The 288,358-nt window shown below is 40.7% G+C and overlaps 9 protein-coding genes and 1 long non-coding RNA gene across 14 annotated transcripts; 3 read left to right on the forward strand and 7 right to left on the reverse strand.

The window, feature by feature from the left end:
* Positions 1-3,235: 3,235 nt before the first annotated feature.
* map7d1a (MAP7 domain containing 1a) lies at positions 3,236-34,120 on the forward strand. 2 transcript variants are annotated; one of them, XM_072460935.1, is made up of 18 exons: positions 3,236-3,478; positions 18,593-18,787; positions 21,380-21,448; positions 23,511-23,674; positions 23,841-23,952; positions 25,462-25,569; positions 26,352-26,474; positions 26,544-26,689; positions 26,784-26,914; positions 27,282-27,502; positions 27,974-28,250; positions 28,336-28,516; positions 29,169-29,273; positions 30,514-30,564; positions 30,646-30,694; positions 31,703-31,778; positions 32,288-32,523; positions 33,414-34,120. In XM_072460935.1, the coding sequence occupies exons 1-18, from the start codon at positions 3,361-3,363 to the stop codon at positions 33,422-33,424; spliced, it is 2,373 nt and encodes a 790-aa protein (XP_072317036.1). In that variant the 5' UTR covers positions 3,236-3,360; the 3' UTR covers positions 33,425-34,120. The 2 variants fall into 2 exon arrangements, with proteins under 2 accessions (XP_072317036.1, XP_072317037.1); XM_072460936.1 differs by lacking the exon at positions 25,462-25,569 and having other exon boundaries at positions 3,237-3,478.
* A 5,747-nt stretch (positions 34,121-39,867) lies between these two features.
* Positions 39,868-221,052, reverse strand: LOC140374132 (uncharacterized). Of its 2 annotated transcripts, XR_011929069.1 has the most exons (4): positions 220,937-221,050; positions 220,784-220,842; positions 219,419-219,826; positions 39,868-39,882 (listed from the first exon to the last, which is right to left on the reverse strand). XR_011929069.1 is itself a non-coding variant. In XM_072460937.1 (3 exons), exons 1-3 carry the CDS (start codon positions 220,975-220,977, stop codon positions 219,231-219,233), a joined length of 696 nt encoding a protein of 231 aa, XP_072317038.1. In that variant the 5' UTR covers positions 220,978-221,052; the 3' UTR covers positions 219,026-219,230. The 2 variants fall into 2 exon arrangements, 1 of the variants encoding a protein (XP_072317038.1); XM_072460937.1 differs by lacking the exon at positions 39,868-39,882 and having other exon boundaries at positions 219,026-219,826; positions 220,937-221,052.
* Positions 54,743-62,823, forward strand: thrap3a (thyroid hormone receptor associated protein 3a). 2 transcript variants are annotated; one of them, XM_072460545.1, is made up of 11 exons: positions 54,743-54,878; positions 57,373-57,511; positions 58,629-59,468; positions 59,620-60,231; positions 60,309-60,481; positions 60,669-60,780; positions 61,185-61,269; positions 61,759-61,922; positions 62,003-62,174; positions 62,247-62,375; positions 62,453-62,823. In XM_072460545.1, the coding sequence occupies exons 2-11, from the start codon at positions 57,393-57,395 to the stop codon at positions 62,648-62,650; spliced, it is 2,604 nt and encodes an 867-aa protein (XP_072316646.1). In that variant the 5' UTR covers positions 54,743-54,878; positions 57,373-57,392; the 3' UTR covers positions 62,651-62,823. The 2 variants fall into 2 exon arrangements, with proteins under 2 accessions (XP_072316646.1, XP_072316647.1); XM_072460546.1 differs by lacking the exons at positions 54,743-54,878; positions 57,373-57,511 and adding an exon at positions 58,123-58,226.
* On the forward strand, positions 75,961-83,220 carry sh3d21 (SH3 domain containing 21). Its single transcript, XM_072461162.1, has 17 exons — positions 75,961-76,137; positions 76,380-76,537; positions 76,612-76,669; positions 77,167-77,276; positions 77,595-77,679; positions 77,755-77,816; positions 77,888-77,927; positions 78,268-78,359; positions 78,886-78,987; positions 79,385-79,436; positions 80,521-80,571; positions 80,654-80,768; positions 81,201-81,360; positions 81,590-81,652; positions 81,729-81,919; positions 82,580-82,643; positions 82,712-83,220. The coding sequence occupies exons 1-17, from the start codon at positions 76,134-76,136 to the stop codon at positions 82,742-82,744; spliced, it is 1,440 nt and encodes a 479-aa protein (XP_072317263.1). The 5' UTR covers positions 75,961-76,133; the 3' UTR covers positions 82,745-83,220.
* Positions 85,918-101,367, reverse strand: eva1ba (eva-1 homolog Ba (C. elegans)). The gene is made up of 4 exons (XM_072460665.1): positions 101,141-101,367; positions 88,973-89,095; positions 87,264-87,352; positions 85,918-86,675 (listed from the first exon to the last, which is right to left on the reverse strand). The coding sequence occupies exons 3-4, from the start codon at positions 87,328-87,330 to the stop codon at positions 86,251-86,253; spliced, it is 492 nt and encodes a 163-aa protein (XP_072316766.1). The 5' UTR covers positions 87,331-87,352; positions 88,973-89,095; positions 101,141-101,367; the 3' UTR covers positions 85,918-86,250.
* On the reverse strand, positions 160,779-181,263 carry stk40 (serine/threonine kinase 40). Its single transcript, XM_072461464.1, has 11 exons — positions 180,999-181,263; positions 173,759-173,885; positions 172,855-172,940; positions 171,561-171,704; positions 169,801-170,025; positions 169,206-169,258; positions 164,976-165,091; positions 164,018-164,162; positions 163,807-163,926; positions 163,609-163,693; positions 160,779-163,518 (listed from the first exon to the last, which is right to left on the reverse strand). The coding sequence occupies exons 2-11, from the start codon at positions 173,874-173,876 to the stop codon at positions 163,300-163,302; spliced, it is 1,311 nt and encodes a 436-aa protein (XP_072317565.1). The 5' UTR covers positions 173,877-173,885; positions 180,999-181,263; the 3' UTR covers positions 160,779-163,299.
* Positions 182,866-186,325, reverse strand: oscp1b (organic solute carrier partner 1b). 2 transcript variants are annotated; one of them, XM_072461466.1, is made up of 11 exons: positions 186,091-186,325; positions 185,796-185,837; positions 185,281-185,435; positions 185,044-185,211; positions 184,826-184,906; positions 184,637-184,740; positions 184,089-184,217; positions 183,925-183,994; positions 183,727-183,866; positions 183,574-183,637; positions 182,866-183,380 (listed from the first exon to the last, which is right to left on the reverse strand). In XM_072461466.1, exons 1-11 carry the CDS (start codon positions 186,200-186,202, stop codon positions 183,261-183,263), a joined length of 1,185 nt encoding a protein of 394 aa, XP_072317567.1. In that variant the 5' UTR covers positions 186,203-186,325; the 3' UTR covers positions 182,866-183,260. The 2 variants fall into 2 exon arrangements, with proteins under 2 accessions (XP_072317567.1, XP_072317568.1); XM_072461467.1 differs by lacking the exon at positions 185,796-185,837.
* Positions 186,973-187,771, reverse strand: LOC140374237 (uncharacterized). Its single transcript, XR_011929081.1, has 3 exons — positions 187,653-187,771; positions 187,259-187,395; positions 186,973-187,078 (listed from the first exon to the last, which is right to left on the reverse strand). It is a non-coding gene; the product is annotated as an uncharacterized lncRNA (long non-coding RNA).
* On the reverse strand, positions 188,412-193,768 carry mrps15 (mitochondrial ribosomal protein S15). The gene is made up of 8 exons (XM_072461069.1): positions 193,496-193,768; positions 191,251-191,313; positions 191,111-191,186; positions 190,992-191,040; positions 190,507-190,591; positions 190,357-190,415; positions 189,063-189,254; positions 188,412-188,647 (listed from the first exon to the last, which is right to left on the reverse strand). Exons 1-8 carry the CDS (start codon positions 193,635-193,637, stop codon positions 188,552-188,554), a joined length of 762 nt encoding a protein of 253 aa, XP_072317170.1. The 5' UTR covers positions 193,638-193,768; the 3' UTR covers positions 188,412-188,551.
* csf3r (colony stimulating factor 3 receptor) lies at positions 194,172-203,580 on the reverse strand. The gene is made up of 14 exons (XM_072460940.1): positions 203,510-203,580; positions 201,708-202,004; positions 200,621-200,750; positions 200,208-200,553; positions 198,905-199,046; positions 198,523-198,605; positions 198,223-198,430; positions 196,932-197,120; positions 196,681-196,782; positions 195,813-195,959; positions 195,596-195,736; positions 195,433-195,523; positions 195,281-195,359; positions 194,172-194,796 (listed from the first exon to the last, which is right to left on the reverse strand). The coding sequence occupies exons 1-14, from the start codon at positions 203,571-203,573 to the stop codon at positions 194,332-194,334; spliced, it is 2,484 nt and encodes an 827-aa protein (XP_072317041.1). The 5' UTR covers positions 203,574-203,580; the 3' UTR covers positions 194,172-194,331.
* Positions 221,053-288,358: the final 67,306 nt, after the last annotated feature.

The raw sequence follows: 288,358 nt of genomic DNA on the forward strand, positions 1-288,358 counted from the left end.
GCTCTTTCAGCAGCGTTGTTGTGATTAGAGCCTATGTATCCACCCTTCCTCTCACAACTCCACCCTCTTTCTTAAAACGCTGCCCTTAGCTAAAAACAACCAGACTATATGGAGAAGTCTATAAGGTCTGTGTTGTGAACATTCCTGCTATTGTTACTGCATTACCCTGGCTTTCACTGTACATGACCTCTGCTCTCAAACTGCAGGGCTCCGTATAGGGATCAGTGAGCAAAGCATTCGAAAAAGAAGAATAAAACTTAAAGAAATGTAACGCTAAACACTAACACAGCTCCAGACAGATATAAAATAAGGAAGAGAAGTTTTCACCTACTTTTTTTCCATATATATTTGGATTTTTTTGCTTTCTCCGAACACCATTTATTTTCACAAACCGACATAAGCAGCTGTGAACCACACGCCGCCTCTAAGTTACCTCATGCATTACATCATGCATTTTAACAACACATTTTACCAGAAGACTGACTTTTTGCAGCCAAACACAGTAGACGAATCAGGAGGTACGTAAAAAGGTTTGAAGTTTAAGATGTGTGTGAGATTCTGTTGAGCACTGCAAAACGACTAGTACCCTTTTTCGCCTTGAGAAACCTTCCTTCAGTGCTTAAGGGTGGACTTTTGTTTCACCTTAAAGTCTGTGCGTCTTTGGATGAGTGGGTTGTGCACATATGTTCTCTCCGGAGCCAAGTCAGGTCTTTCCATTGAGATGAAAGAAGAAAGAGAAAGAAAGACTTAAAGCTCAAGGAGTAGTAGCTCTGAATGCTTGGACAAAAGGACAGCTGATCAACACAACCGCCATTTTACACTTTGTGAGCATTCAATTTTAAGTATCTAACTCTCAACTTTGACCAGAATACACTTTTGTTCAATGAAAGTATCATTTGTTATTTCCATATTTAGATTCATTCATTTGGCCATTGATTGATGCACCATGAGTTTTGAAATTGTGTGCCTGCCAGCCTATGTAATAAATCATTTTTAACATAGTTTGCATGTAGACACTGACTATCATTAAAGTTTAGACCGTGCGCAAGACCCTCCCCCATCATCAAATGAAACCCCCACTTTCCAGTTGCAGTGACAGGTGGCTGTTGGGGCCAGGGCGAACACCACTCAACAGCTGCACAAAGGATCCCACTCGGGTTCTTTGGTCAAGGAGTCCCCCCTTAAGTGTGCCGACCCCGGGGCCCCACCCCCACAGATAAGACAACTGTGCAGTAATGATACAGGTGGTGATAATGGTGAAGATTGTTCAATTGAAAACAAACTCATAGTAGTTTACGGCATGTTTGGTGTGAAGTCAAATCACAAGCTTCTATCACGATGAAGCTGATACTGATAGAATTTTGTGACAAACTTATAACTTGACTCTGATTTGTAAAGCAAGAAAATTGCGATCTAAATGTTTGTTGCAAGCTCCAACTTTCAACCATTTGATGATAGATTGGATCATAGCAAAGTAACAATAGCGTCTGCAAGAGTGAAACTTATTTTCAACTAATCAGCCCAGACATTTACGTGTCAAGATACTGTAAACTCACTTCATTTGTCATGCATAAGGGCACTCCTGTCCCCCTGAGTGCTTTTATCCTGCTCTTTATACCAACAACCAGTGAAACTAACCAACTGATAGGGCACATGAGCCTAGATAAACAATAGTCTTTACACATTCGGCGAAAATGAATGTCATCTATGCAAGCGTTTACAATGCGTTATTAATTCAATCTACACTTGGTGGTGGTAATGTAGCCACAGCTGCCCTGGGGTAGACTGACGGATGTGATGCTGCCAATCTGCGCCATCAGCCCATCGACCCCCACCAATCATTCACGCAGACACCAGATTCATACCAGACAATGTGGGTGAAGTGTCTTGCCTAAGGACACAGCTGCCTCACTGCGGCCCCTGGGGTTCTCATCCAAATACTAACCAGGCCCCGACATGTTTAACTTCTGAGATCTGAAGATATCAGGCATTGACAAGCAGGTATGGCCACTCACAGTGCTCTCTCATCATTAACATATGCTAAGTAGTATCTTGATTGATTCACGCCTGTTTGAGTAATTCTGTATTGTCCTGCTTTTGCTTTTGTGGCCTGCTGGAGCAGCAGCATCACAGAGAGGGAGAGGAAGAAGCTGGACAAAGTCATCAAGAAGTCCAGCTCCGTCCTGGGCTGTGCTCTGGACTCGGTGCAGGAGGTGGGGGACAGAAGGGTCCTGTCTAAACTCACATCTATGCTGGACCATGAGTGTCGCCCCCTGCAGGACACTCTGTCCTCTCTGGAGAGCAGCTTCAGTGACAGACTGATCCACCCTCGCTGTGTGAAGGAGACGTTTGGCAGGTCTTTTCTTCCTGCTGCTGTCAGACTCTACAATAATTCAGCTTCATAATTATGTGCAATACTGTGACATAATGTCAATCATCTCTGGTGCAATATTGTTTGTCCATACAACCACTGTAAATAAGAATGTTGTTATTATTATTAAGATTATGAGAGTTTTTTTCTAAGTTATCTTTGTTTTATTATTATACTTCTGTGCCTATTCTGTGTTGTAACCCTGGAATTTTCACATTGTGGGACAAATAAAGGTTCTCTTACCTTATCTTTTGAGGCTTGAGTGTTCACAATATTTCAGTTTTAAACTACCACCTATCTCTGCCCACTGTCTACAAAAAGGTCTCCTAAAGGTAGGGAAAGTATAAAGACAATTATTCTAAAATACAAAATCATTTAGTTGAGTTGAATAGGTTTAAATAAAAGGGCCAAAGTATGATTGAGATGGAAAAGTACAGACTACCTGTGGAGGGGCAGCCAGCGACAGTTTGAGGAGAAACCATTGACACATGATGGGGGTCAGACTTTAAAAATGTGGGGAAATGACTTCAATCCCTCACCTTAATTGTATATGCATTCACGTTTAATTTTTGATCATTTCCTGGAGTGATGAAATGAGGACTTCTCACGACACAATGATAAACGCGCACGTTCCGCCCCCCCCCTCCTCTGAGACAATGGTACAGTCCGAGCCGGAGGACGGAGCGTGAGCATCCGCGCCAGCGCAGCATCAGCTGTGACACGACCGGGCCCGAGGACGCACGCACCGCTCCTGCCTCGGACTTGATCGTTGCATTCCCATCGCAGCCTTTTCATTCCTAGTTTCGTTATATTCCTGGACGCCGATTTACATCCTGCGTGGCTCATTGCGGGACTCAGAATCGACGTGTTTTTGCGCCAAGTGCCGAGGTGGGTCCGCAAGTGGAGAGACTCGGCCAAGTTTTCCACATTGTGCCTTGAGGAATGAAAGCAGTGCCGGAGGGAGGAAGAGCCCCAACTCGCCCGTTTGAATGAACAAAGACACCGCAGGCGAGGAGGACACTGCACTCGACATGGAGGGACACACTCTGGAGGGACACACTCTGGAGGGACACACTCTGGAGGGACACACTCTGGAGGGACCGACATGTAAGTTTGACTCAACAGCGCACTGCTTTTAAATGCTTTGTCATCGAAGTCTTTCACACTTTGAGCCAGCGGCGCTACAACCACGTAATAACAGCGCACTACACAACACAACACTATACAACTCTACACTACACAACACTACACTACACCACACTACACTACACAACACTACACCACACTACACTACACAACACTATACAACACTACACTACACAACACTATACAACACTACACAACACTATACAACACTACACTACACAACACTACACTACACCACACTACACTACACAACACTACACCACACTACACTACACAACACTATACAACACTACACTACACTACACAACACTATACAACACTACACAACACTATACAACACTACACTACACAACACTATACAACACTACACTACACAACACTACACCACACTACACTACACAACACTACACCACACTACACTACACAACACTATACAACACTACACTACACAATACTATACAACACTACACAACACTATACAACACTACACTACACAACACTATACAACACTACACTACACAACACTACACTACACCACACTACTCTACACAACACTATACAACACTACACTACACAACACTACACTACACCACACTACACTACACAACACTATACAACACTACACTACACAACACTATACAACACTATACAACACTACACTACACTACACCACACTACACTACACAACACTATACAACACTACACTACACAACACTATACAACACTACACAACACTATACAACACTACACTACACAACACTATACAACACTACACTACACAACACTACACTACACCACACTACACTACACAACACTATACAACACTACACTACACCACACTACACTACACAACACTATACAACACTACACTACACAACACTATACAACACTACACAACACAACACTATACAACACTACACAACACTACACAACACTTCACTATACAACACTACACTACACAACACTATACAACACTACAGAACACTATACAACACTAAACAACACAACACTATACAACACTACAGAACACAACACTATACAACACAACAGAACACAACACAACACCATACAACACTACACTACACTACACAACACTATACAACACTAAACAACACAACACTATACAACACAACAGAACACAACACAACACTATACAACACTACACTACACAACACAACACTATACAGCACTAAACAACACAACACTATACAACACTACACAACACAGCACTATACAGCACTACACAACACAACACTATACAACACTACACTACACAACACAACACTATACAGCACTACACAACACAACACTACACTATACAACACTAAACAACACAACACTATACAACACTACACTATACAACACTATACAACACTAAACAACACAACACTATACAACACCACACAACACTACACAACACTATACAACACTACACAACACTATACAACACTACACAACACAACACTACACTACACAACACAACACTATACAACACAACACTATACAACACAACACAACACTACACTACACAACACTATACAACACAACACTACACAACACAACACTACACTACACAACACTATACAACACAACACTACACTACACTACACAACACTACACACCACAAAGTATGTTCTGAAGCTACGAACTGATAAACTTGTAGAAGAACATCACTCATTTCAGAACAGGATATTTAACGAACTAATTGCAGCTTGGGTGGCGACTAACGATGCTCTTGCTAATCGATTAGTGCAGCGATCATTCTTTTGCTACGTCGATTGGTTGTTTCGAACGCGAAATGCCAGAATCAGATTTCTTTATTTGATCCAGATGAAGGACGTCCTGATAGAGTATATAACAGAATAATAATACTATATATATTTCTTTTTATGCTAAAAGTGCACGTGTTCTATGTCATTTTGATATAATTACTGCGTTGAACAGCTATAAAACCTCTTTTCTCACACATGTCATGTTTTGAAGCCTGTTTATTGTCCAGATAACGATTATTGATGACTAAATTAGTCGACCATTAACTCAATAATCGATTAGTTGCGATTGGAGTTGCAGTCTGTGCGCTCTGGCAATTGCGCCAACTCAAATTGTGATTTTGATTCGATTGCAATGTATCGTGCAGCCCTGTTGTTTTCTGTGTAGCTAATATTTGCAATAATCTATATTTAAAAAAAAAACAAGACTGAAGTTCATCCTTAGGAAATGTTTCAGTATCGAGTCGTTTTCTTATCCAGTTAAAGTAGACCATTTCTCCTTATGATCATTTGCCGACAACGCTTCACAAGTGACTTCACACATCACAAGAACTAATTCAATCTCGTGGCCTTTTCCCCCGTGTTGATCTGAAACCCATGTGACAACTGTCAATAATTTACCCGGGTGCAGGTTGGCGCTGGGCACTTGAGGCCATTTTCATCAGCTGCTGGCTTTTTACCGCACAGCCCATCTCCAGGCTCCAGAGACCACACAATTTGTGCTCGATGAGGTAATCAAGACCCATCCCCCTTTACGGTTACGTTTAGCTCGCCACGCTAACATCGTGTAGTCATAGATGTTGCGCCCGGGTTTCCTATCTCTCTTCCAGAAGCTGCTTTGCCAGAGGATGTTTTGCTCCTTCTTGCAGGTGCCATAGAAACATAGTTATTTCAGTGAGATGTGAAGCGGACGCCTTTGAAACTGATTTATGACAGCAGTGATGTGGTCTGACGGGGAAAATGGATTCTGACACATTTGCGGATCCAACTCTGTGGCAGCTTGTGGTGAGGAAATGCACGGGTTGGTTTTGTGCCAAGGTTAAGTGGTCATCCTAAAGGCCATGGTGCGGTGTTGTCAAAGGTTTATGAGACACACTGTTTCCTGAAATAGATGGACACTGTGACCTGGCCAACATATGACAAGTGACAACTTCCTCCACGCACTCCAAAAGCACCACGGTGAAGCTTTGTTTTTATTATATTGAACCAACCAACCAGGGAAACATTTCAAAACGACCGAGTCCTGCAGATCATAACGATTACAACGTTATTGAGTCAAAGGATTGATTCTTAAACATGGAGGACAAATACAAATGTGTACAGAAGATAATGCAACAAGAAGGACATCTGGAATCTATAAATAAACTAAGAAATATTGTCAGAGTTCAATTTGTATCTAAGGTTTAAGACGTGTTTGGAGGAAGGAATTCTTTTTGTGAGATGATTTACCTAACGTGCACATGGGTATTGGAGAAGTATAATGGGCTTGGCACCCAAAATGTACCAGTATATGACTGTAGTTTAGTCGTTGGTCTATAATCCCAGTGGAAGAACAAGATCATCCACTGGGATTATACTTGAATTTCTTCATGCAAACAGTAAAAAACGGAAATGCTTTCTGCTCTATTCACTTCATTAACAAATGGTGGCTCTAAAGCTGTCACAAAGAAACCAGATTATGAACCCAAGATGCTGTGAGAAATCTTACATAGTGTATGCCAAACACAATAGCGCGCTCGTGTTTCGGATCCAACTCCTTTGTCTTTGGAAATGAGCCGATGATTGATTCTGGCATTTCTCATACCACACTAATGCCTTATTTCTAGTTACGTCTTACATTAATCTGCAAATTGCAAGCCCAGCGATAAAGATTGGACAAAGGTTGAGTCCTCTTATTGATCTGGTGTTCCTAAAGCCAGGGTGAAGAGCACTGTGAAGTTTGAGAACGAGACGTCAGGAGTGTAGATCCGACTCACAAAAGGTCCGTCTGATCTCGTGCCAGCTGTGCAGAGCTTTTATCTGCAGCGCGGCTTTGAACGGGGCACGTTTGGAATTGCTTTGTTTCCGACTTTTGAATGTGGAAAATCAGGAATACTCTTACTAATGTTATTATTGTGAAAAGTTCTGGTGAAGCCTGATTGTAAAGGTTAATTGAAGGCCTTTTTATACGTGTTCATCAGGGGCAGTTTTGCACTATCCGAATAATGGAAGACTGAATTGACTTCCCATTCAGTGAGTTATGCTGGTCCAGCTATAGCACCGCGAGGCTGTAAAGCTAAAGCATGCAAACAGCGTGCGGTCAGGGGAGAATGCAAACAGTTCTCCATTAACTGCCACTCACAGTCCGTACGGTCCGATGTGCTGCGCTGGAAATACGATATTCTGTATCTGTAACTGTTGAAGATGGACAGTATTTGTCATGTTAGTAATTTGAGCTCATAATGTCTGTTCAGCACTTACAAGATGTGCTTCACTTACACTGAATTACCATAGTCTGGCACTCATTTAAACTGCAGGCGAGCTCTGAATTGAACCCATCTTGCTTATATAATAATAACTACATTAAGGCTGCAATTTGCGGTTGTTTTGATAATCGATTCATCTAGCAGTTATTCTTTCCATAGTTGTATAGAACACAAAAGTGACTCGTGAATATGACATTTGTACTCATTTAGATCAAGATGAAGCCAAAGTGAAGCCGTTGGAGGACATTCGGGATGAGTTTATGTACAGTCTATAGAGAGTTTAGCTCAAAAAGACTTAATTTACACATTTCCTCTGTTATTTTCATGTAATTACTGCATTGTTGGAGTCATAAAACCTCTTCTGTCTGCTCATGACATGATTTGGAGCCTATGTATAGACCGGTTAACGATTATTAGTGGATAATTATTTCAATAATCAGTCCTTCTAATAACTATTCTGACACTACACCTCAGAATAATAGTCTTTGATATGTGATCTACTTGATAAACCAGGAGTCAAATAGTTAAATCGTGGTTTTGGTGATATTACTGAGACTTACTGTGCCAAGAACATTGCTTTGGATGACATTTTTCTTCTTTCCAGTGAAGGACAAACAAGGTAGCTCTTGAATAGTTGATTTTGGAATTGATATTAACTGAACAGTACTGCAGCCATGAAACATATTTTACCAATAGCCCCAGATTCTGCCAAAGCCATCTCCCAGTGTTTTCTTTCACTGTGCAGCTCCTTCACTGTAAAACGAAGGGTCTCGCCCTGCACACTGTGTGATGTGGAAAAACACGAGGTCACTGCTGAAGATGGCTGGCCTACTTAATCAGCGACGGCCCCTTGTTCCCGTCTGGGACACTACGGAAGGACACAGGGAGGGAAGTGACTCGGAGCAGCCGGTTTGTTCCATGTCTGAAAATATCCCCGACAGTCGGCCGAGCGGTTCACACTCATCGAAGCGCTCCAGTCACGACCAGTTGCTAATATTAGGCCGCGTAAAGGCCACGGCCGAACTTTTCTATCAAGTTCAACCTACATTGTACAAACACGTTACTTCGCAGGTGTTCAAACTGTGCAAATATTAGATGATGAAATCGAAGACGGTGAAATCAGGATGTTTTTTATGTTGAATGTCAAAAGTCCAGGTAATGTTTGTTATGTTCAAGTCTGTGTGTGGTGTTTGACTCAGACAACGACAGCAGAATGTCAACACAAATGTACTGATAAAAAGAGTCCTGGCCCTCTATTGATTAGTCCCCGAGCTGCTTTGGAAAAAAAGTCCTTTGCAAATCATCTCAGGGGTAAAGGAGGATAAGTTGGCTTGAATGGATGATTTCTGCTTAGGTAACACTAGTTCTAATTGTTCAGTCCTTCATGAGTTATGTTGTTCTCTGCATGCTGAACAGTATTTTTAGGTTGATGTTTATCGCTGTAGTTTATTTTGTATTGTCTCGATAACAATATTTATAATAACGCATCAGCAATGTGCTAAAATGTGCCTGTGGATGTCTTGGTTGAGGGTAATGTTCAGTTCAAAACCACAGAAGTCAGAGGATGTCACTTAATACCTTGTTGGGAAATTAAAGTCATGTTTCTGTGTCTTTTTGAGGTAATTGTTTTAAATATAGATGCTATACCCCATATCTCCAAAGATAACACCTGCAACATTATCCTTTTTTATGTATCCAACATAAACAGACATAAAGCTTGTTTTCCTTCCTAATGTGCATTTATCCATATTACACATGTTTACAGGATATGATATTACCGTTGTCTATTTGTGTATTGCTGTTGTTTTGTTGAAAGCTTTCATTGTAATTGTTTGATGAAGGAGAGCTTTGGGTGAATTTCCTTTTTTTGTAGGAACAATATGCCAATGGAAATTAAATTATTCATGCTTTCATACAATGTCCGCATTGTGTGTTCATACTTCTAACCAAAATGTTAAGAGAATTCATTCAACATCTAAGAGGACACAAGGTTGACAGTAAACGTGGACCCCATGTATGCAACACGTATGTTATGAGCAGAGCAGATGATGTCATGCCTTCTCCTCCCCGCCCCCAGTGGGATGTCATGCATGGGTTGTCAGGAGCAACAGAAAAGCATGTGCACACATCCAGTTATGAATGGCAGCTTTTGGCATCCAGAAACCTGTGCTGTTCTTTTGTTTCATTATAAGCTTGAACTGTTATAGTAGTACCGTATTTTTCATATATAAGGCGCACCGCATTAAGCGACACAAAACTTGTACCACACAAAAGGTAATAGTTTTGACTCCAGCTGGGAGATATTACGGTAAGCATTAAACAGTGACGAGGTGTGCGTTAAGCAGTTTTAACACATAAAAAAAGTATTGAAACGCAAATTCAAAACTGTTAAAATTAAGCAGGTTTTTATTTTTTTTATATATTTTTTTCTCGTTTTAACTCTTTTTTTTTGGCACATTTTTGTTTAATATTACAGCCCATTTTGTGTGTGACACTTGAACCACAACTAAAGACACGTCTAAGTTGCACTGCAAACTAAATTTGCCTTTCCCCAAAATCTCAATATTCCTTCTTGTCCAGCACGACTCCTGAAGCACTGCAGTGATGAAAGAGCAGACATGCCGACTCACATCGAGGAAGCGCGGGTGCGTTTGTGGGAGCGAGGAGCATCTAAATGACGAGCATTGTCCTCAGCCCGGGCCAGGTGACGGGACCACAGCAGACCACACAGACACGAGTGTTCACGTGCAAATTGACACGCCACGGACGGCCGCTGTTTCCTGTAGGGACTGCTGCTGTGGACACGTGCTGAATCCATCAACAGGGGCTCATAAAATAGTTACCTCACATTTTACACCTTGAATATTACATAGACATTTCTATTTTAAAGAAATGTACAAAGGGATATTTCTGCCCTTTTGGTTTGCGGGTTGTTTTTTGTGCAGTGGCCCCAACCAAGACATCCAAAAGCACATTTAAACTCATTTCTGTTGGATTGCAAGAAATACGTTTGGATTACTGAATTAGGAATAATCCAAAACATATCAAGATTTGAATTTCTGCCAGTATCACCCACCCTAGTCCAGAAAGTTGGATTGTCAAAAGTATCGAACTTCAGATACTAAACTATTCTAAAACTAGTATCGAAGTGAGATACTCCAAAATGTGACCTTTCCTGAACAGTTTTAGAATGAGCTTTATCAGAACTAGTAAAGAGAGTTTTGTGTGGAAATTGTCTGTCTTTTGCCTTAAAACTTGACCATGACCTTAAAAAACGAGTCATTATTATTATCTGCTGTGTTTGTATTTGTCGTATTGATCTGGTCCATTTAAACATCAAGTCAAACCTTTGCTCATTGGGGAACGCTCCCACCCACACGGGACCCCGTCTGGCATGGAGTCAGTACTTGTTGTTGACTCTGCGCTTCCTGTGTGTCTGGGCCCCTCTCGCCCTCTTACATCACCTCATTGGCTGCAGCGATGGGGGACAGAATGGGGCGAAAGGAAGCAGCCGTGGGTTTTGTGTCGAAGCCGGGTGTCAGCTCGCAACGATGAGGTCATTCATTAGCCTCCGTCACGTCGTTAATGAGATCAGCCTTATTCAACTTGCACTTTATTCACAATCTTATTCTTTTATTGCTTTTTGTAGTTTAGTGTTGATGGTTTGGCCACCGCTCTTTCTCAACAGTTGCTGCAAGTGGAAAGGGTTTTACTCGGGAGTCGTATAAATATTCTTTGCCCTGCCCTTTATTTTCAGTGTTGCATTCCAAACGAAGTGCTGTAATCATACCGGCGAGTCATTTTAGGACCTCCTTTAAACTGGCTTTTTACACGCTTTGCTTCGTGTCTGCAGCTCAGAAGTATCGCACTTTGGTTTGTTACTATGTAAACAAAGCCAGAAGAATGTACTGGCCGTCTGTCATTCTCTACAGATTGTGTCAGGGTGAATCATGTGCCGAGTTGGACGAGAAAGAAAAACATCTATGTAATGTGCAACTTATCCAGAGTCGTCTCAGCTCTATGGTATTCAAAACAACATTGCTCTATTTTCCGCAGCCAACGTATCCATGGGTGTCGGAGTGATGAGAAATAAGGATCATTGCTATAGCGATTTACAGTTTAATACAACATATTATATCTTTTGAATTGGAAAGTCCTTGAAATATGTTGCATATAACAGGAAGCTGAAACCTATCAATATGCTCTATGCGATATGAATTTGTTTAGTTTCTTCCCATTTTTTTTGCTGTTTGGAGCAACATTCTATTGAAAACACAGATTTCAAATATGGTAAGATAAGATAAGATAATCCTTTATTGTCCACACATGGGGAAGTTTCATTGAAAAAACTCCTATATGGTACTGCAAAGTATAATATTGTTATCTGAAATATCTGAGACTGAAAGCTATATGGGGTGAATAGATATCAGATATTAATCGATACTAAAACTAGTATCAAAACTGATGCACATTTGAACGAAGGATCAATACAAATCACATATACCATTTTAAAAAGAGTTTATTACAACTATAAGGCCACATGGTAACAAACAAATCATTTTTTGGTGATGAAAATGAGTTAATTGATTGTTAATACAGTTCTATTACATTCACTAATGACACATCATGCACAAAATGTCACAATTTCTGCTAAGCCATTTTCTTTTGTCTATTTAGCAGCTGTTGACCCAGTTTTAAGCCTCTAGTTTCTGCCACACACTGCAGAGCATTACACTCTAAAGTAGTAAATGGAAACAGCTTGTTTGGCTATATTTGTGTCCGACCCAACTTGCCCCTGACTGTGAAATCGCTGTGACCTGCTGCTTCTTCTCCTGCCTTTTCCTCCCACACTGTGCTCATCCATGCGGTCAGTTCTGAAGGACAGCTATATCCTTTTGAGTTGACTTTCAGGGGTCTTCTTTCTTTGTCAGCGTTAAGCTCAGTGCCCCGGGCTCTGTGTAACACCTGCAGCTGGAGCCCCCACAGACTCACAGGAAGGGCCAGCTGAAGGGTGGTGACGGCATGTTAAACCACTCATCACATCGGGATGCCATGGATTCCAGAAGCTCCCATCATGACCCACTTTTAAACAGTATATCCCAGCTATACCCCGTTGTACAATAGCTTTTGTTATGGAAATATTTGCTGACAGAATATCCATATCACAAGAAACCAAATATTAAAGGTGACTCTAAGGCAGAGCTTCTCAAAGTGTGGGGCGCGCGAGGCATTTGGAGAAATGTGCGCATGTGTTTTGAGCAACAGAAAAACACCCAGTGCCAACACGTGGTGGTTCATCTCGAAACACAAGAGAGCAGCAGACGAGTGGCTCAGCCTGCCTCTGTCCCACCTCTGTCTCCCCTCTGTCCCACCTCTGTCCCACCTCTGTCCCACCTCTGTCCCTCCTTTGTCTCTCCTCTGTCCCACCTCTGTCTCCCCTCTGTCTCTCCTCTGTCTCCCCTCTGTCTCCCCTCTGTCCCACCTCTGTCTCCTCTCTGTCTCCCCTCTGTCTCCCCTCTGTCCCACCTCTGTCCCACCTCGGTCTCCCCTCTGTCTCTCCTCTGTCTTCCCTCTGTTTCTCCTCCTTCTATTCTCTGTCCCTCCTCTGTCCCTCCTCTGTCTCTCCTCTGTCTCTCCTCTGTCTCTCCTCTGTCCCTCCTCTGTCCCTCCTCTGTCTCTCCTCTGTCTCTCCTCTGTCCCTCCTCGGTCCCTCCTCTGTCCCTCCTCTGTCTCTCCTCTGTCCCTCCTCTGTCTCTCCTCTGTCCCTCCTCTGTCCCTCCTCTGTATCTCCTCTGTCTCTCCTCTGTCTCTCCTCTGTCCCTCCTCTGTCTCCTCTGTCCCTCCTCTGTCCCTCTTCTGTCTCTCCTCTGTCCCTCCTCTGTCTCTCCTCTGTTCCTCCTCTGTCCCTCCTCTGTCTCTCCTCTGTCTCTCCTCTGTCCCTCCTCTGTATCTCCTCTGTCTCTCCTCTGTCTCTCTTCTGTCCCTCCTCTGTCTCTCCTCTGTCCCTCCTCTGTCCCTCCTCTGTCTCTCCTCTGTCCCTCCTCTGTCTCTCCTCTGTTCCTCCTCTGTCCCTCCTCTGTCTCTCCTCTGTCTCTCCTCTGTTCCTCCTCTGTCTCTCCTCTGTCTCTCCTCTGTCCCTTCTCTGTCTCTCCTCTGTCCCTCCTCTGTCCCTCCTCTGTTCCTCCTCTGTCCCTCCTCTGTCTCTCCTCTGTTCCTCCTCTGTCCCTCCTCTGTCTCTCCTCTGTCTCCCCTCTGTTCCTCCTCTGTCTCTCCTCTGTCTCTCCTCTGTCCCTCCTCTGTCTCTCCTCTGTCCCTCCTCTGTCCCTCCTCTGTCTCTCCTCTGTCCCTCCTCTGTCTCTCCTCTGTTCCTCCTCTGTCTCTCCTCCGTCCCTCCTCTGTCTCTCCTCTGTTCCTCCTCTGTCCCTCCTCTGTCTCTCCTCTGTCTCTCCTCTGTCCCTCCTCTGTCTCTCCTCTGTTCCTCCTCTGTCCCTCCTCTGTCTCTCCTCTGTCTCTCCTCTGTCCCTCCTCTGTCCCTCCTCTGTCTCTCCTCTGTCTCTCCTCTGTCCCTCCTCTGTCTCTCCTCTGTTCCTCCTCTGTCCCTCCTCTGTCTCTCCTCTGTCTCTCCTCTGTCCCTCCTCTGTCTCTCCTCTGTCTCTCCTCTGTCTCTCCTCTGTCCCTCCTCTGTCTCTCCTCTGTCCCTCCTCTGTCCCTCCTCTGTCTCTCCTCTGTTCCTCCTCTGTCTCTCCTCTGTCTCTCCTCTGTCCCCCCTCTGTCTCTCCTCTGTCCCTCCTCTGTCTCTCCTCTGTCTCTCCTCTGTCCCTCCTCTGTCTCTCCTCTGTTCCTCCTCTGTCCCTCCTCTGTCTCTCCTCTGTCCCTCCTCTGTCTCTCCTCTGTTCCTCCTCTGTCCCTCCTCTGTCTCTCCTCTGTCTCTCCTCTGTCCCTCCTCTGTCCCTCCTCTGTATCTCCTCTGTCTCTCCTCTGTCCCTCCTCTGTCTCTCCTCTGTCTCTCCTCTGTTCCTCCTCTGTCTCTCCTCTGTCTCTCCTCTGTCCCTCCTCTGTTCCTCCTCTGTCTCTCCTCTGTCCCTCCTCTGTCTCTCCTCTGTCTCTCCTCTGTCCCCCCTCTGTCTCTCCTCTGTTCCTCCTCTGTCCCTCCTCTGTCTCTCCTCTGTCCCTCCTCTGTCTCTCCTCTGTTCCTCCTCTGTCCCTCCTCTGTCTCTCCTCTGTCTCTCCTCTGTCCCTCCTCTGTCCCTCCTCTGTATCTCCTCTGTCTCTCCTCTGTCCCTCCTCTGTCTCTCCTCTGTCTCTCCTCTGTCTCTCCTCTGTTCCTCCTCTGTCTCTCCTCTGTCTCTCCTCTGTCCCTCCTCTGTCTCTCCTCTGTCCCTCCTCTGTCTCTCCTCTGTCTCTCCTCTGTTCCTCCTCTGTCTCTCCTCTGTCTCTCCTCTGTCCCTCTGTTACATTTTTTCCGGCTTTATTTTGTCTGAATTTAGTCTTGGTTATGTTTTGATTTTGACCGGTTTAATGTTTGATTACATTTGTTGAACTAAACAGTTATATCAGAACCACTGGAGCATTTAGGGCTGAGGGTTGAGATATGCTGACAGTTCTTACTCCTCTTTCCAATAATACGCTGCATCAAAGTGATTTTCCATGTCCTGGTGCAGTGCACTCAGTAAGTTGGGGTGCATCGATTGAATAATGTAGATGTGATGTCGGAATAGGGAGGCTGTCTAATGGTTTCCTGAGACGCTGCAGTGTAAATGTGCAGAAAGAAGCTGTGATATGCCACTATAGTATGATTTAATTGTCATTCAAATCATCAACTTTTTGCAACATCATCTTTAGAAGTCTACAGTTACGTCCAAAATATTAAATCATGATTATTTGTTCAAGTTGACAATTACACAATAATTTCCCAGTCACTACTGTGTGTCTCGCCAGTGCTGATGTGGATTATGGGCAGTACTCAAAATATTGCTATACCAATATATCAGGATGGACTTCTTGGCAATACACATATCAATATTGAGATGTGTAATATGATCCATAGAAACAATTTATTCTAAATTACAATAATCATATCATTGTATTGGGTCCATATTGATGAGTGTTTCCTTTGACATAGACTGGTTGTCTTCTCAGTAGTCTATTGGCCTCGCCTCAACTCTGCATCAATCAGCCCTTGTTCCTGTCCAATACCGCGCTGCAGCCGCCCTCTCCCTCTGCGCTCGTCCAGTCCCCTGCCACGCTCTCCCTCTGCGCTCGTCCAGTCCCCTGCCACGCTCTCCCTCTGCGCTCGTCCAGTCCCCTGCCACGCTCTCCCTCTGCGCTCGTCCAGTCCCCTGCCACGCTCTCCCTCTGCGCTCGTCCAGTCCCCTGCCACGCTCTCCCTCTGCGCTCGTCCAGTCCCCTGCCACGCTCTCCCTCTGCGCTCGTCCAGTCCCCTGCCACGCTCTCCCTCTGCGCTCGTCCAGTCCCCTGCCACGCTCTCCTTCTGCGCTCGTCCAGTCCCCCAGAGCGCTTCAGGTTCCACTGTCACTGCCACCTACATCCTACACTTCACTCCATTCTCATCCCCTCCATCAGCGACTGCTTACATCGGTTATTGTCGGCCCAGACCCCCTCAGTCATGGCAGGCTCCAATTCCCAGGTGGATGAAAGTACCACAGAATATGAAGTGACTGTGGCACACAATACCTGTCAGTCATAGGCAAGCTGTAAAATCACCTTTTTACTGCGTTTAATTTGCCCTGAGGGAGCAGAGCGGAGTGAAACGTTTAAACTAAAGTGTTGAGTGATATATTACCTGTGAATGAACATCCGGAGTAAAATACATATATGAGAGGCAAAGAGTTTTATATAAACTATAAAACATTTTTGATTGTACTTGGATATGTACTTCTACATAAAATAGAAGAACATTTAACTTCATTTCTTCTTTAGATTAGAACACGCTTTAGTTTAGGGCAAACAAAAACAAAAAAGCACGATTCGTACACAAACCAACTTAAAGTGCTTTCCAGAACCGGAAATTATGCATTCAAATCACAAAAGAATCAGATAAACATATAAAATCCTTTGTGTCATATGCACAGCTATACAGAACAGTTTTTATATTACATTGTCAGAGTAGAGGCCTGCCTCACATCTTCAGGAAGACTGTGCCAGTTTTTAGCTGCATAAAACTGAAACGCTGATTTCACATGTTTAGGCCAGGCTCGGGGGCCCAGCAGGAGGCCGGTCCCTGAGGTGCAGCCAAACCTCTGACACAACCGGGCTTAAACATTCAGTTAAGTCTTTTATGCCTATTGGCTAAGTCTAACACTGTAAGTAAGTGGACTAACGTAAAACAACAACAGCAACGATCATACCGAGTGTCGTTTGTCATTGTTCATTTGTTCCAGTAACAATAACAGTAACAGTCTGGCTTGAGTTGATGTTACTGCCGACCGTCCTTCCATCTCTGTAGCTGTCATCGCAGAGTCCTGGCAGCCGTCCCGTTGCCATGCACAAACCACAACAATGGCCCCTTCTCTGTCAGAGTGCATCGCTGTCCGAGGAATGCCTGTTTAATAGTGGCATGCTTTGACAGTAGAAGCACAAAGTCTTGCCCACCAACTCAACTTTGTAGACTTCCATTCTTTTGCTCTGTCCGGCTTAGGTCATCGTCTCTTAACATAGCACGATGCCACCAAATGTTACTGGTGAAAAGAGCCGTAGTCTGACCTGCTTTGGCAGCTATTCTTAGAGATCATTGTCCGCACGTTTTATTTATTGGACTTGAGCCTTGAGGACAGCTTGGGCTGTTAAAGACTAAAGTCTGGATACATGGTGTTGTTTATGACTTGAGAAAGCATGACATACAGTTACACACTCCTCGGACAGCTATAATCAGCTGCCTTTGGAAGTGTCAGCAGATTGGTCTCGCTTCCTTTCAGTGTGCGGGGCCTTCAATAGGACAATGTTTGCTGAGTAAATCTTCCATACAGTCGCTCCATCGCTGCGTCGGCTCCCTGCGGCTGATGTTGTTTTTAGCCAAAAGCCTGGGTAATTTACTGCATGTTGCCCTACGGTTATATCCTCACACTTAAAGCTGAAGAAACTGCGCTTTGAAATAGTTCCACAAGGGAATAAGAAGCAGGGACAAAGCTAAATAAACCACCCACAAGGTTCTCAATCCGTCTGTCAAAGCGTGGCCAAAATACGGCTGGATTCTGAGATGAAGCCACTCACCAGGCGGCCTCAGAAAGCACTCCGAATACAAATGTGCAAATGTGGCAGGTGATGCAACTTTTCTTCCAAATGATGCCCGGCTACTTTATGAGATGCTGATCTTGCGTTTCGTTCACACAGAACAGAATGCCAAAATGAATTGAGTGCTATGTTGTGCTAGGAGGTCTACATTTTTCGGGGCTGTCGATAATGCAGTGGTGCAGTGGCCAGCTGGTGATTGGCGGCACATATTTGTATGCTCTTGTCGGCAGGTCAGCTTATTTCTCTATTTTCTTGGGGAAATCAACTGGGTTTGATTCTTCAAGCCCATTTTAGATCATGGTCCAAGATGGCTGGTTTTGATGATTACCTGCCGCTTCTGTAGACATTTTTGAACCCTTCATTACATTAAAATAAATGAGAAACATGTCACATTTGTCACAAGTGTCTCAACCGTCCCCACCCATCATCCAAATATATAGTCGGGAGGAAGTTGGCGTCATCCCTCACTTCTCTGTTCTCTGACACATCGGCCTCAGGAATGACGCCCGACTGGAACTATCACCTCTGCGTTTTGTTACCTTTGTTTCCAGCTTCTTACTCATTGCTTCTCCGTCTGCTCCTTCTAACAGCTCTTGTCCCAGAACTGACGGCACACCAGACCAGGCCGGACCCTGAGGGGGAGAGCAGCCCCCCCACCACAGAAAACACCCCCAGAATGGAGACTCCCACGATGAAGGACCCCAGACTGGAGACTCCAACCAAAGCAGAAGTCATCTCCCTGTCTCCTCGGTCTCCGGCATCACCTGTCTGCACATCTAAAAAAGGTAAGTTCTGGAATGTCTAAAGGAAAATCCACTAATGGAATCCGAAATGGAAGGGTTGGTCTGGTAATGGGAGCTCTCTTGAGGCAACGTGATGCTTCTGTATTGGAATAATAGTGACCGCACGCTTTCAGGAGTGAGGCTAAATCCAATTGTCGTTCAGTATTGGAACATTAACTGTAATGTGAGAACAACCTGGTAGCTGGCTTAATGATTCAGGGATAAATTGATAACTAGGAAAATAATAAAGGAGTATAGACAAAAAGTTGCTGTTATCTACTGTATGTATGTTTGTATAGTTTTATAACGGACAATATACTAATGAGTGATTTGGCTCATAAAAAGAGATGTCCTGCACTAGACTATAGGGAAAAAGCTAGTTTCCATCAGCTGTCTCTGTTTTGCAGGAACACATACAATGCAATTACACAATACAAACAATAACTATTCATTGTCCACTCTCTGACCCATACACACTAACACAAGATCACATGTACAATACGAGCACACTTCTCAATCAGCACTGAGCATTAAAGTGCGTATGACAGGTTTTGACGATATAATTATCTAATTTTGACTTTACTTGGTGTTTTTATACCTGTTGTACATGTCAATTATAGTTTTACACCAATCAAGTATGTATTTGTGGAGAAATGTCGACAAATCTGTAGAAAATGACAAGAAGTGACACTAGGGACACTCATTCTAGTCAAAGTTTATGCAGAATTTACACAATGAAGCACATGTTTTGACTCTAAACATTAACAAAATAACGGTGCTCTCATATATTTTTATTTATCAAAGAAAATTCATTGAGTGGTCATCAATTGCAAACAGGAAGTTAAATTATAAACATATTTGCTATTCTATGGTAACATTTTATAATCTAACTGCATTTAAATTTTATGAGACCTGTCTGAGGCACTTTAGGTATTTACAAAATCCTGAGTTAGCTTTGTACATTTTAGTACATTTTCTGCATTTCACTATTATATTAGTCCATAGTATTCACATCCAGACCCAAGTATCTAACCAAAGATAAGCACTTAAGACACTTACGTTTACTGTTTGATTTGACCTTGGGATTTCCAATATGCCAGCACATTACACACTGTGGGCACTGGCTAACTATCCAAACCAACTCAAGGGAACATGTTGGGCTTTTTTGGATCCTTAAAGCCCCTTTTCTCCCCACTTTATCCATTAATCCATTTACTGTGGCCATGTCCTTTCTTTCAGCATGGCAGCAAATCCCCATTGTGTGCTAATATTACAACTTCATTATTAAACATATCAGCTTCAAGTCTGTTTTTGTCTCTTGGACCCAAAACACTATTCGCGCTCCTCCTTGTCCTTCTTGTCCTTCTAGTTCACTCACCAGAGGGTCATAAATGAGTTTCATACCTCCCAAAGCAGCCGGATGAATACAAAATGAACTTATTGGGCCAGATCAGTAATTAAGAAGGGAGCACTGGAAAGGAAGAAAATGTTATCTACATTTGGTAATATTTCACTCGCACAATGCCAAGGCTCAAGGAGTTCCTTCAAAATTGTTCTTCACTGCTGAATAGAAATATTTAGCTGCTACTTCAAAGCACAGATTTGCAGGGCAATGCTAGATTAAGAAGACATGAACAAAAGAGCGTGAAAGAGAAAATGATCAGCCTTTTATGTAATATAAATGTACAATTCCCTGACAAATTATACATAGAATAATAATAAAATATCACAATTAAATAATATATGATTTGTCATGATATTTTTTGTGCAGACATTTTATTCTGTATAACAGCTCTAAAAATACGCGGTGTGCTATAAATATTGAATAGAGATGGCGCTCTGTCAGACGAAGAGACAGAGCGTCCATATTTATTATTCATACATGCTTTAAATAGAGTTGAAAAAGACTGGGTCCCATTAGCACACGTATGAGCACAGTAAGAATGACCATACCGAGCAATGTGCCTCTACATGATCCCATTATGAAGAATCCACTTTACACATGTCAGTGTCGTTCTCTCATTCCCCAACACGAAGTCCAAGAATGCAGAGGATTCGTGTAAGGCGCAGCTTCAGTGTTTACATGCATTCCTCTACCTCTGGGGTGTCTCTGTCTCCACTGAGGCCTGAGCAAAGAAGGAAATGTGGGAGCAAGCCGAGTATGTGCACGTATGGAAGCGCATCCATCTTCTCATAGTTTATTTCTGAGAGTCAGCCGAGCACCACATTCAGATGGCGGGGCAGAATTAGAGCCACATGCTGCAGCTTTGAAGAAACACACCAGGCTGCCTTTGGACACAAACGGAGCACTGTAGTTTCCTGTCATTGTCAAATGGTATGCAGGAGTTTAAAAGGCACCCTATACCGACTCAGACTAATTACGCAATCACAGAAATGAGCTGAGATTATTGTAAAATCTGAATTCAGTACAAGACAAATACAAATGAATGAAATGCACTATGAATTTGACATAGTGAGCCATTGTAATGTGGTTTCATTGCTTTCCCTTTGTGTAGTAAAACAACGCATGTCTAATGTTTGGTTGTTAGTTCAAAATGAATGACTTCTGTTTTGTTCTCTTCCTTGTTATTCCAGACATCATGAAGTCAGAGGAGAGGCAGAAGCTTGCCAAAGAGAGAAGAGATGAGAAGGCCAAATATTTGGGTAAGCAGTGTGAGTAAATGGTTAGAGAGCTCCCTCTGCTGTTAGGCTGAACGTTTTTGATACACTGAGATAGTCTGTAAAGTCAGGCCACAGTTTAACCTATGCCAATAACCATGTTGTTTTAGTAATGCTTTAGCTTACAACACTTAACTCTTACATGAGAGTTTCACTGATCATTTCACAAGTGTGCCGTGGCATGATTCCTTACTGTTGTAAAGCACAAGGCTGTACACTGCCATGGCTAAACACTGGATTGCTGCTTTGCATGATTGACAGCTGCTTCTGTCTTTTCTCTCACTCCTTCCCTCCACAGAAGAGCTTGGAAAGTTACAAGGTAAGCGACTTACCTCAGTGCATGTGGTGTCGGTGATGATCAAAGGCCTCTTTAAACATTCTCTCTCGTTTTAACTATGATTAAATAAAACAGTAACTTTAAATCACATTAATAAACTTTCCTCAGTGATTCATTTAACATGCTCTTTTACGTTCTTCCAAATAACTGTTAGTGCTTCATTTTTTAGAACTTTGGGTTAATATGTATTGCTTTCACTCAAAAGATGAAATAATCTCTTGAGCACACTGATTTAATGATTCAATATTGATCCCTTTTTACCTACTTCCACAATTTCAAAATAAAACCACACGTATAGACTGAGCATGACCACATTACACCTACATTACAGACATGACTGAGTGATCAAGCTGTCATATTGTGCGCTTGTGTGATCAGAGTAAGATCTTTTTGGCACATTTGATCCAGAGGAATCGCTTTAATTGGGTGATCCCTGCGAGTGCCAGATGGTCTGGGGCTGATCTAATACTCCCTCAGACTTAGAGGATATAAGATGAGAGCTCGTGTTTACAATATCAGCTTGAAAGAGCCAGGAAGACACGGATTATCCAGCCTCAGCACTATCATTACCAGTTTAGTGTTAATTGAAACAGAAGGAGAAAATCTGTGTCCCGCTGGAGTTTTGGTACGTTTATTGTAAGTGAAGCATTGGTGTCGGTACAGAAACTGCAGTACCATGAATACTTTATGGACCGATGCTGGAAATGCTCTCGGCCTATGATGATAATGTTCAGTCGGTAGTACATTAACAGTCACAGTGGAAGGGTTGGAACTGTAAAGCCTTTTCTCAAAACAGAGAAATAAAAAGCTAACTGTAGTTTCGGAGCAATATGATTTTACTATATAAGGAATCACAATCGCAGAGAAAAAACAACATTGGGTCATTGGCAGATAATAGATTAGTGTCTGTCTGAATAATACTTAAATCTATCTCACATTCACCAACTCTCTGCATTGTGCCTCTTATATGTAGCCTATTGGATTTATTCTATGTGTTTTATTTAATTTTACTTGTGAATTAATCTGAATTGTTGTTGTTGTTGTTGTTGTTGTTGTTGTTGTTGTTGTTGTCAATGCAGTTTGTCAAAGTCTATTTTAGTTTAGCTAAGAAAATGATGAATTGCACAAAGCATTTTGAAATCATTTTGTTCCTTTTCATATTCATTGCTGTGTAAAATCTCCAAAGCTTTGTTACTGGAAGGATAAACAACAGTACTATCTTAAACCAAAGTCATGGTGCTGGGTTGAACGCACAGCTACACATATTCTCTTTGCCGCAAGGCGTTGGCAGGCGAGGCGGCTCTTTGGTGTAACTCAGATTTGGCTGCCCCCCTCAAATAAAAGTGGACTGTGAGCCTCGATAAGTCTACGGCCCAGCGTCTGCAGCGGCCTGTCGCCACTAACTGAGACCAATTGCTTTTGTTGTATCATGAGCTTTAGAATGCAGACGCCGTTCTTTCTACAGCCCGATTGTTCATGGAGGGTTAGAGAATATGAGTAGGGGGTACAGGGAGGCAGCTGGAGAAGGTGTCTTGATGCCCTGGCCTCAGACGTGAACCTAATAACCTTCATAGATGCTAACATAATGTACCATCAAATAGTTAGGCCATTAAAACGGTTAATCCTTGTTTTTGACATTTAATTGTTATGTCTTTATACTATATGCATGATTTTGAATCGGATTATAACTTTGAATCCTATTTTTGTCAGCATCAAAAAAGAACCAGTGGTTGGAGAAAGAGGAAAAGGCAAAGCAGCTGAGGGAACAACAACTGGAGGCGCGCCGCCGGAAGCTGGAGGAACAGCGGCTGAAGGCGGAAAAACGGCGAGCTGCCCTGGAGGAGCGGCAGAAACAGAAAATGGAGAAAAACAAAGTAAGAAGTGTGACAATGTCATTCTTGGGAGACAATGCATGCTTATACTCATGAACCCCAAATGTATCCCTCCATAAAGGCGCTTTTCATTTCATTCAAACTATTTTTGCGTTGTCCAGTGTCACGGCAGCTGTCATTTCACACAACTCCTTCTCTTCTGCCATAGGAACGCTATGAAGCAGCCCTCCATAGGTCCGGAAAGAAGACGTGGGCAGAAATCCGGCAGCAAAGATGGTCCTGGGCCGGAGCGCTGAGTCAAAACTCCAGCCAGAAAGAGAGTGAGTGCAACACTAACAATTATAGAGGCATCTAGTGGTGAATTTACTAACTGCAGGGTCACAACTTCCTTATTTGTGTCTGTGTGTAAGACTCTTGTGTAGACTTTTAAAGACATCCAAACCAAAGAGAAAGACATTGAACAAAAGCCGTTAGACTCCAAACACAATACAAAAGTTTGGTTTGTCAGTGTTGAAGAAGGGTGACATAAAGTCCAACTAATCAAGTGAAGAAAATACAATATACCGTTCTAGGGTAGGGCTGGAACTCTGACTAATGGTGACTAAGCGACTACTAAAATAACCCTTGACTATTTTCATTATTGTTAGTCGCTATCTGAAGTGTACGCTCTCTAAAGCTGACAAAGACAGTGGAATTAGTAAATCAACACAGCCCAAAAAGACTTAACAATTTGTGATTTTTTTTGTATATAATACACTCTTTTGGTAAATATTTAGTATCTAGAAGCCTTCAATCCGCATAATTTGACCTTTATCCAGTAAAAAATCTCAACGTACACTAGAAATAATTGTTTGATTACTCGACTAATCTAAAAAATACGACCACTACTAAAATGAAATTTCCCCATGTGGGACAATAAAGGAATATCTTATCTTATGATGTTAATTGCATCCCCAATACTAGTTGCTATTAACAGCACACCAGAGTTACAACGTATCACACTTGTTGCCTTTTGGATCTGTTTCCCGACTATTAGCCTGGTTATTTGTCCCAACATGGCAGCCAGTGATTAACTCTCTACTATTACTGCTGTAGTACAGAGCGGGACACTGTGGTGCGTGACTGCTCCTGTCGCTCTAAGCCGTCTTGACAACTTGGCACAGTTAAAAGTGGTTAGTCTCATCTTGTGCCACATAATCGCCATATGCCATATGCCAGGGGAATTATTGACACTCAAAGTAATTCCAGTCCAGCCTTCTTTGCCACTAACACTCTGTCCTTCCATTGAGTTGATGAATGGGTTTGCACAGTGCGTCAGAAAGAACATTTTCCAAGAAAAGCTCTATGTCTTTGCTTAACTGCACCATTGGACAAGATTAGAGTATATTTCTTGTGGAGACATTCCCAAATCCTGCCTGCAGATGGTGTGGGCTTTATTAGGGAGGCTCTGTATTGAAACAGATTATGTCTTAATATTCCTTTTGATCTTCTTAGCTGTATTAGGGTTTTTCACAGGCATTCTTAATACACATTATATGACAGAAATTATTTTGTTAACTGCACTGAGCCTGATTGTATTATTTAGATGTTTTTTAAGTTGATTGGATAACTGTATAACTCGTAGTATTTGTCATATCTTAATGTTTTTCGATGTGTAGTTCATAGAGTACGTGCTGGTTCTGTTTTGGTTTATGTTTTGCAGCATGTATGCTGTAGGTGTTATAAGTCACTGGAGCGTGTCTCGTGGCGCCACACCAGTTCCGCTCGCCTCTCTCTTTCCTCTGTGTGACCCCTGTAAACATCTGTGTGGCGCTCTCTCGGCTTTTTAGGCAGATGCTCTGTGTCTACGGTCAACCTGCCCAAACACGTGGACTCAGTTGTTATAAACAAGCGCCTCTCCAAGTCCTCGGCCACACTTTGGAACTCCCCCAGCAGAAGTAAGACCACATGTGGGACGTCCCGCCTCAGAAATGACTGTGTCCATCATTCTCCCAATCCAAGAACTTGTTGTTTTGAGTTGTCCCTCCTTTTCATATTTCATTTCCTCTTTTATGCCTGGTGATGGAAGTCTTGTTTTTCATTTTCCAAAGCACTGTGACTTGTGACATTGTGCCAGGGCTGTCATTTATTCTGCATGGGTGTATTTTAAGTTCTGTGCACTTTCACACATTTCATTTGTGGTGATGGCGTTTTCACATTGTGTCTGATGTGTTCCCTTACCTACAGTACATGGTCCTTTTCTTCATGAATGTTGATGTTTACCATGATGTAATGGTTTGAGGCCGTCCTTGAACTCTGTTGGTGTCTTGCATTCATTTTAATCAAGTTGTGGGGTTTTAGCAGAGAAGACACTAAGGTTTGTGAGTGAGTCAGCATTTTTAACACATTTTCTATTCTGGAAACGACAATAAAGATGATATTTTCCAAAAATAAATTCTTAAAAAATAAAACTGTGGACATTTGTTGGAAAAGTTAAAGCAGCACTGTGTTAGATTCCTGGTGGCAGGCTCTAAATAAATTGATAAAAACAAGGATTTTGCATTTTATCAGGTATTTTGCAACAGATTCCTGAACTTATGCACAACCGTATTTATTATTTTTTAATCTAATTTAAAATGTCCAATATATCTTCCACAGTGAATGTAAAATATTGTCTTTTTGAATATTAGGCAATCATTGCTTAAGTTACCTGGAAAATGAATACCTCTTTTTTTGACAGATCGTAGCCTCGCACTAAGTCCATGGGAAAGCAGCATCGTTGACCGACTCATGACTCCCACACTCTCGTTCCTCGCTCGAAGTCGCAGCGCCGCCAGTGTCCTGAGCAGCAGCAAAGACGGACGTAAGTTTAGACAGAAAACCCAAAGTCTCCATGGCAAAACATTTTAATGTCCTTGTGTCTCCTCCACAGACTCTCCTCTGTGTCCTCGCTCGTCCTCAGCCAGTCCCATGACCCTCTGCTCCCACCAGCCCCACCACCGCTGCTCCGAACGCTGGAGGATCACATCCAGCACCCCTGACATCCTACAAAGACAGCGCCGACGCAGCTCGACTCCTGTACGCCACTCAGAAGTGCTATTTACAATTATATTATATGAGGATTCTATTGTTCTGATATTTTAAGAGCGCATGTTTCTTTTACATTTTACAGCTGGATAAAAACAGAAAAGAGAAGAAGGACAAAGAGCTGGAGAATGAGAAGGAGAAAAGTGCTCTCAGTAAAGAAAAACTTTTCAAGAAAAGACAGTCTTTGCCGAGTATGAGACACAGGCCAGACCCAAGGTAAATAATTGGAAATTCACACAGCTTTGACCTAACGCGCCCTTTGGTCAGGGTCAGAATGTAGGCATCTCCAGAGCCGGAACTCAGAGATTATGTCACTCTTAGATGGAAATAAGACACAGATAAAGAAAGGGTTATACGAGCACATTAGATGCTGGAGGCAAACTAGAACAAAAAGCATCTTCTTTCAGTGGCTGACCAATGGTGCACTTTACAGATGATGACATGTTTGTGGCTCTGGTCACGTTTTTGTAAAATGCACTGAAAGTCTTGTTGCTCAGGCTGTCATGTGCCGTTCTGTGCGGGTGCATTGGAGATGTTCTGTCTGAGGTTGTGTCCTTTACATTGAGTCCTCTCTCTATTGCAGTCCCAGTCCTTTATCCAGACAGAGGCCTTCGTCTCCAGCCACACCCAGAGGCAGGCCGGCCTCCCCCAGGCCCGCTTCAGCAAAGGGAAGTCCATCCACCCCAAAGAGTCGGCCAAAGAGAGCCAGGACTCCTGCAAGAATCGACGCCGCCCGCACATCGTCCCCTGCCCCCCTCCAAAGAGTCAGAGAGCCCAGGAGGTCTGCCACTCCAGAGAGAAGAGGTCGGTAACAAGACAGTTCATATCAAGTAACACATTGATTTTCTGCAACCTTCTATGTTCAATAAGCAGAGATGTTTTAATCCGGTTTAATAACAAAGCATTAAATCAGTACCAGCCACACATTTTCAGTGTAGATTCTTTTAGAGATAAACCTATCACAACTTATTATTGTATTAACATTAATTAAATGAATGATTTACCAATATACAAAACTTACAGTCATTTGATTTTGGCCTGGTTACTTATTAAGAAGAGTAAGAAATACCACATGGAGGCACCACATTTTCTTGAATTATTGAATGAAAGGAGAGACATGTACATGTAAGAGTCAAGAACAAAAAGTATTTATGAAGCTCCAAAAATGTTATTATTATATGCTCACCACATGTTCACACTTGAGCATAGCATTTCACACAGCCTTTTTACAACAATATTTTCTTAGTCCATTAGTTAAATATGTTTTTGCTTCAGGTTCTCCAGTTGCTCCTCCAGTACCTTCAGCTGCTTCCACTCCTCCACGGTTAAGTACCCCAGTGTCCTCCTCACCTGAGCAGACCCAGCCAGCCCGCACTACCACGGCCTCTCCTGCCCCTGCGGCTGCACCTTCTCCCACTCCCTCAGCCAAACCCATGGCAGGCACCAACGACCCAGAGGAGGCAGCACGTATCCTGACTGAGAATCGGCGCCAGGCCCGCGAGCAGAGGGAGAGAGAGGAGCAGGAGCGGCGCCAGCAAGAGGAGAAAGACAGGTGTGTAAAGGTCTTTTACAGATCAAAACAACTTGGTTAACGAGAAATTAATATAGGCATGTCACAATACTTTCCATATGTGTAGGATTGAGCGAGAAGAGCGATTAGCGCGTGAAGCAGAGGAGCGGCAGCGTCGGGAGGAGGAGGCCAGAGCCATGGCTGAGGAGCAACGTAAGAGGGATGAAGAACTGCGTCTAGAGCAGGAGAAGGAGGCACAGGAGAAGGCCAAAGCCGAGCAGGAGGAGAACATACGGCTTCAGAAACAAGTATGTCTTTTTCTGTGAATCAAACTAGTTTATCATTGGTTGTTTATTAGTTCGATGACTACATTATGGTGTCCTTTCTTTGATTCATTTCCTTGATAGCGTGCCCCTAATCAATAAAGCCAGTAACACTATTATCCACTGCACCGTGTCACATGTGGAATGACAGTGTCTGCACATATCTGCTATAGGTCAAGACAAGGCCACTGCTCCTATCTTTAACTCAGATTAGAGGCAGGAGCTATTTTAACTCAGCATTTATGCCGGTCATTTCCAAGCTTTTTTTGACCAATAATATTCTGGGCCCTGTCTGCATTTTTAAGTAGTATTATTGCTTCATTTTTGCAGCGGTCTGATTTTCAGTATTTACTCTCTGCTGCCCCCTGGTGGTCCATTGCAAAACTGACATTCGTGATCAAGAAACTCACTTGACATGCTCACTCATCTGTTTAAGCCAAGTGTGGTGTTTTCAATCAAAGGATGTCAAAAATAGCACATTTCAATGCAAATACTCGAGGCAAGCGCAGTAACAATAGCTGAACCACAGGAGCTCTGCCACACCCATGTTATGTAAAAGGCATGCTATTTTGGCAAAGGTTTTTTTCCCAGTCTGCCGGAATTACAATGCTGTGGTTGGATTTTTGTGTGCTTTCAGAAGGAGGAGGCCGAGGCTCGAGCCCGTGAGGAGGCGGAGAAGCAGCGACTGGAGAGAGACAAGCACTTCCAGAAGGAGGAGCAGGAAAGACTGGAGAGGAAAAAGGTATGGCACACTTTGGCCACCGGTTCTGGTTTTGTATCCATTATTAAGTCTAAAGCACAGTCAGTCTGAGCGGTTCTAAGTCAGGGCACAGAATTCGATATCCAAACTGAATGCTGTAGTTTACAAGCCTTGAGTGGAAGTATTAAGTTCTGGTCCGGCTCTTTCCATGGCTCAACAGGACAGCCACTTGTCCCTGAAACCAAGACGAATGATGTATTTAGCTTATCCAGGATGAGCTGTCTGCATGCCATCATTTAATAGGGTATTAAGAGTCAACATCAAACTATAAATAAACAGCCATAATGGAAGTCTCTCAGTGCTGATTCCTTTAGCTTGGTGACCATCTCCTTCAAAGCTCACCCAACCATTCTTTCCCCTCCTCTCATTTTCCCTCCCTGTGTAAAAAAGAGTCTTATCGAGCGTGCCAGGCCTAGCTCCGCCAACCACAGTTTGGCTCTGTGCTGGAATCAGCTCGCTAGAACAGCACGTCCTCTGCCCAAATATTTACTGACTTACTTAGGTCCTGGTTATCATGTCTGCAAAATATGGAGCCAGCAAGTCAATACTGCAGCTCAAGTTTTATATAACAGACTAAATGACACAGAAATGACTGTTGGGTGGCTGAATGACGTGGATTTTAAAAATGCTTTTCTTTTATGAGTGGCAGCTGCACTTGTGTCCTAAATCAAATGTCATGTTTTGTCAAAATGGTGTTCCTCTTGCATGTAAATGAAGCGTGTGAAGCACACTATATTCAAATATTCAGGAACCGGTTTAGTTAATCTAAAATCCAATCTTTTGCTACAGATTGGCTTGAATTTAATGCATAATTTATCGGTACAGGTGATATATCTGTATCGGTTGGATATTTGGCACCAATATTCATGCCCAGTTTGTCCTCAGTGCATCAGATTTGTCTTTTTGAACAGATAAATTTGTCACTTGCAAGTGGTAAGGCATACAGCAGACGAATGAGTAAAGATTTAAATAGAAGATGAATTAGGCTGAAACATGACTCTATGTTCGCACAATCTATTTTATATCCCGGGTTAACATATTTTGTTGTTATTTGGTGAAAGGGTGAAACGTTAACTTTACAATAATGAACATGTATGGGCCTTACTGTGGATTTTAAAAACGTAAAATCGATACCTGTAAGTATTGTTCAAAAACCCCATAGCTTCCCTTGAATGATTTCACCATGTTTAACAAATCGACTTTTCTTGTGTCATTTTTGCAGCGTCTGGAGGAGATCATGAAGAGGACGCGTAAAACGGAGGGAGGTGACAAGGTGAGTGTTTATCTGACATTTTACTCAACATTCAATAATGCATTTTTATGAATAACTGTATTATGGACCTCCCTTTTGCAGTCAAAGTCACCCGCAGCTGCTGCTAACAAGGAGGCAGAGAGTAGCAAAGGTAAGCGCTTCACTCTGCATTCTGCTCAAGCCTTTAATCTTCCTAAATTGTTTCCTGTAATTGCCTTCATTCAAGCCACTGCTGTAACCTGATTGGCTCACAATGCCTCTAACAGACTCTGCTGTATGCAAAAAAAAATTAAAAAATGGGGAGACGAGAAATCTCCAATGTTCTGCCATTTGTCCAACACTTACTGTGTGTTGAGTGGCTTCTGATTTCTTCCATGTGTGTGTGGATAAACAGTTCTCCTCTAGGTATTCATTGAGTTGTTGTGTGAGACAAACACTCTGGGCATAATAAAGTTATTGAATTATATTTCTCCCTCATTTCCTGTCCAGCTGCACATAGAGCTCTTCTGTCCCATCCACAATAGAACCCATGTGTGCTTTTTGGCCAAACTGTGGGAGACATGTTCTGCCTCTCATCCAGAGCATTGATCACTACTCTACGCCATGTAATCAGTGGTGGAACAAGTACTCATATTTGTTACTTAAGTACAAGTACAGATACCGGAGCAAAAAGGTTAAAGTATCACATTAAGAAATCTTTGAGAACTATAAGCGCAATAAATGTCGATCTTGATAAAGAACTGACATTTTGGTCGGGGACTTGAACTCAAACACAGGATGTTACCATAAGTTTGTTAAAAGTAACTCTTTTATGTGGACTTCAGCTGAATATCGATTATCTTCCTAGTATTTTAAACTGCTGATGTTGCGATAAATCCCCTTCCAAGTGTCTTTGTCCTGTGCAGTAGGCTGCTGAAATGTGGGTGATCTGAAATAAATGCCGGTTGTAGCAAAGCCCACAAATGCAGAGAGACATTAGGCCGGCTGTGATGTGGTAAACCGTCTAAAAGTTGGCCTCAATTCTAGTTCGGGGGGTGGAGCTGTGCCTTAACCACATGTACCCTGAGTCAAGGGGCCTCCAGGACAATCAAACACAAAGGAACATTCAAAAAGTACAGTGTGGAAGCATATTTTTTTTACATTCTGTATATTTTTATAGCATCTACAGAGCCGAGGACGGAAGTGAATGTGGCCAAACACCAGACTGAGAATGGACGGATTTCAGAGCCGGAAAGGTACACGCTGCTTCTTAGTGTTTGAATTGTACAGCCCTACATCACCGTGACTAATAATCCGCCATGAAACCCAAATCCAGTCAAGACTCCTGCTTTGGTTCAAACCTCAATGGAAAAGTAAAGCTCTCACTGGGTTTTCTCTAATGTTAACAAATAAAGCTAGAAGAGATCTTGAGATTGTAGAAAGATCAAAATTATATATATTAAAAACAGGGCCAGGCATTTTATTGTCACGTAGTTATGAAAAGGAAATACTAATAATTATATAGGATGTTTTATGCAGGATTGCAGTATGTTTGAATGTCAATACACTGTACGGACACTTATATGATTTATCTCACATACATAAATAACAAAACAGATGTTTATGGTTGAAAATGGACATCAGATAAAGCACAAATACATAAAAGTAGAATTAACAAAGTTCAATGTTATATTATTCTTCAGTATTATAACTCATTCATTTTGCTCCTGTCGAGAATAACATAACCATGCTTTTCTCTTTTTAGCACTCCAGTCAAAGTGGTGAATGGAGTCCAGCCTACTCGGCAAGAAAATGGCCTGACTACTAAAGCCGATTCTGCAAATTTAGAAGATATTATTCAACTGACTAATCACGGAAACTCAACCAATGGAGGGCTTGAGAAATCTGAGAGCGGCCTCGTCACCAAACCTATCCTGGCCTTCGACAGTGACGAGTCCTTCTTGAAAAAAGCAAGCGTCATGAAACCTCAACATGTGACAGGTGGGGTTCTGCGGGTCAAAGAAAAGTCCCACAATATAGAAACTACTGCATGAGACTTCCTGAGTCATGGCGCAATATCATGGCGGCAGAAATGACTGAGCATGTGGGCGGGGGCTAACGGTTGAAACTAAAACATGCTGACTGACTCATGGTTTGAAATCAGGTACAGGCCCTTTAAAACATTAGGCATGAATCTGGAAAACCCAATTAAATCTGCTCCATATTCCACCGTGCCGTTAAGATCTGCTGATCTGGACTGGTTTAATACTTGTGTTCACATTACAGGACCAGGAGTTATAGTGCATCTTGCAGGTTGTCACCCTTGTGAGTGCTACACCCCCTGAGGACTCTTGGCGTCTACACAAAAAGCTTCACATAATATTGCAGGGAAAGAGGATGAGGCAGATATCTTGGTGCTGATGACAGCTTTTACTCAGCAGCCCCACTAACCCGGGCCAATGGCCAAACTGGGAATTCCTAGAATGGCCGAGGTGATGAGGAGACTCCACTAGTGCTCTGCAGCCAAGGGTCGGGAATACGACCCCACAGTAATTACGCACCATATGAATCCACACAAATGTCCCACCGAGTGGCAGCGTCAGCAGCACCATACTCTCACCCTTCCTGCTAAATCTTAGCCGTCACCTGTTAGCCTGTAGACAAGCTAATGTCATAAATCATATTTAAAGCAAACACTGAATGTTGGTGCCAGAAGTATATCCCATCAAAGCCAGTGTCCGACTGTTATTCATCACAAAAAATCACTCCAAATGGTCTAATAATAATATTGGACTGTTTTTTCTGTGTTGTGTTGCTCTAAACACAAAGTATGTGTCTTCAAAGTTTGTTTAGCCTATTGATCTGACCTCTGACCCGTGCTTTCTCCACAGAGGTGCTGTGACCGTACTGTGGTGCTGAAGTGTGGTCCTGAAGTGTGGTCCACCTAATGCCTCGACCTGTTCCGTGCCCTTTGTGTGCTCACACGGGACGTCCTGTGACCTGTGCCTATCGACACTTTGACACAGAAACATGCCTTCTCTGGGACCAGAGAGCCGAGTGCAAATGAAAGAGAATGAGATGCATCACAACGGAATGAATGCTTGTGGCATGGATACGGCACCTTTCACTCTCATTAAGTGTACACTAAACACAAAAACCTGAGGTATTATTCCTTCGAGCGGAACATGTCAGAGAGTTAACTGGGTTCATTTTGTGAATAAATGTAAATGACCTTTGTACCAGACAGATGAGGGAAGTGTAAATAGAATCATGTTGTACACAAGTTTTTTTTGTAACCATACTGAGTATTTTTGTGATTTAAGCCCACTGGTGTGTAAAAAGCTTTATCGCACTGAAATATTAAACCAAGAAAATACCAGAAATGAATTCAGATGTGTAACTCACTTTGTGGAATGTAAATTCACATTTATGACATAAAACAGGCTGTTTCTTCACTCTTGTGTAACTCATTTTCACTGCAGTTCCACAGAATAATAATGGAAAGGAAGATGCGTGTATATGGTCTAAAGATATTTTAATGTGTGTCCAGAGTCAGTTGGAGAACTAAGTTCTATTAAAGACGAGCAGACCAGTCTGACCATCTTGTCTTATATTTTTATGCATTTTCAACTTAGTTCAAACATTCAAACAGATGTTCTTCATTTATTGATGTTGTTCCCTCTCAGGTTTATGAATCTAAAACAGACACAGACATCGATTACAAAATCTTTGTTTGGGGGCGTTTTCCCAGAGTCCCGCTTGTTAACCATTGCAGCACGTTGAAGTGCTTAGAGGAAGTTCAAGACTGTCCTAGAGGACAGTGCACGCTAACTACAGAGCAACAGTTTTAGAGTCCCTACTAAAGGCCATCACAGTGGTAGGTAAAGGGTGCAGATAGCTCCACTATCAGTTTCACTTGAAGTCTCCTTTTACGAGCTCTCTCCAGGGGGCTCATGCAACTCTGCCTGCTCCCTGCTCCTCTGTTTTCTGGGAGTTATGGGCGGCCTGGCACTCCCCCAGTGTCCCAGGCCTCCAAGCAGCTGAAGTGGTTTCAACAAAGATTTAAGTTACCTTAACCAAATGCCCTGACATGCCATAGCACTCAGCACAACTTGATATAAACGTCTTACTACTGGCCGTGTTTGAATTGTGAGGGTTAATTTATAACACTTGCATTAGGAATAATGATAATATTATACATTGTACACTTTTGTATGAGCATTCTATTGACTTATTATGCACAAAGTTCAGTCATAGTTGGATCAGAGTTTTTATGGCCTGAGTTTGAGACACAAAGCTACAATCATTTCTATTTAGCTCATTGAGAACAGCTTTAATAAAAAAAAAAAAAAACTTTTCTCACATTGTCTGGCTTTAGAAAGTTAAATAATCACGATTCCATTACTGCGTAGGCAAAGAACAGCTTACCACTGGCTACGGGCACTGGGAGGGACTGAGCTCACAATTAAAACATTAACTATTACGGTTTGGTTAAAGGAAGATTAATGGTATGAGTAGCTTTATAGTTAAACCATGAAATACCATGAACATCCCCTTTCTTTGTCACTATAGAGTTGTTTCCTCCTGTTGGCCTCACACTGTGTTGGCGAGCTTGGTGTGGGTCACACAGAGCCTGCTGTTATGAGCTGTGGACTCCCCAGCAGAGGGTGCAGCACCGCAGCCCAGATGTGCCTGCATATCTCATATCTGGACTCCTGTCAGTCCCATAACACTGTGAAGGCAATTTATCCATATAACGGCCTGCTTTAACATGGCCGGTTGGTTGCCAGAGCGATGGTTGGTGTGAGAACGCCTTATCATAATGTATGGTGCTACTCTGAGGCGACTTGAGGATTAGTGGGCACTATTTTTAGAAAGGTGTGAGGGAGGAAAGTTCACTGTCACAGAGGAATTAGTGCCAAGTTTGTGCCTCAGTTCACACTAAGGAAGATGTGACAAGAAAAGTGTGATCAAAAGTGATATATATGTGAATAATATTTTAATACTGCCCAGTGCAGTAACTAGCTCACTTATGATTACTGTACAGCGGGACACATGTCTCCAAATGTAACAGCCCTTGTTCCTGAAGAGAGAGCTTTTTCTTCTAAGTACTGCCAACTAAGAAAATATTTGGCCTTCTGAGTGCCACCAGGCTGAAGTACAGGTCAATTTAAAGTCTAAATTAGGCTTAAGATATGTCTACAATAGGTCTACACAATCACTAATTATAAACATGTAAGACTAAGCCGAAAAGGTGGATACAATTTAATATAAATTCAGCAGATAATTGAAGGCATTAGGACTCCACGAATACCACCCAAAGATACTGAGAAACACTGTTCTATACTGTTGTTTTAGCAGACGCAAGGGAAGTTTATCTGTAGAGCACAATTCGTACACAGGCTATTCACAAACAGGGCCACTCTGGATAATCAGAAGAAATAAATGTTTGCCACTGGACATAAATCACTTTGATACAGCAGGCCAGTGCATTAGTTCTATCTTCCTGTAAAATGCCTGGACTGGACTTAAACGAGGGAATACATGGGTTACATGTTTTAAAAAGGCACAAGTATGTAAAAAGAGTATGCAAGGATTAATCTGTCACTGATGTAGTTGACCTGAACCCTTTTGTAGTCGACGAATTATTCTTTTATAGGAGGAAGCAGCATGGAGTGAGGTAACAGATGTTTTCAAAGTAAATTAATCTGCCTTTTTAGTGATGCATGGTCATAGAGATACTAACTAGTGCCTCCCACTAAACAGGTCACAGGTCATGCCTTTAGTCAATCAAGAATTTAAAGAAACCCACAGTCGCAAAGATAATGTTGTTGTTTTTTTGCCAGAACATGCACAGAACTTGCAGTGGTCAGTTCAGAAACAATCATAAAACCATTTCCCTCCATTGGAAGTGTGTGGAAATGGTCTGTAGGGTTTGACTGGCTAAAGTAAGTTTAGGCTCCACTAGCACCTCTTAAGACACACGTTCGCTGTTGTTTCTGCCATAAATCTTTGCACCCGAGACCACAGAGGAATCTTACAAATGTCACTGAGCGGCAAGTGTCTCCTGTTTGTTATCCATTTTTAACACAGGGGGGTCAGTGTGAGGCCACTTCAGATAAGACCACCACTGCTGAAGCAATGCGCACATCACAACCATCAAAGCTTCTAAGCGCAACCTCTGCTCAGTGTTTATGCCCCCTGTTCTACGCCTGAGAGCTTTATCTGCTCAGCAACTGGCCCCTCTTTGGGCAGCTGCTCTCAGATGGCAGAAATGAAAGGCCAAACTGTGAGTGTCTCCCCCCTGATCCCTTTTCCGTAGCTGTACAAGCTATCAACAATCCCCTCGAGAGACACTAAGGTTTCATGCAACCGGTTTTTGTCCGTCATTACATTTGCGGTGGCTGGTTTGGAACAAGCAGCTGCTGGACTGTCACAACCTGTCCGCCACAGACTCACCGATGTGGCCCATGTTGTATTTGTGTTTCTTGTGCAGTCACTTGTGAGCAGGAGACATGGAAAGCGGGTGAAGTCAAAGCATGCTAAGGAGAAAGTGGGGACAGATTTATTGAAGCCGTAGGCATGTGCTTTATGGGTGCATCTGCCTGGCACTGAAAGGCCTTTGTTCGCAGCCAACAAAATGGAGGCCGGAATGACGGCGATGATAAAAGCAGGTTTTATAGGCTGTAATGTTTGCCTAAAACCAACACAGTCTAATCTCTTAAAGTGTGAACACGTCTCTATCCCATCAAACTGGCCCACACAGTGAAACGATAGCACGATTTGAAGTGCGATATATCGATACAGAAAAGATGGATCCTCCCAGTAAACCCTTCTCTAATTGTATAATATGAGCTGCAGTAATGAAAAAGCAGCGTCTAGTCTAGTGTCTGTAGTGGGTCACGTGAGGTCAGCGTTAAAGGATCTGTACTTGATTTTGAACCATGAGTCAGAAACATGTTTCAGATTTAACCGTTAGCCCCGCCCACAGATAGTATCATGTAGTTGTTTGCGAATGATTTCCTTCGATCTCCGCTCACTTTGTGTTTTTATTTCACTCATTAAATGAGTCGACTGCCTAGGAAACTGTCAAGCACTTGTTTTCCCATGATTCTTTGTGAACTTGGCCCTGATTGGACGTCTTTCAGTCCCATTTTTTCTCTCTAGTATATGAATTTACAACACACTGCTAAATTTAGCCTTAAGCAAATTAAATTCAAATCAAGTACAGGTCTTTTAAAGACTTGTTTTTATGCACTATTTACTATATGCTCAAAAATGAAATATGTTTACTGCATACTGCACTGTGCCCAAAATATCACAGTGTTAAACAGTAAATAAAGAGTTTTGTTTGGTTGTTTTTTAATTAACTTTGTTTTTTGTCATGTTTGTATTGCCATCTTGGATCCTGCTCTCTTGCTTTCAATATTTGCTTAGCAAATAGGGACAGTTTAAAGCCAAACACATGAGTCAAAATTACCAGCAGCCCAGAAGTCAATATTAGTTTTGAACAAACTAATACAGGTTCCTTCCTTTTACCTTTGTGCTTTAATACATACGTTCACTTTAAAAGCTATAACAGTAATATGTATGTATAGCTGTAGAAACAATAGTACCTTTGAGACATACTATAGTTTCACCGCTCTGTTGCTTTTTCATGGACAAAGTTCACTGCCAAAGGACACAGACAGGACTGGCAGCTTGCGTTTTTCCAACTTGGTTATTTTCAGTTCAGGGGATAAGTGGAAATGAATCCGTATTGGCTCCCAGCTACAGTAAAGGCACCCGGATTTCTCAGTTTTCATTTTGTTCTCTTTGAAATAAAAACGTAAAAAGTAGATTTCAGCTGTGCCTGAAGCTGAAAGGGGATCCTCCTTGACAATGTGTAGTGTTTATGTTGGCTGAGACTCACTGACTCATGGACCACCACCTCCAGGGTCCAGTGTCACGGTGAGGATCTTCTCTGCACCAACATGTTGTGTGTCTGTTGCTCTGACACAGTGGAATATTATTACCACAGAAGCAACAGCTGAAGACCACTGACTCATTCATTTCCATTGGGATTCTTTCATTAATAGCTGGAAAAAATCATCAAATTCTATCCTGAAAATGATTTACTCTTTCTTATGGTATGGACTGTGAAGTTGTAGCTATTTCTTGGTTTTCTTTTTTTTATCCTGCCAGGGACAGCGGAACAGTGAGCCATTTGAGGAGGTTTAGTGAGGTTAAATGTTTCTAGAGGCCAGAGTGGACGAGACAGACAGGACGAGATAAGGAGTAATGCAGGTCAGTGCTGTTTGCATTCCCTTGAGTCTGATGTGTGTGGATTTATGTGTTTGCACATGCTGAGAAGCCGGCCGACATGTGTGATGGCACGACACACGAGAACACTCGTGCCCAGAGCAAAGGAGGGGCAGCAGCCACTGTGGCCCTCAAGTGTCAACTGTGACCAAGCCGTCTGAAAAAAAAACACCTAGTCTAAGTTGGACTGGGTGTTGACGCCACTGCTGGGAACATGTGTGAAACAGATACTGAAAATTAATTTTGCATCCATTCTTAAAGCGACGTAACACCTGCCTGTTCCTGTTTTGGCAAGTTTCACATACACATTTTTTTCAAGTATATCCTCAGAAATAAATAATTACAAACTTACGGAACCACAGTGTTGGTGTGAGTCAGTAATTTGACAAAGGTAGAAAAGTATAATAATGATGCTGCACATGCATTAAGATGACGTTATCATGACATTTTTTGCTCAGGTGCGATGCATAACGTGAAATCCTCCCTGAGACTGGCTTCTGCACAACAGTCCCTGTTTTGTGTTTTTACACTTACCTATGAAGAGCACTTCATTAGGTTTGACACTGTTATCATGATGGCATGTATGCAGATGCTGCTGGTGATGCTGAAGACCACAGAACAGTAGCAGCCTTTGTCCCAGTGTACAGTAGGCTCAGAGCCACAGCTGGTTCTCACTTTGACAAATGGAAAGTCCCTTTTACGCATCACTGTGCTCATCCTTTTTCACATTCTCACTCTCTCACCCGTATTCCCCCTCACATGTGGGTGAGTGCCAGATTGGCAGTTGGAGAACTGCTGGCTTGGACCTTTTTTTCTTTCTGAAAAATGTCGTTCTGCAGTTAAAAAGATTGAATACTGTTTCTGGTGCAGACTGCCACTGGATCTGGCAATGGACATTCCGAGTCTCAAAGAAGTGTTTGAAAACGTGAATTATCTCTTTGTTCATTCTTGTGATTAATGCAATATTTATGTAGAGTTAATGAACTCCCTTGAACTTAACCAAAGTCTAAAAAAGCACACACAAAGTCACATATTAACCAGTAATATTTGGAACAAAGCCTCTTTTCTATTAAACTGGTGGTCATTTTCTGCTAGATCCTCTGTCCTAATTAAAAACAAACACCAGCTGCCCGGCGCTGGGCTTTCACAGGAGCCCACCCGACTGGGGCTTCTCATCGACCACTATAAATCAGATTTTCATTGTCATTGTAAAAAAAATATACTTTAAATCACAGGAAGTTTGTACATAGAGTGCCAAGTACAAATGTACTAAGAGACATGTTCAGCAGACATATCAGTAAAAGCTCCGGTTTACCACATTAGTCCACATTACCTAACCATTTTTCTCCTTCCTTCTTCCCCAAACAAGGAAACTGATCTTTGACATAAAGCTGGGAACATTTGGAGTCAAGTTGGCTGATATTTTTTGGGCCAAATATAATACAAAAAGTTTTCCCAGAACATTTTTTTAAACAAAAGCAGGCGTCATATTTTGGCAATGAGTTTACACAATTTTAGCTGAAGAAGAAGTCAGACTAGGATGAGTTGCAGATGTAGACGTGTCATGCAGGTTAGTCAACAGTTTATGTGTTGAGGAAGCACATTGTGTTCTCATGTGTTTCTTGTTGTCCTATAAAAATCATGTTAGATAACGCTTGTGAGCTTTAGTTGTCATTTTGATGCTTTGATTGATGCGTCAGGGGCTTTAAACAAAATAAAGCGTGTAATTATCGATTTTTATCAGACGATCTGTGCAAAAAAAGTATTCTATTTCCCCGTTTTCAACAAACAACGTGAAACCCTACACTGCAAACGTGTTCTAAATCAAGATTGCGTTGAAAACAAAACCTCAGTGGACTTTGTGAAACTGCGTGAGAACAGCAGTAATTCCAGAAAGAAGGATTCTACTATATTATTTCACAACGGAACACGTGCTGTATGTGGTCACAGACATTCTATCTAGTACAACGTTACAACCTCTACGAGATTCTACTAAATCCAGAACAAATGGAGGAAGAACAAAGTTTGTGGTTGTTGTTCTCATACTTTCCAAACTTCAGTCCTTCGTTGGTGTTTGTTGCCTATTCCTCTAAAACCCGAGATTGTTACCATATTCGCACGAACAACCCGATACAGTTGTGTTTGATTATGTCGGTATGTGACACCCAGACATCCCGAAACAGATTTGAGGACAGGTAACAAAGGAATAAGTTCTCTTGCTCGCGCAAATGAGTTTCATTTTAACCATGGACTAAATATTTCTGCGTCAGGATAAGTGATTTCACAACAGAACACATCCAAATCAAAGACATACATGAAACAAAAACATCACTTTCACGTGGCTTTCGAACATGAAGCAATATTTGGCTCTACTTAAATACATTTGAGGTTGAAAAGCATTTAATAGGTGCTGAGCTTCCACAATTTCAAGAGGATGTGACTTTTACGGTCTTCCAATGAACCTGATATTATTTCATCATTCAAAGCTGCCTCTTGTTTATGGCGGGTCGCTTTCGAAGTGCCTTGCGGGTTCACAAAGGTGTAGTGTGTCGCTACAGCTATTCTTGCAGCTAAAGGCTTTCTGTGGCTCCCAGTGCTAATGTTGACGGACGGCTTTGCTTGGCTCTGCCCGACAACAGTCTCCTGCCTGGAGTTCAGCAACTAAGGAAACTGAATGTTTTGAGTGTTAAAAAAAAGGGGCCTTCGGGACAGATTGGAGTGTTGGAACAGTTTTGACTCACTGCTGTTCTTTGCATTATGATGTAAACAGCGTGCGTATGTCTGGGGCTAACATTAGACACACAGGCGGGGGGGAAAAAAGTGAAAATCCGCCTAGAACAGAGTCTTGGAGAAATACCAAAAGCCACAAAAGTAGCTCTGGAACCAGCGAGTCCAACACACAGTAAGTTCTTCTATTCAGACCATTTCCCTTTGGCGCTGAACTGAAAAGACACACATTTGCAGAGACAAAAGTGCTATAAAAGTAATTTTCCAGCTTCTGAAGCAGCTGATCCCTATTATAATATACCAACATTAGAGTATTATTGCTGCCCAGTCAAAAGTTCTGCTCAGGCTGTTGCTTTTTGGAAGTGGACTGGAAAATGTTCTCTCACAGGAAACAGTGCAAGTATAAAAATGGAACACATTTGTTGTCCATTTCACCCTTTTTTGTGTATAATGTGTTTAATGAAGTCGCTCCTGTCTTGATCTCAGTTCTCACTTTGAGTTTACTTCCATTTCTGTTTTTATCAATATGTGAAATATCTTATGCATGCACTTTGTCTCACGATTATGTCCTGAGAATACAACATCAATAGAAACAAAAACAAAAATGTATATCCTGAGCTTTACACAATGCAATCTGCACATCCTCTTGGGTTTGATCTCGCCAAAGACATGTCTGTTTGGGAATCCTAGTATGCACCTGCAGCCAAGAGTGCCCCTCACCTAAAGACCAAGCATATAACAAAAAAAAACTGTTTAAGGAATCCCCCTTTCTGCAGACTCTTGCTTTGGGGGCTAACGAATGCTAACAGCACACAGCACGTGTATGGTGGTGGCCGCAGCACAGAGTGGATGCAATTATACCTATAAACACATCTGCTGTGCATAGTGTACATTCAAACACTGTGCAACTGAAACATGAGCTGTCATTTCATGCTACAATAACTATACGATCCATGTTGAGGGAGCAGGGATCCTGACTTCATATTCTAGCACCATTCGAGCAGCTGAACGTAATACTCAGTGGCTTTAGTGATAAGCACAATCCACACTCAGCTGCCAAAGATAGTCGTGTGGTATAACAATAGCCTTTAGCCGCTAATGGTGCAATAACTATCTTATAGCAGCTATGTAATGCTTCGTCAAAAACATTTGGCAAGTTGGTCACACTAATGCTTCATTGTAAATATGTAACAAAGAACTACATTACACGTTACTTTCAATTTGTTAACAATGAGCTAAACAGGATTTTCTGCAAATGCACCGATAGTACAAAACCTCAGTGAAGTTTGTTTACAAGGCCAAGATAAGGTTTTGTCATTTGTATGAATTTGGAGCAGCAGGAGTTAGTCTGGGATTTTTTTCAGTTAAGTAACAGTGAGAAGAGGAATCAAAGCCAGATGTGTCTGGCACGTCGGACTCATTGGGGGCAGCGCCAGGAAAAGAGATGACCAAAGTGAGCTCTGTGCTCTCCACATCTCTGTGATGGACCGTCATCAACACTGCAGTTTAGCAGCTCAGAGCCGTCGTCCTAATCTTACACACGTGTTATGGTCATGCTCAGGCCCTCAAGGCTCTGTTTAGGCTTTATTTCTATCATTCTGCTGGACATAGCAAAGTACAACTAATGCAATTAGAGTTAGTTTCAAATAGGATGTTTACAATTAAAAAAAAGCTAATTTGTTAATAAATTCCAAATTCAATATGCACTTCAAGAATTTCCATCAGAATCTTTTTCAGAGTGACTTGTCATAGTTCATTTCAGTCATGTCCACAGGTGATGTTAAACATTTGGACTTAATTTGAAGATGGACAAATTGGACACACTTTGGACAAGATGGGACATATGTGTGACCGTATGTATCATAGCTTATCAGGAAGACATTTGTTTTTCTTTATTTCCTTTGCTGGGTCACTTTGGTATTTGTATTCTGTGTTCTTTTCTGTGCATATACGTTCAAAAACTGGGAAAAAACAATAATAAATAAATATATATATATAAAAAAATAGAAATCCTGAAGTACAAATTTGTCTCTATTTTCTTAAACCTGCCAGTGAAGAGAACACAAATACCTGACATGTGTAGCAAACAGCAGAGTTTGATGGACACTAAAGAATAATCCATGTAACTAAAACAAATGGTTCCTTTGATGAGTTCTATATCATAAAATGTCAAACATATGGTTGACGCAACACTAATAATGATAATAATAATAATAAAACTAATGCATCATATTCATATAGCGCTACTTTAGATGCTTCACATTGCATTATTCATTCACTCCTCAGTGGTAAGCTACTATTGTAGCCACAGCTGCCCTGGGGAAGACTGACAGAGGCGAGGCAGCATATGCACCATTAGGCAGGTATGGCCACATTATTCAAGTGATAAACCTTTCATAAGCATTTCACTAAGAAGCCACAACAATGTTCCAGAGTAAGTGGAGTATTGAGAGCAAACATAGTCACATGATGGTGTATTATTAGGTAAGTTGCTAAAACAAAGCTGCACAGACAGCTGAAGGTCCACACTGCCTCATTTACTCAGACTTGTGTGTATGACGAGGTGTTTCTCCACCAGTCCATCATTTCCTGTTGACGAAGGCCACTCAAAACAGGTCCCACTGACACTTCAGTCATGCAGACTGGATTCATTTTGTCCTTACCGCTACAGTGATGTGACTTGTGTTTAGGCAGTAGTTTGGAAATAGGGGGAATAGAATGTATTTGATTACAGACATATGTCTGTTTATAGTGAATGGGTGCTTCTGAAACAGAGCTGCCAGTAGCTGACTGTTTTTCTTTTTACCAAAATGACTCATTGTGGTGTCCCAAAAGCATTCCTGCCTTACCCTCTACTTCCTTTGCACTTTCATAATGAAGAATGTAGTTCCTTTTACTGCATGGTATTAACATTTTGAGCTTTTAGTGTAAAAATCTTGATGTTCTCCATCACTTAGATGGAGCAGTGACCCACCAACTCCATGTCATTAAATATGCCATTCATCCATTGCGATGATGAAATTACAGCTATGAGAGGACCTTTGAGAACCTCAGGCTCATAAATGCCTCCAGGAAAAGATCAACAAGTATAATTTATGTGCTGCCAAGGCTTCAAGTGAAGGGGGAAAGTATCAGGGTGAAATGACTTTAATTAAAAAAATAAGTTTTTCTAAAAATACATTTTCTTCCAAAACATACAGGGCAAAGCCAGCCTCTCAGTGATCAAACAACACATATATTTATGACAGAATCGGACACCTAGCTGCTGGATGTCCTCTGGTTATGAGGTAAGGTTTCCAGCCATCCAATGGAATGCTAACTGTGAGCGAGATCGCTGACAGCCCTGCATGGGATACTGACTGACAGCTCTGGGGACTGACTATCAAAGGTTGGCGGATTTGCACTGTCACTAATTTTATCACAACTCCATAGTGTAACACACATCTTGATTCATTTTCCCTCACCCCAAAACCGCCCTTAACTACAGCTGGAAGGACATCAACTTGTAATGTTTTCATTGTTGTATTATGTTATTTGATAGGGAAAGTGCATGTTAACAGTTACAGTGTAAATAATCCAGATTATAGCTAACATTATTATTTCAATTTTTTCTTAATTAAACAACAAGTGCTTTCGATGGACTGAGTTGTGCCCAATGCCTCTGGCTCAGCTGCTCCTCTTCATGAAGTGCACTGCCCTGTGGGACACCTCCTCTGAGGCGAGGTGCAGCTGTGATGGAAGCTAAAGTGTTTTCTTTCCAACAGGCCCTCCCTGGGGAGTGTCACACGCACAGCAGATACACGTGTGTGCACAATCACAAACACAATAAGTGTAAACTCCACTCTAGTTCAAAATTGACTTGTCTTATACTGACCATTCAACAGTCTCAAAATGACATTCAGGGTAAGACTGAACCTAATCCCTACAAATTAAAACTGCACCATTGAGAAAAAAAAAATGTAGGTAAAAATAAATTAAAAATACAATCTTATAATTGAAGTTTTTGAGGCAATGTAAAAATAATTAAGATCATCTAGTATTAACAGATTGAGCAGTCTGGCTGGGAATGTCATTTGTCAGCTTCTTGTTGAGATGATTCACACAGCAACATCTGCAAATGTTTTCAGACATGACAATGATGTTGCCATAGTCACCTCAGGCGTCTACAGCACCAACAGCATGACCATCTTAGATAGTATCTCTCTGGACTAATATCCAACATGTCCAACCTGAGAAGCTGTAAAGCAGCATAAGCCAGTCCACAGCAGGGTCAGGTTCCTCATGTGGAGCAATCACAGGATTCCACAAGAGGTGCCATCTGACCCTAGAGTCCCATTTACCGGTGGTCACTTTTTTGTCTTTCTTGTTGAGGGCGGTTACAACCCGACTCAAATCAATAGCATAACATAGAACAGTAAACATTTACCAGGATGTTTGTTAGCCTTATTTGACTGACACTTCTACAGTCCCTGTGTCCCTGAGGTAATAGTCCATGCAGTGTGTATCCAGAAACCTTGATCATCTTATTTACAATGGAGATTGAACATATTGGCCAGCTGCTGCAGTGTGTGCCCAGGACAAGGAGTGGCCCTCTTTTATCATCATATGTGCAAGTCTATTTAGGTCTTAGCTGCTGGCACAGACTCTGCAAAGGATTAAGAACCCAACTTAGTTGAAAGAAGATGCCCTGCAGGGGAAAGTGATCACTGGGGAAAGAAGAGTGACAGGCCAACCTCTTCCCAACACACAACAGAAAAGAAAAGCTTTATAAACATATACATTGTAATAAATATATTAAGGAATAACTAAATTTGAAGATAAAACTGAAGATAAAAAAGACGTTTCAGATTGAACTGTTAACGGTTAACATGTTTTCCAGCATACTCAATCACTTCCTACAGTACATTTTTAAGATTGACTGTTTAGTTCTATTAGAGATAATCAGCGTTTGACACCATTGACCACAACATTCTACTGCAGAGGTTAGAATGTGATGTAGGTGTCAGAGGCCCCGCCCTCAGCTCCATTAAATCCTATTCATCAGATAGGTACCAGTTTGTTAATGTAAACCAGAGCTCCTCATCTTGCTCTAAAGTAATTTACGGTGTGCCACAGGGTTCGGTACTCGGTCCAATTCTGTTTACTCTTTATATGCTGCCATTAGGCAACATTATCAGAAAGCATGACATTAACTTCCACTGCTATGCAGATGACACTCAGCTGTATTTATCAATGAAACCCGATCAGAGCGATCAAGTAGACAGACTTAGTGCTTGTGTGAAGGATATAAAAACCTGGATAATACTTAAATATCTGCTTTTTAACCCTGAAAAAAACTAGGTAATTTTACTAGGCCCTAGACATCCGAGCAGATAGTCCCACTAGACCAGTATTTTCCTCCAAGGGCCATATTCGAATCCAGGCAAGTAGAGGAGGGCTGGCCCACAATCATTGGTGTGAAAAAAAATAAAAATAAATAAATATATATATATATATATATATATATATATATATATATATATATATATATATATATATATATATATATATATATATATTTTTTTTTTAATATCAAATAAAGTATCACTTTTCTGTCAAATATAGACTATTGCATCTATTATTTAATTCATTTCATGTCATCTTCATTAAGGATACAAGTGCAGACAAATGTTACAGACAGTTAAAAAATAGAGAGCGCGATATAAATGAGGCTATTTATTATTTAAATTCCCTGAAAAGCTCCATAAAAGCTTTCAACTGATTCAAAATGCAGCAGCACAATTCCTCACAGGAACTAAAAAAGAGCGCACATTACACCGGTGCTCAAGTCTCTTCACCTGCTCTTGTCGAGTTTAGAATAAAATTTAAAATTCTCATCCTGAATTACAAAGCCATAAATGACATGGCCCCATCCTACCTCAAAGATGCTATAGAACCATATCATCCAAACAGAGCTCTTCGCTCTCAGAATGCCGGCCTTCTGGTGGTCCCAAGAGTCTCTAAAAGCACAATAGGAGGTAGAGTGTTTAGCTACCAAGCTCCTGTGTTATGGAATCAGCTCCTGTCCATGTTAAATATGCTGACACAGTCTCTTCATTTAAGTCCAGGCTTAAAACGTTCCTCTTGGCTCATGGTCAGGCCAGTTAGGAACAGAAACATAAACCCACAGCTTTAGCTACGCTGCCCTAGGAGTAACTATGCTGGGGGAAGTATGACAGCTTGAGCACTATCCTCTTCTTCTGACTACTTATTCTATCAAACAATATTTAATTTCACTTGTAAACTGTACATTGCTGTTCACATCTTTTTCTTCTTCTCTCACTTCCCAGAGGAGAGTAGAACAGGTACATTGTTGACCTGTGGATCGAGATGCCTGGGGAAACCATCTCTACTTCAGGTTCTCCTACTTAGTGGTTTCAGCGCCACAGTCTATCTGCAAATTGAACCGCCCGTCTGAGGGAGTTGGATCAACCGCTGTTGTAATTTTGGGCGTAATAAATAATATATAGCCAATTAAAAGACAAACTGCAAACAACAGCAATAAATCTATGACACCTTGGCTGCATTTGGCGAACCTTGCTGATGTTCAAATTCACTTATAAAACCTAAGCTTGAGATTTTGCTCGGGGGAGTCTTGTCTTTCCCCCATTGCTGAGGCATATGATGAGAGTCAGTATTCCATCCATGTAGAAACATGGAGAAGGTGATAACAAGCTCTGGACAGAGGTCATGGAACTGTTTGAAAGCAGAAGCAACAGTCGACCATGTGCCAAAGCAGTTACAGCCAACAACAGCCATACAGGTGACCACGAAGGTGAAATCTACTTTAGATTTGGTTGAAAATCAAAGTATGGTTTGACATTACTGTAACATTTACTGGTACACATAGCGTAATTAATCACAATAATAGTCTTATTAATAATATACTTTAATGTTTGGAGCTCAAGGTTGAATTATTTACAAAGTATGTGAATACATTTCTTGAAGTGAAACATTACTTATTATGATTTGAACTGAAATTGCAATATTAGCATATTGATAAACTAAACTGTCCCCATCCCAAACCCATATTGCCCGTTGCCACCTTGAATATGGTCATTATAAAAGCAGCTCGTTGTTGACTTCCCAAAATGGATTGCATAATGATTTCAAACGAAAGAGAAGCTCTTCACAGGCGGTCACCACCACCAGATGGCCTACATTAAAATAAGATTTTGAAAATAGATGTTCTGGACAGAAGTCAATGCCAAAACAGCACATTCAGCATACTTGTGATTTCCAATGCAAGGCTCTGTGATCAGACCCGTCACTGATGAGATAGACGACTGCAGCAGGTGGGCAGGACATAAGTCTTTTATCCTGGCACTCTGGGAGATAGTAGTGTCAGAGGGATTGCCCAAAATAACCACCCTAGTGTCAGGATCATGCCGGTATTAACCGGGCAAATAGGCCACAGAGATGGATGATGAACGGGTCAAGGGTCATAAGGCAATGGTTTCTAAGCTCCATCTCCAACACTGGGGCAACAAGAGGCACTGGGACTCTAACTCAAGGTTAGAAAGAGCAACATGGCTTTGGATTTGAATGTATTTGACAGATTAATTGCTTTAAAATACTTGAAATTACATTGCCGTAACTGGAGGTGCACACAATTGTTACAGATCAATAAAAAATAAGCAAAAATGTCTAAAAAATATACAACAAATCAAATATCAAAATAAAGATAAAATACCAATGGACAATACGTATGGACAGACATATCAAGCACATGGCTTATGTTGGCAAAATGAAATGGGTTATGTTTGTATTGTTGTTTGTGTTGACACTACCCGGAGAGTATTATGCGGCTGTTCTCAACAAGACTGTAAAACACATTTTAAAAGGGCAAAATACCAAAATACTTGTTATTTATGTTTTCAGCTGCTTACCTTACATACGAAAAGTGAATATCATTCACAGATACAAAACTTAAATTCACATTTTTCAGACAGATGAATGGAAAAGACCAGTCTTTCTCACAGACTTGCCTTTACAAAGAAAAATAGACGCGATAATTCTGTGTTCTCAGACTAGATCCACAGATTGAGAATGACTCTTGGATGAGAGTTGAAACTTCTTGTGTTTCTAAAAACAGTGTCAAGTACAACTGGATCTAAAAGAAATGCCAGTTTACTTAATTGACTAATCAATTTCTTATCGTTATTCACACAAGCCATTGCTGCTAAGTAAATAATCTAGGTAGAACAACATTCTGTAACTTTAGTAGACTATGATGAAAACACAACAAAAAACAAACACTGGGCTGTGTTATTCCACAGTGTTTGTTCCACAGTGTTTGTTCTACAGTGTTTATTCTACAGTGTTTATACAGTGTTTATTCCACAGTGTTTGTTCTACAGTGTTTATTCCACAGTGTTTATTCCACAGTGTTTGTTCTACAGTGTTTATTCTACAGTGTTTATACAGTGTTTATTCCACAGTGTTTGTTCTACAGTGTTTATTCTACAGTGTTTATACAGTGTTTATTCCACAGTGTTTGTTCTACAGTGTTTATTCTACAGTGTTTATACAGTGTTTATTCCACAGTGTTTGTTCTACAGTGTTTATTCTACAGTGTTTATACAGTGTTTATTCCACAGTGTTTGTTCTACAGTGTTTATTCTACAGTGTTTATACAGTGTTTATTCCACAGTGTTTATACAGTGTTTATTCTACAGTGTTTGTTCCACAGTGTTTGTTCTACAGTGTTTATTCTACAGTGTTTATACAGTGTTTATTCCACAGTGTTTGTTCTACAGTGTTTGTAGTGTTTATTCCACAGTGTTTGTTCCACAGTGTTTGTAGTGTTTATTCTACAGTGTTTATTCCACAGTGTTTGTTCCACAGTGTTTGTAGTGTTTGTTCCACAGTGTTTGTAGTGTTTATTCTACAGTGTTATTCCACAGTGTTTGTTCTAAAGTGTTTGTAGTGTTTATTCCACAGTGTTTGTTTATTCCACAGTGTTTGTTCCACAGTGTTTGTTCCACAGTGTTTGTTCCACAGTGTTTGTAGTGTTTATTCCACAGTGTTTGTAGTGTTCATTCTACAGTGTTTATTCCACAGTGTTTGTAGTGTTTATTCCACAGTGTTTGTAGTGTTTATTCCACAGTGTTTGTTCCACAGTGTTTGTTCCACAGTGTTTGTAGTGTTTATTCCACAGTGTTTGTAGTGTTCATTCTACAGTGTTTATTCCACAGTGTTTGTAGTGTTTATTCTACAGTGTTTATTCCACAGTGTTTGTTCCACAGTGTTTGTAGTGTTTGTTCCACAGTGTTTGCAGTGTTTATTCTACAGTGTTTATTCCACAGTGTTTGTTCCACAGTGTTTGTAGTGTTTATTCCACAGTCTTTGTTTATTCCACAGTGTTTATTCAACAGTGTTTGTAGTGTTTATTCCACAGTGTTTATTCCACAGTGTTTATTCCACAGTGTTTGTTCCACAGTGTTTGTTCCACAGTGTTTGTTCCACAGTGTTTGTAGTGTTCATTCTACAGTGTTTATTCCACAGTGTTTGTTCCACAGTGTTTGTAGTGTTCATTCTACAGTGTTTATTCCACAGTGTTTGTTCCACAGTGTTTGTTCCACAGTGTTTGTAGTGTTCATTCTACAGTGTTTATTCCACAGTGTTTGTAGTGTTTGTTCCACAGTGTTTGTAGTGTTTATTCCACAGTGTTTGTAGTGTTTATTCTACAGTGTTTATTCCATAGTGTTTGTTCCACAGTGTTTGTGGTGTTTATTCCACAGTGTTTGTTCCACAGTGTTTGTAGTGTTTATTCCACAGTGTTTGTAGTGTTTATTCTACAGTGTTTATTCCAGTGTTTGTAGTGTTTATTCCACAGTGTTTATTCCACAGTGTTTGTTCCACAGTGTTTGTAGTGTTTATTCCACAGTGTTTGTTCCACAGTGTTTGTAGTGTTTATTCCACAGTGTTTGTAGTGTTTATTCCACAGTGTTTGTAGTGTTTATTCTACAGTGTTTGTTCCACAGTGTTTGTAGTGTTTATTCCACAGTGTTTGTTCCACAGTGTTTGTAGTGTTTATTCCACAGTGTTTGTAGTGTTTATTCTACAGTGTTTATTCTACAGTGTTTGTTCCAAAGTGTTTGTTCCGAAGTGTTTGTAGTGTTTATTCCACAGTGTTTGTAGTGTTTATTCCACAGTGTTTGTAGTGTTTATTCCACAGTGTTTGTTCCACAGTGTTTGTAGTGTTTATTCCACAGTGTTTGCTCCACAGTGTTTGTAGTGTTTATTCCACAGTGTTTGTAGTGTTTATTCCACAGTGTTTGTTCCAGTGTTTGTAGTGTTTATTCCACAGTGTTTGTAGTGTTTATTCCACAGTGTTTATTCCAGTGTTTGTAGTGTTTATTCCACAGTGTTTGTAGTGTTTATTCCACAGTGTTTATTCCACAGTGTTTGTAGTGTTTATTCCACAGTGTTTATTCCACAGTGTTTGTAGTGTTTATTCCACAGTGTTTGTAGTGTTTATTCCACAGTGTTTGTAGTGTTTATTCCACAGTGTTTATTCCAGTGTTTGTAGTGTTCATTCCACAGTGTTTGTAGTGTTTATTCCTCAGTGTTTGTAGTGTTTATTCCACAGTGTTTGTAGTGTTTATTCCACAGTGTTTGTAGTGTTTATTCCACAGTGTTTATTCCAGTGTTTATTCCACAGTGTTTGTTCCACAGTGTTTGTAGTGTGTATTCCACAGTGTTTGTAGTGTTTGTTCCACAGTGTTTGTAGTGTTTATTCCTCAGTGTTTGTTCCACAGTGTTTGTAGTGTTTATTCCACAGTGTTTGTTCCACAGTGTTTGTAGTGTTTATTCAACAGTGTTTGTAGTGTTTATTCCACAGTGTTTATTCCAGTGTTTGTAGTGTTTATTCCACAGTGTTTATTCCAGTGTTTGTAGTGTTTATTCCACAGTGTTTATTCCACAGTGTTTATTCCACAGTGTTTGTTCCACAGTGTTTGTAGTGTTTATTCCACAGTGTTTGTTCCACAGTGTTTGTAGTGTTTATTCAACAGTGTTTGTAGTGTTTATTCCACAGTGTTTATTCCAGTGTTTGTAGTGTTTATTCCACAGTGTTTATTCCAGTGTTTGTAGTGTTTATTCCACAGTGTTTATTCCACAGTGTTTATTCCACAGTGTTTGTTCCACAGTGTTTGTAGTGTTTATTCCACAGTGTTTGTAGTGTTTATTCCACAGTGTTTGTAGTGTTTATTCCACAGTGTTTGTTCCACAGTGTTTGTAGTGTGTATTCCACAGTGTTTGTTCCACAGTGTTTGTAGTGTTTATTCCACAGTGTTTGTTCCACAGTGTTTGTAGTGTTTATTCCTCAGTGTTTATTCCACATTGTTTCTAGTGTTTGTTCCACAGTGTTTGTTCCACAGTGTTTATTCCACAGTGTTTGTAGTGTTTATTCCACAGTGTTTGTAGTGTTTATTCCACAGTGTTTCTAGTGTTTGTTCTACAGTGTTTGTTCCACAGTGTTTATTCCACAGTGTCGGTGTAATCCCTCATTCGTCCAGGCGTGTTCCATAGTAGAAAAAGCTTCAGTTGTAGTCATCTGGACTCAGTTTGAAAAAATAGACGTTTCGACTCTCATCCAAGAGTCATTGTCAATAAAAGAATTTAGATCGAGAACTCCGATATTAATACTGTTCTGTGGTAAGACCCACCCATTGGGAGGAGCCTTCCTGAAGTAGAAAGAGTTGTTTGTTTCAACAGAAACTCCCCCCTTGTATCTACCGAGCCTATTCAGAATCTTAATGGGCTATTAGAATCCTCTTTGTCTTTGTGAGACCCTGGCTCAACCACCCTGAGTACCTGATTAGCATCTAAATGTCCTTGTCCTGGTCCTCTACCTTTCCAGGGGTTCAGTAACCCATTATAAATAACAGTAGGGTTGGTTCCAACCACCCACTACAGCACAAGCTGGGTGTGATCAGAACCTTACAACACAGAGCTCAAGGTGTGCCCACCAGCTCAGAGGGCAAGAAGAAAGAGGAAAAACATGTCCGAAATGGCCTCTCAGCCTGTGGTTACCCCGCTTGGGCTCTCAACAGAGTGAAGAGAACCAAGAAGCAGGACAAAAGGGAAACTGAACAGAGAAGGAAGGGTGTTTCTATCCCTTATGTGTCTGGCCTGTCGGAAAAACTGCAGAGAATTTTTAGACAACACGAAGTCCCTGTTTATTTTAAACCAGGAAACACTTTAAGACAAAAACTGGTTCACCCTAAGGACAAGTTGCCGACTCAAAAACAGAGCAATGTAGTTTATTCGATCCAATGCAGTGAAGAAAGCTGTAAAGAACGGTACATAGGTGAGACGAAACAGCCTCTACACAAGAGGCTTTATCAGCACAGAAGAAATACAAGTTCAGGACCTCAGAGTGCCGTGCATCTCCATCTTGAAGCCTCTAATCACTCGTTTGAAGACGGTGAGGTGAAGGTTTTAAGCAGGGAGAAAAGATGGTTTGAAAGAGGAGTCAAGGAAGCTATTTTTGTTAAAAAAGAAAGACCTTCTTTAAACAGAAATGGAGGGCTAAGGTTCAATCTTCCTGTTATTTATAATGGGTTACTGAACCCCTGGAAAGGTAGAGGACCAGGACAAGGACATTTAGATGCTAATCAGGTACTCAGGGTGGTTGAGCCAGGGTCTCACAAAGACAAAGAGGATTCTAATAGCCCATTAAGATTCTGAATAGGCTAGCTCGGTAGATACAAGGGGGGAGTTTCTGTTGAAACAAACAACTCTTTCTACTTCAGGAAGGCTCCTCCCAATGGGCGGGTCTTACCACAGAACAGTATTAATATCGGAGTTCTCGATCTAAATTCTTTTATTGACAATGACTCTTGGATGAGAGTCGAAACGTCTATTTTTTCTAACTGAGTCCAGATGACTACAACTGAAGTTTATTCCACAGTGTTTATTCCACAGTGTTTATTCCACAGTGTTTGTAGTGTTTATTCCACAGTGTTTGTAGTGTTTGTTCTACAGTGTTTGTTCCACAGTGTTTATTCCACAGTGTTTATTCCAGTGTTCAGTATTCAGAAGCGGAAAGCGGAGAGGCGCGCGCATGAGCGAAGTGAGTGACGTGAGTGACCACGCCCCTTCTGTGTGCCCCGCGCACGCAGCGCTCTCAGCCTCATGTCTCACCCTCAGCTCTCACCCAAACTCAGCTGACAGAAGCTGGGCACAGACCGAGGCTTCATTTGGAACAATTTGGATTTTATGCAACGGTTTGACGTGCCACGTGAATGTGGCGCTGCAGAACTGCGGGATATCGTGCACCGGTATGTTGACATTTTATTATATTATTTATATAGTATTTTATTATACACTCCATTTCGTCCAAAGGAAAAGTTAGTTTCACAAGTTTTAATGTTACTTTAGTGTGTTCAGATTGAAATGATCCTTATTTCAAGATTACACCACAAACATTTTAGTTTAATATTTTACTTAATAAGTCTGCTAGTAATCCCATGAAGGCTAATTCATATTTATGTGCACGAGTAATTCACTTTTGATGGTCTTACCCTGTAGCTGATCAGATGACCAATATTGTCCCCATCTTATCCATTTTACTCACACTTTGTCAACCTCATGAGGAAGTTGCTTATTGGGTAAATCTGTGCTACCAGAACAGGGATGTGGCCAATCCCAAATACCTGGAGCATAAAATACATTATAAACAGGTATCAGTGAATTAAGTTTTTATTTTACATTTAGCTTTTCACTTAGCCTACCGTGTGTGTGTGTGTGTGTGTAAATGTGTATATATATATATATATGTATATATATATATATATATATATATATATATATATATATATATATATATATATATATATATATATATATATATATATATATATATATAGAGTTTACCCGTAATTGTTGATTGTTTAGGCTCACAGAAGATGTCAGTTTTTGTTTCATGTGGATAGGGATATTATCCATAAATCCCAACTGACAGCTAAATAACAAAGTCCACCATAGAATTCTGACCTGTTCTCCAGCTCCAGTTGACCTTCATCAATATAAATGCTTCAAGCTAATTTAGACGGATGAGTTCTGTGTGAAATGATTCCTTTGTATATAAATTAAGTTTGAAAATGTAGTACCATCACAACATGAGTCAACACACCAACAAAAACAAGACTCATCACTCTCATAATTTGACCTGAATGAGAAAAATGCTTCTTCCCATGTTTTCTGATGAGAGGCATTCTAGAAATATGGCAGGCTGTTTTCTCTCTGCAAAGTAGACTGTGCAATCAAATAAAGTTAAAAACATTTTATTTTCAATAAGTATGGGGCTTTTTAATTGACAGATACAGTCAGCATAAAATCAGCAAAATCATGTGGGTTGGAGTAAAGTTCCGAATTTGGAGGAAGAAACTGGCCTGTTATTTTACTAGGACTTCAAGGATTAATTGAGTGGTTGTGACTAGTCACCTAAAAAAAATAATCTTAGTCATATTTTGATCATTATCTGCAATATACAGACAAACACATATGAAAAGAGCTTTTTACAACAAAGACAGACATATTATTATTAAATCAAAATGTAAAAACGATAGAACATTGTCTACATTGCAACCTTTATTGGGTTAAATACGTATTAAAAGTCTCAAAGTACAATACAAATAATTGACTTGTTGGCTAAAATAATCATTAGTTGCTGCCCTAGTTCTTATTTTAATTTGTTTTAAAAACAAATAATCAACTCAAAAATCCTGATTGAAATAAAAATATGTGTTATATTTTTTGCCATATCTCTCTACCAGACATTTTCAGTGCCATAGTAATGAAATACTAATACATCAAGAAGTGTGAATTCAATGTTAGTAGCCACATTTGGTTCAACAAAATGATAAACAATTCCTAGATAAATGTATTTTTAAATAATGTAAATAATGGTGCCTCTTTTTTGTCGCTATTAACTTCACTGGCATGAAAAAACATTGTGCCAGTGACAATTGCTGAAGCTTGCTGAAATAGGGATGGGAGTCCTGGAGGAGCACATATAGATAGCGTTTGTGGTCTCAGCTGCCACTGTGGCATCCCTGTTCTAATGACAGGGCCACTTATTGAGGCAGGCGTCTTTCAGAGCGCTGGATCAAGTTTCCCGGCCATTGTTGATCAGAGCCTTTGCTTTAACACGGAATAAACAGGTGATGGGATTAAGCAGTTGCCATCTGAAGTTCCAACTGCACTACTAATCAATTCAATCTTGTATTTGAACTTGTAAGCAGCCATTTCTAAGCAATAATACCATATGTTTGTTTGATTAATTCACTGAAGGCCATTCTTGCAGTGTTTTCAGTGGATCAAATTGGCAGCTCATCGAGGCGTTCAGGAAATAATTTTCTTTGAGCCAAAAAGCTACAATATGCAGAAACAAGCTGAATTAAAATGAATGGGAGGTTCAAAGAGCACAAGAACAATGTGTGGGAAAAAAACAAGGCAAAAACTCTTTCAGTTCTCCAAAACAGTAGCAGGCGCACACAGTGGGACAACAACAGGAAGTACTGTCAGCAATCTTCATAATCATTATTCTTCAGTTACACTACTCCTTAAGTCAGATATATACTATTCAACATGTTTATTCTAAATACTATAATGATGTCTCAGCCACAATTGCTGGCAAAAACAGATACAGATTTTTTTTCGTTTTTAGATACACTAGAACTACAATTTAAGATATTTTGTCTTAACAATGCATAAATTGGTCTCTTATCTTTGGATTATGTTTTCATGTTGTCCCATCGCTTTGTCCGACAGTAGAAGGGCGGCCTGCAGTGATGTCCAGAGCCACTAAATCAGCTTCAAGGTCTCGGAGCCGCTCACGAACCCGCTCCAGATCAAGGTCCTCTTACTCCAGCAGTCGCTCACGATCTCGCTCTAGGAAGCATCGCTACAGGTATTATCAGCACATAAGGTGGCAGCACATATGCCAGGCTCCATGTGCAGCCGGCTGCACATATGCCAGGCTCCATGTGCAGCCGGCTGCACATATGCCAGGCTCCATGTGCAGCCGGCTGCACATATGCCAGGCCCCATGTGCAGCCGGCTGCACATATGCCAGGCTCCATGTGCAGCCGGCTGCACATATGCCAGGCCCCATGTGCAGCCGGCTGCACATATGCCAGGCTCCATGTGCAGCCGGCTGCAGCGCTGTGAGCTTGAATCCTGGCAGTTTGCTGCATGTCCTCTCTTCTCTCATCCCCATTTCATGCTCAGCTATTCTGTCTAATAAAGTCAATTAAGTGAGGCTCACGTATGGAGATATAGGCTACTAATAGTCTACTTCAATAGTCCATTTAATTAATAAAAAAAATACTTTGTTACATGCTTTTTATAACATAAAAGTGAGATTTTGTGAGGCAAGATAAAACATGCTTTGCAATTTTCAAACAGTAACAAAAAGGACTAACCAGTCTATCCAACTGGCAAACATAGGGTCAAGAGAGAAAGAGAGGGAGAGTTTTTTTCCTCTTCTAAATGTTCCATGTGACTGTGGGCTTCAGTAACACTGCTCACAGCAGAGACAATCTGTAGCTCGCTAACTCGGTGTGCGGCGCTGCTCTGAGCGCTGCCTTTTCTACCTACACTTTTCCAATGAAAAAACATAAGTGGTGAGTTATGGGGTTGATGCAATGTTTGCAGTTTTGTTTTGCCTGTATTTTGTATATCCTGCTTTGTATGCTACTTGAACCAGCTTTGATAGACTATTAGAACGGTTGCTTGTAACTTCTTTCCAAGCCATTAATAATAATGTATACCTTTTCAAAAAAGTATGAAATATATTATTCTGATATTTGTCACTGTATTACATTGACTGCACAAAATATGTCTACTTTTTATGTGGAAGAAGTTAAATGGAAAATACACAATGTGAGAATGTCAATTGAGATGTTTTAAAAGCTGTCTAGTGCCACCATGTGGCCTAATTGGGAACATGCTTCAGATGGCATGCATGGCGCAGATGATACATTTATTTTATGCCACATTTTAAAATGAATTTGTCTTTTTGTCAGTTCTAGGTCTAGGTCAAGATCTAGGTCTCGGTCCAGATCTCCTTCTTATAACCGAGACAAGAAATACCCTCGTTCATACCAGAATAACCGTGAGAGTCGGGGCTATCATCGTGGCTTCAGGCGGCCATACAACTTCAGAGGTCGGGGTCGTGGACGTGGCCATTTCCAGCGTGGGCGCTACCAGCGAGGAGGGGGTGGCTACAATAACAACAACAACAACAACAACCACAACAACAACAACAACAACCGTTACAACTGGAAAAACTACAAGAAACAGCCGCACAAGAATTTACAGGGGCAGTTCTATGATGGCCCAAGCTGTTCGAGAAGCCCTCCACACGCTCAGCCCCACCGCTCTGAACGATCATGCTCACCTCTGTCCAGGCACTCACAGCACTCCCTGTCCTCCTCACTCTCTCCATCTAAATGCACACAGGTATCAGCAAACAAAAACTCCAAAAATGTGCAGGAAGAACACTTTGGACAAAATCCTATTGAAGAGAGAGAGAGAAATGGTGAGGCTGTGGCTCTGGTCGGAGTACATGCTGCAGAAAAGAACAGGGCAAGTGAGGAAAAGAAACAAGACAATTGGATCCCTTTAACAGAAGTCAGCAGCCCAAAGAGCGCTAATCTTTCATCCATCTCTGGAGGTACTTCTGCACCAAGCACCCAGTCTACTTCTAATGGCATGAGCAATGGGTCCCTCTGCTGGAAGAATGTGTGCAATGCACCATTAACAAAGAAGACTTCCCCAGACAATCTAAACCATATGCTCTCAATTTTGTCTTCAGAGGAATACTTGGATGGAGATAAAGCAGCACTCTCTGTTGCATTCAGAAGGTAAGTCACGTGAATTGTATTTTTTATTGTTTATATGTTTGTATTATTAGTACAATTTGAAATAGCTTGTTACTGAATTCTACCAAACTTTTTCCCACACAATCTCACCAATCTAATGTTCTCTCCCTGTTTTTGTTGTCGTTTTTATTAGATTTTTGGAGGAGCAAAGTAAAAATGCAAAAGCATGGGAGAATGGCACAGATAGCACTGCTGAAATGGAGGAACCAAAAGTAAATGGAAAAGAGGGTCCTGCAAAGACCGACTCAGGGCCCGGAAATCCCAAAGAGGATGTCAGTGGTGAAGTGCCCTTAAATCGCAGTGAGAATGATGACAAAATGATCAAATCTCATACAGATTCATTCATCAATGAGCGAATCAATGAAAATGATCTCTGTGGAGCGAAGGGTCCCAAAACAGCCCTACAACTGTCTGAAAAGAACAAACCGCAGAATGCAGCGTGTGTAGCCAACAGTGGTCTTGACACGGCGATTGAGAACGTATGTGTCAGGCAAAATCAGGAAAAAGCTGCTGTTTTTGCCTCTGCTAAAATGGAGCCTTTCCTCACCTCTGAGGACTCTTCTCCTGAGCGAGGTTGTAAAGCCAGAAAGATGGCTAAAACCTCTCCTGCCCCCCTTCATATCACAACACTAAAGAGGGGCAGGGAAATGCTCATGCCCGCTGAAGACGACTTTAAGGGTTTGCCAAGGAAAAAGGAGGCTACTTTTAACGTTAGGTTGGATTTCCCTGCTGATAGTCTCCTTAGGTAAATATATAGATTGATATGTCTCATTAAATAAAAAAATCACCACAGTCATACATTTCCTCCTATTTCAATTTCAGCTCTTCTGATATTTTAGCAAAAGAACGGCAGTTGTCTCAGGATCTTGTGCAGTCATCAAAGAAAGATACGGAATTTCACTCCATTTTTCAACACGTTCAGGCTGCACAGGTGCAGAGGAGTTCCTCTGAGCGGTTTGCCCAACACATTGTCACCATTGTTCATCATATAAAAGGTAAGACGCTCTATTGAGTCTCTAATTATTACCAATATGTGCTTTATTGTGCGATGTTTTCAGGTACATTTACTGGTCTGTTGAATCAGACAAAACATTACAAGAACAACAACACAGGCCAACATTCACAGATGAGTGGAACGTGACAGAACATTTAAATCAAGTTTCTTTTCATTTTTCTGCACAGCTCAGCACTTTACCTCATCTGGACTGACTCTAAACGAGAGGTTCTCCATGTACCAAAGACAAGCTGCAGCGAAGGAAATGATGAAACAAAGAAAAAGCCCAGAAATACATAGGTAGCGTGACAGTTTGTGTTCTCCTCTCTTTTTCATTGTCCTGTGGCTTCTCCCCCACTTTTAAAGGTTTTAAGGATTGTTTTTTCTCATCTACCTGGAGTGACAGTGGTTAGATTGATAGTTCACCCACCCAAAGGTTGGTAGTTACTTATAACCCTGCTGACCTGTGCATACACCCACCTTGCCGTTGTATGAATGGGCTGTGTTTTTATTTTGATCCCTGCTCCAAACAGTGTATCGTCAATTTAGTCAATGTTTTTATGAGGGGGAATGAGAAAACTGACAAAAATATGCATTAGGCCGCAATCCAGGGTGTTTTTTTTAACATACATTTGTCTTGTGTACTCAATTAGTTGTGCAAACCAAAAATGTCTTCACATCTAATCTATGTTTGGTTGTTACAGGAGACTTGAGGTTTCACCAAGTGCATTCAGGAAGCACTCTCAGATTTTTGACGCGATCAAAAGGGCAGAAGGCGGCACTTACAAGGTGACTGATAACCATTTCAGTGTGAAATCAGTGTGAAAAACAGACAACAAAATAAATGAGCCAGCGTCTAGCCTTGAGGCGCTCCCTAAAAGCCTGAAGGGAGGGGCTGTGAGTGCTAAATTCACAAAGACAAAATAAGGCTGCTTGACTGTTTGTTACCTGCCACCACAACATGGGGGTTTGATTAAAAGTGGGCAAAGGCCTAATCCAGGCTAAAGTAAGGAAGCTGCTGTGCCCTTGCAGTTCAAAGGAATCTAAGCAAAAGTTTTTGTAAGTATGTTTTAACCTAAATAACCAGACAAATCATGACTGTTATTGCCAGACTTTGGACTGTCAGAATACAAATAAATCAGTCAAGAGCAAAATGTGTTTCTGTGTGCTTCTGCAAGTAACGTTTAGTGAAATGCATGGCAGAGAAAACTCTTGAGTGCTACTGCAGGCCAGTCTAAAGTCCATCCACGACAATGTGTTCTGTTCTAATTTGCTCAGGATGTTGAAGAAACAAGTAAGGGAGCCCCACTGGACCTCCGCGGGGATATCGAACAACGCAAAAACCCTTATAATCATGATCCAGATGTGCCACAAGTGGATCGTCGTGACTCGAGTGCGGGAAAGACTACTGTCATGTTTTCCAAGTGCCTAAATAAGTCTCTGTATGTACACTAATTACAGCCTTGTATGTCTGTAGCAGCAATCAGATGTACTTAAAGATGAGCTCTTCTTTTCTTTTAAGACAAAGCAAGAAAACCCGTGCCCGTTCTTCTAGTTCGTCCTCATCGTCGTCATCATCTTCAGAGCACAAACAAGATAATATTGCCCCTGTGAAGTCTGAACTGGGGTCAAATAGAGTAAAACTAGATGCAAAGGAAACCTCGTGTGATAGAGGAAAGTCGTATGAAGCATTTGTAAGTAAATCAGGTCTTTTTTAAGCGTCGAAACGTTTTCCTCTTTGACATTCTGACTCCATTTGGAAACAGCACATTCAAATCCGTGGACGAAGCTGGAACAGAGGTAGTGCTCGATGTAATTCAACAGACACAAACTTGCCCACAAAGAAGGAAGATCGGGACCCAGACTACGCCCCTAAAAGCCAGAAATACTATTTAGTAAGAGCTCTTTTCCGAACAGATATTCTTTGACTGAACTTAAAGTGCTGTATTTACTTGGATGATGTTTTCTTCAGCATGATGACAGAGATGGTGACGCCGACTGCAGGTGGACGGACACGAGAGGCCGAGGCAGATTAAACTCTTTGCGTGGAAGAGCTCGATTCATCATTCGCAGGGCCAGTGCCAACTATAATGGCGCCAAATGGGCTCAGGTCAATAAGGAACAAACTGATCTCGCTCAGGACCATAAAGGGGGCAATGAACGGAGATGAACTGTGAGCTACAAACTATTTTAGCACTGTCCGCCTTCTTATGGGTTCTTACATTTTTAGCTGGTTTCTATAGCGTTATAATTTGTGGTGTAAGTTTTAAGGCACATAGTGATTTTTCTTTTAGAAGCTTTCAATGCCTGATAATAAAATGGACAGTTTTTTGACAAATCCTACATGATTGTCATCTTGTGTGATATGTCAAGCTAGGGGACCAAACTGTAAACGCCACATCGATTCCAGTACGGACTTTTGCAGTTTTTTGCTAATGTAAGCCACTGACTATGAGTAAAGTGTGGAACGTAGTATGAAGTAGTATCTAGAGCAATACTTTGATATGGGCGCTCTCTGATCATTTTTTGTAAATAAGGTTTTAACAGCGCAATATTAGAATTGGTCTGCAGTAATTTAATGCCATCTTGCTGGATGCTTATCCTTGATTGTTTGAGTGTATACATTGATACTTGTTATGGAAACTGAAATGTACATCCATGTGAAGTAAAAAACTATATATCAAATTTGTACTTTACATGAAGTGATGATTTAAAGTTGTATTTTTAACACAAAATGAAGTTTAATGTGGCCATAGCTGCTTGTCAACACCAAATATCATCAAACCTCAGAAGCTGAGTAAGATGGGCCGGGTTAGTCCCAGGATGGGACACGGGGGAAACCAGATGCTGCAGCGGGGCAGTAGTGGGGCAGTAGTGGCCCCAGTGCAAACTGTTGTGTCCTAGGAAAGACACTGGACCCACATTGCCCTGTATCAATCTGGTATGTGAATGAATGATTGTTGGTGGCCAGATGAGCCCATGGCACAAATTACTAGCCTCACCTCTGTCTGCCCCAGGGCAGCTGTTGCTACAGTAGTAGGTTTATAAATTGAATGCATTTTTAATATGATCATGGCTCATTATTAAGTTGTTCCACAGAGCAGCATTTGTGTGTTGGGTTTGAACGTTTTTTAAGTGAGATCCAAATTTTTCTTCAAATGATCTTCAATGATATTGTTTAAGATGCTACTTTTCTGATAAAAAGATAAGCACATTATACTCATTACTTTTAGAAATAGATCTATACGGGTTTCTCCATGGCTGAGCAGCCGATATTTTCAACAAATTGTCATGTTAAATCACTATAAACCCAGTCACAGTTTTACAATGCAACATAAGAAAGTATAATAATCCAATCCAACTTCATTTTCACAGCACATTTGACTTATTTCTTTGATTATTATATGTTTTTTTCTGGCCTGAAGGCTTTATTTGACAGGACAGCTGCAGTTTGAAATGGGAAGAAAGAGGGGAGAGATAGTAGAAACAGCACAAGTGCAACGTCCTAATCTACTGCGCCACCGGCGAAGCACTCAGAACACATTTTATAAGCGAGATAGTTTTCAAAGTGCTGCATATAAAAGCAATATAAAACAGACATTTAGATCTAATACAAGGAAAGACAGATCAATAGCGATCATTTTTGTTACATTTGAACAAATATGAATATCTTGATATTTGTTTGGGTTATTTTATCGCAATGACCATATTCAGACAGTATTCTGGAGAGCCATCAGAATTGTGTAAAACAAGCCTTTAAATGTTTGGTTGTGGTCCACTCGCTCTCCTGAGTGGTCCCAGGTGAACGGTCCCCATTCCCAGTTGTCTCCGGCTCCACGGGAATCTTGTGTTTTCTGAAGGGAAGTTTCAGGGTCGCATGTTCCGCTCATTTGCACTCTGCACCGCTTTCTTTCTTCACTACGGGGACGTGTTGGTCCAAGAGTCTGTTTCTGTGCACGCAGGAGGAGCAGGCGAGCCTGTCACACTCGAGTCTGGACTGTTGCTCTCTGTGGTTGTGCGTAAATCCAGAGGTGCTGCAGAGAGGGAATGCTGCTCACCGTTCATGGTCATGACCATCGGCATCAACTCAAGGGAAGAACACTGGAAGCTCCTAAAGCAATACGACTATAGGGGAAAGCTGAATTAGGCAATAGCAGGAGTGGGCAATTATTCCTCCGAGGGCCGTATTCGAATCCAGGCAAGTAGCCGAGGGCGGGCCCGCCATCCTTGGTGTGAAAAAAAACATCCCCCCCAAAAAAATGAATAAAAAACAAAAAAAAAAAAAAAAATAGAGATAGATATATGTAATATAAAATAAAATATAACTTTTCAGTCAAATATTGGCTATTGAATCTATTATTTAATTAATTTCATGTCCTCTTTATTAATGATACAAGTGCAGACATGTTACAGACGGTTAAAAAATAGAAACTAAAATATTTCTAGAGTCCGGATTAAAACATGCCGAGGGCCACATCTTGCCCCTGGGGCCACAAATGTCCAGGTCTGGCCTAAGACAACCGGGCCGTATGTGACCCGCTGGCCGCAGTTTGCCCAGGTCTGAGCTATAGGCTGCTGCTCTATTTCAGAATCCCATTTTAGCGATTGCCTTCTAAAGATGACAGCGCCATGTTCCCAAGTCAAAGTTCATCTTGATGTTGGAAGAGCCGCAGGTGCAGTTTGGGCTGCTGCTCCGTGCGCACCTATGACACACTGCAGGTAAAGCGCAGCTGCCAGCCCTCATAATAAAAGTATAATCACTCACAGAGGCGCGTGTGGTGCTTTCCCGCTCTTCTTTCGACAAACCCAGAGGGACTACTGCATGATCTGAGTCTTTTCTCTGTTGTGACACATTAGGTCAGCTAACAGTACTGACTCACTGTGAAACATGTGGCTTTTGTGTGTCAGAAGCAAACTAGTGCAGGACTATTATTAATAATAACTTTTATCTATATAGCGCTTTTCAGTGACCCAAAGACGCTGGACATATGTAAAAAAAAAGGGGGGGACAGAACGTACAATACACATTAATATACAGATAAAATGAACAAGACAGAAGAAGTAGAGAGAAAAAGATGGGGATGTAACAGGGGGTAGAAGAGTAGGCAATGGGGTAGAGGAGGCTAGGGGTAGGGGAGGTCATAGGCTTGGGTGAAGGTTTTTAGGCGGGATTTGAATGTTGTGAGTGAGGGAGAGTGGCGGACAGGTTGGGGGAGGGAGTTCCAGAGTCGGGGTGCTGTTCGGGAGAATGCTCTGTCGTCAAAAGTTTTGAGTCGGGATGTTGGTGCAGTCAGGGTGAGAGAGGAGGAGGATCGGAGAGCTCGGGAGGGGCGGTGGGGGATGAGGAGGTCAAACAGGTAGGGGGGGGCAAGGTGGTGAAGAGCTTTGAAGGTGAGGAGGAGTATTTTAAAGTTTATGCGCTGCTTGATGGGGAGCCAGTGGAGAGAGCGGAGAACGGGAGTGATGTGATCACGGGACCGGGTGTGGGTGAGGAGGCGGGCAGCGGAGTTTTGGACCATTTGGAGTCTGTTGAGGGAATGGGAGGAGATGCCAGTGAGGAGGGAGTTGCAGTAGTCGAGGCGGGAGGAGATGAAGGCATGGATGAGGGATTCAGCAGCGGGGAGGGTGAGGCAGTGTCGGATTTTGGCGATGCGGCGGAGGTGGAAGTATGAGGTCTTGACGATGTGGCTGACATGGGGAGTGAAGGAGAGGGTGGGGTCCATGATGACACCGAGATTGCGTACCAGGGTAGAGGGGGTGATGGTCGAGGTGTCGATGCTGAGTGAAAAGGGACCAGTTTTATTGAGAGTGGATTTGGTGCCAATGAGGAAGAGCTCTGTTTTGTCACTGTTCAGTTTGAGGAAGTTGAGAGTGAGCCATGATTTTATTGTAGAGATGCAGGTTTCGATGTGGCTGAGGGGAGGGTTTTGGGTGGATTTGGTGGTGAGGTATATCTGGGTGTCGTCAGCGTAGCAGTGAAAGTCCAGGTTGAGTTGGCGGAGGATGTGACCAAGAGGGAAGATGTAGCAGATGAAGAGGAGGGGGCCGAGGACTGAGCCCTGGGGGACCCCTGCGTTACTGGGGAGAGGGTGGATGAGTGACCGGAGAGGGAAATGAACTCTTGCCTGTTGGTGAGGTAGGATGTGAGCCAGTCAAGTGCAGAGCCCTCAACACCCAGTTGGCGCAGCCTTTGTAGGAGGATGGAATGGTTTATAGTGTCAAAGGCTGCGCTGAGGTCTAGTAGTAACAGGATGTTGAGGGCCCCCGAGTCTGCAGAGGTGAGGAGATCGTTGAGTACTTTGACCAGGGCTGCTTCAGTGCTGTGAAGTGGGCGGAAGCCAGATTGGAGGGGTTCATAGAGGTTGTTTGACTGGAGGTGGGTGTGAAGTTGGGCGGCGACGATGCGTTCCAGCGTTTTTGAGAGGAACGGCAGGTTGGAGATGGGGCGGTAGTTGGAGAGGTTGGCGGAGTCTAGGGTGGGTTTTTTGAGGATGGGGGTGATGGAGGCCAGTTTGTAGATGGAAGGAACATGGCCGAGGGATAAAGACTGGTTGAAGAGGGTGGTGAGATGGGGGATGAGAGCAGGGAGGCAGGCCTTGGTTAGGGTCGTTGGGAGGGGGTCGAGAGAGCAGGTGGTGGTTTTGGAAGCGGTGATGATGTCTATGATATGAGAGGAGTTAACAGAGGAGAAGGTGACTAGCCTATAACTACTGGAACTTCATGCCTGACTCAATAGTCACGGTTAAAATAGGCCTAGCCACATCTCAGTTTTGGATAAAAGGAATAGAAGCCAAAATCACAAGACATCTATTTGAGCTTTCAGAATAATGATTATTCAAGTCAGCTGACAATGCACAGAGTCTAAGTGATGTCATTCAAATAATCCACTTCAAATCCAAACCTGGTGTGAATATTATCTTCAATTATTGTCTTCACACTTTCCTTTCCTCCTCCGTCTAATCCTACGGTCACTTTGGTACTTTCCTCTCACCGGTGAAGTGATGGACAACTAACTGAAAGTCATTCTGACTCTAAAAACCCTAAAATATCATTATCAGGCTGTGCAAGAACATGTTGTACAGGTGCAGCTCAGATCACAGTCGTTACATTGTCATCAGGTGTCATTTACCGTTTGCAAACTATTGTAGCAGGACGGTCTATTGTCCACCTGCAGGTAATGACTGAGGTGAGGGCGCCCTATAAAAGGAGGGTCTGTTACGTTGCCCGACCTCTCACCTCTGACATCAAACCAAGATGGCAGCTCGCAGAGCCACAGACTGGGCAGCCGAAGATTAGTGACAAACTAGTTCTACTTTCAGCGTAAAGCGTTGTGGCCTCAAGGTAGTTTAGCTCACACCTGGTGAGTTGAATCTATACGTACTTTCTGCACTATTGTGTAGTGGGAGCTAACTCGTCCGTGTTCTAGGCTCGGGTGTCGGCTTGTTGCATCGCTCTGGTCCTTAACTCTGGAGCCTAACATGCCTTTCATCAGCGGTAAGCGACCTAATACAGCCGTCAGTCCTGTATTCTAAACTACAGCTTATTTCGCGTTGTTTGTGAAGTTTGGGGTCCTTCCTGGAAGCCGGCCTCGTGGTGTCTCCAAACGCGCTTCGGGCATAAGCTAACGACATCATGCGGTCCTCCTCTTCTTCTTTCTTCTTCGTCTCCCTTCCATCTAAGAGTATGTGATTTAATGATCTGGGACTATTTATGTGTCACGTTACAGTGAAGTGGTGACAACGCTGGATGCGAGTAAAATGTCAAACTGTAATCTGAAATGTAACACGTGATGAAAATATGTGTTTTAATTTATCGAACTAACTTATATAAATTATTATACAGCTTAATAAATGTACACCCTTTTTGTATCTTTGTCTGTCCAATTATTACAGTCCTAACTTACCTGTGTGACCTTTATGACTCGGGATCAATTAATTAGTTTGAGGGTTTCCTGTCCCTAGCCCTAAAAACCGGGTGGCGTTGTTTGTACATGTGAAGCAGATGCTGTGGGTACGAAGACGGCTACTGCTCGTAATGCCACACTGACTATATCAAAGACATATCAAGTTTATTCTGAGCCACTCGTCACCTGCATCTGTGTGGGTTATTTTAGAGAAGGTTTTAGTTGTTTCGCCAAAAAGGCTGCTAAGCTTGTTATGAGATGTAGAGATGGCAACAGATAACAGATTTTTCGTTTGAAGACAAGCAAAAAGGAGACAAATAATGCCCAATACCTTTTGAGAAGGAGGCTGTTACAGCGAGCAGAGCGCAGGACAGGACCACTCTCAGACCAGGACCAACCCAGAACTAAAGCAGGCCTATCTCACGCAGGGCTGAAGTTCAACCCAAACCAGGACACATACAGGACAGAATCAGGTCCAAACAGAGCCACGGGAGGAGAAGCTGTTGTAAAGGTTAAATACTTAAATTATAGACCATATTATTCTTATATTTGCTTCGCAGCTTGTATTTTGACAATAACATTAACTCACTAATTGAGTTGGTGCTAGATTTACTGCAAAGCTCTTTTATATCCTTCTATCCATCTTCTTCCCATTATCCGGGGTCAGGTCACAGGGGAAGTAGTCTTAAACTGTTGTTTTGTTCTTATCACTCACTGGTTAAAAATGTGAATTAAGAGTTAGTTTTCGAATTCAAAAATACATGATAAATACACACAAATGCCCCACACTGACACGTGGCAAGCTCTGAAAGTGACTCCTGTGTCGAGCTGTGTCACTCCATCACTTTAAGTGAGGCATGTTCAAACTATGGCCCGGGGGCCAAATGTGGCCCTCAGAACAATTTTTGTTGGCCCTCAAGCTTGGTCTAAACAAAATTTACAGTAAAATTTTAAAAATTCAAGCATTTTGCTGTTATACCAACCTAATATTAATGTTCCATGTCTTATTAAAGGTGTGGAGGCGAAGCAAAGTCAAACATTTTGAATTATTCACTTTCTTCACAAATTCGACATTATTGAGTTGGCTGTGGCCCTCTGCGCTGTAAGTTTCAAAATGTGGCCCTCAGTGAAAAGTTTGGACACCTCTGCTTTAAGTGCTATGTCATTCGGTGTCGCTAGTGTCAGAAGCGCCTCTGAAGTCTTTCGCTTTGCGTTTGTTTTGTGGTTCACTGGTGATAAATATTTGCCAGTTCCTCTTGAGAGATAATTGTGATCCAGTTGTTGTGTTGCTTTTAACGCCCGGTTTTAACGGCAGTTGGCATCCAGGGCCGGCCCAGCCTATAAGCGAATTAAGCAGCCGCGTAGGGCCCTGAGGCTTTAATAGGGCCCCCAATCTGGCAACCCGTCTTATGCGAAGTGCAAGCGCAGCGTGCGCCACTAGTGTAGTAGCGCTGCTGGCGCGGCAGCGCACACAGCGGTAACATATAAGGCACAAACCGCATTTATTTGTAATGACAATCTGGCAACCAAGGCACCAAACCTGCGCTGATTGGTCAACTTCATTGTGCGCGAGCAGGAGAGCAAAACATAAACACAACAGAACGTGGTCCCTGCGTGGTCCTCATGTCCAGAGGAATATATCCCCCCAATGCCGAAAAACGAAAGAAGAAACTTCTTGAAGATGTAAAGAAACTGCAAACTCAACAACACTCTCCAGGTATTGAACTTATCTTACAAAGAGACGGTTAATGCTGCTGTTTGAAACAACACGATTCTGTCACGTTAGTTCGCTCAGGCTGGAGGCGACGAGAGCTCTGCCCCGCGCACAATAATATGTCTGAATGAAAAGATAATAAACTTAACATTTACACCAGCCCCGTAGTGTCAGCTGCAGGTGAGGCCGGGGAGGGGCCTCTATGCCCCGGGTCACTAAGAGGCGGAGATCCGGACCAGCGCCGTCTCGTCCAGAACCTCTGATGTGAGACTTTGGAGTGAACAGTGTGCGGCCCCTGTCCCGGGCCCCCTGTCTCGGGCCCCGGGGGCCCCTATCCCGGGCCCCTGTGCAGCCTCAGTCAGAGATGAGCGGGTTTGAGTTTGCGTCCCTCTCTCTCACATCACCATGTGTGAGATCAATCGTGACTCGTGATGTCTGTTTGACTTCTTAAAGTGCAATAAGAGGAACGTAAAGGTTTATGCACGTCAGGTCCATCAGCCAATCACATCGCAGCATTGTTTCATGCAGGAGTCCAGTGTGTGATGATCTGATCAGAACAAACATTTATATTGTAATTCACTTTTAATAGAGCAATAAAACATTTCAATTTATTTAAAAAGCATCATTAGACTATTTGTTATAAATTATAATAAATTGATAGTGAAAAATAACCAGACATATTATGATTACGTCTGTTATAGAATAATACTATATATTTTTATATAAAAGTGGCAAAGCTGCAGAAACGCAGTCTCTTCACTATAGCTGGGTTTGGACCTTCACTTCTCGGTCTGTTCATTCTCTGGGAATAACATGTTTGCACTGTTTTATCAGTGTTAATTGTTAATCAAGCAACGCTTATGCCATTTGTTTAATTTAATATAACTTGTTTGGTCACTTTGGCAAGAAGGAACAGTTGGGAACAGTAAAAGATAAATTAGTAAGGATAACTAATACTTTTACATTTTCAGTTAAAATGAATCAATTTGACCATAATGATTTTCATAGCCAATATTGTATTGAGTTATTAAGTACATTAATGTAATAATAACTGGCTTTAGTCACTTTCTCCTGGCACAGTTTCATTACATCAGTGATGCGGCCCGCTGGGCCTTTCAATCCGGGACGCCAAGCTTGTCCAAGTTATATAAAAAAATAATTGAAAAATAAACAAATATATCCATCCATCCATCCATCCATTTTCTACCGCTTGGTCCCTTTCGGGGTCGCGGGGGACTGGAGCCTATCCCAGTGACTTCGGGCTTTAGGCGGGGTACACTCTGGACAGTGGCCAATTTGTCGCAGGGCCAACAATTTTGCCTAACACTCTTTGGATGGTGGGAGGAGCCGGAGAACCCGGAGAGAACCCACGGTAACACGGGGAGAACATGCAGACTCCACCCAGTGTGGTCATGTGATGTTGGTCTGGTCCGGGAATCGAACCCATGATCTCCTTCTTGGGAGACAAGAGCGCTAACCGCCTTTGCCACCGTGCACCCAATGTTGTGTTCTCTACATTTTTAGTTTCAAAACGCGGTGTGTTTTATTACAATCAGAATCATTTTTACTGAGAAATTAGTCTTATTAGTCCCGCAGTGCGGACCGCGGCCCGGGGCGCAGCGCGGACCGCGGGCACTTTCAATAGACAACTGGCGTGTCACTATTGTGTAAATGAGACTTTCTTGGCCAGACCTGACTCACGAGTCAAAAGACACATGTGCATCATTATCTGGACCATATTTCTGTGTAAATATCTCATGTCACAACGTCACACTCACTCGATGAGTACGAGCTCAGGAGCAGATGATCCAGATGTGAAGACACAGGTAAATCAGCTCACACAGAGTCATCAAGGACAGAAGGGACACTAGAGACAGCTGTGATTTGTTCTAAAGCGGGTCTAAAGCAGGACTAAAGCGGACCGCGGGGTGCGCCGCGTGCGCCACGAGGCCCCGGTTTAAAAGACGCATCACTATTACGTTTATTTCTGTGTAAATATCTCATGTTACAACGTGGGCACCTGCGGTTTATGACAGGTGCGGTTTATGACAGGTGTGGCCCTGTTAGTTTATGAATAATATCATCCAGAAATGGTCTTGAAGTGGCACATTTTGGAGCAGTTGATGAGCATAAAGTCACAGCAAGAAGCAAACGCAGCATCGACCTGGACGAAGTGTCCAACCACTGGAGACATGAGAAGGACAGAAGTGCAAAAATGTAACATTCAAGTCAAAATGTTTGCATATTCTGGTGACATTTATTAAGATTTTTTATTTATGGATATTAATCATTCCATGCTGTTACTACTAGATCATTTATGGGTAGAAGAAATGCTAATAAAAAAACGGTCCAACACTCTTAAACTTAACGACTTTTATGCTTCACTGAAAACAAAACCTCCGGAGGACGTACAGAAGATGCTGGTCTTGTTCTGCTCGACCTGGTTATGTGAGACATTCAGTGTCATGAACATGAACAAAGCCCATCACAGATCCAGCTTCACTGACCAACACCAAAGGATTGATCCTGAGAATTGCCACAACAAAACTTACACCAGACTTTGATGCAAAACAGGGAGATCAACAACACTGTTCCCACTGAAATTGAAGGTCAATTTTCCTGCTGTGTTTATTCAACTGAAATGTAATTAAATTAATTATTTAATGCATTTGAAAAACAATTTGTACATTGAGCCTTGCATTTGTTGCTTTGTTACAAGTTACAGGTCAAATCTTGCGTGTAATTTATAGTAATTAATTAGTTCACACAAACACACCATATTTTCCTGGCCCAGCCCCTCGGTCAAATTTTAGAACCCAATGTGGCCCTCGAGTCAAAAAAGTTTGGGGACCACTGGTTTAAAGGTTGAATGGACGATTTTTTTCAAACTTGTCGAATGAAATTTTTCGTTTGACATAGTTTGGATGAGCCTTCACACCTTTAGTAAGACTTGGAACATTATTATTAGGTCGGTATAACATCATAAAGCTTGATTTTTTCCAATTTTACAGTAAAATGTACTACTTTTTGTTGTTTGGACCAACTTAGCAGGAAGCCGGAGGGCCAACAAAAATTGGTTTGAGGGCCGCATTTGGCCCCCGGGACGTAGATTGGACATGCCTGCCTTAAGCAAATGTGAAATGCCTAGTATTGGATGATTTTATTGTGTGAGTATAAACTGTGAGGTGCCAACAGATCAACTTCCTGCAAACAAAACAAGTTTAGATTACAGTTATAGCACTAATTTAATTCAGTGCATTTGACTTTCTTATCGAAGTAATCTGCGAACTCCATTTCTAAGATGTCCAACAATCTATTCTACACCATTCTATGTGTTTAGAACATTTCTTATATTTTAGAGAACAGTTCTTTATCTCTGAGTGTGGGCTGTTGACTAACTTAGTCCTGACAATAAAGTTATCTTTAATTATTTATGGCAAACCATTTTAGTCACAGTATTTAGTATATAGAGAATAGAAAATGTTATGCAGTCACGATCACAATGAAAGCCCAATGGAAGTGAATCATGAGCCATCCTGGCACTATTATGAACTAGTAATGACTCAGACCCACCAGAAGAGGTCAGTGTTCCGCTGCTACATATCGAAACTATAACAATGTATTAATGATTTTTCGAGAATTCTACATGAACCGGATCTAGAATATGATGATATTATATTATGATGATGATATTACGAGTCATAGCCATAGAAACTATTATTCACAGTACTAATCCCATACGTCATAAAGGCGCTGGCACTGCTGGCAGCCCGGTGCAACCCTCTGTTACAGACACACTGTACAGCAAGAGCCAGAGGTAGAGCCGTTTATGACGGCCAGTGTTCTGCTGCTACATAAAGCAACTCAATAATACAATGTTGTTATCCCAACATGAAGGGACAACAACAGCCAATTATATGTCATGAAATTTGACAGAAAACAACTTAAATATATTGAATGTTTTATCATTGAATATTTAAAGGAACACAGTTATAAATGTTCATAGTGTTACCTAATGATTTGTGAACACGCTTCTGAGCTCCAGAGATCCAGTCGAGATGAACAGTGATCCTGTGAAAGTATTAGAACGTACATTTCACTGCCAAATGACCAGGTTATTGATATAAAGGTGTTGGAGGCAGCGATGCCACAGAATCGGGCGACTCACCAGCTCCTGACGCTAAACCAGAGGGAAATCACACACAGGTTCATGAACAAATATATAATACAAAAACAATTAGCCTAATTCACATAAACTTTATTTATTTGTATTTAATCGTTCTAACCAACGATAGAACAAAAAAATAATGGTTTGAGACTCATCTTTTGTTGTGTTTCCTTCTGTCTGACACTGGCAATTGTGAAGTACTCGTTTGTTGCCTGCATAATCTAATTCAACTATCTACCGGTTCAAGAATGTGATGATGTCATACTCCCAGAGCCAAATTTTCATATGATTAGATTGTACTTTGCCATGAAATAACCAAAGTAAAGTGACACATTTTTAACCTAATTATTTCTATTCGTGACTTTAACTGCAGAACTCACTTTAAAACCAGAATCTGCATTTACATATTTTTTATTTTAGCTTCCCTCATCTCTATCGAAGATCATTGACCTATAGAAACTGAGCAATAGTGGGCTACTCAGTTAAATTTAGCCTGCTTGAGTAACCTTTCATAAAAGTGTTGGCTACTTCTCTGACTCTTCTCTGAGTAGTTTTCCTCACATCATACTTTAACTCCTACTTGAGTAATGTGAAAGTGTTGGTTCCTCCTCCCACTGTGAGCAAGTCTAAAAAAGCTTTATGTTCCACTTTTTGAGCTTTTACCCTTGTTACAATGATCATCATTAGTATACTCAAAGTTGTATCTTGAGTGACTCGTGCATGTATACTGTACTGATACTGAATACTGTATTTTCTATCAATGAGGCTCGAGGTCTCAGAAAATTCCTGTTTTTGCATTTATTATCATTTATTTATTATTATTATATTTAGATTTAGGACTGTAGAATATTCCAAGCAATAAAGTACTACTACTAAGACTATACAATTTTCCGGCATTGCATTTTGAGACAATGCAAAACACACACACATTCTGGAAGTGTCGCACATGTTCAGTTGCTCTCGTCATAGCAACTGTGGCAATTGTCGTCTGACCTAAGTTCAGAGAGGATCCATCGTTTATAGCAATTTTAAGGGATTTATTTATCAACGTATTTGTGATTTTGTGAGAATGTCTGATTGTTTGATTATGTGTCTGCCATGTTATTACCATGGATTCATGTATTGATTCCAAATCTGACAGAGGCTGTGCTACAAATTTATCTACAAATAATAATAATAATAATAATTATTATTATTATAACAAAAGTGTAAAATACCGTTAAATTAAAAAAAAAAAAAATGTGTGTTTTTCTTATAAAGCAGCACTGTATAAGAGTCTTCCATAGAGATAGAAATGTTTTATACAATTCTTTAAAATGTTCAAGGCTTTGTTGCAGACTATTCACAGTCAGATCTGTGGAGAGACAAGCTTCCGTGAAGCAAAACATATTACAATAAAATACATTAGGACATGGAAAATATATTTTGTCACTTTTGTAGCTTGCTCCATTAGTTCTGCTGTTTTGTTTGTGGCATGCCTAAGGCACGTACATAATACTTTAAAATCCAAAGTCTTGCCACAGAGCTAAACATGACTTAGGCACACGAGGTGATAAGAATAAAGATTTTTACAGCCGCATTACGTCTGAGCCTTCTTTAGTCATACTTGAGTTACTTTGTTCCTGCAGTAAACTTGTCTGACCTGTTCCCCTATAGCTTTATGTCCTCCTTTTTTGTCCCCTCCTATTTCCTCTCTCTCTCTCTCTCTCTCTACTTCTTGGGAGTGACTTGTCATGACTAGCCTCAAGAAAATTGCTCAATGTTAATGTTTGACAACTAGGAAGAACAAACTCAGTTCATTTTCTAGTTACTTGGAGCGTCTGTTGCTGCTTTTGAAAGATCTGGGGAGATAACATAACCAAACAAACATGGGTAAGCATGGGTGCTAATATTTTAAAACTGTCCATTACACCTTCTGAAGCCCACCACTAAAGGATTTTGGCATTGCAACTGCTCTGAATGTATGTTAGACTGGCAAGTATACTTCATGGAAAACCATACATTTTCAGCTGTGTGTCCCCATGATTTACGTTGGGCTGAATGTCAGGACACATCAAAAGTAAAGCGTGGTTGGAACTCTTGCGTGGGAAATCTAATTTTCTGCTCCACTGCAGAGGTGCTGGTGCTTGTGGACTTTGAGGGCACCATGCCAGACGAGCTCTCTGTGAAGATGGGGGATGTGGTGAAGAGTGTCACCAAGAGCACAGAGGAAGGATGGCTGCACGGGGAACTGAAAGGAAAGAAGGGCATCTTTCCTAATAACTTTGTAAAGGTCTGAGCCACTCTAGCGTCACAATGTTCTCTTATGGGAGTTAATTGAGAAGTAAAAATGTGTTTTCTTTGCAGGAGGTGCCAGTCAGTTTAAGGGGTGATGCAAAAATGGAACCACGCAGTATGAGACAAAGTAATGTACTATTCTGTTTGCTTACTTGTCAGTGTTAGCAGTAGACATGTTGGTTGTCATAATAAATACTGTGGATACTTAAAAAAACCGAATGACAATTGCTGGGTTTCAAGTGACATCACAACATTCAATAAGTCAGTATTTACTACAGATAGGGAGCAGTAGAAATCGTAAAAAAATCATATTTTTCTTACAATGTTCATGGGTTTCAGGCAAATGATTTCTTCCTGAATTTGTGAGGAACTTTCCCCATTCAAAATATACAATACTTTGATTTGGATTGTGCTATTGCTTTGACAATTATCCTCCTAAGTTTAACATATTTATTTTAGAGATTCCTTGTGTGTTACCAAAAATGTTATCAACAGGAAAAAGTGCTACACCGACCGCTCATATTTACTCAAAAGCTTTATAATATGTTCAGTATCAGATAAACAATCAACATAGGACCAGTATATTAGCGGTAATATTGTCACTAAACATTGCATGTTTTACAGTAAAAAAGATAAAGCAGCCACGGAGATGTGAAGTCATCTATGCCTATGGCGCCCAGAATGCAGACGAGCTGGAGCTGTGTGTCGGAGAGGTCATCGAGGTCATGAATGAGGTGCCAAGAAGGCTCATTTGTACTTACTTAAAGCTAAAGCGTGTTCATGGAATTGCAGGTGTATTTGAAAGGGACATTATGTAATGTATGTACCCTTTATCAAGTACAGTAATGGGTCTGTAAAATATTTTGCCGCTTGACTGCTTCAAATGTGCAATGACTACAATTAACTTGACGTGTTCCCAGACACGAAGCTTTGAAGAATACAGTGAACTTGATAAACAGGTTTCCAGTTCATGTGAACAAGATCTCACTCTAGAGGGTATATTGTTTAGCAGAATTGTTTCAGTAAATCAGATATATATATGTGCTTGGTAGATTGAAGATGGATGGTGGATGGGGATTAAAAAGGGTAAAGTTGGAGCATTTCCATCAAACTTTGTAACGGAAATTTTCATCAAAGGTGAGCAGCATAACCAAAACATAAACATTACCTAAAAAAACCTCCTAACCTTTTATGAAATTGTACATCATACAGATACAAAGATTAATGAGGGAAAATCCAGACCTAAACTCTCAGATGCTGTTTTTACTAAGGAGGTGAGTAACACAATTTCACTGTTTTGAAATGTTCTTTGAGATTTTTGATCATTCATTTCTTTTTATCACAGATTTCAAAACAAACAAGTGTCAGGAAAAAAGTAAAAAGTGGTATGTTTTATTTTCACTGTTTAAATAGAATATAGTGCAAATGCAGCCGGCCGCAGTGTCGTGAGTTCGAATCCCAACTCCGACGGTTTACTGCATGTCCTCCTCTCTCTCATCCCCCATTTCACCCGGGCAACAAAATCTAAACAAATCAAAAAAAATGAATATATTGAAGGATTTTGATTAAATTGAGATATTTCAAATTAAAATATTTTCACTGGGGAGAACCAAGCAAACCCTATTCCAAAGTTATCATTAACTAACCTACACTATTATATTAACTCAATATACTATACTTTTTTTTTTTTTTTTATCAATTATTTATTAATTATTATTTCTACAGCAGAGTGCTGCAAGGTGATGTTTGATTACAAACCCAAAGCTGGAGATGAGCTGGAGCTGAAAAAAGGAGACGTGGTAGTTGTTGTCAGTAAGGTAAAGACATTTTCATTGTCCTTAATTTATAATAATAATAATAATAATAATAATAATAATGATGATGATGATAATTATTAATAACAACGCAGACAAATATCAACACATCAAGATTTTAGTGGGGCTTTAGGGCACTGGGTTTAAAAAAACTGACTCACTAATGAGCAAATAAATGTTGTCGGACCAGTAATAGGCACATGACTTCTAATATAAAATGACTATATTTTTATGTCAATGGGTGTGTTAGACATTTCAATTGTCATACTCAGCACAACATCAGCCCAGTACAATGCTTTTGACTCCGTAGGCTACAGAATAAAAATAAAAGTCGAGTTGCTTTTGTCACTGTACCAACCCACTAGAAATATGTAGGTGATTTAAGAGCTAAAAAAAGAGCACATATAGCAGTCAAGCCTCATAAAAACTGTCTATGCAACATTTGTTGGCTGTTTGTTGTGTCGTTTAGAGCCTTCTTTCACATCTCTGAGGAAACAGTTCAGTTTGACTCCTTTATCTGTGTCTAAAGGAATCACAAGATGAAGGCTGGTGGCAGGGAGAGCTAAACGGCCGCTGTGGCTTCTTTCCTGATAACTTTGTCATGTTGATACCGCCAATGAGCAGCGTCCAAGTGAGTTCACAACACTACACTGTCCAGAGGTCGACCTGCTCTGGAACGCCCAGAATAAAGTCACTAATCACATGCTACAATGGAAATTCCCCATTGTGAGATTACTCTTATCTTATCTAAATGATGAAGCCGTGGACATGCTTTTTGGGTATAGTTAGAATACTAAAGTGACTCAGCATTAACATCCTGAGAGAAAAGATGTTTCATGTAGACTGCATTGTGGAGTACGACTGAGTATAAGGGCCAAGGCCAACCAAAAAAACAAAAATGCGCGGCACTACAAGAATAATGTCATTCATTAATGACTTTATTCTCCTAGTGCCCCGCATTTTTTTTTTTGGGTTGGCCCTTATACTCCGTCGTAGTGGTGCCCTGCTGAGCTTTCCTTCCTTTTTAGAATGGGGGCACAACTCAGCCTCCGACACGAGCCAACAGCTTAAAACGCACAGGTGAGTGGACATCTTTTTTGCGATATTTGATCAGATTCGCTTTAAATGGAAGCTTGTCTTTGTTGAAAAGCACCATTCTGTTATGTAGCATATAAGGGTTGTTTAAAAAATAAAAATAATAAATGTATGTAGGATGCAGTGTGACTGTAGTTTACGTCCTCATGCCTGTAATTATCTTGAGTCTTTGTACATAGTAAACAAATGAAGATAAGTTTATTATCTTAAATTCGGGAGCAGGACCACGCCCCTTCCTGCGGCTACACTATTTAAGCATCCAGATCACATACACCTGTGTTCATGTCGTCGTGCCCCTCCCTCCCACCCTCTTTTGGGGTATCGAGGCCCGGGAGCCTACTGCCCTCATTGCAAGAAGCCCCAAAATGGCAGTAATTTCACATGTTGTTCATGTTTGTCATATGCCAGTAAATACTTTGCGTTGTAGCTGGGGCCGTGGTCCTTGATGGTGAATAGTTTTCCAACACAGACAAAATCAAGCATGTATGCAAAAAGTCTAAACATTGATCAGTATTTTGCCCATATCAGCGTTCACATTGCGAGGAGCTCAGACTCAGAGGAAGTCTGCAGTTTGCATCACATGGCATAGTTGAGCAGTCTGAGAGGAAACAAGGGGGTGGGGATTGGGGGCTAATGCAGCCACACAGATTTTCACAAGAAGCGCACTTTCCCTGAGAGATTTACTTGAGAAATGTGGCAATGCTTTGCATCCTCAAGGTAGGCTTCTGTGCTCTTCTGTTCTCTGCTTCTTATTTAAACTCATGTTCATGTATAAAACTGAATATTTTCACAGTATTTATGATCATTGATTTGTGTTTGGTGTTTTGGTTTCTGTTTTTTTGTTGTCTTATCTTTGCATTTCACTGCATGGAAAATTGTGCACAGTAACATGTTCATTAAACGTTTGTCACAGAATTTCCTGACAAAAGCCATGGCTTATCACTAAACAAATTCACAAATGTGAATTGGACGTTGATTCGTGGAGTAATGAACAATGGCATGCGGACATTAGAAAGTGCAAAAATATATGTTTACAAATGAAAAAGCTAACAGAATCTGTCTTTTTTAGTGACGCCTGAAACACCAGCTATGGATAAAAGTGGTGCAGAAAAAACAAAAGGTAAAAGCTTTTTGCAGGTGTTTAACTCTGAAGACATCCTAAAAGAAATCATGACCAGTAACAAACTAAATGCTGTATTCAGATGACAAAACTGAGTCCAAAGACTTGAGAAGTAATCCTCCAACTAAATTCAAGCTGCCTTCCATCCTTCCGACGCCCCCAGTCAAAGACAAGCCCAGCTCGAAGCTTTCTCCAAAGTAAGTGATGCCTGCCGTGTTCCTCTATCTGTGCATTCCCTTTAAGACCTGGAGCAGTAACTTGAGCTCCAGAGAAAGACTGATTCATTCTGGAAGCTTTCTGAAGCACAAGCCTTTGGGAAATGTCACAGGCACTGGCACCCTTTGGATGTTAAAGTTTTCCTTGGCTTCATTGGTTGCTATAGTTTCTTAAAAAAGAATGCCAGGATGTCTGACTTTTGGTGGCACACTGAAACACTTGGATAATTCAGATTAGGCATAAACAGACAAGGTCAGACCATTTCCTGTTTCCTGAAGCAGAACACCAAACAAGGAGAACAAAAACGCCTTGTAATGTATTCAAATGGTTTATGTTTGTGACAAAAAATACGTTTTATATTGATTTGAGTGAAAATATCACTAAACCACTAATAAGTCATATCTTTATTTAAGACAAAATGGTGAAACCGGACCTGCTTCTCCAAAACAAGTTGATGAGAAGGTAAAGGACCAGTTTGATGGTGTCGACATACAGACGGAAAGGCTGAGCCACCCTACAGCGAACAGAGCCAAACCTCCTCAGAGAAGACCCCCGACAAGCCCAGCAGCACAGGTGAGATAATGTCTTCTCTTCATCTCTTCATCTTATCTTACTATTGTTTCTACTATGACAACTGCACGGCACTGACTCAAGTACTGAATTCAAATCAAGTGCAACTTTTCTGCTCTGAAACAAGCACAGGCCTGTTCTGGCATTTGTTCCATGTGTCTTCATTCTGGGATATGGAAATGTGCAGCTGTATAGTGAGTACTGAGAATAACTTTGGTGTGTTCTTTGATAGGAAAGTGAAGGTGATAAGACAGAAGCAGAATCCATACCAAACAAGTCACCAGAATTCAAAAAGGTTTGTGGTGTTGCTGCCATGCTCACATTTCTTTGAGAACTATTGATTTGTAGTAAATCTTAAACAAAATATACAGCCAACAGAAAATACTCTGGGTTCCCCTTCAAAACCTGAGCAACCCCCTAAAACACCCATGCGTCCCGCTCCTCCCAAAGTCCTGCTGGATGGGAAAGCTATGTCTGCAAGAGACAAGCCCACAGTGGAGAGTGTTCAGGCTCAAGTCCAGGAGCTGATGGTGGCTCTGGAGCAGCTGCAAACGCAATACAAGTAAGTCCCATAATTAGCATAAATTGGGCACAATAACATAATTAGGTGTGTTTTTTAAATATTAAGATAGAGAACATCTGCATTATGTGGGAATATTTCAAATAAGGAAACACATTTCAGACTGATCATAGAAAAGGTTTCAGCATCACATTCATATGTACCTGTAAACCAGGCAACACCATAGGACAGACATTGGTTCATCCTAAGGAGAAAATGCCCACGCAGAGGCCCACGCAGAGGCCCACGCAGAGGCCCACGCAGAGGCCCACGCAGAGGCCCACGCAGAGGCCCACGCAGAGGCCCACGCAGAGGCCCACGCAGAGGCCCACGCAGAGGCCCACGCAGAAACAAAGCTATGTCGAGCAATGTCCGTGCAGCTCCATCTCAAAGCCACAAACCACTCATTCGAAGACAGTGAGGGAGCTGCATTCAGATTACAGTAGGACGGCTTCAGCTCAGAGTCAGCTCAGAGCAGTGTAAAGTAGTTTCTCAGACTAGCTCCTCAGATTGAAAATTTACTTTCAGATTAAATCACTTCTGGAAGAATGAGGGATTACACCCATTTATTTCAGACTGATGTTACAGATCATGTTTTTAAACGTGAGTCCGCACAGACAGGACCCAGAAAAGATACTAAGTTCCTCCCCTGTATATCTGCAGACATGACATGCAGGAAGTGAAAGAAGAATTGCGGGAGGAGAGAAACAAAAGAATGGCACTGCAGGTCAGTGTGTGGCTCACTATTCTGATCCCAGACAGCATGATTGTGGTTTGAAATGTCTGCATTTACAGGATGCAGTTCATGCACTGAAGATGAAGAAGTGATTCCACTGGTCACAAGGATGAACACAGCTGCTGATCTTTGCAAAAAAAGCAGAAATATAGTTTGCTTTGACAGTGAGGAGGTGGAATCTGAGATGTGGCATGAGCTCAGCCTCTGCAAGTGTCACTGCCCTGAGCTGTGGACACTGCCTGACATCAGAGATCATGATCCGCACAGACTTTCACTTTACATTTGTTACTATTTTCTATCTGAATGCTGGAAATTTGATATGAATAGAGACTCTGTTTATTTTAATAGTATTATTAAGTCATCATAAGTAGCAATTCCAACGACATGTTTTATTGTTGAGCACCAGGGGGCGTCATTATCTCAGGCCCAGAATGTTCATGAATGGTTATTATAGGATACTTCTACTGACATATTAAGGAAATTCTGTAATGAATGTGTGAATGTAATAATGCTTTAGTTTTTAAGTCGATGGCTATGGAACCCCATTTTATTTACCCATTCTACATTATCATGGTTTAGTGTCAATTATTTTATGAGCCACGAATTGTACATTTTATTTCATTATGCATTCACACTTTGTACAAGCTAAATGCAACATTCAGCCGCATGAAACGCTTGAAACACATGATTTTGGCTCCTACAAACTATGGACTAAAGAGACCACTGTAACGCTGTATAAAGCCACAGGAGGGCAGTGTAATATCTATTTACATGTATGATATAGAGCCTACTACATGGTGTTAAGATGACTATTGCAAGGCCTAAGCTCTTTGTATCCTCCAGTTTTGACAATACGATAGTGATAGTGACTCAAATATTAATATATTTATGTAACATGGGGAATCCTGAGATATTGAGAAATGTATTTACTTTGTTTCATGCATTTGTTACCTGGTTTTGTGCTCATAGTAAGAACACTGCAGTAATGGTCAGAAGCTTTTAGTTACATCTACTCTAACTTTGCAAATAAACTGTACTTTTCAGAGTAGATTTAGAACTGCATACTTATGTGTCTATCCTTTGAGAATACAATTATGTAATACTCTTGAGTAATTTCTTAAGATTTCTACCTACCGATTTTTCTGACAAGCGTTGCAATTACAAGTAATAAAATTCTAGTTGCACTATACATTTTGTCCAGAAAACTGAAATCTATACCCATTTTTTATTTATTAACATTTTAAACAAAAGTAGAGACTCATTTGTTGTTTGCAAAGGAAATTATGTTTGCACGATATGCTAAATGAAACTTTTCAATTTGCAATTTCAATTTGATGGCGATATATGGCAGCTCTAATGATGAAGTAAAGTTACTCTTACTTGAGTATAGTTCAGTTTTTGGCTCATCCACCCACCTCTGGTTATGATGCTCTTGTGAGTGGCTTTCTTGAGGAGGCCAAAGTGCTGCTGCCCACGTTGGAGCACATCTGGAGCACATCTGGAGCCCATCAAAGACCCGGAGCTTCTGAAACCACCATGGGAACATACTATTTTTAAAAAACACTGTTAAATAATAATGGCTGGGTCACGCTCCCTGTTTGACAGAGGATGAAACACATGAACATAAACACCATGTTGAGCTGATGAGGCAGATCTGAATCATTTCACAAAACAAATCCGCATGACTTGATAGTATTTTCAGTCAATGTAAGCTTTTAAAGAAGCTTGAGATAAAGTTACGCCAATTATAGAGCTCAGATGAACAATAAAGATTCAATTGCGTTAAAATGAGAACTAAATGAACAGCCGAGCCCTGTTTTGCCTTTATTAGAAGACTGAGATTGGATGTAAAATTAGATCTTGTGCAAAACCTCATGGGAAATGGAAATAAAACCGCTGTACGTTTATATGGACGTTTTAAATGAAGGATTTTTACTGGAGGTAATAAAAATGAGTTACAAAGGGGCTTTATTTGATTGATACCCTACCCAAGTATTGCCACGTTTGTATTGTTGCTAAAATGCCTTGCTGCGTGTAAAGAAGACTGATGCTCTGACATTATTCTATAGCTATAAGTGCATCACAAACAACATTATCACACTACAGAAGTTTCAAAGTGTACACTGATTTGTGAGGAACCACATGAGTCTGTGAAGCAGAATGGCAGCCAATTCAGGCATAAGTTGAACAAAAGTAGAAGATGTTTTGCTAGTTCTCCTGCATATTTGCAATACTCATGAATCTTTTGTTGTTTCAGGTTCTTCTGGTATGCTGAAAAATGTCATATTCATTATTTCTACATCATCTAACCACCAAGGATAATACATAGCCCACTCAACTACAATTAAAAGGTGCCTTGATGTCTGTTTTGGCTGTTATAGTTGGCCAAATTACAACGAACAAGCTTCAACAACAATTTTGAGATATTGGCACTAACTTGAAGTCCTCCCACAACAAAGGAAAAATTGCAAACAATAGACACTTGTTTTCTTATGTTAGCAGATATAGCCTGGCATGTGTGATCTCAATGTGGCTAATGTGGCTAGTGGCTAATGGCTAATGGCTGATGGCTAATGGCTAAATACAGTGTGAATGAACTTGTGACGGCTCCAGTCAGATTTGAGCCTCTATTTTGATGACTTGTGATAAAAAAGACTTCAGACTTACAGAAGTATGGACTCCGATTGAACTTGAATGCCAGTGACATTTCAAAAACAGTGTTCTTTATACAGTTGATAGCTAGATAGATGTATGCTACTTCCTGTGTCAACAAGAAGAACTATGTCTCTCCTCAAGTATTTTTTTTTAATGTAAGTTATTGTATTTACCTACCTTCGCCCATTAGCTGGTGCACACTGTACATTGATACATACAAGATAAATATCAGAAAATATATGCATTTTTTTAATTTCCTATTTTTGTTTTGTCTGAACGTTATCTGTAGCATGTTGGTTTCAAATTGAATGTAAATATAAGCTTTTTAAAAATCACATTTAAACAGAAAATAAGTAGCTAACCACAGTGCTAATTAGGTGTGTCCTGTCTAGCGTGTCACATGACTTTGCACTTTTATTAAATATCACCTTTTCCTGGTAACCTATCTCAGTACTACATAAAACAAAAGACATATCAACATTGAGTTTTGCTTGTCCTGTGGCATCTCATTGAAACAACACACAAATATTATTTTCATGTGAACTTACTGTGTTAAAACTAAACCGCATTTTTATTTGACTCGCCAACGAATACCAAATTAGCAAACATGTTATGAAAGTGTTTTAATAGTTTACTGCATACAAAAAGTATTTTGTAACAATGTGTGTGCATTTAATCAAGCTACATATACTGTAATGAACATATTCAAGTGTCCTTCAGCACCCACACTATTGCATTTCATAATGATTAATAACTTTGGCTTTATTCCATGTAGAAAAGAAGAAGCATTGGAAGTGCAACAAAACAAACTTCAGCTCTGTCGGAGCAACGTGGAAAACCACATCTTTTCAATCCCATCTCAGGAGGTCCCATCATTAAGACAAGTCAAGAGCCAACTAGTCAAGTCAATGCTCCCCAGTGTTTATGTGGTGACTTGTAAATGTTAGTAGTAGTGCACCCGGCCTATCGTCCCAGTCCCTGTGCCCAGAATATCGGGCTGTCCGTTCCTCCATATCTCTCTTATGATCCTTTCTCTCTCCTCCAGCCGCTGTGCTCGCTCCAGCTCTTCAGCCGAGGTAAACACATTTACGCTCAGGGTCCCGTCGGAATGGCTGGTGTGATTACCATTAGGGATTTCTGTGGTGGGCAACGTTATGGGCGTGGTTTCTGCATCCTCTGCCTCCTCATCCTCTTCTTCGCTCTCGTCGTCCTCCTCGCTAATGTCCTTTACCTGTTTTTTCTCAAGTGTGGAGGGGGAGACGTTGGTCCGAGGCTTACAGGAGATGCGGATGACCAGGAGGCAGAGCGTGAGCACCAGGCCGAAACAGACCCCGAGGACAAAGTACAGCCCGAAGCTCTCCGGGTTGGCTAAGGTAAGGACACACGCGAAATCAAGTTAAATTAGAATGTTTTAATTATAAAAATGGACAAACAGTGATTTCATACGTATGGTTTTAGCCCTGTTTAGTCCTAATGTAGACTTAAATCTTAAAAAAATGTAATGCCGTGAGCGCAGATATGAATGCAATAGATATTTACTCAAAATATCGATACGGCAAATATATTGTCAAAAAACTTCACTTATCGATACAGAGATGGGCATAAATTCATTATAAATTGCCAGGTTTTACTTTAATTAACCCGCTGACTGCTGCATCAAGGCTGAATCTGATGGGATGAAATGGTGACTTATTCATACGACAAATGTATTCTGATATCAAGGGCATATTGTGAACATCAAATTGCAATACATAATACAAACCTTTGACACAGGAAAATCCATGACATTTCTAAACATAGTATAAGTTTAGAAAGAGAGAAAAAAAATCCATATTTTTGTATAAAATATTGAGTTGGCCATTCTAGTGTGGACTTAAAATGACAGCTTGATACAAAACTCAGATGTGTTTTCTTCATTGACTTGATGACACCATGTTAACCTACAAAGCAATTCACCTTTTATATGTGCATATGCTGCAATAGTATTGCTTAGAAGGTCCATCTCCTTCTTTTTCACATCCATATTGAGTTTATATTTTCACCACCTGAAAAACATCACAGCCATTAATTCAAACGGTCATTCTGGAGAACACAGAAACACTGTTTTCTTTTTTGGCACCATTTCTCCCAAACCTACATAGAGTACAGTATGACATTGTGGACAGCGCGTGGACGTTAAACTGACTGACTCCAGCACTTCTTCAGGTGGGTGGGATATGGCCGACCACCGGTGCGTGACAAAAGCCCCTCTGTGAGAGAGCTGGTTTCATCTGGGATCATCATAACACGTTTGGCACATGGGGCTGCGGCTGCCTCGGCTTTTCCCTCTGAACCATGACAACCGCCCGTAAAAGAGGTCAACTGAATTTTTCCACGTCTCCTCATGGGGTCTTCCTCTTGACTAATGGAAGTGCCAGATCAATTTGTTGCGCTTGTGAGAGTTGGCTCATTTGTGCTGTATGGACATTTTCTTGGATTTTGCTTTAAAATATGTGGCAGTTTTTGGTGTAGTGTACCAGATTCTTATCTCAGATCAGATGTCATTTCAAACTACTACAAGTTTATTGTCTGTTATAAAAATAGACTGGCTTGAATCCCATTTAATATTCGTCACTGTGGACTTTGAACCAATACCAGTTTGATCCAGCACAATGATCTTTGAGTTTAGTCATTTAAATTTGTAAATGTATTATGTAAAAATGTAATCTAGTGCATTTCCTGTCTCCTGTTTGTATTATAACCTTCCTCTTGACACTTAACATTGATAACACGTCCAATATGTTAATCAGTTTCACCTCGGGAGCTACTATTCTTTAAAGTCCTTTTACTTTTCCTGCTAATTATTGCACCATTTCTCTTGAACTTATGCTAGTAGTGTGGCAGCCTCTGAAAATAGATACATAAATAAAATAAAAATCTGTGCGCTCTCCAACTCAAACCACATTCTGTCCTCTCATTTTGAGTTTTGTCTGTTTCCCAGGGATTTATGTGGATTGACAGAGGAAAGTAATATTTTTTTTTTTTTAATAATTGTCTGTCTTTTTAACGTTTTTAAAAGTAGTTCCAGGAGTAGGAATGTCAAGATTATTCAGGACACAATATAAGCATGAGAACCAAATAATAATAATCATTACAGTTTTAAGTATTTTTAGTTCAATATGCAGCCCAAAAAATTGACCTAGATTTCATTGTTTTTTTGTCAAAGTTTCAATAATCATGAATAATACTAAGTGATGTTTTTTCTCACAATAAACGGACCGGTAATACTAACATTTTATATTGTGACATGCCTATCCAGGAGTAGTACTGACAAGGTAGTACTAGATGTCGTATTAATCAATAAAAGATTGTAGTAGTATTAACTATATATATATATATTTTTTCCCCTCAGCTGTCTTTAATGCAATTATTTTTCCCAATGAAAGTTTTTTTTTTTTTGTTTAATTTTTTTTAATATACTTTTCTTTACATTGTTACCATCATTTTGAAGTTTACAGTAATTTTTTTCATCCCAACATTTCGGGAAAGTTCAAGCATAAACCCTCACACATGTGGCCCATATGTAATGCGGTTGGGTAACAAACATGAGAACGTAGCCCTAAACTCCTTATAAAATCTGTAATAAACAATGTGCGTGGAGAACAGAGCTTAAGTATAAAACTCACCACAAAATGAAAGTCTTCAGTCCCAGGTCATTGTGACTGATTCTATTGCTCTTCTGTTGAGATCGGCGAATATCAGGACTCGCGGCCTTCGCTCCTCTGGCGAAAACAGTTCATTTGGCCGACCTGGGACAAGAGCAAACAAACGTCAGGCTGCATAAAGATTTGGAGTCATTGAGGTGACTGCAGTGCAAACAATGACAGGAGACATGGCCACAAAGACTGAAGACTGGCGTTCACTGTCCACACGCTGCCGTCTGTTTTGTCCACACATGGGGAAACACATAGGCTGCCAACAAGACTGACTTAATACAAAACATTAACAGGAACATAAGCGACTGGAAATAGCCGCTGTTTTGGAGAAGAAAGTAGCAAAAAAATTTTTTTTTAACACTTGCAATAACAGATTTGAACTGTTCTCCCCCACATTGTGCTAGTCTGCTATGGTTAAGTCTACATTATGTTGCAGGCAGCACACATTCCAAAGTAAAATGTGTTTGTGGTATAAATAAAACCGTTGTGGATAATAACACCTTAAATGTTAGCAAGTTTGTTGTATTGATTTTAATGTGTGAGCCATTTGATACACATTTAAGGTGTAATATGTTACTTTTCTGGCGGTGTGTACGCATTTGAAGATGGAATTGTTGGCAAAATATCCCACAGTATTGCAAAAAATATAACAAAAAAATCCATTCTGACTTGTAACTTGTTCTTGTGGTGTTACCTGCTTGTCTCCATAGAGATCAATAAGTGTAATGGCGTATGGTGGAACATTCCAGGCAAGTCAATAACATTTCCATGGAGACAAGTCGGTCGCAGACCCGCCACAAAACACCTTCAATTCAATAGTGTCCAGTTGGCATGATAAATAGGTAAGTAAGAGTTTTAATAAGTGAAATCAGAACTGAACAGACTGAAAAAAAATGACGCGGCACAGAATAAAAAAAAATACAAAAATTACCAACTGGGAAAGTGTAGAACGGAAAAGTTCATACGTCCATATTTTTCCACAACCACACAAATGTTTTCTTTGACTCCTCGGGCCCTGCTGAGTGTGAGCCCTAATTTGCCGGTGGTTCAGTGTGCATCAGGTGGGGTCCGCTCAGAATGCTGCGCTGTGGACTTTTCTAACTCGTACCTTTGTTCAGCTCGGCGTTCTGTGCCAGCTGTGGTTGCTTTAGCTGAGCCGATGTGCTTTCCAAGCCAGATTCGGATCTTGCTGACTATTGGCAGATCCTATGTACACCGCACAGACCGGTCACCGTGGCAACCTCTAACCACCCGGCTCTCCCTGTCTGGTCCCGATGGGAGCGAGACGATGTGCCTTTTGTTTTTGTAGCTCAACAGGGATAGACATTGTCTTCCTGTCACGCTTCCTTCCTTCCCTTCATTTCAATTATGCACAAGTTGATGTCCTGCCTCCCATAGAGCATAATTCTGCTTTACTAATGGGATCTATTCTTCACTAGCCACAGGATTAAGGAAATATTTGTCCCACGGGTAAAACAGAAGGACTGAGCAAGTTAGACCTCCACCAATGTATGGCTGTTTACGACATACGCACAAAAATATACATTATAAAGGCCCTGTTTCAATGAAATAGGCGTGTGACTTGTGAATGAATGGCGATGAGAAGATAAATTGGAATTGTCTCGGTGAGTTAGGGTTTTAACACCATCTAAAAATCACTGCTGCTTTTTCCAATCATTTTATCTCCTACTCCATAACAGAGCTTGGAAATTCCATCATGCATCAAATTTGGAGTTATGTTCCGAATTATAATGGTCAAACAATTAATCGACTCCACAATGCTTTGGAGTTAGAATATTTGCCCTTGTAATGCATCAGACACGATAACTACCGTATTTTCCAGACTATAAGTTGCACCTTTTTTCATAGTTTTGGCCGGGGTACGACTTCTACTTCTACTTCTACTTATGTACTTATACTCTGGAGCAACTTATATGTGATATTATTTGTTATTTTCACACTTGCAACCACATTTCATACTCCAGTGCTACTTATTTTTTTTTCTTCTCTATTATGCATATTTTTACTGGTGCAACTTATGGTCCGGAAAATACGGTAAGCTTTTCTAGAAATGTAACTGCTTCAAAACTAAAGTATTAACCAACTCTGTCGTACACAACCTGGAGTATACATTTTTTTTAGCTCTAACTTCTAAATTGAAGGTCAAAACTTACAAATGGACGCCTCACCTTCTTCATACAGTGGAATGCAGAAGGTTCAGACTCCAAACCTGTTTAAAGCTTGGCTAATTACTGCCCTGTTGTGTTGTTGTGTTTTGGTGGTACTCCAAGAAGGAAATTATTAACAGACCCTCTGCAGACTCAACTTTCAGAGAGTGACCTATTTTTCTATGACGCTACATCAGCCTTGAGAAGAAAGCGTCATTTTCTACAATCAGATTTTAGCTACATCCAACTTGGAGTAATAGGTCTAGCCATGAACAAAAATCCCTTGACAAATGTGAGTTTGGCTGAGATCTTTGTAGCTATGCACAACAAGTACAAACAAACAGGCTTTTTTACACTGCGTTAACTGGTGAGAGCTGTGCACCAACTGCTCCGTGAGATAAAAAAATGCTCCAAAATGACTCTCCCATATGGTGTTTTTGTGAAGCAGTTGTAACTAAACAACTTCTGTAATGCTCAGTAGCATCTCAAAACGCCGGGACTATGGGGCAAGAAAAGAAAAGTCTTTGGAAGGTTATGACCCCACAACAATTGTGAATCTACAAAATGTTATAAGAAAGATAGTCGTAGTTTTAGTTACTTGTGCCAGCAAGTTGAATGATTGGTGTGCTGTTTATTTGGCCTGGCATGCAAATCTTGTATTTGTGTCCCATGTTCCTTGTCACGGACCTTTCCCATGACTTTAGATTCCTGGGTGAAGTGTTGCGTCATTTCCATATTTTCCATCTTGTGTTATTTCAAGCATTCCAAAAGTTACTTAATTGTGGTTTTGATTAGAGGTGGTAAAATATAATAGTTGGATAATATCATTAATGTTATTTTTTAGTAAAAGTGCGACAAAAAAGCAGATTAAAAGTTGTGTTGGAAGCGTTCAGGAAAGGATGTAAGGTGATGTTTATGCTCTTTTGTGATTAATTTGATAAACATTTCACATTGTCCTACTAAATGAACCTCAACTAATATGTTTAAAGACATGTTTTAACACATTTCTGTTCGACAATCGTTATCGGGATACTCTAAAAAAAGAAGAAAGAGATTCATTTTTGTCAATATCGTCCACCCTTAGTATTGAAAAGAGTGAAATCTTGTGTGAGTAGACAGCACTCAAAAATAATGTACTTTTTTTACAGACTGAATATATGAACTGAAGCTGGGTGACATCGGTAAAACATTATTTACTGTAGGTCCAAATGTATCCATTAATTGTATCCATGGCAGGAGTTTTGATGGCAACAGTCTGCAGTGCATTGTGAACTTCAGTCCAATATTTTTGAGCGACTGGACAGTCCCAAAACATGTGATAGTGGTTTCCTCCTGGCTGCCACAGTTTCTCCAACAGTTAGCTTTTCCTTCTGAATAATGAGCCTTTTCTCCAAATTCCGAGCCATGCGCACCAGTTTTGCAATGACGCTGAATGGTTTGATGATGAAGCATGTTAATCACAACGTATGCCTCCCAGCACAGTTTGACCGGTGAGATTCATGTTGACACTTGGATGACATTCTCCTCTGTGACCTAATAAAGGGTCAAGTGCTATTTCGGACACTGTTTACTTGAGCGTACTTCCACTTGTGACATACAGTGCTTTTTGTTGTTTTCCGATTTTCGATACCCACAATGTCTCCTTCCTTCCTGTGAGGTCTGGCCCTTCCCTCAAACCCATCCTCCGACACAACCACTATTGTTTAAGAGCAGAGATTTGTCTCATTTCCATAGATATTGACTGAGAATGTACGTTTTAAACCAGAAGGACAACACTGAAGGCAACTTAAGTTTATAGTCTCCATCTGTAAGTCGGTACACAAGCCGCAGTGAATACTACATGAAGAAATAACTGAACATATTTTGCACATATGGAGTATACGCACAGCCTTAATGCCAACAGTAGATCTCAGTGTGACATGAAGCCTATGGGAGCTTTCTATATATTCATTCCTATATGCTATATGTATGCTGTCTTTGGGTGCATTGATCATGTTATTTATTAATTAACAAAGGATAAAACATGGAATGTAATGCACAAGGACCATAGACCTAAAACAAAACATTAATTCAAGTAAGCAATAAGTGTTTGTGACATGTTTTCATGTTTTTCGAATTATTGCTTAATACTTTTTTTTTTTGTCAATACAGAAAATTAAATTTTTACTTACTTAAGCACAAGGAACACAGTTTGAAATAAAAGTGTCAATACTGACTTGAGCCCAGTAAATTAAAAAAGCTTTTGCCATTCACATTGTGGTTATAGTGAGGAAGTAAAATATAACTTAAAATTGTGAAACTAGGGAAAACATTGCAAGATCCCAACTGATACACTTAGGTCAAGAAGAATCTCTTTCCAACTCTTATGTCTAGGAACTGCTATTGCGAAACACAGCATTTGACATAAACTGGAATGCTTCTGACTAATCCTGAGGAAATATAGGCAACAATACATGACACACTTTTTGTGAAGCCCAATCCACATGAACAGAAGTTAACAAAAATGTTGCAGAGTATTTCGGTAATGATAATTATCTTGTTTATTGTAAAAAAGTCTTCTGTTGATTTAACTTCAATTTTGCACTCATTATTAGACGTCTGAGGGTAAGGAGTCTGGCTTTCATGTTGAACGCCTTTAAATAACCCAATTTAAGCCAATTATTTACTACTTCACATTCCATCTCCTAAAAAAATACACTGAATCAGAACTTGGCCGCCGCACAGTCATCTCCCAACTCCCCCAGCGAAGGATCAAAACTTAACAGCCACATGCAAACTGTCAAAATACATCCCGAGTTGTATCACAAAAATACCTGCCGGATATTTCAGCAGGCCATTCATCACACACCTGTAACCGTGCCAGTGAACAAATCTCCAAAACGCACCCTTGACAAAAGAGGTGGGGGTTTAACAAACAGAACAAGTGCCAGACTAGGGTTGGCTACAAGTGTCTGCGAAAACGCTCATGAAAAAACCAGAAGGTGAAGGAGAAAAGTCTTCTGAAAGGAGCTTCTGTCAGTTTGCAGACAGTAAACGGACATAGTAGAGCTTTATGTTGAGATCGTAACTCTTCTAGGGTGAATATGACCATTTCTGTGGTTGAACTGGAATATCTAGCAGAGAGTTTGGAAGCAGATGTTGTGACCATGTTTGGTAAAATGTCCACGTTTTGAAGTGAAATTTGACAAATATTAACTTCATTATTCATTTTCAAATATTGATAGTGTTACAACAACTGCTCCCACCATTTTTCAGACTGTTTGTGGAAGATGCTATTGATTGATGGTTCTAACACCGAAGTATAGTATGTTGAAATCTATGGACTGTTACATAATGAAAACACTTCTAACATTGTACATTCATTCATTAGAAGCTATAGTAAAGAGATATATTCTTGTTTCTTCTATATAAGACAATAGGAGTTCATGTCAGTACCTTCTCTTACTTACAGTATTGTCTGATTTAGAAGAAACAACAAAACTGTTCTACTTAAGAAAACAATATGAATATTCATGAATGATATTTATTCAATAACATCTTTCACTAGGTAAGTATGGAAGTAAGGTGAATTCACATGTTACTAATTATAGAAACAGATACATTTCTTTGTACAAATTTCAAAAAGCTACATGTCTAAAATATTAGAACCATCAACTGCGATTGTTTGATTAAATATTGACCTTTTCTCTGATGTAAAACGCTCAAGCATCTGCTGTATTGGAGTACTACTAAACCCATATGAACCATGTATGACCTTGGTGAAGTGTAATATACCAGCTGCAAGCACTCCTGAACCTGTCTAGCCGTAACACTTTCCCCCCACTGTGACTCCTGAAAGCCCCATTGTCATCAAACTTTAACTAGTATTTGCAAATCCAAGCTTCTTGAATGTTTTACTGTTGATATCAAACTAAAGAACACTCTGTTTTTGTGCTCAAGCTTTCAACAACTGCTTTTTATTTTAACTCAATGAACAGCAGCTTGGCTTTTAGCACTTTCAGCAGGAGAGCGCATAGAATCAAAGTGTTGTTTAACCTCAAGATATTACACTTTTTGTGACAAAGAATGGTTTGTTTATTTAGTATCCAAAACTGGCCTGAAATCATCTTTTTTGAATCTTTGTCTCATAAGAAGTGAACCACGGGGCATCGTCTAACTGATGTGTGGGCAGCAGCAGGTAATAAGAGGGTAAAGTAGATACGGGACGGGGCTTGGGGTTATGGCAAGTGGCTAATGGCTGCCAGATGTGTTCCCGAGGTGAGTCACTGCTTATATGTAAATCACAAAGGACTTATCCAATTTATATTCTGCCGTTATCATAGCAACAGCTAAGAAGACGGGACTATATGTCAAGGCAGTATACAGCAGCCTCGTGCGTTGCTGACAGGACCAATTCAAACGTGCACTCTAAATCTTAGTGCTTGTCGTTTGTGTTTGGTTCCTGTTGCCTTGACGCTGATTCGTGTGAGCATCCTTCATCATTCATACTCTAAGGAGCCGAGGGGTTAGGTTTCATCCCTAAACAGCAGGCTCCAGAAACAGAGCTGGGATCGCTCACTGATATTGGACTGTCACATACTGTACCAATTACACCAGCCCGTTGGATTACGGCGCTTCATAAGAATTTAAGTGTGTTCTCTTCATGACTGACGCCGTGGAATGTATCGCGGAGTTTATGAAAAAGTTCAGACCTGTTGCCAAGGCCGTTACCGTTGCATGGATAAAAATGGACACTGTGAGGTATTCATGTGACACGTTATACAGTGGGAGCATTTATGCCTCTGTTGCAAAATAGAATTCATCTAAATATCTATGAATTCTGGTCCATTGTGTTACACCAATAGAGAAACTGTATTGAAGTATCTTTTATAGTGATCTGCTTCGACCCAGATCACTGTTTGTGTCACTAAATCCTACAGCTCATTTCTTTCTTTATTTTTTATTAGATGAATTGTTACAATAAATGTATGATGATTAGTTTGAATCATTACAGTGACATTCAGAATGGGGGAAATTAATAGTTGGCTTGTTAGTTTTGGAAGCACTTCTAGAACCAAGAGTCTGAATATATATTACCGGTATACTTTTGGACATTTATGCTGAAATAAATATTGATCTGAACGGATTTAATAAAAGAAAAGAACTTTGGTGACTGGTTGATTTTTACATGCCTTTTTGCAAGAAGAAGAAGAAGAAGAAGAAGAAGAAGAAGAAGAAGAAGAAGAAGAAGAAGAAGAAGAAGAAGAAGAAGAAGAAGAAGAAGAAGAAGAAGAAGAAGAAGAAGAAGAAGAAGAAGAAGAAGGAGGAAGAAGAAGAAGAAGAAGAAGAAGAAGAAGAAGAAGAAGAAGAAGAAGAAGAAGAAGAAGAAGAAGAAGAAGAAGAAGAAGAAGAAGAAGAAGAAGAAGAAGAAGAAGAAGAAGAAGAAGAAGAAGAAGAAGAAGAAGAAGAAGAAGAAGAAGAAGAAGAAGAAGAAGAAGAAGAAGAAGAAGAAGAAGAAGAAGAAGAAGAAGAAGAAGAAGAAGAAGAAGAAGAAGAAGAAGAAGAAGAAGGAAGAAGAAGAAAGAAGAAGAAGAAGAAGAAGAAGAAAGAAGAAGAAAGAAGAAGAAGAAGAAAACATTTTCAGAGCAATGACGTCTTGAATGCTGGAGAATAAAAATGCAAGAATCACTCTAAATAAAACTTTGAGTGGGTCCGCGAGAAAGGAAAACAACAAGGTTAAAAGCTCATAAAAGTCCATATTGCATAATAAGTCTCCTGATTTGTGCTGAAACATCCCAACTGGACGCATTAGAGGCGTACAACTGATAGTGTTTCGCGTATACTTTGTCAATGACTAATCATCACCTGCAGAACGTCGAAACCTTAGACACCATATCTTAGCCAGGAATGTTCTGCAGGGACAGTGCAAAGCCTTTATAATGCTTTTGGATAGGCTTTTACGTGCTGCTCATTGGCAGACTATACTGTGAAAACACTGGATCGGTTCTCTCAATTTAATACCTCATTTGGGATTTATAAACTGAAATATCTTCTGTTGCATTGGATAAGGTTCACAAGTATGTAAGGTTTCAAGTCACAATTTATAACTCAGATTAAGATATAAGGTTAAGCAAATCATTGGTATTAATTTGTCAACCGTTTTCAAAAAGCTCCTGCAAATCAAATCAAATCAATTTATTTTTGTAAGGCCCAAAATCACAACAACAGTTGCCTCTGAGGGCCATCCTCATGGATGTCCTCATTTTCTTTTCACATGTGCCATTATGTACAGATTTGTGTACCATTTGCTTGCCCCACTCTCCTCATTAAGGCTGACTTAATTTAATGTCACGAAGAATATGTTGAACGCCCATGTAAATATTTAATGTTGATTTTCGAATCTCAGAAGGTGCTTATTAGCTGATATATACAGTAAGTTCTAGTGTGTAAGAATAAGGCAGAGTTTGGAGTTATTATAAATGTTTTTATTATGAAATGTATGACTACTTGGGCCCCAGGAAGAATAGTCTTCACATTAGTAAAAGACTAATGGGTATCCAATATAACACATTTCACATAACTTTTTTGTATGTACAGGATGGAACATGAGGGAGTAGGTTGATAAAAACATACTTGAGTGTTACTTTGGTAACCATATTAAAAGCGAGTCAAAACAAGTGACTTTCAAGCATTTTGACATCTAATTTTCCTCCTTAATGATACCCTAACATTTTCCGTAACATTATTTTTTATTTGAGCTGAAATTCCCTATTTGTGCAATAGATAACTTGGCCCATTGCCTCATATAAAGCCTTTATAGATAAGTGTCTGGCTTGTTTGAATGGGCTGCTGTGTTGGCTGTGGCATGGCTGTGGAATGGCTGGGGGTGATGCTGATGTTCAAAGGGATCAGCTGATTCTCTGCTGATCTCTGGCCTTCAGACCTCAGCGTCAGTGACGGAATATGTGAAATAAGCTCCATTATCATGTTTTTGAAAGTACTGCGCATCATTCTTCTCAGTATTCTTACTGAAAATCAATAGTTCTGCTTTGTGATAAAAATACAGCGTTGTCAGTCGAGAAAACACTTAGGTAAACACACAAATTCAACACTAGATGGAGTCAAGAGCTTTGCATGCTTAGGTTACGTGACCTTGGTCCAACAGAAATTGGTTTAAAATTTCCTTGCCAAAAGATCTAGAACTTCTCACCGTTTTGTAAAAAGTTAAACCAAGAAATAACACTGGTGCTGTTGAAAGCAGTGGAGTGACAGAAAAACTCCTCTGGCCTCTGAAAGTTGCTAAACGCGCTTACAAACTCATCGTGTTGAATAATCATGATGCTCGGGATGCATTAGGAAAGTGAGATACGTTTGGACCGATGCAAACAGTTTAAGATGTCTGAAGAAGCCTAAATGCTGTTTAAACCATGAAACAATGAGTTACAGTATTTGTCATAGCCTAAAAAGTCTTGTAGAATGGAATTAATTGGAAGAATAGAATAGAAAATACAAGAAGAAGGGTGGAACGGGATAAGGTCTCTTAAGACAATAGTTGTGCAGAACTTACTTGCTAAGAAAACACATGTCTAATTTAGATGGATATTGTGTGCTGATAGAGCTAATAAAAACCCCAGCAAGCGTCATCGTGTGTCCAGTCTGCGGTTTGGACAGGCTCTTGTGGTTGTTCTGTTTAATTATGTTTGCAATACTAAAGGTCAAAACTCATTTGTCTTGTGGACTTATCCCGGGCTCTCCACAACCTCCCCTGTCTCTCCCTCGCTAACAGATTGGCACCATGGGAGTCGAGACAGGAAACTAAAACCAGCGTCTAACCTTTGACCTTTGAGTAAACACAGAAGTTTAACCACCATCCTCGGGACAGATAGGACAAGTCGCATGATAAGTAAGGTCGAGAGGCCTGGGAGACAAAGCAGAGGAGAGGGAGAAGGAGGTGAGGAAAGGTCATTGAGGAGTCAGATCACTGTAGTTATGGAGAGGCCTTGGAGGGGCAATTTAGCTACACACAAATTCACACTTCTCCAGCGCAGGGTTATCTGAGTTACTTAAACAGGCAGAGTGTTGCCGGCCCACTCAGATAGAGCAAATTGAAAGAGACCCCAGAGAGTTGACTCGCTTCGGTGCAGCCTCCACCTCGGTCTCGCCCTGATAAGGATGGAGAGCTGCAGGCTTGGTAAGAATGTGCAGGGGAAATTTTAAATAGAGTTTTAAGAATGCAGAGGAGAGATTGTGGCTACAAACAGCTTTGACTCAAAATGGTCTCTAGTTTAGAAGTCTGCAGAAAGTGTGCTGATAAGTTGGTGATAGTAGAGTCACTATCAAGACCTGCATGATTCTCAACAGATGCAAATACTGCCAATTGCTGAGTTTCTATATTCTAGTGGCCTATAATATGTCAATACAAATTGGGGGGAGGGCAGCTAAAATGAATACTGTTAAAATGCTGTTTCAGTTGTAATACAAGAAGTCTAGGCCCGAATAGAACTCTTTAGGTTACACATTTCATGGCACAGTCTAGAACCTGAAAACCACCAATGAAGAAGAGCATTGAGTTCAAAAGGGAAGATGCAAAGTCACAGTCTTTGGACACTTGCAATAAAGTCAATGGTTAACTTTTAACACATGCAGTCTTATTGTCTTGGATCCATTGCATTGTTGGTAAGCTAATACACAAATGTAAACAGCTGACACTACGTTATAATGAGTATGTTTCCGTGATAACACAGTTTCAATAGAATCAAACTTATTTAAAGTTAAAGGTGTACTATGTAACTTCTATGGGAAACGGTCACACACCTGTTTGTCTCCACGGAGATGTTACTGCTTCGCCTGGAATTTTCAACATGATGGTATTTAACGTTTCTATCTTGAATTATTTCGATAAAAGGTATTGTCATTGCACTCTTACAATCAGCAGGCTCGCCTCTCCACCGACCTGACATGTAACTTGGTCTGGTAGTGTCACCAACTTGTGTCCATGGATCGATATTCATGCCTTTCTGTGGAAAATTCTAGGCAAGGCTTTCATTTAGACTAACAGTTGGCTGACCCTCCACCAGAAAAGTTACGTATAGTGCAACAATATTAACTTCTACAAGCTGCATAAAACTAACCTTTGTCTGTAAATCAAATAGTTGTGAATATCTTACACCTCAAAAAGGTTACCATATTGGATTGAATTTGATTTGCATGATGTTTTACAGATCTGGAGGAACCTTGGAGAAACATACTGAAGCATATGGTCAGCTGCTATTTAGTGTGGGCAAAACCAAACCATATGCCCCATGTGTACACTGCAAATCCCTATGACGTCTTTGGCCTCACTTGTCTTTAAAGGGCCGCCATGCAACTGTTATTGCTTTGGAATATTCAACATATCTAAGGGTTTTTATTGCACAAAACCCACAAAAACAGATCTGACCTGTAACTTCACCTAATGACGCCACCTGCCTGATTCATTGGAGACAGATTTATGCCATACTGTGGAACATGAGAGGCAAATCAATAACATTTCCATGGAGACAGGCAGCGTAGAATACCTTTAATTACACATCACATAAGCGTTATTGTTCTGACTAGAGAATAGAGGAAGAAAGCAGGATGTTTGATTTGATAACTGCGAGGTGACAACTAATTCTTTGAGGTTTGCCAAATGGTACAGCTGCACCGGAAAGCCAGCCTCTCTCATCCTGTCTGGACAACAGGGCAAGCACAGCATCAGCTACATTTTGACATTGGAAATCCCAAGAATGTACTTAATTTAGAATGACTACAGCTTTAAATGTGCAACTTGGTCAAACACACAAGTTGTACATGTAACTCAAAACTTTTACTTAATTTTGAGTTACATGGACTCTAATATTGTTGAATGTCAGAAAAGTGTAGAACATTTCAAAGTAACATTCAAAGAACAACAACAATTGGACCAAATACAAGTACAGCTAGAAGTGGGTTAGAAAGTTTTAAAACTCACCGGTCTAAGATGACTAACAGCTCTTGTATCCACACAGGCAGCCCTAAGGCAAATGTCAAATATCCCTGCCCATTTTTCCCTCCAATTTCAAAAAGAAACACGGCATTATGAGTAGCCCGTTGCACTGTTGACTCTGTGTTGCTGCTGTGGTCCAGTCCTCATGAACGTGTGTGTACACTGAGAGTTTAGAAGAGGTGGTAACTTCCTTTCAAAGTTGGAGTGGAGTTTTTTTTTTTTTTTTTCCTTTGCTTCTACGAGCTCCAATCCAATCCACAAGGAGCAGGAAAAGCTGTCATACTATCCCCCCTTTCACATGGAAAAAAGAGGAACAGCCTAAAAAGGGCAGGCTCTGGGAAAAAGGGAGGGAGGAGGGCGTGTTTATGCGGTGAGGGGAACTTTCCTTCTGTTGTTAAGGCAACGGGCTGAAAGCAAGTATGGGCTGAGGATACAAGTTTTCCATGTACTCTCCGGTGTGATGGGAAAACATGGAAACAGCATTGGAACATATTAGATGTGGAAGTGGGCTGAACTGCAGAACATTTAAAGAAGATTTTTACAGGTATTCAGAAAGAAGCAGATCATTGTTTTAGGTTTTGTACATTAGAAACAGGTCCACTGACTTCTGTCCAAACCTACAATTGTTCACAGTTCACCCAAGCATGAAGCAGATATTCATTTACTTGTTTTTATTGTTGGTAAATTACTATGGGGCATTTTTGAACCATAAATATATGATTTGGAGTTTGAAGAGTAAGAACAGAGCAGTGGGCAGAGATAGGGGGTTGGTGAAAACAGACATTTTCTAAGCACTCAGTTGATGAATGCAGAACGGTGAGGGGGGATTCAAACATACATATTAATCAGAAAGACTGCTGTGAGTAAGAAAATGATCAGGGAATGCAATTATAACATGATAAGCTCTTTAAGGTCAATTGTACATAACATGTTTCATTAAATATGCTTTATGCTTTTGCCTGTAAGTTCATAAATGTTGTAAATGAAATTGGCAGATTGTGGTAGAGAACATTTCTTGGTTTATTTCTTCCATCAGTGGTTTTCTCATTTCCTACAAACATGTACAACAAATGAGTATGTATACGAAAGTCAAACATGGCTTTCTAGCAATGATTCACCCCAAATATATTTAACTCACTGGTCCATTGCTGACACCTTTTGTAAACTTGTTGACTCAAGTCGCTGAAGAAAAAACAAATAATGTCAGAACACAGTAAAAAACGTCTCAGAACATACAAACAGGGCCCCACCATGAACGTATCACAACCTTTGTCAGCAAAATGTCTGTACGTTCAAGTCGTTTACACCCCTTTACATTCAACAGAATTTTGTGTTTACACTCTTTCAATAGTCTCGCTGCACTTGATTTGCAGACATTATTCTAGCAGTGCCGGGTGTGGTGCGAAGATAAACCTAGAGCAATGTATTCACGCAATAAAACACATTTATACAGTTACTGGGCACATTCATCAACATACGTAGTGCTGAGAGAGCGTTTTACTTAACTAATAAAAGCCTCCCCGGATAAAACATGCTTTTCATGGATTTTCTGAATATTATGAAATCGTCACGTTCTTCGGATGTGCAGCAGGCAACCAGCTGGAATGGGAATGTTATATAGCTCTGGTGAAAGCGACCTTACACAAAACACAGTAAACATATAATCACAATAATATGCCAACTCCCACGCTGCAGGAGCTGACAAACTAATTGCAAACAGCTCTGAGCCCTGAAAGAGTCCCTCGTGAGAGCTAATCAGTCACACAAATGAAGCGATACTCAAATAAGCTATTGCACCACCAGGCCGCATTAAAATGTGTATCTATCTAAAATAGGTGAGAATTTAAAAAACATATATAATTAACAGTAAACCAATAAATGGCAAGAATAAAAAGAACAATGTATTTTTTGGTATTTGTTGTGTCTTCAACCAAACATTTAAACATGTCCAGTCAGTGCAGAAAACTACATTTATAACATAGGAAGTCACATGCACTATGGAGCTGACAGATAATTGATAAAGATAATTAGAAGTAAATATGTGAAATTGATGAACTACATTTCTTACATTGACTTTCCAATGAAATCTAAAACATGCACAAGAGGTAAAATCCTCTAAAATGTAATCTGACGATGTTATCTTTTTATAAATTACTATGCATAGTATACATTTCAACTTGCAACACTAACATTGTTTATTAGGCTATATTAGGCTAAAATGTATGGTTACAAAGAAGGTTAAAATACAGTATGATTTACTTATATGCTGAATCTTAATGATTGCTCTGAAAGGTGTACAGAACACTGTAAAGTATTGTGTGCTGCTCTGTTACTATAGTATCCTTCACATACACAAACTGCCATATAAAATATAGAATGAAACCTCCATTGTATAAGAAACGTTCAAAGTTCACAGCAAATATTTACATAACCTGCCCATTGGATTTTACTGTTACTGCACTAGCGCCGTACCTCAATGGGGCCTATTGTAAAAATATATGTGACCACCCAATTCTATCCTGACAAAATGTAATTAAAACCCTACACTTGGGAGCTTTACCGGACATTTCTGTTGTTGTTGCTCCTACCTCAATTTGGATGAAAATGAAAGGAAATCTGTTAGCTGTGAAAGTAAATATCTTTAGTTTAGCTCAGGATGTTATCGTGACACGTCATATTGAGACAAAAAAGTGTTCTCATATTCACATATTGTACTTGTTAATTTTAACCTGCACACTACAAGACTTTTAGCCCAGCAATTCACTTTGTCGGCTTTTTTCCCTCAAAAGTATCTTGGACTCCAGAATATTCAAGAAGGACCATCTGTACCCCTCCCTGGCCAATGGATTGATAAATATGTGAAAGCTAAGAAATGTAAACGTTGTGTAACCGTGTTCATTGTCTGGGTTTAATTATGTTGTAAGTCACTTTCGTCACGTTGTTCTTTTGATTACATCATATATGGAAGATGTCCACTTCTACGAGTTGGTCCAAGGGTGGATACATTTGATAAATTACATAGGCCTAAGAGCACAAGAATTTACAAAAACTTGCAAATGATAATTTCTTTAATTCAAACCATTGAGACAAATGACTGATTTTGGTTATAACTTTTTCCATCAGTTTTTTGAAGTTTTTTCCATGAGCCATTATTTCGTATTTTTAAATCTTATACATAAATCATTCATAAATGGAACAAAAAAGTTTTGGGCCCAATATCGACCCCTGTGGCACACCAATGGAAGTGTCAAGGCGTGTTACTCTATAGGTGCCCTTTTGAGTAATGTATACTGATTTAAAATGTGATGTTCGTAACGTTTTAGCCATTCCAACGCCACTCCTCTAATGCTCTAGCTTACACCAATTTATTATCATATAAATACAATGTATTTAAATCAACAAAAAACTCATTCATCATCCATCCACCATCATCATCCATGCTAATGTTACTGTTATGTCACTGGTTGATTAATGTTGACCTCTTTTCACTAAAACCATAATACCTTTCTGCCATTAGGTTGAACACTTCTACTAATTTACAATTGGAGAGATTTATTTTTTTTAAATTGTTTTTGCTGCTGCTCTTTGGTTGGCCTCATTCTTCATAAACTCACAATTGACAAGCACCTCTGAAAATAGCATGGTCTTTTTGACTGTACTTTTAATTTGCGAAAAAGGTTAGCACTATTTGGAACATACCGTTATATATATATATATATATATATATATATATCTATATAAACAAAGGTAGTTATAAACATTTCAGCACATGTTCTCATGATTGATAACTTACATACAGGCTATTTCTGTTGCACTAACGCATTGTAGGAGTATGAGAGTAATTGTTAACACAGTAAATCATGATAAGCTGAGGAGGAGGAGGAGGAGGAGGAGGAGGAGGAGGAGGAGGAGGAGGACCAGGAGGAGGAGGAGGAGGAGGAGGAGGAGGCAGGGATCTACTTGATGGATGGGCAGGTCCAGGCTGCAGGTGGAAAAGATGAAACCGTAGTGAAGGGGGAGGACGCTTGAACAAGATACAACTCGCTCACAAAAGTATCGGGGTAAGATGTATGATATCCTCCATAAACCTCTTAGATGAACCTATTTGAGCCCAGATAATGCATGTGGTTTGCTTCATGGGAAAATTGCTGCTCCCTCTTACAGCTGGCTAAGATAGTCATTGCCGCCGCTACTCATAAAAATATAACTGGGTTGTATACAAGAACACACCATTTTGTCCTCATAACACAGCAGAAATCCAATATTTATTTTAAAGTACGGTAAGTAAGCAAGCAAGTAAAACGCATGATCTTTCTTTTGCAATCCCAGAGAAAGGAACACCTCCCAGAGTTGACTCATTCTCTTGGTATAATGAAATGGAAATCCCAGGAGCACGCTCTCGGAGAATCATCTCACTTCCTTAAATGAAAACCATACAGATATGAAAGTGCAAACATGTGTGATGGAAGCCTTACGTCAACCACAATGTTAGCAACCCGGGACCAAGAGAATTCACGAAAACGTGAGAAAAACAACATGAGATATGTATTGTTAATAAGCGAAAATCCCAAAGCTCCAATGTGAGGATTAAGTCATGAGGAATGCAATTAATTTAAATTCCCATAATTGACTCGTATAGTCTCGTTCTCATCTGGAGTCACCACTATGAACTGTTCACATTTTGATTTGGCGGGTTTTTAAAGCTGAATAGCACTTCCTACTTGTGAAATTTGAACTAACTACCCTTTGGTTGGTGGGCAAAAGCTTAACTGTCACTTTATTCTTTGATAAACACCACCACAGTGTCAATGCAATAAATATCTACGTTTCATAATTTCCTAACTCAGCAAAAATGAATGTCAGAGTGGGTAATATTGAGAAAAATAATCAACACTCTTTTTAGATTAACCAGAAAAGAAAATGTAGACATTAACAACAATTCATTGATGAGTACATATTGCGGTTAAGGTTCAAATATCACTTGGAAAGTAATTGGACTGTGAAATGAAACACAATAGTGCACTTTATTTGAAATGAGGGATTATGTACACCGATTTATTTGAAAGATTACACTGAAAGTTTCTGTAATTTTGTATTTTTTTCTTCAGCTCTTTGTGCAGTATTTTTCTTGTTATAGACAAAAAAACGACATATTCAAATGTTGCATACTTTCCTTCAAAGAATTCCTGTACAAGCAAATTACTATCTCTAATTTGGCATTCACTTTTTAACTCAATCTACTGTCATAGTAAGCATATATTTCCCTTGGATTAATTAAGCTTAACGTTTACTGGCAGAAAGCTTGGGTCTTGTTCCTTGGCGTCTGTGCTCATCATCACACCTCTGAGTGAACCTGTGAACGGCTGTAGTCTGGGTCTGTAGCTCCAGGTCATCCCATCTCCCGGTGCTTGAAAACACATGTCTGTGCGCTTGGCCCCGATGCCCTCCATAAAACTGCACGCTGAAGGCATCTGCCAGCAGTAGCTCCTTTATGGGACAGATGGGACCTCGAGCTCCTGTGCACACCACCTTGTTTTGTGATTACAAGTCTGATGGCTTTACTGTAGAGCTTTCCATTCCTTCTCCACGCTTATCAAATAAATCATTACCATATCGAAACATAAAGCATTGATATATAGGGGGAAGGTATGAAAAAATAACATACATTGACCTACTTTCTGTCGGAAGAAACTTGGATTTACCAACAACTTGCAGCGTATTCTTGAGCATCAGCTAAATACGTGACACAAACTAGTCACAAAAGCAGTTGGCAACATGAGTACAGCTGGTTTACGAATATCTTGGTGCTAAAATGAGACTGGTTAAAATATCTGCAACTCAGAAGTGTCCAGGAGTGCTAGCAAAGACTCTGAATTGCATTTCTTTTGTGTGTAATCATCTTCTGGCAGGAAAACCTCACATGGAAAAGTCTTTATGAGGAGCTAATCAGTGCTTGGTTAGAGCCATGGGGATTCCTTCCTGGGCTGTCTGATCACATTACAGTTCGAACGCCACAAAACCTAAATCCAAACAACAATCTGGAAGTCATGGCACTCCAGAGGATTGTAATATGTAAACTGAACTTTGTGTAAGATTTTTTTCTAAAACTGTAAGCTGTAGGGTGATCAAAAGTTGGTGTAGCTAAGTCGAATTCTTCAAACCTTTTCATTCTTACGTTGTTTACGAAATCGATGGGCAGCATTGTAGCAAAAGCCAGCCCTCTACATAGGTTTGAACTCAATTTGCAGGGTAGGACTGCAAGATACTGGAATATATCAACGAAGCAAATAAGTCCGAGCCTCCTTTTGGATAACTGCTGCAGGTGATGATCTTTCAGCAAGTTTATTTGTAGAGCACAATAACAAACAGGGAAAATGCATTAAAATCACAAAGACATGACAGAAATCACCAAACCTTCGTTTCAATTCATCCATTTTAACAATTTTACTGGCATGAATCATACATTTTGTCCGTGCTTAGTGATCCGCCAGATGGAAAACCAAATCTATTGGACTGGCAGACACTACAGACACTCTTTCCCATATTTGTTTGACATTGCCAGCATGTCAGGTGTGTCCGGAATGGGCACATCGCTTTTAGATTGATTCTTTCCCATGCTTGACCGTCCCTAGGCGACATTTTTTCCTATTTTTATCACAATAAACACCTGTAATGAAATAGGTATGTTTAATGCCATTCTAATATTACAGGCAAAGCAATAACATCTCCCCGGAGACTGGCCAACCCTCAACCAGAAAAGTGCCATGGTGCACCTTTAAACTATGTAATTATGTCACGACTGGGAAAACACAAGAAACTTTTCACGAGGCTACAAAACAAATACATTGGACTTTTCAGCTAATCATTTGGAAACGTGTCAAGAGAAGGGTGTGACGGGTGACTTCCGGCCCACCCTTCTACACACAACACAACTTACTGTAGTGAGGAAAGTCTGCCGGGCTCCAAAAGGAAGTTCACAGTCACATGGGGGGGCCACAGAGGGCATATATCATCTGAAGTGGAAGAATGGACCACTGTTGGAACTATCAGTGGACCAGAGAGAGGCAGACTTGATAGAGTGGAGGAGGACAGCAGTAAAGGGAGAGAGGTGAGATTATAAAAACATTTGGGCCCTTGACAGTTTGACGTGGCTCCTCCGGCCTCCGCACTCACATACTTTGGCTTCTTTCTTTTACTGCAACTCTTGTCATTCAGCTGCCAGAAAACACAGATCCAAGCGAATTAGCATCTTCTTCAACTTCATCCTCGTGCAACAAAGATGATCTTGGTAATTAGCATACTTAGTTGGCATGTTTCACAAGGACTGGGTTTTGAAACGTTCAAGTTTTTGACAAACATCTTTTAGTTGAAGCAGAGTACAGATAATGTAAGAAATACCATTGCATAATCCCCAAAAGGTGTTTTGAATTATACCACTTGATATCACTGGGCTGTTGCTGATTAGTTGGTATGAGTTTCATGGTATATAATTACTCAAAGGATGAAGTATCCCCGTCTCGTGGAATGTGCTCAAATCCCACTATTTTTGTAAACAATGCAAGCTTTCACTAGAGACAGCTGTTTTAAGTTTAATGTCTGTGTTTTTTGCTTTTTTCAAGCTACTTTGATACTTGAACACAATGTTAAATTATGTTTTCTCTATGCACTTCAGTTCAGGGTCTGCCATCTGCTTGCCTGTATAGAGATATATTGAATCACATTAAATTATCTAATCTAGTTTGTATTTATTAAATTACAGGTGGTTTTATTGCAAAGAAAAAAGAAGAAGAAGAAGAAAAACTTGAAAAACTTACATCACTGTACTGAGCAGTGTCGTCTCTCCACAGATCCGACATGTAACTTGATGATTTGAGTGCCAGACCTGGGAACATTCTTGGCAAAGAAATAACTAACAGAGACAAACAGGAGACCCTTTGACGACCCTTTAAGCAGCGCAACCCAGAATTGAACAATGACCACTTATTTTATTATTTCCATTGTGGATTAAATCTAAGAAATGTTACGTTAAACACCTTATTTGGCATATTCAATTTCATTATTGTTTGTTTTTAGCATTAAGGTGGAAAAATATTCACATGCAATTTCTGAATGTGACTCTTGCTTAAGAATTGAATACCTTGCAGAACGTTTCTATTGACATGCACCAGGACTGGGTTAGTCCCCCCCACACAACAAACAGACAAACGACATAATCTTTATTCCAGTAACTCATAACTGACTTTATGGCCTGCTACATTTGAATCCAGAGCCAAAACCTGTGTTTGTCTAAGATGCGTCCAGGTCCAGTGGTGCTCCATGATGCATAAAACAGCAATGAAAAGAAAAAGAAAAGAAAAACCTGTCTATTGTCTTGGCATCTGAATGACATTAGCTGCAGCGCACGGGGCCACAAGTGAAAAGTGCTTGTTTGCATATCCAACAATAGCTCTTTGTGTTGGTCGACTTTACATAGACGCGTGCTACAGTGCTTTGATGGAAAGTATGCGGCTGGCGAGCTTCCTCTGGCTGTGCCCGCGTGCTGGCTGTTGAGGACGTAGCTGCAAAGCCCAACAGCGCATTCCCCTTTTAGGCTCGGATTAACTCCAACACAACATGTCTATTAGCATCGACTCACATTAACTCACTGTCACTGGGCCCAGAGCGGAAAGATGGCCGCCACACAACAGATGCCACTTGTGTTCAGGGAGCCAGCAGCAAGTGATGTAAATATGTCACTCAAACTAATTATCAAGAACATAATAATGATGGTAAATTAATGCACTTGTCATTCTTTTTTTTTATTTCAGTGTTTGTTTACTAGTGTGTTTATTCTGTAGGATTTTACTACAACTACAACCTCTTATGCCTCTACATAAATTGGCAATTTGCAAATAAGTAAACCAACTTTAAACCTTTTTATCCATTACACACAAATATCTGTTATTATTACTACTAGTATAGCTGTTCAATTATTTTTACCACTACTACTAATACTACTTAGGGCTTAACTATCTAAATGTTTGTTGTTTTGTCTTATTGAAAAAAAAAATACAAATGGCTTCAATATCAATTCCATGCACATGCACATACAGAAATTTAACCGATTTGACACCAAAAAAATAGGTTTTGAATTCTTCTCCAAACCACATGCTTTTACTAACAGATGATTGACTGTAGACCTCTTGATTAAAATGACCCAAGCTCATCAATGATTATTAGAAATGACCAAATCTTTATCTTCATTAAAATTTGAATATTGCACAGCCTACAGCTACTACAAACTACTACTGATACTGAATTGAGTCACTTAAACCACAACTGCTGCTGCAACTACTGACAACTGAAATTTCCCCATATGTGGACAATAAAGGAATATCTTATCTTATTTCTTATCTAACTATAATATACAATGACAACAAGCAAAGGGACAAGATAGTCGTTCCAGTTATGGCAAGTAGCACCACTCCTAGAAACACCAAAACTCCCTTTTCCCCTGTTTACACATTCAGTGTAATAACAGGCTTCTTTTACAAGAAACTGTAAAAGATTCAAAGTATATGTCCCGAAATAAGACGAACAATGTTGCACTGTGTTTATGGTTTCCTTCATAAAATTGCTTAAGGCACATTGGCGGGGCATAGTTGTGGAAAAAGCTTGTATTTAAGGACTGGGGGAAACATCAGTGCTTCTCAAATTCAATCAGTTACACTTTTTGGATGGACTTACAAACCAAAGCAAATCTGTTCCTTCCATAATAAACAGTCATCTTTGTGTCATGTGAGTACAGGCATATTTAGGCTGTGTATTACATTTTGTAGTACTTGAACGATCGCTTTTTTGGTACCTTTTCATGTATTAAATATGAGAATGACTAAAAATATTACATTCATTAGTAGTTAAGGCCTGTGTCGTTAGTAATGCACTGGTAACATCTTTTGTTCACAGTAATGACTAAATTACAAAAGCCATAATTACTTTTGAAATATGTCCTGTGGTGTATGTTGTATGTATTTATGTTACTGTTTGCTTTTGTCTGTTTTATGTTAGGCACCAGGTCTGCAAATAAACCCCTTGGATACAGTAGATGACCTTTCAATTACTATTTTGTGGCAATTCGCAGTGTTCTGTCCCTTTTAAATAAAAAACAAAACATATACATCTCAGACCCCCCAATAATGCTTTAAAAGTTACTGTACTAAGAATCAACTATCGTAATAAATAAGTATAATTTGATCAACATAGTGTGTACTGTATGAAGTAAGTATACAATAGAATGTCAACAGGAGATATTTGTTTTAGTAGCAATTGCCCTGCCACAATTAGACGCGAAATCCTATGAAAGACACTTGGGTGAGTACATTAAAGCATGACAGAAATATAGAGCACTGTGCCTCTTTGCCAATGGACCCCATTAGCCCACTACTTATCCATATGGCGGTCTACTCTCCGTCCAGTAGCAGCACTGCTTGTTTCACACAGGGGAAACAGTGGAAGCCAACTGCACAACTCCCCCTGGGCAGCCTGTTCCAAAGATTACAGCTGCTTTTAAGATAAGATAAGATAATCCTTTTTTGTCCACACATGGGGAAATTTCATTGATACAACGCAGGTAGATACAGAGGAAAAGGACAGATAACAGAATATAGGAAGTTTAAAAAACACTCTCAATAGAAGAACTCTTATAAACAAAAACTCCTATAGACAAAACCTCCCACGCAAAGCAGAGAGCAGTGTGGGCTGCGACCACAGCCACTAACACTTACACAGTATCAAATTTGAGGCTGACACTAAAAGCAGCCAGACTAGTCATTATGGTATGATAAAGGCATCACGCTGGAGCCAGTTCTGTGCATGCTCGTCTCTCGCACAGACAGAGATACAGAGGAAACGCAGGAGCAGCTGGGGACTGTCACACACGGGGTCTACACATTGTCTACTTTTCATTTTCAAACTAGTCTGTGAGAGTAAACCCTGACCTGGCATAAAGACAAGAAAATGTGCTTCCTCAGACTCTCAACCATGCAACAACAACATGGGAAACAGACAGCACAATTTTAAGTAGACATGTTGTAAAGTTAATACAGTATGACGTTATAATACTTTTGTTAGTTTGTTATTCAGGACTGTCCAGTATTGTAACAAGCTTATACGAACAAACTATAACCAGAAATAATAGTTTGGCAGGTAATTTAGTCTTACTGTTCTTCTGTCTGCGACTTATTTTTCAGTATTCGCTCTTTCATTTGATTTTGAGTCGGAAGCATTGCAATTCCACTTTCCGATGTGCTTGTTCTGTTTTGTACCTGTGCAGAGGAGAAGTTCATTCATGGACGAGACTCAAGGCAAGGTCTGCTGGGTTCTTTTTGTGCACTTTGAAGGTTTCCTCTCATTTCCCCTACAAATAAAACAATAGTTATTTCTGTGGCCAGGACTCTCAGTGGTGAAATAGAGAATGAATAAATCAATAAACCAATAAATAAATGAATTAATTTGGTAAGCAGAACTTTTTGGTTATATATATGGCTGATGTTGATCTTAACTGCTAATACCATCTAGTGTTGTCATAATACTACCTTTTAAAAAACAATTTCAATACTAAGGAAGCGGCTCGATACGCAATACCAATATTGATACCAAAATAATAATAAAAAAGAAGCTATTTTTTTTGTCATTTTTAACTCAAAATAATAATACTTTCTGTGACCTTGTGGCCTTTTACTAGTTCTGATAAAGCTCAAAATAATTCAAAAGGTCGAATTTTGTCTTTTATTTGCGTTGTGTGTTTCCCCCCAGTATCGATTTTATACTTTTGACAATCCTAATACCATTACTTGTGATAAAGTAGACGGACAATGTTTGCAAATGTATTTCAACCAAACAATCACAGAAGACGTAGAAAAACGATAGGAAAGCCTCTTGCATTAGAATATGTGGGGTGATTTATTCATTTTCCACAAATACAAAAAAATGATGTCGTTCTTGGATGGATACTGTGCCAAGGAAGTAACTCTGTTGTGCAAATACTACACAGAATGCCAACCAAAACTGGAACGCCAAAGCCAATCGTACAACTAACAATAGCTCCATAAATCCCTGCGAAATTGGCCATTTTCCATTGAGCATCGCATCTTCACCCACCCCGTGCCCTCGCCCTCCCAGGATGCACCGGGGCACTCCTGTTTGACACACACAGTCATTACCGCATCAAGCCTTTTTAAAGCTACCAATTTGGCGTGCACATAAATGATCGGGGCCAGCACACAAGATTGATGATGTTTGGAGAAGTTAACCGTTTCTGCTCCCCGGGGGAAACGAGGCCGAGCGTGGAAAGAGTTAAGCAACTCTTTGGCTAACGGTTAAATTAATTATAATGGACAACGACAACATAACACTAATCCCTAATAACGTCATCTGGAATGCATTTGCACGGCTAATTCACAATTGTAAAACATTGGTAAAGTTATTGTTTTATTACGAAAACAATGGCGTAAATCTTGTCTTTGTGATTGTAAAATGTGTGCTAAACTATTTGTATTTGAACACTGAAATGGCCGTAGTTACATTCTTGAACAATGTAGTGCAACAGTGGGAAACTAGCCCTGTGGAATACATGGGATCATATCTATATCATCAGAACAAAACCCAGCTGGTTGTGTTCACGTTGTAGAATTTGAGAACCCTAACACTTTATGGGAGATTTACTGTGTTTGAAAGCCCACAAATGTTTATTCCTATTCTTCTTTGTTCGATTCCACAAAGTTGCCATGCTAATCTCGTTGCTTAGTCATTTCAAGTGACAAAAATAGGTTTGAATGATGGTGTCACTTACTGGAAACCATTTTTGGTTATTTCCTGACTGAGAAGACACTGGCTTTGTGCCAGTTTTGTTTCATGTGGATAGGAACAGCAATTTAACCATAAACTAGGTCAATACATCAGCAATCTGACAGTTAAAGAGTACATTTTAAACTATAGGCATTCTAGAATGTTTTGATGTCCCGTGAACACCACCTGTTATATTATAAAATCATATCATTGTACAACTTATTGGAAACTAAAAATGCCCAACCTCTGTTACCTGATGTCGAGCAAAAAGTATGATTAAACATGAGTAAATTCCTCCTCAATAAAGATACAACTGTGATATACGTTTGTTTATTTTTTTCCACAAAATGTTGATTTTTATTAAATGTTTGAGTAGAAGACTATTGGCAGGATAAGAGTTGGTTGGCAATGTGAACGTATTACGGTGGCTACTATTACCTCATATTTGTTACATTTTACACCATCTAGTTCTTAACAAAGAAGAACTCTCCCTCTAGTTCTGTCCAATACAAAAGAGACGACGTTCTTATCATCAAGAGCTTGATGGGCTTTTGGGCAGAGCCATGCCTCTCAGCAGCATGTCTCGTGTAACACTTGTTTGTCAAATGTTCACATCAACTGTAAGAAAATATGTCTTTTACAATATTATTTTAGAAAGAAGAGAAACAAGATCTGGGCAGTGACCACAGTGACCACAGTGACCACAGTGACCACTCAGACTCTCTGAGTCAAATCATGGCACTATTGAAAGAAAATTAAACTGATGGGAATATATCCTGATATAACACTGACAATGATGAGCCACTCTGTCCACTCTTGTTTATTGTATTTTTATTTTGTTATTTATTTATGTCATATGTGTGTGTGTGTGTGTTTCTTTCATTCATGTATTGTTTTTGTTTTGTTTTTTGTTTTTCTTGTTAGGCCCGAGCGCCACAAGCTGGCGAGAGGCCTATTAATCTCGTAAGGCCGTGCAAAGCACGGCTGCGAAAGTGCGCACATAGTGCGCACGAAATCGAGCGCGAAGCGCTCGCCCACTTCCAAACACTCACTAACGCACTCCTTCACTCATGCACGCCCCGTGCATACTAATTAGTAGTAGGAAAATGGAACATTACCGTTGTAAACGGGCGAAGCACTCATATAAAGCACTCATTTGCGCTAAGTAGCTCACGAATACGTTCCCCATCTCTTGCATGTTCCGTGCATATAAACATGTAATGCAAAAATTAAACATTATTACTGTATAGAGGGCCAAAAACACAAAAACTAAAAATTAACGAAAGTAACCGTCAGTGACCAGGGACCCACACCATGAGGTAGGAAAGCGCGAGCGCTTTCCGAAAATGTATAGTTTATGATATTTGGAAAATGGGAAACATTGTTTTCGCATCGGAATATTATTCTTTCTTCTTCTTCTCGGGACCAACCCCCCTATTTTTCACCCAGTGAACATTGACGAAAAGTCACAAAAATTTGCACACCTCTAAAAATCGTGCCTCTCTACATTCTGGCTATTTCCCTTTTCTAAAATAAAAAAAAATTGGCGCGTCAGCGCCCCCAAATGTACCAAAAATGCATTGAGAGATGGGAACTGACCCAAAAAAAATTTGATCGTAGAATCATGAAATTTGGCGCAGAGGTCGATGGTGACAAGAGAAGTAAAAAATATTATTACGGCAACGCCGTCCGCCCAACCAAATGTCGGCCATATTGCTTAAAAAATGGCTAAACATGACTTCGGAGTTTTTCCAAACGTCGTACTTTTACAAACTCCTCCCAGGGCGTTGGCCCTAAAAAGCTGAAATTTGGTGAAAATGCTACTGAGGAGTGGGACATCAAAAGTTATCCAAATTACATTGATACCCTGTCATGGTCTCTGTGCGGCGAAGCCGTAAACTGTAGCAAGAATTTCAGAAATCTCCCAAATTTAACATTTCTGCCGTTTGCGCAGATAAAGTCCGAATTGCGTCAAATTAGAATCAGTTGTTAAACTCTTTGCCCTAAACCTACTTGAAGTGAAATAAATTAATTTGGAGCCACAGCGCCCCCTACAGATTTTATATGGAGGTTAAATATTTAGTTTTGCGAAATTATATGAAATTTGACACACAACTCAATTTTGGCATCCCCATCAAAAAAGTCAATGAGACCCATGTCATAATTGTTATGGCGTTGCCGTAGCGATGACCAAAACCTCCCATGTTATTCCAATGGGGAAATCGCCAGAACATGTTTACACTTTAGACTTTCACAAACTCCTCTTAGGGCGTTAGACATATTAACCTGAAATTTGGTGAGACTCATCTTCAGTGGTGGACCATCAAAAGTTATCCACATTTTCATTCAAAGAGTCACGGTGTCTGTGCGGCAAAGCCGCACATTTTGCCAAGAATTCAAAATAAAATTGCTTTTTGATCTCTAATTTGACCCCCTGAACATGCTCAAAAACTCACCAAACTTTGCCCAAAATTCAGAATCGGCGAAAAATTTGATTTTTTCTGGGCCATTTTTTTTTTCGTTAAAAAATGGCGCGACAGCGCCACCGACAAAAGTCAAAATACATTGCGCCTATGGGAGACGCCCCGAGGTCAACTTTGTTGTAGAGCTACGAAATTCGGAACACGTATTCCTCTTGTGAGGACAAAAAACAAATATTGTTGTGGCCACGCCCCCAGACTTACCCTATGGCCGCCATCTTCCTTTGAAAATGAAAACACGCTGTGTTAGCCATTTTGTTCCCGTCAAACTTTGACGAACTCCTTCTAGGGCGTTTTGCCCACCGACTTCAAAATCGGCGGACGTCCTCTGGACAAGTGGGGCATCTAAAGTTATCCAATTTTTTGAGATACCTTTTACGGTCTGTGTGCGGCGCAGCCGCAAAGTTGGACAACTTATTTTGGGATATTGCAGAACTAAAAATTGTTCCCATTTGATCAAAACAAGTCCGATTAGGACCAAATTTGAATCAGTTGTTCAACTTTCTAGTTTGGACCAGTTTATGATGACAAAATTGAAATGGGCGCGATAGCGCCCCCTACAGAGTGACCTTTAAATCAACATTGAAGGTCAAAAATTAGTTTTACCAACATTTTCTAAACTTTACCCAAAATTCTATTTTGGCGTCGCGATCAAAAAAGCCAATCAGACAAATGCCTTAATTTTTACGGCGTAGTCGTAGCGATGACATAAACCTCCCATGTTATCCCTATGGGAAAACCGCTAAATCTCTCGAATATCCACATTTTTCTGTTTCACACTTTAACGAACTCCTCCTAGTGCGTTTTGCCCACCGACCTCAAAATCGGTGTACGTCCTCTAGACAAGTGGGGCATCTAAAGTTATCCAAATTTTAAGGATAGCTTTTACGGTTTCCCAGAATTCTGACTATTTGGCCTTCAGAGTGGCATATAAACAATAGAGTTTTTCCAAATGACATGATATTTTGAACAAAATTCTAATTTGCCATCCTGATCACAAAAGTATGAGAGCCAAAGTCATATTTTGTACGGCGTAACCGTAGCGATGACAGAAACATCCCATGTTATCCTTATGGGAAAATCATAGAATTGCTCAAATCACCACATTTTTACGCTTCACACTTTAACGAACTCCTCCTAGGGCGATTGTTCGATCAAGTTCATATTTGGAGAAAATCATCTACACAAGCGGGCCATCAAAACTTATCCATATTTTGATTCTAAGTGCTACGGTCTCTGTGTGGCGGACCCGCAAATATATGTCAGAAATGGGAAAACAGCGTAAGTGTAAATGTGAACATTTACACTTCACACTTTAATGAACTCCTCTGTGGGCAATAGCTCGATCAAGCTCATATTTGGGGAAAATCATCTACACAAGCGGGGCATCAAAAGTTATCCATATTTTTATTCCAAGTGCTACGGTCTCTGTGCGGCGGCGCAGCAAATTTGACTGACACTTGTGTTCATTTGCACTGGATTGGCCATGTCCAATGTGTCGCCGTCTGTCAAGTTCTTTTTTAATTCAACACACAATAAGGGCGCCATCTTTATCAAGTCGAAAGTGCAGAGTCGGAAGGCCGGCGGCCCGCGAGGGCCGTTGGATGCCGCTTGCGGCTTTAATTCTTTCTTCTTTCTTCTTCTCGGGACCAAGCCCCTATTTTTCACCCAGTGAACATTGACGAAAAGTCACAAAAATGTTCACACCTCTAAAAATCGTGCCTCTCTACATTCTGGCTATTTCCCTTTTCTAAAACAAAAAAAATTGGCGCGTCAGCGCCCCCAAATGTACCAAAAATGCATTGAGAGATGGGAAATGACCCAAAAAAATTTTTATCGTAGAATCATGAAATTTGGCGCCGAGGTAGATGGTGACAAGAGAAGTAAAAAATATTATTACGGCAACGCCGTCCGCCCAACCAAATGTCGGCCATATTGCTTCAAAAATGGCTAAACATGACTTCGGAGTTTTTCCAAACGTCGTACTTTTACGAACTCCTCCCAGGGCGTTGGCCCTAAAAAGCTGAAATTTGGTGAAAATGCTACTGAGGAGTGGGACATCAAAATTTATCCAAATTACATTGATACCTGTCACGGTCTCTGTGCGGCGAAGCCGCAAACTGTAGCAAGAATTTCAGAAATTTCCCATATTTAAAATTTCTGCCGTTTGCGCAGATAAAGTCCGAATTGCGTCAAATTAGAATCAGTTGTTAAACTCTTTGCCCTAAACCTACTTGAAGTGAAATAAATTAATTTGGCGCCACAGCGCCCCCTACAGATTTTATATGGAGGTTAAATGTTTAGTTTTGCGAAATTATATGAAATTTGACACACAACTCAATTTTGGCATCCCCATCAAAAAAGTCAATGAGACCCATGTCATAATTGTTATGGCGTTGCCGTAACGATGACCGAAACCTTTCATGTTATTCCAATGGGGAAATCGCCAGAACATGTTTACACTTTAGACTTTCACAAACTCCTCCCAGGGCGTTAGACATATTAACCTGAAATTTGGTGAGACTCATCTTCAGGACCATCAAAAGTTATCCACATTTTCATTCAAAGAGTCACGGTGTCTGTGCGGCAAAGCCGCACATTTTGCCAAGAATTCAAAATAGAATTGCTTTTTGATGGTAAAACAAAGGGGAGAAGATGTGACAGCGTCACAGATTCAGCAGTAGGCGTAATAAAAGGACAATTGGGGCACGTTAGCGCCCCCTCCTCTTGCGGCGTGGCGGCGGTGTGGCGGCGGCGTGGCGAGGGCCGATCATTGCCGCTTGCGGCTATATTTATTGTTGTTATTGTTGCTGTTCCTGTTTATTGTCTTTGTTGTACAGTATATGTAAAATAAAATAAAAAAAATATTTCAAAAAACGAAAAAGAAAAAAGAAAGAAGAGAATAAATTAGATAAAACTGCATATGACTAATCCAAGGCCAAAGCAGGACTAAATTGTGACTAAATAGCACCACTCGCAAATTAAACTCTAGACTAAACAGGACTAAACTCAGTTCAACACAATAATGAACCAACATTTAATAAATGTGATCTCCACATTGAAAGAAAACAAAATGTCGGTTAACTATGTAACTATGGTTCTCGGAGTCGAACTATGTGCTTTGCTTTTGGCTATCATCTGCTTGTCCGCTGGGTTTGTCGTCATTGTAAGTGTGATGTTGATGCCATGTATATCCATAATATATTCAAAATGTATGTATGTTTGGACTAAAAACAGATCTAAACCAGAAATGAATCCATTACAAAATCTAAACTGAGGTAAAGTCAAATTAGGACTAAGTAATCAACAAACAAGGCCACTACATTACAAAATTACAACATTTTTTGACTGAACCAGGAATAAAATGTATCTAAGACTGACTACCTTTTATTGATGTACCCATTTTCAATACCAACAATTTCCAGTGCCAGTCGCAGCTTTACTCCCCCCTGTATAAAACAAATCTTCTAAAGCGCCAAAAAATAGCAGCAGTAAATCCACCACATTTGAAAACCACTGCACAATAGTGTCTCCACTGGGATTACATCTGCCAATCATGTGCCCAATAAATCCACACCATCCCATCTCCGCATTTCTCAAAGGATTTCCCAGAATTACCCTCGCCACAGTCCTTCCTATTACTGTGTCGCCTGTCCGCAAGCACCAAATGATAAATAGACTTCAAAAATCGACAAGACCTTCGCGATCCCACAGACAGCTAAAAATACCCGACTTGACTATTTATGACCAGGGACATGTAAAGTGAAAGCTGCAACGTGGCATACGGGCCTAATTCAGCCCTAAACCGCAGGCAATTGTGCAGCCTTGGTGGGAGCGCCGCACTTTCTAAAGCCTGAATATACTGACATAGAAAATAGTAATGTCAACAAGCAATCTGTTTCCATTCACCATTTTCCCACCGCTCGGAGTCCATTGACGCGGTTGCTATGCGTATGAGATGCCACACACAACACATACCACTCGGGAATAGACAGGCCTCAGGAATAAAGAAGTCAAATGAAAGCCTTTGCACTGGAGGGAAGATGGTTGGCAAATGTCCAAAACTCCAGGGCAATTTAAAGGGGAGTTCCTCTTCCAAATTTATCTTGCTACAAATTAGAGAATAGCTGTCCTCAAATGCCGTGTGGATTATGTTACATACACAGGAAGGCCATGAGGGTAATTGTGTTCTGTCATTGTTGTCTGAAGCATTCAATACAGCTAAAGTAGAACGAAACCAGGGTTGATGTAAGACACAGTGAAAATCATCATAATAAAGAAACACTCCTATTCAATTCATCCTGACCTTCACAGAGACCAAACTGTCCAAAACTTAAAGTATAGTGAGGAAGGTGAACAGTTTTAATTAGTTTGTAGAAGTTTACATTTCAAATTGCATTGAGATGTTTGTGTTTTTTTTTTTGTCTTTTTCTGTTTGTTCAGTACTGTATGTAGAGGCTAGTTCATCAGCAGGCTATATAACTGATCTAATTTACGACATTTAATATCATAATATTGCCATAAAATGTTTCAGATGGAGAGGATTGTACATGACATTTGATCATAATAATTAATTATTGAAATCATTGTCAATACATGCGGTAATCAAATAACATCTGGACTATTTACAGATTACTAAACATGCTATGTGCTGTAAGAAGAGGTTTTATGACTCAGACTGAGCAGTAATCTCTTATTTACAGGCATCTATGCATTATAACGACTAACTAATTCATAAAAGAAAAGAAATGCCACATTAATTGATTAGCAAACTAATCATAAAGCTCTGTGTGTGGAGGATTGTGTTCCTAATGATTTGATTCCTGAATATCAATAATTCCATGCATGATATAAGCGTGTGTGGTGCATGTGCACGCTGCATCATACCTGTGTCCACTGAAGCACATAACAGGCTTTCATTAAGGTGTAATGCAGATAATAACACGCTGCACACAGCTGCTGATGGAGCGCAGCTCAGAGGCACTGCCTTCTCCACTCCTGCAGACAGGACCCGACAGGCCGGGACGCTCAGCAGCTGCTTAACCTGAAAACATTAGAAGGCCATTAAATATAGGAAAAATGCTACGCCTTCAGGCAAAAAAAGACTAATTTAACAAGTTTTAACAAAAAAGACTAATTTAACAAGTTTTGACAAAAAAGTCAATTATCATCTGGCAAAATAAACCCAAGCTGTCAATAACTGTCAAGAATGTATATTTCTAAAAGTTAGAAGAATAATGTTTAGTTTAATCACATTTCCCGCACAGCCTGACATATTTATTTTGTGCAATAGAAATTTCAAATGGAATCTGTTACAAACACGTTCTGAAATGCATGGAATTCATTTTAATAGTTTAAATGTCTTTTCTCAAGTAAATGTTTGTGGACATGATTAAAATGTGCTCCATCAACTAAATCCTTGTGGCTTTTTCTCATTTTAGAGTGTCTCAGATTTGTTATACGTGTGTTATTAACAACAGGAGCCTGCACAAAGCCCAAATAAAGCCCTCAGTCCTTCTCTGCCCACATGAGCGGGAACACTCCAGTCACTTTTCCTTCGACCTGAGTCAGCCAACCGTTTCCTGAGTGCCCCTAGCGCAGAAGCTTAAGCCTTGTGTAATGGTTCAACACAGTGCACTTCCTGCTTCTATGCCTCTGTCCTGGCATTCCCCTCTGTAGGAACTACCCCCCACTAAATCAACATCATCTGCTCCGTGGTCAGCCTGCAGCCCTCTGGACACGACCCCCACAGCTCCAGTCAACAGCAGTGACACTTGTGATAACAGGCTTTTCGTTGGACAACAGGCCCTCTGACACCAGCGCACTGACGGAGGAGAGGAGCGGTGTCAAAGAGTGGTCGAACAGCTTGTAATGGTGACAGGTTGTGTTATGAGGACCTGAGGGTGGAGGAAGCAGATGTGCAAAGGCTGCAGATGGGAGCCGTCTGTTTTCAAGGGCCTGTATATTGAGCAAAATTGTTGTTGTTGTTGTTGTTGTTTGCTCATCAAAAAGGTTGTGTTAGTGGAGACTAACACAACCTAAAACTTAACCATGTGCAATACCATCATATTCATGTACAATTACTGTCTTACTCACAAGCAATTAAGGCCATATTCCTGTGCATACAACTGATGTATATATAAGAGTGTTTTGTTTACTTACCATTAGTATTAGTATTATTTAGTCTTATGCTAGCTATGTTTACTTTACTTTATGATTTTATTTTATTATTATATTTATTTTAATCTTTATCTTTTTATTTTATTTATTTATTTTCCTTCATTCCCTATTAAGATATGAGAGGAGTTTTGTCAATAAGAGTTTTTTGTTTTGTTTATAAGAGTTCTTCTATTAAGTTATCAGTCCTTTCCGTTGGACAACGAAATTTCCCCATGTGTGGACAATAAAGGATTATCTTATCTTATCTTAAAATGATTGGTGTTTACATACTTTTTCTTTATTCCACTTTTCTTATAAAGAGCATTCCATTTTACAGGCAGTAAATAAGTTAACATAAATTGTATATAATAAAATTGGGAATATAAAAGCATAAATCAGCCAGACAAATCAGCCTCAGCCTCAATCTCTAGCTTTATTATTACCATGTATGTTTGTGTAATTGTGCACATTTCGTCTCCATGCAGAGCTCAAAACGCTCCCATGTTTTAAATTCCACTTTTCCCCTTCAACTGACACAATACCTTTGATGCATCTCAAGTTTGAAGCTAGCAAACATGATTTTTTTAGCCTCATTTGAATTCCGTCACTCCGCTGTAATGTTATTGACCTTTAAACTTGCTCTTGAGTACTTTTACTTTGACATCTCATGTTTTATAAATATGTACAAACTATATGTGCACTTTACTTTCTAACAGTCCCTCATGAGGACTAGTATTAACACTCCATCTACACGCAGCAGAAGGAAACACTATGGGGAAATAAACAAAAACTAGCTTCCCCCAGACACATAAACATGCAGTTATAATGAAAGCCCTTTGACATAAGGTGAATACTCAGAACAATTTCGGCAATGATTTATGAATTAAAAAACAAAAAACTGGAACATTTTGAACACAGTGTTTTGTGAGGCTCAGAGAAGGTGCAGGAAAGACAACCTCACAAACCATATCGATGAAACAAATGGAGTGAATGGAGCGAGGCGTGTTTTTTCATGAGGGAACAATGTGTAAATAGGTCAAAGCTAAACTAAAATACAATTTCAACCACATTTAACTTCCAAAACATATTTCAAATCCAAAGCTATGATGTCCAAAAGTAGCTCTAAAGAATAAATAGTGCATTACAGAACCTGAAAATGTAAACCTTTATGTAATTTATGAATTGATTTAATATTCAAAATGAAAAATGGTCGATAACATATATTTTATAAGGCAAATATATGTGAAAATACTTGCTGATTGAGATGTCAGGTTGTATTGTTCATGTGTGATGCTGTGTGAGAGTGTTTGGGTCAGAGAGTGGACATTGCGAATTGTTCTTATTGTTGACTGAGTGCACACTATAATTTATTCCTGTAAATCAGACCCTGCAGCCAAATGTAGTGCGGAACATCTCTGTGCTTATGAGCTTTACGTCCCTGCACATTATCCCTTCAAATAAAGACAAGACTAAACAAAACTAAATTGATATAGACTTTTTTTCCCTCTCACTTGCACGGACGCATTTGAATCTCAAGTCGACAGCTGCTCTGGCTCCTCTCACTCCACTCACCAAACGCATTAAGTACTTAATGATTTACCATCTCCGGATCAGGGGCAAGCGCAGACACGACCAGGACAGATCTATAAAGACATCTTTTATCCGCGCATCTCCAACAGCCCACGACTGTAATCCCAACGCAGTGATTTGTCAGGCCTGCTATGACAGAGGAATTCAAAAGCATGACTCCCTCGGTGTGGAAAACATCAACCAGCACCAGCTATCAGCCTTCACACTGTCAGGGTGTTTATGCTGAGAAGACAAGGCTCCACTATACGGACCCCTAGACACCACTGACATCACAGACTAAATTATACACCTCTGCTGTGCAAGAAAACAGCAGAAATAGGCCAAATCGTTACAGTCTTGTGTCGTTTAGTTTCAATCGATGTTTATTTAATATAGTACGTGCCCCATAGACAAATCCTCAGTGTGCTCCTCTGCTCCCAGGAAGTATACCATAACCTCATTGAGTAGCAAACATCCAAAATTGTGAACAAATACATTCTGTGAAAAAGGTTAAAGTTTATGGACAATGGAGATGTTTCATTATATCATTCAGTGTCATCATATATCATTCTATTATTTACCATTGGAAAAAGATGTCCTCTACTAGACTGGATACAGACACTAAATTGATCCTGGCTTCAGCCCAAAAATGAGAATTTTTTAATAGCTTGTGTTCCTGTTCTAGAATTTGATGATACAGTGTTTAACATTGAGGACAAAGGACAATATAACTCAATAGGAGATTTACTGTTTGTGAAAGAAATATCCAAATATGTTTAACCTTATTATGGCCCAAAACATATATTGCAATACCATCAAGAAATGTACTGTTTTTAAGTTATACAAGTAAAAAATAAAGTACTGGTTTAGTTAATTCATTAGCCTTGATTAAGGCTTGGTTTTGTCTGTTGATTTCTTATTTAATTTGAAAAAAGGGCATTAATACTGACAATATTGACATAAATATTAAAATATAACAGTAATATTGTTATCTCAGCACTTAACAGAAAGAAAATGTTGATTATTCTGCAACCATCATCACTATTTGTTAGAGATTGACCAAAAACTTAAATGATGGTTAAATAATGGCACCAAGATGTTGAATTTAGTGCCAGTTTTTGTTCCATGTGAATAGTCTCAGTATTTCAAAGATATGACCCATAAACAAGGTCAACAAATCTCTTAAATCAAATTATTTGGATTCTGACCTTTCCTCCACCTCAGTGTTCAACTTATTCCATCATTACATTAAACCTTTAAATGCTTGATCCGACCAACATGAAGCACTACTGAAATTCCACAGTCCACTTTTTCTCCAAACGCCCTGGTTATATTATTTCTTGCTCCACTGGGTGAGACGCCATAAACATCTCCCTCGGCTGCAGCTGCGGTGGTGGTAAGTTACAACACGAAACCTGTGAATCCATTATGCAGATGTGCTTTGGTACATGTACATACACTACGGCAAAATTAAACAGATCAATTAACATTTGCTTTGAAAGCCAGAGAAAAATCACTATACATTCACCTTCAATTGGCCAAACCAAACAGTGAATCTGCTCAAGTTACTACACTGGCTGCTAATTACATATAAAGTCATGTAATCTGATATACAACTTAATAAAATAAATAATAAAAGAAAACTGTTGAAATTCGCTTATAAGTACTCTATGTATGCATTGAGTGTATTTGTGTATTTTCAGGCTTGGAGAAATAGAGATGGCTCAGAGGAGGTGAGGCAAGCCAGCTCTGGGGGGTGATGTTTTGCCTGGAGGCCAGACATGCAGCGTTCACAAGCAGACGGTCACCCCAGAACACCCCGACACTGCAAATAAACCATTACAGGCTCACAAAGTATTCACTCAGAGCAGCTGGGCAGGTCTGTGAGGCAGGGAGGGCAGAGGGAGGGAGGCAAGGGGCGACGGAGCGTGGAAGTGGGGCATAAACAGCATTAAAATACACTATATTAAGACAACCACGACTGGAGAAGGGATATAACAACTGTTTTGTACTATATTACTGTTTTAAATCATGCAGAACTGGTAACTATGAACTAATATTAATGGTGAGATGATTTTGTTATATTATTTAGCTTTTCTAAATAAAGTGTTCACTTTGGATTAATTTTTTTATTTTTTTTAACTCTGCAATCAACAAAGTAATTTTCTGTCTGAAGTTTGTCTCGGATAAATTTGAGCTAAAAAATAATAAAAAACAATAGACCCTAAGCCTAAAATAAATTAAAAAAAACAGCTGTAACCAAAGTATAATAAAATCCCAATAGTGAGCTGTAAAAATCTAATTTAAAAGCAATTATTAATAAGACCTCTCAGTCTAAATGCAGTTAACAACAATCTGGAGGTCTAAGTGCAGTGGTAGAACATTAGCAGGATTGATTTCAGTCTTCACTCAGTCAACCAAGAACGAGACAGGATAATTTGGATGTTTGCAGAAGAAATAGTGTTCCTTAAATAATTGTAGTCTTCATGATTTGTGATATGCAACCATTCCAGTTGCATTTTTTATTCAATTGAAATATTGTGCAGCCCTAATAAAGGCTACATCTAAAAACAGCCAGAAATGTTTTCATTTTGAGAAGTCTGTGCAATCTCTCTGTTGTACGACCCATAGTAACCTTAGTCAAATAAAATACAACAGATATTGCTTACAGTACATTTTTATTTGCTTTTTATTATTATTATTTTATTATTTATATATTTTTTCTATACAAAAAAAGAGAAAAAAACATATAAACTAAGATGTATCAGTGTAGTTAGCTCCTCCCTTCAGACAGACATTTAAGACGGTGACTTTCCAGAACCTTCTCAGAGGAACTGAAGAAGTTACGTTACTCCATGTTTAGTGAATCTGTCTTAATGAAATGAAAAGACACACACTGACAACGGTTGTTTATGTTAGTATTTTTTTTATGAAAAACAAACGACTGGTGCATGACTTTCTCTTTTCTATGGGAAGCAAGTCAGTTTTTACGTCCCTATTGTTTCCGTTCGCTCTGCCCTTCCTTTTTGCACTCTAGCCGACTCTTAGCGCCCCCGTTCTGAAACACAAACGCAGCTGACACCTTTGTCGTACTAAAACAGGCCCGCTCTGCTCTGCCGCTGCCCTGTCCACTCATTCATATAAATAATAGCCCCTGCAAAAAAGAACCTTGCCTTTCATGTGACATTTTAACGCTCTCTCACGCACTTGCCCTTTGGTTACTGTAACGAAATGAGCGCCGCAGACAACGACGTCCCTCAGTGCTCCAGCTCTTAAGTTCTCCAGCTCTTAAGTTCTCCAGCTCTCAAGTTCTCCTCACAGTCCAGGTGTGTGTAATCTAAAGTGTGAAACTGCTGCAGAGGTGGTCAGAGGTGGTCAGAGGTGGTCAGAGGTGCAGACCAGTGTGGGCCTCATAAATCACAGTGCTTTTACAGCCACATTTACACTACAGTAATCTAATATAAGTATCTATATAGTAAGGCTTAGTATGAATTTTACACTCTCTGCTGCACCTGCATGTGTTCAATGGCCTGTTTGACTTGCACAAGAGCCACGTTGTGAGGATTTAAACAGCAGAAGTAGGTAAGAAAGTGTCAGACACATTCTTCACAGCAGTGGTGGAAAGTAACAAAGTACAAATCTAAAAGTACTGTACATAATTGCAGTGTTTAGGCCTCTGTGCTTTACTTGAGTCATGTTCTACAGTGGATGCGTTTGCTCCTCTACATTTAAGAGCTGGTAAATATACTCCAATTGCATTTATGAAGTGGACTGACAAGTATAAAGTACATTTCATAAGGTTTTGAGGGGTTTTGCACATTCATGGTGATATATTGAATAAAGGTTTTGAGTTCAAGTACTGGATTTGAGCAAACAAAACAATATACATCAAATTTTCGAGAAAAAAATAAGAAATGTATCATAATTGCTACTGTTGACAAAGAAATTAGCACAATTATTCAATAAAAGCACCACATTTAATGCTTAACAGTTCTCCAAATCTGTGGGAAATACTTTTACTTTTTACTGTTGAGTAAATCTTTAAAATGGGTACTTTTCTATGCAATACTTAATCCTAGTATTATTATTTTGTGCTCCTGTATCTGAACTTTTAGATAAGTAACTTACAAAAAAAAGTGTTGTACTTTTGCAGGAACCAATAACCGAGTAGTCAGATACCATGCCGACCACGTCAAGTACGACGTGCTCCAGGCTTATTTAGGACTCCAAGCCAAAACCACCACTCTGAATAATACTCATGTTCCAGGGGTAAATGGCTCTTTGGCATTTGATTTTTATTAACACAGGAAGAGATGTTATCTGAGTAATGTGCTCTCTCAAAATGTTCCTTTATCAGTGTTATTGCAGGCAACTTTGCACAGAACGCTGTGGTGCTGTGTCGCTTCCAAAAAACATGAAATGATAGCTTTGCCGCCACGTTTTTCAAATACATTCATTATCTGGAAGGAAATGACAGGCTGTTGCGATCTTGAGCCTCTAGTGCCTTTAAAAAGCTTTTCAGAGTGTAGAGTCTCTTGAGAAAAGCAATGAAAAGGCAGGTCTTCATTTTATACATCTACAGGGCCAAAGTACACACCAACCAGTTTAGATCGCTTACTTCTGATTGTGGTTTTTACCATGGATACGTCATGCATAAGGCACCAATTCTTGAAATTCTTAAAATTAAAGCAACTGTTTTTATAGCTCTATGTATCTGTATGTGCTCAGTATTGTTTTTGCAATTCTAAAATTTCAAACTTGATTTTGATGTTAAAATACGGTTTGATACTTCCATAAAGAATATCACCTTTTGTTCTTCTTGTCTGTGCTTTTAAATGTAAATCCTGTTTTTATTTTTCCTTACAGATCTTATTAGTGAAATAGTTTGAATGATTTTGTGTGCTGTCAAGTTTTTCCTTTGCCCCAGCTCACCATTGATCTCAATGGATTTTCTCACCTGGTTAAATAAAGGTTAGTAAATAATATATGAATACATCAATATAACAGAACATATTCTCAACAGAAAATATCAGTAAAAGTCAGAAGATAGGCCGGGTGTGAGTGCTTCACTGGGTCAATAGTGGAAGGAAAAACTGTGTTGTTCAAGACTGACCACACATTTTTTCATTTTTTAGATACTTTTTTCAGAGTATTGAATGGTATCTTGAGTATTGTTTTGTTTTTTTGTGCTGTAAATGATGTGATAGTTAACATTGACAATCAGCATTTGAACAAAAATAAATAAAAATGAGTAGGAAAAACTAAAATACTCTCTAGAACTCCAAAAGTAGTATGTCAGCTGTCATAATAGGCCTGTACTCCCCACTGACGCTGGTGAAACTGGAGCCACACAGTGATGGACAGCCATGACCGAAGGCCTCATTCCCCACAGAGCACAAGGCGGACAGGTAGTCACCCCTGTGCTCCTCCAAACATGGGCATGATGAGAGCGGACTGACGGACTGACTGTGTAGATATCCTCTTCTCTCACTCAGACAGCACCACACTCACAGGTTTAGAGCTGTACTTTCACAGTGGCTTGCAAAAGTAACTTTCCCACATTTTGTCATGCCACGCGCTCAAAACTGAAATAAATTGTACTGGTACTTTTTGTGAAAGTTATGTGAAAATTATTATCTCTTTAAATAAAAAATGAAAACGTGAAGTGTACAAAAGAATTCAGGCCCCGAGTCAATACTTTGTGGAGCTGCCTTTCTCTGCAATTACAGCTGCAAGTCGTCTTTGCTCAACTACAGACTGACTTTTTTGCTCATTCTTCTTTGCAAAACAGCTCAAGCTCAGTCAGATTTTATGGAGACATGGCTTCTAACAAACTGCAAACAAAACTTCTTATGGCTGTTTTGAATCAATGGCTTCTTCTTTCCATAAAGGCCAGATTTGTACAGTGCATGACTAATAGTTGTGCCGTGTGGAAAGATTCCCTGTCCACTTGAGCTGTGGACCTCTGCAGCTCCTCCAGAGTTCCCATGGGCCTCTTGGCTGCATCTCTGCTCTCATTGTCCGGCCTGTAAGTGTTGGTGGACGGCCATGTCTTTTGCATGATGGATTGAACAGTGCTCCATGAGATGTTTAAAACTTGGGAAATCTTTTTAAAAACCTAACCCTGTGTTTTCCTTGGACTTCATGATGCTCTTTGCTCCACAACATCCTCGTCACAATCCTCTGTGGCATTCACCGGACAGCTGCATTTATACTGACATCACACTCAGGTGGACTCTTTTTGAATCATTAGGTTCAACATTCAATCTTTCAAGTGGTTATACTCTTTTCAGTTAAAAAAAAGTTTTCAAATGTGTAAATCATGTATAATTTCCCTTCGATTTAACAATTGTGAGGCACTTTGTGGACAAAATGGGAAAAGTTCCAAGGGTACGAACACTTTTGCAAGTCACCGTACCTTGGATGATTTCACAGCACTGAACAACGCGGCATTCAATGGTGTTATTAACGATATTTAAGGAAGTCTTTAGTCTTAAATCTGAAAAGATGATTTCAATATAATTCAAGATGTGTTTATAAAGCATGTTAAAGCAGTTCACATTTCATCACGCTCTTAGTGAATGGCAGGTGGATTTAAAAAATGTCATGTAATAAAGTTAAATCTGTTTTTCCACAGTAATGCATCTATTCAGGAGAAAATTTGTCCATTGTGCGCACTTTGCATCTAATTATAGAGCGTTTAATTCTTTGCAAAGCAGGAAGTGTTAGCATGCTAATGTTTGCTAATGTTTGTCTGGTCTTTGAAAGATGTAAAAAGCTTACCTGACCAGCCAGTCCCTCCCACATTCTGTTCAAATGTGGAAGTAGTCTGTCAAAACGTGTTGGGAATGGCTGGTCAAGCAAGTAAAAAGCGCTCATATAGGCAAAACATTTTAAATGAACCAGTACTATTTTTCACAGTTTAAAGATGCACCTCCTTTAACCAATCACAGTAAAGTGTGAAATCTCAGGAGAAGAATAACTTTAGTTCTTCTAAAGCCCAGCCCACATCCCTGTACTTGTGATTATTTTAGTGATACATGTAAGGGTTCTAAAGTGTTCGAAGGGTTCTAAAGTGTTCGAAGGGTTCTAAAGTGTTCGAAGGGTTCTAAAGTGTTCGAAGGGTTCTAAAGTGTCACATAGCCACTTTTCAAAATTAAAAACATATAAATGACATTCTTCTCCTTGTTACGGTGTTAACAGTGTCAGTAGACTTGTTTACTAAGCTGTTCCAGATAAACACTACAATCTGCAATGAATAAAATGAGGTATCTTTGTTACAGTGCAATACAAATTACCTGAAAAATAGCACAATATTGTAAAAACTATGGAAAATGTCCCAAAGCCACAGTCCTATAGGGAATGAAATGGACTTGATTGTGGACACGCTTTGGTCCAGACAGGCCTTGTGCTTCTTCATGGGTGCTTAGTGGAGCTCGGGGAAATCCTGCTTTGGGTTTTGTAAGTGCCACTCCGCCCATGCCTCAGTGGGAATGAGGGAAAGTCATTCTTGTGCGCGCCACAAGAATGACATCCTGCTCGAGTGTTTGTCACCAGACTCACCCTGACGGGGCTGAAATAGGCCGGAGAATTCAGCCGAGCGTACATTTGGGAGGCCAGTAATGACTAGTTCAGGGCTCGGTTTGGCTTTCTGTGGGAAGAGAAAGGGATCGTGTGCAGACAGACGCAGCAGGTATCAAGAATATGCGGCTGTAGGAGGTGAACTTCCCTTTACTTCTTGCACTTCTTTTTACCCCAAAGTTAACTTAGGTGTGGTTGTTGCGCGTCTTGAGAAAGTTGGCAGGAAAGATAACAATAAATCACAGGGTGCCCAAATCATATACATAAAACTACACACACACTGAAGTAAATCCTATAGCGTTTAACCACATCCTATAGTTTTGCACACTTTGGGATCATATGGACACATCAGGTTAGAATAAGCCACATCTTTTTATGGACAATATATGAAACGATAACATTCGAAAAAGGCAATGAAAACACGACCAACTTTGTGGGACGGTTATGTCAACTTTGTGCCAGTTAAACTTGGGTTTGGGAATAACCCTGAAGAGTGTTATTTTTCCGGAGTTATAAAGTTGTTGCAACTCTAGATCAGCCCAGCTTTTTCAAGGTGTTAATTCTGATTAATAATTAACGGGTGGATTGATATATTGATATATCGGTCAGAGGTATCAAAAAGAATACATTCACACAAAACATTTATTAGTATCACTTCATATTGAAAACCAAAATGACTGGTATTGCCCATAATGATACACTTGCCTTTTTCACATATCCAACCATATGCTGGTGTAATCATATCCATGTTGAACATAGGAAGCTGTGTTGGGGTAATTATAATCAACAAGGGCATTAATCACTATCACTCTTACTTGTCGTCCATCAGTCAGCCAGCTCGCTATCCAACTCTGCCAAGCGTCAAGTAACACTCCTGCACACTCCACCCAATCTCCACTTGTCAGGTAAAAGGTCCAGACTCAATGATCTCCTGGACACCATTTCTGCCTCAGTGTTATGTCCAAAATCTTGTCTGAAAGCTTCTGTAAGCAAAGTGTAAAAATACATCTGACGATTCTGTGGGCCAAGTGTGAGTCATGCGAGTGTCATGTACACTCCAGTACAAACTGCATAAGTAAACTTGTATCAAAGTTGGGTAATAAAATGAAGCACTGCAGACAATATCTTGGAGTCAAACCAGTTTTATGAAAGAAATATAATAAGCAATAACAACGAGCTACTGTCTGGGATGCTCTCCATGTCGTAAACACTGAAAATGGATGTGCTGAGTACAAAGCCAGACAGGATTAAACATCATTAAATCATAAAGGCTTCCTCAGGGATGGGTACGCCTCAGAGATGAGCCTACACTGATTACACAGCTCTGAAGTCTAACTCTTTGATTGGACACGATATTTACACTCACAAACCAGAGACGTGGCTTTCTTCTGAAGGAGAGGAAATCCAGGAGCGTCTGCTATCAAAAGAGCTGGGATGAAAGAGTGGGTGGCGTGCTGAAGGAAGAGGCGGATGTGACAGTCCCACGCACACTTTGGGTAAATCTGCTGTCTTTGCTGGCATCCACACAAACAGCTTGTGGTTTCTCGTGTTGAGGGATATGAATCATTCTCACTCAAGTACCAACGTAGCGAGTAACTCAAGTTATAGTCAAAATAAAAGCCATACAGTGTTTTCAATTAAAATTGCTCAAGGGAGGTTATTCCAGATAAGAGCTATAATGTCCAGTAAGTAGAAGCTATCAAGATATATCGCAAATCTAATCAAAAATGTTAACAATCCCAAAGACCGCAATTATTTCAGTCACATAGCTGTCCTTTTTTGTGTAAAATGTTCTGGAATGCATTGGATTCTGTGGTTATTGTATCAGTTCAGAACAAACTCCAACCATTAAAATATAAATCACAAATCTCATCTCAATTACAATGTTTGTCTGTAAAATTGCAATCCGATATTTTGGCAAAATTGTTCAGTCCTAATCACGACTACGACCCGGAGTGTTCCGAAAGTTTCAGAGGGCATCATCTGAACAAGGTTATAAGCTGAAACACGATTGCGAATGTCAGTTATATATTTTTCCCTTTATGACAGATAAATCCAGTCCTTAGACCTGTGTTTTCCTTCTGAATCCAAAGTTCACTTGGATGAGAAAGTAAAATCTTCACCTTAAACACCTATAGCTTACTCCCAATGCAATGTTAAATTAAAGGGTGGTTTGACACAAATGATAAACTACTTTAAATAATGCCCTACATGTTGATTCTTGAAGAATTAAAGTGTTGTTTTTTCAGGTAATTCCAATATTCACACAAAAAACACACAATTCCTCTCCACACAGATGCACAACATTCAACTTTAGTCAAACCGAGGCCCGTCTAAAGGCTTTTATTATATTGTAACCAGATTATTGCCCGCATACCTTCTCTCATAAAGAGCCAAGAATAAAAGCTCCTCTGGTCCACAGCTGCTCATAAAGATTACAGTGCGTACGTCTTTAAATATGACAGACCCCTGGGATACATCACACATTTTACAATCTAAATAATCACATAGGCTACATATTAAACATCCCTGCGGCGTCTGGACAAAGTATAGTTTGATTCATTAAATGTTGGGATTGTTTATGTGAAGTAGGAATGTGAGGAGCGTGGATGGAGTTGCAGACAGACAGTTGGACGTACATGATATTATTGCAGTAAGTTTTTAGGCTGAGCGGGGACAGCTGTGAAAGGCATCGCTACCACTGATGGACAAGGCTTTACCAAATGTGAGCGAACGCTCTGCAGCCAACTGAGGAGTGAGCAAAGTGCAGATCTGGGATCTTGGGGATTTTTATTGGAATGAAATATGTAAGCAGAAAGTAAAAAGTTCACACAAAACATGATCCATAGTTGTTCTACTACTTTAAAGAAGATATATTATGCTCTCATCTGCTCAATAAATAGTTGTTTTAATCTATGATACCATTGGTTCATTATTTCATATTGATCAAAAAAGGAGAGTTATGATTGCTGAAATAAGCACGGATCGCTATAAATAAATACAACTTTGAGAATAAAAAAGTCAATTTAGCATATTATGTCTCCTTTAGGAGTGCATGTTGTTACCGTGGTTCTCCTGGTTCTCTGGCTTCCTCCCACTGTCCAAAGACATGCATGTGTTAGGTCAATTGGCCACTGTACATTTCCCCTAGTGAAGTTTGTTTATTTAGGTTGCACAAGGAGAGTTGGAGCTCAAGAGCTAATGTAACTTGATGTAACATCTCTTTTTCAGGGGAGGAGCCCGCCCCAGGGCCCCCATGCTGTGAAGGGACAGCGCTAACTGCTGCGCCACCGTAGTGCCCATGTGAGAGTGAATGGTCTGTGTCTATGTCCAGGGTGAACCCTCCTGAGGCCCAAAGTCACTGGGATAGGCTCCAGTCACCCATGACTTCTAATGGGAACAAGTGAAGATGAATGATGTCAACTTTAACTACTAGATTGCAAACACCACTGAGCTGTACAGTAAGTTACACTGGGCAACAGTGGCTCAGAGTGTTTGTCTTATAATGATACAATCTCACCACCAACCAGTGCGTACTGTTGTGTCCTCGGGCAAGACACGTATGACTGTGGTGTGTGTGAGTCAGCGCCAGGGCAGCTATGCTTATACCACCACCCAATGTGAAGTGTAATGAATATGAAGTATTCAAATAGCACTATATAAAAGTTGTATTAGCGCCTTATACCGTGAATGAGTTATTAATCCTGTATGACTCTTTTATTTGCTGAAAGTGACAAATTGACAAAAACATGTTTGATTCTATTTATTGCGACACTGCACAAGCAAGATGACATCTGGAGCCTCAATTGGAAACTACAAAACATTTCTCCTTTAATGTCCTTGGCACAGAACAAGCAATAAACTGTAAAGGGTTTTAAAAATCTGCTCTCGTGTTTATATTTCCCTTATCATACTATAAACTTTTAGCACAGAGTCTTCTGCCAAAACGCTGTTAGCAGAGCATGTTAAAAAGGCTGTGGGAAAAGTTCTATTTAGTCTGCGATATCTTGGTAATGAGACAGATGTAATAAAGCCTGATCGGATATTTGTCATTAATGCGGATTTTCAAATTTCACAAACAGGAACAGGGCAAAATAACAGATCAGGTTTGAGTCCACACGTGCACAAGACACACGGCTAAGTCAACAAGGGTGCTACATACCCAGAACATCTTTAGGGTTCAGTACACGACCCTGAACAGAACACGTCTAATTCAATTTCCGTAGCATTTTAATCAACTCATTACATTTGATTATAATATAACTTCCTGTTTAAATCTGTTTACATCTCCATTAAATATTTGAACGTAAAATGAGAGGACAAGATGTTTTTGTGGTCAACTTCCAGAGCAATAATCAAGCAGAAGTTTAATTTGTACGGTTCTAAATAGAGAAAGAATGACAAACAATATGATTCCCGTTACTTTACAATCCAAACGTGCAGTCAAGCTAATATTGGTATAGAAAGTTTACACAATTTTTCCACAAAAGAGATTTCCACTTACACAATGATATAACATTATAGAAAAGAAAAATATAGACACAATGCACCTAAAGCAGGATTTTCTCTCACTGTTCTAAATTATTCTACATTATTGTTCAAAAACATGAGCTCCAATGAATAAATAGCAGAATGAAACACTTTAAACACTTCAGTAGTTAGTTTATAGTGAGTCATACAAGTTATTTATTCCACAGTCACAGATCAAAGTACATAAAATAACAATGTCCCTCCACTACAAAGAAAAAATGCCTTCGATCAGTTTTGAGAAGTAACTGAATGTATGAACCAAAAATTCAAATTCAGAATAGTCATTTGAGTAATGAAGCCTGCGTAAGTTCACCTGGAAGACCTAACTTAAATCTGCGTCGGCCTCCATGGAAGGACCCCTCTCCCCAGCGCCATCATCGCACTCAAGCGGGCGCCCGCCTGTCCGTCTGTGAGAGTCAGATCCCTCACTTCACCATGGACTCTTCCAGGTTTCTGCGCTTATCCCAAAGAGGTTATGCAGTTTTTCCCAGCCAAGAAGGATTGGTAAAAGGACGGGACGTCCGCGTCATGGCCCCTACACCTGCTCCTCATCCCCAATCAACGCTCTCAGTCACTCCTCCCCGCTCCAATCAACGCACAGGCGGCAGCATTTAAGCGCTCAGGCTGATGGCTCAGTCGCTTCAAACCGTATCTGCGACTGAAGCACAAGAATCATGTCTGATTTCTACTCCGACGACCTTCCCGGCTCCCCGCTCCTCTTGGACGAGGACCCCGGGACTACCAGCGCGGAAGAGCGCGCGCCTCGCCGCCAGAAGAGTCCCTTCGCCCGCGCCCGGACCAGCTAGGATTTCCCCTACATCGTGCCTAGGCACTTCCCAGCTGAACCTACTGGGTGCATACCTTCAGGAACAGGACTCCTCTTCCCCGCCTCGGACTCCTCTTCCACCAGCTGGCCGCCCCAGCGGTAAACGGACGCGCAAAGCGTCTCCTCCTCCTCCCAAGCGCCGCCGTTACCGCCGCCGTTCCTCCGCCGCTTCAGAGCGAAACGTGCCCTCCGCCGCCGCGGCTCTTCCCACCACATCCCACGCACCACCGATGCCGGTTCCCGCCGAGGCTCCGCAGTTACAGGAAACGCTCCTCTCCACCATCCAGGCTCTCCACCACGCTGTTTCCTCACTCAACTCCCGGCTTCAGCAGACCGGCCCCGCGGTCCCCTCGACATCAGCCCTCCCCGCACGGATCCACGGCCAGGCCCCTCCACCTTTCACTCTCGGAACCGCCAACCCCGTTCTAGGTAGGCCGTACACACCCATGCTCACTAACATTTCCCAACGTCTCCGCGCAAAAATCTTGCAGGGCAGCTACGTCAATCTGGTGTCCCTCATTCTCCCGTCCCCCGAGTGTGACAGACAAGTAGCTTCCAATAATGACTTCACCGCAATATTCAAATCTGCAGACCCCCGCCTTTCTAAAGACCTTTCAGTAGGGAAATTTTTAGTCGCTTTCAGCGCATACAGAGACATCATCTGTTCTGTCTTCCCCGAACGCAGAGTCGAGCTCGACTCATACCTATCACTGATTGGAGATCTCAATCTCAAATACGGCCGCAATCTCTTCTACCAATACCACAAAGCCTTCGCCTCCAAATGCGCCACTATCCTCCAATCAGCCAACATCAGACTCGATTGGTCCATATTAGATACTGAGATCCTCATAATGATCACTCAAGCTTTACATTGTCTGTCTTGCGGTGCCGCCGGTCATACCCGCGCCCTTTGCCCGTCCTTGCCCTTCTCCGCCGCCGGTCATACCCGCGCCCTTTGCCCGTCCTTGCCCTTCTCCGCCGCCGGTCATACCCGCGCCCTTTGCCCGTCCTTGCCCTTCTCCGCCGCCCCGGTTCGTCCCGCCGTCCCAAATCGTTCCACCCTCCCACCCCTGATGAACTTAGACCGCCTTGGGAGGAAGATCGAGTCTATGCAAAGACGCTCACCCCAAATCTGTGTGCCCCCGCCGCTCATCAAAGGCGGGCTTTCGTGGTTCCAGGAATTAATCAACGCCAACCTGTCCACGCCCATTTCCGTGCCCGAGCTAACCAACGAACTGCGTTTTCACCCCGATCAAAATTTCGTTAATTTTTTACTCACAGGTCTTTCCCAGGGATTTTTCGTTGGGTCCCCTCCCAGCCCACCGTCATCCACGTTTCCCGCAACCTCCAGTCGGCCCTGCACGAGCCGAGCATCGTGTCCCAGCTACTAATTAGAGAGGTCAAAAAAGGCTACATGATCGGCCCTTTCAACTCGCCCCCTTTTTCTATTTTTTGCACCAGCCCGATCGGCATTGCCACTCGGAAGTATTCCGGGAAAAAGCGTTTAATTCTCGATCACTCTTCCCCGCATTCAGGCCCCATTCCCAGCATAAATAGCCTCATCCCGCCTACTCCGTTTTCCCTCCACTACGCCACGGTCGATCACGCCATTTTTCTCATTAAAAAAGCAGGACATGGTGCCTGTCTTGCAAAAGCAGACATCACGGATGCCTTTAAAATTGTCCCCATTCATCCCTCCCAATGGCATCTCTTTGGCGTCAAATGGGAAAAAAAGTTCTATTTCGCGGTGCGCCTCACCTTCGGCTGCAGGAGCAGCCCCAGCCTGTTCAACATGATTTCTGAAAAAACAATAGGCCCCGCAACTTCTCTAGAGTTTCTGGGTATACGCCTGGACTCCGTGGCAATGGTCGCGTCTTTACCCGCAGACAAGCTCGAACGTATTTGTGATATCGCACAAGCCTCAGTCGCCGCCGTAGTAATCTCCAAGCGTCAACTCCTGTCCTTATTAGGCCACCTCAACTTCGCCATGAGAATCATTCCACAGGGCCGCTCCTACATTTCCAGGTTGCTCGACCTAGCCAAAACCGTCCCTTCCCTCCTGGACCCAGTCTCTTTAGACGAAGGGTGTCGTTCCGATCTCGCTTTCTGGTCCCGCCTCCTCCACGACTGGAACGGCATTTCGTTTTTCTATGACAACATCATCCAGTCTGCCGACTCTATGAGTTTTTATACAGACGCCGCCGCTTCAATTGGCTTCGCAGGGTTTTACCAAGGGAGCTGGTTCGCGGAGAAATGGCCCCCCTCATTCCCAACCCCACTCTCAGCCGCGTTGTGCGAAATCATCCCCTTCGCTGCCGCATGCCACATCTGGGGCCACCTCTGGAGCCGAAAACGTATTGCGATGCGATAACGCGGCCGTAGTAGAAGTCATTAATAAAGGTCGTTCCGCCTCTAAACCCCTAATGCCCTTCATGCGCCGCATCACATGGTCCGCCGTAAACGGCAACTTCATTCTCATAGCCCACCACATCCCCGGGCACTCCAACACTGTGGCAGACACCCTTTCTCGTTTTAAATTTCAGGCCTTCCGCCGCCTCTGCCCCACCGCAGACCGCTCGCCTACGGCCGTGCCCCCTCTCGAAGAGCTGACCCTGGAGTAGCCAGTTACCAACTCCAATCTCTTCTGGACACTGCCAATTATTACATTTCCTCGGGCTTGGCCCAGTCCACCATAAAGGCGTACACGCACGCCTGGCACTCCTACTCCATTTTTTCCTCCGCCCATCACGTTCTCCCACGCCCCGTCCAACTCCACGTAGTAATTGCTTTCTTAACCTCCTGCTTCGAACAACGCCGGTTTAAATTACCCTACATTCGGTCGTTACTGGCTGGCATTAATTTTCATTCTAAAAAACACAATCCCTCCGCCCAAAGCCCGTTTTCCAACCCGTCCATCAAATTACTTCTCAAAGGCTTCGCTAAGCATTCTCCCGCTTCACCTGATAAGCGCCGCCCAATTACCCTCCCCATCCTCCACCGAATCCTCACAGCGTTACGTTCTGCCCCCTTAACACCCTATGTCAGGCTTCTCCTCGGCAGCGCTTTTCTGTTAGCTTTCTACGGCTTCCTTAGAATTGGGGAATTCACCTCTCGCTCCTCCAAGTTCGACCCATCTTCGGATCTGGCTTTCTCCGATCTCAGTTTTCATTCAGATCACTTCAATCTAAAGCTTAAAAATTCCAAAGGCAAAGGCCCGTGCAATATTGTCATAGCTCGCACTTACTACTGATTTTGCCCTTTCCGAGCCATGGCCAAATTCGCAATATCAAGGTCACAACACGGCCCGCTGCATTCCCCGTTGTTCCTAACCCCCGAAGGTCATTCCATGACTGCACCCTGGTTTCATAAACATCTCAGAGCAATCCTGGTCCTCTGCAATCTACCCCCCTCGCTCTATTCTGGCCACTCGTTCAGAATAGGAGCCGCTACTTCTGCAGCCACCCAGGGCATTCCTTCAGCAGCCCTCCAGCAGCTCGGGCGATGGTCCTCTTCAGCCTATGCCTCATACATTCGACCCGAGCTGCCGTCAATTTTGGCGGCTCAACGCTCCTTGCACTCACGAAATGTAAGTTCTCTTCTCAACAAATACTGGTGGTGGTTACTGTCTCCCCTCTATTCATCTCCCGCCTTCCCGGCCACGCAATCCGCCCATACCACGTTCTGCTCACGACCCGCATCCTTCCAGCCGTCCGTCCAGGGTCAGGTCCAGGTCAGGGTCAGGCCTAGGGCCAAGTCAGGGTCCTGCAGGCCCAGGGTCAGATCAAGGGCCAGATCAAGGGTCAGATCCGACACGGCACCCTTCTGTCCGCTTCCCGTCTGTGGCCCATGTCCCACAGGCACCCCTCTGTCCGCCTCCCGTCCGTGGCTCATGTCCCACAGGCACCCCTCTGTCCGCCTCCCGTCCGTGGCCCATGTCCCACAGGCACCCCTCTGTCCGCCTCCCGTCCGTGGCCCATGTCCCACCGGCACCCCTCTGTCCGCCTCCCGTCCGTGGCCCATGTCTCACAGGCACCCCTCTGTCCGCCTCCCGTCCGTGGCCCATGTCCCACAGGCACCCCTCTGTCCGCCTCCCGTCCGTTGCCCATGTCCCACAGGCACCCTTCTGTCCGCCTCCCGTCCATGACCCACACCTCACTGTACCCCTCTGACCGCCTCTCGACTCAACCCCGTCTCACAGTTACCCCAGTTCTCGCTCCCTCCGGCGAGCCAGGTCCCGAGCCAATTCCTCACCGTTCCTCCCCGAAGTCATGTCCCCATTCCTGAGTTTAGCAATAACCATGGCGTATGGCGGCTCAGACCCCGGACTTTTGGGGGAAGGTATCTAATTCAATCAGATCATGGAGTGCCCATGATTGCTACGCCTTCCACCGGGGTCTGAGCGCCAAATAAACTTTGCAATAAAGTTTGCTTAAACATATTTTCTGCTTTTGTGTCTGAGTCTCTCCAGGGTGAAATGAAGCCTGCGTAAGTTCACCTGGAAGACCTAACCTAAATCTGCGTCGGCCTCCATGGAAGGACCCCTCTCCCCAGCGCCATCATCGCACTCAAGCGGGCGTCCGCCTGTCCGTCTGTGAGAGTCAGATCCCTCACTTCACCATGGACTCTTCCAGGTTTCTGCGCTTATCCCAAAGAGGTTATGCAGTTTTTCCCGGCCAAGAAGGATTGGTAAAAGGACGGGACGTCCGCGTCATGGCCCCTACACCTGCTCCTCATCCCCAATCAACGCTCTCAGTCACTCCTCCCCGCTCCAATCAACGCACAGGCGGTGGCATTTAAGCGCTCAGGCTGATGGCTCAGTCGCTTCAAACCGTATCTGCGACCCACCACCTCCCCTGCTCCTCCTCTGCATCTATTATTCTCTCCACATCTACCACCGCCAGTCTCCAGGCTCCGGGGGGAAGGTATCTATTTCAATCAGATCATGGAGTGCCCATGATCGTTACGCCTTCCACCGGGGTCTGAGTGCCAAATAAACTTTGCAATAAAGTTCGCTAAAACATATTTTCTGCTTTTGTGTCTTGAGTCTCTCCAGGGGGAAATTTTATTCTGGTACAGTTAATCTTTCAACCAGTGATATTCAGAATACATTTACTTTCAAAAGATCAGATAAAAACGTTGTGGGAGTTGATCATGAATTTAGGCTTTGAACTGCACTAAATGAGCAGGAAAATAGAAAACGCAGCTCTTATAGTGAGTACAAGTGCAATTTCCCTTCTCTCGTTTATAATAAAGGTCCTGTTTTTGTGTTTCTCTTACAAATAAATGCATAACAGATGCTTGAACAAAAACTGTTTCCTATGTCATGTTTCTCAAAGTGAAAGTTTTCAAAGTATTCAGAATGCTGTACTGGCAAAAAATGCTCATTCCATCATCTATTGAACAATAAGTCAATATAGTAATTATTGTGACAGGTTTAAGTGATACTAAAGCAGTGGTAGATGAAGTAGGGCAGCTCTATTAGGGGAAAAAAATATTCTTTGTAGAGCATCATCACCTAAAATGAAGAAATGAAAACCAAAATTGACCACTTTACCAAAAATCTTAATTAGTCAGCAATTAATTGAGACCTAAGATGAAGTATTGCCCCGTGAGAACAATAGTTGTGGCGATAGTAACACAAAACAACTTCAATAATGTTCAAAAAGGTACAAAAGCAGAAAAAAAAGTGTATACCGTATTTTCCGGACTATAAGTCACACCGGATTATAAATCGCACCAGCCAAAAAATGCATAATAGAGAAGAAAAAAACATATAAGTTGCACTGGAGTATGAAATGCGGTTGCACGTGTGAAAATAACAAATAATATCACATATAAGTCGCACCCGGGCCAAAACTATGAATTTTAGTATTTTCTGAAGGCAACTAAACACTTAACTCATTTGTTGTATTTTTGTGGTGCACTATAACACACCTTACTACTCAGCGCTGTCTTATACTTTTTTGCAACAGCATGTACAGTATATTCACCCTCCTCATGACCCACCACGCGGGACTAACTGCACCAGAATACACACTTTAATGAACTGCTTATTTTTGGATCAGGATTTGGGGAATACACAAATACAGTAGTCCCTTCTATAAATACACCATAGTGCCCCTGTCTGTGGAACATCAGCCTGCTCCTCGCACACACGCGCCCCGTTGTTCACCCTCTCGTACTGTTGACAGGGCAGACAAGGCTCCCATTGACTGTTCGCCCTTCTCCTTCTCCCCCGCGCTCCAGATGGTCAGAATTAGCGGGCAGTTTGAATATGACAAGCTCATTCTTGCGCCATTTTGGATTTCCCTCCGAGCTCTTGACGGATGGGTTCAGCAGGTCACTGGAGGTAGAAAGGAAAATATGTTCGATTCCAAATAATGCTTTAAGACGGTGTACATTGTGCAGCTGTGGTGAGGCGCTGTAACTGGACCTCGGTGTGAGGGAAGTGAGTAAAGTCAAAGCTCTCCAGAACATTCTTGTTATTCTGATCTGGAAAGATACTGTATTTTCCAAACTATAAGTCGCACCTTTTTTCATAGTTTTGGCCGGGGTGCGACTTATACTCCAGATTGACTTATATGTGATATTGTTTGTTATTTTCACACTGATAACCACAAGAGGGCGCTGTAGGCTCTAAGTGACGCAGAAGAAGAATCTGCACTTCCTCTTCCTCCGGAGTTTGCCGAGTTGTTTAGAAGTGACACAGAGGAAGAAGAATTCAATGGATTTAGTGATTTGGGGTAAAACTGATGCTTTGGTAAACTTGTTAGCATGTTCTTTATGCTATAGTTATCTGAATAACTGTTCATATGTTACGTTGACATACCAGACACTTATGACAGTTCGTTACAGTTCTTTATCTGTGCGTCATGTAGCTGAAGGTGTTACATTAGCATACGTACACCTATTCACCGTGCTCTCTAATCTATCTTTATTTTAAATTGCATTTCAAGATGAAATGTCTGCTCATCAAAGAAATGTCCCCAAAATACAAAATCCAGTGCGACTCATATATGTTTTTTTCTTCTCTATTATGGATTTTTGGGCTGGTGCGACTTATACTCCGGTGCGCCTTATAGTCCGGAAAATACGGTACAACCTCTAATCACTCGTTTGAAGACGGTGAGGTGAAGGTTTTAAGCAGGGAGAAAAGATGGTTTGAAAGAGGAGTCAAGGAAGCTATTTTTGTTAAAAAAGAAAGACCTTCTTTAAATAGAAATGGAGGGCTAAGGTTCAATCTTCCTGTTATTTATAATGGGTTACTGAACCCCTGGAAAGGTAGAGGACCAGGACCAGGACATTCAGATGCTAATCAGGTACTCAGGGTGGTTGAGCCAGGGTCTCACAAAGACAAAGAGGATTCTAATAGCCCATTAAGATTCTGAATAGGCTAGCTCGGTAGATACAAGGGGGGAGTTTCTGTTGAAACAAACAACTCTTTCTACTTCAGGAAGGCTCCGCCCAATGGGTGGGTCTTACCACAGAACAGTATTAATATCGGAGTTCTCGATCTAAATTCTTTTATTGACAATGACTCTTGGATGAGAGTCGAAACGTCTATTTTTTCAAACTGAGTCCAGATGACTACAACTGAAGCTTTTTCTACTATGGAACACGCCTGGACGAATGAGGGATTACACCGACATACGGTACAACACGATGTTTAAAGGTGCATGATTTTAACTCTGTACTATGTAACTTGTGTGGTGGATCAGAATAATTTAAAAAACACAACAAAACAACATTATGATTGACTACAATGACTACAGATTGCCATTTCACCCTCTATCCAGGCAGTGGCGGGCCGTGGGTCTGGAGCTTGGGCCTTCAGTGAGGTCCTACACAGTCCCACCAGAATGAATCCACCTCTTAATACCATAATTATGATGCCATTGCTCTAGACACTATACACTTTGCAGTTTAACCAGGCGTTGCCCACATTATATCAATTTTCAAGCCTTTCTAACCCAAAAAACTATCTACTATTTAAACACTGATCACAATTGTAACATGTTTTTTGCATGTTCTACAGTCTGTCCACCTAAAAAACTGCACTCTCTGATCTAGGAACAGTGAACAAAGACCCAAGGGACACAACAGAACACACAACTAATAGCCCTGATGCTAAAAAGTCAATTATTTGTGTAATATATTATACATATTTGCATTATAAACCTCACTCAAACCAACAGAAACAGTGTGATAGTCCTTTAGGTCTCTAAGTCACACACACACACACACACACACACACACACACACAAACACAAACAAACACACACACACACACACACTTACCAGGCTGTGTTTTATGATGGCGATGATTCATTCAAAAAGAAAAGAAAAAAGAACATACATAGAATACAACCAGAGAACAAAAAACACATGTTACGTGGCAAACACTGCACCGCCTTGTAACTTTAGCACGGATGGCCTTTCTGCACCGCGTCAAAGAGCCTGAAACACAACTGTCCCGGGACGTCAAGTGTATCTGGAGACACGAAGCAGAGACTGTCAGTGTTTCTCTACAGGACATGGGCAAGGTCAAAGTCAAGAGTCTGAGCCACAGATGTAAACAATCTTCTGCCACAAAGCCTGGGCTTTCACATGATGAAGAGGGCTTGGGGCGAGGGGCTTCGGCAATAAGAAGACCTCCTGCACACAATCAGAATAAATCAGGGGGAAATACAAGCCTGCGTGCACTTTCTGTCAATGTGATCATTTCTCTTCATAGAAAAGGTTAGTGTTATTAGGAGTTACATTATTTGGGTCAACGTGGAGATTATAGAAGTCGCATGTCAAAAAACACTAGCCTTTATTGAAAAGTATTGACTAAAGCCTCGTACAGACCGCGGCGGCCGAATCGCGCCCGACGCAGAATTTGAGCGCGTGTACATTAGAAAGACAAACGCACCAGACGCGCGTTCTCGACGCCCCGGATTCATGTCTGTTAAAATACACTCAGACGTGCGTCCGAGTCGTCCTGCACATGCTCAGTGGAGGATTCGTGCTGTGCTGCTTTTCTCGTGGTGTAAATGAAGTTTAATATTGGACCATGGCTTTGGTTTACTAACTTTACAAAGTCCAAAAGCGGAGGCAATGGGCTCCGGGGCCCGTCTGGGACCCGCATATACTTCAGAGCTGAGCAGAGTTTAGTCAATATCATTATTTGCTCTAAGAGCTGCATTTTAAGGATTTTTTTAAATCTTGCGGGGTTTGTTTTGGGTCTTTTTCTGGGTCGTGTGTAGCACGTCATCTCTGATTGGCTGCTGCGGCGCATCTGCTGCAGAAACCTGAACAAATCTGAACATGTCGCGGCGGACGCTTTGGACGCTTCGGGCGCCTCATACGTCGAGAGCGTCGAGAGCGTTGAGAGCGTATGAAAACGCACCAATCGCGCCGCAAAAACAAAGAAATCGCGCCGCGGGAAGCGCACTACGTGCTCGACGCGTGTTTACATAGACTTTGAATGTAAACTGGACGCTTCGGCCGCCGCGGTGTGAAGGCCCCTTAAGAAAAATGCACTTAAAGTAAAGGGAATGCATGACAAACAGGCAGATGACATGATGTACAGACAATTTCTCTAAGTAATTGAAGCCTCTGTCCTGCTGTTCAATCCGTCTCGCTCTCTTCCTCTCTCTGGTAGCTCTCGTTTTGTTTGTTTGGTGTAGTGCAGGGCTATTCAACATAATGCCCTGGAGCCAAATCCGGCCCGCCAAGCAATTTAATCTAGGCCACAAGCCATCTTCCAAATATGCAAAAAGAAATTAAATAAAAAATATCTAGTTTACTGGTTTAATTATGGGTTTGGTCTTGGTCTAGTCCTTGTTTAATTCTACTTTAGACCCATTTTGATACAGGATTAGTCCTGGTTCAGACCTGATTGGTACTGGTCTAGTCCCAGTTTAATTCAGTACAGGATGGGCAATTTTGAAAAGCGATGTTGGTAAAACATTTTGTTTTATTTCTCACAAAAATCTAATCTATCAGTTGTTATTTTCTTGTATTAAAAACACAGTGTTGGGGATATTGTGCGACCCTCGATGTTGAGGCGTGTTGTGCCGCTCAGAGGTCTTGGCCCTTCAAAATATCTGGCCCTCAGTAAAAGTTGAACAGCTTTGGTGTAGTGATTTGAAGGTAGTGATTTGAAGGTAGTGATTTGAAGGTAGTGATTTGAAGGTAGTGATTTGAAGGTGCTTGTGTGTGAGCTGTGCAGGCGGTGTCGTTTCGATGACTCTAAATGCAGAGCTCATTAGGACTTAAAGTAGAAATAAAACCAACTTGCATTTTACAACAACTAGCATTTTAGCCCTAGCACTTAGCACTTTGACTTATCAGCATTTGTGGGTCTTGGACTTAAGTTTGCTTATCATCTTATTTAAAATATTGTTTGCAGTTAATACTAGATGTCTTTTTTTTCCATAAATGGTAAATGGTTTTCCCACTCAAAGTGCTTTACATTGGAACATTCTCCATGGAGATAGATTTGTTTTATGCCATACTGTAGCTGCGTCACTTAGGTGTACGTCTTCTGTAGTTGTACGTCTTCTGTAGTTGTACGTCTTCTGTAGTTGTACGTCTTCTGTAGTTGTACGTCTTCTGTAGTTGTACGTCTTCTGTAGTTGTACGTTTTCTATAGGTGTACGTCTTCTGTAGTTGTACGTCTTCTGTAGTTGTACGTCTTCTGTAGTTGTACGTCTTCTGTAGTTGTACGTCTTCTGTAGTTGTACGTCTTCTGTAGTTGTACGTCTTCTATAGGTGTACGTCTTCTGTAGTTGTACGTCTTCTACAGGTGTACGTCTTCTGTAGTTGTACGTCTTCTGTAGTTGTACGTCTTCTACAGGTGTACGTCTTCTGTAGTTGTACGTCTTCTACAGGTGTACGTCTTCTACAGGTGTACGTCTTCTGTAGTTGTACGTCTTCTACAGGTGTACGTCTTCTACAGGTGTACGTCTTCTGTAGTTGTACGTCTTCTGTAGTTGTACGTCTTCTGTAGTTGTACGTCTTCTATAGGTGTACGTCTTCTGTAGTTGTACGTCTTCTGTAGGTGTACGTCTTCTGTAGGTGTACGTCTTCTGTAGGTGTACGTTTTCTGTAGGTGTACGTCTTCTATAGGTGTACGTCTTCTGTAGGTGTACGTCTTCTGTAGGTGTACGTCTTCTGTAGGTGTACGTTTTCTGTAGGTGTATGTCTTCTGTAGTTGCACGTCTTCTATAGGTGTACGTCTTCTGTAGTTGTACGTCTTCTGTAGGTGTACGTCTTCTGTAGTTGCACGTCTTCTATAGGTGTACGTCTTCTGTAGGTGTACGTCTTCTGTAGGTGTACGTTTTCTGTAGGTGTACGTCTTCTGTAGTTGCACGTCTTCTATAGGTGTACGTCTTCTGTAGTTGTACGTCTTCTGTAGGTGTACGTCTTCTGTAGTTGCACGTCTTCTATAGGTGTACGTCTTCTGTAGTTGCACGTCTTCTATAGGTGTACGTCTTCTGTAGTTGCACGTCTTCTATAGGTGTACGTCTTCTGTAGGTGTACGTCTTTAAAGTATGTGTTTTGAACTACACCATAAAATAAGGGGGGGAGATGAGAAAAAGCAACTCCAGGCAAAGCAATACCATCTCCTTGGTGACGAGCAGATGTCAAACACCTCTCGCAGGTCAAGTCACAAGGCAGGTCTGTGGAAAGGCAAGCACGCTCACAGTAAGAAGAGTGTTTTCCAATTTATTTAAGTGCAATAAAGACATCAATAATTGCTTAATTATTGGCTGAACTGTTACACGGTGGAGCTTTAGACTTCTTGTTTTACACTTTCACTAATGATCTTCAGTGTGCAATACCATCATATTCATGTGCAATACTGACTTAAACCATGTGCAATACATCATATTCATGTGTAATTACTGTCGTACTCACAAGCAATTAAGGCCATATTCCTGTGCATACAACTGATGTATATAAGAGTGTTTTGTTTACTTACCATTAGTATTAGTATTATTTAGTCTTATGCTAGCTATTTTTACTTTACTTTATTTTGTTATTATTATTTTTATCTTTATCATTTTATTCTATTTATTTTCCTTAATTCCCTATTAAGATATGAGAGGAGTTTTGTTAATAAGAGTTTTCTATTAAGAGTGTTTTTTTAAACTTCCTATAAGTTATCTGTCCTTTCCCCCCTGTATCTATTGCATTGTAACAACGCAATTTCCCCATGTGTGGACAATAAAGGATTATCTTATCTTATCTTAAATTGTTCATTCTTGCCTCGCTGTCATGTACTTAATTGCATCCTTGCCCTTTAGACATTGAAAAGTAAAGCGCTCAGCATTCTTTACAGATGAGTGTGCTGGGTGTTGGACACAGAGCTGTCGGCCCAGCTGCTGCTGCGAACGGGACGGGGCCACAACAAAGTCCCTCTCCTGCTGGCACCACTTTACCACCACATCTGAGGACACTGTCTGTCCCTGGATTAGATTGCGTGGGAAGGACAAACGCTTTTGTTTACTTGTCTTCAATGCTCTTTTGTAGGTATCATGTTTGAATGGTAAGCAGTCATTAAGCTCAGCATTGCCTAAAGGAAACCGGAAGCCTCGAAATGACTGTTTGGAGTCAGTTGATTGCTTGTGTAAAAAGAGTAAAGTCATCGTGTGGACATTGTGTTCTGGGGACTACTTACACACAGGAAGAGGAAGTTTAGAAGTTTAGAAGTTTACGCCACTCACTGTTGGGTCATGGTGTCTGCAGCGATTGTTCGGACGGTCACTCTGTTCCAAACATATACAGAGGATTTAGTTTTATTATTCACGATGGGCCTCAGATACTGTGGAGTGTAAAGCTGCACACAAGCCAAACAAGTCACAATAACAAAGGCATAAAACTAAAATAATTCACATGTTGTAAACTCCAGAGACTGCAGATGGAAAGAAGCAGTAGTTACATCTTGTACAGGTATTTTTTTTCCTTTGTAAGATTTATGCATCTGTACAAGGCCCTGACAAATAAAGATGAATGGCACCGGCCGACACTGCATGCTCTTAGACTTTATTCTTTATGTACCTCCTTCACCTAGCAACAGAGACCCGCCGCTAATGCTGATGCTAACGCTAATGCTAAGACCACGGCACAAGAGAAAATGTTTCATCAAAATAAAATCGGAAGAGGAAGTGAAGGCATTCATTGCGCCTCTGCTGACCAATTGTGAAAATACACAATATCTGCAATGCACTTTTTTTCATGGCGTCTCGAGGAGAATATAATCCATGAGTTTCAAACAAATCAGACAATGTTGAGTTTTTCACACAATAGGTAGGGGGCGCTATAGAGTAAATTTGTTACATGAGTATTTATTTCCAATCAGACCATAAAAACACATTAGTGAGTGAAATATGAGCTCCGTAGATCAATTCCATTAGGCGTGACTTGTCCTTGAAAACACTGAAAATTAAGCCTTTTTTGAGGGCGTGTTACGCAGAGACTGTAAAGAATATCAACATTCTTTTGGATATTTATTAATTTCAATGTCTTTAGATGCAAAAGGTGTTGTTTTGAGCTCGATCGGACAAAAAACCTAGGACAAGTACAATTTAAAAAAAAAAAGTCAAGCGTGGCGGTGCCACTTTGATTCGACATGGCTGACTTCCTGTTTATCATAGAGCGATGCTGCCAGGTGTGTTTTACTCGTCACAGGTCAGAGGTCAAAGGTAGCTCTATCACTGTCCCAAGTCTCATGTGCCTAGGCCAAAGATTAAGAGTTTCATGTTTTTTCTTTTTTGAACTAGTCGGCACTGTTGCGACGGGCGTTCTCGCAACCTCCATTTTAATGGAGTTCGGGCCGAGCCGATCGCGTCAATGTCCCCATGTGTGACCTATGACCCCATGTGTGACCTATGACCCCATGTGTGACCTATGACCCCGTGTGTGACCTATGTCCCCATGTGTGACCTATGTCCCCATGTGTGACCTATGACCCCATGTGTGACCTATGACCCCATGTGTGACCTATGACCCCATGTGTGACCTATGTCCCCATGTGTGACCTATGACCCCATGTGTGACCTATGTCCCCATGTGTGACCTATGTTCCCATGTGTGACCTATGACCCCATGTGTGACCTATGTCCCCATGTGTGACCTATGACCCCATGTGTGACCTATGACCCTATGTGTGACATTCATCAATGTTAGAGGGTCAAAAATGCTCGAGTTGTGGCAAAATGACCATGAATAATAATAAGAAAATATAGCCGCAAGCGGCAATGATCGGCCCTCGCTACGCCGCCGCCACGCCGCAAGAGGAGGGGGCGCTAACGCGCCCCAATTGTCCTTTTATTACGCCTACTGCTGAATCTGTGACGCTGTCACATCTTCTCCCCTTTGTTTTACCATCAAAAAGCAATTTTATTTTGAATTCTTGGCAAAATGTGCGGCTTTGCCGCACAGACACCGTGACTCTTTGAATAAAACTGTGGATACCTTTTGATGGTCCACCACTGAAGATGAGTCTCACCAAATTTCAGGTTAATAGGGCTGATGCCCTGGGAGGAGTTTGTGAAAGTCTAAAGTGTAAACATGTTCTGGCGATTTCCCCATTGGAATAACATGGGAGGTTTTGGTCATCGCTACGGCAACGCCATAACAATTATGACATGGGTCTCACTGACTTTTTTGATGGGGATGCCAAAATTGAGTTGTGTGTCAAATTTCAGATAATTTCGCAAAACTAAACATTCAACCTCCATATAAAATCTGTAGGGGGCGCTGTGGCGCCAAATAAATTTATTTCACTTCAAGTAGGTTTAGGGCAAAGAGTTTAACAACTGTTTCTAATTTGACGCAATTCGGACTTTATCTGCGCAAACGGCAGAAATTTTACATATGGGAGATTTCTGAAATTCTAGCTACAGTTTGCGGCTTCGCCGCACAGAGACCGTGACAGGTATCAATGTAATTTGGATAACTTTTGATGTCCCACTCCTCAGTAGCATTTTCACCAAATTTCAGCTTTTTAGGGCCAACGCCCTGGGAGGAGTTCGTAAAAGTACGACGTTTGGAAAAACTCCGAAGTCATGTTTATCCATTTTTGAAGCAATATGGCCGACATTTGGTTGGGCAGACGGCGTTGCCGTAATAATATTTTTTACTTCTCTTGTCACCATCTACCTCTGCTCCAAATTTCATGATTCTACGATCAGATTTTTTTTTGGGTCATTTCCCATCCCTCAATGCATTTTTGGTACATTTGGGGGCGCTGACGCGCCAATTTTTTTATTTTAGAAAAGGGAAATAGCCAGAATGTAGAGAGGCACGATTTTTAGAGGTGTGCAAATTTTTGTGACTTTTCGTCAATGTTCACTGGGTGAAAAATGGGGGGGTTGGTCCCGAGAAGAAGAAGAAAGAATAATATTCCGATGCGAAAACAATGTTTCCCATTTTTCAAATATCATAAACTATACATTTTCGGAAAGCGCTCGCGCTTTCCTACCTCATGGTGTGGGTCCCTGGTCACTGACGGGTACTTTCGATAATTTTGAGTGGGCTCCGCCCACTTTGTGTTTTTGGCCCTCTATACAGTAATAATGTTCAATTTTTGCATTACATGCTTATATGCACGGAACATGCAAGAGATGGGGAACGTATTCGTGAGCTACTTAGGGCAAATGAGTGCTTTATATGGGGATGGCGGTCGTCATCCCAATGTAAAGTGCTCGTTTAGTGCAAACTTTTGCACGGGCTTCGCCCGTTTACAACGGTAATGTTCCATTTTCCTACAACTAATTAGCATGCACGGGGCGTGCATGAGTGGAGGAGTGCGTTAGTGAGTGTTTGGAAGTGGGCGAGCGCTTCGCGCTCGATTTCGTGCGCACTACGTGCGCACTTTCGCAGCCGTGCTTCGCACGGCCTTACGAGACTAATAGGCCTCTCGCCAGCTTGTGGCGCTCGGGCCTAATAAAAAATATATATATATATATATATTTTTAGCAAAAACAATATAGCCGTTTCCACTATAACAACAAATTATACATCGTTTGAAAGCTCTAAGCCTTCCCGATGCCGCCATGGGGTGGAATCATCATTACGAGCGCTTACGCGCTCGTCACTCCCTATTCCGTCGGGATGCCCCGCCCACTCCCCATAGACTTCCATTGATTTGAGCAGATACAAGCATGGCCCATGCCTGCGGCATGGATTCTCGCGTACGGGACGATGCCAGGAGGGTTTTTGGAGGAATGCAGCGCTTCGCGCTGCTGTTGTCAACAATTAGTGAATGGGCTACGCCCATTCACTCATTGTTGACTTTTTCTGTCATAGCAGGAGTAAGTATGCATGATCCATGCCTTCGGCATGGGCTAGTTCACTGTACTTGCCAGGGGCGACGGGGTACAGTTGCGGCAGCGTTGCGGGAGCAATAGGCCCTCCGCCCTGCTGGGTCTCGGGCCTAAAAACACACACACACACACACACAGACACACACACACACGCACACAGACACACACACACAGACACACACGCACGCACGCACACAGACACACACATACACACACACAGTCACACACACACACACACAGACACACACGCACGCACACAGACACACACATACACACACACAGTCACACACACACAGTCACAGACACACACACACACACACAGTCACAGACACGTACACACACACACACACAGTCACAGACATGTACACACACACACACATACACGCACGCACACAGTCACAGACACGTACACACACACACACACACGCACGCACGCACACAGACACACACATACACACACACAGTCACAGACACGTACACACACACACACACACACACACACACACACAGACACACACACACACAGACACACACACACACACACACAGACACACACAGACACACACACACACAAACACACACACACACACACACACAGACACACACACAGACACACACACACACACACACACAGACACACACACAGACACACACACACAGACACACACACACAGACACACACACACACACAGACACACACAGACACACACACACACACACACACACACACACACACACAGACACACACACACACACACACACACACACACACACAGACACACAGACACACAGACACACACACAACGAGCTGAACCAGGTAGAAGGAGTGGTATTCTTTAAAGATAAAAAAGAAGAGGAATCAGAGCATATTCAGGTCTGAATAATCCCATTTTGTTTTTTAAATTAGTCTATTTTTAAGTTGAGTCCAGTCTTTAATCGTCGGAGCGGTTTGAGTCATCCATTTTTCTTGTGAGGGCCTTCTTCTTATGGTTGGCGATCTCCGCCATAAGTAGATATTTGCTCCGCGCATCATTTCCAACCAACTAATTTTGTCTATTTGGAGCGCGCATCAAAAACTCCCCTAATCTGTTCTGTCTTCAAGATGGTGCTTCATCCAGGTTCCTTTAATATCTAGATTTACTCAGGAGTTCATCACATTTGGACTAAAACATTTGATGCGTGGAGCAAATATCTACTTATGGCGGAGATCGCCAACCATATCTTCTTATGTTCCAAAGATATTCATCCACTGTATCCATAATGAGAGTTCTGAGGCCCAAATATTATTATTATTATTGGCTCGAGCCATTCCATGGAATAGAATGTGACGAGTCTTCGTTATTGCCTGGTTAGGCCCGAGCGCCACAAGCTGGCGAGAGGCCCATTAGTCTCGTAAGGCCGTGCGAAGCACGGCTGCGAAAGTGCGCACGTAGTGCGCACAAAATCGAGCGCGAAGCGCTCGCCCACTTCCAAACACTCACTAACGCACTCCTCCACTCATGCACGCCCCGTGCATGCTAATTAGTTGTAGGAAAATGGAACATTACCGTTGTAAACGGGCGAAGCCCGTGCAAAAGTTTGCACTAAACGAGCACTTTACATTGGGATGACGACCGCGAAGCGGTCGTCATCCCCATATAAAGCACTCATTTGCGCTAAGTAGCTCACGAATACGTTCCCCATCTCTTGCATGTTCCGTGCATATAAGCATGTAATGCAAAAATTGAACATTATTACTGTATAGAGGGCCAAAAAAACAAAGTGGGCGGAGCCCACTCAAAATTATCGAAAGTACCCGTCAGTGACCAGGGACCCACACCATGAGGTAGGAAAGCGCGAGCGCTTTCCGAAAATGTATAGTTTATGATATTTGAAAAATGGGAAACATTGTTTTCGCATCGGAATATTATTCTTTCTTCTTCTTCTCGGGACCAACCCCCCTATTTTTCACCCAGTGAACATTGACGAAAAGTCACAAAAATTTGCACACCTCTAAAAATCGTGCCTCTCTACATTCTGGCTATTTCCCTTTTCTAAAATAAAAAAATGGCGCGTCAGCCCCCCCAAATGTACCAAAAATGCATTGAGGGATGGGAAATGACCCAAAAAAAATCTGATCGTAGAATCATGAAATTTGGCGCAAAGGTAGATGGTGACAAGAGAAGTAAAAAATATTATTACGGCAACGCCGTCTGCCCAACCAAATGTCGGCCATATTGCTTCAAAAATGGCTAAACATGACTTCGGAGTTTTTCCAAACGTCGTACTTTTAAAGCTGAAATTTGGTGAAAATGCTACTGAGGAGTGGGACATCAAAAGTTATCCAAATTACATTGATACCTCTCACGGTCTCTGTGCGGCGAAGCCGCAAACTGTAGCTAGAATTTCAGAAATCTCCCATATATAAAATTTCTGCCGTTTGCGCAGATAAAGTCCGAATTGCGTCAAATTAGAATCAGTTGTTAAACTCTTTGCCCTAAACCTACTTGAAGTGAAATAAATTTATCTGGCGCCACAGCGCCCCCTACAGATTTTATATGGAGGTTGAATGTTTAGTTTTGCGAAATTATCTGAAATTTGACACACAACTCAATTTTAGCATCCCCATCAAAAAAGTCAATGAGACCCATGTCATAATTGTTATGGCGTTGCCGTAGCGATGACCAAAACCTCCCATGTTATTCCAATGGGGAAATCGCCAGAACATGTTTACACTTTAGACTTTCACAAACTCCTCCCAGGGCGTCAGCCCTATTAACCTGAAATTTGGTGAGACTCATCTTCAGGGGTGGACCATCAAAAGGTATCCACATTTTCATTCAAAGAGTCACGGTGTCTGTGCGGCAAAGCCGCACATTTTGCCAAGAATTCAAAATAGAATTGCTTTTTGATGGTAAAACAAAGGGGAGAAGATGTGACAGCGTCACAGATTCAGCAGTAGGCGTAATAAAAGGACAATTGGGGCGCGTTAGCGCCCCCTCCTCTTGCGGCGTGGCGGCGGCGTAGCGAGGGCCGATCATTGCCGCTTGCGGCTATATTTGTTATTGTTTTTTCTGTTGTTGTTGTTTAGTTTCTGTTGATCTATGTTCTAATAAAAAAAATTAAAAAACACCACCATCATCATCATCATCATCATCATCATCATCATCAACAACAACAACAACAACAACAACAACAACAACAACAACAACAGTGTTTTCTAACTGCATATATAACCAGGCCAAAGTGTGGGGATGTAATTCAGTAGTTTTATTTAGTTTTTTTAATTGTTTCTTTTTTAACCCCAAATAACTAAATCCTGTCTCTATGAACACAAAGCATTCTCAGCTGATGCACCAGTGACAGGTGAAAGAACGACCAAAAAATACAGATAAATAGCCGTGTTATTCGCGAGACACTCATTCATGTCAGGAAATATGATTAGCGAGTAACACTGCACAATTAATTGCGGTCAGAAATGCATTGTTGCAATAATTAATCCCAGCTTTTTATGAGACTAAACAGTAATTATTAGTTAAGACCTCACAAACATTTACTGAAATATATCATGCTTGTATTATCCCAGGAGCTGTCCATTTTGAAGTTGTATTTAGCAAAAGACAGCTGGGGAGACACGCTGTTTACATGACAGCTGCTGATGTACGCATCCAACAATCTTCAGAGCCACTCAAGCAAACGGCTACCATTTACCACTAAATAGTAAATACAAGATACAATCGCTTCACATGCGCACCCATCTGGAAACATGCTCGCTGTTTATCTTTTGTCATGTGTGTGGATGTGTTTGTCATGTCAAGAGCACGGCCTCACCCTGACGTAGCCTTGTAACAGCAATCGTTTGGCCGAGATACACGAGGATTTAGAGTTTGCCCTTAACAGATGGTTCAGTTTATCATGGGGACAAAGTATCTGTGGAACTTTGAACCCTGGAATCCAAGCAAGGCATCATGGGAAACAGAGTGAAAGGAGAGCGCAGGCCCTGATGGTGGGAACGTTTTTTTACCTAATTATGAGCGTAGACGTTGAGTTGTCAAGTGTGTCAAATGTGCAATGGGAACCAGTGAGGTCTGGGGATGATATGCAATTTTAAGGTTTGGACGACGAGGACGAGGACATCTGCTAAATAGAAAATAAGCCAGCCTGATCCAGACTTATACTCCTCCACGCAGTAAAGCACTTTGCATTGCCTTGTGTACGAATTGTGTTCTACAATTGCGTTGGCATAAGGGCAAATAAAGGTCCTGGTGACATCATTTTGAAAATAAAGAGAATTGCAATTTCAATTTGACTTTGTGATTGATCATTTCAGAACATCAGGATTTCCAGGAACATCCAGTCACATTAAAATTAGAGAGAAGTTGGAACTATGGACAGTTACACCTGTTGTAGGGTTATTCTCCAAGTTTTTTTTCATCATAAAATACTTACACCTACTTTACACCTAAAGACCCACCAGAGCCAAATCAACATTTAATGGTACGAAGTGTCTTTGTAGCAAAAAACAATTGGAAAATAGTGACATGTAAAATTAGCACAAAAAATGTAAGGTATAAACTACAACATGCAGACAATTTAAAATTAATTATGTACACTAAAACACAGCATGTCCAAAAAAAAGTCACCTCTTGGATTCAACTAAGTAAACACAGTAGGGTCTCTTCCTACTGGAGAACTGCTGCAGGTGATGATCTTTCAGCTGAAACCCAACCGATGCAGTGAGTTTTGTCAGGGGATTTGTCTTTCCACATGGTTGTTTCAGAAATGAGCCTCATTTCTGAAACAACCATGTGGAAAGACAAATCCCCTGGTCATGGAAAAGATGTCAGTATGTTTGGGAAGGGTCAAATCATTGCGAGCAGAGAAATATCTAAGGAGAAGCAGAAACTAATCTGCCTCTCCGAGCTGGAGAAGGCTTTGTGCAGTGGTCACTCTCTCAATCATCAACACAAGATCAACTGTGAAAAATATTGCAACAATGGATGTAAATGCTTTTTTAAATATTGCAGAAGCTTATTGAAATGATGCCACAGTGAATGTGTGCTGTAATCAAAGCTAAAGGTGGTGCTACGAAATATGAGAGCATGTGCCTCTTTTTCATTTTGGACAGGCAGTGTATGTATGCATTATCTAACATGAGGAAGGATAACATGTTTAAGGTCAAGGCCAGGGCAATAAGTCTTACATGTGTGTGTGTGGGTTGAGATTTAATTAGGCCCGAGCGCCACAAGCTGGCGAGAGGCCTATTAATCTCGTAAGGCCGTGCGAAGCACGGCTGCGAAAGTGCGCACGTAGTGCGCACGAAATCGAGCGCGAAGCGCTCGCCCACTTCCAAACACTCACTAACGCACTCCTCCACTCATGCACGCCCCGTGCATACTAATTAGTTGTAGGAAAATGGAACATTACCGTTGTAAACGGGCGAAGCCCGTGCAAAAGTTCGCACTAAACGAGCACTTTACATTGGGATGACGATCGTCGTCATCCCCATATAAAGCACTCATTTGCGCTAAGTAGCTCACGAATACGTTCCCCATCTCTTGCATGTTCCGTGCATATAAGCATGTAATGCAAAAATTGAACATTATTACTGTATAGAGGGCCAAAAACACAAAGTGGGCGGAGCCCACTCAAAATTATCGAAAGTACCCGTCAGTGACCAGGGACCCACACCATGAGGTAGGAAAGCGCGAGCGCTTTCCGAAAATGTATAGTTTATGATATTTGAAAAATGGGAAACATTGTTTTCGCATCGGAATATTATTCTTTCTTTCTTTCTTTCTTTCTTCTTTCTTCTCGGGACCAACCCCCCTATTTTTCACCCAGTGAACATTGACGAAAAGTCACAAAAATTTGCACACCTCTAAAAATCGTGCCTCTCTACATTCTGGCTATTTCCCTTTTCTAAAATAAAAAAATTGGCGCGTCAGCGCCACCAAATGTACCAAAAATGCATTGAGAGATGGGAAATGACCCAAAAAAATCTGATCGTAGAATCATGAAATTTGGCGCAGAGGTAGATGGTGACAAGAGAAGTAAAAAATATTATTACGGCAATGCCGTCCGCCCAACCAAATGTCGGCCATATTGCTTCAAAAATGGATAAACATGACTTCGGAGTTTTTCCAAACGTCGTACTTTTACGAACTCCTCCCAGGGCGTTGGCCCTAAAAAGCTGAAATTTGGTGAAAATGCTACTGAGGAGTGGGACATCAAAAGTTATCCAAATTACATTGATACCTCTCACGGTCTCTGAGCGGCGAAGCCGCAAACTGTAGCTAGAATTTCAGAAATCTCCCATATTTAAAATTTCTGCCGTTTGCGCAGATAAAGTCCGAATTGCGTCAAATTAGAATCAGTTGTTAAACTCTTTGCCCTAAACCTACTTGAAGTGAAATAAATTCATTTGGCGCCACAGCGCCCCCTACAGATTTTATATGGAGGTTAAATGTTTAGTTTTGCGAAATTATATGAAATTTGACACACAACTCAATTTTAGCATCCCCATCAAAAAAGTCAATGACTCATGTCATAATTGTTATGGCGTTGCCGTAACGATGACCGAAACCTTTCATGTTTACACTTTAGACTTTCACAAACTCCTCCCAGGGCGTCAGCCCTATTAACCTGAAATTTGGTGAGACTCATCTTCAAGACCATCAAAAGTTATCCACATTTTCATTCAAAGAGTCACGGTGTCTGTGCGGCAAAGCCGCACATTTTGCCAAGAATTCAAAATAAAATAGCTTTTTGATGGTAAAACAAAGGGGAGAAGATGTGACAGCGTCACAGATTCAGCAGTAGGCGTAATAAAAGGACAATTGGGGCTCCTCTTGCGGCGTGGCGGCGGCGTGGCGGCGGCGTGGCGAGGGCCGATCATTGCCGCTTGCGGCTATATTTAAATCCTGTTATTGTAATGTAACGTGTTGGGGCCTGTATATTTGAGCAGAGGCTGGTCAGCACAGTATTTTACCTGCTGCCTTCCCAGTCGTGCTCCTGCCATGTGCTGGTCAAGAGGGTTAAAGTACAGAGGTCAAAAAGTGGCAAAATACATTGAGACTGACATGATGCCATTTGTTACTTAAAGTAAAGGTATTCTAATAAAGTCCGATATTAGCTGGCTGTATTTGACCTCTTCCCCACACAACGTGATCAGGCCATGTAAATCTAAAGCAAGGTACTTTAAGACTACCTTCTCATTACAGTCCACACACTGCAGATCTACAGCTCTCATTGGAGTGAGACGTTTTTCCTTTTGCTGATGGACTTTTAGTCAACTGCAAAAGTGTGCCACCTGCTGGCAATGAAATCACACGGCACAAAACAGATGTTTTAAAATATCAAAGTTTATTGCTGACATGCATGTAGAGATCTGATGTAGAAAAATATGCTTTTATACAAACGTGTATTTATCTGTACAATTATGCAGTTTTATGTATCTAGATGCCCGTGTATGACCGAGCAGCTTACAGCACTTTCCCACCGACACATTTCATATCCTACACCTGGATTCCAGTTAAAGAAAAAAGTCAGCAATATATAAATTACTTGCAAAGACTTTAGCGAGACAAATCATAAAAACAAGAAATTTACATAGTCCAATTTTGAGGGAATACAGTTTTTGTTTCTAGGGCAAAACATCTTCAAGTTCTTATTGGTTGCTCTGGCACGCCGTGCAAGTTTTAAATCATGCAACATTTGACAGTTTTAACCTCACACACATTCCATGCTTTTCAGTCGCGGCCTACCACCACACAGCTCTGAAGAACATTACAACGTGGTACAATCCACTAGATAGCAATGTGAAACATTTTAAAAGGGGAAAGATTACTCAAATTTACATTAATGGACTATGCTGAAGAGGTGTAAGACACATTCACAAATGATCATCCAATGTGAGCGTTCAGCGATTGTTCGGGTGAATTAAAAAAACAACATAAAAACACCCTTTTCTGGTGAACCTACACTACTACAATACTGCTGTTTGACCATAGCTTCACATTGTGGTGGGAGAAAGCTTTCCCAACATATTCATTTACCAACTGAATGTAAATAATGTCATATTTACATAGTGACCAGAGAGCACAGCCTCCAGAAGGACCTAGTGAGAAAAGGAAAAACATAAAAAGGGAATATCGTTGTTAAAAAAAAAATATTTATACACAAGTCAGCCTCAATATTAGTGTAGCTTAAACTGGCCAGTGTGTGTGGCAAAATGGCAAGAATATAATTAAAGAAAGAAAATGCTACTTTAAATAAATGGTGATTAGAAACGCAATTGTTTTTAAAGCTAGGCATTCATAGAGGGGTCCATCTTGCTGAAATGAGCCCCGTTGTTTAGAAGAGAAAGCGTCACAATTGAATGAATAAATAAAAATCGACATGAAATGACAAAGATGACAACATTTGAGCGAGTTCATGCAACAGTTTCAATATAAATAGTAAGTCTGGATGACCTAAAGCTAGTACCAGTACGCAAAGGCCAGCTGCAGTATACGGATGGCTAACAGTCACTGCTTCGTCGCTTTGCTATGGTTCGAAAAGACACGGCTGCAACAAAACTGGAGCTCTAACACAGATATTACAGAATGGAATACAAGTGAGGGCTTAAAGGTGACGGATATGCATTTGTGAGTGAAGGTGATGGATAGCTAACACATTCAGTCAAGCCTCGTGTTGGTAAAGCCTGCTCTGAATCTCACAGTGACAGCCACCAAGGCGGGCCAGTTAACACAGAGGATAGCTTAGACTTCGAGGGACAGTGAGCCATAATTCACCTGGCCTCGCGGACACTGCAGGCCTCTCGGAGTACGCAGTTCACATTCAAACGTTTGTCCCAGCGGATGAGTTGACAGAGAGAGGAGAAACCGGGGAAGTCGGGATACCTGGAAGCCATGTGATTCTGAATTAGGCCGTGGGCACCAGTTCCTTGGCTAAGAGGACTTTTAAGATATGATTTTTGGCAATATAAACTGACAGTGTCCAATGTTCACCACAGGGACCACTGGGGAAGCGATACCATAAATATGCCTTGGCAAGAGGTCCAACAGTTTAGTCCCATTCAGTTCTTGGCGTTGTGTTTCCAGGTACCGCACACTAGCTGCCTAAATGCTATTGTTACACAGGGAAGGGGCTGGACACGGAGACAATGCTTTAGTGAAAATGAAAGGATGCTTGAAGACAGCCTTTTATTTTCTCAGGTTCAATGCCAAAGACGGGGAGAAAACGCTACGAAAAAGGTAAATATGATTTAAAAAAGCTTATTCAAAATTGTGGAAACCAAAAAAGGTTCCATACAATTATAACTTTGACAGAAAACATTAATGCTTTATGTCACCGGTGGCATCAAGACCAAGTTGTTACAATTCCTTGTCTCAAACAGAGAACATGGTTTACCAACAGAGACGACACGGAGGTAGATTTAGCTGACTTTCCAGACAGGACTGGACTGTTACAGAGGAGCAGAGTGGAGGAAGGGAGGGACATCTGAAATCCAATACCATGATCCACCAGGAGAGAAGGGCTGCTACATGTTCTGGCCCGGTGCAGGATCCAGAGGAAGTGTTCAGGCGAGGGTGACCCCAGGCAGAGCGTGCATCCTCAGGTACGTCACACAGTGAGACTGTGGCCGTGCTGAGGCCCAGAACCTTTGGTTCAAACCACCCTCAGGTGTCCAGGCTTTCCTGCACAGCTGCACACACGAAGAGTGACATTTTGTGTTGTCAGTCCATTCTGATCTCCTCACATGTACAGCCCCGCAGGGCTGACTGGATGGGCCCTCAGTTTAGTTTAGGGCTCCTAGTGCTCAGTCCTCTCTGGGCTCCACAGCAGACCAGAGGCTAAAGAGGGCTCTGAGGGTTATTTACGGAGGAATCGTTGTGCCAGGATGGCTGCGTCCAGGGGGTTGACAGGCTGGGCATCATGACCCAGACGTCTTACAGGGGGGAGGCTGCCAAACTGACGCTTGCTCAGGAAACTCTTGGCCTCATGAATAGTGTTCTTCTCTTCAGCAAGGAGCAGCTGTTGTCGCATGTAGTTCTCAAACTCGTATTGCGAGGATTCCTCTATAGCCTTGGCCTGAAAAGTGAGAATATTTTGATTTAGTAGGGCTGCATGCATAAAAGCACAGCGTTATTGAATGAAAGTCGTCATGAGAAGGTCACTCACATCCTGTAGATGTTCTGCGTGATTGACTTGATCGTCAATATCTGGTACAACCTGCAGGGGGCCACTCATCGATGAAACAGACTGCCTGTAATTGAATTAACAGTAAGCCCTTTAGTCATGTTGTCCAGAGGAATTTGGTTCATAAAGCGCCACACAGCCGTAGTAATTATTCATTTGTCCAGCAGGTGGAGCCCTTACCAAGAGGCAATGATGGCACTGAGGGACTCGAGGACTTCTCCTGCAGCGAGCCGCTGCTTAGGGTCCAGGACCAGGAGCTTCCTGATCAGACACACAGTGCTCTCGGACACACGGCCATCCCTGTGGGACAGACGGTCAAGTGTCTGTTATACTCCGAACATGCAAAGCCCTTTGTCTACATTCACTTCTGAGAGCAGTGCGTGATACTCACTCTGGGATGGAATACTCTGCAGCCTTGATCTTGCGGAAGAGTTCTTGAGGTATGCTGTCATAGAAGGGGAACTGGCCGTACAACATGGTGAACAGGACCACGCCGAGTGCCCACATGTCACTGGGTTTGCCGCGGTACGGTCGACCTGCACTCAATACCAAGGAAACAATGCTCAGTGATGCAGAACCAAAAAAAAATAAAAACACGCAATCAACAGGCTTATACAACACAATCCCTCTATTTGCCAAACAGTGACTCACCATTATCAAAAGTCACCCATGTTCTATGATTCATTGAAAAAAAAAAAAAAAAACAAACAAACCTTACACAATTAATTATTTGCTTTTTAATCTGCTGGAGATATTGAATGGGTGATGCATGATGTACGTAAACCTTCAAAGCTCTATAAGGCCAGATATTGTTACAGTCAGGCAGGCGGCAGCAATAGCAGCGGGCAATTATTGTTGAGGCTTGTGACACACACACACACACACACACACACACACACAGCGGGGGATGGGACGGGGGAGATGGGAGTAGTTTCCCTCCACTGACTCAGAGCATGACTCACTGGAGCTCTGCTTAATTGTGTGCCTGTCACGTTATGCTGATCTACACGCCCGACTTCCAACTACACTAGAGTCAATGGTGGAAGGTGTAACTAGAATGTATAAAAGATCTCACTCAGAAACGCTACATCACAATCATTAAGCACAAAAAGGAAACATTAATCATTCTTAAGCGATAATCAAAATAAAACTAAACTGAAATATTGTAAATTGTGCAATTGCCACATGTATGATTTTGGTCAAGGGAGACCTCTACAACGAAACATAACATCTAATCTAAACTACAAAATCGGTCCATGGCCAATTGTAGGCAGAAGCTCTTCATGCAAACCCTTATCCTCATGTCCCAAAGCCCAAAGTACACACAGATTGAAGTATTTTTCACTCACCACTCAAAACATCAGGGCTAATATAGGCAGGGCTTCCTCTCTGATCTTTCAGCAGGTCATCCTCGCTCACCAGGTGCTTTCCCAAACAGAAATTCGTTATGGTGATCCTATGAGTCCTGCGGCACAAAAACATTATCTATTAGAATTCTTAGTTTTAATTTGCAATGGCTGTTGAGCAGAGAGTATTTAAGCATGTACGATACAATATCCTTGGGCCAATTAATGAACGTCATAGCGCACAATGAGAACATTTTCAGATGAGGACTAAGGTGCAGTGCCACCATTAATTCAAGGTCAAGCAAAGGTGAAGGTAGCGATCGTCATAAGGCGCTGGTACAGCTGGCAGCCCGGTGTAAACGCTCTCTCTTCTTTCTCACACTTATTGTGCTTTATCTCCTATATTTTGTAAATATAGTTAGTATATTTTTTTCTATTTTACTGTACGATAGGGACACGCGCTGGAATAGTTTTTTTAATTCAACTGTTTTTGACTTTTTTTCGGCTGGATTTGAGCGTTTTTCGTTGCGTTCGTTGTGTTGTTGTGACGTGAGCTAGCTCCGAGCGAGCCCACCAGCCCCCCCCCGCGCCCTCCGGCCGCGCTAAAGTACGGCATGTCGTCGGTACACGTTTATGTACACGTTTATATGAAAGAGGAACTTGACGAACGATCGGGACACGCACTGGAATCGCTTTAAATTAACTTGTTTTGACTTTATTCAGCTGGATTGAGTGTTTTCGTCGTGTCGTTGCGATGTGTCTTGGCTCTGAGTCCCCCGGCTCCGGCCCCGCCCCCCGGCTCCGGCCCCGCCCCCCGGCTCCGGCCCCGCCCCCCGGCTCCGGCCCCGCCCCCCGGCCGGCGCCATACCGCATTTCCACAAAGGAGGAACTCATGAAACTGCGGAGAACAGTCGTCTTACCCGGAGATCGTCACGTTATCCCGTCGCAATACTGACCTAACCTAATACTGATGTGCAATTCTGTCGTATGTGCAATTGCTGTTGGAATTCATGTGCAATTACTGTGAAATTCATGTGCAATCTATGTGCTGTCGTGACACATATTCATGTGCAATTACTGTCGGGATCACATGCAATGGTATTTATGTATTTATTTGTCTATGGGGGTTTTTATTTATTTATAGGAGATCTTCTACTGAAAGTGTTTTTCAGACTTCCTATAAGTGATCTGTTCTTCTGTATCTACCTCTGTATCTACCTGCGTTGCACCAATGAAATTTCCCCATGTGGGACAATAAAGGATTATCTTATCTTATCTTATCTTATCTTTTGCTAAAACAAGATTCTTGTGAAACACTGTCCCATTTCCCAGGACGTTTAGTCCCTTAAGCAGCCGCTCCCACACAGCTCATTTCTTTAGGCATTATTAGATTTTTTTTCCCTGTTTTTTTTTTTCCTTGTGCCTCAAAAAGAAAATGTACATATTTTAATGCATATAAAACCCAATGCACAAAATCATTTGATATTTACAAAACAATCCATTGCAGAACACAACCTGAGAAGACTCAGTTTAAGTGGGCAGATTTCATGAAGCAGAATGTGGAGTTACTGTGATTCACTTAACTATATTTAGAGCTATTGCAGAGTGAAACTCACTTTTTCTAAACAAAATGAATAGACTCAGCTGCACAGCAGTATTCTGCAGAATAGAAGGAAAATAGAGAACCCACACTTAGACAAACATATGACTCAACCTGTGGCTTAGGATAATTGTCTCGATGACTAATGTTTCTTGATCACGCTCTGGCAGAGGACTATATAAAGCTCTAGAAGCTTTAAAAGTGTAGACAAATGCAAAGTGCATGCTCCTCTCTTACACATGTACTCATGTAGTCTGAGGCAGACATGGTCCCGGGCTCCTCTCTGGATTACGCTCCACAGCCACATCCTTTCCACAAAGCCTGAGGTCAACAGCTTCCTCTATTCGCTCACACTTTCACACTCAATGCTTCACTCCCAAGTCTGGAACCATTTCTAGTGAAGGTCATTTTCCCCACAAAATTAAAATCTTCTCATCAATTAGCAGACTGAGTGGTCACGACAGTTAATTATGTGATAAGCCTTTGTAATGAACATACAGTGGCCTCATGCTCAAGGGCCCGGGCCAAGGTACAGTGAGGCACTCTTCATAAAGGAAGCTTTTATGTGGAGGGTCCTTGAAGGAGCTTGCCTTTTTGTCTAACTATCACGACTCCAGCTTCCATTCTTCAACCGGAGATTGGCTAAATGAAATTGCATGTTTGCCTCATGAGGCAAGGGTCCCTGAGGACGCACGAGAGACCACACCATGGCTGCTTCCTGGTCATATGACCCGGGGAGGCAGGAAACCAGAAACCCAAATGATACTCATGACTCCCACCATGCAATATTCTGCTGAAAATACACCAGCTGAAGAGGCCAGGCAGGAAGAAGGTTAAACACTTTGACATAAGGAGCAGATTGCATTACTCAGAACAGTACGGAAGTCAAGAAGGGAAGGAGACACTTCAACATTTAAGAAAAGATAAGTGCAATAAATGTCAGTTGTGCTTCTCATTTAAAAAGGTCATCCAGTAAAACGTGTCAACTCTTGCATAAACCCTTTTTGATGACATGGTATGCTTCCTAGAATGATGACTTGGGATTTCCGTTTGTCACACAGTTAGGTGGAGTTACACAACGGGAAGCACAAAAACAAGGAAACGGCGCAGAAACAAGTTTTCGGGAAAGGTGACAAAAGGGGAAAAAGGATAGGCACTGAAAGCTAAGGACTCTCGGGTGCTTTAGTGTGCAGCGCAGGCCGGCTGTGAGTCAGCTCTGAGCTATGGGGCCTTTGGCAGACCTCTCCTTTGTCTCCAGCTGGGACGAAGTGTTCAGCTCGTCTGCCCCCCTCACCACCACCCTCTCTGTTTCATCATCAGCACCACTGCCACTACGCCGCTGCAGACAGGCTGACAGAGTGTGTGCGGCAAAGTGACAAGCCAGGAACGGGACAGTGAGACACGAGTCCACACACGCATGCCACCATCAGACAGCTCCATCATTGCTGCTGGGAAGTGTGAGAACATTTATACCCAGAGCTTCCATCCCCTTTGAAATAGATTTGATTTTGGGTGCTTTGATCAAAAGAATGTTTAGATTCCAATTGAAAAAAACAAAAAGATTTATAAAAAGGATATCATTTTAATTATTGTTGAATTTGCAACAAAAATGGCATCAAATCCATGTTTTGTTTTTACATTGTGCAGTGGGCTAGGTCAATGCACATGCAAACATTGTAGAAAAACCCAAATAAGATAAACAGACACAATCTCTTGTATGGAAAATAAGGTATTTCAAGTGCGCGATTTTCACCGAGAAACACTTGTCGCTGGAGTAGAAAAATGGACGCTCACCCTCATGTGTTTTGGGACTGTCCGACTGTTCACAAAGAAAACATCCTGCAGCGCCTTACTAATCTGTGTGTGAATCTCGTTTACCTTCCAAAACACAGTTTCTGGGTCTAAAAACTCCTGCCATGGATACAATAAATGGATAGCTTCAGAATATACTTTTGGCAGGAGGCAGTGAAGCCATCACAAAAAAAATGGACCACACAGATTGGAACCAAAGTTCAAGGACTGGACAAAAATTGACCCATTTGACAGACCTGAGCAGTGCCGGGAACATTTTTGTTGTCTTGTGCTGCCATTATCCGTTTTGTTCTCTTTGTCATGTTCCAATTTTGAAAAGCAGAAAAGAAAATGGATAAAAACCCAATAAAGAATGGATGTCGCTTGAACTCAATATCCTGCTGTACTAAAACAGACAAACGGCCAATCTAAATGCATCAGTCTTTGCCTCAGAACATGACCCTTAAACAGCATGAATACAAACACCCTGAACTGTGAGCGGCTACAGGTTCATCTCAGTTCTGTACGAGATGCAGCCCCCCGTGACCTGAAGTGAACCATGCAGTGTGGAGCGGCACGCACCATTACTCTGGAAGGGGAACAAAGCTGCGAGAAAAACGGCAGAACGAGAGAAACAAGCCATTCAAAAGAGATGAATCATCGGCTTTTAATCTACAGGGCCGGCGATGGGCACAAGAGGGGCTCCGAGTTCCTGTGACTGATTTCACCCCTGGGCCTGCACCGTACTCTAAAAACGTATTGGCAGGAGCTACTAGCTGTATGAATGATTGACAAGCGGATGAGAGAGAACGACTGGTTGAGTAGAAATAGTTTCAGCTTACCGTTTGTTTAGAACCATGTTTCCAAGTTTGAGGTCTCTGTGCACAATATTTTTCTGTCAGCAAAAAGAAAGGGGAAAAAATATATAAAATTAGTCACTTCACATTGCGCAGCGTGATTCATGACGATCAAAACAACCACTTTGTTTCTAGGAGTGGCATGCGAGCGAAGGGAATGAGTAATGACAAATCAAAAGAACATTTCCTGCACAAATCATAATACAGAACGGCTTATGCTGTGGAGATGAGCCATAGATTTAACAGAATCATTATATTATTTACGAAAAGATCTGATGAAAAACAGAAAAGTTTCAGTATCTAGAAAAGTTGCTGTATTAAAAAAGAAAAAAAGCCAAAAGAGCAACTTTCTGAAATGTTGTGGCTAGTTTTACAGTCCATTCACATTTGTGCAATAGTTTTTTTGATGATTTTTTGAACCATTACATCTTCTGATAACTGTTGATTTTACACATTGGTCAGAATTGCCCAGCCCGATTCTACAGTTCATTCACTTTGTTTTTCAGCCCATTTGCTGGTTTCGGATCATGATTTTCTTCCAGTATAAAAGTACGTACAAAAACACAGAAACCGCCCTCACCTTATGGAGCGCCTCCACGACACGCACCACATCGTAGAAGATGACCACGGCCTCGCGCTCGCTTAGCCGCTTCTCTTTGATAACGTAATGCTGCAGGTTTATGAGGTCCGCCGTCTTGTCGCTGAAATCGTGAGCGCACAGGCAGTCCAGCACCAGGCAGATGCGCTTCTTCATCTTGCGCATTTTGTTGGCTTCAGAGTCTTCCACAATTTCGTAGGCCCGATCCTAGACAAGAGGAGATCGGACGAGGTTAGCTTTGTTGAGCGCATTTCAGAGGCACAAAGCCACAGCAGTCGGGATTTTAGCAGCGAGTGGCAAAATTGTATGATTGTCAAAGGCTAGTGATGACATTTTCGCCTGTGAAGGCTCAAAACGCAATTAAAATGAAAGAGCCGCTACGGTCTCATAGCAAATATAAAAAGCCCACCGCTAAATATTCACTTTGCACCAGACATCTAAAAAAGAAAATTCTATAAACGGTAGAAAACCAGATAAAGCAGTGGGAACACCACAGGCTACGCTTACATTTCCCACGTATACACAGTTGCAGTCAGAAGAGAGAACAACTATTCACTTTACATTTTGCGTGTTGTTATTTGAGAAAAGAAAAGCACCAGGCAAAAACAACAACTTAAACACATTTTGTCAGTCGAGCGTCTATAATTCTTCCTCGCACTGTCACTCAATCGGAATGTTGAGCTTTTAAATGAAAATGACGTCAGCGCGTAACCTCTACAGATGAGATTGTGTGTTCGGTGTGGACTTTTCCTCAAAACAATGTACAATAAGGTCTCATCTGGAACAAGGACTCTCCCAAAAATGAGATTCCAAATGTCAGTGGCTCTTTCAGTGGCTCTAGTTGAATAAAACAACTTATAATATAAGAATAAGGAAGTGAAGACTAAATGGGTGATGCAAAAAAACAAAACAAAAAACAAAGCGATTCCTCTTCGACCCGCTGCACAGAAACCCTATTGATTTGTGTATCAGGTTGTTGCTTCTCGCTTCAGATGCTGTCAGCACCTTGGAAGGCCTCCATTATGAAGTCGCTTTGTGAAGATGCGCTGTAATAATCTAATCAATATCTGGTGCCCTAACTGAGAAGACGCTCAATGCTGCTATTCTGAGCACAGTGACAGAAGCAGAGCACACAGGAAGTGGGAGAGGAGAGAGACGGAGGAGACAGATGAAACAATAATAAAGTTAGAAGAGGCAGACGGGGGGCATTGTGAATGGATGTGGCTCTGAATAGAAGATGACGCCATAGAACTGGGGCTTTATGCTACTCTGCTTCTCTATTCAAAGAGCTCGGATAAGGAAATAAAGACAGCTGGCTAGACCGACTAACCTCTGACCATATGAGATAGACAGAACAACAATGCACCCAAATAACACCAAGATGTCCAATTAGAAACAACGTTAGGTACACTGTCGATATTCTTCTTTTGAGAGCATTTAGGTACCGTATTAAATTATTTAATAATTGAAAATATAAATATTGTTCATTGTGGGAAGTGTGCGAAGCCAAAGTATGCACTGAAAAATCTAGACATTTGTTATGGCTGCCGTTTCACATTGCTAGTACAGAACAGATCCAAAATACTTGCAGCTTTAGAGCGCGAAATATACAATGACCTCAGAAGGATGTGCTAAGCCTCATCTAAAAGCGGTTGCAGAGTAGTTGACGAAACCAAAATATCACATGAAAAACGTGGGTCTCAACAACAGGAAGCGAGTGGGTTTCCATGAGTTGCCTGTACCTGAAAAAGGCTGTGGTGGTGAACCACACCGTCCTGGTTGTGCAGCAGAGACAGGAGGGAGTATTCTGTGTGCAGCAGCATCTTGCCCTGCCGCTCCTCCTGCGTCTCCCCGGCAGCATCCACCCGCTCTTCCAGTGTCAAGATCTAACACAGACGCACAGCAAGCATTAGAAGGTTACAAGACAGCAGCAGCAGCACAGGGAAGAGCGCTTTAGTCCAACCTGAATTTAGTTTGACACATACTTTGCTACTTTAATTACTTTGAATGACACAACAATTTATTGGCAAGTCCAAGTCATTCCCATTGACAACCAATAAAGATGGTCTAAGCTTTTAAGTGAAAAAGGGGGGGTGCAATACTTCGAGATAAGCATCTTTCCTCACTGTATGCAAATGTCACCACTTCAGAGTCGTACAATGGCCGCGTTAATGGGGCTTCAGTTTGTTCCCAATGCCACGTAACAAATAACACGCATAATGATTTACAGTCTTCACTACGAACGCACAACAATGTCAAGATTATTTGGTTAATCAATAATCGTGATTAGTCAAGACACAACATAAGAACTAAAAAAAACAATTTTTTTAGAAGCAAAATTAAGTCATTTAATGCCTCTAAAAACATTAAATATATAGTGCATTTATGTGACAGTTAATATCATAATAATTTTAGAAAGTTGGATCGGAACAGTAATGTGTCGATAATCGTGAATCATCATTGTATTAATAAACAAACTTAACTAATAGATATTGTGACCTCCCAGCGCACAAATAACCCAACATATGGCAACCAATGGGCATGCACTTCATTCCATTTTTTTTATTTTTTATTTAGACTTGACAGTAAGTAGGAGATGACCCCATCAAATCAGATCTTTCAAATAAAATTAAAAAAAAATCTTATGAACTCTGCGTGCTACTTGAGCTGCACTAGCTTTTGTGGAGCGCCCCTAGTCCTGAGGTAAACACGCAGCAGACAGTAAGGCGCTGTAGTCGTGTGCGCGAGGGGGCTGCGCCATGACACACTACGCGGCCGCAGGGGTCAAAAGTCGACATTCCAGGTGGAGCGCTACCTTCCTCTGCCTGCCCCCCCCCCAATACACAGAACGGCCACTGTGTCCTCACTTGTGCCAGAATGTGACAGCAGCCCGTAAAACTAACAGCAACAAAAGGGAGGTCAAAGGTTCACGTGTCTATTGGCAAATATTGAATTATACGGCTGTTTAGTGACCCGGGGCACCAGGGGGCGGGGGGGTGGTGGACCGCCAAAACACGTGCGATCCTTCAGACTTACTTTGAGCTGATAGAAGTCGTCGGTGCCGTCCTTCCTGGCCAGGCATTGCACTATGCTGGGCACGGGTGAGTTGCCCAGGCGAGGCCCTGCAAGCGTCGGGGAAAAAAAACAGAACAGCTGCATGAGCAAAAGGCATCGCTGTGTGTACGCAACTGGAGTGTGTTCTCACGCTGCAGCTCATTACAGGCAACGTGTGCGTGCGTCCATTAACACCCCGCGTGTCATGTTTTTGTTGGCACTTCCATTAGCGAACAGTCGTATCAGTAGTAGTTGTAGTAGCAGTAGAAAAAGAAAAAAAAATAGAAGATGCGCGGTAAGAGCGAGAGAGCAGCGATACTGAAATAACCTGGATGCAAGTTTCTGGCCGATGTCATGGGGGATCAGCAAAAATTCCAAACATTCTTCTCGCTGGGGTGAGTACAAACAGGCACCCCGCGACTGCACACATGTATACGGATACCTTTGTGGATGTCATGCACTAAACTGCCCACAAACGGTAATGGTTAATTATGTGTTCTGTCGCTTTATTGGCAGCTCATCGTTTCCCTTGTTTGACAATGGCCAGGTCAAAGCTGGAAGTGAGTCATTCATGAGTAAGAGATAAGCTGACAAACAGGTTACCTAAACATCATTAAGCTCCATGGTTACAGATTGGGAAAACTAAATGCATTGCCGGTCAACAGGCTAGTTTAATGTTTTATGATAAGTGAGTGATAAATGTTACACCGGACAATCATTTCTGGTTGCAAATCTGACCACGGGTATAATAGTTTAAAATCAAAGTAGTTTGGAACACCCGTCTGCTCCAGGGCAATTCTAACTATGCAAATTCCAATTAGTGATTCAACACTAAACGACCCATGTGTAATTCTCCCCGGCTCCAGTTCCTGCACAAAAGGCTTACCTAGGATGAAAGGGCCGGCTCTCTTGGCGTTATTGCCCGATATCCCGGGACACTGCAGCTTACTGGCCCTGCTCGATGTCTCTCCAGCCCCCCTTTCCGACGAGCGCCGCTTGGACATACTGGAGCTCTGTGGTGAAATAAATCTGATTAGTTTGCGGGATAAAGACAGTCGCTTTTAGGGTTTGCTCCATTCACGTTGATGGTCACATGCTGCAACTGCTGCCAGGAATAACAGCGGTAATCTTTGGCCAAAACAACGGAAACGCTTAAAAATAGTGTAGGCCAGAGTTGTCCCACGCTTGTCAACAGCGCACTACTGATTAGTGGTGTGTAGTGAATGGAGGTAAACTTCAGGGCAGCGCCGCCTACTCAATTTGGAATCTCCCTCCCACACATTTAGCAGCACCTAAGTGTGCGAGGCCATTATGGCTCCATTCACAGTGATGGGCGCTGGTGTGAGGGCTAACACCTCCGATTCAACTACCGCAAAGGCACAGTAACCAACAGGCCACAATCTGCAATGTAAATGCAAGTCACAATCAAAACAAAGGCTGCTACGTTAGCTTCCAAACCTGCAGAAATGCATGGCAGGTATTTTAGGATAATGTTTTATATAGAAGTATAATGGTATTAATCATGTTACAAATGAACATTCACAGAAGTTAAGGTGAAAGGAATAGCACAAAACACTGTATGCATGGATTATAAATCATCCCCATTATTATTCATCCCAAATTGGTTACAGACATGCAGTTGAACAGCCGTAAAAAACAGTTGTCAAAAAATAAACTGAAAATAAATATCAGTAAAAGGCTCTTCCTAAAGTGCAAGTTCTTTGGACAAAAAAAATGCATGTTTGTCAGTTGTACATTTCTTTCATTAGCTTTGTTTTGTTTCATTGCAATGACTCTAGCTTGAATGACACTTTGATTATAACTCCATTTGGTGCAGTAAATGACATTGTGCTTTATCATTTTTCTCATTAGAATCGATTGTATTTTATGAAAGTAATTCCAAAAATGAGTCATCGGTTACATCAGCGGCAGTCTAGAGTTGATAAAAATCCTGTGGCTCTTAATCTGCATGTTTTGCCTGAGAAGTCTGCACATTACCTTATCTGAGCAGGCCATCCTCTGAAAGGACGTGCATGTTCCGACATGGCTGGAGGACAACGTGCCGGGCTGTTTTAGTGTTTTGATAAGGAACCAGATCGACATGAGAAATTCAGCTACATGGGGTGACACATCATTACACAAACGACTCTTGAAGCTCCTCCCACACGTTCCAGAGTCAGAAGTATGCTTTGTTTACTGATATTACGTTCCTATGTGATGAAACCGTGCCGTTTCTCGTAACAGGGAAGTAAGGCCTTGAACCGAGAGTGATTCATCCGACTGTCCAGAGTTCTAAGTTTCTATTGAGCGGGAATCCTCTACTGTCCAGGTGATGACGGTCATAAAGACAATGAAGTGCATTTTCCTGCCATTATCTTCCAACATATTTGAAAAGGGAATGACAAATGGGGCTGGATAAAGGTGAACTGCATATTTCTTCTTGCGCTACAAGACAGTGATTCAGACATATGAAATCTAAGGCATTCACAACTGAACAAACTTAACTCCAAGACATTTCACCTTTGCATGACAAGTCTTAACAGGATACAGGTCACAAAAGTGAAATTACCCACAAAAGGGCAGAAATATCACTGTATGCCCCTAGTTGGAAGTTGTACCGTCCACGTTTTGTCCCATTTTTATTTTCAACTGGCTCTTTTCGTAGCATATTTTCATAAAAACGTAATGCTTGACATTCAAATGATGCATATCTTCAAAATGACGTCATCATTATCAATATTATGGCCTACCTCTAACAGGAGGGGTTGTCAGAAGAGCTGTTGACAAGTACAACATCTCATTAAACATCGACTTTGTGGAGTGTCTTTATGTAAAACGAACTACCAACAGTCTAAGCACATTAGCACAACAAATGTATTCTCAGAAGTTAGTCATGAGTCTGAAATCCCAAAATGAGGTCCTGACGAGCTGTGACATTGCTAATTAGAACTGGCATGTCACGAACGAACTAAAGCAGTCCATTAACGCCGCCGCTTTAAATGCAAGCCGTTTTCCCGCTGGCCAATGCGCTCGCCAGCCCACTTGTTTCAGAACTAAACAACTTGGCTGGTTTTGGGCCGAGGAGGAGGCTGGACAGTTGGCACTCGGGCTGATCTGAATTCTCACTTCCATGAGGCTTTTTGTGATCCTAGACAGCAGACAGTGTCATCGCTGTGTCTCTCGCCCATCTGCCTCCATCTCCACGAGTCATCACCCGCTGAGTCCATGAGCTGACGCCGTTTGTGGCACGAGTTACTGTGACACTGGGACACGGTGGCGGAGAAGCAAGGGACAAAATGTGCCTCAAGGAATTTAAACCGAATTTGGAGCATCGTTAGAATAATTTAGGGTAGAATCAAATAGTATCAGTCTCAACAATTTAATAATAAAATGTCTACAACTAGAACTTCAAGTAATCGTTTTAGTAAAACGTAAATGGAATGTAACGAATTCACATTGTATTAAAGGGCCGTGGAACAAATACTTTGATTAGAAAAGTGTATTCAAGTTTTTGTGGTGTAAACATTGTTATCTTTTTACAAATCAACAGAACCAAATGTATTGTCCTATAAAAAGACATTTGACTCCATCCATCCATCCATCTTCTGCCGCTTTATCCGGGGCCGGGTCGCGGGGGCAGCAGTCTGAGCAGGGACTCCCAGACTTCCTTCTCCCCAGACATTTCCTCTAACTCCTCCGGGGGGATCCCGAGGCGTTCCCAGGCCAGCCGAGAGACAGTCTCTCCAGCGTGTCCTGGGTCTTCCCCGGGGCCTCTTCCCGGTGGGACATGCCTGAAACACCTCCCGAGGGATGCGCCCAGGAGGCATCCGGAACAGATGCCCGAGCCACCTCAGCTGGCTCCTCTCGACGTGGAGGAGCAGCGGCTCTACTCCGAGCTCCCCCCGTGTGGCAGAGCTCCTCACCTTATCTCTAAGGGAGCGCCCAGCCACACGGCGGAGGAAACTCATTTCGACCGCTTGTATCCGCGATCTTGTTCTTTTGGTCACTACCCAAAGCTCATGACCATTGGTGAGGGTAGGAACGTAGACCGACCGGTAAATAGAGAGCTTTGTCTTTCGGCTCAGCTCCCTCTTCACCACAACAGTCCGATGCAGCGACTGCATCACTGCAGCCGCTGCATCGATCCGCCTGTCGATCTCACGCTCCATCCTTCCCTCACTCGTGAACAAGACCCCGAGATACTTGAACTCCTCCACTTGGGGCAAGGACTCCCCACCCACCTGGAGAGGGTAAGCCACCTTTTTCCGGTCGAGAACCATGGCCTCGGATTTGGAGGTGCTGATTCTCATCCCAGCCGCTTCACACTCGGCTGCAAACCGTCCCAGTGCATGTTGCAGGTCCGGGTTTGATGGAGCCATCAGGACAACATTGTCTGCAAACAGCAGAGATGGAATCCTGTGGTCCCCAAACCGGACACCCTCCGACCCCCGACTGCGCCTAGAAATTCTGTCCAGAAAAATTATGAACAGAACCGGTGACAAAGGGCAGCCCTGGCGGAGTCCAACATGCACTGGGAACAGGTCTGACTTACTGCCGGCTCCTGCTCCGGTCATACAGGGACCGGACAGCCCTGAGCAAAGGGCCCCGGACCCCGTACTCCCGGAGCACCCCCCAAAGGACACCCCGAGGGACACGGTCGAAAGCCTTCTCCAGATCCACAAAGCACATGTGGACTGGTTGGGCAAACTCCCATGAACCCTTGAGCACCCGATGGAGAGTATAGAGCTGGTCCAGTGTTCCACGACCGGGACGAAAACCACTCTGCTCCTCCTGAAATCGAGGTTTGACTATCGGTCGGATTCTCCTCTCCAGTACCTTGGAATAGACCTTACCCGGGAGGCTGAGGAGTGTGATCCCTCTGTAGTTGGAACACACCCTCCGTTCCCCTTTCTTGAACAGAGGGACCACCACCCCGGTCTGCCAGTCCAGAGGCACGGTCCCCGACCGCCACGCGATGTTGCAGAGACGTGTCAACCAAGACAGTCCTACAACATCCAGATACTTTAGGTACTCAGGGCGGATCTCATCCACCCCCGGAGCCCTGCCACCGAGGAGTTTGCGAACAACCTCAGTGACTTCAGCTTGGGTGATGGATGAACCAGCCTCCGAGTCCCCGGTCTCTACTTCCTCTTCGGAAGACGTGACTGACTTCTGACGTTTGACTCTGGGAGGAAAATTATTTGAGATTCAGAAAGGGGACTTGATCACCCAAATGTATTATTAGGCGACTTATCACAGTAGAAATGAGAGCGTTACCTGACTGGACTGTTGAATCTGCATTTTACATCTCTATGTACTGTATGTATGTATATATAAATATGTTTAGCGCAAGCTTCCAATACCATTGAAAGCTTTTGCACACACACTGCACCCTCTTTAAACACTGCTAGCGCTGAACATGTGCAATAGTGACGTAACCATGTGCAATACTGAATCAACCATGTGCAATACTGAATCAACCATGTGCAATACCTGTAAATAAGAGTGTTCTATTTTGTTTTTTTATACGGTTTACTTACCTGCTAATAGTATTACCTAGTCTTGTGCTAGCTATTTTTACTTTATTTTATTTCATTTTTATTTTATTCTATTATCATTATTTTATTGTTATTATCTGATTTTTATCTTTATTTTTTATTTTTATTATCTATTTTATTTCCCCCCCTCCATTCCCTATTAAGATAGGAGGAGTTTTGTTAGAGTTTTTGTTCATAAGAGTTCTTCTATTAAGAGTGTGTTTTGAAACTTCCTATAATCTGTCCTTTCCTCCTGTTCTACTGCGTTGTAACAACGAAATTTCCCCTTGTGTGGATATTAAAGGATTATCTTATCTTAAGTCATTTCATTAATGCATCGGATGTATTTACCATTTCAGCCCTATACTGTATGCCACACAGATGGAGGGGCCACCACCACAATGTTCCTCATGGCATTAAACATATCTATATAACCATGGATATGTATAACAACCACCAGGCAACATTATAGGTCAGATCTGTGCGTTCACAATAAACATTTCAAACACTATGTTAATATTAAGGAATATACTGGATTCCTTACCCTTCTATTTATAAGTCAAAGTTCAAGACTAAAGACACTTTCAAGACAACATTCTAGAGCCTTCTTTATTAAACATTGTGGCTTTATACTTGTTCTGATGAGGCTCAATCATTTTAAAACTTCACAAAAGGCAGAATTTGGGTTTGTTTTAGTATTGACGCTCGAGCAGTTATGCATGTGATTTTCTATAGTTTTGACAACCCTAGTGCAGAGATGACCCCGCTCACAGCAAGAATGCACTTGTATGAACAAATGCAAGATGGACAAGTTGAATATTGCACCATGGAACAATGTCATCAACCCCTCCACTAGAAAAAGCCACACGGCTTTAAAACGATAAAAGAGGACTCTGCACAACACCGTTTTTGAATGGTAGTGCATTTAGGTTGGATAGTAAACAATGTGCAGGGCAGAACCTTCCATCAGGCACAAAACCGCCTGCTACATCCAACAGTCTACACTCTGCACAGAGAAAATAACAGTGCCATATCTAACATGACTCATGAATTTCATTTGCAAAACACCAGAGCTAATGTACCCTGAGCGAAGCGTCTACCTATCAGCTGGAGCGCCGCGGACCCAACCCCTCCAACACATGTGAAAAAAAAAAAGAGCTAAGCAAAAGGTCAGTCCAACCAAACGTTGCACGATGACCTAAATGACAGCGGCGCACAGATCTCCATCTCGTTCTGATGCGGACTGTCAGGCCGGCCGTGTGACTGTACCAGAGGGAGCAGAGAACAGAAACAAGCCTCTGAATCATATCACACAAAAAGGAGAGGAGACATGCTGCCAGTGCCCACCAGACATGTGGGTTCCTGAAATAGCACTCTCTCTGAGCAAAATAAGTGCTGCGAAAAAGGTGTTTCTGGATCCACCTACCCGATTCACAAACACCATTCAGAGCTAAAAGATGTAGGTGTCAAATGGTGAAGTGCACAGACTTGACTTGGATGAACAATGAGTCAAATGCTGTCAAAAAGTGGGTCAAATGAGTCAAAAAAAAAAAAACGGAGATATTTGCTAGTGCAGATGCTTCTTAAGTCATGAATGTGTCCTGTAGCAGTTGTTTACTACCTTACCGCAGTCACATCGCCCTTGACCGCAAGTATAGCCGGTGTCACTGGACACAAGGTCACACACACACACGGGCTGTCATACGTTCGTGGTGCCATTTCGTGACTGTAGTGGTCAGACAATATTCAACTCTTTAACAGTCAGAGCCACACACCATTTGCTTTACGCAGTTTACGCACGCGTTCTTGTGCTTTTGGAAACTTTATGCGTAGAACAATGACACAACTAGATCGCGTTCTTTGCGTGTAATTGTGTGAACAGAAGTCTGAATTTGATCGCGTTTACGTGCGATCCATCCAACCGCGTGTCTCGGACTGCTGCTGCTCGGGAATAAGGAATCTCTCCGAGCCACGCAACTAAACTCAAGTAGAAAGGCGGTCTGCACGTCGCATATCTTGAATAATTAAGCGTGCAGTTAGACGAGGAACCATTACGTTCTGTGGCGGAGACGCAGAATACAAACTAAAATCCAAGCGGTGCGTGGAACAAAGCTTGCGGGATCTCTCTGCTGCTCAAGTCGCTGGCGCACACACACACACACACACACACACACACACACACACACACACACACACACACACACACACACACACACACACACACACACACACACACACACACACACACACACACACACACACACACACACACACACACACACACACACACACACACACACACACACACACACACACACACACACACACACACACACACACACACACACACACACACGGGAGTTGCGCTTTCCCGACGCAAAACTAGACACAAAATAAGCAGCTACAAGCGCGGTTAATGTCGGCATTGTCGGCGTGCCATGCGGGTTTAAATGCCTTTTGACGGGGCGAGCTGCGCGCGCTAGCCGGAAAAGCCCCGAGCAGCCGGGGGAGGCCATTTAAACAAAGTGGGTAACATTACAGCTGGGGCTAGCCGTGCCAGACGAGCCACATAGCACAACGGTCGCTTACCTCGAGCCGAAAGCGCCGGGGCTAAAAGTCTGCGTCTTCCCGTCACACCGTGGACATTTCGTCGGCTGCCGGGGCTGCGGTGTGTGCGCGGGGGTCTCGGCTCGAACGACGGCGACCACAGTGGCTCGGTTTCGGGACGTTTAGCCGCGGTAGCCGAAATGAGCAATTAAGGAAAAGCCTCCGCCGCTCTGAGCTGATCGCATCTTTCCACAGCGACAGCACCACCTGACAACGGAAATGACGCACACGAATGGCTTGACGGACAGCTCGCGCAGCCAATGGCAAAGCCGCACCGCTCCTCCCCCCCCTCCCTTGCCGCCCTTGCTTTGTGAAGGATTGCGCATTGATGATGAAATTCTTTGCATAATAAAAGTTGCCAAAACGCATTACATCATGGTTTTTCAGGACAGGATGCGATTTCCCAGTAGTAATAAATATGAATCAATTGTCCTCTTAGCTGATGTTTGCGCTGTCAAATCTGCCAGACGTGACCAGAATGCATGAGTTGGTCAAATAATAGAGTGGTTCAAATGCAAACTGTTTAAAGTTTCTTTTGATGTTTCAAAGTGATCTTTTCAAATATGAACCCAATATAGATAACGACCTACGCGTCCTAGTTTCAAACAGGTGGGTAGAATGAGAAAATGGGTGCCGAGTAATTTAAGTAAAGTTTGTTGTTGATTCATTTTGCTCTTCAAGCTAACTCAACTTAACACAAACTTTTCCATTGTGCTAAAATACGATATGAAGGTAAAATATTATAAGATAACTTGGAGAAGAACAAAAAAATCTGTTATGGTTTCTGTTTGCTTTGCAGGGAAGCTGTATCCACAGGGCACAACCACATACTGTTATTGTCTCCCGCTTTTTCTTTTCTTTCTTTTTTTATTTTTTTGCACAGTGCCAACATTAGAAAGACCTAATCAAAATCCTCCGCCCCCGAATTTGGAGAACTGTCTCAGCATGCCTGGCTTGTCTGATTTGTGCCATGGTGGTTCTGGTAACTGGTTTAAGGGGGATGAAATAAACCCTTTGCGTAACAGGACAAATTCCAGCAACTTCTAGGTTATACAATTTCGCCTGAGCTCTCTGGTAAACACAAACGTTGAAAAACAATTATTATATGATTGAATTTGTTTAAAAAGTAATCACCTTGATATATTTCGAAATGATGTGTCCCAAAATTTTGCGTTGAAAAAAAAAAAATAACAGTTATTTACCTACAAAACGGGGTACATATTAGTGTGACAGCACCACCTACTGGTACTCTTTGACATAACATGTCTTTACAGCGCATGTGACGTCAGCGACACTGTATTGCATCATCAGCGAATTTGGTGCCATATTTCATGCAACAAGCGTGGCAGTTGGAAGAAGAAGAACTGAAGAATGGAGTCTAAAGGATAAAGTCTAAAGAATAAAGTCTGGCGGTAATGTAAAACTTGGATACCAGCCGCCATAAAACACAATAGAAGAAGAAGAAGGCCCAAAGTCACTGGGATAGGCTCCAGTTAACCCTAGAACAAGCGGTAGAAGATGAATGAATTTCATGCATTTTACAGATATCCATTTTTCAGTTTATTTTAAAAAAAGAAGCTACGTTTACATTTAACAACTAAACATATGCAATACAGTTCACTAAATAAAAAACGTCATAAATAATGATATTGCACTGCTCTCAAAGAGCCACATTCATGTTACAAAACATAATAATCTGTAGTGATGGAATTTCTTGTTCTCATACTAACGTCCTTCTTTAACACTGTATATAAACATGAGCACATCATGTATTCCCCTTCAAAGGGCACTTAGGACTCATCCGTCTCTATTTTTATATGTACATGTATCACAATGAAACTGCTTGTCTACAACCCTTTGATGATGAGAGTTACTATAAAAGCATGTGCAAATGTTGCACTACATATGAATGACATGACAACGGCAAATCAATCAAATATTTATCCAGTATAAACACACCGATTTGTCTTCACTTATTAATCCCTATATTACTAGAACAATCACTAGTATAGTCACTAGTCAGTGCATGGTATGGCTCCCAGATTCTATATTTCCTAACCACATCACTTCAACATTACAACATCCTTTTAAAAACTGCATATTTAAAACAGTGTTAGCAAATTGTAAAAATGTGTAGTGTTTGAGAGTGTTGGAGATGCAGCCTCTGGTCTGGCCAGCAGAAATGGCACACAGTTGACAGTGTGTTTGATGCCCTGCTCCAGGGATGTTCTGTCGGTGAGCGTATCACAGGCCGTCCATCATGGCCAATAGGTCGTCTCCTTTGCTGCTCACACTGGGAGATTGATCACCAGATTCAGAGAACTCCCCCATGATCTTGGTCAGCTCAGCATTGACCTGTTGATCCTAAAAGGAAATGTATGTTAAATAAAAAGAAGAGATTATAATAAATTGTCATTGAATACTCCTTAAAAGTATAAGCCATTTTTAGCAATTGGGGATATAAAAGTTCAAAACGCCCTCAATGATTCATTAGAGCAAAAACACAAGTATTTTCTTTTCCATAGCGAGACTGAATTGCAAAGAAATGCAGATTTACCTTTGTTGCCTGAATGCTTATAACTCCATAACAAAGCTCATCTGGCCTTGATGATAATGCTTCTCTGTAAATAAGTTACAATTTGCTTTTAGAATCAAATTTAGGGTAAAACTATTGATGACAATACACTGTATATTAGGCACAAATACTCACTCTTCTTCCTCATCTGTACTGAACAGGTTGACCCGAAAGCCACTATCCGGATTTCCAGGTTTGTGAACTTCTAATCCACCCATTAATCTTGCCAGCAGGTTCAGTTCCTCTTTGGCCAGGGGGTTGGGTGCAGTGCTGACCTTTTTGGACAAAATGGGTCAAGTATTTGCCAGTTACAAGGAAAAAGCCATAAAGTACCTTTGGATGCTGGGCAGAGTTCTTAGAGGTCCCAGACATAAGGGTTTCAACAGGGCGGGAAACACTATACCTGAACACACAAATCTTATGAGTATGTCTTGTAATACAGTGATCTTATGGGAACCAGTCAAACACCATTCAATAAAATAAGGGTTAGAACTTACATGTTTGTGCCTAATTTGGTGACACGGTCTCCAAAATTTTCAAAAGAGCCCTCTCGGAGAGCTGATGTATAATTTCCACCATTGGTGAACTGCAACCTGCTTAATTCTTCACCTGTGCAACTGAATATCCTGAGAAAACAAAACGTCTTTGTAATAATGAATATAATTGAACTGAAAACACCATTAATCACCACACAATTCATTATGTATCATTTATTCATGGGTTTTAGCTTATTGTAACAACTGCAACCTTTTTGAGGACTTTTTCCTCATTCGGATGATATTCTATTTTGCTTTAAATTGTTAATCGCTATGGTGACGGCCCTAATTTCTAATCTTTCTGAAATCCAAGGATACCAACAAAGTTAAGAATTTTAAGGCCACCTACAATTAGTTGCAGATAGACTTATCTAACTTGTTTGGGATTTTTAGCAAAAAGAAAACTACAACTACTTTGTAACTACTTGATATGTTTATGTATAGTAATAATAAAATTAACCAGAGACATCTCTGCCACTGATTTGAGACACAGCCAGTTTTGATTGTACCTGATTAAACCAGGGATCTGTGTTCCGTAGGGCACTGAGCCACTAGTAGAAAGTACAAAGCGACCATTAGAGTTTTGCACTTTGTCTTTAAGAAAAATGGACACCTGCAAAAACAGAGGTACGACAGGTAAGTGAAGACGACAGAAATCCGATTGATAGACACAACAGTAAACCAACTTGCGAACTCACTCGTATATGCATGTCTTGAAAAAATATTAAAAGAGTTTGTCGGATAAGCTGAAATTCTCCACTAGATAAAGGTGTATACATCTGAAAGAGATTTAAATGCAATTACAGAAGAGTATATTGTTAATTTAGTCGTAATGTTGATGTAATTAGCACAAACTACATCACGTTTGTCACCAAAAACCATCCTTATTTTTTCTATCAAATCAAAACTCTGATACCTCTATAAGCTGTTGAAACGTCTCATCCACCTGACCGAGTATACTTGGACTATCTTTGACAAAATCCTTGATCGCATCCATGTGGTTAAAGGAAACGAGAAGAATGTCTTTGGGTCGAGTACACAGCAGCACCTGATACTTGAAGGCCATGGTCATCAGGTCATACAACTGTGAGAAAGGAAAGGTTTAATTTACAAATATCTTAAACTACAAGAAAATGATTCCAATGAACACTACCTTGTCCATACTGGCTTGGTTCAGTCTCATGATGGACGCGTGGGCCAGCCTATCAAAGACTGTGCGCAAGGCCTTCTTGGAGTAAAGCTCCTGCGGTTTGAAGAGCTCCTCCAGGAACTTCTTGTTGAACATTGTGCTGATGATGTCATTCATAACTGCCCAGGAGTACAAACAAGCGGTAAAAGAACACTCGGATATTTACTCATTTGCATTTAAATCCATAGCAGGATTCCAAAGATCCAAAGCAAAATCCAAAAGCAGCCGGGAACGCACATGTAACTACTTTCCCAACTTAAAATCTGCTCTGATGATTGTAAAAAAAATAAATAGAGGACTATCACATAAACAATACAAGGCCACTACAAAGCATAAGAATTCAAAACCCACTATGCACCATTACTATTCCTCTATAACCAAGCATAGTCCCATGAGGCTTAACTCATCTCAAATGTGCAGGAGAACAGCAAAAGCAGCAGAACTAAGCATCATATAGTAGTGTAGGTTTAAAGTAATACCTCTCGTTCTGTCCTTGTCTATCCAGCCAGCTACAGTGGATACTTTCAATATTAATGATTAAAAAATATAGACATAGGGTAAAATAGAAAAGTAATAAGGCTGTAGGTACAACTTACAACTGTAATAACATTAATTTAGCTCCTGTTTTATTATTTATGAAAAAAAACCGTGTTCTTCAAGTTAGCAAGAAAGATAATGGCTTGAATAGTAAATGAGTGCTACCATATTCGGTATGCAGCTCGAGCCTCTGTGTTGCGTGTGACGGTGTGTTGACAGTGATGCTAACACACTTACCTTTCTTAGCTTTGTCGGCAGGAATATTCTGAGCCCGAAGTCGTTGGTCCAGAATATACAACATCTCCCCACCAAGATTTATAAAAAGCAGAGGCAGCGTTCGCGTCGACATTGTGTGGTCGTAATGCCTGGAGTCCTGGAATTGTTTTATTTAGCATCCACCGCTACTGCTACTAGCTAAAATGCTCTTCTGTTGTTAAAGCCTCTTTTCGTTGCCAGGCCACGAAAGGCTTAGCCAATCAGAAGTCAGAGCGCAAAGCCGGAAATGTAGGAAGAAAATGTTGATGAGGGTCTGAAAATATAGTACTTTTCCAGCGCAGAAAATCCTTGAGCCAACAGCCAAAATGTTATTCTACCGGGATAGTAAGTGTTTTATTTCTTGTTGCCTCAAGATGAAGAGACACACCACATTGTTGTACATGCCCCTTCCAAGTCTACAACTTCAGGGCCACATTTAGAAATATACAGAGCAAAGGGCCATTCCAACCTTGGCAATGTTTGATGAGCCATCACACCTAAGGCCTGGAACATTCATTTTGTCTGTGTAGCATCAAAATGTTTAGGTTATGATTTGTTACTGTGAAATGTACCACTTCTTATTTTAGCCAATATAGCAGAAAGCCAGAGGGCCAACAAAATGGTCAGAGGGCCAACTCTGACCCCCGGGCCATAGTCTGGAAACCCCTGTTTTACATCATACAAAAATAATTACACAAACAATTTGTTTACAAAAGTCACAGAACGTATTTATTTACAACAGTAAAATATCATCTTGACACTAAAATTATGTTGGAACAAGGCGCCCCTCGTCTCTGAATCATTATTTTCTAAAGACAAAGAATAATCTGTGCTTTTCATAAGAATACTTGCTCTCCGTTTATCTGCTTGCTTCAACTTCTCCATTTCTGATGCGAATTTCTCTTGCCATCCTGCACACTTCACAAATTCCACAGCAAAAGGTCATCAATGCATCATTGCATATTGTTCCCTGTGGAAAGATAATCACAATTGTTTATACTGCTGCTGTAGGTGAAAGAAGCAAACCCACAGAGACAACATCAAGATTTCTAAAGGTCAACACCTCTGATCTGTTCCGTTAGAGGGGTCTTGCACAAGATACAATTGTAAGAGGAGCAAGCAGTGAGAATCATTGACCACAAAGACCTACCTCAATACCGTAAGTGAGCCTCATGTGAGTTCGCACTGCAGTCATTCCACCTGGTAAACAGCCTAGGCAGCAGTTCTCCCCATATTTATTAGCAGTGTAACAGTTCAATACTGGTCCACAGAAGAATCCCATTAAACCTGAAATGGAAACACATATTTAGAAATATTGATAACCGAACATGCAAACTTACTTCATACATATTAATAAAAATACTGCACACACACTACACAAAGAAAAAGTAAATAAACTTCTCCCCAACACATAGTTTATCTAATCTCAGAACTAAAGTTATTTCATCAAGTGTTAATCTGTGTAATCTAGGCTATGGGACAAGATCATTAAAAAATAAGCTATAAATTTGTTTCATGTCCGAACATACTAAGCTCATACTTACAGACTGGAATGTCACTGCAGCAGGCACACACATGAGTACTCCACTGTCCAGTTTGGACATTTGTGCCGTAGCCTCCAGCACCTGGCTGATGACTTATCACAGGGTTAGACATTTATATGATCTGCGTGTTGAGATGCCTAGAGAAAAACATTTTCGGTTGCTCTTCAATTGCGCTAAAGTAAGTTACAAGCAAACTCTTTATCATTTTATTTTCATACATAGTAAAATGTGTCAAAATTTGGCCAGACTAAAGCACATATATTTCAGATATGTATGATTACATAGTACATAAAGTAAAATGACATACCCGGAGTCTGGCGCTCTGCACTCCCCCTGTTCGAACTGACATCTGCACACCACACAGGAAACTCTGCAATTTCAACAGCTAGAAAATGTGTGGTAACTTTGTACGTTCCACTTCGTGACAAAAAAGCTTCACTGACTGAGCTATTACAAGAAGTGCTGGTTTGCAACAAATGCTGATAATTCAGTTATGTGAACACTGATGGTGTGCAATCTCATATTTAATCACTTTTTGTGAATAGATGGATTATAGGCTCTAGAACAAAGAAAGTAAAGTAGTATACAGTAGTTATTTGGAAAATGTACTCAAATTTAAGATGCCCTTTTTATCCCTGATGTACGTTTTCATTTAGTATGTCATTGCTTACATTATCACAAATTAGTTCATTGATTGACTGAAAAAAGAGGCAATTGCATATGATCACACCAGACAGTTTATTTCAATCTCATTATTAGACAATTTTATGTTGGTAAAATGTGCTAAATTATTCCTGCAGCGGCATTTGTGACGAGGGAAGTTGAAGAATTAGGCCTAGATGAAAATGTATTTAGATGAGAATTTGATGGACATTGATTGTATACAACAGCAACAATGTTCACTGGGCATTTGTAATAGTTGCATCTGTAGTGTCTTGAGTTTTTCTCATCTTCCTTCTTTCTTCTGCTTTTTGCTTCTGCACTTCTTTAAAGACCTGGGAGAAAACACAGAACATCAGAACAGAATGTGATAAAACAATGAATGAAAACTGTTTAAATGCGTTTCTTTTGTTCATGGTATGCGTGATCTGTATCGGTGATAAATATGAAAATAGCTGCAGTGTTCCTGTTATTTATTTGCTTTTTACAACGGTTTCATTTATTTTAGATGTCAGGTGCAAACTAAATATTTAGCAGAGTAGACAACCTTTACATTAGTTATAAGATTTTAACAGCTCATTCACATTTTAGTTGCGTTTTGTGTCCTTATAGGAGAAAATGTCATTTCTCACCATTGACTCAATGCTAAAGTGCATTCAGACTGCTGTGATGTCATCTGCTTAACCTCATACTATTCTGAGCATAATAAATGTGCTTATGTTCAACCTCTGATCAAATTTTCCCTCGTACCTTTAAACAGAAAGCCTTTTTGGCGAGCCAGCGCCGCGTGACCCGCCTGGAGTACTCCGGGGGAAAGGTGTAGGTGATGCTCAACTGTTCGCACACTTTCTCAAAAGCGTCGTAACGAACCAACCTGAGCTTCTTTAAAATCTTTTTCCTCTTGTCTATGGCCATCAGCATCCGTCTCTTGTTAGCTTTGTCCTGAAATGCAAAGTCAATGTAAACAAGCAGAAACTGGCAGAAACGTTAGGACGTGTATATTTTTGAAATGGAAGTGTGCATGTGTTTATTTGTTTGTTTATTATTGGGTTATCCTTTAGCTTCCACTGTAGTTGTTGCTAATCTTCCTGGGGTCCTGCTTAAAAGTGTGCAGTACAATATATAACAATACATCAATTATAAAATCAACTAATCGTACAAATATTATATATATATATATATATACATATATTTGTATACATATTATTCATTTCAGTGCCTTTTTAAAAGTATGTACATTTAGCAGAACTCTTTGGGGATTTCATTCCAAAGTAGTCTCTACAAAACAGAGCACTTTAAAATGTCTTTGGACGTGGTAGTACCAAGTCTGTAGTAGAAGCACGCCGAGAGCAGTGGGAATGAGTTTGGCTCACATTTCATTTCATTTTCTTTTTAATAAGTTATACTCATAAATAAACATGTATTTTTTTTCTGGAGAAGTGGCCATCATAATGTTTGGTGCATCTCAGTGACACTGGTGGAGTTTGGACACCTCAGCACTAGGTGAGCAGCCTGGTTTTGGACTACCTGAAGCCAAGATAAATAACTCAAGCAGTATTCCAAGACTGTACCACCTCTTTCATTACTGCTGGGCTAACAAAAGAGGAACACTTCTGACCAGAGCAACGCTCCTGCCCATTTTACTAATCACAGTCTTACATGAGTCTTGCATTCTTTTTTTTTTTTTAACACCAATTGGGGAACCATCTGCAGGCGCTGCTTAACATTGATCTTGTTTTAGAAACATTTAAATCCATGTTCCATGTTATTATCTTTAACCCACTTAAATAGACTCTAGCTTCTTTTCTATTTACATTTGAATTAGTCTAGTACATAGTAGAATCATCAGCGTACATGTGCATGACTATTTGCATGTCTGATCTAACATGGAAATTTCCAACCACAGTTTTACAAGTCAGTAGTTACGAGGTGTAACCAGGAAATCCTGTGTTTCAGCACTAGCAGAGCACACAGACAAATGAATAATAATATTTCTGCATGTAGGCCTATTTTAGTTTTTTTTTTCAATACACAATACACTTGCCTTGGGATGTATTTGCAAATGATCTTGAAAGTTGCGGATTCTTGCTGTCAAAATAGCAACTGCCAAAGAGCAAAGACCACATCAATTCAACTCAAACAGGATAAAGGTTGTGCTTGCAATAGTAATAAGGACAATTAGAGCGCAGCTTACCTCTGACCTCTTCTGAACTGCGGTCATTTTCATTCCTCTGGACCTTTGAAATGAGCTGCTCCATTTTGAGCTGTAACTTTTCTTTCTGCAGATTTGAAATTACACAAATAAGACGCTTTGGGAACACAATTCTGCACCATAAGCATCTTTTTTGGAGGGTTGGCATTGATTATTATGATGTTATTAAAATGTCTATATTTCATTTGTATATACATTATTTCCTGTCATGATCATCCAATCCCAACAAGTTTAAACTAGTGAGAATTTTACAAAAAACAATTGAACAGTAATAAAAAACATTTTGCGCAATTCTTATTATGTGGTGTGCGCTTTTCAATACGGAAAACATGTGCCACAACTCAAAATGGTTGGGAAAACACTTTGGGAATAATACATTTATTTTCCATCTTTAAAAATATGTTGACACTACACTTTGTCGTTTTGCATTTATGCAAAATGGAATGACAGAGAAAACCATAACTTACATGACTTGCCAGCTCAAGCGAGATCAGCCTTTTGACAATATCATCAGTCCTGTGAACAAGACAAGATGCTACAACTTTTGTCTTGAATGTATTTGGAGCATTATTAGGCGAATGCATACGTTTGGGCGAGTGGCACAGCTGCGTAGTCCAGCTTTAACATAGTTGGCGTAAGGTCACTCAGATGACTCCTGGAAGCTACAAAGAAAAGTTAAAACGTGTAAAAGTTTAATTTATGCATCGCTGTCGTGTAAGGGCGTACCAGTGACACTTTTCTTTGCAGCTCGAGCGTAGTGTCTCGCTGGTGGTTTTAGTGCAAAGCTTCCTGCAAGAAAAAACAAAACAAAAAAGATGTGAACAGATACATGGTCAATCTAATCACATACACACAGAAGATTAAATTAATTTATTTTCTACTCTGAAATCTGAGTCTTGCTGTTGGTTTTGTACACTCTTAACACATAACTTTTTTCACACGTCAATGAAACGCCATACGAAAATTGCTGACTCTATTCTAGATCATTGCCGTCACTTCAGAGGAGTGGTTTCACAATCACTTGATAATAACCATCACTGAAGTCATTTCCTTTCAAATGTGGATCACAAGGTTGTGACAGATAAAGCGTGCGTCTTTGTCTTGCCTTGTGTATCGCTCAAATAGAAATAAATATATAACATTTTAAAACATAATGAACCAGGAAGTCATCAGCCAGTTCAAATGAAATACGAACTTGAGTAAAACGTGACAAGAGTGAGATCATTTTGTAGATACTTTTGCAAAAGATAATTTGTGGTTTGCAATCTAATTTCCCAGGTTGAGTAATGAGAACAGAATACGCAGGATATTGATTGAGCTCTGTGTAACTGTTGTTTACGCACACACACATTAAATTATTGATCTATTTGTAACCAACAATATTGTCATAAAACAAACAATTCAAACTCGATTTTTGTTACTGAGGAAAAGGCCCAATTTTACAAACACAAATGTAACAAACATACATATATTTTTTAAATACCATTTAATTTTAAACTAAATAAAATATAAGTAGTTTCTTTAATATTTCCATTAAGTCTTACTTACACTACTTCTGATATCCAATGGTGCAGTGTAGGGCTGCAACAATTTATTAACTTATCATGACTAGTCGTAAATAGGATATACAGGATAGGACAGAATCTAGTCTAAAACATGTACTAAAATACCTTTTTGTAACAACAGCAGAGGCATTATTAAATCAAAATGTCAATAAAGAATAAATAATTTCAGATTTTTATCGACAATATACTTAATTCTCTATTGAGAAGCTTTCAGTCACCATATTTAAATCTTTATTTGATCAAAAATACGTTGGTTTAAAAGTCTCCCTAATGCAGTGGTTTAACACACATTACCTCCTCGGCGTTGTGGGTTCACTTATTGGCCTCAAACTTTTGTCGAATGTCTCTACCCTCGCTCTTACTGTTTCACTCTAACAAAGTGGTACCATTATTCACCTGCAAAGGCGTGATTGTTGTCAGTTGAAAGGAGCCATGAGATTATTATTGCAGGTTTGAGGAGCCAATCCCAAACAAATAATCAGAAGGATCAATGTTTGTGCATTTCTATTTAGGATATTTCTTTCAAAAACAGTAAATCTGCTGTAGAGTTGTAAAGCCCCATGCCCACCATCTGATTCTTTTGCAGTTACTGTTTGACTCGTTTAGTAACTGTTTTCTTACAGGATGCTTCCAATAAACTATTGGATTTAGAAATGTTTGTTTGGGATTGTTTAATGTCTGCAGGACTAAGTACTGGCTCATGACCTCTTAAGTGTGGTGTGCTGGGGCAGGGGCGTGAGAGAGACTGGAGTCAATGCACATTTCTTCTGAGTGGTCAAAAGTATCGAAAATAAGATACTAATCAATGCTAAAACTAGTACCAAAAACAGATAGTCGTTTGAACAAGTATTGATACCAAGAAGAAGAAAAAACACACACAAACAGGACAACATGTCCTTTCCGGAACAGTTTTAGAATTAGCTTGAGCTTTATCAAAACTAGACTTAATGATAACGTAATGAAAGTACCATTAATTAGTGTCTAAAATTAGTCTAAGAAGGTTATTTTGTTTGTTTGGTTATCATCGAAATCGGTATCTAGTATTGAGCCTACTCCTTAATTTCAAATACTCATTTAATTAGATCTAATTTATTTGGTCATTTTAAGATTTCACTATTCCGACACTACGTTCTATGTGATCTAATTTATTGAAAATATAGGCTGAGTAAATATTTAAATACCAGGATCTGAAACAAAGAACCAAAAAGAAGCAGATCAACTTTCTGTCATTGCTACTTTCGTCTGCACCTCAAAAACGACACGGTTGTTTACAATGATCTCATGTTATTATGCATTCATCTTATGTAGTATATCATTTACTGACATAAATCATAAGTTATTATAGTAATGACCGTCTTCTCTGTTTTGAATAACTAGAGCATCTGATCAATCACAATCGTACATACCACATCTGACATTTGGTCCTGACACTTGAGTCGCAGTAACGTTCCACGGCGCCGCGGAGAGCGCTGAACACACCGCGCTGCTTTCCCGGAAAATACAGCCAGAGGCCCGCAATACACTCCTCAAGGCAATGTTTGTGAGCATGGCTGCAACTACAGCGAATATCTAATATGTACACCTTCTAAAAGAAGTTATATGAAGCAAAATCATGTGCAAAATGCAAGCACGACCCCTAGTAGAGAGACGCCATCTTGATCAGACTAAACCAATCGAGTCAGATCAGATCGTGCGGCTGTTTATTTTCTAGTATGAACAGTCGATCCCAGAAAACATTGATTTACCCAGGCCGCTCAGTTGAGGAAATAAACAAGTAGTTAGAAATAAATTTGTATATTGAGAATATGCTTCAATTAAACAAGTGAAACTGGAAAATTTTGAGATGATAATACAAATAGCTAAAACATTAAAATAAATAAGGCTATTATTATTATTATTATTGTTATTACTTATTGATATAATAATACTAATAATTAATATTCATATGAATAATTATTATTATTAACAACACTTAAATTGATTACATCTTTTGTAGAAAAAAACATTTATTTCAACAACAACAACAAAAGATGGCATTAGAGACAATCAATTTACTGCAATATAATTGTAGTAATATTTATCTATGTTTGACTGCTCTGTCACCTTGAAAATACACCATTCAAAATCAACACTTTTAACAAACTACTGTTTATCAACCTTGAGATAATACCTTCACTTTTAAAACACATTCTTGGACCAGGACTTTCAGTTTCTCACACACAAACCACTTGAATATTGAATTCTATTCATTTTCAATATCATTCAACGCTAAAGCTCTCAGGAAAGGAAAATCCTCCCACCCGATATCTGTCTCATGTTCTGTCTCGTCACAGTCACTTGGACCAAAGAAGCACGGCTCTTCCTTTATCTTGTCAGCTGTGATGTTCTGGTAGCACTTTGGGGTGAAGGCCTCCTCTGCCTCCAGAAGTGGCTGTGTGGACTCGGAGCGCAGATAGGTGTGGTTCTCCCTGGGGTCAGGGCTGGTGCTTGGACTGGAGAAGATGACTGTGGCATATGGGACAGAGTCACTGTTGGATCCGCAGTACCCAGGGATGAACGGAGAGCCACAAATGGACTCCCCAAGGTCACTGGTGTCCTCTGCACTGTTTAACCAGTCGTCATCCTCTTCTTTCTGGCTCTTTGTAGGCAGAGCCAAGAAGCTGAGCTGGGACAGGCTGGGTTCTTTACTATTGAAGAAATGAATGTCCTACAAGGAAAAGTGACCAATGTCAAGGATTTCTATACAACTTAAAAGATGACTGGTGGAGGTTTGTAAATCTTCTTGTCTCCGTGGAAATTGGTTTGCCTGGATTGTTCCACAGTATGGGTTTAGAACCATCTACTTTCTATTTTTACTGGTGTTTATTTTGCTAATTAAACACTCTTACTTATAACAGGATTACTTCTCCACAGATCTGACCTGTAACATGGCCTAGGGGTGTCACCAGATTATTTTCATGGAGATGAATGAGTGCAGCTTTAAATAGTATGGACTCTTAATATACTGGACAATGAACGTTATTGAGCAGCTGCTATAAATTACTTTGCCAACACTGCCCTCTTGTGTTGAAAGCAAAACAAATTCAGAGGCTTTTATTAGCAGATCCACATCAAGTATTATCAAAACTAATATGTATTATATATATTTTTCTCCACCATTACCCAATAAACAATACTGCATTTGTCATCACCTCTAAAGATTCTGTTGACAAGTCTTTGATGCTGCTGTTAGCTGGATCAGGAATGATTGGACAGAAGTGATTCTTAAATCTATAAATGGTAAACAAAACTGTCAATAAAATAATTTAAACATATAAGTCTGTATTGGCTGTCAGGGCCTTACCTTCCTCGAGACGAATAATAAACAAATATTATGATGCTGGTTGAAATCATTACCATGATGAATGAGACAATGGTCACTACAAAAACTATGTCTGGAAAAATAGAGGCATTACAATGTGCTTATGTGAGTACAATGTTTCCTGCAGCGTGATAAGACTACTGACCGAAAGATTCTGTTTTAAAGTGAATTTTTGACCCGTTCCGACTCCCGCCAAATGTCGACGCCTCTAAAACGGCTTCATACACAGACATGGGGTTGAGGTCTTTGAGAAGGACTCTCCTCTTATCAGGTTTGGCTTGCACGACTACAAGAAAACAAAAACATGTCAAAGCATTTGATAAATAATACTTTATGACAAAACAATGTGACATTTTACCTACCACGGACAGGGCCATTTTCCTCAGAGTAAAAGACTTTATAGCCTTGGATTTCACCATTCATTTCATCCAGTGGTATGTCGTCCCAGATCAGCTCCACATCAAACTGCCAAGTCTTTTCAGTTCTGAGTTTTGGAACCGTTGAAGGAGCTTTAATTATTAAGAAATTGTAAGACATTATTATTTATTTTGGTTGTACTGCCAGTTTGGCACCACCTTTTTCTGTATTTATTCCATTTAGTCCATTATCTGAGTGAACTCTCAAGCTGCTTGATATGCTGCACATAAAAACAAAGCTGTCACCCTCTTATTTCCAGTCAGATCAATCATTCTGGGAAGCATCAGGGTCAGTATGTACACCCACAGATACAAAAAAACCCTAAAATAAAAGAAATATAAAGGACTTTGTTTGGATTCCGCCAGGACATTTTTGCTTTATTACAAGTCCTTAAAGCTCATTTTTAGTGAATTTACCTTCAGCTTTTAAAAGAGGATTGTCAAAACCCAACAGAAGGTCAAACTAGTGTCAATCAGCCGATCCCTCCAGACACCAGCTTTACTCTTTGATATATTTAACAAAGAAAATCCAGGCAGAAGCTTGTTTCTACTTATAATTAGAGTAAAACAGACATCAGAATGCTTCAGAGGGTTCAGGAACAGCTTCAGTTTTAAATGGGGGTCATTTTTTCAGGCGTTTCTGGAAAAGTAGGCTAAACCTGCTGCCCTAGTGCATTCACACATTTGTCCACAAGGGGACAGTGTACCCTCACACATCACATTCCCATGACTCTTTTGAGCAGAACGCGTTTGAAAGCCCCTTGACCTCTGTCTGCTTCACAGCTCGGCCCAGTCTTTGTGTGATCTGACTTACCCTTTTGTCTTGAGAAGGCATTAGCAGTCTGAGGCAGGCCGATCCCATCCTTAAACCTGGGATACACAGAGATCCCATAGGGCTTGTATGGCTCAATGCTGCCTATTGATGAGAGAGAGGAGAGGTTAGACTGGATCAGCGGCCCTTAAGCTGCTAACTGTGTACGGGCAGGCTGATCACGCACAAGAGGAGCTGTTTGAAATCACGTGCTGTGATGATAAGATTAGCCGAACAGACGACTAAAATACTACCTGCTATGATCAAGCTGCTTTGAGTTTGGTTTGTTGATTGAAATTGAAGATGGGCCGGGTCCGTCTTCAGCAAAGGTCTCCACTCCACCATAAATCCAAGGAGAGACGGAGTATGAAGACTTGTCCACGTTACCACGAGTGATGTGTCGTCATATGGAGTAACGGTCATATCTGTAACTGCTCTATAATCTGCAGACACAAAGTATTTATGTTACATTTACTGTGTTATCCAGCAGGACACTAATATTACATGACTGACAGAACTACAGCATACTGTGCAAAAAAGGGACAAATGCAAAACGCTGTTGTGAAACAAGTGATTTGTAATGTGAGTGAACGTGTTTTTTCTTGCCATTATGGTGGTCAATGGCGTGTTCAGTATTATAGAAATATACTCAATAGTTTAAGACATAACTGACTTCTAAAGTGTTATTCTATTATCCATCCACTTTTATTCAACCAGCCTATTGTACATGTTTTAGTGGGAGAGGAAACCTTCGCAGAGATAGAGAGAACATGCAAACTTCACACAGAAAGGCCGGTTGTGGGTTTTTGATGTTTGTTTTCATGGTTCCTGGCATTGCTGAGGGTTGTGCTCAGGTCAAATATGCCCTCTGCCCCATGCTCTTTACGTTTAAAAAAAAAAATAAAAAAATAAAAATATATATATATATATATATATATATATATATATATATATTTTCACCATATTTTAATTAATGCGAAACTATACAGGCAATACTTTTTTTCTGCACGATTCAACATATAAGCTTATGTTGCATCCATAGATTTAAACCTCAAATTGTAATTCATTTATTTTTATTTTTATTTTTTATGAGACATATTTGAATTTTCTAAACAAATTTTTACTCAAATACTAACAAAGATGTCCAAAATCCCCTCAGTAATTTCTTTAAATCTAATATGTCACAAAATAGTTCATAGTTAAATATTAAACACCATATTATTAAAAAGTATTACACATTTTTTCTTAAATGTATGTCAGTAAACAATAGAAGATTCAAATAGATACTAAATTATCTAATTTTAGGACTTGTTTTCCTTTTCACTTGCTGTGTCTTACCTTATATCATATCATGTCTTACCTTATATCATATCATGTCTTACCTTATATCATAATTCAATTTTCTATTGTATCATTTTATCCATATTTCACTATAACAAATTGTAATTGTCCTCTTCCAAATGTGCTCGATTTCATTTGCACCACTCCAGCACTCTGCTTCAATTTCCCAAGACATGTACATGATGTTAAATGTATACGTTTTACCTTTGTTGCGGTAAATGCGTATCTCGATGGGCCGTGACCTCCCCGCCGCATTGACGGAGCTCAGATACACCCTGCTGGCTCTGGCTGGAGCCCGGAAAGTGCAGTGCCTCTCCGCAGTAGCACACAGCCGGGCCCTCTCACCCGGCTCTTTCACACGGGACACTACGTATGACACATTCTGCCCGTTGGCACGAAACTGTTTGGACGGCTGCGAAAACACCACAAGATGTATTTTACAAGGAGACCTCCAGCACACATCGCTCTGTGACAGGTGTCGGGGAAACCGTGTGATTCGTGTACCTTCCAAAACAAATGTACGCTGACTTGTTTGTGCGTGTGATCCCCCGACACCTTCATCCAGGAGTCGAGACGTCCAGTGGGAGCTGAAAGAACCATCCGGCCTGTCAGTTTCACAGCTTGTCAAAAGCCAGCCCCTCTCTATTCTCCAGTCTTTAGAAAGCCAAACTTTTCTACACAAGACACTTCTATGGATTCTCTGCCGGAGTGTGCGGCAAAACTCAATATATCAATTCAGCCTGCGCCATCGAGCAAAGCAACGGGAGGCGTAAAACATGGCATTAGCATATATTGAAAAGAGCAGGAAATGGAAGAAAAGGCAGCAGATTGGAGGAGAGAAAGAGAGACGGGCTGATTGTGGCACACAGCATTGATCAGAACCCACCGCTCTCCAAGGTGACTCCACTGCGAGTGCCGCTCCATTCACTCCAGGGGCTTTGTCGGTATCTCACCCGCATCTGGCCCACATATCGAGTCCCGTGCAAAAGGCGACATATGGGTCTGGATGGCCGCGCTCGCTTCTCAAAGTTCAAAATAGAAAATACAAAAATAGTCAAGCATTCAATTTGGCCTGGCACAAAAAGACATTTAGAAGTGAGGTGTGCTGCAGGTCTGTTGCTTCAGAACGTCTTGTAATAAATGAGAATGTTGTATATCATGATAGTGTAAATGTTTATATTTTAAGTAAAAGATTTGCAAAAATGCACCCCTTTATGTAATAGACCCTTTAATGTGCCATTTCATCAGAATGTTCAAAATTCTGGAATGGAGGCAACTGGAGGCAACATGGAGTAGAAGATGGTATATTTTTAAACGGAACCAAATTCTAATTTCAACATAAAATAAGCTACGATTTTGAATTTCCAGGGAAGAAATGTCGCTCAAAAATTGTTTTTGAGCTTCACAAAAAGTAGAATTTGTTTTCAAGTGTGTAAGATACTGTATATTAATATATCTGTAGAAATGATATGTACACAATATGTTCTCCTGTAAAACCTAAAAATCAGGATTTTGTCATCTAGTATCTCCTATTAAATAAACAGATGATGTAAAAGACAATTGTAAATGTCTTTAAACTTTGCATTGATCATTCATGTCGAGTTGTTTTCAATTGCCAGTTTCTCCATTGAAACTACATTAAGTTCCACTATGTTACACCTTTGCCTTCAGTTGTCTCCAGTCTGGAATTTAGAGCTTTTTAAGGGTCTACATAAGGCATGAGCTGCAAAATGATAAATCACAATGAGACCGGGGAAAAACAGGTTGTTAATGTTAAACTAGAAATCCCATCACAATCGTTCCGTGAATAATTGAATATGATGCGCGATAGAGGGCTTACGAAACTGAGAATATCACAAGTGAATATGGCGATACTGCTATAAACATCATATTGCACGTTACTATAGAACATATATATCATTTTAAACTAAAACAACATTCGTTTTACAACAGTGGGGCTTTGTTACCTGCATGTATCGTTCATAAAATACGTTAAAATGCTATAGTACCACCACTTCCTTTTGGGAAATGAAATTGCAAATAAATTCATACAGTATCAACTATGTCACACCCTTATTTTCAGTATCCATAGTATAATCATATCCATAATATCTATAACTCATATGATGTCATGCCGTAGTTAAGAGATCAATGATAAACAAAAGGCTTTTTCATGGATTCAGAACTATACTTCTGACCTCTTGGATACTTACAAGCTGCACACTGTTCAGAGCCGTTAGCCGCACTTCTACATTTATGACATCTTGGACCCAGGCCTCGTGTTGGGAGAGCTGCCAGCGGATTTTCAGACAGCCGTACTGCTTGGGCGGTGCGTGGAGACTCAGAATCTCTGGAGGGTCGAACTTGGCCGCGCTGAGGGGCTCCACGACGACTGCTGCCGATGCGGACTCTCCGAGCTCATTCTGGGCTCTCACATAGATCTCCATGTTAGAGTACCAGGTGAAGTCAGAACGAGGGATGGTGTGGTGTCTTCGCCCTGGTGGCACGCTGTAGCTGTGGTTTTTCTTTGAATCTCTAAAATGAAATAAAGAAATACATTAGAATACATGATTTAAAAACAAACAAACATGCAGCACTTTACCTTATGTATGTATGTAGGCTGTACCCTGTGAGCAAAAGGCTGTCTCTCCCTGGATCCCAGCTACACAACATGGTGCTGGGTGTGGTTAAGTTAGTTTGGCAGTGCAGGTTTTGTGGAACTGATGGTAGATCTATAACAGAAATACTTTTTTTACTGTTATCTGTTATTACATGTGCTATTATTACGATATAAAACATTTTTAAACTGCTATCATTGAGCTAAATTGTTGTATTGGGTGGCCAGGCAAGTTAGTCTGGTCATCACTCCCTCCAGCCAGCAGATTTGTTTGTTTCAGAGGCCGCGGTTACTTGCACACTCAAAATCCGATTATGAAAAGATTTTTGGAGTTGGAGATATTTCGGATAAATGTGATCGTCTAGATAAATTATTTTCTCTCTGTTCATGGTCCTGGAGGTCATGGTTCTCCAGAAATCAGATATTAATCAGATTTTGGTGCACGTAAACATAGCCGGACACAAATGTGAAACAAAAGAGCCAATCATTTAAAACAAAATACATTTTCAGTCCCTGTGATATTTTTTTCCCTTGTTTGTTTTGATACGGATGGAGCATGTGAGTCCCTGATTGGCTAATCTACTACACAATAATGTGATGGCTCCCAGGCAAGTCTTTGAGGTAAAATGCATAGTTCTCAAAATAAATTACCTCCTGTACTCTCAAAGTAGATTTTAATACGCAAACTGAGAACTCGTAAAGTCGAAACAAACATATATATCTACTGCTATTTTAGAATTTGTGCTAAATGACCAATTGGTGTTTTTTTTATTATTTATTATTATTTTATTATCAGTTTACACTACGTGGTTGCTAGTCGTTAAAATTTCCAGATGCATTCACTGAACAATTAAAACTATACATTTGACTTCATTACCAAAGTGAAAAATGCAACCGCAATTATGTCACACGCTCAAAATATTGAACTAAGATTTTGAGAAATACTAAAACGAACTTGCACCAAACAAACAAATAAACACACACACACACACACACACACACACACACACACACACACACAAACAAACAAACAAACAAACAAACAAACAAATCAATCGTAAATTCTCCTTACATCCAGTTCTGATTTGCACTCCTCCCACGATCTGTGGAGGTGAGGTCTGGACGGTGCATGTGAGGACAGCCGTGGTGCTGTTGAAGTTGGGTATAACAACAGTAGACGTACTGCCGCTCTGATTGGCCACAGAGCTGCTCGGGAGACCTTTTCCATCCAGCTGCCACTCTAAGGGGACGGATGGGGGGATGGGTATGGGACAGTCCTCTCTGACGGTACAGGAGGCCGACACAGAAGACCCGACGACCACCACTGAGCTGGACGTCTTTACCTCGGCACAGGGCTGCACGGCATCCTCTAAATGTGAAGAAAATGTGTTTAAAATATATCACAAAAAGACATTACAATAATATCATGGGTTGTCACAATTGTTGCAGCAACAGCTAATGAAAAAACATAAGGAACAACATAGACCATGATCCTTTGCTACATCTCAGTGCAGACAACATGAAGAAATCTCTATTTTTATCACCTTTTATATTCTTTGAAATATGACAGTGATGATTAGCGCGAACGCTTGTCAAGGCATTTTTAAAAGAGAAAGTAATATTTGTACAATTCTGTGAGCCAGAAAAGCGTGTCGTCTGAGATTTACAAGGCACCGTTAACTATTCAACATCAACATTCCATTTGACATAAAAAAGTATCTCTCTAGTACATAAAACACCAACAATGGAGATGGTTGATGGATACCTGTGCAATGTGCAATAAGCAATAACAAGAAAAGGAAAAGAAGGAAGTTAGGAAGGAAAAGAAAGCAAGGAAGACATGGACAGAACAAACTGTTAAGCACAGGACAGAAATAACTTTGGACAGTTACAAAATGGAAAAATTGACTTTTACATTAAACTTGAAAATGGACAACTTTGCCGGACACTGGGACAGAATGGACTGATACATACTCTGAGGGGAAACATGGCTGACTGACATTAAACACACGTTTTTAGATGTTTTTTGGGCTATTTCTATTGCTTTTTGATTTTGTCTTTTCACTCTCTTTTTTGTTTGTTTTTTGCAAAAATGTATACTGGTAAATATAATATATATCTTTACACTTGACAAATAAACAATCTATTCTAATATCTGCTCACCAAAAAATGTTCCCTCCCTTTTTTCATTGAACGTTTGGTAACATTTACATTTATTTTAACAGCCTTAATAAAGCATAAACAAAGACATCATTCATAATGAACGCACAGTTTCAGAAGAATGATACCGCCAGTAAAATCAGGATAAGTTTACAATTCAATTTGACCTAGTTTAGAAAAATATAGTACCTTATATTACTTTAACTGCAATTACCGGTAAGTGTTTACTAAGCATGAATCATTCTAAATAAACTAGCTGTTCATTATAAATTAAGTCACCGTTCATGATTTATTAAGGCTAATCAAGGTGTAGTTGTCATACTGAAGTTTTTATGTTTTAACAAAAACATTAAAACCAAATAGAAGATTGGGCAGAAGCAACTTGCTTATGTTGGCATCTCATTACTAAAAACAATGTTTATTGATTCTAGACAAAGGGGGAAATGCCAGCGCCAAAGTGAATATGGTTAGTTCTCACAGAGGCAATGTGAATCTAAATGAATAATAGAGAGCAAGCACAGTTAAATGTTCTGTTTCTAACTATAAAAATATAAAACTTGATATATTGCATGTCCCAGCTCTTTAGACCAAATGCCACTGAAAACATTCCAACTCGACAGAAAAATCCAAGTCCAAATAATCGAAGGTGTAATAACAATTGCCTGTGTAACTGCTGGTTAGGCATTTCCATTTAGATGTGCCTTTTTCACTCACCATTCCTCTCGCCATTCACCGATGCCAGCAGCACGACAATCAGAGACAGCCGTGTGGATATCATCACGATAAACCTGAGCACAACGCAAAATATAATAATAATACAATCACATTATTCTTGCTTTACTAAAACTCATGGCCAATCAGAACTGCATTTGAATTGTCTTATATTAATGTATAGAAGGAGAAGGCTGATGATTGCGCAGACAAGTGACATTAGAGGCTCCTGAGCATTTTTTTTGAAATAAAGAACGAAATTTTAATCTCAAGAGACGTAATCGTTTGATATCACAAAAGTGTCTCCGCGGCTGTTCAAGAAGTCCTCCGAGGAGACAGGGAAATTGTAATTGCAGTTGTTTGATGGTTGAGAAGCGTTCCATAGCTGATCGGTCGTGTACAACGAGTAGAAGATTGGAGGTTGTAGCTAAGCAGATGAGAAGAACCCTCGGTGGAGCTCTGATATTGAGTCAAAAGGCGGCGAGTGTGTATTGCTGGAGGAATGTGGGGACGTTTAACACTGTAACACAGTCAGGAAGAAGGAATACTCACCATTCCAAGCTCAGTGTATTGGAATAAGTGTCATCAGGACAAAAAAACAAAAGAAATGTGGCTTGTTTCTGTAAAATAAAGAATAATTAACCATAAAATATCAGGCAAAAAACTCCAACATAAACATACACACATTTTAATTTGATTCATCAGTAGAATATTACCAAAACTAAACCAATGATACAAAATAGTGATAATAAAAGTGCACTATGTAACTCTTGTGGTTGGGGTCCGCCTCCTGCTAATCTCAATGCTACTATCTGATTGGAATGTTCCACAGTATGGCATTCAATTTGGATTGTTTTGTGTTTATTTGATTATGGGTGTTGGTCCAAAATAGCTGAAAAAACATGCATACTTACTGTGAACGGGCTCGCCTCTCCACAGTTCTGACCTGTAACTTGGCCTATGGAATCCTTTGTTTAATGCCATACAGCGGAACATTTTGAGCAAATAACAATATCAATAACATCAGGCAAATTGCGGGACCGTCGTCAAAAAAAGTACATTGTGCACCTTTAGGAAATGGCTTTATGTACAGCTATGGACTGATCATAACGAGATGTAGAATAACCTCTGTGATTAACCTATTGTAGCCTTAAAAATATTGGTAATTGAAAAAGCTGTTGACCTTGACATTCCTAATCTGAGTGTAGCAACATCAACATAACATTTCCAGTCAAAAACAACACTTTTAGCTTGTTGACCGAACTCTCTCTAAATGCAAAACTCTTCAAATTGAAAACGTATAAAGAAATGTCCTTGGATCACAATGAAAGCGCTCCTCGTTGATAGTTATCAGATTTGCATTACCCCACTTCTAATTCACCATCTCGGCTCAGCGCTGTTCCACCTCTGGGCAGAGTGTTACTTCTGGAAATGCAAATTGCACCAAACCCCGACAAAGGGCTGCAGTATATTAATAATTTGTCATTCAAAAGCCGGAGTCAAATCGTTGCCCCCGGTCCACAATAACCTGCTATTTGGTAAAGTGTTTGTTAAAGCGCAGTGAGAAATAGAGTTTCTCCCAGTTTCTTATCAGCAGTGTGCATAAAGGCCTTCATTCTGCTTCCAATTTCACATTTGTGTTGACGGCTAATACGTACAATAATTGTCTGTAGCGAGTACGCAAATTGTAGGGAGAGAGAAAGAGAGAGTGGGGGACGCAAGATGAGATGCGCTTTTTTGGGGTATTTTTTGAAACCGCGGTGTGAATAAAGTTTTTGGATATATATTCGTGTGAGTTGGAAAAAACACTGAAGTTGCAACTGACGCCATATGTTTCCTCCTGTACTGGGGGTTACAACACGCCCACTGACAGGATTTAGCAATATCCTTAGCACAGAGTGGTGACAAATACCCCACTGTTTCCTCTTTTTTGTTCAATTCTCACAATAAACCATTTATTTTCGTCAGGTATTGGGAAAGAGCGATAAACCTGAGATTGTTTTTTGATGGGAAGTGCTCAAAGAATTGACTTGTTGAATCTTTTTGGGATCGTCTTGAAGTCAGCAGTTACAAAACTCCCAGATTCTAGAAAGGAGGAATCCAGATTGTTTCACATCCTCTTTCAAAGCCCGAGTACAAAAACAAATTCGACTGGAGCAAAACTGGTCTTGTTCTTGGACCCCAAATGTCCAATTATTTTATTGTCGCAAAATTGTGTTGTATTAATGAATTAAAAGGTTTCATGTTATCAACCGTTATATAGTTAAGCAGTAAAAAAAATTGAAAAAAAAGTGAAAAACGACACAATACAACATTAGATACAACATCAGATACAACATCAGATACAACATTAGATACATCAGATACAACATCAGAGTGTCTTCTATAATCAATGAAATATCCAAACTGTATTTACATTTTAAATCAGGCAAATTCTATCTAGAAGTAAAAAAAACAGAAACAAAAACAAAACAATTAAAAAAAATAAAATAACTATGGAAAATATTGTAAGAAAATCTAAACAAGCTTTTTCAAATATAACAATGACAGGAGCAGCTAATGGCTTGAAGTAGACATAAAAGTACACAAAGAACTCACCACACAGCGGCTGTTGAGACACGCTCCTCTCTGAGACGCTGTGCTAACCAACATCCTCGTTTGGGCTTTGTGAAACGTCACCATTTTCAGGAAGACACCCTCGAGTGATGGACATTGATTTCTAGTATATGGGGCCCATTTTTGTAACAGTAGAAAAAGGAGGGGATAAAACATAAAAGCAGAACGCAAGCAACAATATCTGTTGTAAAACTGCAATTTCTATAAAAGTGCACTATATGTAACTTTGTTGAAGGAGGGTTGTATTTGTTTTTCCGATTTTTTGGCTGTTTAAGTAAGTCCAGCTGTATTTCTTTTTCGAATAATTATATGCCTGGATGTCTCCAAACCTTCATTATTATAGTAATCAGATTTATGTGTGATTGGGGTCAAAACATGTTGGGAACCACTGCTTAAAGGTGCCATAACATGCTTTTTTTCACGTTTCGTAGTCTATCCTAAGTGTATAATTGATAATAATAAGTGTTGTGCAACACCCTTAACACAATAGTTAAGAAATATCATCCAGACCTTGGACCCCCTCACCAACCCGGAAATGCAAACGGCTTGGTTTGATATTCGCCCCCACCCTTGCGAAGAGCGATCTGGCTCCCCCGCCCAACCCGTGACGTAGTCTCAGAGCGCGTGTGTGCCCCGCCCACCCGTGACGTAGTGTGTGCCCCACAGCTGTAAGCTTCGCGGTGCGCCGCTCCGCGCCAGTGAGTGAGAAAGAGTCTACTTTGAGACTAAATAAAGGGGGGATGATGACGCGTGCTTGTGGTTATGACGCGGTCTTGCCCCACCGCCCGTCAGTTTGGAGATTCGCGGAAAGGAGATAGTCTGTAATATAGCTAAAAACTGCGGGAATCAATCAAAAAACACTCTGGGTACATATATGAAGCACAAATAGCAATGTAAGAAGGTTAAAGCTCTGAAAAGTTTGCATGTTATGGGACCTTTAAAACTACTTCACTCAAACAGGTAGGGGCCAATGTGCACTACTTATTGAATTGTAAAAATTAGGTTGACGATATGTGATTTATATACACATACTAAAGTTATATTCTGTGATATACCGAGACATGGTGTAAAAATGGACGAAAAAGCTTGAAAAATACAATATAGAACCTTTAAAAAGTGAAATATCAAATACAGAGAGTCCAGTCTTGAGAAAAGAATATCCGCTATTCAACTATTTATGACGTTTTTACTTTTTTATACACCTGCAGAATGCCCTCTAACATAACTATGGAAAGCCTTGTCCGGGACTGCAATAAGTCTTGGAACCATGACCTCACACGACTTTTGCTAACACATATTCTTGTCCCCTTTGTCAGCAAGGTAATAGAGCAAGCTCTTAAATTAGATTGTAAACTGCATCTTGACCCCCCCTTCCCCCAAGGGCACTAGAAACTACTTGCCATATCACATTTATTAGCTTATTAAATGCTAAAATGATTCTCTTGCGACGGCATAATTTCGAGTGCGTGAGGTGTGCCAGCGAGCCCACCCACACAACTTTTCCTGCTCCAATGTAATGATACTAACTAAGCGTGCACCAAGAGGACGCTGGAGACGGAATTAAATGTAGATTTATGAATAAGAGTCATCCGGAGAGTAGAAATACGATCGCTAATTAAAAACACTTTAGCCGGTTATCATATGTAGACATATTTCGCAAGTTCTTTTTTTTTCCTAATCAGTGGTAATGAAGGAAATGCCCTGCTTCCATTGGGTATTACATGCTATGTTTCAGTGAGCAGTAATATTAGCTGAAGGCCCGGAGGCTAGAATTGATGAAGCGTCAACGCATTTGATTACGGTTCTTGTTCTGAGCGTAGAGTGCAGTCTCCTCTTGAGATTTTTTTCTCGAACAAACCAAGCATTATTCACCTCTGGAAAAAAACCTCTTCCATTCAGTGTTACACATTTACAATAACAACTGCCGTAATATCGCAGTATGCTGATCTGGGATGTTAACGTTTGCATTCACATAGGCCTCCTGAATGCAAAACAAGCTGTATGTTGAAATAGAAACAAGTTGGTGTAGTCCCTCGTTCGTCCATGATAGAAAAGTAGTCAACATGTTCAGGCTGCCCGCTCAGTCTGTGGATATCCTATTTGGGCAAAGCTAAATTGAAAATAAAAAAAACCTACACAGGATTTTTAGACATTCCTGTGCATTTTAAACTGTGCATGCTAAAACAGAAATTGGTTCACCTCAAAAAAAAAGTATTGGTTCTATCACACACTGTATTTATGTTCAATGGCTGCTTCCAAGTGTCCTTTCTGTGCAGTTCCAAGTTATTTCCAGAAGGAGACAGCGTTTGGGGACAGCGAGACGCACAGAAAACAGGCCAGAGACGGATAGGTGAGGTCAAACCGGCTCAGACTCACGGCGCTGCTCCTTACACGGACCCAATCCACTCCTATCTAGTACCTGTCACCCGCCGCTGCAAAATGGAATTGACTATTGATTTCCCCTTTACCACAGGTCAGTAGTGCTGGCAGGCTACAGCCAGCTTTTCCCAGGCCAGGTGTGGGACAAGGAGAGCAGGGACACCACACATAAAATAGGCCAGTGTACAAGGACACAAGTTTTGTGTTCAAGCAATAAGTATGTTGCAATGTGAGAGTAAGGTTTGGGTGTGTTTGTGTCCTCCATGTGTGTCCGCGGGTTCCCTCAAAGTACTTCCACTTCCTCCCACTGCTCACAAACATGTTGTTGGATGGATTGCGTTGGCTACTGGGACTTGAGTAAATAGTTTGTCCGTGTATTGGAACAAACTACCCACTGTTTCTGCAGAGAAATTCTCTGGTAAAGAAAATATTGGTCAGCAAAGTGTTTCATGCAGCATTAAAAAAGACAGAAGACAGTTATAAAGACAGATTAAAAAAAATATATAAATAAATAATACTTTACATTAAATAATTAAATAATACTTTAATACTTACATTAAAAACCTGAAAGTAGCTCATGTCGCCTTCATGCGCAATGGGAATTATGGTAAATGCCACTTGTTGATTGGGAAATTGGACAACGTCGTAATTGCTACGGCGTTCATGAGCGCTGAGATTAAATAACCTTTGACCTCTTACCATGGCCGACAGCAGCAAAATAATTACAATATTTACATATTTTTTTACACACAAGTTATTTTGATGCCCACTTAATTATAAAGTTGAAAAAGTTGCAACTCTATTGGTTTTTCAACTTAAATGTAGTATTGTTTGCTTTCTCCCTGAGCGATCTGGAGTCTATTTTCTCACTTGAGTTTACTTGTATATGTATATTTCTCAAGATATATTGTGCTTTTTTTAAACGTTTTTTTTGTCACCACCACAAAGCACTTGAACCAAACACACGTAAAAGGCAGCATTAGACCACATACCTCGACAGCAGTTTTCACATATATTATTACTCTACATTAAAAGAAAAATGAGTTTGTCAAAGATTAGTAAGCCTGCATGTGCACTCAGTTGAATTAGGGCGTATTCGTCAATCAATATGCATGGTATGTAAATCTTTTCATCTGATTTTTAGCCAAAGCTCCTAAACTTTTGTGGCCTATAAATGCTTTAGACAGCCAGTTGAAAGGCCACTCTTTTCTCATAAGCTCTATAAACTTTAATGATGTGTTGGTCTTTGGACAGTGATCCGGCCGACATAAAAAGTAAACCGAGTGTTGTGAGATGAGAACACAAACTGGCCTTGCGTATAAAAGTAAATGGCTTTGAACTTTATTTAAGGAACCAATTACATGGCGATAGGATGCAGAGGGCTGTGACTGTAGGTGAGAGCTGACTTTTGTGCTTGGCAATGTTGTTTATCACCTGGCACTGTTGATAAGTCAATGAGTTCTGGAGAAAAGCAAATATACTGTGCTACGACAGGGCGGTATGAGGACTTTACGGATATGCTTTACATAGTACTTGTTTGTCGGACTGTTTTTTTCATTAAACTAATGGCATTGGTTTTGTAAATTTGTGCACGTGGGTGCAGTGGACATGCGGCGGGAACAGGGTGCAGTGGACATGCAGCGGGAACAGACTGAAGTTTTGAAAAAAGACTTCTTGAAGTTATTCGACGTGCTTGATAAAATGGAAATCACAACATTCATAAGTGGACCTCTTCCAAACATCGACAGGAGGATAAACAAGTTTAGCCGGCTTCTTCAGCTGAACACATGGCTGTCCAAAGAGTGTTCCCCGAGAGGACTACACTACATTGAGAACTTCTATCTATTCTGGAAACGAGAGGACCTGTTTAAGAGAAATGGCCCCCACCTATGCAGAGGTGGAGTGAGGGTGCTGACAGAGAACCTGCTCAGATAGTTGAGCAGATAGTTAGAGAAGAGAGGAATGAGAGAAGAATTCCTGCTCCATCAGCCAGAGACCAAGCCAATGTTTCAACATCAAAAACACCACAACCTCAGCCTCCACCAAAGGATTCATCAGCAGCTGCTCCACCACCACCAGCAAAGGATTCAGCTCCAGCTGCTCCACATTCATCTCCACCGCCTCCGGCAAAGGAACAATCTTCAAAGGCCTTGGACCCATCTGTGACAAGCCCAACAACATCCCTGTCATCGCCCCTGCCTTCACACCAGCCCTGGGTTCCCCCTGCAACATCTACTCCCACTAAAGATTCATCATTCTCCTTCTCAACCCATGGGCCTTCCCAGCCATTTTGAAAGTCTGATCAAATCAGGCATTAAGATGGCTCCACTCACGCCCAATATAGCAAGGGCTATGTCAATACTTATCAACTCTTCCCTGCACAAGCCGACTACACCAACAAAAGCCCCACCACCCATCCCCCCTCGCCTCTCACCTGGTCCCAAACTCTCCTTGGCTACAAAAGCCCCACCACCCATCCAACCTCGCCTTTCACCTGGTATCTCCCATAGCTAGGATGCACTGGGTCTCAGCGTTGCCGGGACTTATTGTCACATTAAAAATCAAACCAACCCGGGGCTCTATGTAAAAAGAGCCCCCCCTAGTGCTATTTCTGTAGTCACATCATCACACAGATGGAAAAACAAAATGCGAGTCAGGCCCAATCTGAGAAATGTGATTCATATTCCCTGTGAAAAGATAAAGCCCAGTCCCACTGAAACTAGTCTGAAACTTGCTGTGCTAAATGTCAGATCCTTATGTAACAAATCTCTCTTAATAAATAATTTTATTTCTTCTTATAATCTTGATTTTATGTTTTTAACTGAAACATGGCTTGACAAAAACACAGGAAATGTAGTTCTGATAGAATCTGCTCCACCCAACTTTAAGTTTGAATCTGAAACACGAGAAAACAAAAAAGGGGGTGGAGTCTGTGCTGTCTTTAGAGATGAAATAATTACCCGCAGGTTGTCTTTTGGGGTGTTTTCATCATTTGAGTATGTATCCTTTAAAATGGAGCTAAAACGGTCTCCATCCATTCTCTTCATTGTTTTATACAAGCCTCCCCAGCACTGCCAAAGTTTTATTGATGATTTTACTGAGATGCTTTCAGTCGTATGCACAGACTTTGATGGTTTGGTCATTACAGGTGATTTCAATGTGCATGTTGATAATATTTGTGACAGAAACGCTAAAGAGCTTGATGCTGTCCTTGAAACCTTCAGTCTTACTCAGCATGTGAGAGGCCCCACCCACAGCAAAGGACACACTCTAGATCTCATAATTACAAAGAGGGTAACTATTTCAAATGTTAATGTGACATGGCGGTTCAATCTGGAACATTCCCAATGTCTTTGAAAACTGAGGTCATAAAGCCTCTCCTAAAGAAGAGCAGTCTTGATGCGGCAGTACTGAGTCATTACCGGCCCATCTCTAATCTGCCATTTTGGGGCAAAGTCCTTGAAAAGGTTGTTTACCAACAGCTCACAGATTTCCTCTTAATAAACAACTCATTTGATGTTTTTCAGTCAGGTTTTAGACCTCATCACAGCACTGAGACTGCTCTTGTCAAGGTGACAAATGACATCAGCCTGAACACTGACACGGGCAAAGCCTCAGTCTTAATTCTGTTGGATCTGAAAAGCAGAGTGCTGCTTTTGACACTGTCGATCATGGGATCCTCTTACAGAGACTTGAGGACTGGGCATCACTGGCACTGCCCTAAACTGGTTAAGGTCCTATCTGGAAGACAGGAAGTACTTTGTTGAAATTGGTAGCTGTGTCTCAGACCACATGACCCTGACCTGTCGAGTGCCCCAAGGGTCAGTCCTGGGTCCCCTTCTGTTCAACCTCTACATGCTGCCGTTAGGTCAGTTGATACGCAGTGAAAATGTGTCCTATCACAATTATGCAGACGACACTCAGATCTATGTTTATCGGCAGGTGACTATGGACCAGTAGATTCACTCTGTCACTGCATCCAACAGATCAGTTTGTGGATGCAAAACAACTTTCTCCAGCTGAACTCAGACAAGACTGAAATAATAGTTTTTGGCCAACAGAAACAAAGAGAAAGTGTTAGCGGTCACCTCCAGAGTCTCGCTCTAAAACCTACAAACCAAATTAGAAATCTGTGGGTAATAATGGACTCAGACTTGAACTTTAATAGCCACGTCAAATCAATAACATCAGCAGCTTTTTACCATCTAAAAAACATTGCCAAAATCAAAAATATACTGTCAAAACCAGATTTAGAGAGACTTATCCATGCGTTTGTCTCCAGTAGATTAGACTACTGTAACGGCCTGCTCACTGGCCTCTCCAAACGAGTTGTAAAACAGCTGCAGTACATCCAGAACGCTGCTGCTCGGGTCCTGACTAGAACCAGGAAGTATGATCACATTAGTCCTGTTCTCAGGTCTCTGCACTGGCTCCTGTGGCTCAGAGAATAGACTTTAAAGCAGCTCTGCTTGTGCAAGTCTCTCCATGGCCTAGCACCAAAGTACATCTCGGTCATGTTAGTACCATATGAACCATCTCGGACTCTGAGGACCTCAGGGACCGGCCTCCTGCTGGTGCCAGAGTCAGGACAAAACATGGGGAATCTGCGTTTCAGTTTTATGCAGCTAAAATCTGGAACAGTCTTCCTGAAGATGTGAGACAGGCTTCTAATCTGACAATGTTCAAATCTAAGCTAAAAACAGTTTTGTTTAGCTGCGCATATGACTGAAAGGATTTTTTCTTTGCACTTTTCTCTTTTGTTTGTGATTTTATTAGTTTAGAAAATCAGTTGGATTGATAATTTTTAATTTAGTTAATTTTATTGTATTTCTGTTTCTGTAATTTCTTTGTGATTTGAATGCATTTTTCCTGCTGTGAAGCACTTTGAATTGCCTTGTGTATGAAATGTGCTCTACAAATAAAATTGCCTTGCCTTGCCTAAATTATCTTGCACAATATTTTTACTACTCCCTTTCAGTATTTCATAACCAACCACACGATTAAGCAAATGTGACTTGTCTTTTCACAAATGTCCCCTCAGTCTTGCAGCACGACCTACAGAAAGCTTCTGTAACTTCTGTCCAGCTGGTCTCTCAATCATAAAATTAATTATAGAAAAAAAACACAATAAACCTGATTGTTTATGCTTCAGTGTTGATGCTAACCTAAAACAAATTGATTTATTAAATTTAAAATGGTTTATTTTGTACTTTGTGTCTTAAAAAAATAAACTTGTCCTTAATTGTCTTTTAATCAATCATTGAATGTACAATATAAGTTTTAAGTTTGATTAGCATTAGCAACATTGAGACACAAACAATCTTGTGTTGTGTTCCAATTTTATCGACACAATCTCACCTGAGAGTGGATGCCATGAAAACATGGAAACAAAGACTGTGTAACTATAAAAATCCTTAAGAATATGTTTGTCCCTGTCCCAACGTTCACGACGTGCACATGTCCCACTTCTCAGAATGTTTTGATCCGCACTTCACCACTGGCTTCAAGCAAGTGTGGACTTCAGGAAAGTACCTTCTTCAAAGCATTTCATTGTGATGTTTTCTAACAGTGCTGTGCTTCTGCCTTAGCAACTTAGCAGCAAGCGCTAACTGGATACAATGGAAAGGAATGTCTTAACAATTAAAATTATATTTTATATAAATCTGTGACTGTCCAGCTAACGCTGTAAAAACTTTAAGCCTGTGGCCTTTTCAGCAAATGAATAACTGAGATGTGGCTTTGTGTTTACGTTACGTCTTTCTTTACTGCAGAATGTTCTGAAGTGTAGACCCTTGTGCACTTGCACACCTTGTGCACTTTCAGAAAATGTACACTTGAGACAAGTACGTAGTTCGAGTATTGGGACAGGGCCACTGAATTCCTTTGTATTCTATGTTTCATGTTCTATGTCTATGTTTATTTGACAGTTCTGATTTGAAGCTACTAATAGTGCTGAGACAAGCACAAGTTCTGTGCACGCAGCCTGCTGATGATAAAGAACAGAGACCTTTTACCACATGCACATTTACTTCCAAAATGGCATATTCCCCATTTCTGTCGACTCACGCACAAAGCTGAATGTCATTGGAAAGTTTATTTTCATTTTAATGACCAGAGTTACTAAAACAGTTCAGCGTGCGACTCAAGAACACATAAAAATGACCCAATTGGCCTGGTCTAAGAGGTGCCAATTACACCTGTTCTCACCTCACGGTACAATAGAGTGAAACATACAGGTTTTATCAGTGAGAAAGATATTCTTGAAGTGTTCTCGGACTTCAGATTTTCTTCACATTATACCCACAATAAGCGCTCTCCCCCATTCAATGACAATGTACAATTGTTGCCACAGCTGCCCTGGGAATGTTTGGCAGAAATGTGGTTCCCTCTGACCACTTCTCCACCTGCATGTTTCTAATTTACTAATTGTTTTTCCTGTCTGCCTGTCAAAAAATAGAAATATGTTTTGCACGGAGAAAGTGGCATTCTGTAACTTTAATTTAACTTTAAATAAGGTTTAATTTACCCCGGAACCTTTGAACCCTTATTCAAATTTGTGTTAATGCAGTTTATGTTGTATAAACCTGAACCAAAGCCTTATTAGTGATTAGGTTTTGTGCATTTCTGGACTCCTGCTTCACTGACAATCAAGACAGACCAAAAGTTCCCCTTTGAGATGTAAAGGAAAGACTTTATTTTGACCGTCCCCGAAGCCAACTTTTCTACAGTCCAAAATACATCGACAGTTCTTGTGCATGACACGCATCTCGCACAATTAGACAAATTCAAATCTTTGACAAACCTAATGGCACCAGAACCTGCCATATGTCACATGGTAATCAAGGTTAAAGATAGCTTGGGTTTATTTCAGGTTGCGACCAATAACCTCCATAATCTCCATATATTTTTGCATTGAGGTCATTAAACCGCGGATCGGGGGTAAGGAGGCGGACAAGAGTGTCGAGTGTGTAGGTAGAATGTAGCTGACAACCTCCAGCTCCGAACAACTGATTTATGGAGGATTTTATTTTAGTTTAGTTTGACAGATTTCACACAAAAAAAAGATAGTTCCAGTCAGCTCTTCTCTTTTTGAACACGCTCTAGCTTCTCCCGTTCTGTTTTTTCCCCCTGGCCACAGATTTTGACACAGCCCAGTGATGTATGGCGCCTTTTCTGCACGCTGCCCATAAACAGTTGATTGCCTTACTTTGTTCTGCCACTCACATGCTTATTCTAGTTCTGCCCGGGTGCTCTGGGCCAGCTCCCTCTGGCCGACTCCTGATTGATTGATTTATGTGTTGATCAGTGAATAACCTTCCGCGCTCAGCCCCGATTCGCTCGCTCAGACGGCAAGGAATCAAAGTCCAGCCGTTTGACGTGTGGAGCTGCATGCGGCGGCCATTAATATTCCCCGGCTGTGTTTCCTGTCTCGCTCGGAAATAAAATAATAAACTACAGTGGCTGTGAAGGTCATGACAACACACAAAGTGAATTTATAATGTTAAATACATATATTGTAAGCATGATGACAAGTTAGGTTTGATGACTCAATATCAGGTTTAAACTTTTTGGAAGATCGCTGTGATACTTCTGATGTAACTCAAGCCATTCACGTATCTAAAATTGGCAATAGATATTTGTGTAGGTGGTTAAAGTAGTATAGAAACGACTTGCATGAATCCTATAAATTATACAATCCAAACAAGAAAATGGTTATATGCATATTTATGGGTAATTTACATGCATTATTCATTTACTTATACTTGTAGTGGAAGTGAATCTCATGCTTTGACCAGCACCATTTACTCATGTGACACAACAGCATTCTAGAGATAAACACTCAGATTTTTGTGTTATGATGTTCTAACCACTGAGCCACTGACAATTAAATCTTGAAGACATTTACAATACCTCGACCAGCAACACAAACGTTACCATGTGCAGAGCATGCAACATCAATGTGCAATTTTCCCTGTAAAAACCATAGAGGAAACTGTTATGTCTTTGCAACACTGATGTCAGTAAAACATCTCTTTTGTTAGTCTCCCGCCACAGAGAAGACACTGAGATAGAAGCGTTTCCACTTATATGGCAGACGTATATAAGGTAAAGAAATAAATACAGCTGATACAAGAGACCAGAGTTTGGAAATGGATAGATGAAGTTTAAAGGTGCCCTATAATATTTCTGTTAGCATTAAACCTAATTTATATTGCTTTTATTTAATACATAATCATCAATTCATCAAATTAATTGTGACCATACCAATTTGTCAATGCCCAAACTCGTCAGTGCTCGGAAGCTAAGCAGGATGGAGACCTGGTTAGTACTTGGATGGGAATACGGGACTACCAGGTGCCACAGTGGGGCGCTAGTGCATACTGTTGTTGTGGCCTTGGGCAAGACACTTCATCCACCTTGCCTCCAGAGTCCATGTATGCTGGTGTATGAAAGAGTGTGTTTGTGAGCGTGAATGTGGGAACTGTTTGATTCCATTCTGTGGAACATTCAACGCATCAGACATTTAACATTGTCGGGTAACATACTAGTACAAGTACTGTAAGGTCATGAATGTCCGCCCACTTGTGAAGGAGGCGGGGCATTCAAGGTTGATATTGATTAAAGAATTGTTCAAGAATTCAAACATGACACACTGCCTAAGTGTGGGTAAGTTTGAATCATATTTTAAGAGAAGAATGGGGCACCAGCCGGATAATCAGCAATTTTAATGACTATAATCAGATCTCAATTAATTAGAAATGAATTTGCTCGTTGATCTAAAGGTTTGAGAACGTAACCGTGACATTGACCCCTTTTCTGGAAATGAACACTTTACCAAATGTGGGTTATGAAGATTTAATGACGACATGAGTCGATAACAGATGGAATACATTAGACATGATGGTTCTAGATGTATCTAGGTGTGTGTTAGAGTTAAGTCCAAGATGAAATTCAGCCTGTGAAGTGCATTCATAAGAACGGAACCAGAAGCTGTGATCCTGAGGAGACGGGCCTGCGTGGGGTCCAAGGGCCTGCGTGGGGTCCAAGGGGCTGCGTGGGGTCCAAGGGGCTGCGTGGGGTCCAAGGGGCTGCGTGGGGTCACGCTGCAGCTCAGTCCACGCGTCCAGGGCTGCTCTGGAGCTCGGCTCTAACGTTCTCTGGCCAAAGAAGGACTGGATCAGGTTCTGCGTTCTGCGTTCTCCTTGGCTCTGAGGCGTTCCCGAATGAAAAGACCGTAGTGCTGCTCCATGGAGGTGGCTGTTCTAAAAGGCTGTGGACTTGAAAAGTTGCAAAAGGTCCTTGCTTGATTTTGCATGATGCAGTATTAATCACTTTTTCAAAAACGGGCACAGGTTTCTTAGTTCCGGGAGGAAACGTTAGCTTCTGCTGGCATGTCGCTTGGAAAAATCTTTGTCCCGTAGCTTTAGCATTGCTCACGCTAGCTAGGCCCCAGGCCTAGCTAGCCTCCCAAGGCCCGGTGTCATGGGCCTTGCTGGTGGGACCCTGAATGGAGGGTCGAGCTTCGAGGGAAACTCGAATGGAACTGAGTCTGTAACTCCCTGCTCATTCCTGACTTTCCCCGCGGGGGTTTTGGCGCCTTGGCTTCAGCCAATCAGCATGCATGCTGGGGTCAGAGCTGATAAGGGGACACGAGGTCTGGCTTTAGGCCATGAGTTACACAAAAAGGTAAAATTGTCCACAAAACAAGTTATGAAACAGTTAAAATGACATGTAAAACACGATAACACAATATGTACTTGTAAAGTCATCTGGTGGACACATTTTTGCAATCTGATGATTGTCTATTAAAACCACATAGTCTTTCAGCGTTTTAGCTTTCTTGGAGAGGATTCTCTCTGTAATCCAAAAGGAGTCATTTGATGAAAAGTTATTTTCAAAGTTCAGTGCGTCTCCGTTGTCACTATCACGTCCTCTTTCTTTTGAGGGCCGTAAAACTCCACATGGACAGCTGATAACACCTATAGCTCGCATTCCTGTCACCATGGCAACAAGGGGAGGACATCTGCATATCCTACAACATAGTGCACATTTAAGTAATTTGAAAATATAAAATTGCTCTTATTTTTGTACAAAAATAATTCTTATAATAGAAACTAATATAAGTTTTGTGTCAAAAGCTGTGCCAGGGAATTGACAGTGACTAAAAAGAGAATTACATAAATAAAATGTCTAGGGGTGGACGAAAGAGTGTGTTTGGCCCCATGTCTTGACTATTTACTTCCATCTTGATTGCTTTCATGGACCTCTTACATTCCATTTTTGACCTCCACAGACACAGCACCTCTGCAGGTTTATCTGGCAACATAACATCCACACTACTGCACTTACACCCAGCAGATTGTGGAGCGATTATGGCACATGTCAAAGGCTGACCTTCTGTTAAGCAGCACCTGTGTACAACCGTGTGTGAGCCGAGCCAAAAGGATACGGGCACTCCAGCACCAACAGATGGCACTATGGTAGCACCCAGAATGCAAGCACAGAATCATGAACAACAGAAAAGAGAGGAAGCATTATTTATTCTCTTTCATGCCATTAATTGCAAAGTAAGGATTATCAGCATTCATTGAACAATTAAAAAGGTATATTAGGTTACAATGTAGTACTTCAATCCTGAAACAACATCTGGATCAGCCATGGATAATCTTGCAATCCAATAACTATTCACTTCCCCCTTAATGGTAATATGGGGTTATTGGCTTCGTGTTCAGTCTTCCATACCTTTCCATTCAGCGGGAGCAGGCAGACTCCCCTCAGTGGTCACTGGGTACACTACCCAAGGCTTTGAACCCCCCATGGGGTACACCACATAGTAAACACCAAAACCAGGAATATTGGGCACGGGGAGTCGACTCGCTCCTCTTACGCCATGTCTGTTTGGAACAGGGGCATCACCGGAAACACTCGGCCTGTTGTAGACAAATGGAAATGGGATTTTGTGACTTTCAGAAGCCCTTTGCACAAGGTCATCCTGGCCGGGGGGTTGCTTCTCTGTTAGGGGGCCAACACGCTTGACCTGCTCAAAATTGGACCAGCGGCTGTTCAGTGGTTCACCCCGGGAAAGGCTGCTTAGAAGGTTGGATTGGACTCGAGTGTGACTTCCATACCCAGCAGGATGGAAATGTGGAAATTCTTTTGGTGGTTGGTAGAACGTGTTATAGTTCATGGCGGGAGGTTGAGGGTTGTTTTGGGAGCGCCTGTGGTGAGGCGCGTGGGGATTTTGAGCAGAATAGGGGGGTGGTCCAGAAAGGTTAGGAGCTCCACGGACTCCTGGGTAATCCAAGCCCAAAGCAGCAGCTCGAGCTAGAGAATGACATACAACATTTAGACACAATATTTTGCATTTAATCTTTTTGTCCATAAGTCTACTGTAAAATGTTTTACAATTTTTTTTACAAAATACACCTTAAAATTTTGCTCTTCAATATATTTGAGTCCAACTTGGGAATTTTCAGAAAACTGGCTATTTTAAACTTGATTTTTCTTTGCACTTGTGTGTGAAAGAATCTAATGATCAAGGTAGAATTAGCTATTTAAAAATTGCTATACTACATTTTTTTTTGCAAACACCGAACATTAACTATTACTACAACACACTGAATTCTAATAGGTCCAGGTATAGGTAAACCAGTGGTGGAAAGTAAGAAAGTACAACTTTTTAGGCATTTGGACTTTAAGGCATTTTACAGTGGATAATTATTTGGTTTTGTATTGCCTTGATTTTATTGTGAAGCACTTTAAGTCACTTTAAGTGTTGTAAAGGGCTTTATAAATAAAGGTTGAGTGATTGACTTTCAACTTTTACTACATTTGAGGAGACGTCTGTACTTCTTATTTTAAACAGGACTAAAAAGTTAAAAAGTCAGAGCCAGAAATTACTAAGGCATTATTTAAATAAACGTTCTTAGTTTGTGTTGACATCCCAACTTTAAGAAAACAAGAATTAAAACACAAATTAAAACAGCTAGAAAAAACTGAGGTATTGCTTTTTTTTTCTGAACAAAAATCAGCATGTTTTTCCCCCTCAAAATCTGTCTGAAATGCTTACTTTTTACCCGAAAAATACATTGCCGTCTTACATTTTTACTTAACAAAATTGAGTTCTGCTTCCACCACTGAGGTAAACAAAATGAATCTTGCATTTCTGCCACCTCTGAAAGGCAAAAATCCAACAATATTTCAGGGACCATGAAAACATTTCCAGTGTCAACAAGATGTTTTTATTGGCCAATGCAAACTGAAAATAGAGCTTCACTATACCTCTTGCCGATTTGGCACAGTAAGCACCTCCAGCAGACACATAGTGAACCCAAGCTGCACTGTGGAAGACAACAAACTGTGAGCCAACTTCCCATACTGAATAATCCAAACCTCCCTCCAGTGTTTTAATAAAAGACAAATCAAAATCCATACCTGAAACTTATCAACAGCATTCCTAGCGTCGTCACCGTCATGTTTGCCCCAAAAGTTGCCCAAATTCTTCCTCTGACCGGTCCCGCTCCTGCTCGGTCTCATTCACTGATTACTAGCAGCTGCTTGTGACACAGACCAACCGCTGATTCCACTCAGGCAGCAGGAACAATCAGGAGCGTTTGCTCAAGCAAAATATATCTAGAAAGGGTTCAAAATATGTATGGCCAATTGTGAGAACGTATATATTTTCAAAGCAATTTCACCAGCATAGTCTTAATTAGTATTCACATGTAATATTTGGATTGGCTGAAATGAATAAATAATAATTCACAAACGGTAGAAAATGGATGGATGTTGGACTCGCTTTGACAATGTTGAAATATAGCTGTGCCTGTGATTAATGATAATTTGTGTGTTTTTTATTGTCTGCATTGTGATGTTTTACTGTATTCTGATTTTGGTGTAACTTGTATTGTCTGTAAAGCACTTTGAACTACAAATTGTGCTATAAATACACTTTTTTTTTTTTTTAATCAGTTGTCACAACCCACTTGAAGCATAAAAACGGAAAATCGTGCATGTGTTATGTCCTCTTTCAAGTTACAAAGTCCTTGGATGTTTAAATTGAAAGAAAAAGTTTAAGTTAGACCAGGAAAATTAGCAAAGTTGGTGCTTCTTTAGGAATCAGGCCCAGTTTGCAAGTCCAGCAGCTGTATTAGCCCTAAGTGAAGCTGCCCAGAGCCTCGGAGGCGTTTAATAATTCATCCAAATTATTTCTGTCAGGACGGACAAGCCAAACGGGCGTTTGATTTAATTCTGTAATTGCACATTCACCTTTTAGCCGCACCCATACTTTGGTAATTAATAGGCCCAGGGTTTATTTGAAGTGTGCCATGGCCAGTAATGGGATTCAAATTGCAGGTGATGGGAAACCAAAGATGTAAATGTCCACTTGGCCAAAGGGCGCAGGCAGTTCTGTCACTGGCTCTGAGCACAACCAGGAAGTGGCAGCAACTCACAGCGCCTCATGACACCTCACAACGCCTCACGGCACCTCTCAGCACCTCACGACACCTCACGACACCTCACAGCACCTCACGACACCTCACAGCACCTCACAGCACCTCACGACACCTCACAGCACCTCACGGCACCTCACGGCACCTCATGACACCTCACGACACCTCACAACGCCTCACGACACCTCACAGCACCTCACAGCACCTCACAGCACCTCACAGCACCTCTCAGCACCTCACGACACCTCACGACACCTCACAGCACCTCACGACACCTCACGACACCTCACAGCACCTCACAGCACCTCACGACACCTCACAGCACCTCACGACACCTCACGACACCTCAGAGAACCGCAGAGCACCTCACGACACCTCACAGCACCTCACGACACCTCACAGCACCTCACGACACCTCACGACACCTCAGAGAACCGCAGAGCACCTCACAGCACCTCACAGCACCTCACAGCACCTCTCAGCACCTCACGACACCTCACAGCACCTCACGACACCTCACGACACCTCACGACACCTCAGAGAACCGCAGAGCACCTCACGACACCTCACAGCACCTCACAGCACCTCACAGCACCTCACAGCACCTCTCAGCACCTCACAGCACCTCACGACACCTCACAGCACCTCACGACACCTCACGACACCTCAGAGAACCGCAGAGCACCTCACGACACCTCACAGCACCTCACAGCACCTCACGACACCTCACAGCACCTCACAGCACCTCTCAGCACCTCACGACACCTCACGACACCTCACAGCACCTCACGACACCTCACGACACCTCACAGCACCTCACAGCACCTCACGACACCTCACAGCACCTCACAGCACCTCACGACACCTCACAGCACCTCACGACACCTCACGACACCTCAGAGAACCGCAGAGCACCTCACGACACCTCACAGCACCTCACGACACCTCACAGCACCTCACAGCACCTCACAGCACCTCACAGCACCTCACAGCACCTCTCAGCACCTCACGACACCTCACGACACCTCACAGCACCTCACGACACCTCACAGCACCTCACAGCACCTCACGACACCTCACAGCACCTCACGACACCTCACGACACCTCAGAGAACCGCAGAGCACCTCACGACACCTCACAGCACCTCACAGCACCTCACAGCACCTCACAGCACCTCACAGCACCTCACAGCACCTCACAGCACCTCACGACACCTCACGACACCTCAGAGAACCGCAGAGCACCTCACGACACCTCACAGCACCTCACGACACCTCACAGCACCTCACAGCACCTCACAGCACCTCACAGCACCTCACAGCACCTCACAGCACCTCTCAGCACCTCACGACACCTCACGACACCTCACAGCACCTCACGACACCTCACGACACCTCACAGCACCTCACAGCACCTCACGACACCTCACAGCACCTCACGACACCTCACGACACCTCAGAGAACCGCAGAGCACCTCACGACACCTCACAGCACCTTGCAGCACCTCACGACACCTCACAGCACCTTGCAGCATGAAGGAATCTTTAACTCTATCCCACTTTGTTAGCACACAGACTCACTCACTACGTAGCAGGGATGGGATTTTTGTGAGGATTCAGTTAGCTTCAAAACTTAACTGTATGATTTAAAGAAGACATTATTCAAATGGATTCTGATGAGCTTTCAGGTGAAAAAGAAAAATCTTACATTTAAAGATATTAATTTGGCCCTTTGGCACATCTATAGTTTACTGACATGTGTATGTAATGTATTACCTGTTTCCATGTGTTTTCATTTAAATGAAATTATAATAAAAAAAAAGAGTGAAAGTAGAAGAATGAGAGAAAGAAAAGATAGTTATTTTCGTTGGCATATATGTTGCAACAACATTTACAGGGGGGATTTTTCGATATATTATTCAGTATTGGCCAAATTTTGGCTCATTGTTTGTAGTTAAAAATTGAATAAATCAGGCATAGATATTAACAAATCCTTCTGTACGATCTGTCACAATCTTGTTTCATTATTTATTTAAATTCAACCTACAGTTAACCAGAAAGACACCCATTGAGATCGAGATCTCTTTTTCAAGAGGGACCTGGCCAAGAGCAGCTCGTGTGTCAGCGGCACATGTCAGGAGCATCAAAAGCTTTTTTGTACTCTTGTTAAGTGCAAGTGGTGTGTGTGTGTGTGTGTGTGTGTGTGTAGGTGCTACGTTAAGTGCTGATCTTTACGTCTCTACGGGAGAAAAATGTATTTCGATAAATTGGCCTTTGAATTTACAATGTCCCAAATAAATTGATGGTTGAATAAATTAAATGATCAGACAGCTTTTGGTGCAGATTGGACAATGTTTTTAGTTTTCATTTTTTTAATTTAGATTAATTTCACGTTTGACCAGAAAAGACATGACAAATCAGACAGACGGACAAGACAATGCAGGTACTTGTAGTCAATTGACCTGTTTTTCTTATTAAAGGCGGTATGGACGATTTTTCGGCGATTTGAGAACGCAGGTGGAAGTGCGCATGTGCACTCCCCCGTGCGGACTGATACAACACACACGTGCGTTTGTTTATTAGCGCAACGGAGCGCATCTCTCGTCTCCCGTAGATTTCTGTCCACTTCTGCGTCAGCTCGAACTGTCTTTCTCCGTCTTCATTTTGCCCCGTACACTGAGGGAACTATATTATGATAGATCCATGCGCTTAGGCACGCGGAAACGTGGGGACGAGCCTGACGCGGCTGCAGGTGAGCGATAGGTGCGTTTTATGATTGATACGTGGCAGGACAAATGATTTATCCACGCCACGAGGAAATATGACAAAAAAATTGCTGAAAAAAATCGTCCATATCACCTTTAAGTTAATTTCTTATTAAGTCAATCGATGAGCATTTTTTGACAAATTCTAATCGATTGACTGCATGCATTGTTGATTAAGTGGTAGGCAAACAGCCAATGGACAATAAGAATAAATGCATACATAAATGGTTTAAATATGATGCAATGTTATCCATGGGTTTTACTCACAAGTCCAGGGAACAGGAAGAAAGGGCATTGCCTATGTTTGAAAATGTACATTCAGGAACAAAATTATACATTTTTAATTTTTGTGACACCACATCAATTGGATGCTCTTTGACCATCTCTCCCAATGTCATCTGGTTCTATACTTCTGCATAAACACATTAGTACAAGATTAATTTTCCCTGCTCATATGTATCAAAAACAATTAGACCTAATAATAACTGCTCCTCTGAGGATTCACATCAAAGCGCATAAGCACACAATCCAATTAGGAGTGTTTACTGTTCAGATAGAAATGGGCACTGTTCCGTACATCTCTAAACTGTGTGTCACTGTGTCCTCGGCGCTGTGTGTGGGAGGAGCAGCAGCAGCGTATGTGATCCACAGAATATTATTTTCGCAGCGCTCCGGTGAAAATGCTATGTGCTATTGAGGTGGCAACGTATGCTTTTATTTAGAATCTAAAATGTAATCCTGTAAAAAAAAAGTATCTCATGGCTTAAATAAAGGTTCCTGGAGCATTAGTGCAACATCGTGACAATAGTGAAATGTGGAAATGTAGGGTTTTGGAAACAAAGATTTGCATTACAGAAGAAGAAAAAGTATACACCAAAGTGTCTTTATTACATGCATTCATTAGTTATCCCTCTGTTGGTTACATGATTTGAATCAGTACAATTGATTATTTATTTGCCAATTTGATAAATTAACCTCATGGATGGATAACCTCATTTATAGATTTTCTTATTTTATGCAGTTTTTATCTTGAAATCAGTCTGAAATGTTTTATAATCTTGCTTACGTGAACAAAAAAAAAAAAAAATCTAGTTACAACTATTCAAATCAAGATAAAAGGAGCTGTTGCCTTCCTTATTATGAACCATCAATGAAATGTTAAGATTTAAGAAAAATATTGTTCAATCTCAATTTCTTCCTCAAATAGCTCAGTTTACATTACACTGCATGGTGACAAGGGCATTTACTTGAACTAGAAGACATTGAAAGTCAGGTGCAGGACCTTTAATATCTATATTATTATTTAATTTTAGAATAAAGAATAAACACAACACAGACACAACAGAACTTGACCAAATATCGAAAATAAAATACAAATAATCATCAACTTAACATTCAAAGAAACAAAATCATCGCATTATGTAAATTAAAATAATGGTCCCAATTGGTCCAAAGTCTTGTAAATTTGGCCATTTCCAAACTAAATCCGAATGTCAATTTTTCAATTGGTTTAATGTCCGTTACGATGTCAGTCCAGTCCTTTGTCTTTGGTGATGTTTGTTTCAGTCATTTCTTTTTTTTCCCCCGTAAGAAAGATATCCATTTATCATGTCCACGGCAGGAGTTTTGAGGCCCAAATACATCGAGAATAAAATCGAGAGGGGTTGCAGTGTCAACAATAGTCGGCAGTGCATTGTTACTTTCAGTCCCAAAACACGTGATAGTGGCTCCTGGCTGCCACAGTTTCTACAACAGCATTTCCTTGTGAATAATGAAAAGATGTGACGCACAACAAAATTCCCTCCAAACAAGTGATTTTGTTTTTAATATATTTTGTAGAATGGCTGTCCAGATTAGCAATGCATTGATATAATTCATTTAGATATTATTCCTCTTGAAACATCTGATTTATAAGCCTTAAATATTTCAGTCGGAGGGTTATAATGGCCATTACTTTGTTTAATTCCTTGATTAGGACCTTTAATATTTTCATTTTAAGCCATTTAACCCATAGAGGTTTTTGTTTCCCTTTTTTCCAGTGTACATATTCATCCAGCATCTGTTTCCAAAATAGTGATTACTACGAGCCTCAGAGAAGCTCTACTTACAGTACATGATTCACAACACGGTGGCCAGCTGCATCCTCATCTTTCTCTGATTACTTCCTCTCAGTGTTCTAGTTTATCAAATTCCACAGTTCTGTCCTTTCACACATTTTTTACTTTGAACCACTGTTTTCCACCCGTTCCTTCCCCCGAAAGCTGCCGGACAACACTCACTGAAGTCATGGCGCTGTAGGGCCTGCGCTGTCTCCAAAGAACGGCGGAATAGCAATCAGCGAAGGGAGCCAGGGAAAAGTGCAGAGGAAGAAAAAAGCAACATGAAACGCACCAGCTTCAAGTGAGAAAAGAATGGTCAAAAACACATAACGAGAGAGATAGCGACGGGGAAAATGCTTCACAATTTCACAAAAAATGGAAGACCGTTTGTTTGTACCTTGCCAAATTAGCAAACGTCCCCATTCATCTACCTCTTCATAGACTCTACGATATGCTGAGCTCCGCAAGTTGACGCGCAATTAATTTAGTTGTTTTTGGAGCCAGTCTTTCTCATTTCGGGAACTAACTAAACAAGAGACTTTTGCTGGCAATCCGTCCCGCTCATTAAGCTATCCGAAAAAACAAGACAACCACATGTTGGCGCTTCAAGAAAAACGTAGAATTGATTTGACGTAGCCGGGATGGGTGCTGAAATTCATGTGCTAATTGGAAAATGGAAGCGTCAGCATGTATAGGTTGTGATATTTCCAGTAAATACCTGCCCCGTATGGTTTTCGTCATAGCAACAGGAAGTGTGCGGGTCTGTCAGTGGTAGACTTTGTGGATTTTAGGAAGCGTTGTCCTAATCATCCGCATTTCCCTGCTTCACATGGGGGATTAATTAGCTGTTGTCATATTGTTGAAGCCAAGATACCAAAAGCCAGTCCTTTTCTGGAAGACAGAAGCAAAAAAAAAAAAAAGATGAATTAACCAACAATGGCGTTCTCTGCCTTTTATTTGTTTTGCTATCCAAGCTAAATGCCTTATCAACAGCATGACAAGCTCAAACTGAAGAGAAATGTAGGCCTCAAGCTACACCAGTAAATGAAAGTCACTTGTTTGATCGAATGGTGTAATGATAACAATAATATTAAAGTATAGGAATTGGCTAATATTTCTATCAGCATTTAGAAAGCAGTTTTTGAGCTCTACACATTGCTATGACCAACACTTTTGACTTTTTCTAGCAAGCATTCTGATAGTTGTGGCAGCTCACCTGTTAATCTGTGTCATACCAGTTGATGTGGGATGTAGTGGATGTAGTTTACATCTAATTATAGAGCGTTTTATTCTCTGCGCTGTCAGCACGCTAATGTTTGTTAGCTTGACCAAACTCGCTCTGAGCTCAGAAAAAATAACCTCATCTCAGTGAATATTAGGATGCTCGGGATGCATTGGGTATGTGAGCAACACAATTGGCTACACAGAGTTTAAAATGGGCTACTTCTGTTTTTTATGTTTTAGTAAAACTCAGACACAGTGCCTTTAATACTCCTTTACCAGGTACATTTTTACTACCGGTATGTTTATGGTGTTTACCAGATTGCCCACAGTACGGTTTTGGGCCCAGAATCAACACAATTGTTATAGTGAATTTGTGATGAATTTGCGTTGATTCTGGGTACTCTGGGAACTATCTTCGCAGGACACATTTTCAAAGCTAGAGTACCTCTGCCTCATTTGGTGTTTTACAAATTCAACTAATGTAAGTCCAGACCTTTTATCTGAGCTATTCACTTTGCCACAGTGTCGATTATGCTACCATAGTCAGGCCTTTAAAGTAGTACAAATGCAGAAATCTAGTCCTGCAAATTTGGTAATCTGCTACCCATTACACAATCCATTTTCATATCCATTACAGCCACCTTTAAAATACCAGAGAGGTTTCTCACCAATGCTGCATTCATTTTGTGCTCTCCACTCACACACAGTTGGCTGCGATTACAGGAATACTTTTGATTTTTCATCACCTCCATCTCACTCAAAGCACTTCTTTCATCAGCAGAAAGCCCATTCTTCTCTCACAAAGGGCCTCCATAAAAGTACAATAAAAGTCAATGCATTTTAAACCAAGGTCAGGATTTGGTTCAGTTGTCATTGGCCGTGAGAGATTTAGAAGGTAATTGGCCTTTCCCTTTTTAACGAGATTTAGATGGCTTTTTAGAGGAGGATGCATTGACTGCATTAGGAAGAACGCATCCGTAATGACGCTAATTGCTTCATTCCTTTTGTCTCCGACGGCAAAGGTAACATCCAAGCGCTTGAAAAACACAGGTATGCAATGCTCTTTGTCGATATGGGGTAAATGTGCCATGCTAACAAGCCAAGCTGATTGTCGATTACGTCGAATTTGATGTTTTCGAAGGATTGGGGGGGATCGCAGTGTGAATCGAGACGTGATTGAGCGAAGCGAGTCTTCTGAGAATGCTTAACGCGGTCGCCATTGTTACCAAAATAGATATTCAAATTCTACCGCTTGTTCTCACAGGCTCAGCGGATGATTTTTTTCACACTTGTGCTGTGTGGCAAGGAGAAGAAGATGAGATGATGGCGGATAGAGGGAAAAAGATAGATTTTTTTTTTCACGGCTCCATATGTTGCGTCTATTGGGGGCTCGGCAGGTCTTGGCATCCTCTAAGTGTCAGCGGCGGTGGTGGTGTATTTGGGTGCAGTCGGCTCTGTCAGCACCAACCTGCCCTGCTGCCTCTGATCTGGCAACACAGAAGGTTTTACTCTGTGACAGCAAAAAAAAAAAAAAATGGAAATGTGGATGTAATTTTAATGCAAAGTTTTATGCTGATTTACCACTCAAGGTAACAAGTCAATGCATTTTGGATTATGTTATTTTCTATATTGACAGATAATTATGATGATACATAATAAATCTCCCTAGAGACCACTGCCCAAAGCATTTGAGAAATTAATCTAGAAAAAACAACTAATTGCATTTACCGGTACATTCTATATTACGATTTACTTTTCTCCCAAAATCTAATAAATCTGAGTTTTGTGCCTCAACATTCATAACAGCATTCTATCCTTTATAATCTACTTTCTTCAGCTATTAGAAGTCTGAACATAAATATTCAGAGCACATAATTGAGAAATGTTGCATATTACTTTATACTGAGCAAAACTTCTGTGACTAAAGAGTGTCCTGAAGTACAAGCCACTGATTGTAGCTGCAGTCAAGAGTAATCTCCATAGTTCTGAGAAAGTAATCATGCCCATTTATTCCAAGAAAATGTCACGTGGAACTTATGTCATTGATGGCCACTCATCTTACTCTCCCCTATGCTACATTACACTGATCTGCGGACCATCTGGAGCCGACCTTAAGTTCTCACTTCTCGGCGCTGCCAGCTTCAGCACAGCAGTCAACAGTCATTTGCTTTTGCTGAATAACACAGATTTGGAGTTTTAATTGGCCGGTAGTGAGTGTGAAAGGAGACAGTAGTGCGAATACAGCGGAAATCTCCTCCAGGGATCACCGCAGAGGCACCATGGTTCTGTGCCCAACATGTGCTGACAGGCAACAGTATGGTAATGGACAGAAAGTCATGGTATGATGTTTGAAATTATATAATAAGTTTATAAGTAATTACAATTCTAATAGTATACGTCAAGATCATAATATGTGTCATAAAGGCCAAATGAGTGCCAGAAGAAGTAAATAATATGTAAAAATTGTGTTAAAAAGCAATGTAATTAAAGTGTGATAATGGGTTAGCCATATCAACCCTTTTTAATGTTTTTTTGTCTGGATTTTGCTTTAGGATTTGTCTATGTTGAGTGAATATGGTCCGCCCACTTTTAACCATATAAGGCAATATTTTCTTTAGATTTGTACAAACTGAAGAACAGAATAGAGAGAGGCAAAGGTGTGTTTCAATGAAATAGTCACAGACAAATTAACAATTATCATTGGTCCCATTTGAGTGCATGTGCCATTCTCATTGGTGGAAGTACTCAGTAAATGTACAGTTCACAGTTCACTAGCAAAGACAACCGCCACAGGTTTGAGGCAAAGTGTTTATTAACCAACAAGAATAATGAAAACCTGGATGTATGGAGATGGATGAGGCTGTAGGCTTCCAGACCTTGATACCCCCAAAAGAAGCCTATTGACAAAGCGCTGATTGAGCGTGGAGGACCAAGACCTGGTGAACCAAGACCTGGTCGCGATATGGCCAAGTTCGGTTGTGATGAGCGGGTCCTGAGGGAAGGCACCACGTGTTGACCGGTAAGAGATGAAGTCTTGTAGGGTTTCGAAGGGGCTCAAGATGGAGTCTAGCTTGAATAGAAAAATCGGGGTCGAGCCGCCGCTGTGGTTGGTCTTGCTCTGTTTGAGGTAGAAAACTAAACAATCGCTTGACACGTTGGAGGTCCTTAATACAAGGTTGTCGAGAAGGGTCATGGATGGGGCAAACTCTGAGCAGCGAAGAATTGTTTTTATTTAGTATTTATTTTTGTTTGCTCAAAGCAGGCTCTTCAACTCCTCAAACCATATGAAAAGTGCTTTCGACTTTTCAACCCAGTCCAGTTAAAAAAAATGCAGTGCAGTAGAAAGTACAGATATCGGCTCTGCAATGTAGTGAAGTACAAAGTATATCTACATTAAAAATGATTTAAGTAGATAAACATTTTACTTACTGGTAAGTACAGTTAAGTACATGTTATCTTGGGGAAATTGGAATTAAATAAATTTAGAATTAGGTTTATGAAATAGCTTTATGGATACTTTTAAACTTAGAATTGAAAGAGAGTTAATACTAATAATAAATAATACAATTGCACACAGGTTGATCGTATACACATGCAATACACATTAAATGACACTAGATTAAACACAGTGCATTAACTTCTGATCAGAGTTGAACCTATCTGGAGTACATGTACACAGTGAGGATCTGTGGTTCAGCAGAGCAGCCTACAGTGCTGCAAACACCTCCTACTCACAGTTTACCTCAACTGGAAGTGGCACATTCACTGCACGTCGAGCCCCTCAACCGCTCCAACGTTACCAACAGGTCATTCATTCGAGTGATGTCTCCTCCGGCACGACACTCACCGCCCACTGTCCGGAGAGACGCTAGCCCTGCGGAGGATCCAAAAGGTCAGAGGTCAGGTTGTTGGGTACAGAGTATAGATGGTATTCTGAGACTGTAAAAGTTGTCCATTCTTGTATTCTACCACATGCTTTTGCTGCACATTTACACAGTGGAAGAATTACCAAAAACTGTACTTTTTGTAAGGGTCCATTTTTATAAAACAAATAATAATGTCTTATGGTTGTATAGCCTTGCACAACAAGACAAGTAGTTATAATGGATTATTTATAATTGCACAATATAGATTACTATTGTGTATAGTTGTTTTAAACCACATTCTGCATATTCTTTGAGCTCTGGCCAATCAGAGCAGGCAATGCAGTGCCGTTCCATGTGTTTGACTGTATTCATATTCATACATATCCACATACACAGACATACATATACACAAATATACATACATATTCATACATATATTATTTATGTATGTACATACATATATCCACATATACATACACACACACATACTCATTCTCTCATATGCATATGTAATAATAAAGATAAAAAGAAAGTGGTTCAGTTGTTCAATTTATGTGTTGTAATTAGCTTCTTCCATATCATACGCACAGATTTGACCACGAGTTCTCAACTTCCTCCAAGTTATTCAGCCGTTTGTCATCTGCCAGTAAGGCCTGTACAGGAACCCAGCATTGCAGTCAATATTTTTCCACTGTGCCTCATATTCTGGGTAACACCAGTACAGCAGCGCTCTGATCTGATCTGAAATAAAATCCTTTTTCAGGCAAGGTAGGCCCCAACCACCTTTTTCTTTTGGTAGTTGTAGGGTCTTAAATCAGATACGGGGTCTTTTACCTTGCCATATAAATCTAGAGATTGCTTCATTCCATTCATCAAACAGCCGGTTGGGGATAGGAATTGGCAGAGTCTGGAATAGGTAGAGAAATATGGGTAAAACATTCATTTGATTTATTCAATCTTTTGACTAAGACTAAAATATGGTATAAGGTTCAATTTTTCAAGGTCTTTCTTTATAGAGGAAAAGAGGGGAGTACAGTCTTTATAGAGTTTTTATGTAGGACCACACCTAAATGTTTGAGGGATTGTGTTGAAATGTCAATGGGAGTTGCCAGTAGGATAGAATTTAAGTTTTTTTGTATGTTCAGTTTGTATCCAGACATTTGGCTAATTTTATCAAGGAGATGCATCATTTTAGGTATAGAAATCTCTGGCTTGATCACAGCCCTGCCTCACCCCTCTTTCCAAAGTCAGTGGGTCCGTCAAATGCATGTAATGCAATGTATTCATTTTTATTCTTGATGTTGGACCATTGTGAAGAGCCTTAATGTTTTTATGATTAGATCTATCTATTAGAAATTTGTGCAACACTTTAAATAAGTAAGGCCAGCTTACAACGTCAAAAGCTTTGTCTGCATCGAAACTCATTATTACTGCCTTGTTTTGTTAATTTTGTATATAGTGCATTATGTGTAGAGATTGTTGTATGCTATCTTGTGTTTGTCGTTTGTTAATAAATCCTATCTGATCATTATGAATTCAATTTGGGTGTATTTGTTCCATTGTTTTGGACATGATTGAGGTATATACGATAGTCCCTATTCAGAATTGAAATAGATCTGTATGTGGCAGGGTCAATTTGATCCTTCCCCTCTCTAGGTATCAAGGATATGATGTCTTCCTTCCAACTTGGGGGGATTCGAGCCTTTTTAAGGGCCCAGTTAAAAGTTGACAAAAGCAGGGGAGTGAGTGCTTTTTTAGAGATTTATACCACTCTCAAGTGAACCCGTCACTCCCTGGAGATGTATTGCTTGTTAGTCTTTTAATTGCAATGCTAAAATTTACTCAATTTACGGTACAATTACATGTTTAAAAATCTACTCAAAAAAGTACTATTCCCCCCAAAATCTACTCTTTTGCCCCTAGATTAGTAATTAGATGTCCATTTGACAATGTATGGTAAACTGATTTTCTAAAAACTGATGAAACTACAAAGTGTTTAGGCTATTCAGAAAAAAAAAAAAAAAAGATCATAGAGGACATAAACAAGAAAAAGTAAACTCTACAATAATGATGATAAATTGCGAGCAGTGTAATTCAAACCGAAGTCTAGAACACAATACGGTTCATTTGTAATCATATGTTTGTGGTGCAAAATTGTCTTGTATCTTGAAAAGAAAACACTGACATAAAAAGCTTGATATGGCAACTTCTTCAGTAAAAAAAAAAAAAAAACAAACAAACAAAACAAAAGCGGCCATTTTGGGTAAAAAATAAAAATAAACAATTAAATGTGGCCAGGAGACAAAGACTGAAAGCATCTTGATTGCGCACATTTATGATGTTAGAAAGTGGCTTCTAATCACAGCTGCCACTTTCCCATTGACTGTGTGAAAAAGCATCTGAAATTACAGCGTAATCTGAAAAAGAAGATGTGAAGTGCTTTTCAGTGAGATTGCAAAACGGCGCATTTCTTCATTCGGCAAAGTAAACCGTATGCCTCGGATCGGCTCATTTGTGGATGCTTAAAATAAATGATTATTTCAATCTCACAAACACAAGTTACTTTAGATAAAATATGCAGTTTGAGTTAACCCTGTCTCACCCCTCTTTCCAGAGTTGGTGGGTATGTCAGGTTACCGTTGATCGTTGACCCAATATTTTTTTTCTATTTGAAATTTGTTAAGCACTTTAAATAAATAAGGCCAGCTTCCTGGATCAAAAGCTTTCTAAGCATCCAATCTAATTATTACAGCTTTGTTCTGCATACTTTGTATATGATTCATTATGTGTATTTGTGTGTCTTGTGTGTTGTGTGTCTTTGTGTGTTATATTGCCTTAGTCATCTGATAATAAATCCTGTCTGAACATTGTGAATAGAGTATGTGTTCCATGTGTGTATACACGATAGGCCACATTCAGATTCAAAATGGGTCTATAAGAGACACAATCGAGTCGGTCAATTCCTTCTTGTGATCAATTTGTTGACCTGACCATGAATTCTCTGAAGTCTGCGCTTGATGTTGCAGCTCCGTTAAAACAGAAGGTCATTAGGCCAAAGTGCGCCTCCCCATGGTACAACAAAGAACTGCGTTCACATAAACAAAGTTAGAAGGATCATTTCGTCGCTCCCTAAAATCCCTAAAAGCATGGAAAAGCTGCCTATTGTCCTATAAGCAGGCTCTACGTAAGACCCAAACCAGATACTATTGAAATCTAATAGAAGTCAACACAAGTAACACAACATTTCTTTTCAGCACTGTAGCCAGACAAACTGTCACAGTGCAGTAGAGCCCTCAATCCCAGCTTCTCTCAGCTCTGATGATTTCCTCCTATTTTTTAACAATGAAATAAAAACAATCAGAGATAAATTAGATGAAATGACTCCCACTATTAGCCCTGAACTAGCCCAAGCTGTAAAACTAATGTCCCATATAAATCCATCAATAAATTTACAAAGGTTCACAGCTGTTGATAAAGCAAAGATAATTTCAGAAATTATGTCCTCAAAAAGTTCAACTTGTGTCCTAGACCCAATTACTCCTCAAAGACATTTTCCCTCTAATTATAGACTATTTTTAATATAATAAATACTTCCCTAGAAAGTGGCTATGTTCCACAGTCATTAAACCTCTTCTGAAAAAGCCTAATCTAGATCCCGACCTATTGGTAAACTACAGACCTATTTCAAAGCTTCCTTTTGTCTCTAAAATCCTTGAAAAAGTTGTAAACAGCTTTGTCGCCATCTACAAGACAATAACTTATTTGAAGTTTTCCAGTCAGGGTTCAAAGCCCACCACAGCACTGAAACTGCACTAGTTAAAGTCACAAATGATTTGTTATTAGCTGCTGATGATGGACTGGTCTCAATCCTGGTTCTGTTGGACCTCAGCGCAGCGTTTGACACCATTGACCACAACATTCTACTGCAGAGGTTAGAATGTGATGTAGGTGTTGGAGGAACAGCCCTCAGCTGGTTTAAATCCTATTTATCAGATAGGTACCAATTTGTTAATGTAAAACATTAAACTCGCAGCATGTCCTAAAAGCTCCATAAAAAGCTTTCAACTGGTTCAAAATGCAGCAGCAAGATTACTCATAGGAACTAAAAGAAGAGAGCACATTACGCCAGTGCTCCCCGTCGAGTTTAGAATCAAATTTAAAATCCGACTCCTGACCTACAAAGCCATAAATTACATGGCCCCATCCCATCTCAAAGATGCTCTAGTACCATATCATCCAAACAGAGCTCTTCACTCTCAAAATTCTGGCCTTCTGGTGGTTAATTTTAGACCAGGCTTAAAACGTTCCTCTTTGAAATGGCTCATGGTCAGGCCAGTTAGGAACAGAAATATAAACTTAAAGTTTCAGCAACGCTGGCCTTGGAGCAACTATGCTGCGGGAAGTATGGCAGCTTGAGCACTATCCTCTGCTTCTGACTACTTCTATCAAAGCAATATTTAATATTTAATTCCACTTGCAAACTGTTCATTGCCTTTTCTTTTCCTCACTCCCGATGACCTGTGGACCCAGATGCTCCTCTCCTGGTGAAGCGGTCTCTACCCCGTATGGATGGTCCTTCATCTGCCTGGAAGATCTGGTTCTCCTCCTCCTTTTTCCCAAGAAGGTTATTGTAGTTTTTCCTGGCCGAGAAGGAGGGTCTAAGGACAGAGGACTCTGGAACATCGTCCCTCGTCCCCACAGACATTGCTTAATTTGTTTTTCACTGTCGCCCTCAGAGGCAACCGTTTTTGTGATTTTGGGCGTTACAAAAACAAATTGAATTGAATTCTTCAAGGTATTAGAGGGATGATGGCTTCTGTCCAACTTGGAGTGCCCAGTGCCCAGTTATAAACGCAAAGGGGTAATTGTTTCTTTTAGAGCTTTTTTCCACTCTGAGAACCATTACTCTAGTGTTGTTTCAGATCTTAATTTTGGTTCTTATTCTGGTATTTGGTAGCTTCTGTCAAATTCAGACAAATTGAGGGTTTCCAAAAAATCTTTAACTCCTGAGATTTTAGTAAAAACATTCTTTTAGAGAAATTCAAATGATGGTTGAATTTTGGCTTGTTTAATTAAAATTGCATTATTCTTAGAAAATGTTGACCCACTTTAATGATACCTTTGTTTGTTTGGTAAAGAGCATTTTCTTAACTATTTTCTGTGAGGTCGGATCATTAATTTCTCCTCTTATCTTTTTAATTTCCTGTAGCATTTGAGGATTCCCCTTTTTGGCATGAGTTACCTCCAGCATTTTTAGTTTTTGCTTGCAGATCATTTAGCTTTTTCTCCCTTAGTTTATTTTTTGCAATGCTTATAATTTTTCCTCTCAAAACTGCTTTAGCAGCATCCCAAATGATGAGCCGGGACCATTGACACTTTCCTCAAGATTGGTCTTAACTTCATATGACATTTTTTCTTAAAATAAAGGAGCATGGTCACTTAAAGACGGTATGGACGATTTTTCGGCGATTTGAGAACGCAGGCGGAAGTGCGCATGTGCACTCCCCTGTGCGGACTGATACAACACACACGTACGTTTGTTTATTAGCGCAACGGAGCGCAACGCATCGCTCGTCTCCCGTAGATTTCTGTCCACTCCTGCGTCAGCTGAGGGAACTATATTATGATAGATCCATGCGCTTAGACACTCGGAAACATGGGGACGAGCCTGACGCGGCTGCAGGTGAGCGGTAGGTGCGTTTTATGATTGATACGAGGCAGGACAAATGATTTATCCACGCCATGAGGAAATATGATAAAAAATTTGCTGAAAAAAATCGTCCATACCACCTTTAAGACTATTCTGCCTATATCTGCCTCAGAGATTTTTGATCTATCTTTATTGAAAATAAATAAATAATCTGTCCTGGATTAGACGTGTTGAAAAAAATGGTGTACTGATGTGCACTGGGGTTCATCTCCCTCCAGATGTCAATCAGTCCTATATTCTTCATTCATTTATGGAATGTGTTATTTATTGCTCCTCCAGTGCCTCTTGACTTGGATACATCTAATGTTGGTTGAACACAAAGATTCCAATTGGGGTTCCCTCAGAGTGGTTATATCCCTGGTGGAGCATATCAATTTACTTAAGTAAAAACGTTTTGTCTAATATTTCTTTTAACCAGTACTGCCATGTTTGTCTTTACATTCAAAAGTTTGTTCAAAAGCTATTCAGTTTAAGATCATTGTTGCAAATACACTCTGTATGATGGATAGTATATAAAAAAGAAAAAATAGAACAAAGTTTAGTTTGTTTGGATGTTCTATATTGACTAAATGGGTTTCTTGTAAATACTATCTATTTTTTGCAGTATATCCATTTTCTCTTTTCTCATTTTTTTTTTAAAGGGTTAGGGTTGGTAAAGGGCCAAATTATATTTTTCCGTAACCCAGTATGGATGTGGTGTGAGTGGGCGATTGGTGCAAATTGACAGTTTGGCACAGAAGCAGCTTACCATCATCAGATGTGGAGTGAATGAAAAATGCAATGTAGAACATTCTTGAGTTTATAAAAAATAAATCAAATGCATTATTATTATTTATTTATTTATTTATTTTTATTACACCTTTCTAACCGCACTTTGGAGGCCACAGGGAGGCAAAGTCCCTCCAGCATGTTCCAGGACTTCCCTGGGGCCTCCTACGGGTGGGACTTGCCCTGAACACCTCTCCAGAGAAGCATCCAGCAGGCACACAAAACAGACGCCCCCTGAGTGAATTAGTTCTAAATGGAAGGGTTTTCACTTTGCTAACTGAAGGTAAGTACTCTTTATTGTCCCCATAGGGAACTCTGTCCTTTGTGTTGGATTCATTCTTCAATGCCACTGAGGCAATAATAAAATATAATATATCGGACAATATTATTGTCCGATGTCAGAGATTGTGGGTGCCACAGTGCCACACCCAGACACCCATCTCTGCAAACTCTGCACAGAAAGGCCTGGGCGGCCAGTTGAACTCGGAAACTTCTCTCTGCGATGCGAGAGTGCAAGCCACTCAGCCCCCATTCCGCCATTCATCTTAAAAACTCTGGCTTTAAATGATTCCACTCTCACATGGCAGGAACAATGATGATGACTTGTATTATTTTCAGCACTACAATGTTAAAAAATATTGAAATCCCAGCGCTGATATTTGCAGCCACTGAACCTGAATGTTTCACAATTTCAAAATTTGCCCGTAAGACAGCTCAGCCCGGACTCCTAACCTCCATCTGTCTTTTATGCTGATATAAGTTGTCATTGGAGATCAGATGCTGCTGTTCTGGGACCTGTGCCAAAACCTCCACTACCACTGCATCTTTTCACTACCCCACAACTCCCCAAACAACAGCAATAACTGTCAGGGCTGCCTTTCAGGCATGAGATGGTCACTTTGTTTTTCTTTTACTGGTCACGCTGGCTTCAAGAAGAGTAAATGCAGATCATTTGAGGGTAGAAGAGCGTCCCTGGTGAGTTTGCGAGATGTGCTTTGGTTGTGAATGGAATGAAACTCACATGGAGGTAAGTAAGAGAAGTATTGATCTAAGGAGGATCAATCTTACTTGTGAAGTCAGCTAGTGTATTATTCATAGGTTCATCTGTCAGCCTGTTTATCCGGCCACATATCCGCCTATCAAAGCACTTCACTTCGTCATTAACTCTAGTGGAAGTTAATATTTCATGCACAATTGGCTTTCTTGTGTGTGGTGACCCCTTTTTCAAATATGACAGAGCAGTCGATCGATATTCAATTATTAATCAAGGCTATATACCTGTGAGATCATAAAGGGAAATGCATTTTCAACTATAGATGAACTTCATGTCACTAGCCTCTTAGCATATAATTGCTGTTAAGACAACTTTACACTCATCAGAGAGATGACTTACAGAAAATTGGGAGAGAGATTCAGCTTTTCAAAACATGAAAGGGTGGAAGCATTTAAATCTAACTCTCACAAACTCCATTCACATGCACGCGCACAACTTTAGAAACAGCTTTTTCAGAGGGTGAGGGCACACAAAACACATTTTAGTAATGTATCAGGTACATCTACCAGTGATTTTTGTTCAATTCTGATATTAAGTAATGCTATTGCAAGTATCGCAATATCAGTCAGATATAATACCAGTTTTGTAACATGCTTTGAAACTTCTCTACTTTGTCTTGGCATCATCTTTGCTCCACTCCACTTAAACAAGTCTGAAAATGAAATATCCAAAAATGTATCGATGTATTGATATTTTTTGCATGAGAATCAATATATAAGTATTAATATATCGATATTTAGTATTGTTCCCTTCATTACTTTATTCTGGTTTTGCGATTGGTACATGTTTTACAATTGAACGCAGGGAGCACGTAACGGTCAGATTTAGTCAAAAACTACTGCTTTTACATGTTCATCTTTGGGGTGAAAACCTTTACTCATTTACAATAGTAAAATTGTATTCCCTTGCTTTATATTAGAGCCATTTACAGTTTGACATGACCGTGTTTTTGTTTTTTTGACTGTATGGATACATATTTTAAACACACATTTACAACTGAATTAATTAAGTAAACACACTTTATTTCCACTTTTGTTAATGATAATACAATTAGAGGCTGATTCCATTTGTGAGAAAATACATTTGACATTAAATTACATTTTACACTTTATAAAATGAAAGGAGCAAATCAAAAATCTCAGTGATAGTATAACTTATAGTGCAGAGTAGCAATTACTACATTAAGAGGAAATAAAAACACAAACAATTGTTGGTGTTTCATAAAACAGCTTCTAAGTGGCATTAGTTACCCTGAACTACATGTGTAACATTTTACATTTTTATATTTAATCATCATTCAGTCGTTTTGGACGTAGCTTTTGTAACAGACGTCTGTAGATGCAGTTTTAAGACGTAAACACGGAAAACAAGGCGTGTGTAGCACTTCCGCGTACGTCACGCGCACATGTCTGTGTCTCTAGCGTAAAAAGCGTAGCTCCATGGCGTAACTACTACGTTCAAAAGAGCGCTCGAGATTGCGCCCATCAGCCGCTATTTTCCTATGGAGAAAGCCATAGTGACGTAGTCACTTTTGATTGTGATTTGATAAAAATCCCCATTGCCTTTCTATGGCGCTCTGGGGCGCCATCATGGATCTATTATAATATCTGGATAGGGTATGGCTACCTGCAGCATGTTGCAGACTCCCCCAGTGGCCACTCCATTGGTACTGCAGCCAAAGAAATTGTGCGTCCAGAAAGCTTTTTTTCCCGAGAGCAATGTAACGAAAAACTGCTCGTGTTTGGCTGAACGAGCACCTAGAGCAGTGGTCCCCAAACTACGGCCCGCGGGCCACATCCGGCCCTTTGGGCCTTTCAATCCGGCCCACCAAGCTTGTCCAAGTTATATAATTTTTTTATTTATTTTTTTGCCGTAGGCTTTATTAGACAGTAGATGGAATGAGAAAGAAAGGAAGGGGAATGATGAGAGAGAAAGGAGGACATGCAGCAAATGTCGGAGAAGCGATTCAAACTCACGATACTGTGGCTGTCCGTTCACTTTACCTTTCGCCTGTAATGCCCACATTTCCCCAAGAGATGACACTGTTCCCTCTAAGCTGCGCCTGCGCAGCTGCGCACTGCTCGCACTTAGTGCACTGCTCGCACATAGTGCGCGCACAAGAAAATCTATGGTGCGCAGAAAATAAAATTCACCACAAACGGCCACCGGGGGCAATCAAGCAGGAAGCGCAAGTGTTTGACACTGAAGAAGACTCTTGTGGACAGTATTGTGGACAGTAGAAGACTCTTGTGGACAGTAGAAGACAGTAGATAATTAATAATTATTTAATGCATTTGGAAAACTGGAAATTTGTACATTGAGCCTTGCATTTGTTGCTTTGTTACAAGTTACAGGTCAAATCTTGCATGTAATTTATAGTAATTCATTAGTTCACACAAACACACCATATTTTCCTGGCCCGGCCCCTCGGTCAAATTTTAGAACCCAATGTGGCCCTCGAGTCAAAAAGTTTGGGGACCACTGACCTAGAGCTTTCAGAAAAGTCAGATATAGCGGCAATTCTTACCTATTTATGGGTCATGGACTTTTTCAAATTTTTGTTCAGTTGTCTTTAAAACGCATTTTAAGCTGTTAGCTTCGGCTACGCTCTAGCGCGCCGCTCTAGCCCAGCTCGTGACCGTCTAGACCAATCAGAGCGCGTGTAGGTGAAGTGAACGGGCCGAGATGCCTTGAAAGAGCCCAAATGCCACGACCATCCATGAGTTTAATAACTGAACAAATCATGGAACTAATGACCACCACAGACCTGAGGGCCGTGGATCTATTGCTCAGAAGCGATGTCTTGAAATGGTTCTGCCTTAAAAACTAAATCACGTAATAAATGCTATGGAAATGGAATGTTTTGCCAGGTATAAACTAGTCGATGTTACGTTTCGTGTCCATCAGTGTTGTTATCTGTATTACACAGACAAGAAACCTAAATACGGACTTAATCATGACTTTAGCATGTTTTGCATGTAGATAAACATGTCATCTGAATACATTTGACTGATGTTGTAGAATGATATGATTAAAAATTCGTAATTTAAGAAATCAATGTTAGATCATACATTCCATGTACTTAATAAGGACCAGAATTATATCCATTGTCAGTGAAAAAGTTTACTAACTAGACATCTTTTATGGTTTTATATTTTATTTGCGATAAACTACAAAACACTGAATAATAACTCTAAACTATTGAGCCATGACAATAAATAGATTTACTTTTTTCCAGTTCAAAATCCTTCAGTTTTCTTAAAACCAGTTGTTTAATATTTCGCTTTATCTCACACTGTGCTCTGCGCTGCTCTAGTAACTCTCTCTGATTGGTCAGTACGATCAAATGGTACACTAACCGGACGCAGACCTACGTCACTTCTGGGCTGCAGTGTCCAATTAGAGGCTAACTGGCGACATGCGCCACTGAGCAACTCCCATTGACTTGAATGGGTGGCCATCTTGGCTGCTGGGGGCTTGGGCGCTATTCAAACCGTCCCACGGGTACGTAGAAAAGTGACGCAAGCTGCGCCAGGCAGCAAACCACGCGGAGCGCAAACAAAGTATACATCTATATCTATTTATAGACATATATATGGATATTATTATTTTACACATTTACACTAATAAGAATATAAGATATTTCTGAATAAATCATATTGTTTTTAGACACACAAAAAATGTACGTTGTTGGCAGATTGACGGGGGCGGCGCCCCAGCGCCCTTAATGGACCAGCCGCTGCTGGCCAGACATGAGTTTCTGCAATTATTCATACAGAAAAACAAAAGGAAGCAATGTATGAGAAAAAAAAGCATATTAAACTCATGATTATTTGACTAATTCACTTCTGTTGATTTCCCATTGAAATCTAACGTGTCTCATCGAGGCATCGATGCCAGATTTGATGTGTGTATCACTTTGAAGTAAGTCCTACACAATATCAATCTGGACAGGCTCTCGCCAAAAGCAATCAGGATAAGGCATAATGTCATGACAAATATTTGAATCTGATTGGTCGAAGCATCACAGCAGTAAACAAGCCAAAAAATCAAACTGTTATTAAATCTAGAAATCCAGTCAGAGAAAAGCACTGTCTTCTTTCCTGTCCTCAAATATCTTCTATGTACACGTTAAATAAAAACAAAATAGTCTGTAAATCCGATAGAATAGGCCAAAGTACGTCTGTCTGCGTCGCTGTTTAGGTTTTGGTTCGTCCCTTTAGCCTCTCAGTGGCCGGGCTCAAACAGAAAAGCGCAAGCCGACCAGATGAGATCATAAAACAAATGTCTTGAGAATTCATCTAGACGAATTTAAATAAAATAATTAGTTGACTAAAACACTATCGACCGATTAATCAACTTAACAAATACAGACAGTCCTACTTTATGTATTTACAATGTTTCATATCATTTACTGTAGAAATGTCCAGTTTACCTTTGTATTCTGGCACTTTAAGTCGCTGTTGCTTTATCCATCCATCCATTCAATTTCTACCGCTTGTTCCCTTTCGGGGTCGCGGGTGACTGGAGCCTAACCCAGTGACTTCGGGCCTTAGGCGGGGTTCACCCTGGACAGTGGCCAACTCGTCGCTGTTGCTTTAGTCTGTTGCAATTATATCCTAGGCAAAAAGTACACTATAATAACATAGCAAGGTTAAAGTCATAATTAGTTGTGTCTTGAGCCTTGCCAACCACATGATTCACTTTCTCTACAGAGAGGTTCCAGGGGTGGAAAGTGTCACCTCTCGCTCTGGAGCCAGTGTCTTTATGTGGCTGAATACAGAGTGAGGTGTTGATTAGAAGCCATGCAGTCAGAAATCACAAAGGAAATTGCTTTTGCCATGAATGAAAGCATATCAGGATCAATTAATACTGTGGCGTCTTAATTAACTTGGCTCACATGAGAATTAAATGAGCTTGGTGCGGAGAAACCGAATGCACAATCAAACAGGGAGAGGCTGCAAAATGTATTCACTGCACCGATAACAGTTTTATTCCCCAAACAGAAACCTTTGTTCCCAATCTTTATTCCCAGGACTGCCTTGATACTCATCTGCTTCATTATGATGGCACATACTGTCCACAGCACATCTGATCGGGTGTGAAGTATTGGAGTCAGATCAAACCATGGGAAATAATCATCAGTAACGATTGGCAGAGGAAGACTTGCCACAGTTTTTAATTTTGTGAACTTAATCATCACGTATTTCCTCAAGATCTAAAATCTTGATAGAATAAAATAGACTTCAGTCCTATGTGTAATTTGGACCTAATATATTTTTCTTGGATCTGCTTGCTGGGTCTGGAAAACGTGTCATCGATTCAAAATTGTTGATGAATTTAATTAATTACATTACACATTTTCCTAGATGGCATTTTGGAACATGTCAATGCAATGCAGGCTTATCACAATTTAGATTTTATTTTTTATGATGAAAAAGCCCACTACAGATTGTTTGTTTTTGACATTGCTTGACTTTAGACCTATGAATCTGGGCCTCAAAACTCCTGCCATGAACACAATAAATGGAGACCTCTGGATAGATATTATTACTATTAAAATGTAATACAGTTAATTATACTGACTATTAAGGGCTGGACTCAAAAATAAATAAATCGAAATTCAAAAAATATTTATAATACATCTGAAAATGTTCTTAGTTGACACATATTTCGTAACTCAATCTTTGTAACTTGTTATAGTCTTGTGCTATGAATGTTCTCTCCAAGTCATAATCTAATGTAGGGTATTTATCACTATATAAAAGCAGCAGTGTGTATTGCACCCGTATAATTGTTTCACCGTCATTTGTCAGGAGTGCTGGCCATATGGTGTTCTTTGTAAACGAGACAAGGTTTTACCTTGATACCGACTGTAAGTGACTAAGCAGGTACAAGCAGATACTACAACCCAATATGTCCGCTCCCCTTCAGAGTGAGGCATGAGGCTGGTGTGATGGCAGCCCAGTCAGAGCCCTGCTGTACCCAGGCCTCGTTTGGTGCTGGTGGGGCTGCTTCTGGCCACATGCTCCTGGGGCTGTCGCCAGAGAAGGCCCTCCATCCACACCTCCAACACACCTCCATGATTTATGAGCCATCTGTCTCTCTGATGTTCCTGTGGGCTCAGACAGGATGTTCCCAGCTGGGACTGTGCACGGCTCTGCGTGGGCCCCGCCTGGGTGTGCCAAGGTCCACTATAATTAAATTACACCTAGTGAGAACAGAGGGGTCTACAAACTGCACAAAGCAACCTTCAGATGTGTGGAACACATTTTCACAAGTTTTAACCATTAAAACAGATCCAACAAAAAGGGACATGATAGGAAAGACTCTTTGTGTAATGTGTGATGTGCAGTTAAAGTAGACTTTTGTAAAATCTACTTTAATAGATTATGATAAAGGTGTTCCCTCATCATTAAAGTATACTCAAAGTTGTATTCTGAGTGATTCATGTATGTTTGAGTTATCCTGTATTGTTGTGCATTCCAAGTACATCGGACATTTGTTTTCACCTTCCCCAATCTTCACCCAGTGCTATGTACCGGTACTTATTATTTGTGATTACTCAACACATTCAAACAAACTCACTGCTTTTCTCGATATGATGCCACTATGAAGATGTGTATCTGTATCTCTATCAGCTCTGCAGTTTTGTCAATTGATCTGTTTCTATTACTAAGCCATTTTAGATCAATATCACAGTTTATAATCATTAAAACAATAATGATCAACATAGTTTAATACTAAATGCACACACAAAAAGGTTTAAGGTTAATGTAGACAATTATATCTGTATCTCGCATTTCACCCATCTTAGTGTAGCTGGGTCATCAAAATTCATACTATTTGACATATAGACACGTCTTAAACAATTCCCTGTTCCTACGCCTTAGAAAAGAATCCCTGTCAGGTTTCCCACTCTAAACTTAATGTTCACCCACCTGTTGTTTTAAAGTTTAGAGACTGAAGTCGAAGTTGTTGTGATGGAACCCAGGTGTGTCGTCCTGCAGGAGGCAGCGACGAGCATCAGTATTCACCTCAGAAGCTCGGGAACACTGAAGAAGAGAGTGAAGAGTGAAGAGCACAAACCTGGTACAAAATAACTATTCTTCTCAGTGCACCAATATAAGGCCCTGCCTGCTCATCTGTCTGTCTGTGTTTCCAAAGAACAACACTCACGGATGCTTTCTGCCAAAAACAAAATAGCTTCCCACCTTTTACTCTGCTAAAGATATTTTACAACAGTACTGGGAAGCAAGAAATGTTACATCATTTTTTTTACAGAGATGGTCTTATTACTGCACTGAGGATGCTTTAATTGCTGTATATATATTCTGGTGCAACAATATGATATGGAGCATGCTCTGATGTTATTTTAGCTGCACAGAGCCTTCCAGTGCTTAGAACATGTGCGCTGATATTTATGTAAACACTCTGTCCTGTTAATTTTAATGATTACTAAAAAAAACAGTTTCTAAAGTTCACTTATTTCTGTAGGATTTGTGGCACTTGGTGAAGTAAAACGAAACATTTCTTGTCAAACTTTTGTGGTTCGCTTTGCTTTTGGTGCAATTGTCCAGAATAACGTTTTATGACAATTTAGTAGCATGTATGCTAATTTCAGCGCTAATCAATAACAGTAACAATCTACACAAAACAGAGTAACATGTGTTCATTTTTAAAGAGTCTTTGGTGTTATATGTGGTGGAGTGGTTGTCAGTCGCCCAAAACTGCCCTGGTTTTTCATTGTTTGCCATGGCCATGTTTGGAGGCTCACGCTAACTCTCCCTTTGAAAATGCATTAGTGCTAACTTGTAGAATGTTTCCGGGCCGATAAAATGCAGACATTTCATTTACACTGGAATGGTTTATTACCTACATGTAGAGCTGCAAATACCTATTATTTTGGTAATCAATTAGTCTAGCGATTATTCTTTCAATTAATCGAGCAGTTCTTTAGAATGCGACCAGTGAATATGAGATGTATACAAAATTTTACCCTGATAAAACTGATCTTTTTTGTTTATTTCTGCTCTCTCTGAGTAATAAAACCTCTTCGCTCAGCTCATGGCATGTTTTGGAGTCTGTTTGTAGACCAGTTAATGATTATTTGATTAACTTACTTACTTAATTTCTATAATTGATGAATTGTAATCAATCGATTGACATGTTGCAGCCCTACTTACACGATTCAAACAACACTGAACTAGTAGAGAGGGATTAGGTCCTGAAATCCGTCTACAATTATAGACTTTAGAAACAAGCTGGAGCAATTTCTCTTTCTGTTTTATTTTCAGCTTTTTTCGGAAAGGAAAGACAGAATATGAGAACAATAACTTTATTGCACCTGTAGAAAAGTTGTTCTCTGCATCTGACTCACCTTTCAATGCTACAAGATCCAGGCCAGAGCAGCGGGCGACTACAGTGCTGCACAACGGGAGAACTGTACCTAGCTGGTGAAGTAACAGCACTATTTAGTTTTTTTTTTTTAGAAACTGGAACACTGAAAAAACAAAAACATCCCGGCACAGACAGAAAAACGCTGCACTGAGTAAGCATATATTTTCTTGCTTGCTATACTACGGCCAACACTTTAACCACAATCGAACTATAACTCTATATTGTGGCTCCTTGCAGAGAGCCGGTCCATCTTGAGCAGTCCAGTACCCAAGGTTTCATGTTTGTACGAGCCGACAGCTTGTGCGGTCAGCGATCAGTGACAACAGCCCCATCAAAGTGTGCGTTGCTCTGCAGTGTCCCAGTCCCGTCACTTCTTATACCCATGCCCTGTCATCCTCGCTCTGCACCCGGCCATCTCAACTGTCCCTCAAATCCCCCTCCGCCCTTCCCCACCCTGCCTCCCGTCTCCTCCTCTTGTGTCCTCAACCTGCTGTGTCCACTATGATCTCCCACAGCACACGCACGTCTGGCTTGTCAAAGTTTAAAGACGCTAACTTAGGCTAGCATTGTTTTTCATTGCCTGTGTATTAAAAGTGCAACGTCGTAGATCGCTCTTGGACAAAGCCTAGCATCTGGTAGTGGAGAAAATAGCCTCCAGATTGATGGGTCCACCTGTGCGTAGTCAAAACGTATTCTCCCAGGATGGCGTTAGTTTGAGTCAGATTTTCACAAGAAAATAGGTGCCACAATACCATCTGTTTTTTAAAACGCTAAAAACACGAGGCTATAGGATATAAGGGTATTTTTAGAATCAAGAACTCATTTATACACCGTATGCAATGAAATGAATGCACTTGTTGAAGCCAAGTACATTCTTCTGCTCATTAATAGGTCAGTATGATTTTTTGTTTAGCACAGATTCCTAGCACATCTTAAAGTCTTAAGGATATTACCAGAATGTATACAATCATGAAGGTCAAAGGTCACTGTGACGTACAGTTCTCACAATCAACTTGGAACTTAAGCTTTCCGGTATTGATTCCCAATAATAAATATTCTATTCTAAAGGCAAAGTTCATAGGTCAACAATGTACGTATATCAATTTTGCATTTAATGTCATGTGCTATAAGGAAAACGATCCATCCAGAAAATCAAGCATAATGGGAGATGACAATTATGTTGAGTACCGGTATGTACAATACTCAAAAATAAAATCATGTTTTTCAAATTCTGTAACTATATGATTATCAACCCAGATGGTGTCACAACCACTTATATTAACTGTCATTACTGTGACTGTGGGCAGTGAAGTTGAAATGTTACTCAGACATATTCAATTCATGGAAATTATTTTAGTTTTAGACATTGAGTTATTTAGTTGAGTTTAAAGAGGGGGTATTATACTTTTAAAGGGTGTTCAAGTGACTCCAGAGCGTCAGCAACACTTGTGGGCTGCGTCTTGTTCAAAATGCCGAGGTCAAGGAGAGAGCCAAGATTACTCAAACATGCATGAATGACATATAAAACCACACCTGGCATGATTTGATGACAGAATAATGTTATAACAACTGCTTTTGCATAATACCCCCTCTTTCTATATGAAAAATGTGCATGATAAGCCAAGAAGGAACTGTAATTTCTCAATATGGTGCTCGATTCTTTCATTGTATTGCAATGAGAGTATCGGTATCTGTATAGAAATATTACCATGATTATGTCAACCCAACAGAAAGCTTAAAACATCTTATTTGGAAATCTGCAACCTAAGTCTGTTTTTTACATGTTTCATCATCATTCTGAAGCATTTTTCATTGTAATACGCTAAATACTTGATGTTAAAATTTAGCATAACTTCAAATCAACTTTACAGATTTTTAGATGATCTGTCCACCTTCAGTTGGACTTATATTATTACAACATAATGATACATACATTGCACCTTTAAATGTCAAATGATTTGCTTTAACTTAGATGCAACCCCTTTTCTTAACATTATAATAGCTCAATCCACTCCATCTGTGCGTTTCGAGGCTGCTCAGTGTTCAGGCTGGGTCTTCTTTCAGTGTGAATAACCCTGTCCTTGTGCACAGTAGTTTGCAGAGGTTCCCAGATGCAGCTGGAGTGGTGGATGCGATTGAGGCTAAGGGCTGCAGTGCCGAGCTCCACATCCAGCCTCTCTGCCCTGTTTATTCCCTCAATGACACCCCCATTCATCCAGGATCACTCAGTTTTCAGGTGCACCCGCTTCATTCTCCCAGCCCCATACAGCAGACAGACTCGCCATTGATGCTATATTTATAAGGAGCCGGTTGCCGAGAGGAGAGGAGCGCGTTGATGTGCAGCAGGTTTTGTGCTGTGTCAACCCACCATTTCGAACCAAGCTCTGCACCATTTTAAAAAGCTATGGATGAGTGACATGCATTATTTAGATTCAGATATATTTCAGATGTAATTCAGCAGCATTTGGTGGGTACCGACCTAGACACGATGCAGAATATGTGTCTCAGTTTATCTTGACCGCCACAAGGTGTTATATTTGAATGTGATTGAAACAATTGGAAAGTAGATGTTCATTTTCATTTAACACATGCACATTTTCGAGTTAGAGTTTGTGGCCTGAAATGTCAGATTTGCCACAGAAGAACTGTTAGATAGTTTATGTCTTTTATTTTCCAATTTGTGCTGTTTTTTTGGATTATATTGGGAAGTTCAAGGATAAACAGTGTGCTTTGTGGATGTAAACACTGGGCCTGAGGCTGTGTGTACGCATGAGATCAACTATTCATAGTTGGCAGGATTACATTTGAGTCGTGAACTGGGATTAAACCTAACCAAGCTGAACGCATGTAGCTCATTCTTCTGGCCCAAAGGCTTTATTAGACAGGACAATTTAGCTTTAAATGGGGATGAGAGAAGGGAGGATATGCAGCAAATTGTGGGAGCTGGGACTCAAACTCACGACTCTGCAGCCTTAACCACTCGGCCGGCGTGCAGCACAGAAGATGTGGCATTTCCAAACTGTGTCCACTGTTCCACTGTTCTGTGTACATTTGACAGTATAGCCTATACACTAAGCCCTATAATAGAGGCAAATGTTTTTGATATAATAATTGGCTACTTTTACTGGCGAATTTGCAGATTTAAAATTTATTTTTTGAATTAATTTGCTACTTTTTCTGACAGATTTGTTTGTTTGAACTCAGAAATCTGCCTGTTATTTTCCCCTTAAGTGGCCCAAACATGCCTTATTATTTAACATTACTTTGTATTATTTTTAAGCAGTTTTGCTATGGTCAATTTGGTTAATTTTTCTTTACATGAGAAATATAGCCAGGATGGTTAAACAATTATCCTCAGGGGTGTATTTTATTACCATTTTTTTTGGTTTGAAGAGAAACTCCCAAATCTTGATAAAAGGAGCCAATTCAGCCAGAAAAGGCATGACGATTTGAATTATTCACCATGGCAAACCAGCATGCACAGTATTGTCATATGACCATATAAAGTACCTCATCTTATAGATTAAAAGATTCCCAGCATACTATCTCCCACCCATTCCAACTCCGACAACAAGTCAGAGCCAATGAGAGCAGACAACATTATGATTGAATGAAGTGTGTGCGCTTGTTATCTGCCCCCCAGCAACACGAGGGGCTCCTGAGGAAACATCTGGCATATCAAACCGATCCTCCTCCAGCCTACTTCTACTCAAACCCCAAAAATCCCATCTATAAACGGAGCGTTCTTTTCTGCTCCACGCATGCCTCACAAAATAACCAAAGTCAAATCAATGTGATCACTTTCCAATGCCTCAGCACTCTTCACTTTGGTACAAGGTCGAACGACGCACGGCTTTTGGACGCAGTTCAGGTTTGGTGCTGTTACAAATGTTAGACCACAAGAGATGTTTTTGATTCGATTTCCCTGGATCAAATTTAGGTAGGTCACAATTAGAGTGTACAATCAGATTATGAATGTTTGCAATGTTACAGGCCAAGTTTTTGAAAGGAAATTACACTTGTATCTTCTTTGGACACCAAGGACAAAGATTAGGGACTGGAGTATCATTATGTAAATATCAATTTTCATGTACAGATGCATGTTTTAAGGCTAACCATACATTTTGACCATTTCTTGTTGTTTTGTGCCTAAACAAAGCCCACTATAGCGTAGTGGACTGGTCCATCTGGGTCAATACTATTTGGATTTATTTATGTAATATAATGAGTTGTACTAGTACATATATTGAAATGCCTTCACCCATAAGATTAGACCAGCAATGAGTGTCTGTATTTTGCAAAAAAAATGAGTGTCTGTATTTTGCAAAAAAAAATGAACGAAAGCAAATTATTTAAACATTTGGTATCCACCATTCCTATTCCTATTGAAATAATACATCACAGTCTCTAAAATCTGATGTATTCTGTGTCATTAAAAATCAATTAAAAGATTTGTCTTCATTTATTTTACAGGATAGCACTTATCTAGGAGCATGTTGCACTGCTAAACAACCACAACAACAACAGCAAAAAATAATTGGTAGCAGTAATGTGGTAAATATGTAAAAAACATGACTATTTATTACTGATACAATACTAAAACTTTTAAAAAGGCATTAAATATAATCTCAGTGAATGCTAAACTAAAGATGACCTTCAAACTTGTTCTCCCATGGACTTCATTTTGAGGATGTTGCATTAAAAGTGGGGCAGTAGTGTAAATTCACATAGAAAAACAGTCCCTAAACAGTCTTCACATGCATAACTAATTATTACAAATGTAGCAGTCTAAACCTTTCTATTTCTGAATTTCCATAGTGTGACATTGGTAAAAGTCACTACAGGCCCATAAGGAATATTACAGCGTTCATCTGACCTCTGGAATCATCGACTGGTGAAATTTAGGTTACATTTGCTTTAGCTGTTGGCAAATAGTTCATACCACTTTCCTAGTACGCTATTTTTCCATTTGTTCAATCATTTCGAATGAAGAACTTGCATTTTTTGTACACTTCATGAATATCATTAACATTTAACACATTTTCTTACATTTTAGGATTGCTACTAAATGTTATGTAAATCTCTTATTGTATCATATTTTTGCCTATGTTGTGTGCCCACATTTTAGTGTATCCTTGGCTACTTGGTTATATTGTTTATTGGTTTATTGGACATTGGATGGTTTATTTATTGGATAAACATTGCTGTACAGTACACCATTTCCCTCCAGTAAGCCCTACTCTTGACTATGTTCTTGACTCAACATTAAGCAAAGGTCCTTGGGCACTGCACTGGTGGCTCACACTTTACCCCAATCTCAATGAAGGACGGGTCAAATTGAGATAACACAATTTTAGTTTATATTTCAAATGGCAACAATTTTACATATTTGCACTGGGCACAACAAGACGCAGAGGAGTACACTTTTGTCCTGAGGGCTGCTACTCACCTCCAGCTGCCCTGACACATCTGATGACCGTATACTCAATAAGTCCTGTTGTTAAGCTTCACTAACACAGCTGTTTGAGCTTTTTTATCATTTAGCATTATTGTAGCCAATGTACATTAATTGTTTTCAAAGCGTCTAAAACAGGATTTCAATGATATCATGTACTAGCTTAGAGTTCAAGACGTCACTAGAGCCATCTGCTGCTACAGAAAGTTCTAGCATCACTGTGATAGGTTGAATCACCTGTCATTTGCGCAACAAAACTGGCCAATAGGAGGAGTGGGTGGGGAATAGGGTGAATTACAAATATTGCACATTGTCAAAAGACTCAGATCATAAAGTCTAAGACGTACAACTACAGTAGGTGGCGGTAATGTAACACTTGGATACCAATCACCATAAAACACCGAAGAAGATCATAATTGCATTTTTATCATCACACTGCCAAGCCCTTTGAACACTAAACAATATTATCATTCTTTCTACCTGAGAAAAAAAGTCAACTAACTCACGCCATCAGATGCACACCATCCTCCATCATTAGCATACCGTTATTTGTAAATGAAGATAGTATATAAGTCTCATCTGGTCTAAATTGTAGGGGTTTTATTTAGTTTACGTTAGCCTCTGAGGGGAGAGGAAGCATCTCGGTCTGAAATAATTAGCTGAGTGAAGCCCGTGTGCGACTAAACTCATTTCATGGCAAAGGAAACAAATGGTTCCCTGAAATGCCAGCGTCACAGTGGGAGAGGAACCTTTAGCCGTTCACAGCTCCAGAGCCTAATTGCAAATAAATATCACTTTTATGTTGCCTGTGTCACATTTGTTTGGGGCTATGAATAACCTCTTATCGTGTGTGATTTTCGACGATCAGCATAATAAACAGACGGGAGTGGAACAGATTCATTTGCGGTGTGATAGTGTCAAAGAAGGATGTGTGATGCATTTTAGTTTATATTTGTTTGATACATGTTTACTGTCTGTGACTTCATGGTCAGTGGTCTGTCTTTAATTCTGAAACTAAAGGGATATTTCAGTGCCACTTCCTTTAATATGCAAGATCATGTTTTGATTTTAAGAGAAGTTAATTGAAGTAAGCCTTGTTTGTTTCCCATCCAAACCCCATGTTTATCTAAACTACTCTATTTCTGTTTGCGGCGTACAAGCAAATGAGGGATTTAAGTGGTTCAGTAGTTCACTTTTTTCTCCTCATATCTTTTAAATGAAATAAAATTGGGTATGTCATGAATTGTGTTAAGAATTTTCATTGAAATACTGAACCATTTCTAAAACAATTGATTAGTAATTGCAAATATAAATTATGTAAATGAGACTCACTTCAAAAGCATTTTTGCCAATTATAAAGTTTTGAGTAAGTCTCTAAACAAAATGTATGGCCATTATTTGCATGAAACTGGGTACTTATTTTCTGTCCTGCTGTGTGACATTCCTGTATAAGGACAACAAGAGTAAAGGCCAATTCATCCTTTACAGAAGTACAAGAAGCTTGCTCTTGCACCAGAACTGCAAGAACAAGAACAAACTTCTTTTACGCTCAGACTTCATACTTCATCAGAAGTTCTGCTGCTGAACCACGCTATGCCTCTATCTCTATATGGAGATTATCAATGACAACTATAAGTTAGTAAAAATGTCTTAATTTTGAAAAAGAGTACAATTAGCCATGCCCACAATAAAAATCCAACCAATCACAGCGCAGTGTTCTGACAGCCCGACAAGAACAGGTTCTGCTCAGCTCATGTGTCAAGAACAAGCTGCAAGAACAGCAGATTAGGAGCGGTAAGAAGATGACAGCTTTAGGTGAACAAACGTGTGAATTAGCTTCCATAAAAGGCTCTGCACGAGCGTTCCATGATTCTTTTTGTTTAATTCATTTCATTTGAGATATTTGCGCTGCAGCGTGACATCGCCGGTCACACCACAGCAAACCTATGACAATTTTGCCACGTAAAAAAATAGGTTTTAATTTAATATTTAACTTTCCAATTAGAATTATGCTTTTCTTGGACACAGTGCAGGACATAAAACTGGTTTTGGTGTAACTATCTTGAGATGTGATTTTTCACTCTTTGATTACAACATTTAACTTATTTTACTTTATAAGCATGACATTTTATTGAAGAATGTATACATTCTTATCTTTATGCCGACACCTTTCTTAACCGTCTCTGAAACAAGTATTTAATTCAATGTTTTTTGGGAGAAAAGTGTTACAGTCACACACAGGACATTTGAGTGTTTTTTGTTAAAATTCCAAAGAAATAAACACTACATAATTCTAAAAATATATGTACTCTATTGAAAATATTTTTGTGAGTTAAAATCTGGAGGAAGAAAATGCCAAAAATGGACGTCATGTGAAATACCTAAATATAGTTCAGTCAATTATCCCACATCTAGAAGGCTTCAAATTATGACGTGTTTTTCATTCCTGACACTGTTTCAAAGCAATCACAAAACTCACTTTTACGTACACTTCCATTGTCCATTTCTGATCAATGGCTTCATTATCCTCCAAACAGACAGTACACCAGCTTTGACTCTTGCCACAGTGCGTCGCAGAAGTGATGACGGCATAAATGTGGCACTTGTCCACAACCTGCAGTGCTGAAGATGTGACTGCTCTCGGGGACAGCGGCTGATTCAAACGTGATGGGACAACTCGCTACACTCTGCACTCCGCCATTTCAACTAACATAGCATTTGCGACAGACGTGTGCAGCCCTGCCGTCTCCCCCTTCCACCATGCACGCACCCATAGCTTTGTATTTGTGCCTGGCATCTCCGCTCCAGTGTATATGTACTTCACTCTACTTCGAATTGCATCAGATTTTCCAAGCAGGATCAGTGAAGGATTAGCTTTTTTGCGGGGAACAGAATCAGCTTTCACCCTGCTGTCTCCATTTGATACGAGCCATGCACACCTGCACAAATGTGGTGACACCTGTGCTAGACTTTACTTAAAAAAGCCTGTGTTCTGTCAGTTCACGTTTGACTGCAGTGCTCCCAGGCGCCTCTGGATGGCACTGTAGAGTTGCTGCTAGACTGCCAGCTGCTCGTGTCTTTGTGCACACTGCTTGTAGAAAAGAGACAATGTTCCACAGAGTGTCAGAAAGCCTCGTTTGACTCTTGTGCTATATCTGTCTTTGTTGGTGATGGTTAGTAGTTTTGAAGCGCAGTTGTTCTGATAGAGAATGCTACTTTAGAAAGCCGAAAGAAGGTCCTACCCAAAGTGGCTTAGAGAAATTGAAATGGCATCTATTGAAGATTTTTTTAAACATTTGTTGTTGTCGTACTGCAGCTGATCCAAAATGCCGCAGTAAGAGTCCCGACAAATACCAGGAAAATGGGTCAAATTTCACCAGTTTTGCAATCTTCACAGGCCATGGAAGTGACTTTAAACTATTACTTCTGGTGTACAAGGCGTTAAATGGTGAAGCACCAAATTAAATGCTAGATATGCTTGTTCCAATTGACAAAGAGTTATTAGGTCTTTCGGGACAGGTTTGTTGTGTGTCTGAGTCAGGACCAAACAGAGCGAGGCAGCGTTTAGTTTCTCTGCTCCGAACATACTGCCCCAGCAATTAGAATCCGACCCAACTTTAACTGTTTTAAATATGGGCTACAAACATTGCAGTTCGCCTCAGTTTTTAGATGAAATTATACTTTGTTGAATTCACTGCTACAATTTACTGTATTTTTGTTTTATCTTTTATTGTCATTACAAACTTATTGTATGAATATGGGCTGAAAGAAGTGATTTAATCAATCAATCAATCACAACTAATTTATTATTGAAATAATAATCTAACTAACTTATACAAATATATATTATTATTTATATTCTGAACTGTAAATTGACTCCAAATCATAGCATGTGTTGAGAGAAGAGGTTTTGTGACTCAGACAGAGCAAAAAAAATGTTTGTGTTATCAATGAAAAACTAGTTTGTCTGTAATTGTACTCTCGGATGGCCTCCAGCACCATCACTTTATCTGTATCTGTGCTGATGTAATCCAACCAAACTAACTGATTAACTGAAAGAATAGTGGGTAGATTCATCAATTAGCAAACATAATTGTTAGTTGCAGCCCTACAAATATCTACGACCACAGTATGTTCTTCATCTAACTTCTGTATCGTTGTCCTTTTGGTACTCAAATTGCTAATCTATCTTTTTGGCAATAACATCCAAAGCTTGGCTCAACAGTTGCAACACTCAGCTATATAATAAACCAATGGAAGATTGTGAGAAGCTTAAGAGGAATCACCTTGATGCAACCTCTGGCAAAATCCCCAAAGCCCCCCTTAAGTAAGTCAAGGTCACCAGAGGAGGAGGGACATGGGCCAGTTTTCCGGATCTGTCTCCACCTCTCAAATGCCATTCCATTTTACATATCATAGTCCTAGCTGAACAAAATATTAACCATTCTGTATGTTTGGATTGGGCCTTCAGTAAAAGAAGTGGCATATACTCGAAAGGCGAAATAAAAATGCACTCTGTTTCCTTCCACTATAAATAAATAATACTATCTTGATTCTTCTTATACTGTCTCCTGTCAGTCACCATCTGCAGATCAATGAGTAATTACAAGTTTTTTTTTAATCAATTGCAAACCAGTGACACTGAAACTCCACTTTGCAACCTCAAAAAGGTTTGAAACGTGCCTAGCAGTAGCGTGTGGGGACTTTTATGGATGGGCAAGCAGAGTTGGGGTGTCAATCAATATTTAGTGGCTAGCATTTGCACATAAAAAGAAAAAAAAAACATACATACTGTCTGCTCTGGTTCTAAAAGCTCATGTTAGAAAGTGGAAGATGAACGGGCCTCTGAACACGGCCAGAAAATGAAAATGGGCGGGAGAAGAAGAAGCAAGCTTCCGGCAGTACCGCTGTGCGGCCTGTAGAGGCCACTAAAAGACACTATGACTTCAGCCAGGCTTCAGCATCAGAAGTGAGGGGAAACTATTTATCACAGTGAAGAATTTGTAACGCATAGAGCAATTGAGTAATGAATTAAAAACTATAAACTTGTTACTGTTTGAGAAAAAAAAATGGCAACCAAAAATTTAAAGGAGAGATAATAGGTACCTAGCATTAAACTATTACGTAGGTAGATCATAATTTAACATTTCGTTCAGTGTAATCAACAATAAAACGGCTTAGTAATAGAAACAGATCCATGATCCAGATCCACATCCTTCCTGTTCATATCTGTATAACTGATAAGCACTGCCTCTTCATTGAGACTTTTCACTGTAATGTTTTTATTTTTTTTAAATTACTACATTTACCAATTGGTCATGTTGATATCCAGCTCTGACAATTTGCAGCATGTCCTTCCCCAGTGTCATCCCCAAATTAATTGTCTTGTCCAATAAAGCATGAGGGCAAAACTATCCTTAAAAATAAATAAGTGAACGTAGCAACGTGACAATTTATAACCCTACATGTGTCATTTGAAGTCTTCTTTTTTAGAACAACTGGAAGCACAGGGATATGGGCGGGGATACGGGGAAAGTGAAAACAGGAATTTGCTGAGAAACCGGTCCGCAGTTGCAGGACAGTAATTACTCCAACAAGAATCAATCAAAATACACAGAATACTGTAAAAACACCTTAACAACAAGGTTAAAAGCAGAGTAATATGTCCCGTTTAAAGGAAATGGTTGCTAATGTTCTGGTCCAATGTATTATCCCATACATTGAATATTATCCACTGTGTGGGATAATATTCATTACCCCATATATTCCTGTATATTGGATAATGAGGCATTATGTAAAATCCTTGGAGCTGTCATTCATAATAATTTAATTGATTTTAGTATAAAAGAAACAAAGCCATGGATTAAATTAGTCAGATGACATTAACATGAAATATTGAGTTGTGCTGACAAGACAGAGACAGCCACTTAGTGTTGTAGTACAATGTTCCTGTCTGCTCGTGTGGCTGTAATGAAGACGGATGAGTTGCTTACACTAATGAGTGCAGAAATGATGTTGTCATGTGGAGTCCAGTCCTAGATCGACCTAACCAACGAGTAAACAGACATATGGTTTAGACTATGGAAGTGTCACATAATGTCCGCACAAAGCGTGTCAGACATTTTTACATTTACTTTACAAACTGATAAAACTCACTTGACTTCTTTGAGCTCCAAACCATGGAGTTGCCTTTTGCTTCATTCAAACTTGTTTCATTGACAGCGTCCTCCTCAGCGTCAGCTCTAATGAATACATTTAGACTCATTACTGTGACTATAATAATCAATACAGACTCTAAAAAATATACAAAAAACTTTTCACAACAAAGACAGTGGTAATAAATATATATAGAAGACTTCTGTCACAATATGTCAAACAGTCTTAAAACATGTCTTAATAGAAATAATTGTTTGACTAGTGGACTACTTAAATAATTGTTAGTTGCAGCCCTTGTCAAAAGGTTTATTCAAACATTGCAATAATATAGATATTGCAGTGCAGCCCTAGTGTGGGCCCACCAAGACTGCATACCCAGGGCCCAGAATATGGTTGCTACACCCCTGCTCGTTTATCCTGTTTTTCTCTGAGCATTTACAAATCTGTCTGTTTTGCAATTTCCCCTAGATTGTTACGTGATCAGTTTCCCGCACAGTTTTTAAGTCCATAAACCAACACCGGACTCGTTTGGATCATTTCTACACATGAATATACTAGCATTACAGCTCTGGGCTAGGTGTTAAATGGCAATAAATACCAACATGACCAAAAGAATATTTAAGAGCCAATAAAGGCCAAAATAAAAGCAAACCATGTCAACTTTAAAGCTTGATTTAGCTTTGCACATAAACACATTGGTGCAAAATAGTCACTGTATTTACTTCCAACTGTTGCAAATGTCAAAGACAAATCAAACCTGTTTTTTGCCTGTGCTTTTCTATTGCTACTAAGCCAGTTCTCTAACGACCACAGAAAAGAAAGAACCATTGATATTTTGCATAATATCTCTCTTGCACGCTCACATTTGGAGCCATCACTACCTTGTTAGACGAACTGGACCCAACTGGGATATTTGCAGGTGCTGTTTTTGACCTAGAGATGACAACAAAACAATACATTTTTCTTTAAATATAAGTATTTTTCTCGCTCGACAAAATGTCACTCGCTGTTAGTGGAACCGGAGTTCCCTGTAACTACACAAAATGAGTAGCGACATTATTATTATATTACCAAAAGTTGCTGATGCCTTTTCTTTTTTCTTTTTTTTAATACTAAAAACCCATCAGCAAAATGTGTGGGTAAAAGAAAACACATTTTGCTTGTTATTGTCAATTCCCAGTGGGGCTGTGGAAGTCTGCAGAGGCTTGTGATAAGATGGCAAAAGAGACTCTGCACCTTATCTTCCCAGAACAGTCCTTGTACCCTCAGATTTCTCCTATTTTCAGCAATGGAGAAACCCAAACAACACAAAACACTTTTTTTCCTTTTAATTAATACAACAATTCCCATTGTCCCACTCCAGACAATGCAGTTAATAAAGGACACTTTGGATGACAATGTTGATTACGACTAAAATAGAGGGTGGATTTGTGTGAACATTTTTAATATTTCTAATGGACGTCTGTCATTGCATTCGCCGGATGTGCTTTGAAGACAAACACTTATTGTAAAATCAATTACTGGACATCATAAGTGAGTGTTTCTGGGGAGGATGATAAGAATGTTCTCATCAGCGGTGCCATGTGCTTTAAGAAAACATCTTTGAACATTTCCCTTATGAGTTTCGTACTTGCAGAGATTAGTCCGGAAGAGCATATGAGGCAACTGCTACTCTAATTTGTGGGCTGTATGCATCCATACATGTATTGAAAATATGTATGACAACATTACATGATCTCTCTGGGTGATCATGTAATGTTGGCAGCACTGTGGTTTGGGGACAAGCCAAAAGTAACACGCCACAACAAACAACACAGATATATGGACTATTTTGTTTTTTGAAACACGTACACAGGGAAGCACTTTGTGTGTTTATGTCCGAGCTTTTCTCTCAACTGGATTCAGCAAAATGTTGATTCGTCTGCTTTGCTTGCTGTTGCTTTAAGTGAGAGTAATCCCATCATAATGTGTAGAACTTTACCCATTCTACATCAATCTGACTCCTGTCCGTCATGTATAGTATCAGGTTTAAAAGTTGTGGTTCACTATTTAACTTATTAAACGAGTAAATCTGAAACTCTTGGTGCCATTACACTAATACCATTACTCTAAGGCTTGTACCAGCACCTACCTGACTGAGAAGGCCTAATAATAGTGTCCTTTTTATGGCGTGTGCACTGGATCATTAGGCGGCAGCAGCAGAGGAGACAAAGTGCTCGTGTGGTGACAGTGACATAGCTGGTGTTGTTAGCAGAAGCACAGGCCTCTTTGCGCTGGATGACGTGGCCGGTCCCCATCAGACATATCAGCGGCCCCCATGACGAGTCACCTTGCCCCAGCACTGAATTTGTCCAGCTCAGTGGTCTGTATAGGGCTGCACGTCTGACAGAGGATATACATTCCGGGGGCTTTTCTGTGGCTGAAGGCACTTAAACACGCTGACATGTGCTTATCTGCTCCCGCACCATGACTCAAACTGGGTCTATACCTTCTGCACGCAGTAACAGTCATGGACGCAGTATGTCAACACACGCCTGGTGCAGTTTATCTGGTCAAAATCACTGTCAGGCCTGAAGTTAGGGCAGGTTTGTCGTGTACTGGTGGTAATTTACGATGCTTGGTCCTGATATGTATAACATCTTTACACAACGGCCGGCAGTGAGTCAGTAGAGAATCTGCCATCAACCTGAAGCTCGGACCAGTGCAGGTTGTTGTTGTGTCCTTGGGTTATCTGCTTCCATCAGTCTTCCCCTAGCTACTGTAACCAGGGGCGCCGAACGGGGGAGAATGGTTGGAAAGATTCCCAGTTTTAGAGTGTTCCCTACAGCGCATCAGGCTCTCATTGTATGCTATGTTTCCTAACTTCATGTGTGGGACAAATAAATCGCTGTCTGTTTCAATCACCCCTGTGTCATAATGGTTCAGTCCACTCCTCTGCTGAGTTGGTGAACTGACAGAGGAGAGCGGAACAAACGTGTGTGTTTATGGTACTTTGTGTCACAAAAACAAGAGGAAGAGAGAGGGCCCACATTATGCTTTTCTTATGAAAGGATTTTTGGCCTGTAGGTTTTTTAGATGGGACAACTTTTAGCGTGAAATGGGGATGAGAGACAGGCCCGGCTACACTTGGAGCCTGGAATGTGGGCTGCTGCCTTAACCACTCGACCACCATGCAGCACAGGGCCCCCATTATTCTAAAACTAAATGTGTGTCAAGTCTAGAACAGTTCTCTCTCTCCCTCTCGCTTCCTCTCTCTCTCGGGACGCAGCGTGTGTCAGAGAAATGCAGGTTTAACACACATATACAGCTCATGGTTCTGCAGAACAGTTCTGTGTTAATAATCACTATTAGCACCATCAGAGCTACTTTATTTGACAAAAATAACCCCATAATCACTGAGGGATAATCCAAAATATCAAACTAAATTAGACATGCATTGACAAGGAAAGCAATGTGGCACAGCTGCCCAAAAATGTGCAAAGTCATCACCTCTGAACCAGACAAACGACATAAAAACATAAAACAGTGATTCAGACGTTATTTATAATTAAACTGCTTAAAATATATACAAAAAAACATATTTTTTTAAGGCTATATTTTGATAAACTATTTTGTAGGCTAATAAAGAGTATTTATTGACCTTTATTTTACCAGGAAACTCGTAGCATTTCTTTTTCAAGCGAGTGCTGACCCCAGTGGGGAGGAGCCTATTGTATTGTGTGTATTGAGTACAAAAAACAAGTCCAATCAGATTTGGTGTTGTTTTTACATGTTTTTAAGTGTTTACTCTGGTGTAATGACTGGAGGCGCCAGTAGATGGCGCTGCACTGTCTTTGCATTAAACGTTTATTGATTGGGTCGCTTCATCTGTGGGACACTTTTGGAAGAGTTTAAGAACAAAACAAAGAAAAGATGGATTCGTTTGGGATTTGGACATTTCATTTGGACTAATGATCGGATTTATTTTCAAAGAGGCGCAGTTTGTGTTTGCTCAGTTGTTCTGAAAAATGCACCCAAGACCTAACCCTAACCCGGCGCGGTCAAATAGCCCAGCAGTTTCAGGAGCCGCGGCAAAAAATAACATGGCAGTTTGGCGGATCTGTAGACACTCCCAACGCGAATATCAAATGATTTCTGCTACTCGGCCGGGGCTCACGGAGGACTGGATGAATGAACACTTGGATTACACGCAACACGAGACACGATGGCCTGTGTGACATGTGCAAGAAGTGTGGACTTCTCACGGGGAGCAGCGGTGATGACTGCTGAGTGAGAATGAAATGCGTGTTTAATATGTTATTACGAGCCATGTGTCGTGACTAAGATTAACCGAATGAGAAAACAACACACTGCGGTTGTGTTGTTCTGGCTCGGTGTGTGTGCTCTTTTGACTCGTGTGGTTGTATCGATCAGCTGATGGATGCTCTGATGGAGACAAGAGGAGCGTTTCACTCTAATCTGTTGTACAAACTGTTTTTAAGCTCTTAAGATTGTCAGTGACCTTTCATTCTGGGTGAAAGTTTGGATAGTTGCGGATAGTTAAACATGCATTGAAAACATGTGCTCCTCCATCCCATAGGGGGCACTGTGGTTTAGTGTGAGGAGTAACGCCAGGGATAACCAGGGCTGCACATTGCCACCAGGTTTGACTGTTTATGGTTTTGGAAGATGCAGATACAATATTATTTTTACTTGGATATTTTTTTATTTTATTTTCAGTATTGGTTTCAGTAATAGTACTTAGTAACAGTATTAGTAAGGCACGGCAAGTTCATTTGTAGAGCACATTTCATACACAAGGCAATTCAAAGTGCTTCACACAGCAGGAAAAATGCATTCAAATCACTAAGAAATTACAGAAACTGAAATACAATAAAATTAACTAATTCGTATTTGTCAGTATTCATATTACTTTTATTTCATCACATTTGAGAGCATTTGAGAGGTTTATGTACCTTTTACTGCACTACATTGAACTGTCTTTATAGTATTTTTCTTTAAAGGTCCCATAACATGCAAAATCGACTTTTCAGAGCTTTTAACCTTCTTACATTGCTTTTTGTGCTTCATATATGTACCCAGAGTGTTTTTTTTGATTGATTCCCGCAGTTTTTAGCTATAGTACAGACTATCTCCTTTCCTCGAATCTCCAAACTGACGGGCGGTGGGGCAAGACCGCGTCATAAGGGCAAGCACGCGTCATCATATCTGTTCTGCGCACGCTGTAGATTAAACACCAGATTTATTTAGTCTCAAAGTAGTGTTGATCAGAAGTTCTATCATTTCTCACTCACTCGCGCGGCAGGAGCGGCGCAGCGCGGAGCTGACAGCTGTGGGGGACACACTACGTCACGGGTGGGCGGGGCACACACGCGCTCTGAGACTACGTCACGGGTTGGGCGGGGGAGCCAGATCGCTCTTCGCAAGGGTGGGGGCGAATATCAAACCAAGCCGTTTGCATTTCCGGGTTGGTGAGGGGGTCCAAGATCTGGATGATATTTCTTAACTATTATGTTAAGGGTGTTGCACAACCCTTATTATTATCAATTTTACACTTAGGATAGACTACGAAACGTGAAAAAAAGCATTATATGGCACCTTTAAGGGTTGAGACTTGCTGAAATGGCCACGATGACCTCCATATTGAATTAAAGACTTTGTTTTAACTAAAATATACAAATACATATAAAGATATTACTGATCCAACGGCTTAATTTGAACAAAATGATTTGGGATCACCATGTTTGATGCTAGTTCTCAATATGTGTAAAATACTTTTTCACTCTGAAAGTACATTTTCTAACTTTTTTTATGTGATACTTTTACTTCAGTAATTTTTTGCATACTGTACTTTGCGATACATGTGAGTACATGTCAACAGTCATTTTCTGTTTTCATCTACGCTACATATAAACATTTTGACTTGGACAAACATATATCTTTGCACTATCTCAAAATGTTCACATGCACATGAAGAAAACATTCCACCAGTGTCACCCTCCACCTCACCCAGGGGCTACTACCAATGACCTCGAGGTTTACCTGTCAAATCATGACACAAATAATGCATGTTTTCAAAGCTTTGATTTCAGAGTTACCATCAAATCGTTTTAATACTGTATATTTTTAGATTTGACTGACTCTTTTTGATGCTTTGCAGGACACTACTGTAACAAACAGATTTACTTATGTAAATCACTTGCCCTTGATAACATTTACACTGCACTTTAATGCACACAGCAATTAAAGTGCAAAATTACGTATTTGTTCATTATATAGTCAAAAAAATAGACCTAAATGTAACTTTTATCTGGCAGAAAGTTCAATTTTTTAAAGCCGGTCAAAAACTTGCGGAACATAGCACTAGTTTTACAGTGGGTACGGAAAGTATTCAGACCCTTTTACATTTTTCACTCTTTTCAACTATTTTATATTGGGTTTTACTTTTTGTATGGTTTATTAGAGGATTTTGACTTCAAATATTTGGTTAGAGTTTTGGTTTTACAGCAGTATATAAGGCGCCACCATTTCTTTGTTCTGCTGCTGGAGTAAACCTGCTCTTGATCCTCCTTGCACGTTTTGCACTTGGCCGCTTTATATTTTGTTTGCAAAAGAAAATGGAAAATAAGAAACAAAGTAGTGGACCACGCGAATTCTGCCCCAGTCTCCTCTCTTGTCTCACTGCAACCCAGCCACTCTCAGTCTGTCCTGGTCTCACTATACTTAAAAACATCGGTTCACAGTCAACAGTGGCTGCAAATCTTCCTCTACAATATTTTTTTTTAAATTCTTAACGCTCAGAAATGGAACTGCAGGTGCTTTCTCTGGTACATTTCTACGTTTTCTGTTTATAATAGAATGTTGTATATTCATCTAAAAGTAAAAGTACATTTCTCCCCCCCCCCCCCCCCCCCCTCTGTTTTACTGGTAATCTGTCACACAAACAAGAGGTTCATATTGCATTCAGCAGCCTCTGCATACACCACTTCCCTCCCACTCACAACCCTGGAGATTAGAACCAACAAGTGGGTCACACCAAAGAGGGGAGGGTGGTTTTTGGGAGGCGGCCATGTTTGTGTCAGGATCAAAGTGAAGTGGCCCCTGAGCTTTCCTCCACTGACTCTTTAAGTCAAAGAGAGTGTTTGAAATGTATACAGAATTATGTTCTGCTATGCGTCATACATTGCATAATTAAATATCTCCATAGTGTATTCATGGATACAGATACAGACTCAGCTGGCCATAGGGTTGATAAGACGTAAGACGTTAACGTCTATGCTGTCAGCCAGTATGTGCAACTTGTGTGCATCATACAAATGAGATAACATAATCACAATGTATTTTACTTGTATTACTTGTTATGTTCAAAGTAAATTTAAAGACTTATTTGTTCACAATGACTTTTATTACATAACTTTACTAGCTACTGTTTTATTTTTATAGTTGTATAAGTATATTGACTTTTGCACTAATTGGAAGCACTTAAATTGTCCTGCTCACTGGCCTCTCCAAACGAGCTGTAAAACAGCTGCAGTACATCCAGAACGCTGCTGCTCGGGTCCTGACTAGAACCAGGAAGTACCATCACATTAGTCCTGTTCTCAGGTCTCTGCACTGGCTCCTGTGGCTCAGATAATAGACTTTAAGCTCTGCTTGTGTACAAGTCTCTCCATGGCCTAGGACCAAAGTACATATTGAGCATGTTAGTACCATATGAACCATCTCGGACTCTGAGGACCTCAGGGACCGGCCTCCTGCTGGTGCCAGAGTCAGGACAAAACATGGGGAATCTGCGTTTCAGTTTTATGCAGCTAAAATCTGGAACAGTCTTCCTGAATATGTGAGACACTCTACTCTGACAATGTTCAAATCTAAGATGAAAACTGTTTTTATCTGTTTGCATCTGATTTTACTACTTCTTTTCCAGTTCTGTAAAGCACTTTGAATTACTTTGTGTACAAATTGTGCTTTGTAAAGAAACTTGCCTTGCCTTCTGTTGTAAACCACTATACAAATAAAGTTGGATTGATGTGCCACTGCTGTTATTACTATAACCCCATTCATCCAACCACATGCACATGCCATAATCATTGAGTAAAATAAATAATTTTACCCAACTCCAAGAACTATCTGTGGTGCAAGTTTCTAAAAAGAGGGTAAATACTATTAACTATTAACTGTAAAGTGCAGTAAATGTAAAGTGCAGTAAATGTATATTCATTGCTTCCTGGAGAAACGAGTCTAAATCCACCTCATTCATTAGTGTCTCTCATTTTTATCGTTTAAAATGGAGTCGAAAAAATTGTCTCCAGGTGCCTGCTTGTTAAACTCCACAAATAATTGGAAGGCAAATAGCAAGCTGCTCATGCCTGGGCTGATAAAGACAGTGTTTCAAAGCGCTACATGTCATTGTGCACCTCTCCGCGCCGTGACTTCTTAACAATTATGCTGAGACAACAGCTATTACTGCCTGTTAAACTTCATGATTGGTCGTCCTATACAGTGTGACTGGTTAATAAGTGTGCCGAGGACATCAAAAGGACACGTGCCTCGTCCAATCAGCGTCACTGTCAGCGACCATCACGTCTGGGGGCGCAAACACTATAAAAGTATCATGGAGCGGGGTGTGCCAGGCGGGAGGGGGCGGGAGGGGGTGGGAGGGGGTGGGAGGGGGGGTGAAGGCTGCGGGGAGGGAGCTGTCACCAATGCAACATAAGGTACAATCTGGCAACGCACTTCTAACACATGCTCTCCTTTGTGCGAGAGTATGTGCTGTGAGGAAAGCGTTCTAAACATGGATACTGCGCAGTGAAGTTGTTTAGTAGTTATGGGTTGTTTTGGAATAATCTTGGTTAAATGTACAATAAAATTAAATATTGGCTATAGTTAGAATGTAACTTCAAAACATGGTGTACCATTTATTTAAATGTAAATCTATTTTTTTATGTATTTTTTTTGTCTCATAGGCTTTATTGGACAAAAGCATGAATTGTGAATGACATTCACCTGTGAACATGTTTTTAATATTAATTACTAGATTTAACACTATTACATAGTCTGATAAATGTCTAATAAATTCAGATTTTGTGGCTATTGTAGTGCCTTGTCTGTCTTATTGGGTTAGTGTTTATTTATTAATAATTGACCAACATTTTTATGTCAATATCCACTAAATGTAATAAAATTATCATAACATTACTTTCACGTTTATTTTTATGCGGTTTTCAGTCCTAAAACCCAATAGCCGCTCCCATTACGCACATAACGCACAGTGCGTAGGGCGTATACATAATATATAATTTATTGAACATACTTGCCTGGGAGCTCTACTGAGCATTTCTGCTTAGGGCACCCACATGGCTAGCAGTGGCCCATACATCCATAAAGTCTGCAATGATTGATACTTGCACACTTTGAGAACCACTGAGTGAATATAGGCTAGACTTTAGGGACTGAACAATCAAAACTTCACATTGTTTGATGGAATGTGCAGTCAAAACTGATCTTAAAGTGAAATATCAGTCTTACTATTGTGACTTAAATCCCCCAGATAGCGTTTTACTTGTCGCTATCTTCATCTTTTACATACTCTTACTTATGTTTTATGGTGGATGTTATTAATTAATAACATTTTTAAGATCATGATTAACATTGTTGTCCTAGCCCGTTAGCAAGGCATATTATTCAAAACCACTGGTGATATCCCTGTCCAGTTAATCCTAGTCTGAACTCTCTGCATGCTCTGATTGTTGTGGACCCTTGAGAGTGGAGCCTCCAGGAGAAAGTCTCTCTCCATTCCCCTCGCGCTGCTTTTGAGCCACAGTCCTGACAGTTTATTGATCTGCCTCTCTTCTAATCAGTAGCCTTGTCACATTATAACAAAGGGAGGCCTAGCCAAAATGAAAGCAATTCACTTGAAGCTGGTGAAGATTGCAGGGCAGGGCGGCATAGTTTTTTCCCTCCCCTTCATGGACAATCTGATACAGGCAAGTGCTGTGGCTCGACTTGGAATCAAAACAATGTCTCAGCGTATTCCGCCCAGCGAGGTGAAGCCGGGGGCAGACAAACACTCCAACTGATCGTCCCTTTCAAACTGATCTTCGCTTGTCATTTGTGATAATGACTCTCAACTTTAACCTGACGAGCGTGCCATTTAATACAGTGTTGAATAATATGAAGTAAGTTACATTTTTATCTTCAGTCTAGTTCATTTAGAGATAGTAGGGAACTGGAGTCATTGATGTCACGAACCTCACACGAACACTCAAAAACCTCACATTCACGTCACATTCACTGCCACTTCTGTCATCTGATCAACAAGCATCACAGAGTTACTGAACAACATGTCGTCTTGCCAACAGTAGACACTAAAGATAACCCATTATCTAGTTCCTTTTCCATTATTGTCTCGGACTGGGAATCACAGGGTCCCTCATAATTCGATGCAGTACATGATACACGGCTCGCGATATGATAATTTCACGATTTTGTGATACATAAGATAATCAATAATAATCATGATATTCTACGATATATCACTATTTTTTAAAGAACTTTATGCATTAAAAAGAAAAAAGAAAAAAGTTTGGTAAACCAGGATCTGCACAAACTTGATATGAAATACATTTTGACAATCAAAACAGTCAAAATGTCAAATGTTTTTTGTAAGCAAGTTTCCTTTCTTTAAACAAGTAACAAAATTATAGTGTGGTCACAAAATATCTCGTGAAAGTATACCAAAAATGACTCATAGCGATATATTGATATACTAGCCCACAATATTGATAATGTATCACCAAATTTAGTATCACACTCCCCTATGGCACTGCCCTATTATTGTCCATCCAACCATGTAATGCAAATTCTTCCATTTAACTGAGGTAGAATTGTTTTGGCAGATATTTGCAGAGGCACATTCCTCCCCTGGACTATTGCACCAACAGACTTTCCCAGCCGAGTACTTCCAGCAGATTCTAGGTCTTTTCTGTGGTCTCTATGATCTTGGATTTGGAAGTTTGGAGGTCATTTCAGCACACTGAAGATCCTGACCCGCCCAAATTCCCAACTAACTTGGAGAGTAAAATATACCTTACCAGTGCTCTCCTCAGAATATTTCATGTGGGGTTGCATTTCCCCCATATGGATGGTTTAATGCACCTTCATTATTTCCAAAGACACATGCACCCTAAACATACTATTACATGGTGTATAGGCCTATCCACCATCAAGAAATATATTGGCTACCCACAACTTAATGGAATCATGTAAATGATAAATAAACACAAATATATAGTAGTAAATATATAATAATGCATTTATTGCTAGTGAGCTCTGTATCATAATACACAATTTTATTGTATTCACAATTTTGGTATGTAATGCAAATTGGTACCCATTAGCGAATGGGTGAAGGCAGTATTATAATGCTGAAATCATTTAGACACATCAACTCTTCTTGGCATTTTCATGCATTGGACACAGGCTCATAGTCAAGATCATCAGGGTCCCGCAGATACTTCAGAGGTGAGCAGAGTTTGGTGAAGATCTTTATTTGCTCCAAGAGCTGCGTCTTGAGGATTTTTTTAAATAATCGTTGCAGGGTTTGTTTTGGGTCTTCTTCTGGGTAGTGCGTAGGCACCTCACTAGAGCGTAGTATTTGATTGGTTGCTGCGCCGTGTCTGCCACAAAAAAGTTCAGCTTTTCCAACTTTTCTGCGTCAGACATTTTGAACGCCCCCGACGCACCGCGTCCAACGCTCAAAATGCACATAGACTTTGAATGTAAATTGGACACAGCGGCATAAACATGTTTATTTAAAGTAGTATTTTAATGATGGCGCTACCTGGGATGGGATGAAGTTGGGTTTTAGGGATGGTTTTGTAAAATGAGGAATGGTGGGCTATTTTGACTCCCAAGAAGGAGATCATGGGTTTGATTCCCGGACCAGACCATCATCTCATGATGCCACATCATGGCCAGGGGTGGGCAATTATTTTCCTCTGAGGAATATATATATATATATATATATATATATATATATATATATATATATATATATATATATATATATATATATATATATATATATATATATATATATTTTAAATATTACTTGGCATGTTTGGCGGGCCGGATTATAAAGACAAACGGGCCGCAGTTTGCCCACCCCTGCCCTAAACCCCATACTCTTGGTGCATCCAAGAGGACAGTTAATCAATAGCAAAGAGCTGTCCAGTATTTTCCAACTGGGACAAAAATACTATTCTCAGATTTGATACAGATTTGATGGAACAAATAAAATGTTCACTCTATTCAATATTGGATTTGATGACAAACTGCTGGTCCCAATAATCACCATATTTGAAGTACTTGCTTTGTTCAGTAAAACCAATAGCAGGACAATGGCACTTATGAAAACACTGAGCTTGCTGAGCAATTTGACTTTTACTGCAGCTCTGCTCTGTAAGACGTGGAACTCAAAATCTGACAATGTTTATTTGTAACTGCAACTGTTTCAAAGGTGATCATTAGTAATCATAGAGATGTTTTACAAATAAAAACCTTACACTGAAATGTTCTCTTTACATTACCATATTTTCCGTACTATAAGTCGCACCTTTTTTCATAAGTAGCCAGGGTGCGACTTATACTTATATTTTATACTCCGGAGAGACTTATGTGTGATATTATTTGTTATTTTCACACTTGCAACCGTATTTCATACTCCAGTGCGACTTACATATGTTTTTTTTTTCTTCTCTATTATGCATTTTTTGGCTGGTGCGACTTATACTCCAGTGCGACTTATAGTCTGGAAAATACGGTACCAATGCATTAAATGGTCTAATGCAGGGAAAACGCATCCAAAAAGCGTGAGTGCCGAAGTGCGCACTGTGTAATGCAAAGGAAGGAGGAGAAAGGAAGTTCTGGTTAAGCTCAACCTTCTATCATTTAGCGTCGTTGTGGTCAGTATATTTTATTTTCAAAATACTCAACTGTATTAAATGGTCTTAAATAGCAGATTATCTCTTTTTATATTGCACATTTGTATATGATAAACAATATTAGGCTATCAATGAAAGCCCACGTTGTGTTTCTATTGCCTATTTACGGTTAAACAAAAATAAAACCTGTTTAATACTGACAATAAAAATAATGCTAAATTATACAATAATTTAGATCTATAGGTAGATCTCCGGGCTTTGTCGAATCTAAGCAAATATATAGCTCGTGAACCGAAAATGTGTGGGCACCCCTGGTCTAAAATTGTGTAAAATGTCATCATTAAACATTTTACTGGCAAATCAATGTTTTCATTAGAAGTAATACCCTGTTTTTGCAGTACAGCATCCTGTAATTGCATACAGTGCTATTCAGATACAAACCCAATCTTTCCGAATTCTATGTAATTGAAGTGAATCTGCTGAACCTGTGAGATCAGAAGTTGAGCCCTCCGTGTTGCAGCCATCTCTTTGATTTGAACTTCATAATGTTTCAATTTACAGTCCCTCTGGCATCGCAAATCGTTTACTTTTCATGCCTGCGGTCGTCAATGGACACGCTTGTTTACAGTGATCCACAAGGTTGCGTTTCCAAAAGCGGACGGATGACATTGAAAAGCAGTCGCTACGCAACAGAGGGATCGCGGGCCTCCAATGGTGACCCTTTCGCTGACCCAATCCTTCTCACTCTGTAAGCAAAGCTCAGGTAGAGGTCGGCTGACACGGCACCTACACAAGCAGAAATCAAAACAGGAAAATTCTCCCTTCACTACACCTCCAGCCTTTGGATTTGCGCTGCCGTTACGCCATTAGTAGTGTTCCCCTGTGCAAATGTTTACAGTGTGCACCATTTATCACCACCTCCTCACGGTCTAATGAAAATGCCCTTTAAGACCTGGTTCGCAAAGCAGTGGATTTAAAAGTGCTTTTGATTTGGCTGGCGTGCCCTGAGGTTTTTCTTCTCTATTCCTCCGGGAGAAAGATCTCTTTGGACTCCAGGTTCACAGAGCAAATGCTTAGGGAGCGCAGCAACATAATAACGTTAGCGAGGTGAGATGTGAGCAGAATAGGAAAGTGCAGGGTCTGCTGATTCCAGGGCTGAACGAGTGTGAGTGTGTGTCCTAGTGGCCTTAATGCAAACCGACAAAACATCTCTCTGATATGGAGAACTTCTGTGAAAAAAAAATAAAGCACAGCAGAGGAGAGAATGGCGTATTTTAAATGTCCGAGTGTGACTGGGAAACATAGTTTTGCTGTATGAAAGAGCCCACAATTATGAAACAGAAAGTCAGCGTTGACTGGAAGAAATAAGTTAAAGTGAACGTTACATGAAGCTAAGGCAAGAGTTTTTTAATACGTTGTTTCGCGAGCCCGCCGACGTCAAAAATAGAGATTCTAAAAAATATATATATTTTTCCTGTTTCACGGATTTTCCGCAGTTTTTTGGCCAAAACCTCAATACAAATTAAAATTTATTCTGTACCAGCATCTCCGACCGCCGACCATTTCTGCACTACCCCGAGTTCGTCCGAACGTCAGAGCTTTAAAACTCTCACAACTCACGGCTTCCTAGACCGACCATAGATCCATAAGATCAACAGGTAGATTAACATGAAGGATGTGGGGTGGGCGTGGCTTTGGCTCGCGCTCCCATTCATTGAACTCGTCGTGTTCGAACGAGGAAATGAAGAATACGCGTCTTGACCGATTATATCAGAATCATTTTGTCGTTGCCATTTAAGTAGCACAAGTCCTCCTCATGTGGACATGTCCTTCTCATGTGGACATGTCCTCCTCATGTGGACATGTCCAGCTCGTCTGTGGAGTCACACGTTCTCTTCTGATCGCATTGTAAGGACGCTACTTGTCCTGATGAGTTGATCTGAGCTGCGCATCCACGACTCAAGCGTGTGAAATATTCCTACGCCAAATTTAAGATAGCTCAATAAGACATTTTCATTCATTGCACACTTTGTGTTCCTGTCAAGACTCAATAAAGTATATTAAACCGACAGTCTGGGACTACTTTCTGTCTGATCACTGTGAGTTCCACCTTCCATTAAACATTGAAGTTATTTTTTCAATGTCTTGCATTGATAACTATTATTATGTAGATAATGTAGAGAGGTGGGAGTAGGGCCTATATTCTAAGAATCCAAGAAAATCATTTAGAATAAAAAAATATTTTTAAATTCAACTCCGACTTTTGGATGGTAGAAATCTGATTTGATAATGGGAAAATAAAAGAATTTTTTTTATGTTCTTTTAGGCATTTTTAAAAGGGGAGGACGGAATAAAAACAAAAATAAAATTATTTTTGTTTTTATTCCGTCCTCCCCTTTTAAAAATGCCAAGGAAAATCCATGAAACAACAAATTAAAAAACTCTCGCCTAATGCTGCAAAATGACAGCAAAGTTACAGCTCAAAACACCAGGCCTCAGTATAAAGTTTCTTATTTTAAGTTAAGTCACGTAAAATGCAAATTAATTAATAGCTACTGTAGCTGTTTACAAACACAGTCTGTTGACAAGTTAATTAGCCCTTTATATATTCTGACAGAACAGTTTGGACTGGTGAAGTGAAAATGTTTGGGGACAATTTGGTGAAATTAAGAATAGCATTTGTAATTTTAAGCAGAAACTCCTTATTTGTTTTGTTTTTTTAATTACTATGATCTTTAACGTTTATTTAAAAAATAAAAAGAATATGCCTTTAAGTATGATTTAGGGAATTAAAAAAAACAAATCCAGATTACTCGATTAATCAAAGAAAATGATTGATTAAATAGTCGATTACTAAAATAATTGATAGCTGCAGCCCTAGTTACTGTACAATGTGGATCTTCATTTACAGTGATAACAGCTTCTACATTTACGTAACTATATCACATCAAATAATTGTGGGTGTTCATTTTCTTTGAGTAAATCAAACTCTAGCCAGTATGAGCGATAAGCTAATATGTGTTTTCAATTGAATCTAAAATTGTGTGAATGCCTTTGTGGAGGTCTCTTCTAATAATGTCATTTTTAGTTGCGTGTGGCACATTGAGGGCACAGTCAGTAAAATATAATTTATACAGGTTAAATAAAGGTGCACAGGTTTGTAACGACAACAGGGAAGTATTTCATTCGTATATTAAGTGATTCTGGCATAAAAGCAAGAGTTTGTTTCTTTGATGTTCTCATTAAACATCCACAAATAGTTACATAGGTTGATGATACATTAGATCACTCGCCAACAAAACTATCCAGCAGTTTGTAACTAGATAATTGATTTTTAGATCCAAATAATAAATATCCGGCCCTTTTCCTCCTAGTTGTGACAGTTGCACAGACGTTCAAAGAGCGGCTGTGGCGGAAAAATATATATGGCAACAAATAATGCTAAACAGCTAAACATAGGCAGTCTTTAACTCCAAGCTGAACATCGGACCCTCAGGTGCACTTGACTGGGAAGGAGCTGAACAAGTGAAGCGCACCTTTTATAGGCGTCAAGACCGTGGGCATAAATCAAGAAAAAGGTCTTTACGTCCTGCTCGGAGCTCATCATGCCACACATGGGAAATAAAGGCAAAGAAGCCCTCTTATACCGTGATTGAAAAAAATCCAAAAAACTCTCGGATGAAGAGAGGCCTTTGCAGAGCAGAGGATGTGATGAGAGGAGAGCTGCTAAAATGACCCCTGAATGACAGCACACAGACGGCTTTACAGTTTGACAGCCGTGTCATGATTGGACGACACTGTGAGTGGCAACTTGTGATTGGATGAAAACTAAAATCCTGTGGAAGAATGTAGAGCTTACACTTAAGATGGATGAAGAGGAAAAGTTTTGCTACTGTATCTGAAAGGTCATCTTCTTCTATGGTTGAAGTCAATGTGTCATGTACGAGTGAAGCCTCTCCACAAGTTCGGGGAAGCGTGGTCTGAGCTAACTATTGTTTGTAATGGCACTCCTCATGTTAGTGGTGTCAGTGTGATTCTGTTACAACTTGGTTTGAGCTCCAAAACCTCAAATCACAAGAAACCATTGATATTTATGATGGTCACTTGTGATGAACTCCACAACATCAGATCAATCAGCACAAGGCACCGTTTTCTGTAGTGACAGCTCTTAAACTGTACAATTCAATTCAAATTGACACAAACACAGAAGTTTGTGCAAACATTTTTCATTCGCCATCATCATATTTGTGACTGTAACAGGCTGCTGACATCCCGCTCCCCGGGCCTTTACAAGCAGGACTTAATCCTTATTTTTATCCTTTTTGCCCTGTGTCCTTGTGTTTATGACATCTGACATCATGTTCATTCACATGGTGCTTTTGTAGTGCACCTTTTTGCAGAACTTTTTTTTAAACAGTAATTGTGTGGGGTTCCTGTCCGTCAAGAGATTGTTATTATGTCTCTGGTCTGCATCATTTTAAAAACATACCAGTGCAGTGAAGTGCAGTGTATTTCAAAGTCTTCTTGTTTTTGTTTTTTAGGGAAGGTGAAGTGTCTTGCCCAAGAACACAACAACAGCAGTATGCACTGGCTCAAAAGGGTGCAAACTGTTGGTGGACGAGCACTCCAACCCCTGAGCCACGGCACTCATAACATTCTGCTGCTGTCAATGTAAACTAGAAGCTTGTAAGACGTTTTTTTTTATCTATCAACTAATTTTCACTTCACCAACCGCAGCATCCTTGTAGCATGCATGTTCAAGCCTTTATTTCCATATCCACGAGCGTTATGATCCTGGCCGCATACAGAGAGGAGAGAGAAGCATCTGCTCGTCTGCCTCAGGGTCACATATAAGTACATGAATGTTCTGCCATAAACAGCAGCACACGCCTGCACCCTTCTTATCACGGAACAGAGGCTGCTCCAGGGCTGAGGCGACTGCACATCTGCTGAGCCAGAGACGTGGACCGACTCCAAGTGGAATCCATCACTAAAGTACCCCAACTTACCCAAGAATGTGTTTTAGTGGTGCTTACAAGGACTTACACTGTGTTTAAGGAGTGTAGTAGTGAATTATAAGCTTAAATATTGTGCATTTTTGAGGTGTTTTACACTACTTTGGACCCCATGACTTTAAGTTTAACTTCAAATAATATCTCTAAGCCTAAATGAAATGCCTGCAGAGGGTGCCAGGACGGCACTTGCTGGCACTTTGAAAAGTTAGACAGTTTGAAGAGCGAAGGACACAGACATGAGCAATACAAATTGGTGAAGCATGGACTTGTATGGGCACATGTTGAGCTCTGCAGAGCTCATCTTGCTTTACCAGACGTAATATTATACAGGTGTACTGAAATATGCATGAAACCAACACAAAGTGAGGATATAACATTATTCAATCTAAAAGTAAGTTAATTTATCATAATAATTCCCTTTTTAATAATGTAGAAGCAGCAAAGTGAGCAAGTTCCAAGCCTGCATAAACAAAGAAGTTGTGTTTGGAAAGACATGCACTGTTGTAAAGGTGTGACCAAAAATACATCTGCCAGTAAATAAAAACAAGCAAACAATAATGATTGACACTGTACATATACAAATTAAGATAAATTAACAAAAATAAATTGCACTTATACAACTACAAATGCACATGAGATTATGTAGGCCTATCACTGATGTGAATTATAACTAGCCCATACGATCGGCAGCGGCTGTGGCATCTCAAAGAGATGGATTAGAACAAACAGGGGCTCCATGTCGATAATCCCATGAGAGAATAGCCGGCGCTGGAGCGTGAACGGCTTTCCAAATCCAATGTAATGGAACAAGGGCCATGGGTTCAGAGCAGAGGTGAGCCGGCTGTAGGCACACTGGGATTTTCAGCTCTTCCTGTAGCACAGATCTGAGTTTAAGAGGTCAATGCCTTAATTAGACCTCACACGGGTGTTTACAGTACAGTGATTCTGGAAGGAAGTCAGGATTTACAAGGTCTAGGATTGCCCTTTACAACAATTCTGAAACAATGAGTAATATCTGGTTCCATAGATTTCTAAAGGAATATACTAGGACAGTATAATATAGCTATAAATAGATAAAATCACGATACTTACTATTTAACTTACTAATGAATTACTAAATGATGTTTTGTATAATTCACAAGTGGCTTTGTTAGCTCTGCAGTATCCCTTTAATTATTCATCACACGTTACCAACACTAGTCACTGGACTGCATCAGGAATCTCCTTGAGGTTCTCCAGCTCTTTCAGGCATCCTAACTGTTCAGAGAGAGTCCATTAATCTGGGTCTGATAACGCTCCGTGTTACTCCTGATAGCCTCATCAGCTTGATCTCATTAGAGCCACTGTAATTGACTGCTAGCAATAAACAATGACCCAGGCCTTCCATTCTGTTCCCAGGTTCACAAATGAACTAAGATGGAGTGGATCCCCAGTAAGAAGACCATAGATGGCAACAGAGACTTAAGCTTAGTTTAGTTTGCATTAATGAAATGTCACAGTTACATGTGGACACAAACACGTGTATAAGACTATGGAGCCTGTGTGCTGTGTCCAAAGAGTCCAAACTGAGTCAAGGAAAGTAGATGAGGGTTATGATCCGGGGCCTTTTTTGTGATTTAGACATTTTGACTCTATTGTATTTCAATGTTAACATCATCGCTCCAGTAGGTGCCTGTATGCTCCTTAATAATACATCATCACTGTTGGTGCGCGATACCATACATATCCCAATACAGGGGTCACGATACGATACGTATCCAGATACTTATATAATCCGATACAATTCCCTCATTATGATACGTATCCCGATACATTTTTGAAAAAAGAGTCTTAAAAATTTACCAAATGGGTAATGTTTTTACTCTGAATAAGAAAATGTATGAAATTTCATGTTATATCCACAAAGAACTTATTTATAAATCCATTCTGCGTTAATAACGTCATACATCTAACCAACTGATCCAGATTAGATAGGGGGGGGCCCTATCTAAAAAAGTTAGGGGTCCACAAGAGCGCACGGCATCGCGGCGTTATAAGAGCAAGATAAATTTGTTGTTTTAAACCTCGTTATTAGCATGTAAAACAATTTAAAGTACTTTTATATTTTATTTGATATGAAGGAAGAGCACAAATACTGAATTCCTATAAACCAGAGATCATAATCTTTCAATACTGTTTGATTTAATATAATAAGGTTTCTAAGAATCAAAATAAATACTGTATACAACATTTGACACAAGGAGATCTTATATGCTCTGCAGCAGGAATAAATAAAATCAGTCTACAAAATAACCTGAGTACAGACGCAGCAAGGAGATCTTATATGTTTTTATAAGAAATATTCTGAATCAGAATCTTCTTGTCAGGGAACAAATCAAGTATCAGTATTGTTAAAATAGTAGCTTGTAAGAGTTCTGTTAAATACCAAAGCTTGTTAAATAAATACCTGTGTCTTGTTGTATCCCTTTTGAGGGAAGGCCAAACACACGGTGCAGTACAATAATCCTGCTCCTGTCAGACTGATGCAGGGGAAAGGTGTGTCCCACCACTCCATATACCGCCTGTCCCTATCATTCTTCTCATCATCTACTTCCACATTGACTTGAGTAGATTGCCGCCCGCCAACCTAGATTTCACTTTTGGCGCAAAAATAGACCGGGCATTACCGAGTACCAGTGTTGGGAAAGTTCACTTTCTACGTGAACGAGTTCAGTTCATAGTGCACAAATTTTAAAATGAACTAGTTCAGTTCATAGTTCATAATTCAACATTTTTAACTAAGTTGACAGCTCCAAAAAAATTACTATTATTTTCAATATTATGCAATAATTTTTCTAAATTATTTCCACAGCCCAAATACAACCACAGGCAGCAATTATTTTATTAGTTTAATGCTGAAACTATGTGTCAGATTTCATCTTCATATCCAATTTTGAATCTTTACCCAGGATTTACATTCACATTGAAGGGACAGACTTCCCCAGAGGCAAAGTTTGCACAGAAAAGCAGATTGTTCCCATTCTCACCGACCTTATCATAAAACTCACGTAACTGGTCGTAGGGCGACTCCTGCTGCTCTGTTGCTGTCACGTCCATGCTGCTTTTTGTTTTGATGCGCATGCGCGGCGCGACACGCGAAATCTCTGTGTGCGCTATCCATGGATGTATTATATTATGGCGCTATCTATCGCCTCTACAACTTCGGAGCTCTCACACTTGCCAGACATAGGCTCTTTTTGGGCAACATAACTGTGTGTTTTTCTCCTGGAAGTCTCTAGAAATCTGACACCTTACAAGCCTTGAAATAATTATTTTTACGTCCCTGTCAACATGACAGGTAACAATCATTTGGTACCTGTCATGGCTAATTCTGAATCAGTCTCAGGTGTGTGTTTTATTGATGTGTAATTTATTGTGCTTCATGCTGTCGCTGCCAACATTGTAAGACACGGTGGTCTTTCCTCGTCTCCACCTCAGTCACAGTGAAGCCAAGTGCTACATACACTTCCTCATATTTACTTGTCTTATTAGCTTTTGGGTGACTTTTGTTTGTTTCGTTATCAGGGATGTCACAATATTTTAGTCACGATTATCATGGAGCAAAATCACGATTTTACGATTATGCACAATTATCAGAAAAAAGTGAGGAAACATTTATATTGTATTTTTTTTTTCAAACAATTAACTTCCCAACTCTTTAATACAGCATATTCATTTAAAAATGAAATGGTAATGCTTATTGGCCCCTCATTGTAGCTCTTTTAAAAATTATATCATTTATTAGTGAGATGATCTCCATGGTAACACTCGGGGAGGGGCTTGAAACTTTCCTTTCTCACGCCAACAACAAACAGATTTGTGAAGAATAAAAAAGCATTTACAGGTAAGATTACGCTCTGCAACTATGAACTATGTGATGTCATAAAGCCGTGATGTCATAAAGCTCGCCTCGCGTATATAAGAGCGGGAACGAACTCTTCATACCAATTTTGGACTCAGCAAAAAAACATCCAATATAAAGAACGGGAATATATTCACGCAGAACGACATGTGGGCTGCAGTTCAGTTTCCACCAGCAGAGGTGGTTCTCATGTGCTACCCACTGGAGAACCCACAGGTGATCGGGCTGAGACGAGTGCTACAAAACCAGCTCTGCATCAACTCTATACAATCGTGTAGAGTGAAGCAGTTGGGGGCCGACGCCCAGCAGAGACGACCCCTCGAAATCAAAGTATCAGAGCTACAGAAAGAGCTGGACTCCAAGGAAAAACTGAGCCAAGAGCTTCAGGAGGCTCAAAGAACCAACGAAGAGCTGCTCCACATCAATGAGGAACAGACGTGGAGAGTGAGGGAGCTGGTCCAGCAGAAGGAAGCCCTGGAAACAAAGGTAGAGGAGCTACAGAAGCAGCTGGATGAGTGCTGTGAGAATCTGCAGGTGCCAGAGCTGAGCCGACAACTTCAGGAGGTCCAAACAACCTACGAAGTGCAGCTCCAGGTCAGTAACATGCTGAAGAAGAGAGTGATGGAGCAACAGGAAGAGGAGCAGCAGAACAAAGATCTTGTACGGGATCTACAGGAGCAGCTGTGGGAAGCCAAAGAGGAAAAGGATGCTATTGTAGAGTTTTGGATTAAACTCTACAACAAGACCAACCAGCAGGTTGATGAATTTGTAGAAGACCTGAACCAGGCGAACGAACATCTGAAGACCTTCTCCAGAGATCAGCAGACCATTGCCCTCCAAAAACAAGCAGAGGTGGAGGAAATGGAAAAGTTCACTTGGTATCTCCAAGAACAAGTGGTGACACTTAAAGTGAATCACTACTTCGACTGTGCAGATGTTTGTGAAGAACTGGAGGATGCCATTGGCACTATAGAGAAACAAGAGGTCGCCATGGTTAACATGAGGAAGGAATTGGAAAAGTACAAGGCCCTGAGTAAGCTGCACGAGGTCACTGAGGAGGCCCAGAGCAAGGACTTCATCACCATCTAAAATGAGCTCCAGAAGGATCAGTCAGTGGAGGAGCTCCAAGCCACGATGAACAAGAAGAACTTATAGTTGTATGAATTACAAGGCCTCAATCATTCTTAATAAACTCTTTGTTCAATATGAATTAAGTCTTTGTTCATGTTTTATTAAGTGTAATTAAACCACACTCTTTATTGATTGTCCTCTGCATCCTTAAGTTATTTATTCATTTTCACAAAGTCAGAGCTGATGTTCAGATCTGGTTGGGCTTTTTTACACTTTTTACAGACATAAAAGACATTAAAACACATTTCCATTTTTATAAATAAATCAGTTGTAAATGTTCACATCTACACAGCTCCTTCTTCCTCACTCGTGCACTCTCCCTCGTGCACTTTCACTCGTGTGGTGGAGGGTGGGGTATCATTTTTATATTTTTATTTTTATGTCAATTTCTGTTATTTTATTATCTTTAATAATTAAAATGATATATATATATATATATATATATATATATATATATATATATATATATATATATATATATATATTAAAAAAAACATTCAATACGAGGTCTTTATTCACAGGTTGGTTGTACTTATATCTATATTTACTCAGTTATATTTATTTTAATAACTATTTAAGGAAGTTGGACTTCTCGGAGTAGTATTTGGACTGATTTTTGCGTCGGTCATTGACCGTGGCCGACCTGTAATTTTGAGGCTTGCCTTATTGCTTGCCAAACTATTAGCATGATCTGAACATGCTGCAGCAGCATCTTCTGCACAGATCAGCTTCAGATCAGGTCCACAGCTCCTTCTCACCTCGGCCGAGAGGAGCGCAGCACAATCAGCAGATCAAAAGTACTATTCCACCTCCTTTAAAGCCTACAGGCCACAAAAAGAAAAAAATATCGATACTGTGACTCAGTATCGATACGCGTTTCGATACAGAGTCCGTGACGATATATCGCTGTATCGATATTTTGAACACAGCCCTATTTGAGACATTGTTTTGTAAGTGAAACATATCTCACTGTGTCATTGTACAATTGATGACTTTTGGTCACATTGGCTTACTTTCACTAGAACAAAATAACTGTGAACTGCTCATGTTCCGAAACACTTTATTGCTCATTTTGGTCAGAACTAACTGTCATTTCTGTTGTCTGAATATTTACCTCAAAACATAATACAAACTAATCTAATAGTTTATAGTCAGAGGCACAGCAGGTGGGTGAGATGGATTGATTTTTAGATATACTGTTCAAGCAGGTCACTGCCCGTTCACTTGGCTGTATGATGTGATTATATAAAATATAAAGAGAAAACAGAAAAAAGAAGTGGTGACACCTGAAAGAAGTGACTGTGGGGAAAGAGGAGAGTAAAGTTTGTGCGGATCTACACATAGAGAAAGCTCTGAAGTGCTGTGAGGGTAATAACAGTTAAGCATCAGTGCTCAATATGAAAATCATAGACTACACCACGGTATTGCATCGCTCACCCACAGCAAGCTGGATCTGCAGATCTGACACACGCACTTGTTGACATATGTGAATAAAAAGTTAGGTTCCCACTCTTCATAAAAACTGTATGTTTTAGTCTTATTTTTAGCTCGAAGAGGAAAAGGGGAAAATATCTCATATATAAAGGATATTCTGAAATTGAAAGGTGCAATATGAAACTTTTCGAATAGGGTTTTCCACCTGCCTGTTTCCATGGAGATGTCATTGCTTTGTTCCACATTATGGCATTAAACATATCTAGAATACACTTATTAAATTTAAACCTAAAAAAAAACATGCTTTCTTACTGTGAGACGAATGAACTGTCACCTCTCCATAGATCTGACCCTAAAAGCTACTGGTAGCGCCCTCTGCATGTTTTCCAAGGAGAGAGCTCAGTTTACTGTGGAACATTCCAATACTATACATTGGGTTTGTCACACTCCATTGGAAAAAGTTACATAATGCACCTTTAAACTCTGGATGTTTATTGTTATTTACGTGAACCCAATATATATTGTCCTAAATTGGCGGTCGATGGAAAACTGCAGCATACAGACGTTCTGAGACTGGGGCATGAGCTGCATGTAATTGTAAACTTGCTTGCGTTAAACAACATAAAATCATGTCTTGCACTTCCAACATAAATTGCTTTGGCCTAAAGGGACAGAAATAGTAATGGTAATACGCTGTTACAAGCATTCATTCAACTACTCAACTCCATCCAATTATTCCCCACATTGTGCAAACCCACCTTTTATTTTTTAATTAGACCTTTTCTTGTTAATATATGAAACATCAAATCTAAAAAGACGTTACGCTCAGCTCGTCACAACACTCTTAATTAGGTTTTGCACCCGTGAGCTCGACAGTGTGTAACTCTAAATGCAGCAGTGATAAGAGCAAAGGCATACAATTTGAATTCTGCAATGATATTATGGAGCCAGTGGCATCATCTTCAGTTCAATGTCTTTTCCAATTTGAGATCTTGCGCCTTCCTGATTTTACCCTCGTTTGTAAATGTCACTTAAGTGGAGGAGATGGGAATATTCTGCACTGGTGAAAGGAGGACTAAAGAAGAAGAGCGCAAACTTGTAAATGAATGGAATATTTTATCTACAGGTTTCCATATGGGTTGAGTTCCTTGCAAATGTACAGTAGTGCATCCGATTATGCAGGGAGAACAGATTTTTGTATAAAGTAGGTCAGCCTTACTATGAAATGTAACCTCTCATGTTTTGATAGACATAATAAAAAGTATTCTCAATTAAATCGTTGGGAAAACAAGCATGTAATATGGTGGAATTTGCTGTTTAACTGTCAGATCGCAGATTTGTTGACCTGATTTATGGCTTAATGTCACTACTGGGCATGAAACAAAAACTGCAACTAAGTGGTGCCAATAGTCAACTCCAAATACACAAGTGATGCTATAGTTAAACAGGTTTTAGTGTGGCCAATACATAAAAACAATGATGAAATTATAATCAGCCTTTGTGGATCATAAGTTTGGATATTTTTCAAAAACGGTACAACTCAGTTATTCAAGCCCCTGCCTTATATCTTAAATTATGACATCATAGACCGTGAAATAAACTATTTCTTGTCAGTTTTGTCAGCTGACAGGATGTAGACTGGTTAAAGATGAATTTGAATGAATGGATTCCCTCCTAAACAAACCTTTTGCCAGTATTATTTTATACACTTAATGCAAATGTAGTTGTTGTCAATTCAGGAAATCCTTTAAGTCTCCCACAATACAAACTGATACATTTCATAACTCAGCACATTTCCAAACCTTAATCCTGCACCTGTTTGTATCGGAAAGATTTCCGCAAGCCTCAATAACTCAACTCACAACGGACACTGTGTTCCAACTATGGAAAGGCTTGCATTATCCACGCAGCAGGAAATAAATCAAGTCTGAAGCTTCTTCTGACTGTGGTCCTGGGGGAAATTCCCAAGCATCTGGTACAGGCGACTCAAAACAGAACGCAACAACAACTTCAATAACTCAAGGACACCGGGCAATAAACGACATCATCACTGTGTATCACATGTATGTGGTGGGCTTTTTATTTGCTTTAAAGTGAATTTAAATACACCAGAACATCATATGTGCTTATCAAAATTACATTAATACATTACAAACATATGATGAGGGTTCTTCCTTCTGGACAGGACAAAACACATTGTGATATTTTGATTAATAATGAGTTCCAACCCAAAAGTGTCTCTTCAGTGGCGTCCGTGTGAGGTTGTTCACCCCCAGGGCAGCTGTGGCTACAAGAGCTGAACGATTGATTGAATAATGATTGCAGCGAGAGTCTTTGTCAAGCTTGCCACGCATTGCTTCCGTTGCTATCGGTCTTGAGGAGCCAGAGTCTTGTCGCCGGCCCCTTCAGGTAGTCAGCGCTCCGGGGTCCTTCAAAGCGGGTTTACAGACTGTCCCAGCATAGGTGGATGCCGCTTCTAACGTGGTAAATATATGGTACGCCCTTTTCCCCCTTTGCTAACACCAACAATTCTTTTTAGATCTCAGGCTGGCCCATCTCCTTTGTTCAACTGAAATGAGTAAAATAAGACTCAATAAAAGTAAGTTGAAATCATAATGGAATGCATTTCTGCCTCTTCAATGTAAACAAACCTGTGTCTTTTTTGTGTCGTTATTTTATTTTCCGGGTCAAGCAAAAGTTACTCATCATAATATAAACCCCACTCCGTTGAGAGTACCGTTGTTGCACATCCTCATTCACAACCCCTCCACTGCCTCTCGCCCGTGTTGTCAGTCTAAGCCGTGACTCTCCATTATTGGCCTATTGTCGCTGCCTTTTCTTCCCCAATATGTCACACGTCCTCTTCTTTACAATTCTCCACCGTCACGCCGTGTCCCGCGGGGGCTTACTCTGCCCTTAAACAGGGTTAGGGTTAGCGCTGGCTATTATGCGCCACATAATTGCACTTGGTCATGCTGCAGATTGGTTCAGTAGGGAGAGCTGCCTGCAATGTTAAGGGGGCCTTACCAGACACTTAATACGCAGTCAGTGCAAATCCATCTTTTAACTCCCCTGAGCAATGTTAATATACATTCCGGTAGTGAGAATTGGCTGTTCTGCTATTTATTGTAAGGACCTGCTAGTGAGTGCAAATAAGGGAAAACAGGGCCTCGTAATTGGTTGGAGGACTCATTAGTGGAGAATCAGTGCCAAGGATTTGTGGCATACCAGATATAAGAGGGAGATGGACAGAAGTGTATGACCTTAGCTTCCCTACACCTGGGAGTATACAGTAGAAACAATGAGTTTAATACAGGGAGAGATGGGCTGAGAAGAGGTGATTGGCAGGTGTAATTTCCTACACAATACATTTTTCTTGCTCATGTTATCAGTGAGGTGTCAAATGCGCCATCTGTGCAATATGATAGATCTTTGTGGCATGATAATTGTCTTTTTTATATCTAACAGAGTATTTGTGTGTATTGAATAGTTATTTGAATTTTAAATGATTGGAAAATGTATCGACCAGCAGATCTAAGGTCTAACTGGACAGAACCATGGTCTAAAAGCGGTCCAAAGTGACACTAAAGGACTAAAACGTGAATTTCATTGACTTTATATGCCATGTACTTCTACCACTACCACCACTGCCAGCATGAGTACTGATCACTCTCTTGCCTCTCAAGAACAAGATGGTTCCGGGTTCAACTCCTGCACCGCCCAGGTCTTTCTGTAGAGACTGTATTTCCTCCAACAATTTCCTGTATTTCCTCCTCCTCGCTTTCCTCCCCAGCGGCACTGAAGGTTGGGTCACATAAAGGCACAAATAAAGTGTACCTAAACATTTAGCTTAACTGCCTGTTGCTGTAATTTGACTCTCCTTTGCAGAAATTGATAAAAAATATTGTGGCATGTTACTATCCACGAGCCTTGAAGATAATATACCTAATAAAAATAACCCTAGTGTAAAACGATGTACCTCAAGGCTCTCATTGGTATTTTTCCTGATTATCCAACGCGTATGCTGAACATCAAATCACATATTCGTCGATTGAGATCTCAGGACAGGTTTATTTTAAACACAGAATTGGGAAAAAAGACTTTCAGCTACTTTGCTTCGTTTCTAACACAGATGTTATTTAAAATGGATAATCTTGAGCCATTTTATGAATCTAAGGCACTTGTTCAAATATTAGCTACAGAGGCAGTGCTCTTGCTTTGGCTTTATTACATGTTATATTTTATGTATTCGTTCAATTATTTAATGTTTTATTGTTGGTTTTATTGACATTGTATTTTGATATTCTGTCACTTGTTTCTTGTGTATATTGCTCAGTGAGGTCTTCCCTATGGTAAATAAACAATAAATACAATGCTAGAGCAGAATGTATACAGGACATCCCCCTACACACTTCATTCCGTGCTCTTACTTAGTTTGAGGAGCTGGTGTTCAGCCTGGTCTGGAACAGTTTCTGGTTGGT

This window comes from Eucyclogobius newberryi, unplaced genomic scaffold (assembly GCF_026437365.1).
Source record: "Eucyclogobius newberryi isolate DKJ021-1_F unplaced genomic scaffold, fEucNew1.0.hap1 SCAF_3, whole genome shotgun sequence".
Lineage (NCBI taxonomy): Eukaryota > Metazoa > Chordata > Actinopteri > Gobiiformes > Gobiidae > Eucyclogobius > Eucyclogobius newberryi.

Coding starts and splice junctions, on each gene's coding strand:
- map7d1a (XM_072460935.1), top strand. CDS start 3,361: ATGAACAAAGACACCGCAGGCGAGGAGGACACTGCACTCGACATGGAG. Junction 18,788..21,379: donor TGTCTGCACATCTAAAAAAG/GTAAGTTCTGGA, acceptor TTGTTATTCCAG/ACATCATGAAGTCAGAGGAG. Junction 28,517..29,168: donor ACATACGGCTTCAGAAACAA/GTATGTCTTTTT, acceptor GTGTGCTTTCAG/AAGGAGGAGGCCGAGGCTCG.
- thrap3a (XM_072460545.1), top strand. CDS start 57,393: ATGTCCAGAGCCACTAAATCAGCTTCAAGGTCTCGGAGCCGCTCACGA. Junction 59,469..59,619: donor CTCTCTGTTGCATTCAGAAG/GTAAGTCACGTG, acceptor CGTTTTTATTAG/ATTTTTGGAGGAGCAAAGTA. Junction 62,376..62,452: donor AAAGCCAGAAATACTATTTA/GTAAGAGCTCTT, acceptor TGTTTTCTTCAG/CATGATGACAGAGATGGTGA.
- sh3d21 (XM_072461162.1), top strand. Junction 80,769..81,200: donor AGCTCGAAGCTTTCTCCAAA/GTAAGTGATGCC, acceptor TCTTTATTTAAG/ACAAAATGGTGAAACCGGAC. Junction 81,361..81,589: donor CGACAAGCCCAGCAGCACAG/GTGAGATAATGT, acceptor GTTCTTTGATAG/GAAAGTGAAGGTGATAAGAC.
- eva1ba (XM_072460665.1), bottom strand. CDS start 87,330: ATGGATGTGAAAAAGAAGGAGATGGACCTTCTAAGCAATACTATTGCA. Junction 86,676..87,263: donor AGCATATGCACATATAAAAG/GTGAATTGCTTT, acceptor TCCTTACCTTAG/CCAACCCGGAGAGCTTCGGG.
- stk40 (XM_072461464.1), bottom strand. CDS start 173,876: ATGTCCAAGCGGCGCTCGTCGGAAAGGGGGGCTGGAGAGACATCGAGC. Junction 171,705..172,854: donor ACGACTTCTATCAGCTCAAA/GTAAGTCTGAAG, acceptor CGTCTGTGTTAG/ATCTTGACACTGGAAGAGCG. Junction 165,092..169,205: donor AACATGGTTCTAAACAAACG/GTAAGCTGAAAC, acceptor TTTGTGCCGCAG/GACTCATAGGATCACCATAA.
- oscp1b (XM_072461466.1), bottom strand. CDS start 186,202: ATGTCGACGCGAACGCTGCCTCTGCTTTTTATAAATCTTGGTGGGGAG. Junction 185,838..186,090: donor TGCCGACAAAGCTAAGAAAG/GTAAGTGTGTTA, acceptor TAATATTGAAAG/TATCCACTGTAGCTGGCTGG. Junction 183,867..183,924: donor ACTCTGCCCAGCATCCAAAG/GTACTTTATGGC, acceptor TTGTCCAAAAAG/GTCAGCACTGCACCCAACCC.
- mrps15 (XM_072461069.1), bottom strand. CDS start 193,637: ATGCTCACAAACATTGCCTTGAGGAGTGTATTGCGGGCCTCTGGCTGT. Junction 191,314..193,495: donor AGGACCAAATGTCAGATGTG/GTATGTACGATT, acceptor TTTTTCTTGCAG/GAAGCTTTGCACTAAAACCA. Junction 190,416..190,506: donor CAGTTCAGAAGAGGTCAGAG/GTAAGCTGCGCT, acceptor GCTCTTTGGCAG/TTGCTATTTTGACAGCAAGA.
- csf3r (XM_072460940.1), bottom strand. CDS start 203,573: ATGATATCCACACGGCTGTCTCTGATTGTCGTGCTGCTGGCATCGGTG. Junction 195,737..195,812: donor GGAAAATGGCCCTGTCCGTG/GTAGGTAAAATG, acceptor GTTTTCTTGTAG/TCGTGCAAGCCAAACCTGAT. Junction 194,797..195,280: donor TGTCAACAGAATCTTTAGAG/GTGATGACAAAT, acceptor TTTTCCTTGTAG/GACATTCATTTCTTCAATAG.
- LOC140374132 (XM_072460937.1), bottom strand. CDS start 220,977: ATGACGGTGACGACGCTAGGAATGCTGTTGATAAGTTTCAG. Junction 220,843..220,936: donor ATGCTGTTGATAAGTTTCAG/GTATGGATTTTG, acceptor TGTCTTCCACAG/TGCAGCTTGGGTTCACTATG. Junction 219,827..220,783: donor CTGTGCCAAATCGGCAAGAG/GTATAGTGAAGC, acceptor GTCATTCTCTAG/CTCGAGCTGCTGCTTTGGGC.